The 273459-nt window shown below is 55.7% G+C and overlaps 15 protein-coding genes and 2 non-coding genes across 17 annotated transcripts; 9 read left to right on the top strand and 8 right to left on the bottom strand.

Moving 5' to 3' along the window:
- Positions 1-3359: 3359 nt before the first annotated feature.
- SLC13A2 (solute carrier family 13 member 2) lies at positions 3360-16446 on the bottom strand. Its single transcript, XM_059829196.1, has 12 exons — positions 16345-16446; positions 13022-13150; positions 12544-12680; positions 11219-11443; positions 10126-10314; positions 9777-9899; positions 8646-8867; positions 8461-8543; positions 7754-7875; positions 5357-5518; positions 4266-4403; positions 3360-3491 (listed from the first exon to the last, which is right to left on the bottom strand). The coding sequence occupies exons 1-12, from the start codon at positions 16444-16446 to the stop codon at positions 3360-3362; spliced, it is 1764 nt and encodes a 587-aa protein (XP_059685179.1).
- Positions 16447-18648: 2202 nt separating this feature from the next.
- Positions 18649-23005, top strand: SLC46A1 (solute carrier family 46 member 1). Its single transcript, XM_059829510.1, has 6 exons — positions 18649-18704; positions 18929-19211; positions 19319-20171; positions 20557-20640; positions 21684-21840; positions 22393-23005. Exons 1-6 carry the CDS (start codon positions 18649-18651, stop codon positions 22466-22468), a joined length of 1509 nt encoding a protein of 502 aa, XP_059685493.1. The 3' UTR covers positions 22469-23005.
- A 4265-nt stretch (positions 23006-27270) lies between these two features.
- On the bottom strand, positions 27271-34178 carry SARM1 (sterile alpha and TIR motif containing 1). The gene is made up of 9 exons (XM_059829422.1): positions 33718-34178; positions 30438-31056; positions 30056-30268; positions 29839-29930; positions 29082-29317; positions 28870-28963; positions 28215-28404; positions 27990-28111; positions 27271-27400 (listed from the first exon to the last, which is right to left on the bottom strand). The coding sequence occupies exons 1-9, from the start codon at positions 34176-34178 to the stop codon at positions 27271-27273; spliced, it is 2157 nt and encodes a 718-aa protein (XP_059685405.1).
- A 2940-nt stretch (positions 34179-37118) lies between these two features.
- VTN (vitronectin) lies at positions 37119-40636 on the top strand. Its single transcript, XM_059829394.1, has 8 exons — positions 37119-37194; positions 37677-37796; positions 38120-38425; positions 38540-38679; positions 38951-39107; positions 39237-39386; positions 39984-40256; positions 40469-40636. Exons 1-8 carry the CDS (start codon positions 37134-37136, stop codon positions 40585-40587), a joined length of 1326 nt encoding a protein of 441 aa, XP_059685377.1. The 5' UTR covers positions 37119-37133; the 3' UTR covers positions 40588-40636.
- A 195-nt stretch (positions 40637-40831) lies between these two features.
- KIF12 (kinesin family member 12) lies at positions 40832-45330 on the bottom strand. The gene is given in 19 exon segments (XM_059829459.1): positions 40832-40896; positions 41051-41187; positions 41311-41447; positions 41525-41608; positions 41717-41900; positions 42084-42373; positions 42453-42557; positions 42702-42820; positions 42914-43049; positions 43277-43368; positions 43554-43581; positions 43583-43741; positions 43829-43963; positions 44101-44176; positions 44340-44461; positions 44542-44620; positions 44749-44814; positions 45133-45266; positions 45268-45330. Coding segments are annotated over 19 exon segments (2211 nt in total).
- Positions 45331-45796: 466 nt separating this feature from the next.
- Positions 45797-46474, top strand: SEBOX (SEBOX homeobox). Its single transcript, XM_059829509.1, has 2 exons — positions 45797-46075; positions 46214-46474. Exons 1-2 carry the CDS (start codon positions 45797-45799, stop codon positions 46472-46474), a joined length of 540 nt encoding a protein of 179 aa, XP_059685492.1.
- Positions 46475-47494: 1020 nt separating this feature from the next.
- Positions 47495-50208, bottom strand: TMEM199 (transmembrane protein 199). Its single transcript, XM_059829410.1, has 6 exons — positions 50037-50208; positions 49876-49949; positions 49710-49799; positions 48532-48568; positions 48086-48198; positions 47495-47947 (listed from the first exon to the last, which is right to left on the bottom strand). Exons 1-6 carry the CDS (start codon positions 50206-50208, stop codon positions 47852-47854), a joined length of 582 nt encoding a protein of 193 aa, XP_059685393.1. The 3' UTR covers positions 47495-47851.
- Positions 50209-50369: 161 nt separating this feature from the next.
- Positions 50370-60415, top strand: POLDIP2 (DNA polymerase delta interacting protein 2). Its single transcript, XM_059829240.1, has 11 exons — positions 50370-50542; positions 51063-51144; positions 51849-51946; positions 52822-52918; positions 53397-53472; positions 54076-54183; positions 54423-54559; positions 55583-55609; positions 55795-55920; positions 56328-56407; positions 58010-60415. Exons 1-11 carry the CDS (start codon positions 50370-50372, stop codon positions 58122-58124), a joined length of 1119 nt encoding a protein of 372 aa, XP_059685223.1. The 3' UTR covers positions 58125-60415.
- A 438-nt stretch (positions 60416-60853) lies between these two features.
- TSR1 (TSR1 ribosome maturation factor) lies at positions 60854-67176 on the top strand. Its single transcript, XM_059829167.1, has 15 exons — positions 60854-60953; positions 61031-61134; positions 61471-61687; positions 61766-61900; positions 62460-62887; positions 63176-63335; positions 63661-63818; positions 64118-64320; positions 64772-64934; positions 65064-65174; positions 65531-65663; positions 66083-66199; positions 66490-66630; positions 66756-66830; positions 66928-67176. The coding sequence occupies exons 1-15, from the start codon at positions 60854-60856 to the stop codon at positions 67104-67106; spliced, it is 2424 nt and encodes an 807-aa protein (XP_059685150.1). The 3' UTR covers positions 67107-67176.
- Positions 64390-64482, top strand: LOC132319230 (small nucleolar RNA SNORD91 family). Its single transcript, XR_009484480.1, has one exon. It is a non-coding gene; the product is annotated as a small nucleolar RNA SNORD91 family (small nucleolar RNA).
- Positions 65726-65817, top strand: LOC132319231 (small nucleolar RNA SNORD91 family). The gene has a single exon (XR_009484481.1). It is a non-coding gene; the product is annotated as a small nucleolar RNA SNORD91 family (small nucleolar RNA).
- Positions 67177-67781: 605 nt separating the features above from the next.
- Positions 67782-70011, bottom strand: SRR (serine racemase). The gene is made up of 7 exons (XM_059829406.1): positions 69844-70011; positions 69447-69582; positions 69080-69183; positions 68884-69003; positions 68713-68787; positions 68284-68493; positions 67782-67996 (listed from the first exon to the last, which is right to left on the bottom strand). Exons 1-7 carry the CDS (start codon positions 70009-70011, stop codon positions 67799-67801), a joined length of 1011 nt encoding a protein of 336 aa, XP_059685389.1. The 3' UTR covers positions 67782-67798.
- A 112-nt stretch (positions 70012-70123) lies between these two features.
- SMG6 (SMG6 nonsense mediated mRNA decay factor) lies at positions 70124-184652 on the top strand. The gene is made up of 19 exons (XM_059829166.1): positions 70124-70217; positions 71283-73044; positions 75105-75297; positions 76006-76116; positions 76858-76964; positions 78096-78174; positions 79779-79889; positions 80550-80762; positions 96433-96494; positions 100376-100521; positions 125886-126002; positions 126524-126692; positions 135428-135629; positions 166569-166745; positions 169838-169984; positions 177225-177378; positions 180815-181026; positions 181335-181416; positions 183082-184652. The coding sequence occupies exons 1-19, from the start codon at positions 70124-70126 to the stop codon at positions 183210-183212; spliced, it is 4269 nt and encodes a 1422-aa protein (XP_059685149.1). The 3' UTR covers positions 183213-184652.
- Positions 184653-187278: 2626 nt separating this feature from the next.
- On the bottom strand, positions 187279-190293 carry HIC1 (HIC ZBTB transcriptional repressor 1). The gene is made up of 2 exons (XM_059829354.1): positions 190016-190293; positions 187279-189253 (listed from the first exon to the last, which is right to left on the bottom strand). Exons 1-2 carry the CDS (start codon positions 190065-190067, stop codon positions 187311-187313), a joined length of 1995 nt encoding a protein of 664 aa, XP_059685337.1. The 5' UTR covers positions 190068-190293; the 3' UTR covers positions 187279-187310.
- Positions 190294-203902: 13609 nt separating this feature from the next.
- Positions 203903-205072, bottom strand: OVCA2 (OVCA2 serine hydrolase domain containing). Its single transcript, XM_059829435.1, has one exon. It carries the CDS (start codon positions 205070-205072, stop codon positions 204386-204388), a length of 687 nt encoding a protein of 228 aa, XP_059685418.1. The 3' UTR covers positions 203903-204385.
- A 455-nt stretch (positions 205073-205527) lies between these two features.
- DPH1 (diphthamide biosynthesis 1) lies at positions 205528-224597 on the bottom strand. The gene is made up of 12 exons (XM_059829402.1): positions 224549-224597; positions 223670-223822; positions 221182-221245; positions 213080-213201; positions 211134-211288; positions 210288-210409; positions 208993-209061; positions 208021-208177; positions 206959-207059; positions 206531-206609; positions 206061-206192; positions 205528-205602 (listed from the first exon to the last, which is right to left on the bottom strand). The coding sequence occupies exons 1-12, from the start codon at positions 224595-224597 to the stop codon at positions 205528-205530; spliced, it is 1278 nt and encodes a 425-aa protein (XP_059685385.1).
- Positions 224596-256726, top strand: RTN4RL1 (reticulon 4 receptor like 1). The gene is made up of 2 exons (XM_059829508.1): positions 224596-224680; positions 255363-256726. The coding sequence occupies exons 1-2, from the start codon at positions 224596-224598 to the stop codon at positions 256724-256726; spliced, it is 1449 nt and encodes a 482-aa protein (XP_059685491.1).
- The last annotated feature ends 16733 nt before the right edge of the window (positions 256727-273459 follow it).

The raw sequence follows: 273459 nt of genomic DNA, 5'->3' as shown, positions 1-273459 counted from the left end.
AATTTTTGGTTTCTCCAAACCAGCTTGAGGATTAAAAAGACATGCTGGCTTTATCCTGTTTTGGCTTTAAAATTGTCATGTGTTCTGTTAAGTCTGTTTATGACTTCAGTGCTTGATGAAGTGACCCTTGCATTGCTTACATGCCACTTTACAAATTTCTGTCAAGATATTTATGATTAAGTGTCTTTCTCAAATGTAAGCTATTTTCATTGTTGTATTAGCCTGCTTAAAATTCATCTGGTTTTCTGGTGTGGTCATGTGTTGTAGAAATGTATATGTTTACCAGGATAAGTCCTTCATAGTCTCTTTAGTGTACATGTATGTGCCTGTAGAACTTCTGTGTGTGCGCGTGTGTGTGCGTGTGTCTGGGCAAGGCAAGGCAAGACAGCACCATAACTCCAGGGAAAATGGAGGAGGTGACTGCGAGTCACCCACTTACTCACTGGCATATACTGTGGGAAACCTGTATTTTGTGGTTTTGTGGAACACTTGCTTTTTAGAGAAGGCAGGCAAGAAGGCAGACATCCCCTTCTCATTAACAAATTTATCACTTACAACTCTTATGTAAAACAAACTTAGTGTCAACTCTGAAATGAAGAGCTGCATTGGAAATCACACCTAACTACAACAGGTGCTGAGCTGGCAGTTTCACAGAAGATTGTGAAATTTGATCACACAATGGGAAATAGAGCCACTCCTTGAGGGCAATATCTGGAAACATAATGGGGAACCACCCTTCAAAGGTGATCTGTGTAATAATGGGGCTTAGAAACACTTTCTACCTGCTTTGCTTAGAAAATTATGAACATTTTTAATAGTGTTACTGGTTTTTGCACAAGCACACTATATTTAGCTGTACCTCAACTAGTCCTGCGCTCAGACACACCCAAGGCAATAAACTGCCCAGTGCGTACTTGCTACTACCACCACTTCAATGTGGAAACGATTAATGAAATTTTCTGTTGTCTTTATGTCCTGGTATTATTGTTAGCTTTTTGCCTCTGTCTACAGATTACAGCCTTTCCCCTGTCGTCTTCTGGAAGCTGGGCATTTGTATACCCCTTAAGTATCTTTCACTGCAGCCATTTTCTGGTAAGTCTCTAACCTTTGTATACTCATACATGTTAATGAACATGGAACACCCAGCATTACTGCATTGGCCCTATGACACTCTGTGCTACTTGATGTCTCTCTTCTTTCTTCTTGAGATTGCCATAAAGATTGCACCTGTGCTCCTACATGTACTTATGCACACCACAGCCTCTGAATAATGTAGACTAATAGAAAAGACTTCAAAGAATCATAACACAGTTTTAAAGGGCTGGAAGGAGAGGCTGATGGGAAATGTTATAAGAATTCAACATTTTCTGCTTAGCTAAGCAGTAATTTAGAAGGACATGTAAACTATGTGCAAGTATTTCAAAGGAAACAAAAAGCAAACAAAAGCTATGCACACTGCCCTGATGCTGTAGACAAAGAGCAAAAAAGGGAGAGGTTTGCAGCAAATCATCTTTTGAGTTTGTCATTTTGTTAGGTACTCAGACACAGGGTGAGCAGGGTAATGAAAACATTTAGACAGATTTGGATGTTATTTGATAGAGGTAAATGCAAAGGGAAAGAAGATGAGTGGTTTAGCAGTGACCTGAGCAAGTAATTATGTGATTGAAATCAATTACCCAGGAGCTCATTAGCAAAAGAGAATAAATGTCCTTCCATCTTGTGCTGTGGATATTCTGTTGCATCCTTATCACATATCAAATCAAAACACTGTATTTCAAAGCCACTGAAGGGTTAATACCAGACTGTTCTTTCTGGGACAGTGATTTTCCAGAGCAACTCTGCTTGTCAGGCCAATGAATCTATCAGTGCAAAGGGAATTGGTGATCAGCAGATACCAGAATTGTCTTGACAGTTGGAACTGGGAAGAAACTACTGCAGGTCAGTGAATTCTAACATTTTATAAATCAAATGTACACTGCACTTTGTCCTCATCTCTTAATATTTAGGATAGAGAAAGAAAGAACAAAGATTTTGAAGAGTGTGCATACTATTTCAGAGTGAAATTCACTCATGTTCACTCTCATTGAACCAGTATGGTTCAAGTGGGATTTCTGAAATGCTACAGGCTTTGTGCAAAACTTAGGCAGGCAACAACAGAACAAAGCATTTGGTGCAAAGTTCAGGGGCACGTATTGTATAACTGATCTGTCTCAACCCAACCTCATTTATGGTACTAAGTGCTTGATTTGGCAAAGTGTCTTTGCATATTCCAGTATCTTTGTCAGTTTGGTCATTAGGAGTCTATGTGCTACTGAAAGTCAGTTCTGGCAGAATAGGGATTAAATATTAACTGTATTAGGGGCTTTTGAAAGGGAAGATCTTGGTTTTGAGAGTCCAAGAAAATTTTACTCTTAATAATAAAGTAATCAATTCTTTAACAATAAGAGAAAATCTATTATGCTAACTTCTCTGATGATTTAAAGATATTTTAAGGAAGCACCCAGACAAGCAGTTGATACATGGAAGACAGAACTAGAAGCAGTGATATATAGTGGGAAAAATCTCTGTAACACAGGGAATAAATTAAAAAAAAAAATCTTTAATTCAATCTTATATATTTTAGGACACAGGGATTCTCCCCTTCTCAAGAGCATATTGCTATTCTTATCACGACCTTGCAGGCTGTAATCTTATATAAATAACAATGGGACAGATATTCTAAGAAAAAATGGTCTTTTACATTCTTAACAAGTGGACTGCAAATAAATATATTTCAGAGTAATAGAACGGGCTGACAGTATGTGATTTGTCTGTAATCATACAACACACGCCTTGCTGTGAATGCCCATAGAGTATATAACCATCATGTACATTTTGAATTTATACGCAGAGGCCTGTATACTCATATACAGGTGAATATTCGTATTAGCTGGGACAATACACAGATATGTGCATGAAATTAGGTATGTAGAGTCTCTCTCCTTCCTTTTATATAAACACCTCTCTCTTCTTTCTCACTGCAGATTTCTGACTTTACAGGTGGAGCTTGAAAAGTGATGTAGCTAGCACTTGGGGAAAAGGTACCCCTGCTGAGCAGAAAGTCTAAAGATAACCAGAACAGTTGAAAAGCCAAAGGTTACCTCATCTTACTGCTGGGGTAACAAAATTGCCTGCTAAACAGCACTGTTAGGCAATTTTATTGCTGTTATCAACTGAATGATTTTGCTTGTAGGTGGCTTGTCCTTTTCCACAGAACAGGCCTGTCTCGAACACTGCCTCGGCAAAACTTGTGTAGTTGATAGTCTTGCTCTCATTGCCGTTCTAACAGGAACAGTTGTCGGTTCCCTTGCCTCTCCATATTATGGGCAGGTGCCTGTCCTATTAGCCCAGGATGGGAAAGTTTGCAGTTGGAACAGAGATGAAGCCCAGGTGTTGATGGCTAGAGTAATGGTCAGAACTCCTAGGATGTTGAGTACAAACCCAGCCTTGGCCTAGAATTATAAAAGAGAAATGTTATTAGTTGAACTGAGTACTTTTTTCCTTCCCTGCTGATTAGCATTGTTTGTATGGTTAGATTTTCTCTTTGGCCTTTTTTCACAACTCCATCAGAACTCCATCAAGTTACATTTAAGCTGGTTTTCTTCACAAATAAAATTTGTATTAGGGGAAAATGAGTTCCCATTGGATAGAAAGCTTAAACTACTAGAAGTCCTGAAATCCTTTTAATCCACTTATGTAGGACTTCCTCTTCTGACCTGGCATCAGTCTCTAATATTACTTTGGATTTCTTCTTGGATCAATTATAAATCTGAAAAGTTGTTAAGAGACATGTCATCCTTTTCCATCTTCCCTTAACATATTGAGAAAGGGCATCAGGGCAGCCTAGTGAGATGCACTAGGCTTTCCCCTAGTCCCTGCAGAAGGACTGTCCAGATGATAGGATTCTTTGACATCCCTGTGATCTACATTTAGTCTTTTGAAACAGTTAGACATTGTCATTTTTCATTAACAGCAAGCTCTTGTTGGAATGTCTTCAAGAGGCCTTGGGTGGTTTTCAAAAGCTCAATAGCATCTTTATAAAGCTCTGTGTATATATTAGAGTCAGCGTGACACTTTATTAATTCACCCATGTATGTCCTTCTTTCCATCTGACTTCAGCTGAGTACAGTGAGTTTTCTAACACTCTTTCAAGAAGAACCAATACTGGAAAAAGGAAAGATCAAAACTAGTGATGAAAATTCTGAAAAAAATGTGCTTTTGCTCACCATATCTATAACCTTGAGTTGTCCATATGAGAAGACAATGGCGTTAGGAGGAGTGGCCACTGGGAGCATGAACGCCAATGATGCAGAAAGTGTACAGGGCAGCATGACATAGAGTGGATTGAGGCAGATCGCTTCAGCCTATGCAAGAAGGGAGAGCAAAGATGGTGGTTTCAATATACAAAAATGCATAGAAATCTTTTGGCAGAAGACTGATTGTATTTGCCCATGTCAGAAACCTCGTTCTTTCACAAACACTGCCGCCGCTCATATTTTGGTTCTGCTTTAGAAAGTTCTAGCCAGTGTCTTTATGCAGCAAATGCAAGAATTGATTTTGTGGTCAGTCCTTTGTGTTCCCGATTGTGGAATCTGATCACTGCTGCAGTATAAATTAATAATGATGGTTGTATTCAACTCTAAAACCAGGGAAAAATGTAGAGTGGCTTCAAACTGGTTAAGAACAAAATTAAATTATCATGGGAAACAGGGTAGCCCAAACTCTGAAGGTGAGTGGATGTGTTTAGGGGTTAGCTGAAGTCTGTGCAAAAAGATTTTGGTGGAGCTTATTCCAGTTTCTGTCTGGAGCCAGCTTTTCACACTGCAGAACTATGCCTACCCCAGCAACAGGAATCTCCTGTGGAAATGCAAGAGTCTGAATTAGGTCATAGAGCTTGACTAATGCTATCACCTTCAGAGACTTCTGGAAGGCTAGTGGTCAGAGTGAAATACAGTAATGGAATGTTGCAGGGAAGCAAATGCTGCTGCTGTTGCTGTCTCTATGCAGAACAAATAGGAAAAAACAAGTACAGCTGGCAGTGACCTCATGAGGTTGTTTAGGCCAGAAGGCAAAGTCTAATATGCCAATGAATTTAATCCCTTTACTTTTCACCAGCAATGATTTTAGAAAGGTTGAAATAAGCACAGTGTGTGAATATATATGCATGCACATACATACATGTATAATTTAAGTCTTGTATTCCTGATCAGATACACAAACTACGTCAGCCAGTTAGTTTTTATAATTGAGCAGATGTATGCTTGGAGAAGAGTTGAAAGCTGTTCCTATAAGAGTATTTTTAAACCCTGGAACTTACCATTGAAGCCAGAATAGGGAGAAAGAGGGTAGTGGTGGCCACATTGCTGGTGCACTCAGTGAAAGTGGCAATAAGGAGACACAACAGGAGAGCAATAGCTGGATGAGGGATTTGCTGCAGAGGAGTCAGTTTGCTACCTAACCATGCAGACAGACCAGATTCCTGTAACAGAGGAAAGAGGTCTGTCAGGATACTAGGCTGGAGAAGAAATAGCCACATCACAGTCCAATTACGTTTCTCATACCAATTCTACCCTCCCTTCTTATAGGAGTTCTCATATAAACTGCTTTCTGTAGAAAAAAATGTAAGAGGCAATGCTCATATACATCATAATTTGGTAGGTTAAATAAAAATAAACGTGCTTTCCCTTCCAAAAAATTTGAAAGAAGATACTATGTTTATAGTACATTATCGAGAGCAAATAATTCTTTCTCTGTTCAGGACATTAGTTGTACGTGATCAATATTGGGTTTTTTTTTTCCGAATCTGAACAAAGCTCTTTGAACTCATTTTCTAAAGTACTTTCATATATCTTAGCAGATATACTAGTGATTTAATGTAATTTCATCAGGTTTTCCGACATCTTGATCAACTATCTGAAGCTTTTCATACCTTTCATCCTTCTCAGTCACTGAAAAATACCAGCATCTTCCCTAGCATTCTGGGCTGTAGTTTGGGCATCATTATTATTCAGCTGTTCTTCTCAAGAGAACATATCCTAACTGTGCCTGTCTTGTTTCTTCATGCATTATGGCCTAGCTTTCTTACTGGTTTTGCAACCACCGTTCTTCTTCATGTCCTCCCTATTTCATATCTTCACAGAATCACAGAATCACTAAGGTTGGAAAAGACCTGTAAGATCATCATGTCCAACCATCAACCAAAAAAAACCCACCACCATGCCCATTAAGCCGTGTCCCACAATGCCACGTCCACACGTTCCTTGAATACCTCCAGGGAGGGTGACTCCACCACTTCCCTGGGCAATGGATATGTAGACATATCTTGTTTACTTCAAGCTGTCTCTTCTGACATTGAAAAGTGCTATCTCACAGGAGGGTTGCAATCTATCCTGAAAGGACTAGTCTAATTCCCTGTCCTAGGGCAGGATTTGCTCTACCTAAATTACTACTGACAGATGTTTTTCAAACTTGTTGTTAAAAATCCCTAGTAAGGAAGTTTCCAAAATCTCCCCAGATAATTTTTTCAAGTGCTTAACTATCTTTACAGTTGGAACATTTTCCTACTGCTTAACCTAAATCTCCTTTGCTGCAATTTAAGCCCTTTAGCACCCTCAGAATATAAGAAAGTATACTATCTTCCTTTCTGTAGCAGCTTTTATGTATTTGATGACTTATTCTAGAATAAATTAATGTAATTTCTTGAATCTTTCCTTTTCCAAACATGTTTCCCAGACATCCAATCATTCTTACTACCTTCCTCAAAACTTTCTTCATATAGCCCACATGTTGTTGAAGACTGTTGTCCAAAACTGAATACATTACTGTATCTGAGGACTTATCAGTCCTGAGTGGAAGGATTGTATTTTACATGTCTTATGTATGACAGTCCTACCTATACTTTCCAGTTGTTTGCTTTTTTCTCAGTAGCAATATAAAAATATTGACTAGAATAAGGTGTATGAGCAGCTTTAAAACTTATGCAGTCATTTCCACATCTTGCACTTATGATACTTGGTTATTTCTTCCTATTTCCCATATTGAGTTGCATCCTTGTTTTCTAGAAACACTTTTAAAAGTCATTGTGCTCTTTGAATTTTAACTAATATTTGCAGGCACTTGAAGACTATTTCCAATTGGTTTGTTTTCTATAGATTTAATAAATGTATTGTCTGTTCCATCATCTAAGTCATTACTGAAAAAGAATTTGTAGCACTGGACTCCTGGCAGATGCCTGCAGAAGTACATCAGTACATCCTTCAGTTTGACAGTCAGACATTTTTATCTGCTCCTGAAGGTTCTACATTTATCTTCTAGTAGTTTAATTTAAATCATATTTCCATAAGCAGTTTGTTTGAAATAGTTTGGAGACCCATCCTGGGCACATTATCTCCTCATGCTTGCTGCATCAATTAAGTTTTATTTAATAGAACCTTTAATGTATTGGGGTAGTTTCTTAATCATCCACTTTTCTAGAAACACAGTTAATCATGCTGCCTTCATTGGTAGCACCATCCCAGTTGCACAGGCAGCAAGATTTGTTCTAATCACAGGACTCCTCCTAAAGACGGTGAAGTCTGTCCTACTGCCACCAGCTGAGGAAACGCACGTTTGGTGCTACCAGCATGCCCTCTTGTGTTCTGGGAGAGCACGTATGAAGAGCAGGATGGAAAACACCCAGGAAGACACAAATACCAGGTAAGCAGAGGAATGTTACCTCACTGCCTTTGGCTAAGGCAAAGCCACCTCCCAGCAGAAACACAATGTTCCATGGCATTTTCTGGTGAACTACTTTCCAGTCCAAGAGAGCTGGAGGTGCTCGGATCTTTGACTTGCTCCCTAAAATCCAAAAAGATTTTGTGAGCCATGTTACATTCTGCAAAGAATGGAGGACTTCTTGGTGGGAGGTGAGTTTAGTCTGAACATCAGGAAACACTTGTCAGCAAGATCAAGTAGACTGTGGAATTATCTCCTAAAGCAAATGATGGGAGGCTTATCAACAAAGATTTTTAAACTTGACTTGCAAAAATACTAATGAATGATCTGTAGCTGCTCCAAGAGGCATAGTAGAATAAAGGTAAGAGTGAGTTAAAAGCATGGCAACATATCTACAGAACTGTATGTGTTTCTGTTAAGTCAGGTATTCTCTCCTGAAGACTCCAGCTTCAGAAGCTTTTACATATGTGCATACTAGTGTCTGGGACACTGCTGGGATAAGAGTTTCCTCCTTAGTTAAATTACAAGAAACAGAGAACTTTTATGGGATATATGCCTTGCCTAGCCTAAAGCATACAGCTGTAGATATGCAGGAAGAGCAGTTTGAAATCTTGTTTAATGTTTGAAATTTCCTCCGTAAATCTAAAATGTAAAACTTCCCATGTACCTATTCTGACAGTTGATTTTTGATGTCCTCAGTAAACTTACCTCTCTCATTGTTAGAAATGTCGGAAGGGATGATGAACAACAAAATTGAAATGAAGATGGCCACTGTAGCATCAGTGACATAGCTGCAATAGATCAGTCAGAAATTTAGTCTAGCTGTGTTTTCATCTTTATGAAATCCAGCCTACTTCATTTTTATTCAAAGTGAGGGGGAAAAGTGGTTATACCTTGTATCATTTTTGTTGAAAAGAACTGTTGCCCAACCTGGTATGAAACCAGGATCTCTTGTAAACCAGAGCAGTACCAGTAGTATGAAGAGGATCAAAACTGCTATTTCTGCAAATTTCATTGAGCCCAATTTCTTGCTTTCTTCTCTGATAATGTCATAGGCCCGTTGCTCCTTAGCCTTTGCAGTGGCATTTGCAGCACAACCAAAATTCTTCTGAAAACTAGAAAAAAATGGACAAGAAATATCAGAGAAATTTGCCAGATATCCTCAGAGTTAAGAATCCAAATTTTACACTCAGTCATATTGTCTTTTAAATATATGTATTTATATATGCATATAGAAATTACATATATATTATTATCATAGCATCAGCAGCCATAGGTATTGGATAGTAACTGTATTGGACTGTGTACTGCCAAGATGATAAGAAAGAAGCTTCCTACCCCTAAAAGCTCATGATATAAACAGGTGTGCTATCTGGACACATGGGGAAATAATATCAGTGTTAGTGTGATTGACAAGGCTATATGATCACCAGGCAATAAACAGTTGCCAAGCTTTTTAAAATTACAGAAAAGGAGAATTTTAAAAGAGGAATTTGAAGATAGAAATACTGTTGTAGTTATTACATTTAAAAGAAAGGAGGTTAGGGATAATACAAAAGTGATAGGCTAAGTATTAAACAGGTAGGTAACGCAAGCCGGTTGTATGGGGTGATTAGCATTGGGATCTGGCACAATACTAATCCTCCAGGTCTGTAGCAACTCCCGTCACAAAGGTATTTACCAGCTATATGTAGAAATCAGTTTCCTGGTTTGAAGCACAACAATTTTTCAGGACATGAAAGCAATGCTGCAGAACAGGTTACATGCAGTTATAACTTCCTATTTTCATCTAGGGAGTATATTTAGCTGGGATTTGATCAGGTTCGTTGGAGAAAAGGTTGCAGTATTTTAACAGATATTTTGTGTGCTGTTCTGCTGGTCTCTGTTTTATGTGAGACTTTGTCACTTGCTGTCTGACTTCCAAGCATAGGCTCATCAATAAAAGTATCACTTGTGTTACAACACGTAATGAGTACTTGCTAACAGGCCTGTCAGCTGTATTACAGTGTGTAAAGGATACTTACTTAAAGCCCAAGTACAGTATCTGCAGCCAAATCCACGCCAAAACCAGTAACACGATCATGGTGGGGAAGGCAAAGGAGAACCAAGAGGCAAAGTTGATGATATTGCCATTGTTAGGAAAGAGCCTGTAAAATGTAAATGGCTGTTAGCGTCCAAAATTCTGCACTCTCTTCTGTATTTCATTAATGATTCAGAAAAGAGGAACCTCTGTGAGGCCCGCTAAGGAAGAGAAGCTAACTTCCCAACAAAATTACGAAACTGATATTTTCCTTCTCTGTGTTGGCTGGAAGTCAGCTGTAGAAGAGTGATGCAGTTTAGTGGGTATGTAATCCCAGATTCAACCAGACTTACTCATCAACTTGTCCTTGCAGTACCAGATTTGGTGTTGTCCCAGTCAGAGTTGCAATCCCTCCAATACTGGCTGAGTAACAAATACAGAGCGACATTCCCTTGCACAATTTCTTGTGTTTCTCCTCTAGCAGATTTTCATTTCTCTTTCTGTCTTCCTCGACTGTCAGGACGTGACTATTACCTAGGTCCCAAGACAGGAACAAAAGAGTTACAGAAGCTAGATTGTGTAGGAAAAGATCTTGCGCCTGTGTAATTCAGTATTTCAAGGCTAGGACACAATGGACTCAAAGCGGAAAGAGCCAGATTTCCTCATTTTAAGGCTGGCATTGTTAATTCTTTGATCTTCTGTCCATTTTCACTGGTTGTCTTGATACAGAGCAGTTTTTCAGAGGAATAGAATTTGAAATGTGTGATGAAGTCCCAACATACTGTTGACACTTCTTGGTGAACTAGGGCAAAGTCTGAACTGCACGTGGTGGGGAGAGAGGCAAGAATTCAGGGAGGGACAACAGAGTCAGAGGAGTTGGACCGAAGGGAACTCATCCTGTACCAGCACCAGACTGCTGGCACTGAGATTTACATCCAGAAACACTTGAGTTGTCTCAAAGATGGGAAGAGGGCAAGACAGCAGACAAAGAGATATTGTTGCATGATTGTATATCTTTGGATTAGAAAGGTCATTTTAATCCCTAACCTTCTGGCATGAAATAAGCCAGAAATTTTCCCTCGGAAAGTCCCTATTATCTGGTAAGTTACACAGTAGATAATAATTGAACTAACATCAATATATAAGGAAATACCAAGCCTCGTGTAAAGGCTTCAGCTAATGGAGAATTTATACATTTTTTTGTTTTATTGATCAGTTATCATTACTTCATATTTTCAATCTATTTCTAACTTCAGCCTAGTCAATAGATCTTACTGTGCTTTTGTCTGTTTCAGGGAAGAGCCTCATAAATGCTGCCTGATAGAGTCAGGATGCTTTTGGCACATTCTTCTTTTACAATTTACTAGCAACTGTAATGACAGTGAAGATGGCATCAAGTCATCCTCCATTATCCCAAAGAGAAAAACAGCCATAACCCACTCACATTTTTCCTCTGTTTCTTTGGAGCTATCTGTTTTAGTTGACTCTTCCTGTAGTTCAAAGGCTTTATTGATGTTTTCAGATGCTTGGCCAGCTGTGCTAGACTCCATTTCTGACTTGTGCAACTGTTCCAACACTGCTTGTGCTATCGGGACCATCATGGCAGTGGTGGCGGTATTGCTGATCCACATGGACAGGAAGGCGGTCACAATCATGAAACCCATGAGGAGTCTGAAATGAAAAGGTTTGAAAAAGCCAGTTCAGAACTCAGTGCTGCAATGCCCTTTTTTATTACAAAGCTTTGATTACAAATGGGTTTGGAAAATGCTTAGCAATTCACACCTAGCACTTCCTCTTACCCTAGTCTGCTTTGTGAATGTCACAGTAAGATTTAACATAAATTTTTCTTTTTGCAATTTCAGCCAGTTGTGCTTTTACATTCTTATGACTAGGGAAGTGGGAGTTGGTATCTTGGAACAAACAGTTTGTCTAGTCAGTATCCTGCTTATTCTGCATGCTTCCGAGGAAGAAATACCATCCCAATAATGCATATTAATGTATTATAATATATTTTGAAGAGGAATTGCAAACTGAATTTGATCCCAAATGGCAATCAGTTTAAGCCATAGGGAAGATGATCTCTTTTTTTTTTTGTAATTTTATCCCACTTCTATCATTTAAGATTCTCTTCTTACTCATATAAAATTCTAATCCTTGTTTCAGTATTACTGTGTTATTTGTCTCAAAATTATTCTTTAGATGAGATGTAGATTACATATTAGATGAAAAGGGCTTTATCTTGTATGCATTTTTATTCTATTGCTTTGTAATTTCCTTCAGTATTCCCTCTTCTCATGGTCTGAGACAAATTAAATAGGGCCATGTAGCCTCTGCATAGCTTAAAGTTCTAGTCTGGTAAACATTTGTTGTTTTCAAAGCAAGCGTCCCTGTATTTTCTCTTCTCTTTGCAATCAGTATAACAGTTAGAGAGTATATGTTTTCTGTGTTTCAGCTGTAGTCTTTCCTGACTGTCTAAAGCTGTGCTTCTGGCCAAGCCTAGCAGCACCCTTGTCTTTTCAGAATTGACTCTCTCGTTGCTATTTCTCCACCTAAAGCCATTTGGAATTCAGAAGAGAGACACCAGGTCTGTAACACATGAAAGGATTCCCATTTGCAAGGTTTGCTCAGGCACTAACTCACTTGGACTGTAGAAAAGCATTTGTAGGATATGATTTGCAGATTCACATCATAGGAGACTACAGGCAACTCTGAGATAGGAACTAATGCCATAAAGTTCTTTATCCCACAGCATTTTCACGACTGTTACTCACAGGGCTGGTCTGACACCAGTGATAAGCAAGACCCGCAGAGCAACACGCTTGTGTAGGTGCCAATTTTCAATAGCAATGGCCATCAGCAGTCCCCCAATAAAAAGCATATTGGTGTCCTTCAAGTACTCCCGGCAGACCTGTAACATGGAACAAGGGAGAGAAAATAGTGATGGGAAACCAAGAGAGAATGCATTTTCTGAGGGAGGATCTTGTCCCAAAGACATTAGCACACAGTAATTATGGATTGCATCTAAACAGTGAATTTGCTTTGAGTTCAGATTAGCAACTCCAGCCAGAGTTCACTCTAGGCTCACGCAAGTTCTGTTCCATGGAGAGGACAGACTATTCCCTGTGTAACAATAGTGCAATTTTCTCTTCTTTGCACCACACTCTGAAAATCACCCTGGAAATAATCCCAGAATAAGAGAAGCTGACCGATAAATACATAGGCAAACAGGTATAGAGTAAGATCTCTTACTGTTGTTGAATCCATGATATTCATTAGTGGGAACAGCAGGACAGGAAAGAGAGCTGTGACAGCCAACGGCAAGGCTTCTGTGCACCAGAACAGTGCCATCACTATGATGACATAACCACATTGGGCCTCCTGACGGAAGAAGAGTACATGCAATTAGAACAGACTGTACACCTCACTTAGGCTTTGAGAAGGCAACAGCCCATAATTATATTCATTGCCTGATAAAGGGATTTGAGAAAAGGTTATTTTCTATCTTTCTCTCCCGTCTATCCTCCTGCCTATGCAGATCCTAATCAAATGACAAGCTATTCAACAACCTTGTCAGAACTGTGAGGAAAAGATTGGGGCCTCCAATGGGGAAAAACGAGAAACTTAGGAAAAGAAACAAATTGATGACTTTGAACCCTTCATGATAAGGAATTGGCAGACCCTGCACAGACTTCTTGGTTTTGCTGATGGTGGTATTTTCTTTTTATATAGTTCTGTCTTTGCGTTGCAGAAATAGTTACTGATCCAGTCAAGGTTTCTCCACTTTTTTCACTGCGTGTTTCAGGACATGGCCCAGATGAACCCGAACTAATTTCAACAGCTTGGATTCCTTGTACTATAAATACTTTTATCTATTTTTCATTGGATTTTTAGCTTAGTACAGACTTTGAAAGGCTTAATGCCAAACTGGTCACAGATCAGTTTCAGCTTCCAATGGCGTTGACTTGTTTCTTTGAAGAAAGTATGATCCCCTGTTCCATGGTACTCTTTTTCTGAGAAAATATTGATTTAGTTCTGCTTAGGACAACTACTCCAAATTTTATCTAAAACTGTTTAACTCAGTCCCATACACTAAAAATATTCAAAATAGCACGTCACAACAGATTTTCATATGGCTGGGCTGATGAAGAAAGCAAGGAAAAGTAACATTGCAGGTTACAGTGTCTTTCTCATTTTGGAACTAGCATAATAACAGGCATCAGCAAATGCAAAGGAAGAAAAAAGTGGTTGCATGGGCTTGGATCAAGGCTGTCCACTAAAATATACTGGACAGTATGAATGAAAATGTAGCGAGGCTTATTGAGAAAACAATAAAGATATGGAAATCGTAACGGCTACATTACAGAGAAGTAAACCAAGGAGCTGGAATAGTGGCTGGCAGGGTCAAACTTGTGATGCTTTAGAACATGCTTAGGACTTCTGAACATGGCACGGGAGTTACAGAGCTGGTGAAGGGAAAGGATGAACAGGGGGGCTGAGTAGTCTGGAGGAAAGAAGAAGATAGCAATCTACGTGGTAAATTACCAAAGCAGCAGGGTTGGAGAAATAAAACTGAAAGAGATTCATGAAAAGACGAAAAGATGTCTTTTTGAGCCTTATTTTTGAATGAGAGCAGTAAGAACCTTAATTATACATCCCATCAAGCACTGAAAGCAATTTCCCATTTTGATGATCCTTTTTCTCCCATTTTTGTTATTAAGAGATGCCAGTGGGTGCCTTTTGAGAGACCCCAGCAACATATGGAACATATATCATATGCACAGTGGTATTCTCTTCCAGCCTGCTGTAAACAGGCTCACAGTAAAAGCTGGAATAAGGCTTTTCAGTTGTCCTGTAAGGACATTCCTCTGTCTTCAGACAAAACCTTCAGCATTGTTTGCTCTTATTTGTAATAGTTCCGTGTCCAGTGCTCTGTCATTATAGGGTAGGTTAATAGCTCAACAGAGTAGAAAAATGTGAAATTCCATCCTGTAAGTTGTCTGCTTACAACTCTGCATGCTGAGGTACCAGCTTTTCCTGCTTAGCAGTACCACGATGCATAATTCTAACACAAGAAATCTTCTTACAGATTGCAAAGGGAAAAATCCAGGACCTTTTAAATCTTTGTGTTGTGACTACATAGAAACCAGAGAGAGTAATTTTCAAAGAGGAACTGAACCAAGATTGCCAAATCATTCCACAGACAATACTAAGGACTTATTGTATGGTAACAATGACTCTAGCAAGTAAGTTTGAACTTGTGGCCTCAGGACAAAAAAAAAAAAAAAAATCTCTTTCTGGCTACTTAGAACTTTTCTGATCCAGATCTCTTTAAACTTCAGTAACTCTTTTGCCTATGGAAAGTTAACTAGCAAAAAAGTACTTTTTCTGTTTTTCTTCTTAGTAAGCTTTTAAGTGATAGTTTAAGCTATTTTATTTGCATAGCAAGGGAATAGAAGGACACGCCTGATCAGTTACCACATTTCACCTCAAGCTAGTGACACTCTATCATTCTTGCTTGCAATCCTCTGGTCATAGCTCCAAAGTCTCTGATAACACTCAAAAAGAGCTGTGAGGAAGAAGGAGCTTTGGGACAGGCTGCACAAAAAGACAGGGAAGAGCTAGTGGAGTGAAGAGGGAAGCTTGCCAAAGGAGACTAGGAACGGGGAGTCAGCAGGGATCAGGAGACAGGCAGGCAGGCAGAGACCAGAGGAAAGAGCTAGGACTTGACATCCAAAGAGCAGTGACAGGAGAGGTAGATTGGGACTAGCTATTTAATGATGCTGGGACTGTAACAAGAGACCTGAAGACCAGAGATTAGATCTGTCTGCATGAAGAGATTAGGAGGGGAGAAATAAGCCAAAGTGAAGAAGCAGCACAATGCTGGCAGTCTGCCTGCTCACAGTGCTGTATTTAAATGATCAATGTCTCAGAAATACTTGCTCCACTACTACCGGGTTTTGTAGTTAACTTTTTCAGAAGGAATCCTAAGCAAGGTGTCTTCAGGACTTGAAATTTTAAATTTTAAATCATTGTTTGGACAGATTCTTACAGAAATATGCTAAAAAAAGAGTGAAATGCATATTATTTTGTCCTTATGTATCAGAATGCCTTGTCCATCTGACCAAGAAAAATGCCTTTTCTGTCTGGCAATGACAACAAGGAAAAATTAAAAGAGGATAGGGACTGGACACTTTTAGAAAATCAGAAGGGGGGTTAAAATTGAGCCTTAGATTGTAACTTAGGTTCACATGTATGAACTTCAGCATAGAAAGTGCTTTGCTAAATCAGATGCAAAGCAGAAGTTACAAAATTGCATGTCAATGAGCATTCGTCTAGAATATGCAGTCACACATGTATCTGTTCATCCATCTATTTCCTATTGCTTTTATATTCCCCCACTATCAGTAGTCAAAGTCTGCTGAGAAAAAAAAAAAAAAGATCTTCAAGCAAAATGAAGGAAGTGCATCTGAGAAAGAATCTGTATGTTCTCTTCAGCTCTGTCACTTAAAAGGAACAACTCTAAGGAGAGGTTTGGAGATTTGGCTCTCAAATTTAATTTTAAAAGTTCTTACCTTGGTAGGAAGAGCCAGAGGCAGAGCAAGAAACAAAAGGGGTACAAACACTATGATCAGGTATTTCCTGAAGACTAGGGTCATCTCCAAGAAGCCAGCCATGGTGCTGGAGCTAGCCCAGTGCTGAAAGGCCTGAGGTCTGCTGCTGGAGACTATATAAACACTCGGGAATATTAACCATTGACCTCAGGAGGTTGGGTGTTGTTTTTGGAACTGTAATCGGAGAAAGAAGGAAGAGAACAAAGAAGGGAGGGGACAGCAAAAGAGTGTCAGACCAGGAACTTTCTTAAGACAATCTTCCTGATAACTGGTAAATCCAGGAATTAACTCCTTGTGGACCAAGTAGGTTTATTAAAAGCAGCCTGAAATGACCTATGCTTTGTTTAAAGAATAATAATGTTTTGGTATTTAATAATGTCTTCTTTGAACAGGTACCATTATTCCTCCCACAAAAGAGAGAAACAGCTCCCTCCATAATAACTTGAAAATTGTTTTAAAAATACATAGACTACTGAAAAACACATCTGCATCTGTAATACTCAAATATAGAGATTAGAAACATCTACACAAAATGTTATATAAGCATCATTGTATCCGCTGAGAAATTGGTTGGGTAGCAAAATCCACTAGAGCAGAGCTCCTGTCACCAGATGCCACATCAAGTCCCCATGCAGAAAGGGACTTACAGTCCTTACCACTTGAGAGCAGGGGCATCCCTCTTTGTGTGATCCTCATGACAATTCTGTTTTCTTCTACTCAAAGAGCAAGAGGGGAAACGTTAAGGTCTGGCCAGAACTCAGTTCCTCCCACATGGCAGCCCAGTATGTTATAAGAAAGGCTTAGGGCCACAGAGGGAACCTGGTAACCCTTTCTGACACAGCCTGTTATACCTCAGTGCATTGGGAAAGACTTGGCGACAGTGCATTGCTTTGCAGACATTGGGCTATTTTTTTTCACCTTTCTGATCTTGCAGGTTTATAGGCACAGCTTTGGTAGTTTGCAGGGTGTATGGGGAAAAAAGAAAAAAAAAAGAAGTTCTACTGGGAAATTACCAGACATTCTGGTCCCAGTTGCAAGAAAACTTCCAAAATACAAGTAGTGAATCACTTGGTTCTGTAAATACGCAGGAACGGAACTAAATGTTTTAATTCCAAAGGGAGTGTCTTGCTAATGGCACTTTGATATCTTTATTTGGTAGATCATGCAAGTGCATACTTCAGATAATGATGATAACATTTTCATTTTATGGATATAAATTGTCTCAGCTCCTTTTATAGCTTACTCAGGCAGAGAGAGAGAGAAGCACAGACATTAGGTCATCTGATGTCAGCTCAACAAAGAGTTTCCGCTGTTTCTCTCTCTCGTCCCTTTTCTGCTGGGGCTTGGTTTCTTTCAATAACGTGCTTCTGTTTGAAAAACAGTGGGTTTCGGTTGCCAGAACTGCAAACTCACAGCTCTCTTGCAAGCCTGACTTAGGCATATTGCTCACAAGAAACAGCATCATGTTAAATAGCTGCCAATCGTGAGCTTTAGCATTTCACCCTTGGTACAAAAAGAATGAGAAAGAGCTTTCAAATGAATTATATTCCCCCACACTTTTGCATCCACGTAATGTTGAATTAGTGTCTGAAAAGGTGCAGTGACAAAATCAGTGAATGGCAAAGTAGTTTTTCTACTTTCTGCTTTTACGTCCTAAGGTTGCAATCAAAATCTGAGAGGAAACCTCTTGTTTTCACATCTCTGTAACACGAAGGTTGGCCTCCAGCTGCAGTCTTGCCTATGGGATGGAAGTAACAACGCAGAAGGACCGCAGCTAATGAATTGTGCTTGTTCTTCAGAAGCAGCACGTCCACAGCGATTGTTTCCACTGCTACGTGAGTCGTGTTACTTTCAAAGATGCTAGAGATGGGCTCTGTGTGTTACTGCAAAATGAATGGTTTGTATCTTCAGGGGGATTTGTTAGAGCTTTACCTGTAGCCCATTAACACTGCCCAATGGTGTCAAAGGAGTGATGCCAATTTACATTAATTTGGAACTACTCCAGTTTATATAAACGGGTTAATCTAATACTCTGAATTGTGTTCTTTGAATTTAAAGAACAACTTGGTCTTTGCTTACTGATCTGCTCTTCGAGGCAGACCAAACCTAACAGCAGACCTGACAGCACAGCCAAAACCTCGTGTGTTACAGCTTGTAAGTGATTTTGTCCTTTAGAAACAGAAGTATTTTCTAATGTGCTGTGAATTAACAGAAGTGGTGACACATGGCTAACTACGCCACTTCTCTGATCCTAGTGCACTGGAAATGTTGATTATAACTCTTCCTGTGTTTGACGACAAGAAAAAAATCAGGGTTGAAGCGTAAATTTCTTTAACCATCCATCGGTAAGTAACACAACCGGGGTGTAACGCCCCGCGTTCAGGCCCTGCCGCCGGGTCCCGTTGTTCGGAACGCGGTGCAAAGGCAGAGCCGGTCCCCTCCCCGTCTTGCGGCAGGAAGAGCGACGGGGAGGCACAAGGCCCCCGCCCCGCTTCCCTCCGGGCGGCGGCGGGGCGGAGCGCGGCGGGGCCGGGCGGCGGGGCAGCCCGTCCCGGGCGGAGCGCGCCGCTCCTCCGCCCGCCGCCGCCATGGCCGCCCCGCCGCCGCAGCCCCCCGCCGCCCCGCCGCCGCCCGCCCGCCGCTGCCCGCCGCTGCCCGCCGTCGAGCCGCTCCTCTTCCTGGCCACGCTGTCCCTCGGCCTGCAGGGCCCGCTCGCCACCCAGTACCTCTGGGACCGGCTGGGGGCCGAGCGCGGCTACAGCGGCCCCAACGCCAGCAGCCCCGCCGGCTGCGGGAACGGCAGCGCCGCCGCCGACCCCCTGCGGCAGGTGGGGGAGCGGGCGCGGGGAGCGGGGGTGCTGCCGCCTCCCGGGGAGCTCCGGGGCGGCGCTGGGCGCTGCCGGCCCGCGGCCTCAGCTGCCTCTTTCTCTTGCAGGAGGTGGAAGCGCTGGTCTCCCACTGGAACCTCTACATCAACCTGGGAGGCTTCTTCGTTGGGCTCTTCTCCGTGACTCTCTTCGGACCATGGAGCGACAGCGTAGGCCGCCGTCCGGCGCTCATCCTGCCGGCAGTGGGTATGGCCGTGCAAGCGGCCATCTATCTTCTCGTCATGTACCTGCACCTGCACGTTGCCTACTTTCTCCTTGGACGCGTTTTGAGCGGCCTCATGGGAGACTACAACCTGATCCTGGCCAGCTGCTTCGCCTACGTGGCCGACACCAGCGACAAACGCGCACGTACATTTCGCGTCGCTGTCCTCGAGGCGTGCCTCGGCATCGCGGGCATGCTGGCCAGCATCGGTGGCGGCCAGTGGCGCAAGGCTCAGGGGTACATCAACCCCTTTTGGCTCGTGCTTGCTGCCAGCCTTGCTGCCGCTCTCTATGCTGCTTTCTGTCTTAAGGAATCAGTGAAGCAGCAGAAACCAGCCAAGCTGTTCACGCTCAGCCATTACAAGGCTGTCTACAGGCTGTACACGGCCCCAGAACACTTGAGCTCCAGGCGGAAGCTCGCTCTTTACTCCCTGGCTTTCTTTCTTCTTGTCACGGTACATTTTGGAACCAAGGACCTCTTTGTTTTGTATGAGCTTGGCTCCCCTCTCTGCTGGGCCGCTGACCTCATTGGGTACGGCTCAGCCGCCAGTTACCTGGCTTACCTGAGCAGCCTGGGAGGGCTGCGGCTGCTGCAGCTCTGCCTCCAAGACACCTGGGTGGCAGAGATAGGATTGATCTCCAATATTTCTGGACTGGTTGTGATTTCTCTTGCTACTACAACACCACTGATGTTTACAGGTGATGCCGAATTCTTAAATCCCTCTATCTCAGGCTCTTAGCTTAGACATGCCAGTAGATGCAGGAGGGCAGCGTGCTTCTGGGAGTTCAAGCACGTGGAGGAAGTTCTGCCTCCGTTTTGGCTCGTGTACCAACAAAAGTGTGGCTTGCTAACAGCAAAGCTGGCCAAACACTGAAGTTGAAAGTACGGCCATATAGTTCCTAGAATATTAGAAGCTGTATTACACTGCAGACACAGACTAAAGTGCATCGTGAGATGCAGGGGGGTGAATTGGGTCTAAATATAGCAGGGAGAAACTGCCTGGAGCTACAGATTTCTGGGACTGACTTTGGAGCCTTTATTTTTCAGCTGAGCTTTCCCTAATGTGCTGTATCTTTCTCATAGGTTATGGGATTCTGTTCCTTTCCATGGCAGCCACCCCAGTCATCAGAGCCAAGCTCTCCAAGCTGGTCAGTGAGACGGAACAGGGTAAGGAGTTAGCCACTATGCTTAAGCCACATCCTGAAACACTGTCTTCTTGGAACATTGAAAACAAACTGCTTTGGGAGGTTAGGACTTCCCTAGGTCCTTTGGAGTCCTGTGCCCCTGCGCTCAGCCTGAGGCCCAGGGAAACGCTTTATTTTTTCAGAATAATTGTCATTCATCCATTTAGACTTGCTACGATTTCAAGATGAGGACAAGAGAAGAAAAGCAAGGTGAAAAGGATTGCATTCAAGCTCAGGAATAGTTCATTCATCCGTTTGTTTCCAAAACTTTTACAAGGAGCAAGAGTTAAAATGGATTATATAATGAGCAGAAAATAGTGATTTCCCTGACCATGACTTTTTTCTGTAGATCAGTAACAGTGGGAAGAAACACAGTGTTGTTAGAGCGATATATCATTGACCATGGTGAAAGATCATGGATAACCCATAGGAGGAGCATATTTGCCTTTCTTACAGTAACTTGTTTGAAGAGCTTGCACTTGCTGTTAAACGCTGCATAGGAATGCCTTTGCAAGCAGGCAGGGGAGGAGGGAATCGAGGTGGGAAAGATTGAAAGGTGACTTTGCACAATTCGTGTTTCTTATATTAGAATGAAGGTGGTGCACACTTGATAGCAGATTTATGATGCTAAATCTATAAAGTGCAGTCTTCTGCTGAACTTAATGTTTAACAAGTGATAAGATGTGCTTGGCAGTAAACAGATCTATATAGCCCTGTCTTAAGCAGTTACAATCCAGCTGATATGTAATATCCCTGGTCAGCTCTGGCGATACACATTCTGGAAGTCAGTGAGGTGGTCCTGGCTACAGAGAAGCTGAGCTTGACAGGTTTGGCCTGCCAGGCCGGCACCGTGTGCCTGATCTCTGCTCCCAGCTCTTGCTTGCCACGCTTGATAATCAGACATCAGTTTTCTGATGGGAAATGCAAACCCTTAGAAAGATGCACAGAATCCCACCAAAGGTGATGTGTTAAAGACATTTGCAGCCAGGGCTGTCTCACCATTAACCTCCTATGTATCTTCTCCAGGTGCTCTCTTTGCTTCGGTTGCCTGTGTGGAAGGGCTGTGTTCACTTGTGGCTACAGGAGTGTTCAACTCTCTCTACCCTGCCAGCTTGCACTTCATGAGGGGATTCCCATTTCTCTTCGGGGCTGTAATTCTTCTTATTCCAGCAGCTATTATTGGGTAATTTACTTCAAATTTCTAAGCTTTGCCATAGGACCTGTAAAGTGTAATACGAAAAATACTGTTTACTCCACTTAGGATAGAGGCTCACAGTTTTTAAGGCATATTTTCAGTTATGCTTATGAGATGGTGTTTAGTGACCCAGTAAGCAGAGGTGCAGGTCCATTTCTTCTGTCATCTGAATCCTAGCGATAAACCTGCAGCCCGAGTAATGTAGATGCCGACATTCAAAGTGCTTCAAAGTCTCACTCCACCCTCAGAGTGGAATCCAAAATCTGGAGTTGAATTTGGAAGTCCTCCTTTATGGAAGAGATGGAGCTCTCATAGCAGTCTCTCTTCCTGTCGTTTCTCTATGAAGCAAAGCAAAAATTGTGTTGTGATAGAAAACAAATCCCCTGGTAAGACTTAGGAGAGAGAATGTGTTGGGATTGCAGAACTGCAACAGCTCCTGTCAGGGTTGTTTTGTTCTGTTCCTTTGAATCTTTAAAACTCACTTCATTCAGCAACACCCCAGTGTGCTTTCGTAGGCTCTAACTGTTCTTTCTTTCTTAGGTGGATAGAAATCTGGGACTCAAACCGTGACTACAATCACTTCTCAGGTGCTTTCCTGTCCCCTGCAGATGGCTGAGCAGCAACTTAGCAACAAGGAATTGGCCAGCTCGGCAGTGTCCGTCTGAAGACTGCTCTTTATTCTTCCCTTGAAGGACAGATTAGTGTGGGAGGGACACCTTGCTTGTCCTCACTAATTTTTAAATGCCACATAATTGGAAATCATGCCTCTGACTGCCAGTAGGAACTCGCTTTGCAGATGTGAATGCTTCCTTGCCGTTGTGTTGGCCCATCTGTCAGAGAAAACCCAAGAGACCCAAAAGCCAATTAAGAGTTAAAGCTATTGTTGGCCATTTGCAAGGCTGGTTAGTGGTCTGGGGTTTGGTGGGAAGGGAAGGTTCTGTGGCATGCTTTTAGTGGTAAGAGAGGACTGAATTCTGGTTTAATTGCCAAACATGCTCCCCTCTGAGTCCTACGGTGTGCAGCAGATGAGCTGTTGGTGTGGCTGAGGCCCAGACCAAAGCCTGCAGAGCGAGACTGAAGCAGAGGTACCCAACAGCGTGCTGCTGAGGAGAAAGATCTGCACTCCGAATCAGCATGTTGTCAATAAAAGCCATACAAAAAGCCATACAAATGCCAGACTAGGCTCCCGCAGAAATCCTTAAGAGGAGTGGTAGTTTACCACAGGAGTGCTATTGCCATACTTATTTACTAAACTAGCTTTAGCTTCGCAAGTTAGAGGTGTCCAAGGGAGAGGATCTAATGCATGAAGTGCTTGTAGTGAGGAGTGCCAGTGGCATGTCCTGCCTGTCCGTCTGCAGCTCAGCCCAGGATTTCAAAGGACCTTTTGAGAAGTAATAGCTTGTCTGAGAATACTACGGTGCAAGTAGGTGCCTTAATTGACAGTTTCCAAAACTGAGGAAGTTAAGGCTAGAATTGACAAAACTGGGCCCCCCTGACTGAAGACCCTTACACTACAAGTTTGAAGGCCCAGCTTTGATAAGTGTGCCCTAGTGTCATGTAAAATTACTGCTCTGCTTATGGCAGAGCCAGGAGCAGTCCTTCCTTGTCAACACCCAGGGGCTGTTGCGATGAGCTGGTATGGGGACAGGACTAGTGTCTTTGGAGGTAGTTTTTTGTTGTGTGGGGCATAATTTTGTGTCAGTGACCTCACTTCTGCTGCCCTTCTCAGGATATGTTGATGCTAGCAAGCAAACCCCATGTTCATGGTACTCATAATTGTTCTTTTCAAAGCATTAACTATATTGCCTCAATCCTGTTTTCTTCAAACTGCCATAAACCAGCAGTTCCTTGTACACTGCATTGCACGCACTGTTCAGATGCATGCAATGTCTTTACTGTGAAATTGTTTAGCAGGACATGTTACTTTCAGAATGAATAAAACCTCCATTCTCTTTTATGGTTCATAAAAAGATAGCTTTTCTCGTACAGCTGTTGATGTCATTTGTCCTTGCCTTGTTCTGTGCTTCTCTCCATTATTTTCATGCTTCTTCCTTTATTGAAGACTCTGCAGTAGAGAAGTGGCAGCAGGAAGTTCTCTGCCTTGTGGAGAATTGAGCGTGTGAGAGTCCTGAGTCAGGAAAATGCAGATTTGGGACTTGCAAGCAGCCAAAGCTTGCTTTTCCTGAACACCAGAGTAAAGCTCATGGGAGTGCTTAGTCTGTAACTTGTCCTTCAATATTCAGTAAATGTGAAATGCTTATATACAGCTTTCTTCCCTGTTCATTAGGAGTTTGTGATAAAAGCAGGACAATGGGGGTTTAGAGAAGCAGGAGGTGGAGAAGTAGGGAGGCTTTAAGAACTTGGTGTTATGCCGCTTGGTTTGTGTAATTATGCCAGTGGACGTAGGCAGGAGTTACGTGTCTGATTGACGGGCTAAGCCCAGAATTAGCCTCCCTGAGGAACAGGGCATGCTGTGAGTGTTGCATTAGATGTTTGTAGCTGAACTGATTGTGAAGTAAGTCTCCTCTACCAACAGACTCCATGGATGCCAATGCTAGCAGCTGCTCAGTGTTGTGCAGTGAAGTGAAACTTGTGTACTGGCTCTGCTTTCCCGTTCGTGTCAGTGTGCTTGCAAAGAAGAAATTCAATAGGAACTATTATGCTCTATAAAAAAAAAATAAAGTTTTTCTAGGCTGTCCTCCAAGAACTACAACCGTGAAGCAAATACATGATCCATGCATTGTGACTGTGGGCAGCAGGTAGAGAAGTCCCTGGGGATGCAGTGAGCTACATCAATTCATGCAAAGATGAGCGTGAAGTGTGGGTCCCCACAGAGAATGGTACCTGGAGAATGTCAATTCTGCTGCCCCTTCAGAGGATGAGAAAGCATGACGGCAAGCGAGAGCAAGTGTGAGAAGGCTGCAGGGAGAGAAGCATGTGACACAAACAGAAAAGAGGTGGGGATTTAGAGTATAAACCAAATTTATTAATAATGTCTGATAGAACAACTTCAAACACTTTCTGACATGACATAGCAAAGGAATAAGGAAGGGTGAGAACAGAAGGATTTGTTTCCTTGAGACTGTCTGCTCAGACTGGAAGGGGCCAAGGATGGGATGTTTTGTCAAGAGCAGGGTGAGTTCATTAAGGTGAAGAGAACTGAATGATGGGGAAACAGGAAGAGTCACAGTCTGGGCAGCTGGAGCACGAGATGGGATCTCATTGCAAGTGAGACACCTAAGCTGTAGAGGACAAGTAGATCTTCCCTACATTGAATGGTGGGTGAGGAGGTTAATTGCTAGAGAGCTCCTGGGAAACAAGACGCAATAGTCTTACAGTGTATTATTGTAGGGAGAAAAATCCTTATGACTGTTTCTGTGGGACTCCTTCAGTGGCCATGGAGGCCTTGACATTCAATCAGTTACTCAAGGCTTTTCCCTGAAGCAGCTCACAAGTAGCTTTTATCCTTTGGCAGATTCACCTTTGGGCTCATCTGTTGGTTGTCTCGTGTTTAATCTGGAGATTAGATAGATTCTATTTCTGATGAATGCTGGGCAGATATAGCTATTAACCTTTCACTGGAGAGCAAAGATGCCATTAACGGTGAGCTGATAAGAACTATCCATAAAGCTGTGATTGAGCACCAGAACTTAACTTTTTTTTTTCTCAAATGTTCATGGATCTAAGCCAAAAGGAAATGTGTTTGTGTTCCTGCCAGTTAAGGCGGGCAGTGAGGCTTCGGGGAGAACCAGGAGAATGACAAGGTGGCTGAGACTCCTCATTGCCTCCTGAAAGGGCTCAGTTATCTTGAGCAGGGACAGGCAAAGGAGCTTGCTGCTTCTGCAGGGTGGTGCATTAGCCTGGTCCCCAGAGCTTCAGGGCAGGCTGCTGTTCCCTGGGCATGCCTTGCTCTTCCTCTTGTGCACCCTCTGAACAAGGACGTCTTTTTGCATTATTCACTTTACATCAAAAAAGGCAAGCTTAGGTAGGAGCTGCAACTTCTGGTCCTAGTTGCAAAATGTCATGTTGTTGAGAGCCTGCTCACCCTCCAAGCAGGTGTGAGAAGCAGGACAAGGCTGGGAGTGCAGAATTCAGGGGAGATGTGTCAGGGTGCCCGTGTTTCCTCACCTGCAGTGTCAGTAGCAGGTGCTACCAGTCCTGCTCCCAGCCGGTGCTCACACCGAGCAGCCTCCTCCTGCCCTTTGCATCAACTTCGCTCTTTCCTGATACTTCATGGTGAGTAGCTGCAAAGAGACCTGGTGAGTGTTGAGAAGAGATCGGTAGAAAGAAACAAATGCTACTTGGTATTGCATCCAGCAGAGAGTAGGGGCAACCCTGAGCCTGAGGAGCTTAGCCAGGGCTGTCAGGGGTGAGTGGTAGTCAGCAAAGAGATACGCCAGCTCCTCTTTGAAGGAACAGACCATGGGAGATCTGCTGCGGAGCACCAACAACAGAATAAAATACAGCCAGTGTATAATAACTCCACAAGTACAGTACAGCAATTAGCATCTTCTGTATCTGCATGGATATATGTTTTCCAGAGTCAAAATCCAGCCACCCATGCCCTGTAAGTATAGACCTGATAAAGTGATAAAGCTGAAACATCAGACGGAGGGAAGGAAGGGGGTTGTTTTAAAAGCACTTTTTGAAAAGACCCTGCGGAAACTTCACGTGATCTAAATCCAAACTTCTATTGCCAGAGTTAAGAGCACAAAGTGGTTTTGCAGCATTAGGAGGTGAAAGGCCTCCAAGGAGAGAGCAAGCTCATGTGATAAAGGGACATTACTGGGAAAGAGAAAGCTGCTGCTGAGCAGTTTAGAAGGTCTCTGTGTGTTATCTTTCCCAAACACGGGGATTTTGTTAGGGCTTAGCTTTTATTTGCCCTTTCCTGTTTTCAGCTTCTGACTGCAACGATATTCCCACGGCACCCAGCAGAGGCCATGCGATGCTTATGGACCGTTCCCTTTTAACTGCTCTTTTCTCCTGTGTGTCCTCTTGCAATGTATCCCTCACCAATTCCCCAGCTATCGGTCCTTAGAAGATCCCGCATCTTCGGACATGTTTCTGGGGGAAGCTGCAGCCATTTGCAGGGGTCTGGACAGCGTCGGTCTCCCTCGCATCCCCTGCATTGCAGGAGGCGTAGCCTGCATGTCCTGCCACCCCAAGGGAGGATGTGGAAGACAACTCGTCCATCCCAGAGTCTGCCCCAGCTTGGCTCACCAGGCACCATATAAGTGAGTACTGGCCTTTTAGCGCCAGGGGCTTGCATTTGGAGGGTGAAGGGGGGCTAATGAGCCACAGGCCTTGTCTCAAGCCAGGGTACTAAGATGGGGAAAAATCTAGAGGGAGAAATTTGGCCCCACATAAAAAGGGGTCACCTGGGAAGTCTTTGGAGGGGATGAGGCAGCTGTGCTGGTTCTAGGTCTGCCCCAGGGAGGGCAAGCAGTCCAGGCCATTCTCCGACCCAGCCGAGGAGTCCCGGGAGGAACGGCCCTGGAGAAAGCGGATGATTTTGTCGATTGTGGCCTCCTGGTACTCATGGGACCACCTATGTTCGAGGGGAAAATTTGATTTAGTTTTTCCATTGTGAGAGATACCACAAGATAGCTCAGTTCATTTGGGCCAGGAGCCAGAGACCCCCCTTCCTCCACCCCAGCTCTCTAGGAGCTCCCCCCTTTCCCCATGGAAAACGGAGGAACACTGGATGCTGCAGGAAAGCCCCTTCCCCTGTGCCCTGCCAGGCTGGAGGGCTACGAGCAGGTTGGGATGCCAACCCGGGGCACTGCAGCACAAAGGGGAAGCAGAAGGCGAGAGGAACCCAGGCAAGCTGCGAAACCTGCCAGCATCACTCCTGCCTGGAGGGCTGAGGGCACGAGGATGGGCATCCTCCCAGCGGCGATGGGCTGGGGACCTCTCTTATCCGGAGGAGCCCCAAGCACAAAAACAGCAGAAGGGTTATGGTGGGGACCTTTGCTCCTGTCATGCTCTGGAGTACCTGCAGTGACTCACCTCCCCTTTGGCCTGTTCTGCCTCCCTCATCTGTTTCTCCCAATTTCCTTGTGCTCTTTGCTACTGCTTATGCAAGCCGTTCTCTCCAGGTGTCAAGGAACCCCATGGCACAGGATCCTTTTACTTACTTGATACCATTAAATTTCAGGACAGCCCTCATGTCCTTGGGAAGTGTTTCTGGGTCTGGCCACTCAAAATGGTCTGTAACAGGTACAATGTTCTTTCCAGAGTTCAGGGCTGTCACAATCTCCTGCAGGAACATGCAAGTGCTCAGGCTATGGCCCGTCTCAGCCCATCACCCGCCGCCTCCTGCTCCAACATCCACCAAGCTCCCACGTGATGGCATCTCCTACCTTGTGCACCCAGTCCTTGCACTCGGGGTCTCCCATGCACTTATCCAGTGCGTTTGGCGAGAGGACCAGCACAAAATTGCGGGCACTCATGACGCTCTGGATCAGCTTGTCCTCGAACTTCCCCGCCTCCAGCTTCTCCACATCGATGAACACGCTGAAGCCGTGCAGCTGCAGGTGGACCTTCAGCAGGCTGGTGGCAAGAGGAGACAGCACCATGAGGAGAGCTACTGCCAGCACCTCGGTTTCCCACCACATCGGCCAAGACATGGTGAGACAGAGGAGCAGCAAACAGGTTCCCACAGAGAATGACACAGTCCTTGAGATGCCAGATCCCAGCCCAGCCTGCTTACAGGTGTCTGGGCCCACGCAGAAAACACAGGGAGCAGGACATTAACTCTCTGCTGTAATCCCTATGAGCACAGAGTGAAAAAGGGTCAGTGTCAAAGAGGAACAGGGTGGCAGTGACAGGAGTGGGAATTAGCCTGTCCACCGCGCAGCTTATGTGGTGCTGTCCCCATTTGCACTGCAGCTTTTGGCAGCCTCTCCCTCCTCCCCGCTGCAGCAGCTCTCCCGGCTCCACGCTCTTCCCACAACTGATCACCAGCCTTCGCTCTGGGCATGAACTGAGCACCATATTGGTGCCTGCAGGACTCACCTGGCCAGCTGCGACCCGGTGCTCCTCCGGTAGCTGATAAATACATCAGTCCCATCAGATGCAGTTTGCAGCGTTATAGGGGAGTGAAGCATTTCTAGGCAGAGCAAACGGCAACCAAAAGTTAAAAGTATCCAACAAGTCATCCCAAACAACCCTCAATACTCGTCCCCACCCGCCTGCTCTAGCGCAGCAAGCAGCAGTGAGACCCGCACCCCTTGCAGCAGTGAGGATGCGGACGCGGTGGAAGCCCGTGTTGATGTGGCAGTCCTCCTGCAGCTGCTGCTCCGTCACCCGGTGCAAGAAGTTGCGGTTGATGCCGCACGTCAGCAGGTTGTACGTGTATTGACGAAACTTGGGGTCGATGCCGCCCAGCCAATCGGCCAGGTTGCTGCGGTCGCAGGTGGAATAGTTTGCAAAGGTCTTCAGCTCTGTCAGCTCCCGGAAAAACCTGGCAGAGAAACAAGTGAAAGCGTGGAGCCGGGAGGGGAGGCTGCTGGACCAGGCAGGACCTAGAGACATTCGGTACCACATCTTTTATCTACACAGGAGAGAGTGCAGCTACTGAAGAATGGTGGTGGTGAAGAATGAGCTAAAGGAATAGAAAAAGAGAAGAACAGATGCGTCACCGCGGGAGTGTTGGTCCTCAGGACACGGAGGTATGAGGAGCTCAGCTGAGGGAGGAGAAGCTTGGGTAAGGTCCCATCTTTCTGGGTAACTTGCAGGATCCCACCTCCCCTGTGCCACAGGTGGTGTCTCCCCATCCCACACCTCTCCCGTTCATTGGTCCCATTGCAGGAATCCCTCTGGGACTGCGTACTGCACTGGAAAAGCCCTGGCAGTCCAGATATTGCATTTTGAGGATCTCTGTTCTTGTCTTTGCAAGAAGGAAAACGCACAGACCTTTTCCCTGGCTCTGCCACTGTGGTGATGACTGTGAGAGAGGCCAGCATGCCCTGGTGGTGGTCCTACCTTTTCCGAGTGATGCTGGAGTCCATCCCCAAATCTTCCTGCAGCTCCTCCTCTGTCAGCCTCAGGAGAATGTCCCCATCCACCTGGTGGTCCTGCCAAGAGAAATCCAGGCTGGAACGGTCCCAGGAAAAGCTGCTGGGTGAGATGCTTACACCTCTGCTGCAAGATGTGGCAAAAGGGCCCATCCAGGTGTCCCTCCCCCGGCATGCAGCCCTACCAGGAAGCTCTGGCAGTATTTGTTGAATCCAATCTGCTGCAGCCACGTCTGCACCTCACAGGGCTTCCAGTTGGGAACAGTGGGCAGGATGCGCCGAGGAACCTCCTCCCCTATCATGCGCAGCACCTTTTTGGCCAGAGAGGAGGTGGTGCTGCTGGTGGAGTAGCACACTACCCTCTTCAGGCTCTGCGTAGCCCCAATCTCACTGAAAATCTGGGGACACAAAGGGAGGAGACATCACTTTGCTTTCCCTCCTCCTCCCTACAACCTGTGCCGGGCCAGCTGAGGACCAGGGTACTCAGTGAGCTCATACACCAAGATGCAGTTGTGGCACCCCTTCCCTTTTGCATCTCCTTCCATCTCAGGCCAACCTACCCTTTACCTTTGTTTTCTTCTGCCTGGTTTTGATGGCAGCCTCTGTGCAGAGGTAGAAGGCAGCGATGCACTGTGCTTCCAGCCGCGAGCTGTCCAGCAAGGGTACCAGCCGCTGCAGGTCGTCCGCCGTCCTCCCCTGGCTGTTGTCGCTGCTGCCCAACATCTCACAGGCGAACTGCTCCGGATCCAGCGAGGCGATGAACGGCTCCACCAGAGCCAGCGTCCCCGAGCGCTCCACCTCCTTCTCTATTTCTTTGTTGGTGGCCAGCACCGTGATGGCCAGGCAGGCGTGCAGGCGGATTAGTTCATCGTCCCTTGAGAACACCAGTGGGAAAAGCCACTCTGCCGTCCTCTTCTCGATCATCAGGCGCTGGTTCGCCTGCCCTCCGTACATGGCACAGTTGGCCAAGGCCATGGCGCAGTGCCGCAGCACGATGGGGTCCGTCCAGCGGCACCAGTAGAGGATAGCATCCAGGCCTCCATCAGAGATGAGCTGGAAACAGGTCTCTTCGGTGTGTTTGAACATGTGCTCCAGGATACCGGAGATGCTCTGTGCCAGCTGGGGAACATCCCGCTCCTTGGCTAAGTTCAGAATCACTCCCAGACCAATCCGAGCAATCCGATCCCTGCAGAAAGGTGAGACACAGGCAGATGAGGGACAGACGGTTGTGCAGGGAGTAAGAACAGTGACTGGCATGTGAACCCCCCCGTGCTTCAGTGGTGTTTGCCCCATGACAGCCAGATGTTTCCCTGTGAGACGCGGCTGCCAGATACGCTGTCAGGCTGTGGCGCAGCGAGATGTGACAGGCTGGTGTTGGAAGAACCTGTCTGGGTCTGGTGGAAGAGCTTGAGATGGGGCAGGACATGGGGTGCATAGCCCAGGACCACCACATCAGAGGCTCTTGTGCTCAAGGTAAGACATACGTAGCAATCAAAAGTGCAGGGTTGGCTAATGCCAGGCTAGAAACAGATCTGCTTAGTCAGCGTTCCTGGGTGTGTGTGAGCTGCTTCGTATTCAGGGGTGAAAACTCATTTGTCCCTAACCAGTGCTGTCCTTTGGCTGCTCTCCAGATCGGTGCCAAGCCCAGGACAGGGGTTTCACACCTGGCTGAGCAACCATGCAGAACCGGCCACGGGGGTGTGTGAGAGATGGGGATCTGCCTGTCCTGGGATGGCAGCGTGAAGACACCTTGGAGGAAAACTGTGTATTTCCACAATCCTGTGCTGTCCTAGAAGAGGACGGCAAGAGCCTGGGGGTAGGCAGCCATGGGCCACCAGCTGCTGCTCAGCCACGGCTGGCCTTGAGCCTGTGCTGCGAGGATGGTCTTGGAAGGACGCCCAAATGGGGCTGTGTCCTAAAGGCGTAGAACAAGGAAGGGGGAAACGATGGGCTCTCCCCTGCCCTCCCATGAGCCTGTCCAGAATGAGGGGGCAACTCCATCTCTGGCCTTAGAAATGACCCGTTTGGTGCCGCGATGGATCTGCTCCATTCACAAGGCACAAGCGTTGGGGCGGATGCCCCATGCTGTGCTGCCCATGAGGGCAGCGGCACGTTTGGCCCCCAGCGATGGTGGGGGTGAAGGCACGCCAGCCTCTCCGCGCTGGCAGGCGGGAAGAGCATTTCTGGGAAGTCTGTGGCCCTCATGGCTCACGCTGACCTTGGGGTGGGTTTGGCAGCAAATGCTGTGGAGAGCTCTGGAAAAAAAAGCCCTCAGCCTGGGACTGGCTCTGAGCCCGGACTCGGCCACAGAGCTGGATGACAAACACAGCCCTGCCAGGTCCCTGACTCCCCACAGCCGCGGATGGAGCCAGGACCAGTCCAGCTCTCGTCTCAGCACCGCTGCGGCTGTGCATGGATGCTGGGAGATGTCTCCAAGCCAAAGGCTTGGACCCACGGGGGGGGCCCTGCACCTCCCTGCCATCGCTTGGAGGTTGATGGTGGGTCAGGCTGCGGGGAGCAAGGGGCTGGGGGCCCACGGCTGCTCCGAGACCCTGGCCCATGAACTGCTCCTGGAGCAGAGACAGCGACTCCAGCAGCTGCTTTCTCTTGCTAGGAAGCTAAGTGCTGAATTAAGACCATGCTAGTGATGTTTCCTGGGATTAATTCCACTCTAATGGACTTTCCTGATTTAGCTGTTGCTTCTTTTTGCCTGCCAGTGCATGCAGCGAGGCCCAGGCTGCGAGTCCACGACCTTACGGCAAGACACATCACCCATGAAGCTGGAGCAGGTCCATAAGCCTTGGCCAGGTTTCCTCCACATGCACCCAAAGCCCTGGCTGGGGCCAGCTGGGCCTGGGTGCACCGCGGAAGAACGGAGCTGGCAGAGCCGCATGTTTGCCTGCGGGGTCCCAGGAGGGAAAGGCCTGATCCTGACCCAGCTTGTGGCAGGTATACATCTCCTCCCCGGGACTGGCATGCTGCAGGCGGTTCTGCCAGGGCATACCGAACCAGACACGGGGCAGAGCAGAGAGTTCGCCTGTCAGGGGACCTTGCAGGAGCGTGTTCATGGTGTTTAAAGGGTGAGTTGTGCGTGAGTGCTGCATCACCACCGCTGTGCATTTAGACATGTTGGGTGCCACGTGTGCACATGCACCCTCGTACAGGTGCACGCACACACATGCACACGCTCCCACCCCACCTGTGCCAACGCTTTGGCAGAGCCAGCCCAACACCTCTCACCTGTCCTGGGTGCAGCACACCCCTCTCCAGCCTCTGAGCTAGCGGCCACGGGCTGGGGGGGCTCTGAGGGCCACCGACAGGCTGCCCCCTCCTTATGGCCTCAGTCCAGCCCTGGTCAGAAGCAGAAAATCTCTGGGAACTGGCTTCATCCTCCTCCTCCTGCTGTGGTTATGGTTAAGGGGGAGTCGTGTCTCTCATCCTTGGGGTCAGATGCTATAGGCGAGCCAAACCGACCCAGCTCAAACGTGAAGTGTTTCTTGTCTGGGTGGCCCCGGGCTGAGTGTGGCTCATGAGGACACCCTGATCCTCACCAGCATCCCTGAGCTGGGGCTGGACCTCCTCCCTCCAGCTGCGGTGGTGATTGGGGGCAGGTCATGCCACTGCCTGGGCGTGATCAGCAAGTCGGGGACACCCGTGTGCAAGTGCTGGGCGTGGGGGGACGCAGCGTGGAGCCGAGGGGGTTTGATGCACCAGGAGCACCCAGAGCAGGGAAATTTGGGGGGTGTGGGTGGGATGGGTGGAGGAAATCCCTGCTGTGCTCGGGGCGGCCGGTGAGCCTGAGGTGGGGATGGCTGTGCCTGGTGGGGGGAGCTCTTTTCAGACTCACCTGTTTTCTGCCACCAGGATCTGCTCCAGCAGTTTTCCTGCCTGGCACTTGGTCTCCAGTTCGGCCGTGTACAGCAGGTTCAGCAGCAGGTCCAGGCCCCCCTCCAGGCGGATCACGTCGCACAGCACTTTGGCCACGTCCCTCCCCAGCGTGGGCATCCCCCAGGCTTCCTCCACCAGCTGGAAGACCTCGGCAATGGCCCTCCTCAGCTCCGCAGGGCCGGATGCCTGCTTGGCGTGGGCGATGGCCCGCTGCAGGGCGGGCAGGATTCGGTCCAGGGCTGCCCGCACGTCCGTGTTCACCCCTGGGGAAACCTCCCGGTGCTCCCTGGAGCTGCTCCCACCTGCCCAGCTGCCCGCCTGGCTCACGCACTCGGGCACCGCCAGCCGCTCCGCACCCGACATGGCGAAGAACCGGCACAGTTTATAGAGGGAGACGAGCAGGGTGAGCACCATCGGCATCTCCTAGCACAGCATCCTCGGTCACCCGCCTGCCGGGAGCACCCGGGCAGGGCCACCACGCTCCTTGGGGGGACCCGAGGTGGCCGGAGAGGAGGCACAGGAGGGGAGACGGAGCTGGCCCAGGGTCCAGCCGCAGGGCTGGGTTGCCGGCTCCCTCTTCCCTCCCTGCCCTGTCGGGATGCGGAGCTGGAAGCAGTGGCAGGAGCCGCCTTCCCAGAGCCAGACTCAGCATCTCAGGTCCTCAGAGGCTGATGTCACCTCGCGCAGGCGCCGCCTCTCCAAGGAGGGGCTCATCTCTGGGCAGCAGCATCCCCCTCCTCGCTGCAGATGCTCTGGCATCCCCCCAAGACCCCTCCTTCCACAGCCCTCCGCCTGCCCAGCCTGAGCTGGGGCTTGTCCCGCTGTCCCCATGGCCCATGTCCTCCTCCTTGTCCCAGCTGCTGCGGAGCCTGTGGTCACCTCCACGACAGGCAGAGACCCCCACGCTGCTTTTGCAGCAGGTCTCTCCGGGACCCTCTGCGACCGGTGAAGGGGGCACAGGGTGGAAATAAAGGGCCAGGCACCGTGGTGGCCATGGCCATGGTCACGGTGAGGTTGTGGCCATCCTGGCACTGCATTTTGAACCCATTTGGTATCAGTGCAGGGGGGTAAATAGCTCCCTTTTCGGGGCGGAAATTCAGAGCAGCTCTTCTGGGTGGGCTCGGGATTTGCATGATAAAAGAAAGAGCAGAGGCAGCCTGGGCCTCTTTTATTTTGTTTTTTCCAGGCCAGACGTGCTCAGGGCAGAAATACTTTGGACACTTCTCGCCTGTGTTGGGAGGAGCAGCTTAAATCCTTGGCTCCAAAACCAGGTTGTTGCCAGCTCAGACTGAGACTTAAATTCAAGTTGATGTTTTGATGCGACAGAGTCGCTTTTAATCCTCTCTGAATCCACTACACGGGGACAGACAGAGGAAAAGGACATTAGCGCACAGCGAAGGACGGTAAACAAGGCGACCCGAGCGGCACAGTACTGCAGGAGAGGCTCAGCACAGAACCAGTAAGGATTTTCCTGATAAATTATTTTTAAGCAGGGGTAACAATACGGGCTGTTGCGATGCAGTGCAGCAGAGGGGTTTGCTACCTCGGAGGAGGCTGCTGCCTGGGGGGAGGGCAGAATTCAAACCATTCCCAGAATTCAAACCATTCCTGACAAGCCCAGAGAGCTGAACTTTGCTTTGCTTTGCTTTTAGTTTTGCTTTGCTTTGCTTTTTGAGAAGGTTTTCCAGCACCAGCAGCCTGGGCTCTGGGAATGGCAGGGATTCCCAGCCTTGCCCTGGGGGATCAGCTCCATCCCCTGAGCTCTCCTTCCTGGCTCTGCTTAACCCTGGGCTGCAAGGGCTGCCCAGGCCCCCTTACCTGCACCAGCCCCTCTCCTGGGGTCTCCTCCTGCCATGCTTTGAGCACAGCAGCCAGGGAAGGGCTTGCCAAGCCTTGGTGGGTCTGAGGTTGCTGGGGGTCGGGAGCCTGGAGCAGCAGGAGGGAGCTTTGTCTCAGCCGATCAGCAAAAGCAGCTCAGACACTGCCCAGCCCTTCTCCCCCCAGCCTCCCTACAAGCCTGCACCCTCTCAGGGCGCTTGTCCCCCAGGCTCGATTCAACAGGGATGGGAAGAAGCTTTAGTGCAACACTGGGCTGGTGCTTGCACCCAGGGACGGTGCCAGCCCTGACATAGCTGAGGCCAGGGAGCAAGGAGGTGGGTGACGGGGCTGCAGGAGAAGTCCTGCCCCAACAGCCCACGTCTGGTGGCTGCCCTCGGCTCACCAGGGCTTTCCAAGTGGAAATGCCTTTCTCAACACCAAATCAAAGCTCTTTCAGCCAGGGTGGGAGCAGCTGAGGATACTGCCTGTATCCGAGCTGGCAGCAGCGAGGCCCCTAGAGAAGCAGGCACCCTGCTCAGTTTCTTCTCTCTCCAAATCTTCTGTCACCTATTAAAGCCCAGAGCTGCACCGCTGCTGCCCCGGGGCTGGGACGGACCCCTCGGAGCTTCTGCCCCAGCAGTGCCGTGGCAGCAGAGGCAGCCAGAGGCAATGTCTCTGTAGCCTCGTGTGCATTTGCTCCTTGCCCCTGATTAAATAAACATCCCGGAGTTATCAGGAGTTGCCAAAAGAGCTGAGTCAACATTAATTAGTAACCAAAAAGATTGGTTGGGAAGGGAATGATGGGAGCAAAATACACAGGCCTTTGTTTGCCTACTGCAGTGAAAGTGCAGAGGGCTCCCGCTCTCCCTCCCTCCCAGCCGCTCACCTCTGGCCCCTGGTCCCTGTGCACAGAGGTGGCACCTGCCCCATCCCAAGCCACTGTGCCTTGGGACTCCCCAGGTCTGCTCCCAGCCTTGCTGACATTGAGAAAGCTGAAATCCCAAGAGCAAGTCCTTCAAAACAGTGACATTTTGGGCAACCATAAACCCAGGGCTTTTCCCTTTGCCCTCTGAGCTCTGCTCCCTTGTCTCCTCTCCTTTGGGTTTTTGTCTTGCCAAGACCAGACTGGGAAACGACCTCCCATTGAGACGGAGGCTGTGAGCTTTAATGCCATGAGGTTCGCTATGAAATCAGTGTGTCAGGACCTCAAAACCGGTTCCTGTCTCCAGCCTGCTGTCCCCCCCTGCTCTCCGAACCAGTGCCCAACCCGCACCCTGGCCGGGAAGGCACCGGCAGCAAAGACATGGCCAGCAGCTCTCAGAGCTGCCTGCACGCGTGGGGAGCCCTGTGCGCCCCCCAAATGCACCCAGCTCGGCGTGGGCTGTGGGGGATACTGCATGGGAGAGCGTCTCTGCCCCTTTCCCCTCTGCTCCGACCTTGGCCTGTTTGTTTTCTCCCACCGGGGCAGGCTGAGCAAACAGTGGATGCTGGGGCCCCGGCCGCAGCCGCGCTCCAGCCCGCACAGTCGCAGGAGGGCTGCGCTCCCGGCTGCCCAGGATGAGGCTGCTCTTCCCGGCCCTCGTGCTGGTCCTGCTTGCTGCTGCCCGTGCTGCTGAAGGTGAGCCGGAGCCAGCCAGCCCTGTGCCGGGTGCTTCCCGCTTGCAGCCAGGGTGGGGATGGAGCGAGCGTGACTCCTGGGCTGATAGAGGGTCTGGGGAGCCCGGGCAGGGTGAGGAGGGGGACCAGGTGGTGGCCATGGCTACTGGCCATGGCTACTGGCCATGTTGACTACACCTCGCAGCATGGGGACAAGGCAAGCGGGCAGCACACAGGTATCAGTGGTGCTTGGGCAAATCCCTGGCCATCCTACAGCTGGACTGCCAGCCTGGTCCGTGGCTCCCATCCCAGCGGGACCTGGGTGGGAGCAGGGAGAGGTGCTGCTGTAGCCCCAGGGATAGGGGTACCCATGGAGAGGTGGGGTCCCCCCATATGGGCTGTGCCCGCGTTTGCTTTCACCCCCAGGGCTGGGCTGGGGGGGAGGCGCTGGCTCCGCTGCCCACCTCGCATTACTCCTCCTGTGCTGACGGTCGGCTCTTGCAGACTCCTGCGTGGGCCGCTGCGACGATGGCTTCGACGCACGACACAAGTGCCAGTGTGACACCCTCTGTGTGTACTACCAGAGCTGCTGCAGCGACTACTCCACTGTCTGCAAAGCCAAAGGTACCGGCTCCGCCATCACCCTCCCAGCTGGGGCAGGGGCTGCCGGGGTGGCCGTGGGTGCCTGACACCATGGGGGCTTGGGGGGGGTCTGTGCTTGGTCAGCTCTGCACCCACCTGGGTCCCCAGGGTGAAGTCAGTGCCAGGATTTGGTGCTCAGGGTGCTGCAGCACCAGGGGTTTTTGGCAGCCAGCTCACTGCCGCCCGCAGCGTGGGGCCCCGGCGGTCTGTGCAAATCCATATTGCCTGGGAGCAAGCGGCTCCCACACCCAGACCCCGTGGAAGACGCCCAGGGCTCCCGAGGACCAACCTTCTCCCTCCCGCAGTGACCCGGGGAGACGTGTTCGCCTTGCCGGAGGACGATTACTTTGACTACAACCTCACCGTCGATTTCGGTACAGTAGAGAACACGGAGGCAGCCCCCACAGAACTGCCCACATCCCCGTTGCTGGCGCAGCCCACGCAGGTGAGCAAGCCGGGTCCTGAGGAGACACTGACAGAGGTGCTCGTGGAGGAGGTGCCCACCACCACCCCAAATGGGTTTGGGGAGCAGGAGCCCGAGGAACTCTGCAGCAGGAAACCTTTTGACGCCTTCACCGACCTGAAGAATGGTTCCCTGTATGCTTTCCGAGGTACCTCGGGGACCTCTCCCGTGTGCACGGGACACGCTACCGCACTGTCACCCCAGCTGCGGTCACTGGCAGCTGCGGTCTCTCCCGCCACTCCCACTTCCCTTCTCTCCCCAGGGAAGTACTTCTACGAGCTGGATGAGAGGAGCGTGCGGCCTGGCTACCCCAAGCTCATCAGCGACGTCTGGGGCATTGAGGGCCCCATCGACGCAGCCTTCACCCGCATCAACTGCCAGGGCAAGACTTACCTGTTCAAGGTGGGCAGGAGTCTGGCCGCAGGGCTGGGGGTGCTCCCGGGGCGGCCAGCACGGCCCCCCAACCCACCCTGTCCCCTCCCTGACACCCTCCACGCATGCATGCATGCAGTGGCTGCCAGATATCCCCAAATCCCTGCGGCTGTCCGGGGCACCAGGCAGCCACAGCCTCACCATGGGTCTTCACAGCATCCCCTTGCTCCCCCCAGCAGACCCGCGCCTGGGGGATGCTGCACCCAGCCCCCTGACCCCCACTCTGTCCCGCACCCCCCAGGGCAGCCAGTACTGGCGCTTTGATGATGGAGCCCTGGACTCTGGGTACCCACGGGACATCTCCGAGGGCTTTGAAGGCATCCCAAACGACATCGACGCGGCCTTCGCCCTCCCCGCGCACAGCTACCACGGCAATGAGAGAGTCTATTTCTTCAAGGGTAAGGGGTGCAGACCCCCCCGCGCTGGGGCAAAGCCTGGCACCAGTGGCCGTGGACAGGACACCCCTCTAGCTACTGCTCCCCCTCGAGTGCGTCTCCCCCGCTAATGCCCTGCGCATCCTCTCCTAGACAAGTACTACTGGTCCTACGACTTCGCCCACCAGCCCACGCAGGCTGACTGCGAGAAGTCCTCCCCCTCGGCCGTATTCAACCATTATGCCTTCATGAACCGCGACAGCTGGGAGGACGTCTTCCAGATCCTCTTCGGCAGCAGGATGAGTAAGGGCTGGGCCGGCCCCGGGGGAAAGGGCTGGTGGGTGCCAGTATAGTCTGCACTGACAGGGCACAAGGGGTGCAGGCACCCAGGGAGGAGGGAGCGATGCCTGGAAGTGCAGGCAGGCTGGATGAGCTGCCATACCGGGCAGGAGCCCAGGCTGTGCACAGCAACCCCCAGGCCATGGCTGCATCTCCCACAGCATCCCAAATCCCACCCTCCGCAGCCCTTATGCCCCTTGCTAGGGAGCCCATCACCAGCCACCTCGCACCACAGCGTCACTGTCAAGGACTGTTTATTCCCATTGGAGCTGAAGATGCGGTAGGAAAACCCCAGACCTGGGCAAGAGAAATGGAAGATGGAGGGGAGGAGAGGAGAGTGGGGCTCAGCAGCACAGGGCTGATCGCAGCCAAGGTGGGGGCGAGGGGCTGCTCCCGGTTCTGCCTGGCCCTTGTCCCCGTCACACATCCCATCCAGGCTGGGACCCTTTGGGGCATCCCCCTGGGTCTCGGAGCAGGTGCTGGGGGCTGTCTGTGGGGCTGGGCTCAGCTCACCCCCCCCACGTTGCTGCGCCTCTAACTTGCCCTCTGCCTCTTTGCCAGCCGGGGCAAGCAGCCAGCGGTACATCAGCAAAGACTGGCGGGGGGTGCCCAGCCGGCTGGATGCTGCCATGGCCGGCAGGATCTACGTGGCCTCCCAGCAGCCCCGGAGGAGAAAGTCTCGCCGCCAGCGCAAGAGGTACAAGAGCCACCGGTCACTGAATTTGGGTTTCTGGAGCTGGCTGCAGAACGACTCTGACTCCGCGGGTGTTGAAAGCGACTGGCTGTCGGGCTCCCAGTGTGACACCCTCCAGAGTGTCTACTTCTTTGTAGGAGGTGAGTCTGGGGCGGCAAGATCCGGGAGAGATGTGGGACCAGGACCACCCCCGCCAAGGCTTCCAGGGCAGGGGGTGGTCTCCTCTCGCTCTGCGATGTCCCTGAGCTCCGGGATGTGGTGGGAAGGTGCCCGGGGCTGGCAGCGGGGGCTAGCAGCTCCCCACAGCTCTGCCCCACGGGCAGTCCTGACAGCCATCTCCCCTTCCTCCCAGACAAGTACTACCGCGTCAACCTGCGCACCAAGCGCGTGGACCTGGTGCAGCCCCGCTACCCGCGCTCCATCGCCAAGTACTGGCTGGACTGCCCGCAGCCCGGGGAGGAGAGCACCTGAGAGGGCCCCCCCAGCGTCACCCGGCAGCACAGCCCCTAGCTAGACAGAAATAAACTGTGCGTGCCATACAGGCTGGAGAGCCCTGTCTGTCCGTCTGTCCATCCATCCCGTGGTCTGCGCAGTCCTTGTAGGTCGAGGTCCCCGTGCCCTCGAGGGCTGTGGTTGTCCCCTTGGGTATAATAACTGTGCGTGGGCTGTGCCAGATTCCCGCTGCTGGCCCCGTCCATGGCACAGCTGCAGCTGCTCAGATCTGCTCTGCCAGCCAGTCCAGTGCCTCTTCCCACTGGAGGAGTGGGACGGCACCAGCGGCTGCCAGCCGGGAACCAGCAGGGTCAGGTCTCCAGTGTCCCCAGCATCAGGTCCACAAGCCCCGTGCATGAGCGGCTGGGCTCGGCACGGGTGCCCAACCCCGAGGGACTCCATCCGAGGCACTGCCCAGTGTCCCCCCAGCCATCCTCCTCACCTCTCGGCTCCGGCAATCCTGGCCACGGTGGTGCAGAAGGGATGACCCTTCCCTCGGGACTAGGACAGCGCTCCGGGGCTGGCAGCTCCCGGGGGAGTGGGTGCCGCTGAGACAAACTCCGGCTCCTGCCCCGGCTCCTGGTGTGAGGACACATGAACAAACCCCAACTCGCTGCCCCAACACCCCCCCCCCATAACTCCAGGGGGCTTCCTGGGCTGCAGCTGATGCCCAGGGGGGTGGCTTCAGGCCCCGGCTCTCACCGCTTGCCCTGGTGCGGCTGGGGGTGCCCAGGGAGCCGACGGGAGCCATGCAGAGCTGCGTCCTCCCGGCCAGGTGGCAGGACGCCAGCGCTTCCCTCGGGGGGGACTGGCTGCGGCGTGGGGGGCCCTGGCAGCGCCTGGGGGGTGAGCAGAGTGGTCAGGCTGCTGTACCGTGCTGTGCCACCCCCCTCTGAAGAGACCCCCAGGGCTGTACCTGGGACACGATGGCATCGGCTGGCCCGGGCCAGCACTGGGGGCACCCCGGGCAGCTGGGGCGGGCAGAGGTGGGAGGCAGCTTCTGCGAGAGGGAAGAGAGCAGTAGGTGGGTGGTTTCTGCACCTTCACCCTGCTGTGGGCACAGCCCTGCATGGGGTTGCCCATGGAGCGCCGGGCACCCCACGCTCACCTGCAGCCGGGGGCCAGAGGCGGGTGTCACTTCAGGCTGCTGGAGCCTCGCGGGGTGGCCAGGGGGGATACGGAGGGTGTGGGCGCTCCGGAGTGGTGCCTGTCTATTACAGGAGCTGCGGGTGGCTCTGCGGGATGGGCCAGCTGGGATGTCACCGCTAGGGTCTGGGGACAGCCAGGGCTGCCTGGGGAGCAGCGAGGGAGCAGGGCAGGGCATCTGCAGTCTCTGGCGAGCCTCTGAGCCCTGCCCGGCCCCGGGGAGTCCCTGGAGAGGCTGGCTGACACAGGGTGCTGCCTGGCTGGGGGCTCTGGGTGCCCTGCCAGCCCCTTGAGCCTCTGCTTGTGGGTCCTGTGCGTGCCCCCCATACCTCAGCTGCTCATTCTCCACCACGAAGTCCCGCAGGAGGCCGTAGAGGCTGGGCCAGGCTGGGGCTCCCTCCAACGGGAGCTGCCCTTCCAGAGGGGAGCAACGCAGCCCTGTGGGGCCGTACCTGCCTCCCCAGCCCAGCCATGTCCCCACCCTCGGAGGGGTCCCTGGGACCTCCATGCTCCTCGTTGGCACCCTGGGCAGGCACAGCTGCTGGCGCAGGGAGAGGTTTTCCAACTGCAGGGCCTGGATTTCTTCCTCCAAGGTTTGCAGCAGCTTCTCCCGGGACACCTGGGAGCACAAGGGGGTGGCTCAGGGGGATCCCGGCAGCAGAGCAGAGCACCCTGCCCGCAGCCCCTGCCTGCTATACCCTGTTGGCCAGGGGCCTGGTGGTGACCCTCCGGGCTCGGCTGGCGTAGTGCAGCGTGCTCAGCGTCTCCGAGAGGCAGCGCGAGGACGGGGAGATGCAGGCGACCTGCCGATGAGGATGAGCTGCAGGTGAGCTGCCAGGCAGGGGGTCACCCGTCCCCCTCCAGCCTTCCCCTCCACAGGGCGAGACCCCGGCCCCCCTGCAGCTCCATGCACCCCAGCCCCTGCCCAGCCTCCTCCGTGCACATACCATCAGGGTGATGCCAGAGCCACCCAGGGAGCGGGCCAGCAGCCGGGTGAGCTTGCTGTCCCGGTAGGGTATGTGCATCCGCTTCCCTTGGGGTTTGGCCAACAGAGAGATGCAGTGTCCTGCCGGAGGATGAGCCACAGAGGGTGCAACGGGGCTCTGACAGGGACCAGCAGCTCGTGCTCCCATGGTGGGGGGGATCCCCCGACTCTTACCCAGTGCCAGGAGGCTGCGGTTGATGTTGTTGGCCTCCACGGAGAGCTCCCCACTGGAGCCGGTCTCCTTGACCCGCTCGCTGCCGGCCAGGTCCACGAAGCACAGCGTGCCCTGCTTGCTGGGGCAGGCGCTGGGCTGGGGGACCCGCATTGGGGGGGTGATGCTTTGGCCCCCCTTGCCCCTTCCCTGTGGCCCACAGCAGTGTCCCAACTCCTGGCTCCACGCTGCTCACCCCAGCCCCACCAATGCATCTTTGGGGATGAGGACGTCACCCCCCACCCTGGGGCTGTTTGCACCCCCGTGAAGAGCCCTGGCCGCCCCCCAGCCCTCCCCCATGTGCCCAGAGCAGGATGTGCGCTCACGGCCCGGCTGCGGACATGGATGGTCAGAAGAGCATGGCTGCGGCTCGAGTGCCTGTTGAGGGCGTGCGCCGAGGTCCGTCGCCTCTGGGATCCTGCCGGGGGTGGGGTCAAGAGCTGCAGGGGGGCACGATGCCCCACGTCCCAGCACAGCACCCACTGCCCACCCCCTGCCAGACACGAGCCTGTCTGGGCTCTGCAGCACGACAGGGAGCTGCCCCTCTTGTCAGAGCCCCACCAGCCCCGGGGATGGTCTGCGGCGGGCTGAGTCCCCCCACACCAGGTCTGGCACCCCCTGAACATGCCTCAGCCCTGAGCCTGTGGCTCAGCACCTTGCAGGAGCAGGTCAGCGATGGCCTCCAGGCTCTCGAAGTCCACGCTGAGCTGGTTCTCCACGTAGAAGCCGCGGGTTTTGCTCCACCGCAGGGGCAGGGCACATGGTGGCCCTGGGCTGAGCAGGTCCCGGACCTGGGGGGACAGCGGAAGAGAGGCACCGGGGGAGCGGGGGCATGGGGTGCCAGCGGGGCTGGACTGGGCGGCCAGGTGGGCGCTTACCTGCTCATTGTAGATCTCCAGGTAGGAGGCACTGAGAGCCAGGTCAGAGCTACGGCTACGGCTCTGCTCCAGGAGGCAGGCGAAGGACCTTTGCATCAGCCCCAGCAGTCCCGGGGCCGCCGGCCGGGTCTTGCTCTGCAGAGGTGCCAGGAAGGTGAGCAGTCACACCGCTTTGGCACCCACCTTCTTCCACCACCCCAGCACCCACGACTGGGTGAGAAGACCCCATCCCACTGTCAGGATCAGGTCAGGCGGGGGGGACGGCGTGGTACCTGCACCAGGGGTCCCATCAGGGTGTAGGTCTTCCCTGAGCCGGTCTGCCCAAAGGCAAAGACGGTGCAGGAGAAGCTGGGGAAGACACTGAGCCTTAGGCATGGCCCCAGGCAATGGCACAGGGATGCCACCTCCCGGCATGGCCCCAGCAATGCAGACCCACTGGCGAGGCCCGGACGGGTGCAGCGCAGCAGGCGTGGGGCGGGCTGGGGTCTGCGGGGGGCTCACTGGGACTCACCCATCTATCGCCAGCTCCACCAGCTGCCTCATCCCGCTGCCTTCGAACACGGCCTCCTGCGAGGCGCCCGCGTCGAACACGGCGCTGAACCCAAAGGTGGCATCGTGCCTGGCAGCGCTCACCTGGGCGCACGGACGGCAGCGGCTCAGGGGGTGCCACAGCCCCCCCGTCCCTGATCCCCTGGCAGGGAGTTGGCACTTACATGGACGGTGCCATCGCCGAGGCTGTGCACAACCTGCCGGTCACCTCGTCGCGTCTCCGTGCAGGTCAGTGGCCGGACCCTAATGGCGGGGGGGACGGGGACACAGAGGTGTTGCTGCATGGGGACCCCGGGGAGCCCCACTATGCCCCTGCCCTGGGCAGGAGGGTCACCGTCGCGTCCCCGAGCCCTTCGCGTTCGCCCCCTTACCTCAGCACTACTCTCAGGCGCGTCTCTCTGCCCACCACAGGGCCCCCCCGCTCCTCTCCGGGGCTCCTTTGGAGAACAGAGGGCAGCGGGGTGGTGGGTGCCCCGTGGCTGGGGGGCCTGCCCGTGGACACCCCCGGGGCCAGGGCAGAGGGGCCCACGGTCGCGCTGTGCTCTCGCCGTCCTCCCGTCCCCACTGGGCCCTGGGCCCTGGCAGGGGACAGAGTGCAAATGTCCCCCCGTGTCCCTGCAGCGGGACCGTCCTCTCCCCACCAGCCTTTTTGGGGTGCCAGCCCCCCGCCAGCTGCCCAGGCGGCGGGATCGGCCGGGTGGTTACAGCTCCAGGACGGAGTGGCCTCCGTCCCCTCCGGCTCCCCGCCGACTTACGGTCTCTCCTGGCCCCGTGGGAGCGTTTTGGGCCGTGCGGCCGGTCGGGGCTCCCAGCCCTGCTCCCCCTCCGCCTCCATTCGCCCCCCAGCGCCCCTCGCTCGGGGTGCCCGCAGCGCCCGGCCGGTCCCGGCAGGAGCCACCGCCAGCCGGCCCGGGCTGCCCCGCACAACAGGTACCACCGCTCCGGTTAAACATTGACCGGTGCCAGCCCCGCGGGAGAGCGGCCGCTGCGGCGGGGGGCGAGGTGAGGGGTGGGGGGGAGCGGGGCAGGCGGTGGCACCCCGGCCCTGGGAGCTGGGGAGGGGCGCAGGGGGCCCCGGGCTCTTGCACCTTCTGGGGGTCCCCGACCCACCGCCACCGGCCTCCCCCCCGAGCCCTGGGTTCCTCACGGGCCCCACTGTGCCCCGACGGCGGCGGGGGGGGGAGACCAGTGCGGGCAGCGGGTGGGGTTATTGGTCCCGGGGGTGCTGGGGGAGACCGTCCCCGGGGTTGTCGGGGCGCTGCCGTCAGGGGGGCGCGGAGCGGGGACCTGCCCCGGGAGTCGCCGGGGAAGGGCGGGGGGGGCAGCACCGCCCGCTCGGGGCGGGCCCAGCCCGCCGGGGGGGGCCCGGGGGGGATAAAAGCCGGGGCGGCGGCGGCGGGGCCGGGGGAGCCGGGCAGGATGAGCGCGGCCCCGGGCACCTCCCGCGTCCCCCAGCCGCTGCTCCGCTTCCCCGACGGGGCGGGCGGGCCGGGCGGCGGGCGGGCGGCGGGGGGGGGCCGCGCTCCGGGGCCGTGTCCCTGCCCCTGCGCGGGGGGGCCGCGGAAGCGGCGGCGGACCACCTTCAGCCGGGGGCAGCTGTCGGAGCTGGAGCGGGCCTTCGCCGCCGTGCCCTACCCGGACATCGCCACCCGGGAGCGCCTGGCCGAGCTCACCCAGCTGCCCGAGGCCAAGATCCAGGTGAGCGCGGACAGGACCACCCCCCCCCGTCCCTCCCTCCCGGGGCCGGGACCCCCCGTTCTCCGCGGGGCCGCCCCGTCGGGCCGCCGCCGGTGTCTCACCGTCCGTCTCCATCCCCCCCCGCCCCGCCCGGCCCAGGTCTGGTTCCAGAACCGCCGCGCCCGCAGGATCCGCAGCGCCAAACCGGACCCGCCGCCGCTGCCGCCGCTGCCACCGCCCGGGGAGCGGGGTCCCCCCGCGGCACCCCCCGACGGCACCGCCCCGGGCCCGGGGTCGGGCTCGGTCCCTGCTCTGCCTCCACCGGGAGCCCGCAGCCCTGCTCGGGGCCTCCCCACCTCGCTGGGCTCCATCTCCGACCTCATCTACAGCGCGGCCATCACCAACCTGGGCGAGCTGTAGCCGTGGCGGGGCCCCCCCCCGGGACAGGGAACCCCCCTGGCACCGAGACCCCCCATCTTAGCGCCACGATTTCATTAGGGTGTGGAATTACTGCCGGTCCCAAAGGTCCCCAGGATGTCATCCAATATCCTAAATGCTGGTGCGGCCGTGGCGGGGCCAGCTCCCCATCAGCCCCCTAATACCGACTAATCTTTTGGAAAAAATACCTTAATCTGAGGCCGTGTCCGCGGATGATTGTGGCGCGGCCGCCCCTAATCCGCAGGCACGTTTGCAGGTGCCGGCAGATCTCCCCGTATCGGATATTAAAGCGTGTTTGCAGAGGGGCTTAGCTGCCATCAGAACATTAATCACCGTGTCCGGCCCTGGCAGGGTGCCCGCCTGGCAGGTGTCCGGGTCCACAGCGCCCGGCGGTGCCAGTCTCGGTGCCCCCTCCCCACCGCGGGGCCACGGGTGCACCGAGCTGGCTCCGCTCTCTGCTCTGTGGCACCCAAGAAACCCCCGGGCTCTGTGTTGAGGTGCATCCCCTCCCTACCCACAGAAGCTGGGCCCCCCTTCGTCAGGGGAGGTAGAGAGCCATGCACCCCTCGCTGCCCCGTCTGCCCGTGGGGGCCCTGCCGCACCCCGCGGCACGGGCAGGCAGCTGCGGCTCGTGCTCCTCCCTGAGGCACCGACAGCCAAGGGGGCTGCGGATCAGGAGATGCGGCAGCCCCTGCGTGAGGATGCTGAGCTGCTGCAGACAAAGCCGAGCCGGGTGCCAACCCCAACGTGGCTGCACCGGACTGGAGGGGGAAAGGGGTCGCTCCCAAACACGAGCTGGGTCGGGTGCTGCCACGCGGGTCACAAGGGAGTAACGCTCTCCCGAAAGCGGGCGAGGGAGCAGGCAGGAGTAGTGAGGGCAGGCAAAGGGAGGTTTCGGCAGGAGCAGGATGCGGGATGCAGAGGGAGAGGGAAGAGTCACGGCTCTCCACAGCATCTTTTAGGTGTCAGGTTGGTGTTCCACATAGCAAGAGACATCTCCCGTCAGGCAGAAAGAAGGTTGCAAACATGCAACATTATTTATTTCCAGAATAAAAGGACAGCAACTTCACAGGAGAACGGGAACAGCGGGAGCTAATGCCCCTCTCTGTGCTGGGGTGGTGGGAGTCCACAGCTGTTCCCTCTTCTGTTCTGGAGCTGCAGGATTTTTAATCCATGATTCATTTCAGGAACATTAAGGAGCGGGAAGCGAAGGACGAGGCCTGAGGAACGCAGCAGTCTTCCCGGTAGCAGGAGCAGGTATAAACAGATGGTAGAGGATAAACCTGCCCTGAATTAATGACTCCTGGGGAGGGCAAAAGCCTCCAGCACGAGGGCCGCAGTTCATGGGGACGCGTGCGATTATAGTTTCCCAAGGTCCCCTTCAAGGGTCCGCACCATTACATACAGCTCAGCCAAGCCAACCACCGAGGCCACAATTACCGCTGAGAGGACGCGCTGGGGACACAAAAAGAGAGATAAGTGACCCTGTGTGTGCCTCGAGCCGCTGCCCACACCGGGGAGTGCGTCTGCTGCTCCTGCCTGGCCAGCACGGAGCGCGCTGCAAGCGGGCTCGGAGGCCACGGGCTCACTCACCGCTGCGGTCTCTGCGAAGACGTACTGGCTGCCCAGGTACGTGCAGGCGAAGGCGGCCACCACGGTGACAATGAAGTTGAATATGGTGATGACAACGGCTTTAACAGAGCGAACTGGAGAGAAGGGGGAAAGACGATTGTGCTTTTAGGTAAGGCTTGGAGAGTGGGGCTGGGGGAAAAGCTGTAATCCTGCTAACGGAGCCTGCCTGTGGCTGCCTCAGCTGGGCTACTCGCGGATTCACGTGCTTTATGCCTCCAGAAATATTTATAAGAACGACCAACAGGCTGCTCCTTTACTCGAGGAACGCTTTTGTGCATTAAAACCTTCCGGTGAGATACTCGGAGAGGGAAGGGCTCTCTGATGTCAACAGCTCGCCATGCGACGGTTCCTGTGACTGACCTGTAGGTACACGCTGCCAGGCGTCAGCAGGACAGGCAGCCACTCACCTTGCCTCCCAAATTCAGCCAATGTCCCGTTCATCTCCTAAAAGAAGGGATTAAAACAACTTGTGATCGGTTGTATTTTAATGTTAACTGCATAATAAAAGCAACGCCAATGCCCTGTCCTGTCCCTAAGACTCAGAAGTTCAGAGAGCTGCCAGGGGGTCCTGGCAGCGGGCGGGCGGGCTGCAGGGGGGCAGCAGTTCCACAGCGCCCGGGTTTCCCTGGGTTTACGTTTGTGGTCTGATTCAAGGACATTGAGAAGGGATCATTTCTAATCAAAGCACTTCTCCGAGTGTGAGCGTTGTCTTCCCTGTAGGTTCTCTGCTGCAGGTTTGTCTTGAATAGAGACACCAAAGGGTCTCACCTTGTCACCTGTGTTCATGCAGCTGGCAAGAACTAAATGTTGTAAAGCTCGCACGCTCTTTGTCAAATCAAACACGGTTACGCAATTTCAAACACCAGACACTGGCAGGGAGGCAGGGAAGAATGTGATGAGCACACAGATATGGGAATACTCCTCTGCTTCTCCACTGTTTGAAAGGAACACTGCTGTCATTACTACCCTGCTGTCATTACTACCCTGCTGTGCTAAAACCACCCTGGTTCATGGACGAAGCAGCCAAGTTTGACAGCAAAGCAGATCTTCCCACAAGAGTTAACAGGGGAGAGGCAGGATGGGATCGCGAGGAATGTCCACAGGAAGGGACGCTGGCTTGTCCGAACAGTCACTGTGCCAAAAGATCTCACCTCTTCCTTGGAAAGAACGAGTGCCCAACGATTACCCTGTTTTCTCAGCTTTTACCTTGACATGGATGATCTCATTTTAAAACTATGATGAAAATGTAACCGTTAAAGGCAGCACAGACGCTCCCAGTAAAACATTTACCGTAGGTGCTCAGTCTCCCAGATCAAAACCTGAGATCTTTGGCACAGTGAGCTGTTCCCCAACGTCAGTACCTGTTCTATTTCACCATCCTGGTTACCCCGTCCCACCTCTGCCCTCAACACCGTATGTGTTGTCCCCGTGCATTTACAGTGTGCGCTCCTCAAGTCCCTGCCCACATTCCCTCTGAACTGCACTCACTCTATGGGGCAAACTTCCTTTGCTATCTGTCAGGTTGCTAACGGCCACGCTTTTGAGGAGTGAATCCTGACAGCAGGCGATGCCGTAGGCCCCTCACCTGGCCAGCGATGTTGCGGGTCATCCGCCGGTACTCCTCGTTGGCCAGCTTGGCCTTTATCCGCTCCAGCCGGGCCACCAGCTCGGGGTTCTGGCGGAAGGACAGAGCCACTGTCAGGGCCGGGGGCAGCGCCGCCTCCCGCGGCCTGTGCCCGGCCCTCACCTACCCGCGGCTGTACCGGCACCTCGGGCAGGTGGATCTCGCTGCCTTCCAGGAGCTCGTGTAGATACAGCGAGGACCCTGCGGGGGAGGGAGGGGGGGACCACGGGACGGTTAACGGCGACCCGGCTGGTCGCGGCCTGTCGCGCCAGGGGCGGCGCGGCCTACCTGCCTCCCGCAGCGCAGCATGCAGCCTCCGCAGCAGCCCGAAGGGTACCAGGGCGCCTTCGGAGGCCAGTGCCGCCTCCAGTTCGGCCCGCAGGCCGCCGGGCAGCCCCGCCAGCTCGCCGCCCTCCACCGCCTGCCGCAGCCGCCGCCCGGCCCGCACCGCCGACGCCATCTTGCCTGGCCGCCGTCGCCTAGGCGACCGGGAGCGCCATAGAGCGCGGCGGCGGGCTAGAGCGGCGCTGCCCGCCCCGCGGGGGCCGCCGGGAAGCGGAGGGGGTGGAGGCGGGCGCGCGGTGCATTGTGGGCTGGCGGCGGGGTCGGCCCGGCCGCGGGATGTCGGGCTGCGCGGCGCGGCGGTACGTGGCGGCGGCGCTGAGCCGGTGTCGGGCCCGCGGGCTGCCGCTCTGGGAGCCTCCCCCGGCCCGCGGGCTGCGGCCCCTGGGCGCGGGGGGAGCCGCGGCCCTCCCGCTGCTGCTGCTGCCGCCGCGGCGGCACCTCTCGTCGCGGTGAGGCCTGCGGAGGGGGGCGGGGGGTGAGGCGGGGCTGGGCCGGGCCCGGGGGGCGGTTGAGGGGTGTTGAGGGGAGGGGGGGGGTGAGGGAGGGGTGTGTGGAGGCGTTGGGGAAGGCGGGCTGTGGGGGGCTGCGAGGGGGGGTTTGGGGTGGGGTGAGGGGCTCTGAGGGGGTGTTTGGGGTGGGTGTAGGGGTTGGGGGGCTGTTGGATCGTTGGGGGTGGACGGGAAGAGGTGGGGGGCTGTCGGGGAGGGGGGGATTGGGGTAAGAAGGCAACTGGGCGGGGGGGTGTCCAGGGCAGTTGGGAAAGGGGAGACTGGGAAAAGGGTGGGTGGAAGGGAAGGCGGGGGGGCGACTGGGCAGCCTGGTGCGTAGTGGGGCTCTTGTGGGGGATGTGTGGTACCTGAGGGAGGTGTGAGGCGGGGGGCTGCGCCTGGGGCTTGGGTGCTGTGTGTCCCCCGGCCCGGGGGCTGGTTGAGCCCCTGCACACCCGCCAAACTACCTCTCTGCTCCTAGAAACCGTCTAGAGGGCAAAGTGCTGGAGACCGTGGGGGTGTTTGAGGCACCGAAGCAGCACGGCAAATACGAGACGGGTCAGGTAAGGGGTTCTGGGGAGCGGAGCTGACCCTGCTTAAAATACTGTCAGAAAAGGGCTTGTTCCACAGAGATAGGGTCGCCGAGTGATTTACCCGTAAGGAGGCTGCTGCATTGTAGCAGGAGGCCAGAAGTGTCACAGTTCAGTGCTCCTTGTCTCTGCTGTGTCTGCAGTTTGTCAGTCATCTGACAGTAGCAAGTTGATAAGAATCTGCAGCATGACACAACTGTTCCTACAATGGCATTTGCTCCGCTGGTTTTGTTTAAGGGTTTTCTCTATGTAGGAGTAAAAGAGACAATCGCTGAATTTGAGAAATAACTACTAAACTTTTCGTTTCTGTGCTTATGACTCAGAGATCTGTTTCTGTGTTCCTGAGCGGTCTCTCCCATGCTGGTCTCCTTTCTGCACTTCTGCCATTCTATTACTTTATTACTGGTTTAGTCGTTCACTTTTATGGGATAGAGATGACATTAATTCCTTCTCTCATCCCAGACTGTTTATGTTCCCTCTTTGTTTTGCTCTGGGTTCACACAGAGGTGAGTCTCCCTGTATTCCCATCCCACGTATTCATACTCCTTGTAAATTACCTCCATTAACAGATTTCTTAAAATACTATCAGAAAAGGGCTTTTGGCTTCATGTTTTCTGTTGTGTCTAAGTTGATGAAAGCTTGCTGTGTATTCAAATGCAATTATTTGTTCCTTTCAGCTATTTCTTCACAGTGTGTTTGGCTATCGAGGAATAGTCCTGTTTCCCTGGCAAGCCAGGCTTTATGATCGAGATGTGGCTTCTCCTGTCACAGAAAAGTAAGGATTTGTTCTGGTTTATATGTTGTTGTACTGTTACATTTACATTTCGTAGCGAGTTTCCTGCTTAGGGTAAACAAGTCTTTTTAAGAAGGACAATGGTATGGGTCTGTTTTGCATGGATGTAAACTAGAAGAGAGGTGCTTAAAGAAGAGACATTGCATAAGTAATAATTTTGTGTTAATTAGAGACAGGATGGAAGTGTGAAGGCTGAGAGTGTGTGTGTGAAGGAAATTAAAAAAAAAAAAACAAAAAAACAAACAAACACCAAAACAAAAAAACCTCATGATAGTCTTTGTTATAATCCCCCCCACCCCCTATGTTGCTTTTTGAGTTAGGTCTAGGCTCCTGTGTTAAAATTGCAGGCTGCTGCTTCTGTAGATTGCCAGTGAGCTGGATTTGTCAGCTGCCTCCCCAGTTTCAGCCCACTAGGCCAAGTTCATCCTTCTTGTGGACTGAGTCACTGTTTGCTTCTCTCCCCTCTTCCATCCATTTCCCCCCTGGCCTGTGTTGGAGGTGTGCCGGGCAAGTGTGCATTTGGAGTTGGGAAGGAATGAGGAGTAAGCAGAGAGAGAATCAGACGGCAGTAGAAATACCCACCACCCCAAACAGGAGACTGGACTGAGCAGGAAGAAACTCTGAGTTGTCCAAAACAAGAGCTGATGTGCCTGTGACAAACACCGCTGATTGTTATCTTGGCTCATCTGTCGTTGTGTGGGTGGCTGACATGAGTTTAATTTGGATGGAATTGAATGATTACAGACTGTGAAATGTATTTTTTAAAAAAAATCATTGTTTAGGCATGTGCTTGGTCCTGGTAACAACAGTTTGCTGCCGTCCTGCGTTTGAGCTCAGTGCCATGCTTTTCTTTTTAGAAGCGAGAATGTGGCAGGCCATGGTTCCAAAGAGGTCAAGGGCAAAACGCATACTTACTATCAGGTGCTAATAGATGCCCGGGATTGTCCACATATAGTAAGTAACCAATAATCTTGGAACTGAAACTCAAATATCTTCTCCTGTATGAATGCTTTAGATGGACAGGCACTGAAAGAAAATGGCTTTGATGGCTATCTTGATTGTTTAGAATATTAGGACAAATTTGTTCTTCAAGTCCTATTTTCCCTGAGAAAGATAATCTGGAACATCATATGACTGTTTTCTGGATCACGTTTCCTCTTTCCAACCTCACTTCCCCATCCTGTTGGCATTCCTACTCTGTTGCACACAGGTCATTATCAATGTGGGTTGCAGCACTGAAAATGCTCTTCACTTTTTTGAGTGGAGAATTAGTCTAGAGGAATTAAAAGGAGAGATGTTCTGAGGTGAATTGGTTAAATAAAATAAACATTACCCACTTTAGAAAACACACTATGAAACCACACATGAAATGTGGCTGGAAACTGGCCCACAACAATCCACATAGAAAGACATAAACCTCCCTTTTTCTCAGTCCCAGAGGTCACAGACAGAAGCAGTGACATTCCTGGCAAATCACGATGACAGCAGAGCCCTCTATGCCATACCAGGTGAGTAAAACACACCCGTAACCTCTGTGGAGATGTGGATTGTCGTGAGGTGAGGTGAGAAGAGTCACCAACAGTCACCTTCTGGCAGTGAGGCAGCAGTTCCTACAGGGCGTTCCTGTAGTGGATCTGTCTGTGGTTTAGGGCTGTGCTAGAAACAACAGAACGACTGAGGTACATTAAGCCCTTTTGGATAGATGGAAGTTGAGCAGACTCTGATCAGACGCAAGCATACTTGCTTTATGCTCTTGAGACAATAGATCCCATACGCGTACCCTGTTCCATATGGGCTATTCTGCTTTACTACCAGGACAGCTAGATCTCTTGTCCTGTGCGTTTCCTGCCCAAAGTTCTTTTTGTGACAGTGCAGTCACTTCCCAGGCAGTGTGTCTTTATCAGAGAAATCATTCTATGGAGAAATCTCTCGGGATAATGCTGCTAAGGGTTATTACTACCCTGTTTCCTCCATTCTTGCACGCAGTTTTGGCTGCTGCTGCCAAAATCCTTTTCTTAACATCTCAGTAGTGTGATCCATCTCTCTGTCAGGAGACTTCTGAGCTACTCTCTGCTGGGGAAGTTCAATGGCTTTTGGGGTTTCTTTTTCAGGTTTAGACTATGTAAGCCATGAAGATATCCTTCCCTACAGCTCCACTGATCAAGTGCCCATCCAGCACGAGCTCTTTGAGAGGTTTCTCATGTACGACCAAACAAAAGGTAATTTCTGGCTTCAGAGGGAAATCTTCAGAGCCAGATACCTGAGGTATTCTATGACAAGCATCCAGAACCCATCATCTTGGGTACAGTGTAAAACTCTTGGTCTGGTTTGGGGTTTGTTACAGTAAAGCCTCCTTTAAATAATTTTTGTAACTATGTGAAAGGAGTTGCTTTGAGGGGCAAGTGCTCTGGTTATGGCATGCCTCTCTTCATAAACTCCCATCTTTCCCTCCCCACAGTTCCACCTTTTGTAGCAAGGGATACGCTGTGTGCATGGCAGGAGAAGAACCATCCCTGGCTAGAGCTCTCTGACGTGCACCGAGAAACCACAGAGAACATCCGTGTCACAGTCATCCCTTTCTATATGGGCATGAGGGTAGGTCTGTGTTGCATGTTGCTGTGTTAGTTCTGTGATCTGTTTAACTTGCATGTTTTTCTAAAACCAGTTTACTGACTGAAGGTGCCTTCTGCTTACTGGAGAAGGGACTTTTTAATCACAGTTGCTATTTCATTGTAGTGATGTCCAGCAGAGGTAGGAACATGAAACTGTTTTGTCATACGTTCTTGGAGAAGCTTCTGCAGATTGCCTTTTGCTTGTTATTTGTAGGATGGGAAACACCCTGTACTGTTCTGCAGAACAGTGTTAGCAAGATATTTAGGAAGCCTTGTAAATTGGTCCTTTACTGCCTCAGTCACAGATGGGCGTGTGCGTAAGGTGGCACTAAGGCCATTTGCCCTGTGATGACAGACGTGCCTGTTATCCTGCCCAGTGGTGAGGTGCTATGGGTGTCTACCCCTGTTTCCTGGCTCTAATGCGGTTTAGTGGGTTTGGCTAAAGCCTTCTGGATTTAGCTGATAACCACGTGCTCTTTATAGTGCAAGAACTTCATGTGGACCATCCAGAATAATGAGGCTTCAATAGACTTCTGAGTGGGAGGGCTGGGAATTACTGCAGCAGTTTGATTTCCAAGATCAGAGGAGCACAGCTGCCGGGGAGCCGGCGCCGTGGCAGGTGGATGTTTTGGTGTGGAATTGCAGCTTCTGTGGAGCCCAACTGATGTTTGTCCTAACCTTGTCGGAAAAACAGGTGCCCGAAGGCAAGGAAACGGGTGTTTCTAGATCTGTAGAAAGTGCATAATTAACATGGAGATCAACCCTCCGTAGTCACGAGATCTTTGCAAATCTCCCACCTCATGATTACATGTCTAGAGCAGAGCCAGTGCCAGCTGGTAACTGATGGACTGCTTCGGAGAGCAGCTGTCTTTGTGCTCATGTGAGTTGTCTGCGTCAATCTGGCATGGAGCGAGAGCCCCTGTGCTTGTGCTGCGCTGACAGCTGAAGAGGTTTTGGCACTGAGCGTTGAAGGGCAGCTGCTAAAGTCTTTTGTTTCTCTTGACAGGAAGCCCAGAATTCCCATGTCTACTGGGTAAGTGTCTTTTGTTTCGTGAAGCAGCTAAAGGGAAGGAGTTTATTTGCTGTGGCATCATTGCTGTGTGATAAGCTCTAAGGGAGAGTAGCCCTTGCCTGGCAAATGTTTCCCAGTATCGGCTGTGGGTTATCAACTGTTCGCAGCTGATTCCAGTTCTTGATAACAGTCTTTCTTCTGTCCAGTGGCGCTACTGTATTCGCTTGGAGAACCTGGACAGCGAAGTGGTACAACTCCGAGAACGGCACTGGAGGATATTTAGCTTGTCTGGCACCTTGGAAACAGTCAGGGGCCGCGGCGTTGTAGGAAGGGTAGGTACCATGTAGCTTCTTTCGAAAGCGCAGCCCTTTGCTGGAGTCCTCTTGCTTGGGTTGATTTGCTAGTAAATTGCTTAGTGGTCAACAGAAATACATGGAATAGGAACCTGGCAATGAAAAAAATCACATGAGCTTTTCATCTGTTGCTAGCATGCATGAACTGAGACTTCACATTGAGTATTAGAGAATGATCCTAAATGACTAGTAATGGGAAAACTGGAATAATATGTGATTCTGGCACTACTCACTGGGCGAGTTGTTTGCTGGGTAATTGGTAGCAATGCTGAGGTGTGGATCGCTCTGTTTTTCTTCTTGCTGTGTAATTTCCTCTTGCTGCCTGTCTGTGGAGAAATGTTAAGGATCTGCTGCTGATGCAGAGTGATCTCTTCTTGTCTTCTCAGGAGCCAGTTTTATCCAAAGAACAGCCAGCATTTCAGTACAGCAGTCACGTCTCCCTGCAGGCATCCAGTGGTCACATGTGGTAAGAAGCACTTATTACTGCAGTAGTGGTTTAGATGTAGGACCCCACAGCGCTGAGCTGGGACGCAGTTCCCAGTCTGGAGTTATGGCTGAAAGGTGGGTGGAAGTGGACTGGACCAGACATATTTGACAGTTGAAACTTTATGAGCTTCTCTATAGCAGTATCCCAGTTAGTGATAAGAAGGTCTGTTGATTCTCTGCACCAAGAGAGGTTCCAGGCTAATTTATCCTCCTCCTCTGGTCTGTGCTAGACTGGGTTTGAAAAGACATGAAGCAGTTCTCTGTCACCGTCTCCTATACTCAGTTTCTGTCCCTTTCAGTCTTTCATGCAAGAGGCAAGGCTTCATGCTGGTGTTTCCCTAGGCAGCAGGGATGTGTGCACTGGTATCCTCTCTCTTTGGAGAGGACTGGGCTTTCATTCTGTCCCTGAGTGAAGCTGTGCAGTTCTGTATCCACAACGAATTGGCACATGGGGTTATTCCCAGTTCAGGCCAGATAAGGCCTTCAGTCTAACTGGTGTTCAAGTCCCCTCTTCTGTAAGTGCAGGTAGGAAAGTGCTCAGCTGAGTTGTTCTTTTCCTGTGCTGCAGGGTTAAAGCACTTTCCCTCTGTTTGCATTTCAGCTGGGTTAGCATATTTAGTGTCATGTCTGTATGGACAAGAAATGCATGGCCACCTCTTGCCTTCTGTACGACAGGTCTTTCTGGCTTGCATTTTTAAAGTAAATCTGTTTCAGAGTTAAGCTGCCTTGGAACTGCCTTTGAGTTGTGAAAAACAAGAAAGCAGCTCTTTGCCTATAGCATACACCCTTGTTTGCCATGTTAAGCATTTTGAATTGCCTGAATGCGTGTCCTGGAGAGCAAAACCAGCTTGTTCAGTAGTTTTTCCCTCTCTGCATGCATTCTGAAGAGAAGGAGACAATGGTTCTGCAGCTCAGAAGTTGCTCAGCTTGACTTCTGGTGTTTGATTGTGTCCTCTCCATCATGAGAACCAGTTAGTTTATCTCCACGATCCTCTTGTCCATGTCATGTTCTGCAGTACAGTTGTCTGTAGTTCAGGGCAGTAAACAAATTCTTTGTTTGTACAAGGACAGACGGATTCGGTTCTGAAATGCCCTTTCTGAAATGCAAAGCAGAAGCCATTCCAAATTACATCTGTGATGGGATGTCGTATTGTCACAGACTTCTTAACCAAGCTTCTGCCAAGAAATACGAATCTGAATTTGAATCTGAATTTACGTGTAATCAGTTTGTAAAAATAGCTCAGATGGTTCTGTCTCCTGTGGGGTGGGAGTTAGGTAAACACTGCTGCAGATGCGTGGAGTGCGCTTACCTCCTGGAGGCTCCAATCATGACATCTTTATTCAGGAAATGTGTATTTGAGATGTGATGTAAACCCCCGAGGAGTCTTCCAATACATGAGTCATCCTGGCAGGCAGATGTCCTTGCTGCTGAACTGACGTGCTCGCTGCTGGACCAGCCTTGCAAATGCAGCCCTAGAGTCCCTGCACAGAATATGGAAGAGCTCATGTCTTACCTTCTCGCTGATGATTCCTAGCTGTGTTTGTCCCTGGCCTCAGAGTGATCTCTGCCATTATTTTGCAGGGGTACTTTTCGATTTGAGAGGCCTGATGGCTCCCACTTTGATGTCCGAATCCCACCCTTTTCTCTGGAAAGCAACAAAGACGAGAAGACCCCCCCCTCCGGCCTTCACTGGTAGAGCAGGCTGAGTGCTGAGACCCACAGAGACCTGTGTGTGTTGTAGACCTTTGCCTCCCCATTATGCTGCAGCCAAGAACACGGAGCTTTTAAACATTTTAAACCATTTTTTGTTTTAACTGTTGTCTAACGGGGAGGCTTTTTTGAACTTTAATACTGGCTCTCTCAGGCTGCTTGTAAACATAAGCTGTGTTACAGTTAACCCCCCCCTTTGTGGCACCTGCTGGGGCTGGAGCTGGGGGACGTAGATCTGTGCTGCCGCAGAAGACTGGCCCCATCAGCAGGCCTGGACCCTTTCCAATGTGTTGTGAATTCTCTGCAATGTGAGGTTTCTCTAATAAACTGGCCTTTCCAGTTGCAACCAGTCTTCCTTTATAAACCAAGGCCTAGGCTTTGCAACCAGCCTGCCCCGGCTTGTCGCTCCCCCCTGTGCAAAGTGGTGTCAGCCCAGACTTCTTGCCGCTTCAGAAGGCAGCAGTGAGGATGTTTTTAGGGAGCAGGAACTTGAGCTCAGCCTTCCTGCATGCAGCTGCTTTCTGGGATTTAGCCAGTGGGTGGCAGAGCAGCCTGTGAGCTCCACTCCTCGTTGCACAGCTTGTCTGGGCTGTGTGCTGGAGCGGTGCGAAGCCTGTTTCTCAGAGAAGAGTGCAGAGGAGGGGAAGGTGGGTTGGCAGGTGGAGCTGAGCAGGCTGCCGCGGTGTCTTGTGCGCACAGGTCACTGGGCTGCATGTAGTGATCGTACAGGAGAGCTGAAGGGGGCCCTCCCTCTGCAAGGGCTTGCCTCGCTGCAGGGATGTGCATCCCAACTGCTGGAGGGTACTTCCCCGCTTACGCTGCGGCTGTAACCATATTTTCTTGGTAGTTTCTGCGCTGGCAGGAAGAGCTTGTTTTAACCTGTCGTGCTGTCAGCCACAGTGAGGTGGTGCTTGGTTTTCTGCTCCTGCTTGCTTAGCGGGTTGTGATTATTTTATTTTTTTTATGGTAGTCTGTACGGAGGGCCCTGCAGAACCACACAGGTCAGCGAAATACCTGTAAGTTTACGATGTATGGATTTGTGGGAATTTTGCTTTTACACACGAAGGGCCCGGTCCACAGTGCAAATCGGGTGTTAGCTCTTTTTACAAGCCAGAGTGGCTCTTGGCAGCTCTGAGGATTGCAGAGATCTGGAGAGACATCAGCCTCTGTGGTGGGACCCTTCTGGCTGTCTCTGGGTTTCCAGACTTCTGGGTGACTCGCAGGGCAGAGATAGTTGGCTTTGTGATGGGAACCCTAGGCAGAAAGTTTCAAACTTTGCTCTTTTCTCTGGTCTTGCTTAAATGACAAGGTATAACTAACTCACAGGACTGTTGTTTTTCTTGATTTAGAAGTATCCTAGTTATCCCTCTTCCCCCAAGTCCTCTCTGAGCAACCTCTTTGCATTTGGCTCTGCAAGGCAGTGCTGTGGCTGGTGGACAAACAGCCTTCGGAAATGACAGCGGGAGAGACTCACATGCTGTCCCACAGCCAGCAGATACCTCTATAGAGAGACTTAATTACTACTGCTTAGACCAGTGACAGATAAACACTGTTTCTTAATTTTGTCTTCCTTCCTGTCAGGTAGGACGTGCTATCTACATTGCTTTTAGAGTTGAAAGGTTTAGACAGCCAGCCTGCTTTTAGGGGTAGAAAAGGATCCGTGAAGAACAGCTGACAACCCTATGTTGCCACTGTCACGCTGGTTTCTTCGCAGGAGGAAAAGAGGGGGATGACAACTCGCATTCAGAGGAAGCAGGGACCTGTAGGAACCTGCTTTTTCCCTCCCATGCAATTGCTCAATCGGATGGGAGTAGCAGCCTCTCCTTTGGGTTACCGACTTCGGCTTTACTGGCAATTGCAACACCACTGTAAATGTTTAATCCTATTGCTCACCTGCTTGTGTTTCTGGGGTGCTGTGGACCTAATGCTTCCAATAACAAGCAGAGAGAAGTTATATTCCTGAGTTGCGGTGTGGTCCTGGGTGGAGGGGCTCTGCCCGTGCTGGGCAGAGCAGCTTTTGCAGCTGTGAGGTGCCCGTGGTGTGTTTGGTGTGGTGTGCCACTGGGGTGGGGTATGGCTGGTTCCAGGAACAGACGTTCTTGGCTGGATAATGATTGGCAAGAACTGAAGCGACCAGCGCTGCCTGTAACAAGCAAGACTGGGACCAGAACTGGGACGAAGCAGCCGGGGAGCTCAGGAATGTTTCCGCTCCATCAGGCTTTGCCGAGGGGGGCAGAGCCCTGCCTGCCCCGGGGCCTGGGTGCGATGCTGAGGGGCCTGGGGTGTGGGGTGAGTGCTTCCTCAACTGCTTCTTCCCCCCAGCAGCGTTTCCAGAGCGCGGGCGGGCTGCTTTCCTCTCTTGTGTAAATACCTGTACAAAGAACTAATCAATAAAGCGCTGAAGGAACGGCTGTCGCCCCTGCCTCTTATTCCCCTCAGGGGCTGACAGGCCGCAACCCCTCTCCCTGCGCCGGCCCTGGGGTTCGCCCCGGCGCCGCAGCGGTGCTCTCCCGCCCTCTTCCCGGGGGCTGGGCCCGCCGCTCCTCCCTCTCAGCGGGCAGGGCCGCGGCGCTGCCCCATCCCGGGGCTCCGCCACCCTCCTCACTCCCGCCGCCATCTTAGCCTGTGCGCTGCGCGCTCCCGGCGTGCCCTGCGGCGCCGGAAGTGACGCGAGCGGCGCGGGCGGAAGCGCTGAGGAGGCAGCGAGGAGGCAGCATGGTGGCGGCGGGCGCCCACCGTCCCGGGCCGCTGAAGCAGCAGAACAAGGCCCACAAGGGCGGGAAGCACAGCGGGTCTTCGCAGCGCCGCGCTGGAGGTGAGGCGGGGCGGGTTCGGCCGGGTTCCCCGCCGGCCCTGCGCGGCGTGGCCCGCCTGACCGTTCTCTCCCCGCAGGCCGCGTCTCCGTCAAGACCCAGCCCCGCCGGCGGCTGCGCGAGCTCAGCAGGGTGGACCGGCGGCACCAGGCGCTGCAGCTCCGACGGCAGCGCAAGGAGGCGGTGAGGGTCCTGGGGGAACTGGGCGGGTTCTGATGTTGCGGGGGGAGAGGGAGACGGGTCGGTTCGGGTCATTGCGAGGGGGCAGTGGGGACCGGGAATCGGGCTGGGGTGAGTCTCGATGTGGGGACGGAGCCAGTTTGGGTCTTTCTAGGGGGGGTCAGGAGCTGGGCCAGGGAGAGGAATGGGTGTCTGGGTCAGTTCAGGTTGCAGCAAGCGGAGCATTATTGAACCAAGCAGGTTCGGGTTGAGCTGCAGAGGGATCCGCTCTTGATCTCTGAGGGGCGGGATAGGAACTGGATTGCGGCCAGGATTCATGCTCTGCAGTTGTGCCTACAGGTGCTGGCGGAGAAGCGGAGCTTGGGCAGCAGGGACGGGCCCCCGCACCTCGTGGTTCTGGTGCCACTGCACAGCAGGGCTGCAGCGCACAACACCTTCCACTTGCTGCAGAGCCAGGACTCGGCTGTTGTCCGTGCAGATGAGGGGAGAGCCGGTGGCTTTGTGCTCCTCTGCCCCCGGCTCAAGCAGCGCTGGCGCTTCATAACAGCACAGGCAGGTGAGGAAACGCCATTGTTGGTGTGATTTTTGGCTCTGTACTCTGGCAGCCCCAGTAATGGAGATGTTTTGCGTGCAGGGGACCTTCACAGTGTCTTAGACTTGGCAAAGGTTGCCGACTCCCTCCTGTTCATTCTGGATCCTGCAGATGGCTGGGACAGCACGGGGGAGCACTGCCTCTCCTGCCTCTTTGCACAGGGGCTCCCCAGTTATGGTGAGCGAGTGAGAAACATTAAGGGCTTCTAGCGGGGTACAGATCGAAGGGGTGCTTGATGAGGGTTTGCTGTTGCAGTAATTAAAAACTCCATATGTTTATAGGTGATCACAGGTCTTTGATTGCTCTGTGTCTGAGCATAGATCAGTTGGGTGAATGCCATTCTTGTGCTGCCTTGTTGTGTTACTACCCTGGTGGGAGAGTGCTGGAGATAAAAGGGGTGTTCTAGGTTTAGGCCTCTGGGTGCGTGGTGGTGGTTAGTGTAACAGTTATTCAGGCGTGCAGAGCAAAGGGATTCGTGTGCTTTCTTGCTAAGTTTAGTTCCTGGGTCCTTATCTCCATGGTCTCATTTAGTCTCCAAATCTTACCTGTACAGACAGGCTTTTCTGTCCTGATTGTTCTTTTGAATGAGTGAAACTGCCTTTGTAACTTGTGGTGTGAATCTATTGTTTGGTTATTTGGGTTGCTGATATCCGAGTTTGTGTCAATGCTTGGTAGAAGGGGGTATAAGAAGGTTTACCATCTGATCCTGAACTCTGTTCTATGCGCTGCTTGGTAGCTCTTGCTGTCCCAGGGGGCACTGACTTGCCACCTAAGAAGCGGATAGATGCCAGGAAGAAACTTGCCAAAGCCATTGAGAAGCGCTTTCCCGAGGCCAAGCTCTTTCCCCTGAACACGGAGCAGGAGTCCTCACTGCTGCTGAGGCACCTCGCCACCCAGAAGCAGCGGCATCTCGCTTTTCGGGACAGGCGGGCTCACCTGCTCGCCTATGCCGCTGAGTTTCTGCCCGGTCAGGAGAGCGACCTGGTTGGGACCTTGAAGGTGTCCGGCTTTGTTCGGGGACAGACTCTGGACGTGAACAGCCTGGTGCATATTGTGGGGCATGGAGACTTCCAGATGAGCCAGGTGGATGCCCCCCCCGACCCCTTCTCTTTGAACCCCCGAGTGGTTAAAGGACAGAAGAGGAGTCAGGACATGGAGGTACAGGTGTGTGGGAGGTCAGGGCTTTGCCGGTCCTGTTAGAACACGTTGTTTCTAAACTTTCATCAGGAAAATACAACTGGGTGTGTGTGGTTAAGGGGGGGTAAAGGGAGTTTTATCAAGAGAACCAGCAGGGCTGTGTCTGCCTCTGAGCTGAGATTCCTTGCACGTAGCATGTAACGAATGTTACGTTACGGCATAATGAATGGGCTACTGGAGGGAGTTTCGCTTCAGACTGATTGCTAGTTTGAGTTAGGTGTATTCACAGCTGGGAACTCTGCTCTTGCCCTTCAGGATGACTCTGTAAATGGTACCGATGAGATGGAGGAAGATGTTAAGGTCCTGATGAAGGCAGATCCAAACAAGCAGGAGTCTTTGCAGTCAGAAGTGGTTCCTGATCCTATGGAAGGGGAGCAGACGTGGCCTACTGAAGAAGAACTGCAAGAAGCAGAAGGTGAGTAGCAGCAATACATGTGTACCTTTTCCTTGTCCCTGTTAAGAGGGTGTTAGAAACCCTTTGTCACTGGGATGGCTGTGAAGAAATGTGCTAGTTGGGAGCCCAGGGCTTCCATTTCTAGTCTCATCACCTGACTGCCAGGCTGCGTGGTTTGCTGGGCAGTTAGCAGGGTTACATTTTAGCTGCGTTTTCTGGGCCTTGACGAATTCTGTGCTGGGAAACAACGATTCTGGTCTAGAGCTGATGTTGGCTGTCCTGGTGTAAACGTTGCTGAGGGAAAGGTGAATCGTTCCTGTATTAACTATTGGTGGGAATCCTACAGCTTCTCTGAAGGCAAACAGGAGGGTGGTGAAGGTCCCCAAAGGCACGTCCAAGTACCAGGCTGCCTGGATTGTGGATGATGGAGAAGAGAGCAATCAGGAAGATGATGATGAAGATGATGATATCGATGATGATATGATGGAAGAGGCCATTTCCCAGGTACCTCCAAGAGCTAATACTGCAGGTGACCTCCAAGGCGCTATTGCATATCCTAGGGCAATCCTGTCTTTCTGGCTTGTTCCATGCAAGGGCACAATCCAGGACTTGCCTGGATTTCCATTGTTAAATGTCTTACGTATATTGTGTTGCTTCCTTAGCCTGTTAGGTACCGAAAAGAGGGACTGTGATGTAGCTTGGGGCATAATTCAAACAGTGCGAGTCCACACAGGGTTTGCGGTGCTGCGTGGACATAAACAGGGCGTGTGTGCTCATGGGCTCTGTGCTGTCCTCTGTGTCAGGAGGGGGAAAGCAGTGAGGAGGAAGAGGAACCTGCAGAGGAGGAATGTGAGACCATGACCATTTCTGAGTGCTTGCGGGATGATCAGTATGATGAGAAGGTGGAGGAAGATGAACAGATGCTGGAGAGATACAAGCAGGAAAGAATGGATGAAATGTTTCCAGATGAGGTGGACACGCCACGTGATGTACCTGCCAGAGTCCGGTAAGAAACAGAATGCTGTGCTGGGAGAGGAGCTGGAAGGTGCTCTTCTGTCTAGTTTGGTGAGACAGGGCAGGAAGCCAGTGATGTCTTAGCCGTGGTGTCTGAACCTGGCTGAAGGACTCTTCTGAAGACTCACTCCTAGGCTCTGAGGCTTCCAGGGGAGGCACTAGTTTGGGGGCAGTGGGTGGGCCTGGGCAGCTCCATGCGGCAGGGAGAGCTCAGTCCTGACCTGGAAGAGGGAGAATGGCAGAGCCCTGATGCAAGGGTAGGTTGTCTGGGGACTTGGCTTCTGTTTCTAGCTCTCCCTGCACTAAGATTTTCTCTAAAAGCTAACGTTTGCTTTGCTCCCTTTGCCATCTCTGAAGGTGTGAGTCCCTGCAGATCATGGAAGGTGCTGGCCAGACACCTCGATTTGTGAAGTAGTTTGTCTTTCCTGTTATCTGTCCTTTAGGTTCCAGAAGTACAGGGGGCTGAAGAGCTTCCGGACTTCTCCATGGGACCCCAAAGAGAATCTCCCAAGGGACTATGCCAGGATTTTCCAGTTCCAGGACTTCTCCCGAACCAGAAAGCACCTCTTCCGGCAAATTGAGAAAGAGGAGACTGAAGGAGCCTCGGTAACTCCCTTTTCTCTTGCTGATCTCTTCCCCTTCTGTGTTCTCTTGCTCCTAGCAGGAAGGACTTGGCAGGGCGGTGGCTGAGTTCTCTATTGAGAGAAGCATTCACAAGCGATCCTTTCTTGGCAGGTTGGCTGGTACGTTACACTTCATGTCTGCAATGTCCCTGTCTCAGTGATGGAGAGCTTCAAAGAAGGGAAGCCCCTAGTCCTGTTCACACTGCTTCCCCATGAACAAAAGGTGACTAAGTACAACCCTGCTGATATCTTGTAGGTGTGCAGCTCCTTGTCTGATTCCCTCAGGCTACATTGTTTGGAGAGGTTCTGGCTGCAGAGGGTTTGGGTTGGTATCTGCCTGCATTGTTCGCGTTTCGAAGTAGAACCCTCCCTTTGGTCGGAGCAGGCTGAAGCTGCCACAGGTGTTTAGGCTCAAGTGTCTGAGCCTGGCTGAGGTGTCTGCGTTGGTGACCAGCGGTCCTTTGGGAAGCCATTGTCAAGGGCTTTTGTCCCTGCTGCAACGTCCCATTGCTTTCCGCTCTGGCCACCATTGTTTGCCAGCCCTGCTGTCAGCCCCTCACGGTGCTGCCTCTCCTGCAGATGTCTGTGTTGAATTTCCTGGTGCGTCGGCATGCGAGCAACAGTGAGCCAGTGAGGTCAAAGGAGGAGCTGGTCTTTCACTGTGGGTTCAGGCGCTTCCGAGCATCCCCCCTGTTCTCCCAGCACACCTCAGGTTTGTGAGGGACTGGTGGGGTGGGCATGGGTAGGTCAGGAGGTGGGGCTGGGGTTTCTGGGGAAGGAAGCCTGTGATGCCTTAGCCGTGGTGTCTGAACCTGGCTGAAGGACTCTTCTGAAGACTACTCCTAGGCTCTGAGGCTTCCAGGGGAGGCACTAAATAGTGGGGAGAGGAAGGGCTTGGGCAAGGTGGCTCACTGGTCCAGGCAAGGTGGTGGCAGGCTCCATGCAGTGAGCTGGTAGCTCAGAGGATCACCTTCATTCCCAGATACTCTGTGCCAGCAGAGGAGGGGTGTGCGTGACCTGTCTTCCTAAAGTACAGAGTCTGTTTGCCAGGAAAGAATGGGCTCAGGGGGGTTTCCCAGAGCTCTGAGGACTGCTGCGGGCCTGAACTTGATCATTGCTGTTCTGTCCTAGCTGATAAGCACAAGCTGGAGCGTTTCCTGCGCCCGGATGCTGCCCTGGTGGTGACTGTTTATGCTCCCATCACTTTCCCTCCTGCCTCAGTGCTTCTTTTTAAACAGAGAAATAATGGTAAGTTGCTGAGGAAGTGGTGTCTGGGAAACCAACGTTAGCCGGCTGTTCCCATACCCCATTTTTACAAGTGCATCTATCCAGAAAGTATCATTTGAAAAAGCTGTCCCCTTCGTGCTGTTTGAGAAGATTAATGCATTTCCATCCCCATTATCACTGGCACCTTTGTCCCTGCTGTGGGGTTGCTTTGGGCCTGGACCGTTTTGGGGCAGGGTGCCGTGGTGGGGGCGGAGGTGATGGATGCACCTTCTATGGCGCTGCCCTGGTGTGTTAGTGACTCTGTCTTGCAGGAATGCACGACCTCATCGCCACCGGTTCTCTGCTTTCTGTGGACCCAGACAGAATCGTCATCAAGCGGCTGGTGCTCAGTGGCCATCCTTTCAAGATCTTTACCAAGACGGCTGTCGTGCGATACATGTTCTTTAACAGAGGTACAGCCCCTCTCTGTGTGGTGGGAAGAGGGGATGCGGAAGCAGAACTTCGTACCCCTGCAGGAGCGGTTGTGTTGGTGCAGCAAAGCCTGTTTCTTACCTGCCTTTCATGTTTTGATCCCCAGAGGATGTGATGTGGTTTAAGCCAGTGGAGCTGAGGACAAAGTGGGGTCGTAGAGGACACATCAAGGAGCCATTAGGTAGGTTTGATTCTGTGTTTATCTCTGTGATGCTGGGCAGGATGTGGTCCTCCTGGGCAGGAGAGACAGCTCATGGCCTCTTCTGCTCTCTGCCTAGGGACCCATGGTCACATGAAGTGTCACTTTGATGGACAGCTGAAGTCCCAGGACACAGTGCTGCTGAACCTCTACAAGCGTGTTTTTCCTAAATGGACTTATGATCCCCATGTTCCAGAGCCTGTGCCGTGGGTGAGGAGTGAGAGTGCGCTGCCAGTGCAGGAGGTGGAAATGGAATAAGTCTTCAGCGTGGCTAATGCAGTTTGTGCCTTAGCTCCCTGGATGCTGTTCTCAGCCCGTGCACAGTGAGGACAGCACTGATGTCTTGGACGTATTACTGCTGGGGTCTGTACAGGGGCAGCTGTATCACCAGCTGCTGCTCAGGTACCAGCTACAGCTATTTATTTTAATGGAAAATGTTTTAAAAAACATCTGAGTGCCTCTGTCTTGGTGGTGGCCAGCTGTGGAGGCCAAACGGGGAGGCTGTGTGCACCCCTTCTCTTGTGAACCCTGTGGCCCACTGGGGCTGTTGTCTTTTCCTCCTGCCCTGCCATAGCAGTGGGTCTGGGGATGTTGCTGTTTTGAAGACAGGAGTTTGCTGGAAGTTACTGTTGACGCTGGGAAAGGAAGGCGAAGTAGGAGGTGGGGAGAGTGCCCAAGTGCAGCTCACTGGAGGCCTGTCCCAGAGCAGGGCGGCTGGGGAGGGGAGAACAGGCAGTGCTTTGCTTCCAGGCCGCCCCCCGAGCCCCCCAGTAGTGACCCTTTGCTTTGGAACCAAGCTACTCTCTGCTGTAGAGACCAACACCAGCTTCCCTTGTCTCTCCACAAAAACTTTCAAATGTTTGGGGTTGTTCATCTGTTTTTAGTAGCACACAAACCAGACTGTACCAATTCAGCGTGAGGTTTCCGTTGCTTGAGACACCGCTCTGTTCTCATTCTGCTTTCCCAGGGAGGTCTGTGAGCCAGGTCAGGGAGCTCAGGTCCACGTTTCCCCCACACAGCACGATGCAAACGTTCTCCACATCCCGGGGGACTGCCTGGAACTGCTCCGAGAGCACGGCCGCCACTCCCACACCCGCTGTTGGCTCAATCAACAGCTTCATCCTTTCCCACACCAGCCGCGTGGCTCGCTGTAGGGACAGAGTAGCAGCTGTCATCCCAGCAGCAAGTACAGGCTGCTCCAAGGCTGCGGAGGGCAGTGTGCGTGCACATCTCTCTGCAGTGCTCTGGGAAGCGGGAGCAGAGCTTCCGCCAGCCCTTTCCAGCTGGAAACAGTGTGGGTGTTGCACAGCTGTGGTGGTGTGCAGGGGCTTGTGCTGCCCTGGGAGAGTGTAGGGGTGAGAGTGGAGGGGCAGAGCATGGATGGAGGCAGCTGTCTGCTGGCAGCTACCGTGAGAAGGGAGCTGGGAGCGTTTACCTTGATTTCTTCCTCCGAGACTGTCAGGACGTCATCAACCAAATCCCTGATGATGGGCCATGTGTTTGGTCCAATGCTGGTTTTAACTGCATCTGCGATGGTATCCGGCGGGTGAAGGTTGGGGGTCAGTTCCCCTCTTACCTTGGACTGGTAACAGTCGTCTGCGTTGCATGGCTCAGCAGCAAACACTTTCACATCTGGTCTCAAAGCCTGCGGAGAGCATGAGGAGCCACTCGGTTTAAACTAGTGCGTGCCTGTCTGCTGTTGCTGTGCACACAGGGGGCTGAGTACGCCATGCTGCCGTGCAGACCCCAGGCACACAGATTTCCACAGCAGGATTTCCACAGCTGCTGCCTGTCTTTGGGAGCTGTGCCCTTCCCACAGGGAGATGCAGCCACTGCTTCCCAGACGACTCGTTGCCTACTCTACCTTGATGGCAACTGCTATTCCTGCAATCATTCCTCCGCCTCCGACGGGAACCACCACTGCATTTACTTCGGGCGCCTGTGCAGAAAGGAAGTGTGAATGCTCTTTTTTGCTGCTCCCCTGCCTGCGAGGAGCAGAGCCCTGGGCCGGGTCCGGGCTGTGCGTTTCCCTCACCTGCTCCAGCACCTCCAGGGCGATAGTGCCTTGCCCCGCCATCACCGCCAGCTCCTGGTTGGGGTGCACCATGATTCCTCCTCTCTCCTGGACTACCTGAGCTGCTGTCTCGGCTCTGGACTAAAGGAAAGAATGCAGATGGTCGCCCCTCAGTCTCGCTGTGCCGTGTCTCTGGCCGGTCTCTCTCATGCCTTACCTTGTCACTGGGCTCGCACGGCACCAGTGTGGCGCCGTAGGTGCGGATGGCAGCTTGCTTACAGCGTGGGGCTGTCCGGGGCACCACGATGTAGGCAGGAATCCCTGTGTGACAAACAAGGAGCCAAATCCAACAGCCAAAACGCTGCAAGCAGCCAGTTAGCGCTGCAGGAGTGACACATTCACAGCCTGGGCTGTGCCTTGCCTATGCTAGGTCCTGTTCAGGAGAGGGACACCCCTCTTCTCTCCAGGGCTGGCAGAGCTGGGCACCTGGAGCTGCCTCTGCCCAGGAACCAGCTCTGCCTTTACCCCTGGCCCTGTGGCTGCTGCCCGGCTGCTCTCTCCAGGATGGTTGGGGTACGCGTTACCTTCTGCCTGAGCAGCGCAGGCGAGCGCCTGGCCATGATTCCCGCTGCTGTGCGTCACAACGGCTTGGGGCAGCCCCGCTCCGCTTCGCTCGCTTTCCTCAACGAGGCTCCTGACTGCGTTCAGGGCACCGCGGATCTGGAAGGGAGAGCGCAGCACCCTCGGTGCTGCTGCCCGGGAGCTGGGCTGTGCGGGCAGGGGGGGAATCGCCTTCCCTGCAGCCTCCCCCGGGCCCTGGGAAGCGGTGCAGCCCCCGTGCAGGGCGGCAGAAGCCACGTCTGCTTCGAGGGCTGGTGGGTGCTGGTGGAACGCGAGTTTCTCCGGTGCCAGAAGCGACCTTTGCCCCGAGACTGGCCGGCGGCCGCACCGGGGCCGTGCAGCGCCGCTGTCCCCGCGCACCTTGAAGGAGCCGGTCCTCTGGAAGAGCTCGCACTTGAAGAGCAGCCGTCGGCCGGCCAGGCGGTCCAGGCCCCCGCTGGTGAGCAGCGGCGTGCGGTGCAGCCGGCCCCGCAGCCGCCCCTCCGCCGCCCGGATGTCGGCCAGCGCCAGGCGCGGCGGCCCGGCCATGTGCTCGGCGCTGCGCGGCCCGCGACACGCAGGGGGAAGGCGCATGCGCGCGGCGCTGCTTTTTGGCCCTGCGCGGCCGCCGTCCGTCCGTCCCGCCCCCGGCGGAGGGAAGATGGCGGAGGGGCTGGAGCGCGTCCGCGTCTCGGCCGCCGAGCTGCGGGACATGGTGGCGGCGCAGGCCCGCGCCGCGACCGGCGGCGGACGAGGTGAGGGGACGGCAGGGACCGGTGGGGCGGTGGTGGGAGCCGGGAGCCGCCGCTTGGGCCTTCCCCCCTCCCCTCAGCGGCACCTGCCCGGGGGCGGGCCGGGCCCCTCGGCCGCACCGCCCGGCTGGGGCTGGGGTGGGGACCGGGGCAGGGCCGCCGCCCCGCTGGGCCCGCGTCGCCCCGGACACGGTTGTCGCCGGGGTGAGAGCACACAAACGCCGACGCGCTGAGAACAGGGGCCGCTGGGAGGCTGCGGGGCGCCCGCGGCGAGCAGCGGCAGCCGGCGCGGCTTTGCCCCGGGGTCAGGTCGGTCCTTGCCGCCCTTGGGGGCCTCTCTGCCGCCTCCGGGGCCGAGCCCCTGGTAGCGGTGGCTTTCGCGTGGCTGAGGTTCGGTGGTACGGGCTGGTACAAGTTACTGACAAGAGGAGGAAGTTGAGGAAATGCAGCGCGTAACAGCCCGGCTTTGGTGAAACGTTTAATTACGTGTGGTGCTCTGTTGTCTAGGCGGTGTTTTCTAAGGAGGTTTTGTGTAACTACAGTTACAGAGGAGCAGAGAAACGTTACCGGGTTGCGAGCAAGGGGCGAGAATGCATCTTTGACGCCAAACGATCTGTTGGCAGAGTGGGGGGCTGTTGGAGACAGCAGCACCTGCAGAGAGAAAGGCTCCTGCACCAGCGGCAGGCAGCTGCTGCTGAAACCTGTAACGCTAAAACTTTATGCCTGGTACTTGCATATGCGTGCTTCAGTCTTGTGCTTTTTCGGATGCTTTCTCAGCTTGCTGGCTCTTTGAGGCAAAACCATTGCGGGACGTGTTTTGTGAATGAATCAGGCTAAGGATTTGGTCAGCGTTGTTATACTTTCTCATTTCCTACTCTTGCTCTGTGATTTCCTGTAAACCTTGACAGAGAATTTCAGATCCGTTCCCTTGGACCTGCCCTGAGGGCATTAGGCTCTTTGCCCTTACTTAATATTTCTCCTTGAATATTTGTCGTGATTTTTTTTTTTTTTTGGTCCTTGGCTGGTTTGTGGTGGGAATAACTTTCTTCTGTCTATTTTTTTCCCCAGAAAACATGAAGGAAGTGAAGGAGCCAAGGCATCGCAAAGACAACAGGCGCCCAGACCTGGAGATTTACAAGCCTGGCCTCTCCCGGCTGCGGAGCAAACTTGTGCCACCAAAGCATGAGGCCTCAGAGAAGGAGAGGAGCAGAGCTGAGGAGGAGAGTGCCAGCAACAAGGGCTCTTTGGGAGGAGGGGCTCCAGTCACAGAGGATTTTGGCAAAGGTGATGGCCCCAAGCAGAACGGTCCTTCGCAGGAAAATGAAGAGACAGAGACTAAAGGTAGTCTTCAGAGCCAGGAGAACTTGTCCAAGCAGCCCGCTCCAGATGAGTGGTGTCCCAAGACCACCAGGAGAACCAAGAAGCCGGACCAGCAGATCTACCAGCCTGGGAAACGCCTGCATTCAGCTGCTAAAGAACCAGTCCTGCGGTCAGCTACTGATGAAGTCACCGGTAAGATGGAGCAGCTGCAAGTCGAGAGAGATGAAGAGACTGAGAAAAGTACTGGAAAAGACAATAACAGGAAAACCAAATCAAGCAAGGAGGATAGAGAGGGGAGCCAGGCAGGAGAAGGAGTGAAAGCCTCAAGGGGAGAAAAAGGAAGACGAATAGAGCGAAGCGACAGGGTAAGGAGAACAAGTGACGAGGTGATGCAGGGGAAGCTGGGCTCTACCAAACGGTACTCCCGTTCTGACAAGCGGCGGAGCCGGTACCGCACCTGCAGCACAAGCTCAGCTGGAAGCAACAACAGTGTAGATGGAGCCCCGCTCGTAGACAGGGTGGAGAGGCGACAGGAGCGTGCCAGGGAAAGAATACGCCCTAGGAAGCAGCTCTCTGCATCCTCCACTGACTCCTTGGATGATGACAGAATTGATGAGGCAGAAGCGTATGTCTCCATCAGGAATTCGGACAAGAAGAAGCGTTCAGAGCAGAGTCGAGCTTCTAGGAGTGAGAGCGAGTGGAGCAGCAACGGCAGGGAAGTCAAGGGACCCTTTCGAGTCACATTTGACAGCAAGACTATGAACAGGGATATCAGTCTGGCAGATACAGATAAAAAAAAGCCCCTGAAGGCGTTTGTTAGTTGCAATGACTCAGAGGCTTCGGAGGCGAGGAGCCAGAGCAGAGAGCCCCAAGGGAGGGGCCGTGGGATTCTGTTCCTGCCTGCCAACACAGACCTCTCTGCCAGTACCGCAGGCTCCCCCGAGCCCAGTCACCCTGGGCCCAGGCTGCTGCTTGGCGGTGCTGGGAGTAAAGGCCCCCGAAGCAGGGGCCGAGGTGGCACTGCTCGCCGTCTGTGGGACCCGAACAACCCGGACCAAAAACCCGCCCTGAAGAGCCATACAGCTCAGCTCCACTTCCTAGACACGGATGATGAAGTGAGCCCTACCTCCTGGGCGGAAACCCGCCAGGCCCAGACGTCCTACTATAAGTTCCAAAACTCTGACAACCCCTACTATTACCCTCGGGCCTCCGGTCAAGGCCCCCAGTATCCTTATGGCGGGTACTCCCTGCAGTATCCTATGGGTCCAAGCAACGGTGTGTACCCAGGAGCCTATTACCCTGGGTACCCCGGCCAGGCGGGGCAGTACATGTGTGGTCCACTCCCTCCGACTCCTCTGAGTCCTGAGATGGAGCAGCAGATGCGGAACATGCAGCAGCAGGAGCTCAGCAAACTCCTCCGCGAGGCTGGGAATCAGGAGCAGCAGCTCAGCAATCTGCTTTCCAGAGACCGCATCAGCCCAGAGGGGCTGGAGAAGATGGCCCAGCTGAGGTTTGTCACTGTGCTGTAGAGGGGTGTGTGACCAAGTCATTTCCAGGGTGAACTGCTACCAGAACTGTTATCCAGAGAACGGTGCTCCTTGGCGATCTGGTAGACTGGAGATATTGATGTCTTGGAGACTGGGAGATGTGGCAGTGGCTCGCTAGCTTTTGATGTGCTGGGACTGTTTGTCAGTGGTGTGTGGGTATCAGAAGGAAACTGTGGGCGAAGATATCTCATTTGCCTGGGCTGGGAGCTAAGCCGTGGCTTCTTATGGTTGTGGAATGCCTTGCCTGTGTCACAGGGATGCAAGGAAGCAGGACAAGCACCTGCTGCAGCTCTTGGGTCCTTCTTACTCTTGCTGGAGCTGGTCTCTCTCAGTTCCAGTGCTCTCATGTGCTTTCAGTATTTGCTGGCAGACTTCTGCTTTCTTACCTGTCCTCAGTTATCTGCTGTCTGATTTGCATTGTGGGCTTCAGGGGTGGCAACTGTTGGCTTGCGAAGCGTTGTGTGGGTTCCTGGTGCTGTGTAACAGTGACAGCACCTTTCAAGCGCTGGGTAGTTTAGCTCTTGACATCACTCAACCCTGTGACATACGGCGGTCCAGTGGGAGTAGCCTTGTGACGCCAGCTGGCGAGAGGGAAGTGACACTGGTGCTCTAGAGGATAGTTAACACGGATGTAGCAAGTTTCTACTTGGCATCTTTCACATTTACTTGCGACCTCTGTGTCTCTGGGGCTTCTCTGGAGACTTGTTTTCAGGGCTGACTGGCAGCAAATCTAGCAGGTGAGCTCATTTCAGGGCTTGTTCTGTGTTTTAGGGACTTGCACTATAGACCATAGGGTGGGATATATCTGCACTTGAAACAGCACTGGAGGCTTCAGTTCTTCCTCAAGGTGTCAAGGTCACCCAGAGCTGTTGTCTGGAGGGAGAGGGAAGACTGTGCAGTGCTGTTGTGGCCTGTGTGAAGCACCCCCCTGCCCTGGGAGCGTAGGCACAGTTGTCCCCGTCCCTGCTGGCAGTGTCCATCCACCTCGATGTGTCTCCTGCCTGTGTCTGAGTGCGTGCTGCCAGCCTGTCTTTGGAGCTGTGTTGGGGCTTTTACATCTAAGTGCTGCTTATCAGATGTCCACCTGCAGAAACGTCTAATTCTCTTGGTTGGTGTTTGTGCTGTCCAAGAGTGTGCGTGCAGGATTTGGGGACTGTGGGGTAGGGCAGCTGAACCATGCTCTGTGCTTTGCACGGGTACCCACCAGCATCCTTCTTTTATTCTGCTAGACTCTTCCAGGCATTGCCACGTGGCTTTGCTCCAGTCTTCACCATCTATGCTGTTGCACTGTTTTCTGTAGGGCTCCAAGCATTACAAGGGATAAGGCTGCCAAGGCAGCAACAGCTGAGGATTCCCTTTACCATAAACTTGCCCCATGTATTGCAGAGCTGTTTCTAGCCTGCAACTATTTTCTTAAATTCAGGGGAGGAATTCTGCTCCAGTGTCCAGGCAAGGCTGTAGGTAGCTGGCGAGGGGAATGTGATTTCTGGGACTCTGAGGTTTTATTTCCTTCAGGTGTGATGTTCCCAGCTCTTGTTCATTTTTGAGGAATTGTTTTAATGGCAAGACCTCTCCTGCCCCTCTGGCTCTTTGTGTGTTTGTTCCTGGCCCTTAATAGCCAGACTTTGTACTCAGAAGGAGCAGAGCCTGGCAGCGCACAAGCTTTCTCTGCGTTAGTATCAGGGGACACTTGAGCCTTGCTGTTCCCAGTGGCTGAGCTGTAGCAGAGCTGCTTGCTCTTTGCCAGGCCCTGATTCATTCTGATGCATACGTACAAGGGAGATGGTCCTTTCAGATTTGCCCTCCTGGGAGCAGGAAGCGTGTTTGAAGGCAACAGCTCCCATCTCCCTCTGGGACACGTGTGGAAGCATTGATTTGCCGTAGCGTGCGAGCCGGCTGAACTGCTGACGCCTCGTGCTTGCGGGCTGAAAAGCAGCAGGTGGCTCAGCACATGTTCCCTGGCAGCCCAGGCCCGGGCTGGGCAGTTGCTGTTGTTTTGACCGCTGATTGTGTTTCGCTGTAGGGTGGAGATGCTACAGCTGTACGAACGGTGCATCCTGATGGATATCGAGTTCTCCGATACCCAGAACGTGGACCAGCTGCTGTGGAAGAATGCGTTTTATCAGGTGATTGAGAAATTTCGGCAGCTTCTCAAGGACCCTCAAGGGGAAAACGCCCAAGAAATTCGGAACAAACTGCTCCAGCTTCTAGACGAGGTAAGGATAGACAAATATCCCCAAACTCCACTAAACCTTTGGGTGGGATTGGCTGGTGTTTAGAATGGGATGGCACAGCTGGACAACTAGCCTGCTTGATCCTACTCATATCTCTGTGTGCCTTAGGCCATGCTTGTGCAAAGAGAATGCTCAGACAGATTATGATTTAGTGTAGCAGGTGTAGGTCCAGGTGGACATTTGTTATAATTTAAACCAGGTTTGTTTTGGTGTGTTTTATGTTAATTCAAAATTGATTTAAGCTAAAATGAAATTAATGCCCTGAAGTGGAAATAAACAGAAGCATTCCTGGAGGTGTTTGTGCCATCTTTATCAAATTTGCTTAAAAGTCATTCCATTAAACTATGCAGCTCAGTTTACTCTTTGTAGAAGGTAGGCTGACAGATCCAAGAGGATGTGTTTTATAGAATTAGGTTGGTGAGAAGGGACTGCTGGAGGGCTTTAGTCCAACGTCCTGCTCAAAGCAGGACTCCTCATACACTACATCAGGTCAGTCTTGATTTTTGTCTAGCTCAGTCTTGAAAACCTCTGAGTTTGAAGATCCCCCAACTTTCTTGTTGTTTTCTGAAGAGAAACAGCCCAAACCTCAGGGAGAGGGACCACCTTTCTTGCACGGGGCAGGGATAGGGTGGTGATTTTGTGCTCATCATCAGAAGGATTGTAACATCCAAGTATGTGTGTGTTTTGCAGGGCACTTCTTTTTTCGATGGCCTACTCCAGAAGCTGCAGGTGTCATACCAGTTCAAGCTAGAGGACTATATGGACGGGATGGCCATCCGCAGTAAGCCTCTGAGGAAAATGGTAGGTTGGTTTCCTCCTGGAGACTTCTTATCCTGTTAGTCGTATGCAATATGCTGAACTCAAATGTGCTGCCCTTGCCAAGAGGTAGGCAGCTGTAGTCTGAACAGATGTCAATATGTTTGCAGGGAATCTTTCTTAGCTGTTAGAGAGCTTGTTGAACCAACTCTGGTGCATTAACATTTCTTAGCTTCATTTGCAAAGAAGAATTTTTTTTGTACCAGCTCTGTGGCGAGGGCTAATAAAGGGAAAGAAGCATCCGAAGGTTCCCTGGCTTTGCCTTAGATATTGAACATCTCTTATTTCTGTCCGTGGAATCCAGAATAATGAACAAGGAAAGCTAACAGTTGTGCTGCCTCCCTGACACTTGACAGCGTATTGCCCTGAGCTGTGAGTGCAGGTGCGAGGGACAGCTGGGAAAGGATGTTTTAGTCCAGCTCTGTTCCCAGAGAGATGTGTTTGGCTAACAGCTGTCCTCAAATTGGTCATGGACTGAACAACTGTCTTCTGGAGAGAGATGAGATGTTGTTGTAAGAGAGGAGGTGTTTAGGGGATTGGCTTGCCCCTACAAATGCTGAACCAGTGCCACAGAGCCTTGTCGTTTCATTCTGCTGCCCTTTTGTGAGACCTGCAGTGTGTCAGTGACCTCCTCTTAGCTCTCTACAGTCCCTGTGTGCTCGCTGGGTCTGCAGGTGAGCCAGGGCTGCACAGGTCCTGCATGATGTACTGAATGCTTCTTTCCAGGTGAAGTATGCGCTGATCAGTGCTCAGAGGTGTATGATTTGTCAAGGGGACATTTGCCGATACAGAGAACAAGCAAATGACACCGCAAACTACGGAAAGGCACGCAGGTATTGTGTTCTTCACTGTAGCGCTGAGCGCAGCTCTTCCTCTATCTACAAGGGACATATCTCATTTCACGCTTAAACTTGCCTCTAGCCAAAGAAGTCTTTCCATGCCTTTTTATTGTATTGCAGTCTGGTGAAGCTGAAAGATGTAGCCTAGACTGTTTTGCTGTCTCGGAGAACAAGCCGGCAGATCCAGTCATCCTCTAGCCATCTAGTGTGGAAGTTGTCCTGTGCTGATCCTGCAGCAGGGAGGATTTATGCTGTTGAGGCTGGCAGAATGGCTGTTGTATTTTCTGGTAGCTTCAGCTAGGAGAGGTTCCCATATGTGTCCATATGTTCTGTCTGCATCAGGAGTTACTGGCACTTGTTGCTTGCTGTCACTCTTGTTTGTCTGATGTTTTTTCTGGAGCAAAGTCTGGTGGCCGGCAAGTGAGGCCAGCATGGGGGATGGAGCCCCGAAATCTGTGGAGATTTGGAGAGAACAGGGCAGGGAAGGCTGCCCATTTTGGGATCTGTGGATGTCATGGAGTATGCTGGTATCTCAGGGAGGCTGGGGGGAATATAGTGGGTGCATGACGTGTCTGAATGGTGTTGATGGATCTCTGTGGCATGATATAAGCTGGAGAGTGGATAATACAGTTGAGGGAAAATAGGAGAATGGAGGGGTGAATGGACTGCCACTGCACAGATGCCTCTTCTCTTGGGATGATTAAGTATCTTGGAATATACTGGAAACGAGCTAAGCAACAAGAAAAGTTTGGTCCCAGCTGCCATGGAGCTAAAAAGGGGACTGGGAGCGAAATGTTCCCTGAATAGCCTGTTCTCTGTGACTGAGGCTGCATGGGTGACAGCGCTTGCTGGATCTGAGTAAATGCTCATCTTCAGGCTGAGCCAAGAACATTTCCTCTATCTGCCCCTCTCTCTTGTCTTGTGCCCTGACTGTGCCTCTCCAGGCCGGGTGCAGGCTCGCTGCCTGTGCATGCTCTTGCAGGCAGAGGGCACTTGTGCCAAGGGCCTGTTCCCTGTGGGACTGCCAGCGCTGCGCTGTGAGGGGAATTCTGTGCCCTTAACAGCAAGGAAGGCAACCTGATGTCCTTTTGGTAACTCTTTCTCTCTGGTTCTTCCCTTCCTCAGCTGGTACCTGAAGGCTCAGCAAATTGCTCCCAAAAACGGCCGCCCGTACAACCAGCTGGCGCTTCTGGCCATCTACACGGTAAGAAGCTCATCATGCAAGGATGTAGCAAGCATAGGGAGAGCCTCTGGGACGGCTATGAGATTCCGTCTGGCGGAGAAAGGCATTGTTTAGGGCAGTGCTCCCAGATGTCATTTTTTTAAAAAGAAAAAAGCTGATGGCAGGATGTGCTGTGTGGATTCCAGCTGCTGTGGGTTCGGGCAGCTTTGTTAGATACGTGCTGCTCCCTCAGGCTATCGGCATTTTGGGGACTGTTCTGTGGGCTGTTGAGAGTGCAAAAGTTTTCAAAGTGGGTTGCGTTTAAAGTTTTGCACGAGACTTTTGTGCTCAAGGCTATTCTGCCATCAGGATGCTGTTTCTGTTTGCCATGTCTTCATTGAATCTGTGGGCACTGGTCTAAGTGACACGCACACACAACTTTCTTAGGTTTCAGTTTAGCTGACTACTCCAGCCGTGCAGGAAAACTTACTTCAAGGAAGATGTGACAGCAGATCAGGACAAGAGGAAGTGGCCTCAGGTTGCGCCAGGGGAGGTTTATACTGGATATTAGGAAAAATTTCTTTACTGAGGGAGTGGTGAAGCAGTGGAAGAGGCTGCCCAGGGAGGTGGTGGAGGCACCATCACTGGAGGGGTTCAAGGAACGTGTGGACGAGGCACTGTGGGACATGGTTTAGTGGGCATGGTGGTGTTGGGTTGATGGTTGGACTTGATGATCTTACAGGTCTTTTTCAACCTTAATGATTCTGTGATTCAGATAATGGAAGCATCAGGCTTCGGAGCTGGTAGGGATCTGCCCGTTTGCAACACTGAAAGATGCTGCTTTAAAGCAGAGTAGTTCAGAACTGCAGGGTTCAGAAGCACATTTCCTTTGTGGCTGGGAATGACCTTTCTGACTCCCAGTGTGGGGCTTGGAGCAGCAAAGTGTCCCACCCTCTGCGGTGGTTTGTAAGGCCAGGAGCATGTGGGTGAAACCCTAAATGGCTGTGTCTCTTGTAGCATAAAGACTTGGGGGGGTGCCTTCTCATGGTATTCCCTGTGGCCAGCCTGTGGGAGAAAAGATGCTGAGAAGTTGCTCGAGCCTGAGGGGATTAGCCCAGCAGCAGGCTGAGGTGAGGGGGACGTCCTGCCCCACCACTGGCAGGAGTCTGGCAAACCATCCAGTCTTCCTGGGCCTCTGTTCTTTGTGAAACTCGTGGAGTCGTTTCCATATTCGTGGTAATGTTGAAAAGGGTTATTTCCTGAACTGTCAGGAATTCAGTATTTATACTGTTGTCCTTTACCATGATGTTTGCTGAGAGACTGTTTTATGTGAGCCTCTGGGTTGATGGTTTCTGTAGCAGCCTTTGGGCTAAAGCAAGGGAGTCTGCAGGCTGCGGTGTCACCTGCGCTCCCTCACCCTGGCAAAGGGCTTGTGCTTTGTGCTGGTGGTTGTGCGTAGTTGTGAATGTGGATGGAGAGTTCAAGGTCCTGCTTGTCATACTGTTTGTTGGCATGTCTGTCTGTCCCAGGCAGTATAGAAGGAGAAGGCAAGTGTATTGAGGGACAGGGAAGGTGAAGTATGTGGGAGCTTGGCTCTGAATGTCCCAGAACGAGTGGCAGCTCTGAGTCTGGTTGTGTTTTTGCAGAGGAGAAAGCTGGATGCTGTCTACTATTATATGCGCAGTCTGGCTGCTAGCAACCCCATCCTCACAGCCAAGGAGAGCCTCATGAGTCTGTTTGAAGAGACAAAACGCAAGGTGAGTCTTGGAGCTGGGCTGCCGGATGGTGCAGCTGCCTGTGCTGGCCCTTCTGTACTGGAGAGCTGTGATCCAGAGAGAAGGGTGATGGTGGCTTTTGGGCTTGGAGTGACCACTTACCTACTTCTAAGAAATTCCATGTTGGGAGTCAGATGAGAGGCACAGTCTTCAGAATTATGGTGTCGTTTCTGCCTCTCCTCAGACTCCTTTTGGGGTTGTTTGGGCAGCTGAATCTCTTGTTTCTGGGTCGCAAACTTGTAAAACAGCCAAGCTCAGCAAGGGCTGTAGGTTGCTGTGGTTTGCAGTATGGCCTTGGCACGTAACATGATCATTGCCTTATCCCAGAGGTGCCCCACAGGGGTGGACAAGAGAGGCTGCAGTCCCTTTGTGCCCCAGAGGGTCACCGCAACTCAAAGATAGAGCACATTGGCTGTCACACACTTCTAGGACTGGACACAGCTTTTCTTGTCCCAGGGCAGCTGGAGTCGAAAACCTCTCACCTGCACTGTCCTATAGTGTCACAAACCAAATTCTGGACCTGTCAATGAGTTACTGTGGTTCTGAAGCAGGGGGAAGAGCTAATTTCTCCGTGTAAATGAAAGGATATACTTTTCCTGAACTTTGATCTCTGGGTGATCTGAATCTGTCCTGTCTGCCTAGGCTGAGCAGATGGAGCAGCGGAAACATCAGGTGCTGGATCTGAGCCCCAGCCGCCGGGGGAAGGGCAAGAAGTCCACATTGCGACAAGTTGGAGATGATGCCACGCGGCTGGAGATCTGGATCCATCCTTCCCACCCCCGCTCCTCCCAGGGCCATGAGTCCGGCAGGGATTCTGAGCAGGACAACGGTCTTGGGAACCTCAGCCCCAGCGACGTGAGTACTGCAGGAGGCAGCAGTTGGCTTTGTTGTCATGTGTTTGGAATGCAGTGGAATGACACTGGATCTGTTTTGCTTTCCTGTTGCTAAATTTTCCAGTGTTTTGGCTTCCCCTATGGGAGCTGTGCCTGGGTCAGGCTGAGGAGCTGGTGACCTCGTGCCTCTCATGTTTAAGGCATGTTGTTACCATCCATTTCTTGGCAGCGTGTGCTGGCGTGGCTGATATGGAATAGGAGAGGCATAAGCAGAAGATGCTGTAAAATGCCTCTGCTGAGGGCTCTTAACTTGTGTGAGGTTGCTGGTGGGAAACAAGGTCAGATGCTGACGACCAGGGTTAACAGTGACCCTGTAAGCTCTGAGGCTTGTTCTGGAAGTGGGTCACTTGTCCCAGTGCCAAATGATCAGAGGTTTGCACTGGGAATGTGAAAAACGTGGTTTTAATTTCCAGTGTAGGTGTTATATTTGCAGTGCTTGTTCTGCTGAGAGGCTGGATTATTTCCTTTCTTTTGCAAGGATAAAAAAAATAAATAATTGACTAATGGTATCTCTCGTCAGTTGGTTCGAGCTGTGTACCTTGCAAGAGGAGCCTGAGTGAACTCTGTTTGTCAGGCACAGGAATGCAGGCGAAGGCAGCGGTGGTTGGGAGCTCATCCTCTAGGAATCCTTGCACTGCTTTGGCACACACGGCTTGCAAGAGAACTTGCCAGGGAGCTCTGGGCTGCCTGTCCTAAAATGGCTGTTAAGGATGTGAGTTTAGCAGAACTGGGAAGACCTTCTCCGCATACTGCGGGGCCCAGAGCTTCTCAGATACGTTTGCACTTTTATAACTAGTTTGTGACTTCAGCTGGGTGGAACTGGGGTGAAGTCTTGGAGCTTTGAAAGATAAGCTCTGGCACATTGCTGCAGCATTTTTAAGATGTTACTGCTGTTGGTTGTTTTTCCCTCTCCTCAGCTTCTCTTCTGGAGACCTTTGCTTCCTCAGCATCATTGAAAGGAACGTGCCAAGCTTTAGCCTCTCCATAAATCATTGATGAAGATGCTTTGACATAAGATGCTGTGAGTGTTTTTGAGGCACTAGGGGTTTCTCTTTTGCAGCGCTCCCATATGAGGTAGCGTAACTGCTAGCAAAGCGGGGGGCAGCGACGTCTTGTTGTTTCTAGTGCAGCGCTGTTTGCTAGGGCTTGCCCTTGGTCTGTTCAGTGGAGGACTGTGCTCTCTGAAGTGCAGGTTGCTGGCAATGCCTGTACAGATTGTGTGTCTGATTACTACCATTAATCTTGATTTCTTCATCTGTTTGAAATGTTGGCTCGTGGAAAGCTTTCCCCACTAATACTGAGAGGCCGCATGATCAGAAATACAATGGCAAAAGGGCAGGGTTTGCTGAAGGCACGGGTTCAGGCACTGCTGGTTTTGGCAGCCAAGATATTTGTACTTGGGCTGCCTGTGCCTGCTGCGGTGCAGCACTCCACTTGTGTTGGCATGACTGCTTATGGGGCTGTGCCGTGGCCATGTCACCAAACTGATCTGGATTGAAAATAACCAGGTGAAAAGGAAACCTGAAATTTGTGTCACTGCCAGCGCTCCCGTGCTGCGAAGGTGTGGGCTGGATAAAGACAGCAGCTCTTCGGGAAGCTCTGGACTCCCTGCTCCTTGAAGCTGTAGCCTCTTACCCTCTTCCTGACTGCATCTCTGGGTGGTTTGCAGCTCCTTCTCTGGAAGGGATCAGAGCAGTCCGTGTGTTTGCCACTGTGTGGCACTGTTTGGCCTCGGAAGGGCCCTGCCTGTACCAGGCGCAGGCAGCAGCCCTCACCCTGGCAGCACCTCTGCCCCACATCCCCCAGCCGGGCGGAAGGGAACAGCTCTTCTCCCAGGGGATGTGTGCCAGTGCTTACGTGTCATTTTGGGGAAATGAGTGTAAACTGTGTCATCGCCTCCTTGATCCCTTCCTTGCCAGCTTTAGCCCTTGAAAAGACTGAAGCAAGCAGTGTTCTTTCGTTTGTGCTGACAGCTGTGCTCTCCAGGTAGCTCCTTGGGCATCGGTCTTTATGGCAGCTGTTTCTGGGCCAGAGAATGGAATTTTTCAGGGTAGAATGGGAGAGTGTTCAGCTCTCAGAAGCAGATATAACACCGCAAGTGTAGACCCTAACAGCTCTGGACATGTACAGCGCAGAGCAAGGGAGAGAGGCTCCTTCTAATTTTCAAATGGAGGCTGTTGCTTCAAACCTAGCCCAAGCCAAAGGTGACTGATGGTTTTACTGTAGAGATGCTGGCTGTTTCACAGGTGACAAGCAATTGATTTGGTACGTTTTCCATCCTCAGTGGTTGCTTTCTTCATTGTGCAGGCGGCTAGGTGCCAGTCCTATGATGTGGCTTGCTTGGCAGGGAGGTGCTGAACGATTACTCTCCCAGGACCTGCCGATGTGCACACTGTCCCCATCGGCAAGCAGAGAGTCTGCTCAGCACATGCTTGTGCGTCTCTTCTCAGTGCTGACTTTATTTTTCCTTCTGCAGCCCTATACAAAGACACAAACATCATTACTTTATTTCAGGGTTAGGAGCCAGCTGAATGGAGTTAGTAAAGTGTGATGGCAAGTCTGCAGAAGGCCAGCTCACACTGCAGCCATTGCTGTGACAAGAAGAGGTGGCGTGCAGTGCTGGCAATTTGCCTTGGCACTGTGTGTTTAAGTAGAGGATTGGCATAGCTGCTTCTTTCACAGTTTGCTGCATCATGTTTTCTGGGAAGATGCAGAACTGGAAGAATGTACCATCTGCCCACACTGAGGGGCATCCATCTCCGTCTGGCTCCTTCCTCAGTAACTGGATTTGGCACTGCTGGCACGGAGGGTATGGGACGGTTTCAAAGCGAGCTGAAGAAGTGTTTGGGTTGCAGCCTGGCTGTTTCGTGCTTAGGGTTTTGTCCGTTATGCCTGCAGCCTTTTGGGGTTTCATTCTGTGAATGGCTGTTCTCTGTGGTCTCTTATACATTGCAAGTTACTAGGTGTGCAGTGGCAGGAGAGTCCAGGCTGACCCAGTGCCCTGCTTACCTTACAATATCATGTCCCTTTGTGTGGGATTCCAGTAAGAAATGCAAAAAAGGAGGCTGAACCAATGAGCAGCTCTATTGCTTTTTTTTTAAAGCAGCTGGATAGGGCAAAGTGAGCCAGAAAGCTGAGTCTCTGCCACTGGTTTTATTTGCAGTGGGTCTGTATTGATCTTAAATCTGATAGTACCACATGCAGCTTACTGCACAGACTATGAATTGGTAAAGTAAACAGGGCAAATGTGCTGTCCGTCTCTTGAGAAAGTGTTAATATTACACTGAGTTTGAGATTTTAATCACCCCTGTCAGGAAATGCTGAGTTAAGGTTCCCACAGTTGCTATTGCCTGCTGCCTGTGCTCTGCAGTAGATACTTCCTTGTGTTATCACGCAGCATGCATGCACTAGTAAAGATTACTCCATAGCTGCAGCTAAGATTAGGGAAGAGAGGTTTTCCCTTGGCACAACAGTAATTGAATAATTCTTCTCTCCAGATGTCTGAATACTTTAGCATCATTAAAGAATTAAGTCTCCTAGCCTCTTTGTGAGAGGTCAGTCTTGTAGGGCCACCCAAAAAGCTCTTAGGAAGGCTAAGGCCAGAGTAAAGATCTGCTGTCTCAGCCCTGTGCGTCGGCTGCAGGAACCTTCCTATTTCCCCTCAGCCTGCTGATTAGGGACAGAGGTGTTGCATTTGCCTGGTGCTGGGTGCCCGTGGAGCAACAACCCCTTTGCAAACACAGAGAAATTGTGGTGGAATCATCAGCTCTGAAGTTCAGAGCCAGTCTTAACCTCCACTGCTTTACATAAGCTTTCTTCTCAGCGGCAGGGAGTATGGACAGTGCATCAGGGTTTCCACAAGTGAGCAGTAAATACCACCAGGATGTCTACCAAAAAAAAAAGAGGACAAAGTTCTCTCAATAGGCTGAATATAGAGGGTTTCTTACTTTTGTGTTTCTTATTTATTGCCTACTGTACTCTTCTTTGGAAGCTTACTATATGTTCAGGTGTCACTCCGTGCTGGTAATGGGTGCAAGTACTGGGGGACAGAGCGGCAACGTTGTAGCTGTAAGCGGTGGGTATCTTTGGGTGCTTGTCAGTATTTTCTTTCAGATGAGTAGCAGTGGTCTCTTTTGGACCCCTTCATCTCCTTCCGTCTCCCAAGTCCTAGAATATCAGATGAATACCACGCACGTGGGGAAATGATCCTCTGCAGCTGGATGAGGGCACTGCCTTCTCAAAGCAGTGGAGATTGTGAGAGCTGTCCTGCTTTTTTCCCTCTGGGTCAGGATTGAGCTAACTGGGAACTTATCCAGCAGTGCCTGGTGGTGGCTATCTTCACGACTTGCTCTGATTTGCTTCATTCTGAGATGAGGCATCTCCAAGGGTTCCCACCTTCTGTCTTTCTCTTTGCCTGCTTAGTTTTATTTCTGACTTCGCTTGCCTCACCTGTGCACCATGATGCTGCATCCGCTTACAATTCTGCAGCCCAGTCACGGTCCAAGGCTGGAGAAGGCACTTTTGGGAACGCCTGTGCATCCAGGAACACTGGGGAGTCCTCAGGGCTGCCCAAGTCTCTGCCTCAATAGAGGCCACGTGTCCTTAGTGAAAAGGGTCACTGTCCTAGTCAGCTCCTGCATGTTTCACATCCGTTTTTCCTTGGCGGTGTTTGTTGTTTCCGCTCTGCGCGCTCGTTCCTCTTGGGCAGCAAGAGGTGACTGGGCTGGCTCCTTCTCCTGGCTGGTTTCAGTTGGTGCAATTTTTCCTCTGGCAGAGCTGTCTCTTGGGCTCTGCATCTGGAGAGGGGTGCTTCTATGGAGTAGTGGGATAAAACCCCCTGTTAGTCTGGTAGCAGTTCTGGTGGGGGTTTCTTGGCCATTTTGCTCCATCAGCCTGTCCTTTGCTTGGAGCAGTCACACGTGGGAGTGGCAGTGACCTGTGTTCAGAGTTGGGGTTGTCTTGATGTCACCACCTGTGGTCCCTAGGAGCGTCTGATTTGTTTAAATTTGTTGTGGTGTGAGCTGGGCATCCGTGAGCGTGGCCCAACTTTGCTCATGCAAACACACCACGGAGGCACCCCTGTTCACTGAGAGCGGCTCCCTTCACTCTCAGCTCTTTTCTCACTTTGTAACTCTTTTCCATTACACATGACTAAAAGTAAGTGACAGGCCAAAGTGGAAATGATGTATTGCTAAATGATGGTTGCTCTTCCATATAGGTGCGTGGATAAGAGGCTGCTTGGGGAACTCATTGTTTCTGGAGTGTCTGCCCCTGAGTCTGCTGCCAGGCTGGTGGGAGCTTTTTCCGCACTGCCAGCGTGCCTGGGTGGTTTTTCTTAGGACAGTGAAAGATTGATCTTCTCTCTTCCATGCAGGCTCTTATGAATAATCCCTGCTGGCTGAAGTACAGGGCTCCCTCATTTGCTACCTCCGTGGTGTTGGGTGGGCAAAGTGCTCAGAATGGGCCTTTTTTAAGAGCCTCTGATCTGGAAGGTAAGTCCAGGCAGCTGGGGCTGTGCCTCTGGTTTAGATGGGCAGGGTGAAAGCGCAGCCATGCCTGCCTTCCCCCCGCTGCTGGGACATCACTCCCCCAAAAGGGTAACGCTGCAGGCTGCACATGATGCCCTGGAAGCCTGCGCTGACTCTTGCATGCTTTCAGGGTTTTTTTACCCAAGACTGTATGTCTGTGCAGAGTGGAGGGAATGGAAACCACTAGACCAGCAGTGCCCGGAGATGCCAGGCGGGCTATCTGCTGAAGCCATTTTTCACGCCTGTTAAACATCTCAGCTGCACCAAAGCTGTGGCGTAGGTGTGTCCCCAAAGGGAGGGGACACACGAGGGCGTGTCCCCTCGGTTTTTCTCAGCGCAGGAGCCTGTAACGGGATATACGCAAGGTCTTACAGCAAGGCCTTGGGTCAGGCTGCCATTGGCGCCTTCTCACAGGAAGGCGGCTTGTGTTAAATCAGGAAGTTTGTCTTCTCTACGGTTAGGTGCTCTCTAGTATTTGACGTGAGTGATCCCGTCTGTGGTCTGTTGCATTCTGGTCTGCCCTTGCTGTCAAGGGAAGGCAGTGCTTCCCCTCCAGCCTTCCGCTTGTTGCTGTATTTGATCCACACCTTTGCAGTGCTGCAAGCCTCGGCTGAGCCTTCCCTGCGGCACAAAAACAAGCAGAGAAGCTCTCTGGGGTGGGAATGCTGGGCACTAGCAATCACTTAGAGGCTGCCCCTCCTTATTTCCTCTCCTTTATCCACTGCCCACATGAGAAAGGAACAAGAGGTGTTGCATCCTTAATTTTTGTGCCCATAGCGGGCCTTGGGAGGGAGAAATCTGGAGTTCTCTCTATGCTGCGCAGGCACCCTCCTTTCCTCACCCCCGCAAGCTTGCAGGAAGCTGTTGAGTTTGGTTACTCATTTGTGGAGGTCAGGACTAGGTCTGGGTTTTTTTTCCTTTGTGTTTATGAAACGGTTTACAAACTGTTTTGAGCACGGGGGAGCTGGTGGCGTGCGAAAGAGGCTTCTCAGCCTCTTTACTGCTGGACTCGTGTTAATTCTCTGCCCTGCCTCCTTTTCTGTAATCTCTTTCTCAGTTGGCAGCATGAGTATTTCTGAGTGCTTTCCCCAGCCTGCAACCCCTCCGCCTCCTAATATGACCTCGGTCACCAAACCACCTTGGGGCTTTATTTTTACTTTAGCCGTTTTGTTTCGCGTGGTAAGGTTGGTTTCTTTCCCCTAGCAGTGAGAAGACTTTGCAGAGGAAGTAAAAGAGTGCCAGGCTGCAGTTGAAACTGGTTAAACACTAAAACCACACTCCTAGCCTCTCTGGGTTTGAGACGTGACATTCAGCCATGCAGCTTAGCACTGGCTTTTTTTGCCCTCCAGTTGTGCACCCTCCCTGCTTGCACTTAATTTTTTTTATAAACTCTGCTTTTTATTTTATAACGCTGGTAAAAACCTTCTCGGCTGCAGTTCCTGCGTTAGCAATCCAACCAGAAATGCTGTCGCACCTTGCCCAGCCTCGTGATCTTCCGTGGCTGCTCAGTGCTGCTCCGCTAAAGCTCCCGGAGCTCAGCAATTCTCACAGAGCCTGGTTACCGATTTAGCCTGTGCACGCATGTTGTATAGAACCCACATGTTGCTTTCCAGCACAACTTGACCTTTTGTCACTACCCAGAAAGTGAAGGCTAAGCTATCGGTAAGAGTTTCCAGAAGTTGGTGTTGATCTTTTTTTTTTTTTTTCTTTTAAATTTCTTTTTAGACCATGTTGGTGGTTTTATTTAACTATGAAGAACAAGGCAGGGACTAATGTTACTTGAATGGGAGAGACACCGACATGTTCTCTTTCCGGTAACAGGCATCTGGTGCTAATGTGTGTAGAAGTATCGTGGTGGATCAGAGGTGGGAGCGCTACAAGGACATCAATGACTTATGCCTGTGTGAGGGGCTTTGCTATATCCCAGTGCTCAGAGAGGCTGTGGTGAGGGGGGTGAGCCTTCAAGTTCCAACAAGCTTCTCATACTCTAAAACCAAGTACAATCATCCAGAAACCGCCTTTCCCTGTCAGTCACTCTTTCCTCATTTCCTCTCCTGCTGGTGCTGATCAGCCAGGGATTTGTGTGTAACCAAACCCCCTCCTGCTGCTGCACATTAGTCCTTTCTCGTGGCAGCAGATTTGATGATCCAGACGCTGCAGGGTGATGCTGGGAGGGAGAGTTTGCACTTCAGACGAGAATACTGCCAGAATTGGCAGTACGGGTAAAGGAAGTAACATGCCTAATAGCAGGGTTGGGAAATTTCCCAGAGCAGGGTGAAGGCTGTAGACAGTGATTTCTCTTGAGCTTTTTTTTTTTTTTGTTAGTCTGACCTTGATCTTTGTCTGAAGTTGGCCCAGGCCAACTTCTTCTGCTGTCTGTTGTACAGGGATGTTTTTGGGATGGGCACCTCATATTCCACAGCCAAACCTCTTAATTCTGCCATGGGGAATGTTTATTTCTCTTCAATGTTGAATGAGCCATTTCCAGACGGGCTTCGTATCCACTGTGGAGGTGGGTATTAGGAAAGAAACTTCCTTCCGGAGGATCAGGGAGTGGAACCTGCTGGAATCTGTGTCATTTCCTCTGTCCTTGGCTCTACTCTTCCTCCTGTGCAGATTTCACTGCTGCGAGATTCAAAGTGGAGAGGGAGATGCCTTCGTGCCCTGTGTTACACTGCCCAGGTAGAAGTGAAGGCTCCAGAAGTACTCTGGGAATGCAACAGGGTGGACAACTACCTCCAGGTTGTAGGAGCCTGGGGCACAGGCTGGCTGCGAGCAGCTGCCGTTATCCCTCCCAGTGAGCGTGTGAAGATTGTGTGTGATAATGCTGTCATCCTTCTGGAAGGCTCCGTCTCTGCTCAGCCTGTTGTCCAAATGTCTTCTCTGTCGGCCTAACTCCATCCTAAGCCTTTCAGGGTTAGATCTCTTCAGTCTTCACCCTTCTTAATTTCTCGTATTATCTCCCTCCTTTATGCTTTAACCCCACAAATAATCTACTCCAGAGTAGCGAAGAAGGCAGACAACACCCTGAGCTACATTAACAGGAGATCTCTGATGACCAGAACTCATCATACATTTCTCGGTGTCAGTTTTCTATTGCAGGAAGGGTATGCTGTTTACTCCTGGCAAACAGTGTGTGTTTGAGTATAAACTGCTTTTTGCTGGTTGAGGCTGCTTCAGTGCACAGCACACGGCCTCCCCCTTACCTGCTGGAGAAAGAACGGCTCTGCCTGGGTCATCTCCCTTTCAGTGCTTAACCAGATGCAGCCTTGAAGAGCTGAGCTTGTATCCTAAATGACCTGCAGCACCGGAGCCAATTTGTGAAAAATTTTATGTTGAAAGTTAACTTGATATCTCAGCTGAGGACTCTCTGGCATGTTTGCATAGATTCATAGAGTTTATGGCCAGCAGGGACCATTAGATCATCTAGTCTGATCTCCTGTATATCACAGGTCCTTAAATTTCACCCTGCTACTCCTGTATGAAGCCAAATAACTTGTGTTTGGCTAAGGCAAAACTTCCAGAAAGACATCCAGTCTTGAGAATCCACCCTTTTCCTGGGGAGTTCATTCCAGTGATAATTGCACTGGTTCTGAAACACTTATACCTTATTTCCAGAGTGAGTGTTTCCAGTTTGTTCTTGTGCTTTGCTATTCTGCGAGTGTAAAGAGCCCTTAAGTACCACGGAGGCGCTTTGCACCCTGCAATCAAATCGCCTCCCAGTCTTTTTTGATACACTAAACAGATTGAGCTGTTTAAGTTTTTCACTGCAAGACATCATTTCTAGCCTTTGAATCACTTCTATGGCTGTTTTTTGGACCCTTTCCAGTTTTTCAGCATCCTTTTAAAAATAAGGGCACTAGAACTGGATGCAGTATTTCAGCGTCAGCCTCTCCGGTGCCATATGTAGATGTAAATGTGCTGTCCGGTGCCTGCTCTCTGCTTGTACGTCTAAGGGACGCGTTAACCCTTTGTACCGGACATAGCGTTAGGAGCTTAACCGCTGTAGTCCCTAGAGCCTTTGTGGAAAATCTGCCTCGGGCACGGTCTCCTGGAGACTTAATTTTACATGATCCCAGATGCATAACATGACATTTGATGCTGAAAAACCTCAGATTTTGAAGCGATTATAATAACCTTCTGTGACTGCGCTGTAGCCATCGTTACTTACTGCTCCATTCGCCTTTGTGACACAGGCAGTTTGACAGCAGAATTTACTTTCAGTTCGTTGATTGAAAATGTTCCTAGTGAGTCTCTACCAACCTCTTTCCATCCAGTTCAGTGAGAGTCCCTGAAGACCGCTGCTTTTTAAGGGGTTACTTGATCAGTTTTTAATCTATTTAATGGTAATATTTTTTCAAGAATGTTGTGTATTACTAATTTATAGAAACCAAACTTAGATACAGGTTTGGTTGAAAAGGAAATAACATGCATATAAATACTCTATTCGACCTGTTTTCCTTAAACTGAAAGTTCTACTAGTAAATTCGTTTATTTAATAATGTTAAATATATCTATAGGTCAGATATTTGTTTCAGAGCCCGTGAAGTCGCCACTGCTTGATTTTTATGTTACTAAAGTGCACAGTTTTCTTGCTTATGTTTCTCATCTCACCTGCTCCCTGCAGTGATGAAGGGAAAAATCAAAAGCTCCTTGGTTTTGCTGGGGGGCTTCCTAAATGCCTCTTTTTGTCTTGCTGGGTTGCTGACTTGCCACTCTCATAGCCATGAGATGTGTTCTGGAGCTGTAGCTGCTGCAGTCCAAAAGATCAGGAAGCTGCAGGAGTGTCTCAAGGTCTCTCTACCTGGAAATGAATTTTGTATGTCTCAAGTCCACAGTGCATCAGGTTTCCGTCTTTCTTCCAAGTCATAGCAAATTGGATTTTACATTAGTGTAGTGTCTGGCGTTAAGTATCAAGATTCTCACTGGAATAGCTTCTAATGCTACAGAAATTAGTCTGATTCAGGACAGGGCATCGTGACTGCTAAACAGAAATCGGCACTAGAACACATGGCAAGAAGAAGCCAAGGCGAGCTCAGTATCTGTTTGTGGTTGCAGGTGGTATATAAAGAGGAATGATTAAGGTAATTAGCCCAGCTGGAATTTGCCCACAGCTCTGTGGGTACCTTGTAAATACTGCAAAAATGCCAGACAATCTTAATAGCCCTTTTGTCTTGTCTCCTTTATGTAGGTAGCCGTTTGCACAAAACACTTTCCACCAGCACTTTGTTTCAAGTGCACCTGTAACAGTAAAAACCTCCTACTGGTACCTTGCCAGTCGAGCGCACTGCAGCATCTTGGGCTTTTCAGGAAGCTCTACAGCAGTGCTCAGTGTTATTTCAGCGAGATACTGCTGTGGAAAACACCAGCCAGAGCTGTGTCTTGCAAGCTTGGGATGGCATGGGATAAAGGCTCAGGCTCATATTTGTAAGGCCATCTCCAGGGGAGATAGCAGGCTTACTGCTGCTGGTGGACTGGTTTAAAGCTCTGGAGGAGTTGCCTGTGGAAAAGAGGAATAATCTTAATAGTTAACATGGTATATCTAGCCCTTGAGCTGGGAGTGAGAATATGGCACGGTTTGGGTGCCTGGATATTATTTCACAGAGCTCTCAGCAAGGAAGCTGTGCCTGGAAAAGGCTGCCTGCCCAAGAAACCCTGAAAATATTTGGGATGAGTGTGGTACGTGTTTTGGAGTGGAGCTGTGTGGCTCTGTGGTCTGTATCCCCAACCCCTTGTCACTGAGGAGACCCCTAGACTCAGGAGAATGTCCCGCTGCGCTCCAGTCCCTTCCAGTCGGTGGAGACAGCGCATTTGTTACAGGCAGTTTTGCATCTGGTCTCTTGATTAATGGACTTGTCTTTTGCAGCCTATTTTGACTCTGACACCGCTTTCTGCTCCACAGATGCTTTGCTGATGTTGAAGAAAGTTTGCCTCACTTGATAAAGAACAGATCCTGAAATTTACTTCCAAACCTGAAGTAACAATTTTTAACTTGAAATGCTTTTTCCCCAGGAGTCGCCGCTCCAGAATCCTTCCCTTATTTGGTGCCTCCTTCACAGCTGGGACTGATGCTCAGGTGCCAAAGCTCTGTGCGCTCCTCGCAGTGAGCCAAATGGGTCCGCACTGGGTTCGAGCACGGCAGCTCTGCTTCCCAGCCCGGTTCGTGGCAGTCCTTTTCCTGCACGCCCCAGTGGCATTTACAGTGTTTCTGTGCTGGGGTGGGAGACGCATTTCAACCCTTTTTGGTCAGTGCGCGGCCTCTTGAGGTTGGGCCTTGCTTTCTGCTTTGCTGGCTCAAGACATGACAAACCTTTCCTGAAGCTGTCTGACCGCCTCTGTTCTGTGTGTTGTCAGGACGTACTCCTCATGGCCTCTCGGTGATTTGAGCTGGCTGTTCCAGGACCGTTGCTATCTCTGCACTTAGCCGCTCCACGAGAAGTTGTTAGTCACTGTTGATTTCTTCCATGGTAACAAATCCAGTTTGGTTGGCGGTGCGGTGTGTGAATGCTCCCCAAGCAGCAGTGGGCTGCTTCCTCTGGTGAGGTTGCCTCTTCCCAGGTGGATTTAGTCTGTCTGCACATGCTGACTCATGACAGCGAAACAGCTGTTTTCAGCTTCAGGCACTACTGTGTGCAGGGACCCCTTCTTCTTCTTGACAGCTGGTTTGTTTTTATAACTAATGCCTTCACTATACGCTCATAACTTCCATATCTGTGATGCCCGCTTTTCAACTGGAAGGGCCAAAATCCATTTTTTGACATAGTTTCATTGTTTTATAAGCCTTACTTGGTGGACTCTTCCCAAGCGACAAACTGGGACCAGCCAGACTTGGTTCCCTGTTCCAGGGAGCAAAGCTGCCCGCAAAGGGCAGCGATATTAGTGCGCAGGGAGCCCTGTCTTCCCCTGGCACCCTGACATTGGCACAAGGACCGTTTTCAGGAAACCTTTGGAGGTGGCCACCCTTGGACTGCACCGTGAGTGAGATGAAGGCAAGGAGTTGTTGAAGCTCTCATGCTAGCTCTGTCAGGGTAGCGAGCACGCTAGCAGGGCTTTGGGGAAGTGTTCCTCTCCACCATGCGAATGCAGAACAGCAGGTGACAGGACTTCCTCCTCCCTGCCCCGAACCCAGGCCGCTCGGTGGAAGTCACTGTTTCCCTCTCTCTGTGAGAAGCGGCATTTGATGGGAGGAGCAGGGAGGGCTCCCGGAGACTGAGGGACAGGTGAGTCACTAGAGAGAGTCATTCAGAGAAAAGCCCAGTCAAAGCAGCCCGTGGCCTTAGCATGAACTCGGAGATGAAAGGTCCAAAGTTAAGTGATGAGCTCATCAAAACCTTGAGGCTGTGAGAGAAAAAGTGATGAAAGAAGCATGAGAGGTGCCTGCTTGAGATGCCACAGTGCTGGGGCACACAGGTCTCTGCCTGGGCTTGCTGGGTTTGTGCTTAAGTTGGCAAGAGGCATGAAACATGCTTCTTTCCTAGAGGCAGGTATCCTACTTCCTTTAAAAAAAAAAATTACGAATACCTATATGCGCACATATCTATGTCCCGGTTCAGCACTGGTTCCCGTGGAGTGTGACTGGTTAGTCTTTGGGATTGCGAGTGAAAAGGCTGAGCTTGAAACTTGCTCTGAGAGAATGGGGGCAAAGCCAAGGTCCTGGCGAGCCCGCCCAGAGCCGGGCGTCTCTGTGGGAACACTCTGGGCACGTCCCCGCTGGGCGCGGGCGTCACTTTCCATTCAAGGTGAGGAGTTTTGGTACTCCCCCGCTGCCAGTAAAGTGGTGTGGGGATTGCGGGGTGAGCGCTCCCGGGGCTGTGGGTGAATGTGGGCCTTGGAGAAAAACTTCTGCCGCAATTTCTTCTTTCCCCCACGTGCAGCTGCCAATCAGTGTTGCGATAGGCTTTCCAGTAGAGATGGGTCAGGAGCTCCTGCTCTTTTCCATATGCCCCATTGGAGAGCACGGAGCATGGACCGCCTCCTCCAGCTCCTGCAGGCAGCAGCAGCACATGGGCTCGCTGTGGGGCTGAGCACTGCCCTCCACCCCACCAAGGCTCTTGCACCTGAGCTAGAGGCTCAAACTTGTTATGCTGCATCTCTGTCAGGGTATGTGATCATGGCTGGAGCCACTGAGCTGGTCACAAACTGTCTTTCTACCTCTACAACCTGTTGCCTGAAAAAAAAAAAAGTGTGTTAAAGGTTTCAAGTTCTGAGCTGCCTTGGTGTCCTAAGGAGGATGGTGGAGAAGCAGCTGTATCCAAACTGCACTGGCAGAGTAAGTAAGGGCTTTGCTGTGCTGTCCCAGTATTCCCCAGTCTCTTCTGGGTTTCATCTGCAGAGTTAATAAAACGGTGGCAAATAAAGTCTAGTTCCAGTGGAAAGGGCTCTTTAGGGCAGCAGTAAAATAGTGAGTAAGCAAGAACCCCTTGCTGCGGGGGCTGGTTTAATTGGTCTGGCTTGTTTTATGAGACAGGTTTTATGTTTAAACTCGCACATGGCCTAGGAGCGACGCTGCAGCAGGGCATCATTCTCCTGCATGGGTCCTCGGGGAACGCAGCTTGGGTTAATTACACCTAGCCGAGTAATCGCACCTTGCGGAGCAACTGGCATAAGTCATGGCGTGAGCCGAGGGGCTCAGCAAACGAGGGTGGAAGGTAGCGCCAGAGCCAGGACTGCCCGTGATAACCGTCCCCCGCAGCCAGGCCTGACGGGGAGCTTGGTGCTGCCTGGAAGCGCTGACCGGTGCCCGTGTTGCACCCTCTTGCATGCGTCTGGTCGGGCATTGCCATGGCCCTGCCCCGTAACCTCATCCTCCCTCTGTGCCTCTGATCCCCATGTAAATTGAAGTGGCGTTGCCGAACTTTATCGAGGGGTTCAAGATATAAAAATCATGCGCAAATGGGAGGAGACCGGTGGTGCTCCGGGTCGCTCCTGGTCAGTGTCTCCCTGCGCGATGCTCAGCGCCTGGCTTTTCTCACCGCGCTGAGGCTGTGCAGGCGCGCGGGCGCGAGAGGAAAGCCTCTTGCTGTGGAGAAGGTAAGAGCGAGGCCAGTCCACTCCGAGTGTGACACAGCCACCTTCCAGGGCCAGGCAAAGTGACTACTTACCCACCCACGGCCTTCTTCAAAGCTGTTTAGATAAGGACTGGGAAAGCGCGGAGCTTTGCTGAGCTAGCAGAGGTGGCTTAGAGCGGTAGTAAGTCATTATTCAAGTCAGGTTTTGGTGTTACTGGACCTAAGCAGGGCAAGAAGCTGCCATCACGCCACGTGCTACAGCCAGCTCCCCCCTATCCCCTTAGCTCCGTGGTGCTCTGGTAGTTCAGCATCACTGCTGCAGTTTCAGGGGCTTTTCTCATACATCTGACCACGGGCTCCCTCTCTGTAATTGCTTAAGGCCAGAGTTAAACGAAGGGGTGCAGCATCACCCCGGTACCCCATTGCTCCTGGAAGCTGCTCCTGGCAGGGCACACACAGCGCTCCTAGCTTTGCTGCTGAACTCGCCGCCTTGACGTCTCCGCAGAAGAGCACGGGTGAGGTCATCCCGCTCCCTCTCCGCCTTGTCCGGAGGCTGCTCAGCCTCCTCCCGAATCCCGAGTCTCTTCTGTTCGTTGGTTGGGGTTTTGTGGTGTTTTTTCCTCCGTCGGTGGGAAACGCTAGTGGGAAAGGCTGCCTTTGGGGACTCCTTCTGCACCAGCCCTTAGGCCGAGCTGCGCTTCGGGCTGACGGGGCGCGGAGGAGGAGGAGCCCTTCGGCCCGGGGCTGCCCCGAAGGCAGCCGGAGCTGCCCGGGCTGCGGGCGGCGCCCGGGGCCGGTGCCCGGTGCCCGGTGGGCGGACGGCCCTGCGAGGGAGCGCGGGGCCCGGCAGAGGGCGCTGTGTCTCCACCGCCTCGCGCCGCTCCGGCTCCAGCTGTTTGGCACTTGCCCGTGCCTGTGTGCATGATGTTTGTAAGAGTTTGGGCATGTCCATTTGGTTCCCATCTCCAGTGCCACCCCCAGCATCCAGGCCAGGTTCTTCTGTCACTGGGGACATTCTTAATTCACAGGAAATCGGAGAGAGTTTAATTGTTTTCTCCTCTCTCTTCTTTTTTTTTTTTTTTTTTTTCCCATGCAGCTGAACAAAAGGTTCATCCTCAGTTTTCTCCATGCCCATGGGAAGCTGTTTACCAGGATTGGGTAAGTGTGCAGGATGTTTATTTTATTTTCCTACATTACAAGTCTTTTTGGAATTTAATATTGTTAGCAACTAAGCTGTGTTTGGAGCTGAGGGCACAGGGTGTGAATTCTTGCAGGCCTAGCCTCCTGGTTCTTATTCTCCTTACCCGCCCTCCCATCCACACTGGTTATTGTTCGGGCTTTTTCTTCCCCCACCTCAAGGTCTGGTCCTGCCTGCGCACCGGGCCCCTCTGGCAGAGGCTGAGCTCGGGTGGCTGATATGCACACGGAAGGGACTAGAGACTGTTGTCTCTCTCGCCCATCACCTAACCATGTTCTGTCCCCCTTAATTTCTGGTTTTGCCCCCTCTCTCCCATTCCTCCCGCTCTTAGCCAGCAGAGAGGTGGTTCTGGGGGGGCTCTCAGTGGCTGCTGCCTGCGAGGAGCACAAAGCCATCAAGGCAGAATCATGCAGTGGCTGAAAGCTGCCCTCTGGAGCGTGTCAAGACAAGCCTTGCCCTTTGTCTCCTCGCTGCCATTTCAGTGAAAGCCTCATAGCTGAGAGCTGCCCTGGCTGTGGGAACGGGTTTCTACGAAGTGCCCTTGGCAATGTCTGTCAGAAACTGGTTTCAAGTAATTGAACAGCTACCCTTGAAGCAAAGTAAGCCTGATTCAGGCCTGGGCTGAGATCCCAGCCTGGGGGATGTCCTTATGACCCAGGGAGCAGAACTCAGCCTTGCAGCTGATGGGTGTCCCATGGAGCTGTCCCCGCTGCGGGTCTGGACTGGCCCTTGTGATGGGGCAGCTGTATGGGGACAGCTGTTGTAGCGAGACCTCGCGTGGGTTCACATAGTCTCCAGCAACGGTGGTCTCTGCTTGAGCCTGCCAGTGCCTCGTAGGCAGATGCAGTCTCATGAGCTCTGTTGGCTCCTTCAGTCTCTTGTAGAACTAATCGCTCCAAGTGAGAGGGTTGAGAGACCTTTTCCAGGCCACTAAGGTAGCGTGGATGTAAAGTGGCAACTGGTCCCTGCTGTTGGTTTTTTGACCCAGACGTACAGTTCCTTGTCTCTGTCTGGGCCTGTCCCCTTCCCTCCTGGGGTGGGGAAGCACTGCAGTGCAGGACACAGCACCGACCCTGCCATGCAGCCTGAAGCCTCAGCGCTTGTTCCATCCAACGTGCTCTCTGGGGTGGGTAGTCAGGAGTGGCACGTGCTTGATTCTGGATCCTTCATAAAGCAATGGGAAGCAGGAGCTGTGCTGGCCAATTTGTTGGAGATCCGACTGTCTGAGGGCGAGGGGGAGAGCAGTCCGCTCGCTGCCGATGCTGTTGATCTCTCCCTGAATCACAAGGCACTGATTATCTCCTTGTGGGCAGCAGGCTGGCCTGCAGTGAGGAGGCAGAACTGGATGTCCTCCTGCCTGCAGGAAAAGAGGAGGAAAGCTGCAAGAGCCCACAAAAGGTTTGGTAACTGCAGCGTGTCTGTGCCAGAGGGCAGAGCATCCGGGGAGCTGCTGGTCCTTGGCTCTGTGGGGCCGTGCTCACGGCCGAGCTCTGGTTGAACGCATGCCAGCAGTGGGATTAATGGGGATGTTGCGGAGATTGCTTGCGCATTTGGCTCCTGAGACTTTTGTAAAATTAAGATGCAGCGTTTGAGGCGGTTGCTTCCCAGGACAGTCATTTAGAAAACCCAAGTATGTTTAATGGTAGAATATCCCCTGAAGTACTTAGAAGGGAACTAGAAAGTAATACCATGACACAGGAAGAGAAAATCGTCCAGCCCTGCTAAACAGCTTCCGCGCTTAAAATAGGTAAAAGGTGAGGAATAGTTGAGTCCTCTTTGGGCAGGATCCTCAGTGATTTATTTGTAAAAGGTACGGAAAAGATGATGTTGCCCTAATTGGACTCTTTTGCTCCTAAAACCACAGGTAAGCAATTTATTAAAAGCTTCCGCTCTGCTCCTGACCTGCTGGTTCTGAGCTCAGTGGGGTTACTGCATGCTGTTCCAGATGTGCTGCGGTATCAAAGCACAGCTGGCGGGGCCGAGGGAGCCCTCGCTCCTTCTTGTTGTTATTCCATGGCAATAATCTTCAGCTCCTCACTAACAACCCATCCTGTAAAGGGCTCCTCCATCCCCAGTGTCCTGTCTGTCCGAGGAGGCTGTTGCTGGATGTGGTCTGAGATTTCTCAAAATTAGGAAGTCTTTAGAAGCAATCAGTTTGCTCTAATTCCCTGGCTGCACCCCAAATCCAAGGAATTTGCCTCTTCCAGGGGGAGCAGTGCTTTTGTACCAGTGGAGCTGCTCCGTTCTGCACAGCTACAAAGTACAAGGGGTCTGTTTGTTAGAGCCCATGTTTGTGGGAAGGTAACAGAGACTTTGAACTGCTCTAGCAAACAGTGCCCGGGGAGAGGGTCCCCCTGCTGCTAGGCAGCACCGGTTGTTGAAAGGCATCCGTGAAATATGGTTAAGAAGAAAGCCATTTCTGTCTTTAAAAATAGAACCTATTACTGTCTTGAAAGTCTGTTGGGGAAGCCCAGCAGAATTGCCCATGTGGGTTACCAGAAGTGGCTTGCTAATCCAGCCTGTAGCATGCTGATATCGCAAGATCTGAACCTCTCAGGGGAAGACAGAGGAAATTGCTATGGAGGCCCCTGAGGTTGCCTGCCCCGGCTCCAGTTGCCTCACCCACTGCAGATTTTGGCTCCTTCGCTCCCACATGGGCACACTAGTACAATGTCACTGATAACTGGAGTGGACAGATATTCATACTTGCTGGGTCTAGCTGTGGCTTTTTCTAGTGTAGGAGCAAGAAGCAACGCAGCAAGCTCAGTAGAAGACGCAATGGGACAGGAGGACCTTTCCCCTCCACCCAATAGTTTCCAAGGTTTTTGGCAGCTTCTTGGTTATAAAGTTGTCTTCATGGGATGCCAGGTGAGGACTCTGTTTGGGAGGGCTGTTGTGGCCAACCATGTCTCAGTCATTTCCATGAATTGACTGTGCTCCGCTTTGCAATCAGTTCAGTTTTTGACCCCACTTCAGTTGGGTGGTTGCTGAGGATCCAACAGCTCTGATAAGTAACCTCAGCTAATTCCCATAGTGATGCTAGGTGAAGAGTAGGATAAATGTGTCAAATTTCCATGGATGCTTGTGAGCGGTGTTGAAAGCGCACCCCATCCCCAACCGTGGCACTGCAAGCGCTGGCTGCTGTGTCCTGATGAGCCACAGCAGCGCTGTGTGCTGCAGGGACCAGCTCCAGCTTTAACGTTTCCAGCAGCTAGCTGAGCCCAGTCATTAGTCTGCGAGTCCCTGTCCGGTGGGGCTCTAAGTGATGAAGTTTAGGGGCTCAATCACAGTGCCAGGGAGTGTGTAGCCTGGGGGCGACAGGGCTCGGTGCCATGGGATCCAATCCTGCAGTGAGGAGCCCAGGGACAGGCACCGTTCTTCTGGAGGAAACACGCTCTGGCCAACATTCAATGCACTGGAATTGCCACATCCGCAATGTGGCACCAGTGTGTGCAGTTTGCTGCAGCCTGGGTTTCTCAGGAGTCCCATGGGCTGCTCCTGGTCCAAGTGAGCTGCTGGCCTCTTGGCACCCCTCCTAGATTGGTAGAAGTCAGTAGAAAAAAATGGTTGGTCAGAAATGACTCATAAAGGCCGTATTTTCCTGCCAAAGGAATGCTGCTTGTCGGTCACAGAGCAATCCCCTCGCTACCCTCTCTTAAGGAAGGCTTCAGCTGCCTGTGTCGCAGCATGCACCTTCATTCCCCACAGCTCCTGGACGGGAGTCAGCACCCCAGGGGGTCCCCCTTCCTCAGGAGACGTGACACTGAGTGAGCTGTGCCGACTGACCGCCCTGCGCCCCGGGGCATAGCCTGCGCTCTACAGACTCTCTCTCTGTCTGCAGGATGGAGACTTTCCCTGCGGTGGCCGAGGAGGTCCTGAGGGAGTTCCAGGTCCTGCTGCAGCACAGCCCCCCTCCCATCGGAAGCACCCGCATGCTCCAGCTTGTGGCAATCAACATGTTTGCAGTGTACAACTCCCAGCCCAAAGGTACCATGTGCTGCTTTAGGGGAACTGGGCTGGGGATCAGCCGCTCTCTGTATGGCCGAGTTGCTCATGGAGAAGCGTGGGGGGGACTCACCAGCTGAAGACGGATGGGGAAGCGGAGTGGTGGTTGGATGACTGGGGGTGTCAGTGTACGTAGGGACAGCAAAGGGACCTTGGCTGGGCCTCGGTGGAGCTGGCTGAGGCATCTGAGGAGGGAGGTGGAATCTCATGTCCCTGGAGCCTGAGTCATCAAGCACAGAAGGAAGGCATTGCTTTACGGCTCTGCCTTCCCAGTGTTTAGCTTGGGCCATGCTCAGTGCCCACTTTGGCACCAGAAGGGCTGGAAGGATCTCGGAGGGCCTTGGCTGTTCGGAGAGCGGCATTGCCTCTGACCGCTTGTGTCTGTGCAGGCAGCTGGGTTATGTGATGGGAGATGCTGCTCTGTGAAAGGCCAGGCTGGAGGCTATTCCCTGTATTAAGACACCTAGAGAACTAGTATTACTCATCTTCCTCCCCTCTCCTCCTCCATCCACCCAGGAGGCTGTATGTGGTCTCTGCCATTGTCGGGTTTAATGTGGTGGTCAGCAGAGATGCCACCAAACCAGAATTTCTTCCACTGAGTTTGAAATGGTGCTTCCAGGGGACGTGGGTTTTCCCTGTGGCCCCCCGACACGCACAGCGGCAGGTACCCAGGTCTGCCTGAGCCACGTGTTTGGGAGCAGGGATGGGGCTGCGCTCCCTGGGTGGGAGGAAGCAGCGTTTTCGCATGCCGATGGCATGGGATTTAGATCCCAAAGATGGAGGCCTCCAGCTAATGGATTAATGGATTTCAGTCAAAGCCACCATGTGGGTGATCAGGCTGAGCTCCAGAGAGCTGCTGCTGGAAGATTTCTCCCTCGTGAGCCAGTTGGCCACTTGTCAGGCTGGTGGTTAGTGGCCGAGGTCAGCTGATGGGGCGAACCGGCGTCGGCCGGAGGGCCGGGAAGCAGCTCCGGTGTGCTGTGCATGCTGCCCGGCCAGGCTCGCAGGCACCCTTCTCTCCTGGGAGAAGCCCTGGGGGGAGCTGTCAGTCCTGCTGGCGAGGCAGCCTTGCCCTCCCGCCTGCTAGATGCCAACCAGCGACGGTGTGTTTATGTTTGAGCTGCAAAGTACTTTATGATTATGAGCAAATGCCTCTGTGCCCCCCCCCGGTAGGTATATTAATAGCGGTGTCTGTGCCGCAGACGGGAGCTGGTGGTAAAGAGAGGAAGAGATTTGTCTGGGCTGTACGGCAAGCCCCTGTGGCAGAGCTGGAAGCGATCCCAGCTCTCAGACCACTGGACTCTGCTCGTCTATCCGTAGCTGAGTTGTGGATGTGTGTGAGTGACAGAAAGGGAGCGCTTCTTATCTCTTGTGAAAAATAAGTATTCTCGGAGTTTTCTGCCTCCTGTGTGGGTAGCTGCCAGCTGCTCCCAGCTTTCGGATCTCTGGAGAAAGCGAACCTGTTCCTGCCGGGGACTGCAGACTGTGTGCAGAGCAGGTGGCGGTGTTGGTGAAATGCCTGCAGGTCGGATGGCACTGCGGCTGCCATCTGATGCTTAGCGCCCTTCAGGGATTTCCCTGAAGGCTCCTTGCTCTGGTGACCCTAAAATATCGCCAAGAATATTGTTGGCAAAGCAAATCCCATTGTCAGCGCAAGTGCCCTGGTGGTCTCCGAGCACTCATGTGCTGAGTGCTGGCACAGCCCAGGTTGGGCTTGGTGCCGACGCTGTGATATTGAGAAGAGCTGGGTGCAGAAGGAATAAAAAAAGCAAAGGGCCTGGAGTTTAAAAGGCAAGCAAGAATGTTTGCTGAATTATTACGAAGTGCCCAGCATGGAGCCGAGGGTGTTGGCTCCTTCCCTGGCGTGTGGGTTGCTGTGGGCAGAGGACTGGCTGGAGCATACGGCAGAAACGGCTGTCGGGAAGGTGCGGGTTTCCATTTCCCAGCACATGAGTCACTTCCTTGGGTTGCAGTAGCATGGGCAGCGGCAGGAGCGGGTGCGAGGGGGCTGATCCGCCCCGCGGGTGTGTGGGAGGCTAGGAGGGCGCAGGGAGCAGTCCCACCCTGCCTGCATCCCAATTGCCAGAAAGCATTACTGGGGAGCTACGGGCCGGGTTCGCCGCAGTCAGAACTTGGCTGCGTCAGCTCTGTAGAGCTGGATTTGACTTTGCAGTTGGACCAAATGACCTCCAGAGATCTCCTCCTACTGAAATCCTGCAAATCTGGGGTCAGAGCGTGTCTGTGTCCGTCTCATCGCATGGGCCTGTCTGACCTTCAGCTGCGAGCTCTCGGTAGCAGGAGGATATCTGTGGGTTTGGGGCCAGGGAGGGGGGGTTTCTCCAAGAGCCTCCCTTCCCTGCTGTCCAGGGGTAGTTCTCCTGCGGGATAGCTGCTCCCTCCCTCCCCCGCCATGTATTTCCAGGTCTCTGGAGCCCCAGCTACTCCTGAGAAACTTGTAAACTTGCTCGCTTGCCCCGTGTCTGGTGTCTAATGAATCCCTCGTGCTGGGATCCAGCGGTGCTAGCAGTTGTGGGGCGGTGTTGCTGGCAAAACAGTCTCGACATGGGGAATTTTTTACACAGTTTAATGCCTATGGACACAAACTTTTAATCACAGATTTCAGGTATTGAGAAAAAGGAAACTTGAACAATCAAATGCTTTAATAAACACCTTTCCTCCCTCTTGCTCAGGGTTACACCAGACACCTATCCTGCTCCGTTTCAGTCTCCGCTTCCCCCGTTTTCGCTGCAGATTATGCTCGGTCTGCCCCAATTCCTTCAGTGAGGCAGCACAGGAGGTTGGGGACTCATGTGTAACAGTTTCTATCTGCTGCTCTTTGCTTTTTACTCATTTTCCTTTGCTCTGATACAGGTTGGCCGTGGTCCTTCAGGGGTGTCCCTGCACTTTTGATATGTCCTCCTGCAGGTCTCTGGCTGCTAGCGGCCGCCACTCTTGTAAATCAATCCGTGTGAGGTCGTCACGTGCTCATCTGACAGGCTGACTTTTTGGGGTGCAGTTGGGTGTTTAAACTGGGTTCAGAGCCAGCCAACTGTGAGCGGCACGTGGCCTTTCACGGCCTCCTCCCAGGCAGGTTGCTGCTGTGGCCCCCAGCTACCCGGACCCTGCAGCATATGCCCAAGACAGGGCTCAGCTGAGTGCAGGCAGAGCCCCGTGGTCTGTGCCCGGCGCAGGCAGCTGAGCTGTGCTGGTCCCTCAGGGGCAGCACCGGGCGCGCTGGAGCTGGTCTCAGCTGCCTGTGCAGCCGGGCAGCACTGGGAAGACCCTGGGAGATGGATTGGGTCTGTTGTTTTCTCTGACAGAGAAAGCCAAAGAATTCCCACATGAAGTGCTTCCCCCGCTGTTCGGCATCAAACAGCGTGTTCCTCCGAGTGAGCTGCTCTCCCCATTGTCCACGGAGGCGTGCAGCCAGCGAGGGCCCCTCTGACCTCCCGGCTGCCTCCTGTCAGGAGCATTTAAGGTGTGAAAAAGCTTCTCGTAGACGTCAAACCCATGGGGCAAGGAGGGCCCACCCAGGGGAGGGAGGCAGAGAGAGATGAGCGCTCTGCATGGCAGAGACATGCAGCTGCTGGAGATTTCCATCACGGGACGTAGGTGACTATCAACGTCTTGGGCTATCCTGGGCTCTGGCTGAGGCAGGACCTGTGTGGGGTGGCCTGTTTAACAGTTTGGTAGCCATCTGCAGAACCAACTTACAGAGAAGCTTGGATCCCTTTATCCCAACCACAAACGCTCCAAGAATTTTAATTTTTTTTTAATTCTGTAATTTGGGGAAATAAAACTCTGGTTTCTGAAAAGACTAATTGAAGCCGTGCTTGCGGCAGGGGCATCTCGGTGAGGGGGGAGAGAGAGAAACCCCCTCCCAGCCCATCTGTGCCCAATTTACTCCGATCTGGCCTCTCTGAGTCTTTTTTTTCTTTCTCTCTCTCTTTAATAATTTGTTTTATAATTCCTGGAATCAAACCCATCTCAGACACACTGTTTTATTTTACTGTATTATTGGATTATACTTCCTATAAATCACTGGATGTTATTCATAGGCCACCACCAGAATAACTTCCCCTCTCCCCCCCAATGGCCCCGCATTCCAAACAAACGCACACCAAAGTGGGGGTGCAGCAGCCCGGGGCACCCTAGAGACACTTCCCGGAAATCCCAGCAAATTTGCCTGGCTGTGGGTGTGAAGCATCAGGCTGCAGCACCTGGATGCCTTCTGGCACTCTCGGGCCGGTTGCGTTGTGCCGTGTGGAGGTTGTTAGGAGGTCGGGCTTAGGTGGAAGTGGAGAGGGGAGGGGGCTGCCATATGTGCATCCTCAGCACATGTAGGGAATGAAGTTGCATCCCCTGGGGCCGAGCAGAGTCGGGGCACGGAGGCACAGGGAGATTTTGGCCAAGCGCCCGGCTTTAGCTGAGGATTGGGAAAGTGGCTTGCGTTTCCACCCGAGGAAAGTTTCGGCAGAGCAGGGTCACCAGCCTGTAGGGTGTCTGCTCTGCCAAGGCTGATGGATGAGGAGGAAGACCTGCTATTTGTGCAGCAGTCCCCCTGCCAAAGCTCATGTGGGACGTGAGGAGGGTTTAAGAGGGGCAGTCAGTGTGGCAGGGTCAGGCTGGGCTTTGGTTCGCAGCCTTCCTGGGTCTGTCTTCTCGAGTGGAACACGGTCGGGTTTTCTGTGTGAGATAGGGTTGGCTGGGAAACCTTGAAGGCTTGTGCTGCAAGGGAGGTTTCATGCCCACTCCCTGCAGCAAATTCAGAGCAGCATCTGTCCCCTTTGCACTGCCACACCAGTGTCCTCGGAGCAGCGTTGAGTAGGTCAGTACTGCACAGGCCACTTGGTGTGGAGATACTCTGCCTGGCTCACAAAGAGCTCTCTTGCACAGTGAGTGTTTGCTAACTATAGCCTTTGCAAGGGTTTGCTAGTGTGCATGGTCCTGCTTGCTCCTTGAGGACCTACACCAGCTTCTGAGATGTTGACCTTGCCCCAGTCTTCTTGATAGATACAACAAAGGATCCACAGGTTAGTGCAAATCAACTGCGTTGTCTAACCAGGTACAGGACTTCCCCTTTTGCACGTGCGTTCAGCACCCAAACCTGGCTGGAGAGGACGCATCGAACCCAAAGGACCCCCTGAATTCAGCCTGTGCGTTTGCAACCAGCAGCCTGCTCTGCTGCCATCCTGCCACTGCGCACAGCCCTGCGCTGGATGGAGCATGTTTTGCTTTGCTGATCACAGCCGCTCTGGCTTGCGACCTAAAGTGTGAACCCTTAAAATATCCCCAGAGACATTGCAGAGGCTAGTGGTATCTACCCTCAGGAGAACCTCAACTCTGACCATCTCCACAGTTCTTCGTTGGTTTCTGACACTCGGACCCAGCTTTGCTCAAATAGCTAACTGCAGCATCAGAAAAAGACTCAGCGGAAGCACATACCGCTCTTCTGCTGCAGCCACATCTCAATGGCTTCTCGTGAGGCTCTAACCACATCTTGCGTATTGGAGCAGATGAAAGGTGCTGGGAGTCGAACGCAAGGGAGTCCAGTGCATTTGAGTGAGTTTAAAAATAAAGCGGTGCTGTGGACAGCTGCCTTGGTTTGGTGGAGTTTTAAAATTAGGCACAAACCGAAGCTTAATAAACCTCAGGCTGTAGATAGCAGAAGCAGCAACTTGATCTTCCCCTGTCTGGGGAGCAGTACTGAGTCCTTTTCTCCCAATTCCCCTCCTTGCATGGTGCGTATGCGCCTCACTGGAGTCCAGCTGGCACCTTCAAGCAGGCAGGTCTGTGGGCCATGGCAGCTTTGGTCACAACAGCTGGGAGATCAGTGAAGATGTTGTATTGCAGGGCCGTATCTTGGGGAGGCTGAGCGTCTGCAGTCCTGTGCCTGGTTGAGAGCAGAGCCTGAGGTCTCTCCACCTGCCTGGGGGACTTGGTTTTGTAATGCAAACGCAGCCCACTTGATGCAAGGAGGATGGAGTTGAGCAGTTTCATAACTGGCTTTCTCTGGGGTGCTAGGGCTTCGGTCGTCATACAGCAAGTGTGGACTGAAGTGTCTATACCGAGATCACCAGCGTGCGCCTGGCAGTCACTGTGTGCTCTTTCCCTGTGGGACTGGGTAGTGCTGTCTTTAGTGAAGTGCTGTTAAGACATAACGCTTCCCAAGGCCTTAAGTTTGGAGGAACTGGATGTTAAATTCATCCTTCCTCTCCCTGCGCCTTGCTGCTCTTATTTGCTTTGGGTTTGAGTTGTAATCAGGAGAGGAAACCCGGAGGAAGGCTGGCTGGGACTGGTGTCCATCCTTCCCTGTGCTGCCTGGCTTGCACGGAGGCTCTAGAGCGAGCAGGTGCTGAGATGTCGTTGCCTGAGCAAAGGGCTTTTATCCTTAACCCCTTGTCAAGCGATGTCTGCTACTCGCCGTGTCCAGGCGCAGCCCAGACCTCGGCCGTGTGAGCAGGACGAAGGGTTGAAATGGCGCAGGGGGCAATACCCGCATCGCTCATCTCTGGAGCCACGCGGCTTCCTGTGCCGAGCCGCTTGCTCACGCTGAGCCTCCTGAGGGACGCGTATGTGTCCGGAGGTGGCAGCCGACCCTCCAGAGTTTCTCCTCTGAGTGGTTGGAGTGCTGGAGGTTGGCACAGTTGCTGGGAACTGTCGGCGCCTTTCCTTTCAGGGAAGGAAGCTGTCTCGGACTCGAGACACATCAGCAAAGTTCAGGTAAAATACTTTTGGCCCAGATGTGTCTTCAGGGTCTCGCTCTTGGGCTCTTGAGGCTGGTGGCAGCAATGTTTAGACCAAAGTCTTCCTTTGCTTATTCCCCTCTGTTTCCTGTTTAAAAGGCAGATTGTCACATATTTGGGGATTTATTTACCGTAATTGGAGTTATTTTCCTGGCTGCTGGCTTCTGCCCTCTGATGCAAGACTCCTTAGCGAAACGTGTGTCCAGAAAGCCATGTGACTTTTTTTCCCCTTGCCACAAGTGCCAGCAGGAGATGCAATAATCAACGCGCTGCAGGGAATTTCCACTTGCAGTTCAGGTTTCTGAAATCTAGACGTTGGCTTCGGAGGCAAAAGACCGAGCAGGGCTTTGTGGCAGGGAAGGGAAAGGTTTCCAGCGAAACTGAATGTTTGCTGGTGTGTCAGACTCTCCAGTCCTGCCCTCCAGCCAAAGTGCAGCAAAAGTCCCCGTCGAGTAGTGTCGGATGAGCTCGCTGGGGGCTTCTGCCCGGTCAGCCTGTCACATGAGCACATCCTTACGTCTACCCTTGAAGCTGTTCCACCAAACGCAGGGCGATGCTGAGATCTCATTTCAGGGCGACAAATAGAGGGGAAATGATTTGTAATCAGAAAGCTCGAGTCTGCTTTACAGCCAAGCTTCGGCAGCCCAAGCAGCGAGTCGGGACAGAGCCAGTGACAGGCGAGGTCAGGTTGGAGGGGCTTTCATGCTGCCGTGCCACCAAGGCATGGGCCAGCTCTGCGAACGCTGAAACAAAACCACTGTTTCGACAAAGAAGCAGCGTCGCGGTATAAAATGAAAGGCAGGAAATGGAGCGCTGGCATGCACTGTCCGTCAGCCCTGACGTAAAATGAGAAAGGAGGTGCCTGAAGCAGCTGTCTGGGGGCTCTGCCTCACCCCTGCTTTGGTGGTGGAGAAAGAGGGGTGCCAGGGAGCCGGAGTGGGGTTGCACCAGGTGCAGTGGCTTCGGTGAAGCTTTAGATATTTGCACCGTGACAGGAAATCCTCTCGCTTTCAGAGAGATGTTTCTGACTCTTTAATGTGCGTTGTGCCTTTGATTTCCTCGTGCTTCTAAGCAGCACCACGTCAATTACTGTATTTCTGTTTAATTCTCTGAGAGAACATTGTATAATTAGGCTAATTATGGTGCTTTGTGAAGTTGTAAAACTCTTGATTGCGCTTGCGGGGCTGTTTTATAGCCTGCCAGGTGTAGGCAGGGAGGGCTGCCCGCCCCGTGCCCTGTGCAGGTTTGGGTGCAGCCTGCCAGCTCGGTGAGGGTAGCTTCCTTCCCGGGGGCTGCCCCGCGGGCTCGTCCCCCACCAGCTCCGTCCTGCCTCTGTCTGCTCGCAGGCTGTGGTCCCTCAGTGAATCGGGTGCCCAGTGCTGGGGGAGGCTTCAGTTGGCAACATGCGCCCTTGGGGGCTTGTTGGGATCTCTTCTTGCCTTAATGCTGAGATCGGGAATGGCAGCGTAGCCAGGGCTGTGTTTCTACTCTCAAGTGCATATGCAGCTAGGTGACCCCACGTGGGTTTACGTATGGAGATCTTTTACTTTCCCTGGTTAGAGCCTGCCAAGAACCGTGCAGCAGGTTCTTGGAGCATCGTGCTGTCTCTGCCCATGCTAGTCGACGGGCAGAAGGAAGGCAAGGACTTGTTGAGCCTGACCTGCAGGAGTCACCCGGGCTAACGTGATGCTCAGTCCAGCTTCACAGCCAGTACGGACTGGGGCAGTTTAACCCTGGCTGGGTGACAGCACTGAAGGTACATGGCCCTTCTCTAATTGAAGGGTCATTTTTAACACTGATTGATGTGGTTCGTGATGGCTGTGGTTAACGTGACCATAGGGCTGGCTTGTAGGCAACATGGAGAGGGCACGAGTGATTTGTCTGTCCCCGAGGCTGGCATGGGTCTCCGGCGTGCGCTTTCAGGTCCCGGGTGGGACGAGAGGCAGACAGGAGCACATCGCCGTGGGGTGGGAGGGAGATGCCCTATAGGGACGGCTTTGGCTGTAGGGTTTCTTCGCTCCCCCTTCTCCCATTCCTCCTGGGAGCGTGCGGTCCTCTGACCCTGCCTCGGTGAACTCCTGATGCTTCTCCGCCGGACCCAGGAGCGGAGCAGGGGAGTCTTGCGTAAGCAGCGCCTGCTCTCCGGGTAATGGCACAGAGATGGAGAAGGAGGCGCCGGCTGCCAAAGGCGGGTTGGGAACAGCATAAACCCTTCAGAGCAGGGTCCGAGGAGCCAAGGTCTGACAAGACCTCATGCCTGGTGTTGGGAGCGGGGCTCGTCCCGCCCGGGGGGCCCCAGCCGCGCGCGGGGCCATGGCGGGGAGCGGCGAAATGCCGCCACATGGGCTCGTGTGTCTTTAAAAGCAGGCGAAGCGGAAGTGATGCTCTCGGGCCCATCTGCGCGGGGCTGCGCGGGGAGCGGGAGACGCGCCCCAGCTGGTGCGAGGCCCTGGCAGCCCCAGGAGCTGCCGTCTGTTGGGGTTTACTGCTGTCTACGTTGAAACACGGCTTGGGAAGGGGGGGAGTCGGTGGCACGGTGCCAGTCCCGCTTCGCCTGGCCTTCTCGTTCCTTTCTCCTCCTCCTCCTCCCCGCTCCCTCCAATGCTTTAAAGTCACATTTCCAGGCCAGACATAGAATTAATCTCTGGGCACTTCACATTGCTGGCAGCACAAAGCAGGATGTGGGATCTTTTTTTCTCTCTCTCTGCGTCTTGGCTGACTTTTTTACCTCTCGAAGAATTTGGAAGGGCCGTGAGATTCCCCCCACCCCCCCTCGCCTCGGTGCCGTGCAGTTTTTCAGCACGCTGATCACCCTGCTGTGGCTTCACCCTAATAGATTTCATATGCTGACACAGTTGACATCAGTACCAAACTATTTTACATGTGATCTGGTGTATTTCCTGAGGAAATCTGCAAGATATTTATTAAGAACTAATAAAATAAACCTCTCCATGAGCTTTTAGGTAGTTTTCAATTTTTCATGTCTCTCTCGTTTCCTCTTATCAATGAGTTTCTATTTTCTCCCTCCTCTCTGACCATTGCAAAAGGAAACAAAAATAAATGTTTTAAACCGTTCCTGAATGGACACTGGGAATATTTCTGTAGTGATGTATTAGCAAAGTCGTATTTTTAGTGCTGTATTGTCAAGACTAAAAATATCCCACTGCAGTGCATCCTTTTTATAGGGCTTTGTGTGTGTGTGCGCGCGCGTGTGTGTGTGCTGACTGTTGTACAAGTTTGCACCAGCGTGTAAAGGTCTGTCTTTGTACTACTGCAGCTTTGCCTCCCCATCGCAGCTGGATGCTATTAGGCCTCGAAAATTAAAGTAATCCTGGTTAAGAAAGAAAAAAAAAAAATTAATCAATCTCGCAGAGCCGCGTTTCCCCAGCTGAGCCTGGATACCTGCGTGGCAGCCCCGCTTTGGGAGACTCCAGCAGCCCGGGCTTGCGTGGGCCGGTGGTTTTGCTGCTGCGTTCCTGCCGCGGAGGGTGTTCCCTGCCGCCGTCCTGCGCCGGGCTGAGAGCAGCGGCTCCGCTTTCCCTGCCGCCGCGCGGAGCGGTGGGGTTAAGGGCGAGCTTGCTAGCGGGGAGGGCCTGGCTGCGAGTTGCAGTCACCCAGTGGGTTCCTGCTCATTTTTCATGCTCGGGGAGCCCTTTGGGGCTGCAGCGTGCTGGCGAGCGGGAGCGTGTGCGTAGCTGGGAGCAGGCTGGATACTTCGTATTTTCAGAGGCATTTTTCTACCTTTCTGCTATTTCTGTGTTTGTAATGGAGAGAACCAAAGGTGGGAGCTGGGCTGAGAAGCCGTCTCCCCTCCATCCCCTGCACCCAGCGCGGGGGGACCCCCGCTCCGAGGACCGGTCCCCCGAGCCACCCTGGGAGGCGGCTCCGTCTCTCTGCCACACGTGATTGATGCAGCCATTTCCAAATATAATTTGCTCGCCTGTTCGCGTCCGCAGATACCCGGCAGAGTGCTGCGGCCGTCGCTCTGGTCCCCAGGAACAGCCTTGCGTCACAGGTAGCGGGTGCTGGGACTGACGGGGGGACCTGATGGCCGGCCTTGGAGCGCCGTGCGCACAACACGCAGCGTTTTATGAACTGATGTGTCTCACGCTCCAGCCAGGCGCGAGCGCTCCCCCTCCGCCCGCCCCTCCGGCGGCTTGTCTCCTCTGAGTCACTCGCTGCTTTACTCGCGGGTGCCTCGCTTTACTGTCTGCTGCCGTCTGGAGAGCCGCAGCCTTTCGGCTTCCTGTAGAGCAGTTCAGCGAAAGCAGTAATTAGGGCCCGTAAAAATTTATTTTATTAGCGAGAAGTGTTGGTGGGTAATTGGCCATAATTTGAACCCAGCCAGATTGGAGATTAATAAAAAAAAAAAAAAAAAAATAAATCACAGAGATCTTTTTACCAGAAACGCCAGGGCTGTTACTTGCAAACCCGTCCTGAGGCGGGTGGGACGGGACAGGACGGCAGCTGCTGCGGAGAGGGCGGCCGGCAGCGAGCGCCCGTGCTGTACCCGTCCTTGAGGGTGTTTGACACTGGCATGGGAAGAAAGGAAACCTTGTTTTCCAAGAACTCTGCTCTTTCTCAGCTTGATAAGCATTTAAAATAAAAGCTGCACAATTGGAATTGGCAGAGCATCCTCATTCTTTTGTCTGTCTGTTTATTTTTTTCCCCTTCATCCCTCGACATGTGTGCTACAGCCCACGGTTACTACACCCCGCAGAACCACAGGCCTGGAGCTCTGCAGGCGCGCGCCGAGCTCTGCCCACCCCCAGCCTGGCTCTTTGAAGCCTGGCAGAGCAGCAGAGATCCGGCTCTGTCCCCAGTCGGGCCCCGACCCCAGCAGCCTCCTGATGTCCAGGGCGCTGAAATAGTTGACAAAATGTACGTTTTCAGCCCCTTTTGGTTCCCCCTTCGCTCACGGGGCAGCAAACCCAGGGCTCTGCCTGGAGCTGGAGCGGTGGTTTTGGACCCTGGGCTGTGACCGTGCTATACAGACCCGATCGCTTTGGTATTTATAGACTTCGTTAGAATAGCTTGAATGTGGCCAGCGTGGTCTGACGGCCGAAACCTGCATCCTGCACGCTCGTTGTGACGGCTGGTGTCAGCGATTGGAGAATTAACCGCTCCACTCAGGGAGTAAGGAAGAGCCAAGCCCCTGCACACATGTCACGCTCGGTTACTGCTGGTTGAATCAGACCAGGGAGTTACTTCAGGTTACTAGTCCTGGTTGTTGCTTTGGTGTAAGGGATGGGGGGGGTGTTACTTCAGGTTAGTAGTGCTTGTTTTTTGCTTGGCAGCCTGGGCTGGAACCTGGTGTAACTGTTTCCCAAAGAATATTTTTGGTTTTAAAACTGAAGGTCAGCAGTTCGCAAGTGCTGCGCTTGCAGCCAACTCTGTGGTTCGCCTTGTGCCACTGGGCCAGCAGCACTTGAAATCCTGATCAATTGATCTGCAACAATATGAAACCACGAAGGGTGACTGCCAGTTAAAACTCCCCGTCTCGCCCCATTTTCCCCACCCAAAGTGTCTTTCTGCCCATATCCCCTTTCTTGCTGCCTGTCTCCCTCCCTCCCTTTCGGCTGTGTATTGGAGTTTTTGTCTATCTTTTTCCATCTCTCTGTCTCTTTTCATAACAGTTTTTAATAATGTTTTAGTTAGTTCCAGCCTTTTCCCTCAATGGATCCCATTGGAAAATGCATTTGAAAGGAAACAGTTATACACTTCCCTTCCTTTGAAACTCTGTTGGCACCTTTTCCAGTGCAGTAAACCATACAACATGGATTTTCAAAGTTTCCAAACACAGACATGCTGGCGTTAAATTTATGAAAAAATATTTTATTCGGCTGTATAGTAACTATGAGTCTCTGAGCTGCTGGTCACAGTGAAATCGAAGCTCGCTTTGGAACTGCAACAGGTTTTCAAATCTCTGCAGGAAACGTAGCGGCGCTGGCTGTATGGGAGCCCGCAGCTCCCTCGCACCCTCCCGGCAGGAGGCGTAGCAGCAAATTAAAGGGGTGCTGGGGCACCCCGGGGCTGAGCCCACCGCTCTTGGGTGCAGCTTTTCCCTGCGCCTTCCCTGCTGGGAACGGTGCAGCAACGGTAGCTGCGGGGAACTTCACGGTCATGCCAATGCTATCTCAAATCACAGGGGAAAAGAGGAATTTGGCATAAAACCGTTATGTCTTATGCCCGTTAATGAATGTAGAAGGTTAAGGCTTTTTAGTTACTGAGTCCCGTGGCGGGGGGGCTCAATAGCCGGTGTGAGTGTGTGCGCACTGCAGTGTGCACAGGGTTTTGGGACCTGAGGCTCCGGCTACATGTAAGTTGTTGGAGCACTGAGATCATATTTTCTAATATGGGGGCTCGGATGTTAAACTTCCTGGAATGGTTTCTCCGTGTGCTGTGGGTTTGTGCCTGTGGTCTCAGCCCTTCCAGCAGGGAATGGCTCACTCGACACCTGAGAACCTCTCTTTGCGTGGCACCGCTCAGAGCAGACTTTTTTCCGCATTTCCACGGAAGATCGCGGCCCCATTCACCACGAGAGGTCGGGTGGGTGAATCTGGCCGTATCCTCGTGAGGGCCGTTGTGAGAGGTTGTTTCTGAACAGAGCGAGCCTCGAAGCCTGTGCTCGGCAGCACTTCCATGCGCTTGAGGTGTGGTGTAATGCAGATAAGGCCTCTTGTGATAGATGAGATGATGACGTGGCAAAGAGATCCTGGGCTCAATTTTCCCGTTGTCCTTTTGCTTGTAAAATTCCTTTCCCTTCACATGGGAGTTTTCCAGAGAAGTCAGTGATTAAGTGTTATCATGATGCTCAGTGCTGCATGGAGCATAGGAAGAGCTAGAAGGTTCAGGTGCAAATAATTGGATAGTGTAAACTTACTGGCTTCTGTCTTAAAGTATCTCAGTTTTGGATGTCTTTCTGCTTGATATCTGTAATGTGTACAGATGGGGAACTGAGCTTAAGGAAAATCACAGGTTTTCTAGCTTTTTTACTGCTCACCTTGAAATGCAGGAGATGGAGTTCTCCTAAAAACATAGTTCTTCAGGAGCTGCATTTGTTCGTATTCAAAGCAGAGTTGCCCAGCGTCTGCAGATTTCATCCCCTCTGTGTCACCGTGGCCAGCCAACGAGCGAGGGACACGCAAATACTGACCGTGTGTGTTGAGAGTGGTTAAGGTGGCTTCTGGATCCCCCTGAAAGTTCATGACCAAGGCAAAGACAGAATCTAGTTCTCCAGCATAGCGCTGAGCCATCTTAATCCCCAAAACATTACCATGTCCTGCAGCCATCAGCCTTACTGAATACGTGCCCGTTTCAGCACATCAGAAAGCTCTGCAGGAGGTTCTCTACTGACTCTTAATTTTCTGCGTTGACAGAAAATGGTAACTTAAGGGGAGAAAAAGTGATATGTCGTTAGGACTCCCTTATAATGCATAAGTGTGATGGAGTTAACTTGAAGTTGCATAGACAGCTCTAAGTGTGGTGTGCCTGACCTTTGAGCCCTTGACTTTGTGTTCATGTAATGGTTTTTGTATGTGTAGTTCCCATCGTTTTAAGAAAAGCGAGCTCCCCCGTGCAACGGGACTGACCTCATCTGGGATCCTCGGCGGGCACGTAAATCTGGATTCACCACACAAGCCTCTGCCACGGCAGGAACACTGGACGTGCGGGGCTGTTATCCTCCACATGCACCAGACGCTGGGGGTGAGCAGGACTGATGGTGCCAGCAGAGGAGCCTGAGGGCCTGGAGAATGGGCTGCTACGCTATGACCTAGCTTGTGGTGCTTTGGCCCCCTTCTCTACCTGCCTTTCGCTCTCCACTGTCTCACCTGGCTTGATTTCTTCTTCCCTCCTCTCTCCCAGCAGATGAACCAGCTGCTACTTCAGTTGGAGTGGCACCTGAGAGCTGTCTGATAGTGAACACTCAGATTTCCATAGGCCCCCACCTTGGCAAAGCAGGGGTGGACGGTGGTGGCAGAAGGCACGCCCGGACCCCACCGCCATCACCTGCCAAACTTCTGGTTCCTGCTCCGAGGTGTGAAGGAGCTAGGGATTTCGCTGAAGTGGTCAAAGAATTTTTAACTTGAGAAGAACAATGTATTTTCCCTAACCTCATTCTGGCAAATGGCTGAACCTTTGTAGATGAAATTTTCCCAATAAATTTAGCTCGAAGAAAGCTTTTGGCATGAAGGATTGCAGCCTAAATGGTTAAAGTTTGGCAAAGTTGTTAGGAGCTAAAACCAGGGTCTTATAATGGAAAGTGTTAGGTAAGCTACACTGTAGGCACAGCGGCTGGGCTGTGCCCCTCTCGGAGGAATGTCCCCGTGGTGGGGGTGCCACTGGCATCAGCTGGGGAGGCTGGAGGGACTGAGCAAGCGCTGGCGGTGGCCAGGGGCTGGAGCAGGAGGTGAGGAGGCAGTTCAGGCCTGCAGGCATCTGATGAGGACCCTGGGATTTACTGCCTCCCTGGAGTTGAGGCGGGGGGCATGGGTTTCGCTTTACGTTTTGGCATTTGCTTTGCAAACTGACACACTGGCGCTCTGGTCCCTCAGGAAGCTGTAAAAAGAAGAGCAGCAAACGAGTGAATGTGTTGAAACGGAAGCTCCGCACTTTGCTGTTCCTGCCCCATCAAAGGCTGCTTTCTCCGAATGCGCCTGTCTGCAGGCGCTTTCTCTCATTAACTTTTACTCCAAGCTTGAAGCGCTCACCAAGGTTCACACCAGCGGAGGCATGTTCCAGGCTGTCTGTTTGCATTTGCTGCCAAAGACATGCCCACCTCCAGCACGGGGCGGGGGGGGGTGGAAAAGGCTGCCTTTTATTTGCTGCGATTGTCCTGGTAAAACTTCACTCGGGGCTGGAGTAAATCTCTTGGGAAACCCTGTTCACACCTCCTCCCCCGTTGTAAATAACATCTGACACAATTATGGTTGGGCGCACGCAGCTCCTGGGTGGGATGCTAGTAGCAGCTTGCCATGCCTGCTGCGTAGCGCCAAGCCGGGCTCCCATGGCAGCGCGCTCCCCCGAGCACGTGTGCTGAGGAGCCTGTTTTCCTCGCTGTCCCTTTCGGGGTGAGGTTCAAGGCTCTGGCTGTGCAGCTGGCTTCTTCAAGAAGGGCTGACAGATCTGTGCAGACAGAGGATAGGCCGTCAGGGGTTTTCTTGTATCGGGCTGCATCGTCCTGCCACACTGCAGGGCCCCTAACGCCTCTTCATGTTTCCATCATCCACGTTTTTTCTTCTTTTGGTGCAGTGCTCCCTGTTTCGTCCAGATGCCCTCCGCACGTACCGAGCGCTGCTCGCCTTTGAGTCCTTTCACCCTTGCAGCCGCTTCAGTCCCATCCTGCTTGTGCATCCTATAGCAATATTCCCTCCACAGTAAGAGACAGCTGGTGCCAGGCTGGTCTGGGGCTATATACATGCTGATGAGCTGTCTTGCCAGCTTGGAGGGACATACTTTCTTACGAGCTAGCCAGGAATTATGTACATTTAGGTTTGCCAGCCTTTTAGCTGCCAGACAGGTCAAATTCGTGTTGCTGTCAGTCGCTGGCAGCAGAACCAGTAGCTCTGGGGTTCTCACAGAGCCTTGAGGCTAGTGAAGATTTTGCTGTGCTTGTGTCGTAAGTCCTAGTGTCAGCCGCTTGGAGCGGCTCTGGTGAAGGCAGTGCTGAGAAATAATAGTTTCTCTGGCGATTCTCCAGGCTTTACCAGTGTGGGTGAGACTCTAGGTGCCTTTGCTGGTCTGTCTGCCTGGGACTGGAGCGTCTCGGTGCAAATGTCGCTAGCGAAAGCTGGGATGTATGTGGCTCCCCAGGCAGGAGGAGTGTTTCTGACACTGCGTGGGGTGTTGCACATCCAAAACTGACTCCTGCAACCTGGTTTGGGCCAGGGGTGCAGAGCAGGATCCTGGCCCTGACAGCTGGGTCAGGCACCCCAAGCGTGGAGAGCTGTGAAGTGCTGCTTAGTGCAAGTGGAAATGGCTTCAATCTGTGTTTTGACTGATGGGTCTTTTCAGGAAATTTCTGAGAATAACATTTCTAAAAATGGCTGCTTCTTTCCACTGATATTTCCTGGAAAAGGCTGCAGTTAATTTTAAACCGCTATCCTTTTCCCTTTTCAAGTGGAAATGGCTCTGTGCTTGTCCTCAAGGCTAATGTCATTCTTTCTGTCCTAGCCCAGGTTGCGTGGTGGGGAGGGACAGTGTGCCACCGCCCTGGCCTTCTCTTGCAGGACCTGTTGGTCTTCCAGGGCTGCAGAAATTGGGGTGTTGGGAGCACTTTGTGCACGTCTGTTTTCCCTGTGGAAATGAATAACCGACTCACCGAGTCACTTCACAATGATGTTCTTTGTCGGTGACTCCTGCCTCGTCCCGAGAACACAAGAAAGCTGTCTCTAAAGTCATTCCCCTGCCCAGCCTAACGCTCTGTTCGTCAGGGTCAGGAAGGATATACTGAGCTGGTTGTTGCACCCCAGGTGCAAGGATCCAGCCCCGCGCATGGATCCTGGGCTTGGGGACGGTCAGAGCTGGAGGTGAGCTCCCGGATCAGCCGGAGGGAGCTGGCAGCACAGGCAGCCCCTTCGTGTCGGGCAGAGCACAGCTTCCCCTGTGGCTCTCGGGCAGGCTTGCTGCTTCGGGTGGGAATATGTCATTAATTTTTATACCTTCCCCTGTAAACCATCGACCCTTTTTATGATGTCATGAGGGATTCCTTAATTTTGCAGCTGCTTCCTGGTTACGTCAGAGAAGAGCCTCCCGTCCTAGAGCCCAGCGCTGCAGTCCAAAACGGCTGGAAACAAATGAAGTGTTGAATATCTAATGGCTTCCACAGGGAGAGCTGCTCCATCCTCCCCAGGCCCCCGGCATTCCTCACCTCCTAGGCCTCCCTCCCTCCCTCCCTCGGACAAGACGGAGTTTCAGCATGGAGCAGAGGGAGCCGCGGGCTCCTGGGCGGCCCCAGCTGCTTTGGGAACACGTGCAGCGAGTTCCCCTGTGCTGCTGCATGCCTGGGCGCTGCGGCCAGGACCCCCCCCAGGGCCTTCCTGCCTCTCCACGGGGAGAGGTCGGTATGGGGAGGTGGACTGGGGGCATCCAGGTTATTACTGCAATCTGAAGGTCTCTTTGGGAGGGATTCAGCCCTGTGTGCTGCAGGTGGTGGCGTTCAGATCAGCCGCAGGTCTGTGCCGGGAGGTATGGGGCTGCCATCATCTCTGCTGCCTGCAAATTCAGAGTCAGGGAGCATCTTTCCAGGAAGGCTGCCCATCGTTCCCAGGCACTTTTCAGGGTATTAGCCAGGGCTGAGCAGTGCTTCCAGGTTCCCAGGCTTTTTTCGGGGGCAGATGAGCGCGTGTGTGACTCGCCGGTTCCCAGCGGAGAACTGGGAGTGCCCGTGACTCACAGGTCCTCTGCGAGGGGGTGTCGGGGAAATGCCCCGCAGCTGTGAGCATCCCCTGTGCTTTGCTGCTTTATATTCCCATTGGTTGCGTGCGGTCTCCACCGCCGGCAGGCAGTGGTGGGACCAGCTGCCTGGAGCAGCAGTTCGGATCTCCTTACCAATTCCTGCAGACATCCCCATCCAGGTGGGCTGCTCCGTAGCCCTGCCAACGCTGCTTCTGGCGGAGGGTGACTCATGGGGAAAACACTCTTGTGTCTGAGCTATAAGAGAGCAAATGAATTGCCTTCAGGTGGTGTCAGCTTGGAGGTGACCAGCCTCTGTCTTCTTCCCCGCAGGGCAGCAGCCGGCTGGTGAATCAGTTGTCTGTGCCGCCAAGCTGCTGACACATCAGCCTGGTGCCTTAGGCACGGCTCGCCCGCAGCCCTGCGCTCACCCAGCTCCTCCACCTCCTGCGTCCCCTGGCCAGCCCATTATGTCATCCTTGGGATTGTGTCCGGAGACCCTTTCGTTCCTTTGATTGCCTTGGCGTATGGTCCTTTACCATGTCACCGGGGAAGGTGGGTTCAGCTGTTGCTCCCCGGGAGCAAAGCACATCCCTGCTGCTCTCTGCCTGTGCGGGGGCCACCTGCTGCCGGCGACGCTGCCTGGAGCTGCAGCGCAGGTTAGGACGGGGAGGCCAGCATGGAAACTGTCTCGCTGGAGTCCTCCCGACCCTTGGCTAGCGCAGTCCGGTTGCCTGAATCAAAGGAATCCGGTCTCCTTCGAGACTCTAATGCTTGTTGGCTGGTCTTGTTTTAACAGCGAAAGATTCAGCACTCCCTGTGTTGTGTTAGCTGGGATGGATGTAGGAGCATGTCTGCTGCTTGCTTGCAAGCTCGGGGCTTGCTGTGGCTCACTTCCACCGCTGCCTAGAGCACGTTCGGAGCAGAGCAGCTGGGAGCCCTTGCTTCCAGCCCCCCTGCCCCGTCCCCGCGAGCACCCCCCTGGCCGGGGCCACGTGGCCTGTGCTGGCTCTGCCCTGATTGTCCCTCGCAGGATTTCCTTCGGCACATGGCACTCGAGTGGCCGCGAGAAGCTTCCTCCAGCAAATCCCTCTCCTCAGAGGTGGCTGTCCCTTGCATTGCCTGCTCTTTTCCCATTCCCATTTCCTGTGGCTGGTTGCGTTGCCCTAATAGAGGTTTGGTATTGCTGTTTTGCACACCCTAGTGGGAGAGGGGATGTGTTTATCACTTTTCCTGGAGATTATCTGTTTAAGCACTCTCTGACAGTTACAATAACAAGGGCAGCGCGTTGTGTTTCCCAGCAAAAGGACACTCGCTGCTGAAAGATGTATAGCACTAATTAGAAATACATAACATCCGGCCACATGGCAGCCTTCTCCCGGCCGCTCCATTTCCTGAGCTCAGACGACTTTGACGACAGTTGGTTTATGTTTTCCATGAATATAATGTTCTCAGAGAAACACAAATTTCTCCCCGTTACAAAAGTCCCCATTCTCTCTGTCTCTCTCTCGCCCCTCCCCATGTACTCTTTCCCCTGCGAAGCAGGTAGATTTATGACTGCAGAAAGCCTGGGTCGGATCCTGCTGCCGACGGGGTCGGAGCAAAGCTCGCAGCCTGTGCCTGGACACAGCCAATAGCCCAGGTAGACGCTCAGAGAGGGCGCTGCGGCAGCCACGGTGGCTACCCGTCCTGTTCCCCGGGCTCCCTGCAAAGGAAACTGCCTCCCGGTAGAAAAACAGTGCTCTTCGTGCAAACCAGTACCCAGCTGGAGAAAAAAACCTTTTCCTACATGTGAAGAAACAGGAGGACTCTTCTACAGCTCAGAGGGTTTTCGTGATCTTCAGAAAAACCGCCTGTCCCTGGTTCCCAGTTGATTTTTCTCTGTGCTCGCAGTCTGATGTTCAACAGCTCCCATTTTTTCCATCCCATCCCCTCTCCCTCCTTTCACTCTTGGGCTCTGCTTCAGAGCAGATAGCCTGGGTGCCAGTTGGAGGAGTCCAGGTCCAGTCTCCAGCTTGCAGCAAGCAGCAGTGACTAGTACAAGGACATTTTTTGGGAGGTCCCCCTGTGCTGGATGGGAGCAGGGCTGTTGCTCGGCTGAGTGTAACGCAGGTTAGGTGTAAGGGCAGTTAGATGTAAGGGAGGTAGGAAGATGGAGCATGCCCGGGAGGTGAAATCTTAGAAGGTTTTAGCTGCTGAAAAGAATTCCTATTGAATATGGAAAAACTGGTGTATTTCAGATGTTTATAGCTTGGCCAAGCGTGGACAGATTTCTAGTAGGACAGGAAAACTCTCTGTTAAAAAGGTTATTCTGCAGCAAAATCTCAGATCCCCTTTCCAGGATTTGCAGTTGCTAGATTAGCGCAAGGAAAAGGTTGTAAGTGTTTTTTCTAACAAGGCTAAGCCACTATCTTGTTTCCTAGCCTCATTCTCACAAGTAGCCGAGCTGTTTTGGCTAAAGATTTCCGGAAGAATTTGGGCTGAGACAGGCACCCAGCATGGAAACTTCAACTCTGATAGTTAAAGTCTGAGCCAACTGGAAAAAGGGTCTTATGAGTGGCTAGTGTCAGGCAGGCTTAATAGCACAGTGCTCGAAACCCTGCCTGCAAAAAAGACTGTCAGAGCTCATGTCCCACTGGCTGGTCCAGCATCTGGAGCCCTAATCTCCGCAGGGGGGTTGCAGAGGGCTGCAGGGCTCTTGCTTATTTTTCTGGTGCAGAAAGACAGATCTTCGAGGCAAATTCAGCCTATGAAGTGTGGGGTAATGCAAATTACCCAGGCTGTTGGTTCAGGCTGCAAAGTGTTTGCTGACATTCCTGCTTTCTGCCTGCTCCTCTGTAGCCCTGTGCAGCGTTGCACGTACCTCAGAGTTTTGCTGGCATAGCTGATGTGGGGCTACAAGTGACTGAGAAACACATCCAGCTTGAGAAAGCTCCCAGAAGGTGGGTTTTTAGGCTGGCTCAGCTCCCTGCCGTGACTGCAGCATGGCTCCATGGGCCGTGTGTCAGTACAGCGGGTCGTGGTGCAGCATGCGACGAGGGTACAGCGTTACCCTGAGTCAGTCTTGGCTGCAAGCGCTGCGAGTCCTGAAGCCCTGACCTTAGGCTGTGGTTTAACAAGTAGTTATTTAGGTAGCGGTGCCAGTTTTACTCACCCTCCGCTCCCCCTTGACAGCACCTTTGATGGCGATGGCACAGCTGAAAGGTGACATTTCTAACCCCGATGAGCTGCGAGGTTTGGTTCCCAGGGTGGCTGCACAGGCGAGAGCTGAGAGGTGACGTGGTGACAGGAGCTGTTTAACTGATGCTGGCATTAACAGGAACGTTTGCCTGGTTGCAAGGGGAGAAGCTGGAGGGGGAATGTGTTGTGGTTGGTGGTGCACAACCTGGTGTTGTGCTGGATGATTTCCTGTGGAGCGTCACTGCTGCAGCTGCTGGTGGCATAGAAGAGCCTTATCTCTGACCACCTCGGGGCCCGCGACCTCGTGGCAGCTTCTTTTGCATGTGATTTCTGTCCGTAGTCTGCCTGACCACCTCTGCACCGTGCCCCGGCTGCGTGGCGTGGCTGGGTGTGAATACAGGAGGGTTATCTGATTACAGCCTAATTTGGGGTTTCAGGGGAGGAAGTGGAGTGTGGGTCTGCAGCAGCTTTAGCTGATGGGATGCCATCGATCCCACCTGAAGATGTCTCTGGCACCAGGCTCTTGGTGACTGCAGGGATAGGGTGCAGGATTGCCTGTGGACCGGACGCTGTAGTTCTGCTTCTCCTGTACCCGCTGTGGATCTGGAGAAGTAGGTCTGGGAATTACAGGGGTTGCCCTGACCTGGGCAGTCAGGATATCTCTGCCTGCTCTTTTTGGTCTGTGGCAGCTCGTGTCCCCAGGTTATACTAATGCGGTTCAACTGCAGGGACAGGAATCACCTAAGTGTCGCTCCAGCCTCCAAGAACATCTCTTTCCATGAAGTTTTTGTCTTAATGCATCGTGCATTACCAGCAGCACAGACCGTTGCTTGGCTCAGAGGTAATGACGCCCTGTGGGCTCTAGAGCAGATTTCATGCTCCAACCCCCCTTTCAGCATATCTTCTACCAAGTATTTTTCTCTCGGTGCCGGGGTAGGCTGAGACACTTCGTGCTGTGGGTGACAGACCTTGCCGTGGGTGCGGAGAGCTAGTTTCCTTACTGCCCATCACTCAAAACACTCCACAAGTTTCTATTTAAACACCCCTGTTTCATGAGTGCTCTGCCCTTGGCTTGTACCCTCATTTTGACTGTCTTCTGTGGCGGGGGCAGCCGGGGGCAGCCGGGGGTCTGCCACCCCACAGCCTCTGCGTCACACAGACGTGACCACTGGCTCCGAGCTCCCAGCTCAGTGGAAGTTGAGGCTCCCTGCCTCCCGAGGAAAGTGGTGAAAAGGCACAAAGAGAAAGTTTCTCCTGATTTATGGTGCTTTCCTCTTTTGTCCTACAATTAAGCTCTTAAGAGCCTTTGCTGGCAGGGCTGGGAGCTGGAGCGCTGGTGTATGTTCAGGGGTCTTAAACAAGCACCCACCTGGATGCTTGTCCTTCCCTGCAAGGTTTTTGGGCTGGGGGAGCCTCCCTGAAATGAGGCTGACAAGCTTGGCCGGGGAATGAACTTTCAGGAGCTGTGTGTAATTTAATAATGAGATGACAACGCGCACAGTAGCTGAGCTGGAACCGTGCGCAAACAACCCTTAAATTTGGGTGTCCTGTTCGTTTTACCTGCACAGTGGTCAGCTTTGCAGGCTGTACTGGGGCTGAGCATCATTGTGGTACGTCGAAGCACCATGGCTTTACGTAAACTGGGTGTGAGCTGGTGGGCGTGAGGCTCACGTCTGTAGCAATACGAGATGTTTGATGGAGCTGTAGCTGGAGTGCTCAGCTTGAGTGAGCGGGTCACAGTCGGCTGTACCAGCAACAGCTCACGTGCAAGAAACATTTTTACACTCTTTCGGTTGTTTAATGTTGTATGGGGAACTTGTAGCCTGCAGCAAGAGCTGCTGGTGGCAGTGGGGAGGGCTGAGGCCCTGGTCCTAAGCCTGGCCATGGCCACCGCAGAGCATTGCTCCAACGCTTGGAGCCAATCTCTGAAATACATTGAAGCTGTGCAGTGCTCGTGACCCTCAGCATCACGAAAGCCTTTAAGCTTTACCTTTTCTGAAGGGGGAGGACTTAGCTTTTGTACCAGCCCAGTTTGGGGGTGACTGCGAATCTGGCTTGAGCACAGTGCCGAGTCCCGGGGCCGCTGCCCACTCAAAGTGCGGGGGTGCTTGCTGAAATGCCCAGAGCTTTTCACCTGCCCCGGGGACCCCCAGACTCAGGTGTGGCAGCACGACAGCCATGGTCTTGTCGTGTGCCCATTTAAAAAAGCAGTGAAGAGAGTACGGCATCTCGCCTGAGTGCGGGAGGAGGGAGCGCGGGGAAGACGACTGTAATTTCTTGAACTGGACTGTGGCCAGAGCACTGGGACTAACACTCTTAATTGTGGGAAAGGCTTCATGAAAGAGATTTACTGTCCCAGAGTGGTCACATCTTTAGTTTTATGTTTCCTCCAAAAGTTGACAGCCCCTGCAGCACGGCACTTCCTACCATTGCTATGCGGCACCAGCTCAGCCCTGGCTCCAGGAGCAGAGCACCCGTGTTCGGCTACCAGGCGCCTTTGGTGCCACCCTGGGTTACCCCTGGTGGTCTCCCCACTGGGTGCTGAACTTATTGGCAGCTGTAAGAGCTGGCCAAATCAAGCCTACAGATCCTTCTCCCATTTTTCCTCTATTTTCTAGGTGTGTTTTAGTCTTTTTCTGTTTTTTTTAACCTCCCACCCCATTGCTCTGAAATAATACGCACTTAAAAACCCAATGTTTGTTCTCTACAGCTCAGGCGTTTTGCTAGCCCTGGCTGGAACGGGGTCTCAATGTCTTGCTTTAATCCTCTTGCTCTTTGCTCAAAATCCCTGGTCTGCCACATCAGGGGAGTTCAGCTTCCAACACCTTCTCCTTGCCTGCACACAGCTGATGCTCGTGTCTGCGGTGGAGGTGCCTGGGAGCCGGGGCTCTGGGGGGGCTCTCCCTCCCTGTCCCAGAGCCAGAGCTTTGTTCACACGGGCACCAGTTTGGAGTCAGTACCTACACGTTTGCGTTCACTGTGCAAATCCTTTGCCTGGCTGCAGCAGCTTTTCTCGCAGTAGCTGCCCGTCTGCAGGGTGCGGGCTGGAAGCCGTGCAAGCTGGCGAGGTGCTGCGGCAGAGCAGCCTGCACAGAGCAAACGGCGCGGGCTGGTAGGAGACCCCCGAGCAGTGCGGGTGCATCCCGTCCTGCTGGGCTGCGGCTCCACTCCCCCTTGCAGTGCTTCCCTGCCTCCCTCAAGGCAAGCCCCCGGCCAGCTGCTCCCCCCAAATCTCAAGGGATGTGAATTGGGGGCAGAGGGGATTTGGAGGGCAGAAGCTGCCCGCAAGGCTGAAAAAGCTCCTGTGAGCAGGCAGCACGGTGCCTGAGCGAGTGCGGGCAGCCTGGCGTGCCCCACAGTGCTCTCGGCCTCGCTAAACGTAACCCACGCCCAGCTCCAGGCAGTTCCCTCGAGCCAGCTCCCCGCTGCTCTCAGCGGCCTCAGAAGTGGTTTCTGGCTGGGTGTAGATGTGCCGGGGGGATTTGCTCTCACTCCGAGCCGGCTCTGTTTGGAAGAGCTGTGGTCGTGTGGCATCTACTTGAGTAACAGCTTCAATTAAGCTCTCTTGACAAGCTGTTGTGTGACTGGTGAACTAATGGGAGGAGCCCCCTCCTCAGCTGCTGAGGTTAAAACTCCAGCAGGGACAAAGATCAAACATGCAGCTAATTACCCTTTTAACACTTAAACATACCCCCCTCCTTCAGGGGAAGGCATCAGCTCCAAGCAGCAGCTTCTGTGCTGGGAGCCCTGAGTGCCGGCTTGGGCCGGGCTGGCTCAGCGTGCGAGGTGGGGTCAGGCGTGACGTGGGCGGTGTGACTGCAGCCTCTTCCCGCTCCAGAGCAGCCACTCACCACCTTTTTTCACCCCTATGTGGAGCAATTGGGTCCAGGTCAGGTGTGAGCTGGGGAATCACCCACCCCTGCAGAGATCCCCGCTCCACGCGGGATGTGGAAAGGGAGGCTGCGAAGGCGAAGCAAGATGGAGCACCTGACCTGCTCCCTGCTGAACCCTCTCTCTGTTTCCTAGAGTGCGTCTCTGAAGACTGCCGCTCTGTCATCCAGGAACAGGCCACGGCCCTGGGGCTCTCCATGTTTGCACTCTTGGTGAGGAGGTGCACCAGCCTGCTGAAGGAATGCGTGCAAGGTAAGGGGTTACCGGCAGGATCCACGCAGCTGCCTGCAAGGCAGCCTGGTGGGGTTCAGGCCCTTGTTCCCTGCTGTTTCGTACCCCCCTTCCCCTCTGCTGGGGCCTTTGGACTCTCCCCCAGCATACCAAGCTCTGCCCAGGTTATGGCTGGATCACCGGGCAGGAAAGCCCCTGATGACTGCAGGCAGAAATGTTTGGAAGAAAGGGATGGCCTCAGGGCATGCTTTCTGCCAGCTATTGGGAAACTTCCCAAAACAGGGACCTTGGAGTCCTATGTCTATGACTGGTGCAGTGGCACCCCACTGCCCTCAATAAAAGGGATCGCAGACGTCCTGGCTTGTCCCCCAGGCCAGTCCATGTAGGGAGAACAGATCTGTCTTTGCGCTTGCTGTGGGTTGTGGCTATTCCCTTGTGTGTCCGAGGCTGGGATGTTGGGATCTGTGTCATGCATCCCCAGTCCCTGCCTGAGCCTGGCTCCTGCAGTGAGCTGCCTCAACTCTCGCATCTTGTATTTGCAGTTCAGCCACAAGAGGTGGAGCAGGAGGATGAGGAGGATGACATCAAGGTCTCTGCCTTGCCCCAGGACCTGAAGGAGCTGCTCCCCAGTGTGAAGGTCTGGTCGGACTGGATGCTTGGCCACCCGGACACCTGGAATCCTCCTCCAACCTCTCTCGAGCTCCCCAAACAGTACGTGCATCCTCTGGTCTGTCTTCTGGTGTCTGCTCCCTCCTTGGGCTCCTTGTGCCACCTTTCCCCCTTGCTTATGCTTACTCCTGGCTGTGGCACTCTGACCTGAGCACCCAGGCTCACTGCGCAGGGGATATTTGGGGGGGGACTTGCCACCCTTGGTGAAACCGTGACTGATGCCTGGGTGGGGCTGAAGTGTCTCTGAGCGGGGCTGGCGGGTGCCCTTTGCTTCTGTGTGTGAGAAGATGGCCCATGAGCTGGATTTTTACCTTCTGCTTAGGATGTGCATCTGCTTTTGTTGGGATACATCTCCTTTACGTGCTCCGTTGGCCCAGCCAGCTGAACAGGCAGGGCCTTCCTCTCTGCAAGAGGGAAGTCTGTTTCCAGCATGAGCATTTTGTTGCCTTTTTTTGACTGAATCAGGCCAACCTTGGTCGGGCTGGGCTGGCCTGGAGCAGTTTGCCTGTCCCTGGTGCTCCAAAAGTCACCTCCCTTCTGCTTCAAGAAACAGCTTGTCTCTTCCCCTGCAACACACAAAAGGGTTAATTTTCTAAACTGGCCGATTCCAGCCCATTAGTCCATAATGCGGACTAGGCAATTTGCATATTTTTGGACAGAAAATCGAGTGAAGGGGCCAAGTATGGAGTATGCGAAACAGTGTCTGAGCATGCTCTGTAGCTGCTTTCCCGCAGGATTTTCCATCTGCCTCCGGTACTCCGGATCCAGAGCCTGAAATCACGTCTTACTGTTAATCCAAAGGAGCCAGAACCCAGGGTGATGGGAAGGCGCATTAAGAGTAATCCAGCAAAGTGGCTTAACCATTAATGGGTCCCCGCTCCGTGCGTCAGGTCCAGTCCTGCTCTCCTAGTTTATTGCCTCTTACTCCAGTTCTTTTTCATTTGGCTGAGGAAATGGAAATCTCACACAGGAAGTTCTGGGCCTCATTTTGTGGAGATGGAGTCTGTTTTCTGTTTGTCGGCTGCTCGGTGTGGGACCGCTGCCTGCTCATGTGAACTGCTGCCCATCTTTGGGCAGGAACTCAAACTGGGATCTGTCACGTGAGCCCGCGTGCACCAATCCCCCCTTCCCCTCGCGCTGCCTGTGCAGGGAGCCGCCGAGCCCTTGGCGACGGGCAGCCTCGAGATGGAATTTCTGATTGGGTTTGCACAGCCAGCGCTCGGCGCCTTCCCCGGGATGAGCTGCCTCCCTCTCCTGCGGGGCATGGGGCTGCGTCCCCCCGAGCTGCCGGAGCAGGTGCAGGCTCCTGCTTGCCCGTGGAGGCGGTGGTGGCAGCCCACCCCGTGGCATGGCAGCGCATGGGCCTTTGGGGAGCAGTGGGTATGGGTTGGGAGGCTCTACTCCACAAGGTCCTGGTCTGCTCGGCGGAGGAACGAGGGTCTTCATCTTGTAGCGGAGGCCCAACTGCTTCCCCACCGTGCCCTCTCCATGGAGGGTGGCTGAGCAGCCCCTCTTGTCCCACCGTGCCCATACTGTGGGGCATGGACAGCCTTCCTCTTGTTGGCCCCCAGCTCTTCCACCCTGGTGCTCTTTGGCTCACCAGGCGCATCTGTCTTATCCATGGCGAGGAGACTGGCTGCTCTTTCAGCCCAGACTTTTTAGCGTTGACCCAGCATTGCGAGGCGGGTGTTGGTGGTCGGGGACTCTGGGACAGCAGCAGCTGAGCTTCCCTGGAGGTGGGGGTAGTGATGAATAGCGGGGAACCGGCTCCGCTCCTGGGCACGACCTGTGACTTCCAACGTTTTCCCTAGAGGTAGGAAAGGACAAGGGGAGCATGGGGTTACTGTTTCAGGTCTCTATTGACACAAGCCTGCTGTCTGGCCTGGGGCTGTTCAGTAACCAGGTAGAGTCACCGAGTCCAGGGAGTTTAGATAGGAGCAGCTTCAAAGAAGTTTAGAAGTAAAACATGGGTCAGAGCAGCAGGCGTGTTGGAGTAAGCCAAGGTTTATGGCAGGGTGAGCTTGGGAGTGGGGAGAGCATGCGAGGAGCAAGTGCAGATGCCAAGTTGCAGAACTAAGGGTCCTGTGCCGTTCCATGCGTGCTCTGTGCCTCACAGCAGTGGGATGTGCCAGGAGGTCCCCAGCAGTGCCAATGGAGAACGGGTTGGGCATGCTGCAACCACCTCCCAGCGCTCTGCAGCCATCGCTTTCATTGCCCCTTGTGATGGTGTGGGCACAGAAAAGGGACAGTAAAAAAAGCCCTGAAGCACAGAAGCACCCTGCAAGGATGCCATAAATGTGCTAAAGCTTCTGGAAAAAACAGGCCCCGTACCCACCTGGCAGCCCACTAGGAGCAAAGGCCTGGCCCAGAGCTTGCATCAAAGTGCAGCTCATCCGGGGCCAGCGCCGCTGCCAGAATGACGGCCTGGGCTCGGAGCCAGCGGGGCAGCTTGTCAAGACTCCGCCAGAGCCTAGGGCCCGGGCTGCTGGGGCTATCCATCCTGAGGCCTCCTCTCATGCTGCGTTCGCCATGTTCACAATTGCTCGTTCTTAGTAAGGAAGAGAGCTGGGGGACTTTGAGAACGTCTAAACTCAGCCCAGCTGTGGCAGTTGGTTTATTGCTTTCAGCTGGTACTTGAACCCAGGTCCTGGTCTTGGAGTCTTTCCCAGGTTTAATCCCTGGAGCTTTCTCTGCAGCTGTATGACACTGCGCTGACCCCGAATGAGGATAGGAAAATAGAAACGGTGCCAAGCCAGAGTCTCTTTTTCATTTGGAGTCTGGCTGTCTGCCCATGACCAGGGTTACATAATGGGAAACATAGCTGGGGCTCTGGAGAGCCCGCGTTTCACCACGCTGCCCAGACCTTCGCGTTCTGATGCTATATATCTTCCTAATTGTAGCTCGGATGCATTTATCACACTGCTGGATTTGAGTCCTTACAATAAAAAAAAGAAAAAACCCACACCAAATTCCTCAGCTCGCTGCTTTCCCCCTTGGACAGAGGCGGAGGGAAAGGTGTGAGGGGTGAGCACTGCCGAAACCCGGTGTGCGGCTGCGAGCCACGCAGGAGTGGGCTCTGCGGAGTAGGATGGGAGGCTCAGGAGGCTGTATCTTCGGGGTCCTTTTCTTGACAGGAGCCTGGGAATGAACCCCGGCTCCTGGCAGGCATCCTCTCCCTACCTGGGGGCTCAGTGGTCCCCCATTCAACCTGAATGAGAAGCTATACCTTTCCCCAAAACCACCCTCCTTGCTCTGGCACATTCATCCACTTCTTAGCCACACCTGCATGGTCACCGTGGCTCAGGGGATGCTCTGGGACGTGTTTTCAAGCCAGAAGAGCATAGAGAGGTGACAGGCTGCCAAGATCCCTCTCTTGGGGCTGCTGTGTGTATTTGAGAGGCTGCGGGTATCCTTCTCCTCTGCCTATTTGGGAGAGGGTCTCAGTGAGGTTTTCCACAACTCTTTTCTCAGGTGTTTCCAGGAGCTAAACCTGACCATGGACATCTCTGCTTCAGAGCGGCAGTGTCCTGTGGCTCAGAGATTGTGTGTCTGGACCAGGTGTTCCCAGATCTTCTAGCAGCAAGCAACAGTCACTTCTGTATCTTAAAATTAATTTATATCTGCAGGATACCCAGGCATGCAGCTGGGTTGGAGAAGCGTCTTTCAGACCAACTGTCCCCAGGAGTAATTTGCAGAGCTTAGGGTGTAAAAGCAGGGAGTCCTGGGGAGAGAGGGGCAGAGTGGATCTCCTAAGGCAGAGATATTAGCAGCAGATGGGGCAAAAGGCGGATCTTCAAGGAGGCTGCTGTTGTTCAAGAGAATCCATCTCTTTTTGGGAAATATGGCTGAGACGGGTGAAGAGGGCTGGGCAGAGGAGAGCAAAGCTTCTCCTTGCTCTACTTTGTTGCCGCAATGAATCCGTTGTTAAATGAAGCGCAAGAATCAATGGGGAAGCCGCTGGCTAGACAGACAAACTGCCGCAGGGCTGACCCTGGCGAATCTGCGCTCCTTCCACGCTGGAGCGAAGGGCCTCTTGCTTTGTGGAGACTGTCTGCAAGCATTTAAAAATGGTTAATTTAAACCAAGTATTAAATTAAATCCAAAAGCTCTGAGCACATTCTAGAGCTTACCTTCCCAGAGAGATCTGCCAGATCGCTCTCATCACATCGCTCTTGCGGAGAAGTGTCACTGAGATGGCAACTCCCACTGGGAGAGATGGACAGAGTCTTGGACAGGGGTGCCAAGACCTTGCTGGAGTTTGCCGGAGACTAAATGGAAAATCCCTTTTGCAGATCTCAGCCTTAGTTAGTAATGCTGGCCACCAGAGTTTCCCTATCGAGACATCAAAGCGAGGATTCGGAGGTGTAAACCTGGCCGAGAATGAAGGTAAAGTCGAATGAAGCGGAAGCCAAAAGGCTCCGTGGAGAAGGGGGCTGTGGTGCAGCAGAGGCTGGCTGGGAGGAGACTGCACCTCTCCCAGGGTGGAGAGCGTCCCTCTAACTCCGAAGGCAGGTTCCCAGGAGAGGGATGGGTTTATGGATGCCCAGCCGGCCAAAGGGACCACATGCAGGGCAGAGTGGGGGGAAAATTGATGCCATGGGGCAGAGGGGCTGTGACCACCTCATCCCCGCTCTGGGCAGCTGTATCCAAGTCCAGGGCGAGGTTGGTGAGCGCCTTTTGGGAAGAGCTCCCACTGCCAACCCCTTTTGTTCCTTGCAGGGGAGCTGCTTTTGGTTCAGTTTCCCTTGGGCTGGGAGAGAGGAAACCCAGGAGGGGGATGAAGAGCACTTTGTACGGTGTTGCAGGAGCTGGGGTGGGCACCGGTGCCGCCTCGCGCCGGGAGCCGGTGGGTGCGCCTCGCCTGGCCCCGGGTGCGCACCCAAGGTGTTTGCCATCTGCACGGCAGCACGGCTCTTGGCGGCGAAGGGAACACAATGCAGGGCTTCTTCTGCGCCGCACTTTCCGGGTTTGTTCTGCAGCTGTGGAGTTTGAATGTTAGTGTTTAAACAAGCTGGTATTACACAGGAAATGGCCACCTCCACAGGCCCCCGCAGGCTTGTAACATGGGGTCATTGTGCTTGATATTAATCACCAGGCAGCCCGCGCCCCCAGTGAAGATGGTGGCTCACGCCGGAGCGCAGCACAGCACCGTGGCCGGCGGGGATTTGGTGAGCATCAGGCTCGCTCCCATGCCCATCTACCCCATCGCTTTGGTGGGTGCTTGCCCCGCGCTTTGGTGCGTGCCTCTCGCCTTGCGGTGATGCATGCCCATCGTGGGCGTCCACCTTTGGCAGGAGCCGTCCGCACACAGACCCGGCCTCGCTGGGGCTGCGCTCTGCCCCGGGGCTGCGCTCCAGCCCGCGCGCTCAGCTGTGCACTTGTGCGGCGCTCTCGCCGTCGCCTGGCCGGGCTGCGTCCTGTCGGCGTGCAGCTGGGCTGCGCTCACACTGACAGCTACATTAAACCTGGAATCCTGAGGCAATAAAAAAGAAATTAACTCTTATTTTTTTTTCCTGTCCTAGTGGAATAAGCAAATGTAAATGTGTCTGTAGGGAAGTGAATGAACCCCCGTTCTGAGGAAAGACCTCGCGCTAACCCCCTTCTCGCTTCCTCGGTTAAAAGCTCTGGGAGCCTCGTCCATGTACCTGGGAGCTGCGTGCCTGGGCTCAGTGTCAGTAATTCAGGGCCTCCCTCCGCAGAGGGACGCCGAAGCCGTGGCACTGTGCATACACAGCGCTTCCAGGCACCTGGGCCTGCCTTGGCTTTGCAGAGAGGCTCCGGCACTGCAGCGCTGTTGGGTGACATAAGCCAGAAACGCCTGGAGGTGGCCGCGGTGGTGTCCTGGGAAGCGGCAGCGGGGAGAAGGCGCCTGACCGGGCTCCCGAGGGTTGTGCGACCTTCTAGGGCGAGTGCGCATCCCAGCAGGAGATCCTCTGGGACGAGCGGTGTTGGCATGAGCCGTTAGCCCTCGCTGGCTTTGCTGGTGACTGGCAGCCGGTAGATGATATTGGTGGTGCCAGTGCTGGGAGATGCATTGCAGAGGAGGGGCTGCACCCGAGGGGAAGGCAGAAAATTGTCAGACCCACTCTCTGCAGTGCTATGTCTGTGTTGTAGGAGAAAACCAGAGCAGAAACGCCAACACCTTCTTGTTGGCTTTTTGAAGACTCTGCAGGGTGCTGCATGTGAGAGGGTGCTGCCTGGCTGCCGGCCGCTGCCGCAGAGCTGCTCGGGGTCGCATTGCAGCGAGATCTTGCTACCTGGGGAGCCAGCACAGCCTGTGGTTTGGCTGAAGGAAGCCCAGGGTGGAAACGTAACACATCCAGTGCAAATGACAGATGTGGCAAGGCACTGCAAAGCTGTAGGGAGCTGGGGATGAAGGGCATGAAGTGACAGGGACTGCTGTCGCGCTCGGGGGGTTGTGAGGGGCTGCACTGACTGGCAAGTGCTGCTGGAGGGGCTGGGGGCAGGCAGCCGCAGGGGGAGAGGAGAGGGGGCCGCTGGGCTGGGGGGCTGCAAGGGTGTTAGCAGCGTCAGCTTGGTGACTGTTCACATGGCAATTTTTTGACTTTGGGTGCCAAGCCCCATGGAGGGAGATGGCTCCCTGTACATCATCTGTGCTGCTCCTTCACCCCCCTACCACCCCTGCCCCGCTATGAATCCCAGTCCTGCCCAGCATCCTACCGCTGCCCTCTGCCTCCCTCCCACCCTCACTGGTCATCTCCACCCCCTGCCTGCAGCTCCGTTTCTTGGGCAATAGAGGCAAGGTCTCTGCGAGGTGTTTCTTTCCCTTCTCCCTGGCCCCATGCACCCGGCTGTCCAGCCCCCCTGGGAACATCCTCCGCACCGGTGCTTGTCCCCAACGCCCCAGTGCGCTCGTTCCCCAGCGGCTGCAGGCGCTCTCCCCGTTCCTCTCCCCTGCCGATGCCTCTGCACCTCCTTCATCCAAGCCGAGCCCTCATCGCAGCCGGCGCTGGCGGGGCCCCACCAGTGCTATGTGACCGGACTCAGGCAGCCCAGCCCAGTTGCCAGCAGGGCACTGGGGGAGGGCTGAGCCTCCCAAGCCCTGTGCATCTCCCATGGGCAGAGCTCGCCTTGGAGGTGGCCCAGAGCAGCCCTATCACATCCGGTGCTTGTCTCTGCAGCCTGGGCCGGAGGATAAACTATCAGGGCTGTGGGGCAGTGGATCATTCCTCTTATTATTTTCTTCTTTTGCAGATAGGGGTCGTGGAAAGTTCAGTTCCTTTTAACCCTCACAGCTCTGTTTATTTTCCAGCTGGTAGCACAAACGCAGCGTTTCCCATTACATCACAAAGGGCCTCGGACAGATCCCTCCGAAAAACGTGTTGCAACTGTTTATTTTTTTCCATATTTAAACATTTCTGACAGCCAGACCTGGCTGAGCCAAGCGATGGAGCTTTGTGAATGAACCCAGCTCCTGGTGTCTGTGCGCAGAGGGCTTTGAAGGACCTCTTCTCCTCTGCAGCGTGCGGGCTGGGCCTGGCTTAGGGACGTGGGCGACTCTGCGTTACATGTGTGCTGATTACGTGCCGGGCTTTGATTAATGGCTCCTCATTCTGCCTGGCTCCCAGGACGCTCTTGAAAACAAGATGTTTCATTTCAGTGTGCTTTCCTGGTACATTGATTCCCGTAAATAACCGAGTGCAGACTCTGTCCACCTGGAGCAGTTCAAAGAGCAGGGGGCCTCCCTCCAGCCCTGGGCTGCCTCGGGCCGCGCTGGTCACCGCTGCACCCCGGTGATGCTGGCTGCCCGGCGCTTTTTGGTGCCCCAGAGGTTTGAGGTGGAGGAGCAGGCTTCCTTACTGCCACCAGAAGCAGATCAGCCCCAGTTTCTCCTATTCCTTGCTTTCGTCCCAGTTTATGCACTAGAAAACCCCTATTGAGCGGTTTTAGAAACAGGAGAAAGAAATGCAGTACGCGATAGCCTGGTGGGCTGCAGTGCTCCCGTGCTTGTTGCCTGCTTCCCAGCGCTGGCCCTCTCTGGGGTGCTGGGCCTTCCCCAGGGTGTGCTCAGCGATGGGGATGTGCGATGGGGATGCGCAGAGAGCGGTCCAGGGCTGCCGGTGGCCTTATGTTCACACCCGGCTCCCTGCATGTCACTGCCTCTCTGGGAAGGTGAGACACCGCAGAGGCAGCTTTGCAGGTCACTCACAAGTGTTGAAGCCGTGGCCAGAAGCAAAACAAGGCTTAACCCCCTGTGGCTGGGGTTTAACTAAAAAAAAAATCTCTGTGCTTTAGAGCATGGCTGCAGTATGTGGTTGCAGCGGATAACAGCCCGGCGAAGGAGGGGGTGCCCCGGGCTGGGCTGGAGCCCCCCAGGTGCTGCATTTGCCCCAATAGCAGTGCAGGGGATCGGCCTGTCCTCCCAGCAGGCTTTGAAATTGAGTAATAAGAGGCATTTCTCCCATCTGGAACGAGCCGGGTTCCTGCCGGCACTGCACGGGGAAGCTGCTTCCTGCACGTGTGCCAGCTCGGGAGCGGGCAGAGGTGGGCAGAGCAGCGGGAAAGGCGAGATCCTGGGAGCCGTCCCCATCCAGGGGGACAGGGTGGTCGGTGTTAGTGCTCGCGGGCGAGAGTTACAAGCCCTCCTGGGTTCGGTGCCAGCGCAGCTGCGCCTGGAGCCCTCCCGGTGGGGTAGGTTAGCAGCGGTGGTGGCGTGCCTCGCCTCGCCTCACCTCTCTGGTATTCGCTGCAGCATTGCAGGCAACTCCCAACGCATTCCAGCCCCAAATTGCTCACGTCTCTCCTCGTTCTCCCAGGGTCTCAGTAGATGTGTGGGCGACGCTGGCTGACTTCTGTAACATACTGACCACAGTGAATCAGTCGGAGGTGCCCTTGTACAAGGACCCAGATGACGACCTTGCCCTGCTTAGCCTGGAAGAGGATCGGCTGCTCTCGGGCTTCGTTCCCCTGCTGGTCGCCCCCCAGGAGCCCTGCTACGTGGAGAGGACCTCGGACAAGGTCAGCAGTAGGCCAAACATCCCCCCTCAATTCCTCCAGACTTTTATTCTTGGGAAGTTTTCTGTGCAAACGGAACACGATTAAGTCATTGAGAAGGGTGTTAAGGGAAAATATCGACCTTTCAGCCGCTGACATCCAGCTCTGTGTCATGAAAACCCCTCTCGACTTCCTCTGGTGTGTGTGTGCTCGCTGGCATGTTGTATATACGATCATTTCCTCACTTGTTTAAATAGTGCAGCTTGTGTTGGCAGTGCTCTCAGTGCACTCCAAATGGTTTGCATCATGCTTAAAGCACCCTCCCCCTCCCCCCGGCCACAAAACTCTGCCTTAGGAAGGCAGCCAGGACTTTTTTCCTTCTCTAAAGAGGAGAGTGATAAATAGGTGACTAGAGAGAAGCAGACACCATGTGTTAACGTACAAAAGGCTTTTAGGAATATGAAGCATTCCCCACTGCCCGCTCTCTATTTTCCTTTCTTTGCTCTAGGAGCCCATTCTAGCCTGAACTTTCCTTTGGCTGTTTGTTTTTAGAATAATGAAATCAGTTCCCTTGTTGATGTGGGGTTTTGGGTCTGCTCTCTGCCACCACCTGGCCAGAAGGGACCTGGGGGCTGCACTTGGATAACGTGTCTGAACCCGATGGGGGATGGAAGAGGTACAATGGCATTTGTTTTGCACGCCCTTGGAGGCACGGCAGGATAAGAGCGGCTCTCAACAGTTTCCTGCTTGGAGGCAGAATTGCAGCACCAGAAACGCTGCTCATCTGGGAAGCCGCAGTGTTGCCTCCCTGAGTGGTTGGTGCTGTGAGAGGAGAAGTGGAGATGCAGGGGCTGGGTTCTGCGGAGAGCTTGCGTGTGACAGTGGCAATGTGCCTTCCCATGTGCCACTTCTTCTTGACATTTTCCTGAGATGACGGTGAGAAATTTAGGACCTTTGTCACAGAGGGACCCAAGAGGTGCGAATTTCTGTTTCACTTCTCTGACTGCCCAGCCCATGCTCACAGCGCTGCCTGTGGCAGAGGAGCAGAGGGTCCCAGTAAAACTGAAGGCTCTCCCAGTCTGGGGAAGCACCTTAGCCCAGGAAGCCACTGTGGAAAAGCAGATTTTCAAGGCTCTATTTGAAGGGGTTAAAATAACAAGTATGTGGTTGCCATTGCTGCCCTAAGGTAGCCTGTTTGCCCAATGTGTGCTGTGGCCGCACGGGGGTTCTGCTGGGGACAGTCCCAGTGCCCCACTCTCTGCACAGGGGCTCTTTCCCCAGCAGCCACAAACCAGAGCCCCCAGCAGGCAGGTAAGGTGGCTGAGCAGCCTGGTCTGGTGCCCCATAACTTGTGGGAAGGGGTCGGTATTCCCTGAACTCTGCCTCTTCTAACCACACACCGGTTTATTTGGAGTGCCATCTACCTGCCCTGCCAGGCACTTGCGCTCACATGCGTAAAAGAAGAGACGTGTCTTCGTCCTGTAGTTACACCTGAGCTTCCGAGCTGAGTTTTCTCACTGTCCTGCCTCCTTTTGGTTCTGGTGCTTTATAAACAAACTGTACAACACCACTGGTGGCAGTTGGTGCCCTTCACAGCACAGCAGCAGCCACCCAAGCATCTGGGATTATCGGGCACGGTGGCACCAGCTCAGCTCTGCTGAAGAGGCAACACAGATCCCAGAGAGAAGGAGCCAGGCCTGGCTGTGTCCGTCCCCCCTTTCTTTCTTTTTCTTTTTGTTTTGCCACCTCTGTGGGTCTTGTTAGGTTTGAAAGTAGCTGACTTTGGAACCGTGATCCCACGTAGCAGGCTGGGGTGTTGGCTCGCGTTTGTGCAGGTCTGAGCCCCTGTTGTGTGCCAGTTGGGTTGTGCCGTCTTCTTGTCTCTGCCTTACGCACCAAACACAGCGCGCGGAGGCAGATGGAGGAACCCACCGGTATCAGCACTACCCTGGACACGCTGAGCAGAAGCAATGGGTTCTGCAAGGTCTCTTCTCGATCCAGTACTGACCAGTGTTTTCGTTAGTGGTCAGACTGGTGAAACGGCAGGTGTGCGTATTCACTTTGCTGAGGACACCCAAGAGGGTTAAGGGGGGACCAGTGAGAGAGAACAGAGATCTCAAAAGCCTGACTTCCAAGAAGGGACTGGAAGAGCTGGGGCTTTTTAGTCTAGAGGAAATTCGGGGAAAATGCAGTGAGCTGTTGCAGAGAGGAGAACAAGCTGTGCTCCAGCTCTATGCTGAAAAGCACAGGAAGGAATGGGCATAAATTGCAGCAAAATAGATTAAGACTAGACATTAGGAAAGGCTTCATACCTTTGGATAGTTAAGCACTTGAAAACAGCCTCCTTAGCGATTCTGCAGAATCTCTTCAGCCTTGGAGATTTTTAAAGGCCGGCTGATGGGGCTTTCAGGTACAACTTGGGTGGAGGTGAACTGCCTTGGAAAAGGAGGCAAAGTGACCTCTTTGGACGCTCCTACCCCATTTTTTGTGATTCAGTAAAGCTGTAAAAAGGGACTGGAGTGGCAAATGACTACCTTGTTCCACAAATCTTCTCCTTCTGCAGTATTAATGAAGTGAATTATTTGACTCTCCAGAAGTGGGGTGTTGTCGAAGGCAGCGCGGTCCAAGCCAGGAAGGTACGACTGAGAGGCATGAGCCCATATGCCTTTCACAAATGACTGTGAGCAAGATAGAAAAAGGCACTTCCCTGCAAAGAAGCCCCCAATCCAGCTTAACTGGGGGATCGTTGTGTGCGGTCCCCTGTCCACCATCTGCTCCCTGTCCTCCCTTTAGCGCGCAGAGCCCAGATGAATCCGATTCCTCAGCAGATGCATCTCTGGGCTGTTTGCAGTGAAAGGGTGCCATGTCCATGCTGGGCATGGTGACACGAGGGGATCTGTATCCCTGGGCCTCAGTCAGGCGACGACAGCAGGCACTGCAGCGGAGCAGCTCTGTCTGGCACGTACCACATCCAGCCACGTTGCAGGAAGTTTCCCGTTTGTGTGCTCCTTGTTGGTTGCCGATTGACTGAGCTGCGAGCAGGTGAGAAATGGTATTTCTGTGCAGCAAGAACTCTTCCCAGTACTGATTTTTCATTGCTGTTTAGCAGGAGTTATTTTTCTGCACCCAATTTCTTTCTCTTGTGTTCTCAGTCTTGGCCCAGTTTTCAGCCCAAGTTGCTGACAGTTCTTTGCTGGAGAGGCAAAGAAAATGTACTGTTCTTTATATGGCATCCTGTGAATGTCTTGTGGGCTGGGAGGAGGGTTCTGGTATGCCAAAGTGGCTCTGGAAAGCTCGCTGTGATACCTTTGCTATCATTCGCATGGCTAGGAAAAGACGGTTGGCTTTTTATAGCAAGGCTAATAGTCTCACCTTGCTTGCTAATGCTCCAAATCCTTACCCCATGCTTGTGCACTGTAGTTTTTTAATGAATTTGTAAAATTTTGGAGGAAAGGAGTCCGTTTAACGGCAAGACTGGAGACTGTTGGGCTTAAAATGGTGTTAGGTTATTGGCTCCACCAAGAGGATGGTCGTTTTGTAAGCTGTATAGGACAAACACTGTGCTTCCCACTTCTTTTTGTTCTCCACATCCCATTTAGCAGATGGAGTGCCATATTCAGCCAGAGTTTCTCAGCAAGTTTTTGAACATTTGGCCTGGCTCTTATTTTGAGTGAAAATGTTCTGACTCCATTCGGTGCCATGAAGCTGTGCGTTTAGATTCCTGCTGGAGCCAGCGTGACACTTAGAGCTTCCCATCGTCTCTTGCACTGTCATTGAAGCTGTAACCAACAAAAGCTGGCTCCAGGGTGAGCATAACTTGGTGATGTTTTCCTGGGCGTATGTTGGGCAGATATCCATTGCAGCTTGTGTGATGGAACACCATTGAATGTACCAGTCAACAGCAAACTATGCAGCCTGGTGCCTGAGCTGTCAGACTATGTCTGCAGCATTTGCAGCCGAAGGAGACGCTGCCAGGACCGCGCTCGCCCAGCGTTGTACCCGACGCAAGAGCCGGGAACAGCAGTATGGCTGAGTTAAGGTTCAGGAAGAAGGAAGGTAACAACTGTGGTGTTGCGTGGTGCTGCCGTGGGGAACTTGTAATGGAAAACACTTGGGTCATGTTGAGGTTAAAGGAGGTCCCAGTGATGGTGCATCTGAGCTGTGCATGGGTCTGTTCTTGTGCAGCCCTGAGAACATGGGGCATGTCCTGGTTTCCTCAGCTCTCACTGAATCCTGTTGTCTCGGGAGCATCCTGCTCTACAGCGGCCCTGTGGAGCTGATGGCAAGGCTGGAAGAGAGCTGCAGATCGCCCAGCACGGAGCAGAGCAGGGAGGTCCTCCTCTGTGCAGGCACATGGCATCACTGATCGCCCGCATCCCTGCAAGCTCTGCATGGCCTCGACATGTGTGTCACCCAAGCCTGTGCCTGCAGTACAAGCTCTGCCACATGCCCCAGCCAGGGAGATGTGGAGGAGAAAGTGTTAATGTCCCTTCCCACAATAAACCTCTCTGCATGGGGGGTCCTGAAACCTGAGCCTCTCTCTCCTCCCCCAGCCCTGACACACGTTAATAAAAGGTTTTTAAACGCCAATAAAAAGGCAGCAGCCCCAGCTCACCGGGTCCGGGGCCCAGGGTCCTTGGGAAGGCACTTCACAAATGTGTTTTTTGCATTTTCAGGCTTTTGGCTGGTGAATAAGATTGAGGAGAAATACTCCTTCCCCTGATAACAATACAGTGAGACGCAGGATCAGCAGTGTGTGGATTAAAACCAGACGGTGCATGATTAATACATATGCTTATAGGGCTAGTCACTGTGGTTCCCTCCTCTCAAACAGAAAGGCACTTTTTTTTTCCCTCATGTGCATGCTCATGTGTGGAGTGGACTGTCTCAGATACTCACCACTCAGCTAGTCTCAAGCCTGTCTCACCTCCCCAGGCAAATGAAAGCCCTAAAGTGCAAGGCTCTGAAAAATAACTAGCAATATTTTACTGCCCCAGACTTACAAACTGGGTACTGCATGGCTCCTCCGGCTCCAGGGTGGCCAGTTAGCTTCCCACACTTGGTGCCGTTCTTCTTTCACAAGTACTTGCTTCCTGCTATTTGCACTACTCACCTGTCAGTGCAGATAACCTAAAATCCAAGCTTTGTTCTCCTTAGAAAACACAAATCTCTTTCCTCTGGACTGTCCAGCCCAGGTGGACAGTCCAAAATTGACCCTTTCTAGTTGCCACAATATGTTCTATATTTGCAGAGCTAGTAGCCTTTGAATTAGCTATTTAGGAGCTAATTATTATTGAGGCTTGGGCTAAAATTAGTACTGTCTTGTTATGCACTTATTTACAGTAGTTCGGTCTTCTTAAGACTTGCAGCTATCTCTTGGCAATGTGTAGTCATGTCTGATGCTTCTTGGAAGGGGAACCCCAGGTTTAAAAGCCCAGGAGGAATAGCTGTCGGAGTGACTGGGCTCTGTTACGCCTCTAAACACCAGATATTTTGTCCTTTCCGAGACCTAATGACTCCTGGGATGCCAGAGATGAAATCCACGTTAGTGGCCACACTACAGTGATTTGGGAGGACTTCTTGCAAGGCATCAGAGGAAGGGTAGCAAGACCAGGATTCTGAGAGCACAAACCCTTTGTAAGCAGAGAGAAAACCCCAGTGAGTGAATGTAACTGTTTTCTCAGCATCCTTTCCATATTCCCATTCCATAGCCTTGGAGCATCTCCCTCCAACTGGCAAGCAAATGCACTCAGCCCATGAGAGCAAGAGCTTCCAGCTTGGAGTTTGGTCCAGAGAGGAAAAGGGAAACTGTGAGCAGAGATCGGAGCCCCAAGTAGGAGAGTCCAAGGAGGAGTCATCCTTGAAAAACTCCTTCCATTCCTGCCTGCCTCGGTTTCCAAACAAGCAGTGAAAGATCCCTGCCCCAGGCAGTCCTGCTCGGAGCGGTGACTTGGCAGGAGCTGGCAGCCCCGAGGCGGCGGAGTTCGAAATGTTTACATTTTCTGACCAGTATCTGAACTCCATCCCAGCCTCGACCTTCCCTTTCATGTGGTGCCTTTGGATTGTAAAAGGCAATTAGGCTAAATTATGGGCCATGTTGGAAGATGATGTCACTGGGTGATGGAGGAGAGGCTGGATTTTATGCCACCACGAAGGTAGTGCATAGAGTATCACCTGCTTTGAATCCTCATCCATCCTTGGCATTGCCTTGAACCGCAAGTGCCAGGAACTGTGTGGACACCTCGGAAGCCTCTCTCTGCCTTTGCCAGGTGTCATTAGCACAGTGGGAAATGTCAAGCCGAGTCCGTGTCCCCGGGTCTGGGTGGCAGAGGAGGGTACGCCGGTGCCTGTTGTGCTGTTTTAAATGTACCTTCATAGAAATGGGCGTGAGGGCTGTCCTGGTGACTGCTGCTGCATCTCCTAGGGCTGTGTAGAGCGTCTTCTAGGGAGGTATTCTGTTCGTTTATCATTTGGTCTCGGTTTTTAATCGCTCTTTAATCTAAGAGAGTTTTGAGCATATTCTTTAAAATTGTGTTTCTCCAGCTGAAGGTAAAGGGAACTCATGGCGAACAAGCACTAGCGCTGCACAAGGACACTGAATACAGCCCTGGAGAAATCCGCAATGTGGAATAATAGTTCAGGCTCTTAAAAGGCGGGGGGGGGTTAAAAAAAAAAACAACCTGCAATAAATCTAGCGAGTGGAATCTGAGGGAAATGATCCCATCTGGAAAACTCCAGCGCTGGTGCTGCTGAAGGCTTAAGGAGCGATGCAGATCGCAAAAAGAAAACCCTGCAGTCTGAGGATGACAGGCTTCTTAATTGATGTCCATTGCAACTGGTACTCTGCCAGTTTATGTTGGCCACCTTCCAGCGTGCTGTAATTTTGGGGCCAGGTGTGAAGCGTTTCTGTTCCATCTTGTTCCCAAGCACCTACAGAAGCCTCACACATCTCACTTGAGGCTGCAGCCCTGTAGGAAACAGCTGTACAGGTATAGGTGAAAGGAAATGTCACAGCTGGGCTTGGAGTACTCCCCCGTGCCTTGCCTAGGGCTCTCTTTGGGGGGGCCGCTCTCCCGCCCTGTGCCGGGTTTGGGGAGGTGGCCGCTGTCACAGGCACACCTGCCTGTCTGTCAGCAAGGTGCTTTGAACATCAGGGAGCTTCTGGGAAGAATGTACAGGTCAGAAACCTCCTCTTCAAAGAGGAGCCCACGGTGGTGTGCGTCAGTGCTGGAAGTGGGGGAATCCAGCCCGGGAGAGCCCCGGATGCTGGCAAGCCGGGAGAGCTGTGGCCATCTCCTCTGGTCTCTTCTCCCTCGGGAAACCACGGGGAAATTTCCAAAGGAACAAGAGCAGGTCTTGTAGGACGCACTCAGCCTTGGTTTCAAAAGGCTGAGAACCCATTGCGATCTTTAGCAAATTGTTGCAGGAGCCAATTCCAATCGCTGTTAAATGCATGCGTTACTTCCCAGCTAAATTTGTTTTGTTTCAATTTCCACTAATTGAATTTTGCTGTAGCTTGGGAAGTCCTCCATTGCTGCTCTGACCCCGATATATAAATGTGTCCCAAGTTCCCCCATCCCCATCCTCTTTCAATAAGCTGAATAGATGGAGTCATGGTCTCTCGGACATGATTTGGATCCCTTGAGCCGTTCTCATGGTGCTTCTGAGCTGTGGCTGTCCAGGCTCGATGTGTTGCTCTGTGAGCTGCTGCACCAGCTTGTAAGGAGGATGTGACCTCTGTGCTCTGCTGCTGTCCTCCATACCCACCATCCCGCAACCTTTGCTCCTAGAGGGACAACTTTGCATTTAGCTGTATTAAACAGCATGTTGTTTGCTTGTGAGTAGGTGACTGAGGAATTTTGAGTTTTTTGTCTGTTGGTGAATTGCACTCTTCAAAGACTGGGAGGGTAGGAGGTGGTGTCTAATCTGCAGGCTTTATCAGTAAAGGTTCTTTGTCCAGGTCACTGAACCTATTGTTAAGCAGCATAAGCCCAAGCAAGCTTCCCCATGGCCCCGCCAGGACTGCCCTCCTGTTTACGCTGACATTTTAAGACCTCTGTTGACCAGATTTTAATCCATTCCGTATCCTGTGCACTGCAGTCCCTGGGGCATACTAGCTTTTCACGTCCCCTCGTCCCAGCCGTGCAGAGTGCTCAGGCTGAGGACAGCTGCCTGCCTGATGACGCACAGCCATGGCATCAAGCTGCAGAAACAGTGTTGAAGGCTGCAGGAGTTCAAATCTGTGCAGCTGCTTTGCTACAGCCAAGCATTAACAGATCCCGTAGCCCTGGCCAGGCAGGCACGACAGCAAGGACGAGCGGACCTAACAGTATTTCCAACCAGCACCACTCTGCAGAGCTGGGGTCCTGCTGCTTTGCCTCCATCCCGAAGCTGAGAGGTGGTGTGTGACAACTGCAGTCTCACTACGAGGTGAGGAACCACCTGCCAACGTGTTAAGGTCCAGTTACACATGTTCTCGTAATACGCCTGTTAGCGAGCGTGAGTGTGGCTTTGTGGTCTGGACGTGGCTTGCAGGGAAGTACGAGGTGCTGCCTTCCAGGCAGCCCCATCTCTTGTGGGGGGAAGCGGGAAGGGAAGAACCAGCAGTTGGTGGAAACAACCATCCCTACCCCTGAGATGCCTCTTTCCTGGCACCTGGAGGGAGTGAGCAACACCCCAGTGCATGGGGAAGCCGTGGGGGATTTGCTCAAGCGGCTTGTGACGTTTCCATCCCTTCCTCCCCTGCCTTCCCCCAGCCTTGGATCCACCTCTGCCTCTCCTCCAGGCTCATCTTGGACAGGGTGCTTTAGCCACTGTGTCGGCTCCAAGTGAATCAGGCAGCAAGGGCGTGAGCCGTGCACGTGTACCAGCACGTGTGCGGTTCCTCAGCCAGCGCTGCACAGTTTGGCTCTGGTGTCAGCAAAAGGCTCTTCTGAAGTGTTTTCTGGAAGTGCGATGTGATCATCAGCTCAAGGCACAGACTGACAGGATAAATCAGCCTTGTCCCATGCCTGGTTTCAGGCAGCGTTGGATCTTTTTGTGCAGATCAGATGACACTTGTGGTCGAACATCTTTGCTTCTGTCATCGTCAGGCCAGGTTTATGTAATGAGACGGAAAACTTATTTGTGTTCAGTCCTCTTGTCCTAAAAGCTGCCCCCAGAGGTTCAGCACGGACTCTTGGGAAACGGGAAATGTCCTATTCAAGAAACTCACTGACTGCGTGTTCCCGGACTCGGCATCGGTGGAGTGACCTAGGAAGGGAGAGTCAAACCGTAAAGTCTCCTGTGCGGCACCTCCTCGGTGTACGCTGCACGCACCCTTATTTCCCTTGGGGTTTTTCAGCAGCTAATGGCCTCGCTTCTGCTGCGCCGGCACCCTAATGGCACAAAACCTGCCACGTCTTGGCAGGACATTAGGCCCAGAGAGTGCACAGCTCTGGCTGTAAACGAGGTATTCACCATGACTTTAGTGTACTCAGAATGACATATTAGAGTCCAGACCTCGTGGAATTTGCTGATTAGTCTGTAAGTATATTGAAAGGCCTCATTAAAACACCATTAACGCTGGATCCCCTCCCAATGAGCCATCTCTTATTGCTACCCAGAGAAACCTTGAGGAAATGGAAAGGCTGCTCTGGCTGGCCAAGCCAGTCCCTGGGCATGAAGCGTGGCCTCACCTTGGACAATCTTCATGGTGCTCAAGACTTAATGTGGCGCTTCTGATCATGCAGGGGGGCCCTGGGACTCGGGGTTGCCTCTTTGCCTCATGCTTTGCATCCACCACCACCGCTCAGCCTCTGCACTCCAGTACTAAACTCAGTCCTGGGTCTGTCTCTTCATCTCTGACCCTGCCTTAGCTTCGGGGGTGACCCTGTTTCAAAGCACTACTTATATTTTGTCTTTGACCGAGTGAAAAGCTTAAAACGTCCCTGCTGAAGACGACGACGGCTGTGGTATCCACCAACGCAGCTATTGGAAGGACCTCAGGAAACCTGAAAAAAGACCCAATTAATAACTCCTCATTGTTATCCTGAATAAGAAAGATCCACGTCCTGGGAAGCTTGCCAGAGAAGTGGACTGGGTGGAATGCAGGGAGTGGTCAGCCCAAATAACAGATGGGGATCTACTCTGTCTCTACGGGAGACGGAAGGTGACCTCTGTCATTGAGCTTGGAGTCTGCTCCCCATGTTTCTGCTCCCAGCCGGACCTCGCGTTGTTTTTGTGGATGCCGAATCCATCTGCTGGTGCTGGGCCGAGTCTGGGCGAGGATGGAGAGCCCAACTCCTGCGGCACGCTGGAGCTGTAACCGTTGGTGTCCTCATGCTGTCACATCCCAAATCAGAAAGAGAAGACACCACCGTGGTCTTATTTATTCTTTTCTTTTCTCACCGTCATTGAAGTCAAAGCACTTCCCAGGCATTAATGAACGTATCTCCACAACACGTTATGACAGAAGGAAAAGCAATTTCCTTCTTAGAGATTGGCAAGAGAGGTACGCGAGGCTGAGGGACTGACCCAGGTCCCACAGGAAGCCTTAGCTTCAGGATGAGAACAAACCCCTGATACCCAGGATTTGCCTCAGCCCCAGGCCACCCGCGTCCCTTAGGAAGACGAGGGGGTACTAAGTGAAGGTTCACTGGGAAGCGTTAAAATTCTTCCCAAACAGGCCTTGCATGAGCAATGGTACTGCTGCTGGTCTAACTGTGTCTGTGGTGGGACACTAAAAATGCTGGATATTTAATCCAGATGATTTAATCAAATTTTTCCCCATAACATATTTGCATATATTTACTTAAACATATGGTAAAGCCCATCATTTATTTAAATTAACAAAATTTGCCGTAGCATTTTGCATACCAGCATTTTACATAAAGCATTTTCTCCACCATGTAGCAAATATTTGTCTATAAGTTTATACATTATGAATACACGTAGCAAATATTTGTCTATAAGTTTATACATTATGAATAGAGACAATAATAGTATATATTTCTAGTTATTTTCTTTATGTTTTTAAAAAAAAAACTTTCTCCAAACTTCACTGTACTTGGGATAGGTAGATGCATGTATAAACACAGATTCTTAGTATGAAGACAAAGGTGTTTTCTGAGGTCTGAGAAGTTGTTGCCTGCCTGGTCTGCTTGGTTTGTGAACAACAGAATAGAATCATGTTTTGGTTCCGTATTTACCTTAAACATAAATGATGTAATGTTTATTATAGCATCCATTATTATTGAAGGAAAGAGGTTTATGTCTATAGACAGAAGAAGATGGAGTTTGCTACGTCTTTCTAATGCTGTGTCAGTTCACCTGATCTCTGGTCCACACGTGATGTTTCCCGTGAAGAAGTGGCCATGGAGCAGCGCTTCCAGAGTGCGTCAGGGACACGGCTGCAGATGTACATTTTTGGAACCTACCAGCTGCCGGTGACATACCACAATCCTGGTGCTGAAATCACTTCTGAAGACCGTGCTTGCACTCTTAAGTCATCAGACGCTCCTTGAACCGGTACCCTTCATCGGCTTATATTGTTAGCTCCCTCTAGTACTACTATCTTTTTTAGTTCAGCATCTGTCCTAATGAACAGGTTGGATCAACATTGATCTGAGCTTTGCAGAAAGCTGATGGATGAAATGCTCTTAGCAGTCCAGTCCATGGGAACTGAATTTGCTCAGCAGTTACCCGCTCTCACAACTGCAGCTCCAACCTTCTTTTAGACACGAGCATCCTCACCGACTTCCCTGTGACTTGAGAGTTGCTCGCTAGTGACTGCCCTGACATGGGAAAGGAGAGATCCTCCAGGTATCAGCATGGAGGGACACCACATGTTTTGGAAGTACGTAGTACCTGCTAAACGTACGAGAGGCTTAATCACGTGGGAAATGCTGGGGTTATAAAGGTAAATCCATGTAGGCTGGAGAGCTGGATGGGAGTTGTGTGGATGGATTTGGCTAGGTGGGAATGGGAGCGAATATCTGTACAGATGTGTTGGATGATTATATCATTGCAAGTGTGTAGACGGAGCAGTTGCTGAACAGAAAAGTGGGCAAAGAGGTGGAAATGCTGGCTGAGGACAGCAAGGGGCTCGCAGCTTCGAAGCACCAGCGCGTCACGGTGTGCTGCTGACCTCTGCAACAGGGAACCGTCTCCCGTGCAATAACTGGCCATCGCTGTAGGAAACTTGGAGCCCGATTTCCAGGCCATTACCTTCATAATTCTGTGTCAGTGCAAGTCTTGTGTAGCTCTTGGGTGGTTTAGAGACTAAATGCCCAGGGCAGGATTTCTGAGGGTTGCGTGAGTGATCTGGATGAGAGGACAGAAATGTGTAGACACGGGCGTTAGAGACATGGTTTAGTCGTGGACTTGGCAGCGTTAGGTTTATGGTTGGACTCGATGATCTTAAGGGTCTTTTCCAACCTAAATGATTCTATGATTCTATGTGAGCTGTTTTGCTGTCAGCTCTATGTAGGAGGACTTCAGGATTCATTCGTACTCGTTCTTCTTGATGTTCTCTGCCTTTTTGTTCCCAATAGTTAGGTGAAAGTTGTTCAGCTGGTAGGGTGGTACCTTTAGGTTGCTTGAGGATACAAAGCTTGGCTTGGCTGATGCCTGCATCTTGTGGAGTGTGGAGCATGCCTTCCTCCCCTGGGAGGATCTGAGCATCTTCATCTGAGCATCTACCTGTGGAGGTAGGAGAGCCCTCATCGTGGCCACTCTTTGCTCCACAGCATCTCTGGCCATTCTTCCCTTTTCAGGATAAAAACCATCACTTTGCAGAATGGTTTATTTAGAAGAGTTATTTTACGTTTTGTGTGGTTTTTTGTCTAAAATGAAACAGCTTGGCATGGTGAAATGTGAGGACAGGAGAGAATTTGCTGGAACTTCTGAGAGACTTGGCGTGTATGTGCTAACGGGATATAACTTCTGTCCTGCCATGTCTTTCCTCATACAGACTGAAACGCATGGGCTGTTCCTTGTCGTGATGAAGTCCTCGAAGCCTGGTTTAGATGGCTTCAGGGCAGTCTGGTGATGAAGAGGAAGCCTGGTAGACTGTTACCGCTCAGAGATGCGCTATGTGCTCCCACGCTGTCTCAGGCAGTGCCACCCCTTCCGGCAGGCACCTCGCTCCTCCTGTAGCTCGTGGGTCTCCTGTTCCCTCAGGCAGGATTCCCACTTTTCAGCTCTTCCCAGATTTCACCTCGGTTTCCCCCTTTTTAATAGGAATGCTTGGCCTCTTGCACTCAGACTCGGGGAGGAGCAGCTTGTTTCTGTAGCTGGCCTGGTGCCAGATGTCATCACTTCAGGCAGTGCCACGCTGCACATCTTCAGCAGTTTGAAATGGAGAGACAGAGAGAGACAGATAAGATCAGCAGCTTTAGGTGATGGCATTGTTTCAAATAAACCATGCATGACCCAAAGCTTCCACTTCAAATGGGGAATGAAATTGCTTCATCCTTTGACAGCTTGCTCCATGAAAGAAATTTATCTTCACTTAATTGCTTTAGATCCCAAGAGGCTGTGTACAGTAATTTCTAGGAGATAATTATATCAAATTAAAAAAATATGTGACTATCCGACTGCTGAGCATGAATGCAGTGGCCAGAGAGCAGGAAGGAAAGAGGCACCACATCTGACTCATGCTCACAGGTTATCGCTTCCTCTCCTTCTCATGGTCTGCAGGCATGGCACTTGGAGACCGCGGGAGAGTCTGTCTGCGAGGGACTGGGAGCCAACGTGTGCTGAGCAGGGTGCTTGGAGCCTGGAATCCGGCTCTCACAGAGCTGCTTTGGGATCCTGCCGTCACTTCCCCGCTGGGGCATGGCGGGGATTTCCGTCACCCATACCTTGTTACTTGGGGACAGCAAACCTTGCCAGGCAGAGCTTGGCAGTGCCTTTGTCCGGTTAGTTCTCCTGTGTAGTTGTAGAGTAGAGCTGAGGAACAAGAAAGCCTGTTGATTTAAAAACATGTATATTTAGAAGCAGAGTGTAAACTTCCTGCCCAGGCTGGGATTGGATTCTTGACTATGTTTGAGTTTCCAGTTTTCATTTCCTTTGCCCTCATACTTCACATTGTGTATCTCCCAGAGTGTGCCCCAGACTAATCTCTCCTTAACCCTCCCTCGCCCCACATTTTTCTCTCATTATTTGCACATCAGTTCCAGTTCTTCCAGAAAGCAGTGTATCTCCTGATTGTCACTCTGTGCCATGGCTGAGCCTGTGCTCCTGCAGGTCTCCTCTGTCCCTCTGGAAGTGACCTCAGACCCCCCCAGCAGCAGACCTGAGCTGGGGACTGCAGCAGGGACAGAACTGCTGGCAGTTGCCATCCCTCGGAAGAAGACGGAGTCTTTTGGCTCGAGTTGAAATCCTGAAGGGACATCCCTCTTTGTAGCTCAAGGCAAACAGTCACTGACCATCACCTAAATCTTCTCTCTCTCTCCTTTAAATCAGACTGCATGCCCTTCTTGACTGCTTCGTGTGACAGCTCCTGCCATGCCATTGCCTTTACAGCCCATCTCCTGGGGACAAAGATAATTTTGTTCCCCCCAGGGCTGTGATGAGTTTTGTGTGTGATCCTGCATGGGCTTTGAAATGGTTGTCAACAATCCGGGGCCAGGACTGAGCTCCTCCCCACCCCTGTGATGTGCAGGCTGGTTTTTGAAGTGCGATGCTGCTTCAGCTGTTCCCAGGAAGTCTGCAGGGGAACTGTGTTTGTACTAACGAGGTAAAGTCCCTGTGCGTTTCTGGAGGGGATCTACTCAATGGGCTCTTTGATGTCATCTCAGTTTTTGGACTTACATCAAGTAAGTCTAAAAAAGAAAAGAAATGTTTTGGCTTAGCCTAGAACATTTGCACCTGAGCAAGATGACCTATGGCTCTCCTGGTGTCTAAGGAAGAAATCCATGGCCACCGGTAGAGCTGTGGCCCGGAGCAGGGAGAGAGGGGATTCTGGTCCCAAAAGCTGCCCACCCAGACAAGCTGGCTCCCAGGGTTGTCTCAAGCGGTGAGGTGGGAGAGTTGTCACATGTAAAATGTCTCTTCAAGGCAGTCCTCAAAGTCAGCACTGTCCCCATGTGCTGTTTAGGATGCTGCTGATGGTTAATCTCATACCACCCTAAGTGCAGACAAAACCAGCCCTCTGAGGTGTTCCCTGGTGTACTGTGTAGTTTTGTTCATGTGTGCCAAGCTGAACAGCATCTCCCATGTCCCCGTGTCTCTAGAGCCTGAGAAATCTTACACTGTTGGGATGACCGTCCCCAAATGTCCCCATAGTTCATGGTTGTCTCCAGTTCAGACCTCATGGTGCTGCCACAGGGCTTGTGTTTAATGATCTTCTGGCATGGCTGCCCAAGCCCAGCACTCTCCAACAGGTCACGCACCCTGATCTTCAACTGTAGTTTGTCGTTGTGTGGTTTTTTGTATGAGATGTCCCGACAAAGCTTGGTTGCAGTGGTTAGCGGTGTCCGCTGCTGTCCTTGGTGACCTCTGCAGCCCAGATAGCCTTTGCCCTTTTGTGTCCTCCTTCTGGGAATGATCCTGGGCTGGTCTGTGGTGTTGGTCCCTTAGTCCCAGGCTTGGAGAGGCGAGGAGAGGCTTATGGCAGCAGTGTTTGGTTGCCTGAAGCAGGGAGACTCCTTTCCTCCAGCACGGTGTAGTTGTTGTGTGGGGACACACTGTGTAGCTCTGTGACTGCCCTGATGCGCCAGTCCCATAATAGTTAGCAGCTGATCAGCTGGAAAGGGATGCTCTGTTGAGGACAGTGAGAAGTGGGACATGGTCAGAGGTGAGGGACCAGCTGGGCATGGCACTGCACAGCCACACCAGCCAGGTCAATAAGCTCAAGTCCAGGCCTCTCGGCCCCTGGGGTTAAGGTACAGCACCTTCTGCCACTGTGGTTTTTATCTGTGTTTTCCCATAAAAGCTACGTCAGCAGCAGTCACTGTGCATACCCTCTTGTCCTTTTCTTTTTCCTTTCTCTGCTTTCTTGACATACTTCCTCACTTCTCCTTTTTGTTGCTGTTAGTGAAGAATATATCACCTAAAGCCATTTGAAATACAGTTTCTGCTCTTAATAGTTTCAGAGGCTGGCTGCCCTGACAGCCAAAGCCAGGAGCCGTGGGGGACAGGCAAGGGGGCTGCAAGGGGATGGGCACGCTATTGCCGAAACTGGCAGAAGAGCATGTAAGAAGCTGCGAATACGAGGAGCTCTCATCTGGCTCGAAGCTGCTGCTCACAGCGCAGTCGGCATTTTGTTTCAGAGGCCATGAGTGAATGAGTTAATGATGATCCCAGATGGCTTCAGAGTTTGCCTCTTGCCACCCCTTCCTGTTCCCCCAGGATCTCAGATGGTGGCGGGAGATGAAGTAAAATTCTAGAGTTTATTGTAAAGTTCATCTCTCTCCCTAAATCATGCTGGAACTTGTGCGTGCTGTGTTGGCAGCTTCAAGGGGATGCTACCTGGTAATTAATTAGTTGTCAAGAGACAGCCCAGAGGTTCCAAGTCTTTATATTCTTGCTAATAGAAATTGCTCTGATTACATTTTCCCCCTTGGCTGGAGGGCTCTTCAGAGCGCAGAGCAGGAGCTATGGTCCATGGGCAGCTGGAGCACGCCTGCCTGTCCTTTGTTGGGACTCCTCTGAGCATGCTAGCACACGCTTCCGTGAGCACGAACCCCGAGGGAGCCCAGTCCCGAGCCCTGTCTTTGCCAGCCAGTGTCATCCCACACTTCCCCTGCCTTTGCAGGTGAGCCCTGCCACCGTCTCCCTTCAGCTCCTCCTCAGGGTCTTCCCTTGGCCTCATCGTTCCCGTCGGCCCTTCCCCTGCAGCCCCTTCCCCAGCCCTGATGGAGGTGCTTTGCATGTTTTCTTCGCAGAGCCCTTTTTCTGGGCTAAGCTTAGAGAAACATTCCATGTCTACAGAGATTTCTAGTGTTTCTCTCAACCTCACTTCTGTTTTCTTCTCTTCATCTTTATCTCTGTGCTTCTGCAATTGGTCATGAGCAGATTTAGGTTTCTTCTTGCGGAGAGAGGAGTGTGGACAGGGAGTTATATGCGAGGTGCCTGGATTTGAGGGTCCTGTCTCAGCCAAGCAAGCCTTGTGGGCTCCTATACACACCCCACTGGTCTGGAGCTGGGTTGTCCAATGGTTTGTTAAAGGAGGAGGAGAAGCAGCCCAGCTCTTCTGATAAACATGCGCCTGGGAGAAAAACCCAGCCTGTGGGCAGGGATGCTGCAACTTTTTGAAGCCCATCTCTGCTACCTTAGGGAGCAGCTCTGCCTTGGCTGATCCCAGGAAGCGTCCCGTCCGGCATCCCTCTGGATGCTGTAAATAAGCCGCAGCGAGCGGTGCTGCTCTGCCGGATGCTCTCACGCCTTCTGGTGCCGTGCCTTCCCTTCCCACCCCCGGGGAGCCCGGGGAGCCGGGCTCCGACCCACCTGACAAGGCTGCCTTCGCAGACATATGGTCCCTTCTCTTTGTGTTTAGTTAAGTGTGGGAGGACTCGATGCTATAACTCCTGTAGCTTTTAGTCTATTGTCTTTGCTGATACGGCCCTGCAAGCAGACGTGGCAATTTTACAAGCATGGCCCCGTCCCTAACAAAGGCAATTAGGATGCTATTCTGTTATAGCTGAGAGAGAAATTTCTAGTGTCTGGAAGGAGCAGTCTGGAAAGGCATAATCTAATGCAGAAGATGAAGACAAAGGCAATTTGAAGGCAGGATGTGGGGAAAACGGGGACATGACGAGCTCAGAGGGGAGATCTGCAGTGGGAGTGGGGGTACGGGAGCCCAGCAGCTCAGCGTGCCAGGCAGGAGCGAGCAGGAGAGCAGCAGAGACAACGCTGCTCTGGGCAGGTACGGGGAGGTCTGTCAGCTGGGGCTGGGGTGAAGGCAAAGAGCGGGGTGCTCTGTGCTAGGGCAGGAGATGGTTGTTCTGGGTGAGAAGGGTGAAGGTTCAGGCTGCGGGGTGGATAAAAACCCCAAGATGTGATAACCACTGGACTGTGATCCTGCAGAGCAGCGAGCAAAGGAGATGGAGGTGACAGTTGGGACAGGAGTGGCACGGGGCTGTCAAGTGATCTTGAAGCTGCGGAGGTGGCACGGGAGAGCTCAGGGGAGCAGGAGAGGGTGGCGAGGGCCACCTCTGCCATGTGCTTTGGTGCGCTTCACCCAGGGCAAGTCAGGAGGCTGTTTCCAGTCACAGGGCTCGAGCTGCGTTTCATGCCGCTGGCTCCTTCCTCGCTTGGCTTTTCCAGCATCTGATCTGACTGTTTGTTTGCTTGCAATGATTTCAGTTGTTTTCTATTTTAGCTTCTGACCCCGAGTGCCTGGGCTGGGGCAGGCAGGCACCGTTTGAAAGCCGCCACTTGGCGGCAACAACTGTTCGAGCCGCGGAGCAGCACCCATCTAACCCCTCTTTTCACACACTCAGAGCTTCCCAAACATTAACCTTTGGATTAAAATTTTCCATGCTTGGTCTCTCCCCAGATGTGATGTCTGAGCTTTGGTTTGGGTTCATGTTTTTCATGTTTGCTGGATTTGTGTTATGGGAGAATGAAAGAAATACTTTTCCCATTTAAAAAAAAAAAAAAAATTATAGTCTCCATTTATTTGGGTTTTTTTTATTCGGGGATTCACCAAAAATGGTTGAAGTTTGAAGCTGAAAATAATTAGCTTGGCTGCAGCAAGCTCGTGTTGCAGGCACTCAGGGAAGTGCCGCAGCTCCAGGTGTGCGATGCGGCGGGTATCACCAGCGCAGCCTGCACAGCCCGCTCCAGGTACATGCAGGCTCTGCCGGCAGAGCCAGGAGAGCCTTGGTGTGAGTCAGGCTGAGTAACACCAGATTTGAAGGAGGGTGGCTGGTTTTTTTGTTTTTTTAGGGGGGAAAAAAAAAGAAAAAAAAAAAAGAAAAAAGTTGTTTTTCAGGCTCCACATGCAGGATCATGATGCGCCGGGGACGCGCGGGCTCCCGGGCTGCGGTGAGTCAGGCGCAGGGCTTGCCGCGCTGTTTTCAATCCTCTGGTCACGTTGTGGGTCATGGCATCGTCGGGAGATGACGCGCTGTAGACCCGGCGGTATGGTCACCCTGGGGTGGGAGCGTTGCGGCACGGATCCTGCCTCCAGGCCCTCGTGCAGCATGGCTGTCGCTCCCCTCCTTTCTTACGCAGGAGGAGCTCTGCCTCGTTTCAGGTGGCATCAGCCAGTGGCTGCACCTTTCTTTGTCCCAAAGCCAAACGCTCGGATCCCGCTGTTGACACCTCCTTGTCAACTTCAGGGCCACCCTGGACACGCTCTGCATTTCCCTACATTGATTTTTTTTTTTTTTTTTTGCTGGCTGCAGCACCCCTCCTCTCTGCTCCAAGTCTGCGTGCTGCTCATCGGGTGGGGACCTGCGCTGCTCACACCAGCGCTTGTAATGTCTGGCCTGCAGCTCTGCCAGAGGCCAAAATTGGCTCTCGGTGTGCGGCTGGATCGCAAGGACAGTGTTAGATGGAGGGTGGAGTGAGCGAATACCCCTCTCTTCCTACTGTGCTTTCAGGAAATGTCTCTAATGCAGCTGTAAGTGTGAATGAAGTCAAAAGGATGGATCGGTGCCCCTGCTCCAGCCCACCCCACTTGTCGGGGCCCATCCAGAGTCCCCACCCTATTGTTCTGGTTCAGCTGCTCCGTTTCGGGGCAGGGGCCCTCCTCTGCACTCAGCATCCCGCTCCCGGGAGGAGGAGCTCTGCAGAAAACAAAGACGCAGCGAATAGTTTTCCTCTCCCCGACAAGCCGCCGTTCCAATTCCTCCTTCCTCTCCCTTCCCTAGGTGTGTTTGCAGCTCTCGGCCCGGCTGGAAGCGAGCGACTGCAAGACTCGGGCCATTAATCATCTGCCAAAAGAGCTGAGTATTGGGTATAAGTAGCAGAGCTGTGCTCGCTGCTTCCTTAGAGGCAGAGCAGGATCCACCCGGGCTGGAGCTCGCATCCAGTGCGTAAAGTTACCTCTCTGGTAGGCTAACGGAGCGTGTCTCGCTCGGAGCAGCCCCTCCTTGAAGAGGACATGGGCTCTCAGGCACAAGAACGTCATCGGGAGTCCCCTAAGTGGCAGCATTTCGCTGTAAAGCAAAATACAGCATTTGTCCCTCCCTGAAGTGGCTGCTGGAAGTGGTGTGAGCTGCTTCCCGCCCTGCCCCGAGCCGCCAGGAGCACGCTGCCAGTGTGGTTCTTGCGGTGGGTGGAAATGCCAGTATTGCTAATATCCCTGGGGCTGTGGTGTCGCAGCCGACCGAGCTGTGGTGGCATTTTTCTGGTGTTATTACATTGCCTTCCGTATCCCCACCCTCTGTTTTCAAGGGAATTTAGCGGCGGCCCCGACGGAGGAGCCGACAGTCGGAGGAACTCCTCCCTGCACGCGGCAGCCCCAGCCCCACTAGCTGCTCTTTCACGTGGGCTTTGCCTGCTTGTTCAAAGCAAAGCTGCTTCTCTTTCAACTTCCAAAGTTGAGGGGAGCTGGAGTGCCCTGAGCTCCCCAGCAGCATCCGGGGCCGTCGAGGCGTGCGGAGCAGAAATGGGGCAGCTTGGCGCTGACGTTGCTCAGTCTGGCTTCTGGTTTGTGGAGTGGAGGTTTCTCATCGCATTGCTCTGACTCAGGTATCTGTTTCCTCTGATGTGGGCAGCCATCGCTGGAGCTTTTGCTCCGGGCAGGCAATTGCTCTCTGGCTCCCAAGGGATGGTGGGACGTGCGGGAGAGCTCCCCGAGTGCTGCCACGACCGGCCGGTGGCTTGGGTCCCTGGGGTGGTAAAAGCAGTGTTGCAGGAGCAGCAGCTACCACACCGCTACGTGTTCTAAAGTTCCCCTAAAATCGGTGGGGCAAGCGTCCAATTTGTGTCCTAGACTAAAAAGTCTGAAGGAAATGAAACACACACAACCTGACTCGAGCCGGCGTGCGCGCGTTAACTCAGATTTTGGGCTGCCGCTCCCTATAACTCACCCACCCGGCTGGATGTCAGCTCAGGGACCCTCAGCTCTTTGCTCCCCATCCAGCTCCATGCAACAGCAACGCCGAATTCCCTTGGCACGGGGTGCTTAGCAGGGCCCTTTTACAGTGTTTATTTGGTTACGTTTTCCTGGCCGAACCGCCTCCCCTGAATTCAGTGTCATTCTGCCACTGAGACTAACCACTCTAACCAGTTTCCCTAGAGTGGGATCCCAGTTCAGCAGGTCTGGATTGTCACCCTCTGAGAATTGCTTGTGTTTGAGGAAGTGAAAACACCCGTGGGGAGGCTGCGAGCAGAGGCCAGGTGGGAGCTGTGCCGCTTTAGGAGGTTTTAGCGGTTCTCATTAAAACAGTCTCCTGTAGACTCAGTTTCCTAAAAGAAGAGGAGAAAATTCCAAAGACTTTCATCCCAGTTCAAATATCCACTAGGGCGAGGAGCTGTGGAAGTTACGGTGGGATCTCAGATGACATTCTCTGAAAAGCAAGCTCAATAGAGTGCAAGTATGAAATGCTCAGACCGGCAGCAGCTGTGCCCTCTGCAAGGGCTTGGCCAGCGTCTGCACCTCTCCCTTGCCTGCGCCGAGCAATGACGGGCGGAGGGGGGGAATCAGGGGGTCTGCCTGAGGAGCCCCTCCACTTTTGAAGCCTTTGGCACCTCCGCGAGATATTTAAATGACAGACAGACATACAGGGATCTGTAAATACTCATTTGGTGCCAACTAAACCACAAAGAAGATACAGCATTTGTGGTCCAAGGAAGTTTAAATATTTGTGGTCAAACTTAAAATTCGACATAAAACTCTCATCTGCGATGGAAGGCGTCCAGGAACTGCATGGAGAACGTATAAGCTGTGTAAACTCACAGAAACGGCTTCCCAACCGGCTCTGCCAGGACCAGGCAGAATATTGCGGCTCTTACCTCTCCTCTCCCTCCCGCTGCCGAGGTCAGAAGTCAGGTTTGTGAGGGACGCGGTGGCCTGTTAACAGCTCCGGGGATGGAAGTCCACCATGCCATGGGTGTTACCGGCTAACGCAGTGGTTTCCTCACTGCCTGTAGCAGAGTTCACACTGGAAGGGGGAGAGGTGGACAGTGTGGGCAGGGCAGGTGGATGCTGGAAGGGTGAGCTCTGGTTTGCGCCATTTTTTGCTATTTTGTATGGTAGAACCTCATCCCTGCTCCCCCATTCCTGTGTTGTAACTCTTTTCCTTCCACCACCCAACTTCCCACTCTCTTAGCCCTCTGCTACCCCAGACACTGGTGTCTTGTCCCGTGGGACAGGGATCACCAAGTTACTCTGTGGGTCAAATCACGGGGCGGTTGTCTCCATGGGGAAGTCCTTGCGAAAGAGCTCATGCTATCGGCAAGAGCGAAACGCTTGCTCTGCCCCGCTGCTGTGCACGACGCCTTTATCTGCTCGGAGGGTGCCTGGGTGAGGGGTCGGTGTAGGGTCTGGGGGGCTGAGCTGAACCTCCCCATAGCGCTGCAACGCATTGGCGTGCTGGGGACGGACACACTCGGCAGGAGTTGTGCATCTTCAGGGCTTCCATTGTGCGAACGCCCTGGCAAGGCCAGCTCCCTCCTGCCGCCGCTCAGGAGGCGCTTTCTGAAATGGGGAGCATTTTCCCTATGGCGTGGGCAGCCTCCTGCCTTTTTTTTTTCCACTTACCCTGCAAAAAGGGCTCTTACTGTTGCAAGAACACGTTGAGCTTTGCAGTCGAGATGTTGGATTGAACATTATTCATCAGCTGCATTTCCCAAATTCCAGGAGAGACAGATCGTAGCCCTGGCACAGGAACGGCTTCTCTGGTCATCCGCACAGCGTGGCCCCACGAGCAGATGTACCCGAGAAACACCGGGGCGGGGAGGTGCGGGGATGGACCAGCCTCGTCCCCAACGCCAGTGTCTCCTGGAGCGGTGGCCTCAGAGGAAGGGCAAGCATGTGTCTGCTGAGAGCGGAGCGGTCCCCTTTCCCTTACTAAGCAATCCTCCCTTCCTCCACCAAAGAGCCTGCTAACCACTTTCTTATCTTCCTTAACTCTGCAAAACAATCTCTGGCAAGGCAGGCATCCTCCGAAATGGCAGAGGAAATAAATTCCCCCAGTCCCTGAAAAGGAAAAGACTGGAGACTCTTGCAGCGGGGAGATCAGCCCATGCCCTGCGAAAGCTGGTGGTGGTGCCATATTGGCTTTGCTGAGGATACGGATCTTGCCTTCCTCCTTCCCCAGCCTGGGACCGCGGGCTTGGGGCAGGCTTTCTGGGACTTGTCTTCCCTGGTTAGTGTTTCAGTAGGAATTGCAAGGGAGGAGCAGAGCGGGCTCCTTCGGACTTGTCTTGGCTTTACTCTATGGCCTGAATTTTTCTCTTTTTTCCCCTGGGAAGTTTGGGGATGTGCTGGGAGCTGGGATGGGAGAGAGGAGGGCATCGCGATGGCTATAACAGGGAGTCCCTGGCTGTGATTCACTGTTTCTCCCGGAGCTGTTTGGGGATATGCTGGGAGCTGGGATGGGAGAGAGGAGGGCATCGCGATGACTATAACAGGGAGTCCCTGGCTGTGATTCACTGTTTCTCCCGGAGCTGTTTGCCTCTTTCACAGGCCTCTTTCAAAGCTGTGATTTTTAGCCCCTTGTTCTCCCAACAAACAATTGAAACGTGGTCCTGTGCTCAAGGCTTCACCTGAGAGAGCAGAAATTTCACAGCTGCAGGGATCGGTTTGCCCAGCACTGGGGCACGTGGCTCTGGGGGGTAGAAGCAAATGCTTTCTCCAATGGAAATTCCTGCAGAAATTCCTGCAGCATCTTACTGGAAACAACGTTTTGCAATATGGGGAAGCCCGTAGCTCTCACTGAGCTGTTGGCAGCGATGCCTCTGAGGACACTATGAGAACCAGGCAGGAGCCACACTCACAAACCAGATGAAACATCTCCATCACTCCGTGGAGACCTCCTGAACCCCATCGTCTTCTCTGGGACTTCTCACCCAAGCTAAAGTCATGCTTTTCTCTCGTCATGCTGCTGCCCGGTAGGAGTGGGCTGGTGAGGGTAAAATTAAATAAGCCAACCACCCGCCTCCTGCCTACAAGGTGTCGGATACAGCCTGGAGCCAACTGCTCCGTACTGCAAATGCTGCTGCTCACTGATGAGACCTGACAAAAAGGTTCTTTAGCACATTTAACAAGTGAGTAAGACATCAGGGCAAGTCTTTCCAAGCGTCGGCAAAAGCCAAAAGCTTGGTTTGGAAACCATCAGAAACTTTCCTCTCTGGGCTGCAGAGCTCCTCAAGCTTCAGAGGTGCAGTTGGTCCTAGGCTGGGCTGGAGCCAGCCCTCCAGGTCGTCCTGGGCACAGGAGCTCGAGACGGGTCTGGAGGATGGCTTTCCATCCAGAGCATCTGCTTCAGGTAACTTCGGTGTTGACTCTTCCACACAAGTCGTGAAAGGTTCCTGTGGCACCCTCAGACATGTTTTGAGGTGGACAAACAGCTTTCCTCAACCCCGTGGTAAGCCATCGCCAAGGAAGGGAAGAGTTGAGAGGAACTGGCTGCCTTGAGAGTCTGGAGGAGCTGTGAGGTGTTTTGTAGGGCAGTGCCAGGCTGTGCCGCAGCACAAAGGGTTTCGGGGATGTAGGCTGAGACCTGTGGTGGTGTGGGATTGCCACACAGAGTTTTAAGTGTCTTCTGGCCTAGATAAGTAAAAATTCAGTCTGTATTCCTGCCCCACAGCCACTAGGTGCCAGTCAGGGAGAGAGAACTGGCCCCTGGCAGACAGACAGCTCTGGGGAGGGCTGCTCCCTCTGCGTGCTGGTGCAGGGATCCCCTCCTCTGGGGAGGGCTTGCTGAGAGCAGGCTCCAAGCTCCAGAATTGCTCACAGCTTCCCCCACGTCACTGGATCTCACCTTCATGTCCTACAGCTGCCAGCGGTGACGGGTACCAGTGCCTTGGGTGCCGTTTGAGGACATTCATGGTAGGAATCTGTGCAAGTAACTCAGGGCTTCTTCTGATCTCTTGACACCGAAAATTGGATGACTCAGCTCAGATCTATCGCTTTGCGCCTTTATATCATCTGTGTGTCTTCCTGCATCACTGCGTGGGACAAGCAAGGCTGGTCTTAGCCCGGCAAACCCTAGCGATGGTGGGCAGTTGGCTCCCTTTCCATGCTGCTTTCCAGTTTTAAAGGCCAGTCGTGGCTGAGCTACGTGGCCGAGGTTGGAAAGACAGAGGCGTTTGCCAGGCCAAGAGCACATCTGCTCCGATGACTCGTCTGAGACCGTGTGCCGCAGTGCAGAGGCTGGAGCCGTGCCCCTGCAAGGCTCAGGGTGCTGGGAGAGAGGTTTGGCTAAGGCATGGCTACGCTTTCTCTTTGGGGAGCGCCTGCTTTGCGGAGAAAGTGGTTCTCCAGCAGTGGTAATAGGGAGGAGCAACTGGAGTGGTTCTTCTGAGCTCCTCTGTCTTCCCTGGCTGTTTTCTGATGCACCTCTCTGCTGTGATGGAGCATCAGGTGTGGATGTGGTGGATCCTTTCCCCATGCATGCTCTCTGGTTGGTGCTAGATGCTGCCCATGCTGGCACAGGGTCCTGCAGAGCCAGGGCAGCAGCAAGGTACATCGGAGCCAATGGTGCCTTGGTTTGGGCCCCATTGCAGCCACAGTTGCTCTCTCGGGTCATGCACAGAGTTGTAGGCATGTGGGAGCCGCATCCACCAAACCTGCCTGTGGGAGTAGTCAAAATCAGAAGTTTCTCTGAGAGAAGCTGTGGCTGAAGTCAGCTCTCAGCTGCAGAAACCAGGGTTGCGATCCAGCTGCGAGCGCTGCTGCCCAGCCGTGACAGACGCTTTGGTCCTCCCTACCCAGGTGGCCAAACCCCTCCAAAATGTATTTGGGGTTGGGCAGGGCGAGGGGCTCCTCGGGCCGCATCCTGGCTGGGAAACGAGCCCAGAGAAGCTGGGCTGTGATAAGTCCAGGGTTAAACCCAGCCCAGCTTTTGTGCAAGCCTGCGAGATGAAAACCCAGAAGGGATGAGACCAAACCGGGCGCTTTCCTCTGCGCTCCTCCTCCAGCGCGCTGGGCCGCCCTCCGAGCTGGCTCCCCGGGGATGGGAGGAGGCGGCACAGGGCACTGGGAAGCATTTAGCTACGGCCGGCGTGGATGTTTTAGCAGGGTCCGTGCAAGTGTTTCAGCTGGGCCTTGTAGACGCTGCGTGGTTTAGATTGTTTGGGGCTCACTTGGTTTCAGCATCGTTCAGCTAAGCCATGTTTAAACTGATGTGGCAAAAACAGTGTTATCCCCACGCTGGATCGTGCTGGAGCTTGGCTCTGAGTCCTGGTCCTATCCCGTTCCCATCTCCGAATCTGGGATGGGATCTCTCTGTGCTATGACTCAAACTTCTCATGTCCTTTTCCCCTTCTGAATCCAGCTGTCAGGATGTGCTCGTGTCTCCCCCTTGTACACAGGAATGCAGAGCCGGCAATGGCAGCCCGTCCTCCAAGCAAACCCTTCTCCAAAGCCGCTGCCTCCTGTTTGCTTGCGGAGTCTAAGGTTTTGCCGAGAGAGAAGCTGCCGAGGTGCCTCCGCGCACCGCCGGCAGCAGCGTGGTGTTGCCAGAAGCTGCCATGAGTGTGGGGCAGCCCTCTCCAGACCAAGTACCCCCCGGGATGTGGCAGGTCCCTGCGGCCAAGCAGGGCTCCCCTGGCCAGCTGGCTTGGCTGCTGGAGGCTCTTTGGACTAGCTGAAGGAGTCTGCATTCCTGCCTCCCAGTTATTTGCTCTTTAGGACGCTGCGTAAAATTAACAAGTTGTAAAAGTTGATTGAAGGCGGGGGTGGGTGTGACAGTGATTTGTTTAGCTGCGGGAGAGCCGTGTGCGGAGCAGCAGGGCCAGTGCGGGGGGCAGAGGGGCTGCCCCCCCGACTCCACGCATGCCTCTGACCCAAAGCGAGACCATGGCTGGTTTCTGGTGGTGTCACCCCGCCAGCACCAGGTGCACGTGTCCCCCCGGGCACAGCGCTCGCAGCTCTCCGAGCGAGTCCTTTCCCTCCCCCTAAATCTCCTGGAGGACACGTGCTGGCGTCGAGGCTGCATCTCCTTCGGGCCAGGTGCCGGCTGCCCCGTGCGGGAGTTCTCTGCCCTCCTCTTGTTACAGAGCAGCACTCGGGGAAGCTTTTCCCTTCAGCCTCTTTTATCTGCAGGGGAAAATACAGCCAAGGCCAGAGAGGGGATCAGCTTCGTTAGATCTGGGGATGCCTCGTTAGACTTGGGGACCCTGCTCGCTGCTGGAAGATGACACACGCAGGGTCCTGGTGGCACTGGCACTGCAAAGTGGCTTTGAAAATACAACAGCTGGTAGAGTTAATGTGCAGCCCAGTTGGTCTCTACAGGCAGTTAGCATGTGTTAATGTGTGTCCTGCTGTGTCTTACTCAATGATTAGTATGTTAATGTATGACCCATGAATTAGCAGTCAGAGTGCTAATGAGCCTCGCAGCATGCCCCTAGCAGCCACCAGCGCGGGTGGGTGGCTGGTGCTGGGAGCTGGTGGTTAGCCTGTCTGATGCAGCAGGAGATTAGAAACCTCTCATCTCCGGGCCTGATGAAATCAGGCTGGCGATCGGGGCTGCTGCAGCTGAAGCCACCTCTGCCCCATGCCTGGTCCCCAGCCACGTGTCCCCGAGAGGCACCATGGTGGCGAGGAGCTCGGCGATGCCTCGGTTGCTTGAGCTTCTGGGGAACTGAGCCCGGGTCACGGACAGGGGCACCAGACCACTTCAGCAATTCTCAGTTTCAGTTTTCCTTTGAGAGCGGCTGTGTGCGTGTCAGGCCTATTTTAATACCCGGCGATGACTTGAAGGCAGGCTTTCAGTTCCTGCTGTCTCACTGCATGGTTGGAGGGGGAAGGGCACGCGGGGCGGCTGTATTCCCTGCCGGGGCCGGGGTGTCTGCTGCCCTATCACCAAATACATCGACACAGTGTCATTTTATACTTGACCATTCCTTTGGAAGGGTGGGCATGGCTCCGGGCATCCTCACCACGCTCCGCTCCAGCAGCGAGGAATCACCACATGAGCCGGCGAGCGCCTTCGCCACTGTCCCCGCTGCCCCGGGCATCCCGGCGCTGCCGCGGGCACAGGCGTTTCCACCCCGAAACAGGAAGTTTCTGTCAAAAGCGGGTTGCTCTGCGGCACGCGAGGTCCCGCTCTGCCGTTCACGAGAGACCTGGGTGCCAGTCCCAGGTCACCTCTTTCCCAGCATCTCGGAGGCTGGGCTGCCCCGCAGCGGGGCCGGCCTGGCTGCCGGCAGCCCGAGGCTCTGCCGCGTCCTCCTCAAGCAGGGCTGCACATGACAGGGGTGTGCAGAGCATTTGCTGCTCCTTCCCGGTTTTTCATTCATGTGGGCTGGAAAAATGTGTTCATGAGATGAGTTGCTGTGGCATTATGTCATGGGCCTTCAGTTGGGCTCTTTTCTCCCCAGCTGATGAGCTGAATTTAAGCATTAGGCTGTGCTGGCTTGGCAGGAAATCTAGTGTTTCCTACTTGCTTCTTCAGGGGGGCAAGGAGCAAACCCACCTGCCCTTGTCCCCAGCCCCAGCCGTGGGTGAAGGGAGCTCTTCTGCAATATGCCTGATCGTTCCCAATCCAGGAGGCTCTGACAGCGAGATTTAAGCCTTTGCTGTGCAGAGATGGCTGCGCTGCAGCTGTGTCAGCGCCCAGCCCTTCATGCATACTTGAAAATCTCATGGTTCCTACACTAGATGCGATGGCTAGAGGTGTCTTGAGAAATCCCTTGGGAATGGTGTCAGGATGGGATGCCCATCTCTTCCCCGCCTAACCAGACAGTTCCTGTGTCCCCTTCCCTGATGCTGCTGCTGTCGGCCGCATCCTGGCATCCCACGGCACGTGGCTGCTGGCAGCAGGGCTCAACCCCCGGTGCTGCCACAGGCACATCCCCGCAGTTGTGCCAGCGGTGGTGAGCGCTTCGCTCGCCCAGCAGCCTGGGCACAAGGGAACTGCAGCCACCGGGACTGGAAAATCCCTAGGTTGAAGTCACCCCCTGTGAGTCAGGCCAGGGCTCCGCAGCGTTAGCCCATCGAGCTGGGGATGAAGCGGGCGGTGAGGTTTCCACCACTTCCCCCAGGGCCGCTGCAGCCCGGAGCTCTCAGGAGGGATGTTTCCCATGACAGCCATTCCTACTTTGGTCTTGTTCTCTGACTTTCCCCTGCGCAGAATTGTTCCTAAAGGAGAGCCAGGAGGATGGAAATGTTCCTGCGGTGACACTTGCTGGGATTGCTCCTGGCTGGATGTCCCAAGCAGCAAAGGGCTGTCCCGGGAAAGAGGGTCCCCAGCAGCACGACTTCCTCCCGGGGCTGCTGAGCTTCCGTCACCTTGTCCTTTGCTCACCTCTGTCCCGTAGGACACGTTTTTTAAGAGCAGAATCGCTGGTTACGGGTCCCTTGCTCCCTGAAATATTACATTCTTGCCATCACCCTGCTCACACCACCTCTCCACAGCAGCGACTGCCTCCCGCGGGGAGGAAGGGGCTTCTCCTCCCCCTCCGCCTGCCGGCGCTCGAAGGGAGGTGGCCCCGGCTGCCGGTGCATGAGGGTGCCTTGCTCAGGCAGTAGCTGGGGTGGGAGGTTGGAGGTCAGAAGAGGGTCAGGTTTTTGACACGCACTACAGCAACATGGTGGTTAAAATTAGCCCGCAGAGAGGAAACTGGCAGCGTTGTGGAAGAGCAGAAGTTTCCTCTCACGGCAGCCTGGTGCAGCGGGGCCGCGTGCCACTGCCAGCCCTCCGCTCGCTGCGGCATGGCCCTGTCCAGGGCACGCACCGCCGCTGGCATGGTAGGGTGACGAGCCGGTCTCTGCCAAGCCGGGGCCGGGGCGTGCGGCATTGGTATCGCACGGCGTGAGCGTGCAGGGGGAGAGCGGGCGGCGTCCCTGGCTGCGAGATGCCTGGTTGAGTCACCTGTATGGGGTCTGGTCCTCTCCCCGGCTTCAGGATCCCGGTTCTGGGAGCCCGCGGGGACCCTTTTGGGATGGGGGTCTCTGAGGCTGCTTTGCTCTGTACGAGCAGAGCAAAAACAGGGTAGTTTGGGGGGGCAGGAGGAACTCGGGCATCAGTGTGGACTTTGCCTCCATAGCGTGTAGCACTTCCAGTCCCCATTTGCTGACTTTCTCCCTATAAATCTGCTGCTCGCCGGGGGTGACGCCGGTCAGCAGGAAGCACCAGGGGAGAGCTCTGCAGGTGCAGAGCCCCGCTGCGAGGGGACGAGTTCTGAGCCGAGGCCGGTCATGGTGGAGGCGCCAGCAGAGGCTGTGCCGCGCAGGACGGGGCCGCAGAGGCACCGGGCTCCCGCATTCTGGAAACTCCATTTGAGAGCCTCATAAATTGGATAATTACCCGAGCTATTGAGTTTCCTTCTGGCCAGATCCGTCCCAGCCTCCCTGACGGAGCTCCCCAGTTGGTCCGTGAGATGGGCCCATGGGACGGGGTCAGGCTGGAGACAAGAAGGGGCTCGGCTTTTCTTAAATGCCCCCACCTGCCCGCTCTCACACCTGCATCCGTCCCCAGCTTTCGGGGGGGGGGGGAGCAGATTCTGGCAATGGAGCCAAAATGAAACGGTAAGGACAGGCCACATCATTCATCTCTTAGGCTTCAGCAGGACTTCCCCCCATTCGGTGGGGCTGGGCAGGGGGCTGGCTGCCCCCCGGCAGCCCTGCGGCCCTGGGGTGCATGGAGGGGGAAGACAGGACACAGATTGGTGCTGACTTTGCCTGCCTCCTTTTCCCTGGGGACAGTGGGCTCCAAGGCATGGGCAAAACCCCTTCCATCCCTATTTAGAAGAGTCGCACCCTACACATCCTCGTGGTGCTGTGCGGTGCTGCCTGCATCCCACTGGGCCTTCTAGCCCCGAATGTCCCCCCCTGGCCATTGTCCATCCGCCTCCCCTTTACACTGACTTTGTTTTCCTTTCCCTCTCCCCAACCCCCTCGTCCTCACCCCGTAGGTTATTGCAGCCGACTGCAAGAGGGTCACAGTTCTGAAGTATTTCCTGGAAGCCCTTTGTGGACAAGAAGAGCCTTTGCTGGCATTCAAGGGTGGAAAATATGTGTCAGTGGCACCCATCCCAGACGCCATGGGAAAGGAAATGGGAAGCCAAGAGGGAAAACAACTGGAAGATCAGGTACCGTGCGGGAAGAGCGCGCCTCGGTGAAGGAAGAATCACCCCTGTGGGGCCCAGCCTCTGCCTGCCCTGCAGCTCCCGCTATTTATAGCCAGTGTGGCTGCGTGTGCATTTTATGGGGGGAGGCCGAGGGGGGGCAAATGGTGCACAGCCCTTGTCTCCCGAGTGTACTTCACTCGTGCCCTTTCCTGCCAGTCCAACCCGCCTGCCTCTATCTCGCCCGCTGCTATGAGTTCCAGATGCTGCTTTTTCATACCCGAAGCGGGGGGAGCTTTAATAACGTGCAGCGCTGCGGCCCCGGGAGAGGAGGTGGGCGAGGGGGTGTCAGGGTTCAGCTTCAGGATCAAGTTTATAGCCGTGGAGCTCGTTGCGGCAGAGGCCTGAGCTCCAGCCTCCAGCACACGTACAGGAAGAGCTGACATTGGCGCCCCGTCCCTCCCCTGCCTCTCACATCCTGATGTGATTAAGGAATTCAACTCTTGTTTTTCTGCCCTTGCTTGTTCCTGTAGGCCTTGCTTCACTCCAGGCTCCATGTGTGTGTTTAAGGGCCCTGCCAGCCGCTCTGCAGGTTGACTCTTTTCGTCTGTTTAATCTTGCAGTTGGAAAGGCCAGGGAAACAGGAGAGAGGGGCAGAGGCGTTGAGAGCGGGGAGCTGGGTGGCCCAGCACTGCCCGGACTCGCTCTGGCTCCCCTCCCTGCGCCGGGGCCAGGCGCTGCAGAGCCGGGGGGGGGTATCGCCCCGTGCAGGGGACAGCACCTCGCCTCTGCCGGTGCTGGGGGGCTCGTGGCCCCGTGCACCCCAGGGAGCTGACAGCTGGTGGAGCCCAGAGCAAGAACACGCTCAGCATCCTCCTCGTCTCGGCACCTGGCTCTAGCTGAGCAGGGGACAGATTTTAGGTGGTTTTTGTGCACTGGGGCTCAGAGCAAAACCCCAGGCAGCAAGAGATGTCTCTATAAGGTGGGAGACCTGGACCCCTGTCCTCTTCTGGAGGCGGTGCAGGAGGTTTTCAAGCTGACACCACCAAAAGCAGGGGGGTGATCTTCAGGTTCTACCCAGTGTCATGACAGGTACTGTCCTGTTCTCCAGAGCACTCCTTTTGTTGCGTCGGTCCCTCCAATTTCTGCTATGAACAAACATGGGATGGAGGATAGCTCCCTCCTGCCCCGTCCCCACAGTCTCTGCTCAGCTGTGGGAACCTCTGTGTGAGCTCATTGCGCAACCCTGGAGCTTCCTCCTTGGGCTCTGATCGCAAGGGAGCTTCCAGCTCACCAGCATGACCACCACCAGCCTGGGCAAGCAGATCCCAACCCACCGCAACAGATCTGACACACGCTTTTCCCCGAGGCCCTTGTGCGACGCTGTCCCTCTGGCAGCATCCCCCCCATCCTCTGTGGTCCAGGCTGTCCCAGCAGAGGGAAGTGAGCCTGAGGGCTCCATCTTCCTCCTTCCCATGGCTAAAAAGTCACAAGGAGGGAAGAGTACGTGGTTCTGTGGCCAGGCGGGTGTGCGGTCCGGGTGAAATGTTTGAGTACGCAACTGTGCAGTGCTGGGGTTGTGCTAAATTAAGACTGCGAGCTCCTGCCTGAGTCCCTCCTGCTGGCACATGCCACAGCAGCCTGCACAGGGCAGGGAGTGTAGCGATGCTCTTATCCCTCCGGGGGATCCTCTTTGTGCAGAATCCATCCCCTGCAGCCCTCTGAGTAGGTCTTTCTGCCCGGATCCCACCTGGGAACTCTTCCCAGCCCCATCACAACCCTTGGCTTTTGTGCAGAGAAGGGGAGATCGGTAACGGCAGGGCTTGGGGAGGCCTGTGGTCGCTGCACCGGGGAGCAAGGGGGTCTGGGCGAGACAAGGGGGCTGTCAGCAGCAGTGGCAGCGTTGGGCTCCTGGGCAACATGCGTGTGCAGGCAGCTGCTGGTGAGACATACGTTGAGGAACAGGGACTTGTGGGAGGCAGGGAGCCACAGGGAAGAGCAGCGAAGCTGGGGGGGAACTGGGTTGTGGCTGATCCCCAGTTGGACACCAGCCATCACCTCCTGCGTCCCGGAGATTTGGGTGCATAGGGAAAGGCCAGCACAGCCTTCACCTGGGGTAGGAACAGCATGGCTCATCTGGGCTCTCCGGTACAGGCAGTGCAGGCATACTGGGAAGGCTCTGCAGACCTCCTGGTGGGGAGAGCCAGGGAAGGGTCTCTAGGAGAGGGTGAAGATGCAACATGGTCCAGAAGTGCCTGTGCGGGCAGGAGGCTGGAGAACCAGGGACCCTTCATGTCAGCAAAGACAAGGTTTCTGGCCGGCAGGAGCATGGCAAAGGCAGACTAGAAGTAGGATGCAAATGTTAACAGAGGAACTAATTAACCGTTGAAATGACTGGCCTCGAGACACAGTGGATTCTCCATCATGTGGAGCTTTAAAATCAAGATTGAGCATCTCCTTCCAAAACATCTGTTGCAGCCCAGCTGGAAGTTTCAGGGTGGGTGCAGGAATCAATCTGGCCTATTCAGAGATCAAAATGGAGAGGGGGAATGGGCTCTTTGGTCTCCTGGGTTCATGGATCCGAGTTTCCTGCTTGTGTGCCTAGCCTTGGATGAGCACACGTTGCAGCGTTGCACAGCCCCAGTGCAGGCAGGTGGGGAGAAGCAGCATTTGCTCCAAGGGATGTGGGGCCTAAACAGCCAGGCAAAGCAGAGAGACAGGGAAAGACCATGGGTTTACAGAACTGAAGCCTATAAAACATCAGTGACTCACCCAAAGCTGTGGGAAGAGTTTTCCAAGGTGAGGAGGAGGGTTTGATTTTAGAACAGAGCTTTAAGCAGGGCTGGCCCTGCCCTGCCTGGTCACTGCCTTCCCTGACCCGTTACCTCCTGTCTCACCTTGTCATTTCCTGGATGTTTACTACTTATTTACTTTGCTTGCTTCTTTTGGATGTTTAGAAATAGTCCGTCGCCCATCAGCCAGCAGTGAGGGACCATGCCTGGCAGGGATTTGTCTACTGGAAGGGGGAGAGCAGAACGAGCACGGTCCCTGCCACCAGCATCCCTTACAATGACTTCTCTCCTGTTTCTTTGTCTTCCTGCATTTCCTGGAAGAAGGAAGATGATGTAAGGATTGAGGCATTTGAAGATGATTCTGAGGCTGAAGGCAGCGGAGGAGAGATGGACATCAAGGAGCTCAGAGCCAAGAAACAAGCCCTGGCCAGGAAAGTAGCTGAGCAGCAGCGTCGTCAAGACAAGATTCAGGTAGGACAGGCTGTGCAGCTGCAGTGCCCGAGCTGGCTGAGGAGCTGCTTTGCTTTGGTACATGGGCTGATCCTGCCTCACTGTGCCGATGGTGCACAGCCATTTCCTGGCCACACTTCGGGACCAGTGGCCTCTCGGGATGTCCCGTAGCACCTTGAGCCTCCCCAGTGTAGGTGCCCTGCTCTGCCTCTGTGAAACCCAGCAGCAAGGTTAGCTTTGCCTTCGGTGGAAGGGCCAAATCGGTGTTGCTGTACCCCACCCAGGGTAAGACCTGCCCTTCCAGGCCCTGAGGTGAATATTTTGGGGACTCCTGGGACCCTCGTGAAGCCAGACATAGCTTCTCCATGGAGCTGCCAGCACACCCAGGAGCCCTGGCAGGGGAGTGCTGTAGCCGGTGGCTGTAAGGCAGTGCATGGCAGGCAGCGAGCTGTCCCCCCGTCCCAGGGCAGAGGCTCCATGGCAGCGAGGCTCCACGAGAAATCCGCTTTCCTGTGCAGTAGGGCACAGGCAGACGGGGGAGAGGGTGGGACGTGAACGGCAGAGTTCACGTGGGAGCCAGCGGCAGGAAAAATAGTCTGCGAACGGCTGCTGCAGCCAGAGCGCTGCTTGCAAAGCGTTGCCATCGTTATGGGGACAAACAGACGGGATACAGGTGATCCTGTCCTGGCCCTGGCCTGATCTGAGCATGTTTCCCAGTGGGAGCTGATGAAGTAAACTGGTTGGACTGGGAGCAGATGCCTGGCAATGCACACTGTTACTTTAAGAGCAATCTCACATGCATGGCTGTTGGCTGCCTCGCTGCTCTCAACCCCTCTTCCTCCAGCCTCGCAGCCCAGATGAGGATTTCTCAGCAGAGGAAAAATTCTCCCTGGCTCCCCTCCCCCTCACCTCCGCCCTCTCTAATGCCCAGGGCCCTTCACTTCCATAATTCTTCATTTTCCAGCCTTGAACGTAAGCCAGACACATCTGTCTGGCCATATGCGTGAACTCTGCAGTGTGTGCCGAGGTGGTTGTAAAACAGGGCTGCTGAAGGCCCTACTGGGAGAGCGTGCACATGTGTACCCTCCGGCTACTGGCGCCGGGCCCAGAACCACTGCGCTTCGCTTTTCCAAACCCACCCCAACCTTTCAGATTTTTGCCTTTTTTCTTTTTTCATTTGAATTTTTGAGCAATTCATATCAAGGCGAAGGTAGAAGTTGTGCCGGGAGGGAGGGGCCGCCCCCGCAAGCGAGTCCATTATTGTTGGCAGGTACCTGGGTCACATTAATACGAGGAGGAAGAAAGCAGCAGCGAACGAGTGAGAGATTGGAGAGATGGGCTGTAAATTAAAGCGGCCTGAAGCCTTCCAGCCTCCCAGGGTTGTTAAGCGGGAGGTGTAAGTAAATTCCCCACTTCCCACTGCCTTGTACAGACACAGCAAACAGGAACTGCACATGTTCGGGGAGGGCAGCGTGCAGCAGATCCCGGCCCCGGCGACTAGCCCAGCTGCAGCAGGGCCCCCCGGGATGGCCACTGCCCATTCTGCAGGGAGAGTGGGGGCTGCCTGATGTTGTCAGGGGCTTTCTCCCCCCGGCATGCTCCTCCCTTCCTCCCCAGCCGTGCTGGGGCTGATGCTTGCAGGCGGAGAGAGGTCAAAACGAGGGTGTGGGCAGCTTCAGGGGCTGCACAGCTGAGAGCTGAGGTGCAGTTGGAGTCTGAAGGCACGGGGTGGAGGAGAAGTCCTTGGGGCTTCAGTAAAGTCATCCAGCCTGGAGCTAGCTGGGAACAGCCCGGAGCAGAACATGTGTGCAGGCCCCGGTCCTCTCCCTGCCCTGGTACTGACCACGTGGCCGGAGCCGGAGGAATGGAGGAGCTCAGGTGGAAAGCGCTGCCTGGGGAGGCCAGGTTGGAGCCAACTCCGCGTCCACCCCCTCCACTTTCCCTTTCTTGGCCTGTGGTCCTTGACCTTTCTGATCTTCTCAAGAGATTTTGTCTTTCCTGGGACCTCAGGATCTTCTGCCTTCCCTGTTACAGCCCATTTCTCTTTTTCACTGCTCACCTATGGAGTTCACACATCAGCTGCTCTCCGAGTCCCCATTTCGTTATCCTGTGGACAAGTCACAGCTCCATGTATTCATCCCAGTCCGGCAGATGTGGCTCCTGTCTCAGCACGGCTGAGAGCCTCAGCTCTCCACGCACGGCCATGTGGCTGTGCCTGCACGGTGGTGGGAACTCGGGTCCAGAGAGCCTGGGTGCTGTGGCTGCCTCCTGTAGAGTCTGCGGTGGTGTGTGCAGCGACCCAGGGTGCAGGGCAAAGCCTTCATCTCTTGGCCATCCGTTTTCTTTCTGTGCCCAACAGGAGTGCGGTGTCATGACCTCACCTGGGGCTTGTGGAGTTGTGCTTCTCGCAGCTAAATTCACTACCTTCTCCCCAGCAGGTTTTCTTGCACTACCGCTGCCTTTGCCGTGCTCCCCACCTCTTGCAGCCCAGCTCTGCTGCTGATGGAGATCATCCACCCCACGCTTGTCCGAAGTTCGCTGCTGCTGCTTAACCTGCCCTGTGTCAGCTGGCAGGGCAGCCCTGTGGGCCCTTGTTGTAGGACCCACAACCAACGGTGGGGTCACATTTATACCTCGAGGGGCATTTGGGCTGCGCACCTTCGGTCCCTGCCCTGGCTGGGTGTGTGCAGGACTGTAGCTCGAGCTGCTGGCGGAGTACAGGTCCAGGCAGGGTAAATGGCAAAAGGGGGTGGCCCTCAGCCAGCACCAGCTGCAGAGAGAACAGGAGAGCTCAGCTCCACTCCCCTACACGAGCTTGGACCCCAAAACCATCACTCTGAGGGGGAGCAGATGGGCCAGAGCAGGGTTAAGTCATAGTCTCTTGTGTCCCTGGGCAGCCCTGGTTGCGAGGAGGCAGCCCTTTGCTGCCTGGCCCCGGGTTATGGGTTGGCTGCGGCTCCCTGGCTCTGCTGCCAGCCTGCCTCTGCCCTCACCGCTTGCCCAGGCTGGGACAGAGCTGCCTGCCAGCCCCATGTCACAGGCTGGTGACAGCAGCGATGTGTCAGGACAAGGTGAAAGACCAGGCACGTACCTGGGTGCTGCCCAGATGTTTGGAGGGGTGCGAGGCTGGGCAGGCAGGTGGACAAGAGGAGAGGGCAGTGGCGCTCCCGGGGCAGGCAGCATTCCCTGGCAGGCCTGCGTCCCCAGCCAGCGCCGGGTCCTGCCGCGCGCTCCCAGCCGCCCACGCCGCTTGGCCAGGCCCTTGGTCCATGCTGTTCAGCGTCCCCTCTCCTTTGTGCCGCCGCTGTGCGCTGGGAGCGGTCGAGTTTCCTGACCGGTTGAAAACATCCCACCTGAAACATAACAGGCTCTTCCTCTGGATGCTGCTATTGTTTTGCTCAGCATTACAGAAGCAGCTTAACCGGGGCAGCCAATTATGACATGTCTTCCCAAAATAGCCGCTCTCCTGTCCCTTCTGAGCCCACGGAACGGCCGCCCCCTTAAGATGCAGCCGCTCCTTTGTGGCGGTAGTGTGAGTAAGTGGCTAAATATAGCCGTATCCCATTCACGCTCTCTTCGGCGCGCAGGAACAATGCCGCGGGTGCACACGCGCCGACACGCACCTGCCTGGGAGCGGGTGCCTGCTGGCTGCGGAAGATGCACACCCACCCACAGCGGCTCCGCCACGGCGGCGGCCCCGGTTTGCTACCAGGCACGGGGCACGTTTACTCCTGAGGAAGACGCTGGAGACGAACCTTGGGAGGAGGAAGCCCTCGAGCAGAGAGAGGCATTGTTCTCAGCCCTGGAAAATCCGCCTCCGATCCCCGCGGAGCACGCGGGGATGGAAGGGGCAGCGGTGCCGGGTTTCCCCGCAGTTGGAGAAACAGGTCAGGGCGGGAGAGGTGGTGGCAAGATGGTGATGGCCCATCCGTCCTGACGGAGTGGCATGACTCTGTACAACCCTTCCCGAAGGTGATGGGGCACTCGTCTCTGCCAGGCTTCGGCTCCGGGCCTCTCTGCCAGCCTGGCACCGCGGGCAGAAGAGCTCTGGGGTCCATGTGCGGAGCCCTGGGGGGGCCGATGGGGATCCCCCTCCTATTCTGCGTTTGTGGGGGAGACCCTCAGGTCTCCCCTCTAGCACTCTGCAGACAATAGCGCTTGGTGGCCTGGCTCTGCGGGGACCCGTCCCTTGTCCAGGCTGGAAGCCCTGGCTGAGCAGCACCTTCCGGGGAATCCCCCAGGTGATCCCAGCTGATGGATGAGCTGGGAATTTGGGACTGTGTGCACAGAAGAGTCTGATCTCAGTGCTGCCACCAGCTGGGGCAGCCGGGGGAGCCACCTCCTGCTCCGGCCCAGCTCCTGGGAGAAGCCCCCATGGCCGGAGCAGGGGACCGGGCAGGGGGCTGCGGGTGGGAGCCGCTCTGACTGCCGCAGCGTGTGGGTGCAGGAGGCAGGAGAGGGGGAGCTGCCTGGCCCTGGGGGGAGCAGAGAGCCCCCAGCCTCAGAAGTCCCCTGCCACGTCCGGTGCTGCAGGGTCACTCTGCCATGGAGCCGTCTAGCGTGTTTAACCCCAGCAAGACAAAGCTGAAATCCGGCCATCCTAAAGCACTTGGGCCGAGGTGAGGCTGTACCTCCGCTTTTTCAACCGCGCCGCTCTCCCCAGGGTCTTCTCCAAACCCCACCTCCCAGCGGGGCATGCAGGCCGCTGTCCCCCTGTCCTCACATTGGGGAAACTGAGGCACGGTGGGACTGGCAGCTTGTTTCTGGCAGTGGTGGCAGCACAGAAGCCGGGCGCCAGACGTGGGCATCCCGATCCGCATCCCACGCTCTCCTTCCTCCCCACGGGACTGTGCCCTGCGGATCAGCAGAAGGGTTAACGCAGCACTCGCCTCCCCTGGTTCCCCGCACATGGGCTCCCTTTCATCTCTGGCGCAGGGCCAGCCAGCGTCCGCATGAATCACAGGCCACTCCTCTCCCCCCCGAAACCCCTTGGCCGGAGGCTTCTGCAGCCTTTTACTCACACAAACAAAAATAAATCTCGCTGCCGGCCTCTGAACTCTGCAAAGGCGAGTTTCCCTCTGGCTCCCCGAGCGGCCCGGAGCTGTGCGCGGGGACTTGGCACGCTCCCCGCCGACCTCGCTCTTTCACTCCCGGCGCATCCTGTGTCCTTCTCTCACCGGGCGGCCCGGCGAGCGGAATGGGACGTGACGGCCGGCACAGGCGTCGCTCACGGCTGCCAGGAATCAGCTGGGTACGGCCTGCAAAAGCCGCCGGGGCAAATGCCACACACGAGGGTACTGCCCCCTCCCCGCCGTCACCCCCACGCCCCCTCAGCCGGAGGGGCAGGTGAGCTTCCCGCTCGCGCCGCACTCCTGAGGTTGCCTGCATGGACTCGACAAGCCCCAGGGTCGGGGATTCGTATCAGGGTGCAGGCAGGAGTCCCCTCCTGCCACCGTCCCTTTCTCCCGTAGGACTGTCATCACCCAATGGAGGCTGCGTGGTTTTGCCCCCCCGCCTTCCTGCAAGTTTGGGGCCGCCGACCTCTTTAGCCGCCGCACAAGGGACATGCCGCTTCATGTGTCCCCCCGCACCTCAAAACCCTGGGGAGAAATCCCACCTGGCACCCTCCTCATGGTAGGAGGCAGCGCCATGCCGGGGCTGCCAACACGGGGTTCCCGTGCCGCCGGGGAGTGCCAGCACCTCCCTGGGTGAAGGCAGAGCGCAGGCAGGGATGGCATCCAGCGCGTGGCTGGCTGCGGCAACATCTGTATGGGGACGCTGGTGCCATCGCAGCTGCCCCTGCGCAATGGGGGAGGCATATCCTCGCGCTGTCGTGGCAGTGCTCGGCTGCCATGCAGCAGGCAGGACCTGGCGTCCTCCTTGCTCTGCCCGTCGCCCCTCGGGGTCGGTGGGGAGCTGCAGCCCCAGGACTGGCACTGCCAGAAGGAGGGTGGGAGACACATGGTGAGGTTATGGTTGCTGCCTTGCCTGGAGACTCTTGTGGGAGGTGGCAGGATCAAGCCGCCTTGATTTAAAGCCAGATGACAACACTTGGAAATGGATTAAAAACCACTTCTTTCCATGGCCACTGCTGGCCTGTGCAGCTCGTTGTTCCAGGGTGCCTCCGAGGCTTTCGCATGACTGCGGGAGGGTTTGGATACTCACCCCAGGCAGGGGGAGCTCCCCGTAACGTGGGGCAGAACAGGGTTGGCGGTTGCCTCACATCCCCGGGGCGCATCTTGTGGGTGCGAGCCCAGTCTCACAAGGGTTTGCATGGTGGATGTGTTCCACGGCAGTGCTGCTGTGCTCCGTGGGTGACCGGTTCCTATTAGAGGCAACAAACATCAGCAAATCCAGGGAAGCTATTTTTAAGCAGAGGAAGCACTAGAATAGCATCCTGAGTTTTTTAAGCCTGTGACTTACTAAAGAGCCCAAGTCCTTCGATAGCGTCGAAAGTAATATGTGAGCTCTTGGGTCCCATTTTGGCAACTGGCATTGTCCAGAGGTCCAGGTGCAACCCCAGAGTGTTGCTAGTAAGACCCAGCAGACCCTTCCCTTGTATGTGTGAGCACTTCTGGTCTCCAGCGGGTGCGAAGGGCTCAGCCAAGGACAGTACTGTGAGTTTTCAGGGCTGGAATCCACCTGGTTTCCCAGCTGGATGGAGTCGGAAAAGGCAAGGCACATGTGGGAGCTGGTGGGACGGTGAGTGAGATACTCAGCCAAGCATCACCTCCCCTCTGGCTGCCTGCTCGGGGTCCCTGTGTTAGGATGCCGTTGGCAGGACTTGTGTCCCCCAAACTGGTTTGTTTTGGCTGTTGTGGCCTTGAGCTGTTTCCACGTGGAGCCCCAGAACCCCCGTCCTCCAGCCCCCTTTTCTCCCCACTCTTTTCTGTCGAATCAGTCTGTTGGCACCGGTGCAGATAGTCCTGGCAACTGCCAGTCCCGCAAATGGGACAATTTCCAAAACACCTCCATTTTCAAGGCTGGTCCCAGTTCTCCCAAGCGCCTGGACAGGGCTGTTTTCCTAGGAGAGTGCTCTCTTGGAGGCTTTCGCCATCCCATTCACATTTGTGCTGTGGACCTGCAAGAGTTGGTGTTGGAGGTGTGCAGGTGGGATGGATGCAGCCTCCTGCCAGTGCCCTTCACACGATGCCCTTGCTGCGGGAGGTGTGCATGCCAGCCAGGCTTATCTTCTGCTCTCAGGGTCCACAGGTCGTAGGGCTGACGTCCTACTGACTCGTCATGTGTCCTTCTCCTCCAGGCCGTACTGAAAGACCAGAGTCAAATGAGGCAGATGGAGCTGGAGATCAGACCTGTCTTCCTGGTCCCAGACACCAACGGTTTCATCGACCACCTCAGCAGCTTGATAACGCTGCTGGACTGTAGGAAGTTCATCCTGGTGGTGCCCCTGATCGGTGAGTAGGACCAGTGCTATGGCAGTGGCTTCCCCTCTCCCCCAGCACAGGCTGTCCCTCTGTGCTGGCTCCCTCTCTCTGTGCCCCACGTGCCCGCAGTGCCTGTCTGGTCTGGAGCCAAACGGCTCACGCCATGGGGCTGGCCTCCGTCCTGCCCCGTCTCGCCCCAGCTGCGGCCAGCGTTCCTTTGGTCCATGTCACCCTTCTCCCTTCCTGCCAGCTTTCTGCCCGCGGCGCTCAGCAAACTCCTCTCCTCTCCTCCTCGTGTATTTGGGGGTGCCAGGGGCTAGGAGAGGCGGGCGGGTGTTAAATGGGATTTGGAGGAAATTTTGGAGGGAGCAAGGAGGAGGAATTGTTAAACAGTCAAGAGCAGATAGCTTATCCCAGCTGAGCTGGGGCTTAGGCAGCCTGAGCAAATGGCCGGCCTGTGTCCCAGCGTCTCAGAGCTGCTCAAGCCCAGCCCTTCTTTTTATCCTTATAAAGCTCGCAGTAAAACAGCAAGCTGGTTCCCGTTATTGGTAAACACTCACCCTGGCAGATAACGGCTGTGCTGCTGGGTGGTCTCCCAGGGTGGCGGGAGGATTTGGTTAGATGCCTTTGCTCTGATTGTTTGATCGCGCTCCGGGCTGGAGGTAGCGTTCCTCTGGCCAGTGTCACTCCGGCAGCCCACGCACCCCGGTGCCAACCTGGCATTCGGAGGATCCCCGAGGGCAGCAGGAGAGGCTGGGACAGGAGCGGGGCCAAGCCTTGCAGAGCCCGCAGGCTGCCCCGTCCCAGCCGCAGCCCCAGGAGGCCGGGGGCCAGCTCTGCCCCGTGGGCATCTCCAGTGTCCAGGCAGCAAGGTGTACGCTTGTGCAGATCTCCTGGCCTGCGGCACGCAGGGGTGCCTACCCTCCAAGCAGTTATGGGGCTTCCTTCTCAACTCCTGGTGTCCAGCAGACAGCTCTCCTGCCCCAGAGCCAACGTCCAGTTGCCACCCTTCCCCGCGGGGTGAACAGCCTGGCTCAGGAGGGATTCCTGGGGATTCCGGGGTTGGGGGAGCAGGGCTGACCGCCTGCCCAGCTCAGCACAGGAGCTGCCAGGGAGCTCCATGGCTTGGCACCGCAGTGCCCGGGCTTTGTGTGGAAGCGAAGGGAAGGAAGCCAGCAGCACCGGCAGAGCCTGGGCAGCCCTGGGGGCTGTGGAGCATGTTAACACCTGAGAGAGCTGGGACCAGCCCTGGAGCCGTGGCCCTGCCTCCCCGTGCGCTCCTGTGGTTGGCATGAGGCTTCTCCATCCGGACCCCAGCCGGGGGCAGGAGTTACAGGAAAGCTGAAAACCCTGGTCCTGTCCCTGGCCAAGATGCTGCTGCCCTTGACCTGCAGAAGCAGCCTGGCCTGGCCTGCCCTGCTTGCAGGCAGGAGGAGCAGCAGTGACTGAACGCCTTCAGTGCTCTCCTGTCCTGCTGCCTCCCTGCACAGGCCATCACAGTGGGGACAGAGTAACTCATCTCCCACTGGCAGCCACGAGCCTCCGTGCCGCTGCTGAAGCACCCTGAAGCCAGTGACTCCCTGTCTGTGCCGGGTGTTGGGCAAACTCCCCCTTGTCCTCCAGGAAAGCCATCAGTGCTGAGACCCAGGTGCAGGCAGGAGGAACCTGTCCGCCGGCGTAAGTCCGTGGAGCCCGTGGCTGCTGGGGTCAGAGGCCTTGGTGCTGTGCCCCATCGCCGGACCGGAGACACACGCGGTGCCCTTTCCCTGGCACGGGGCACTCCGCCCCGCTCTTCCCGGAGATGCAGCAAGGGGTTAAGCGCGCGGCTTCGCGTTGGGTTTGTTTCTCTTGCTCTTTAACCTGCTCCGTGCTCCTTGAGGCTGACCCCGCCATGGAGAAGCCAGGCCTGGTGCAGAAGCACAAACAAGCCTCCCCTTTGAAGCCTGTTTAGCTTGGAAGCAGGAAGGCGGATTTCGGGAGGGAATACCAGCTTTTCCTGTTTGATGTTCCGTTCTTGCACGGCTCCCCCCACCCCGGGCCCAGCCGTGCATTGTGTGGAAATGGCAGCATCAGGTCGGTAGCAAGAAGAGTCGCAGGCCAAGGAAGAGCAAAGCAGCTCCATACAGCTTTAATTTGAATACCCAGACAGTGAGTGCCAGTCTCACCATGGAACAGAGCGATCACGCAGGCTCCCCGGGCAGTGATTCACAGCACTGGGGAGAGGCCTCAGACCCCGAGCTCTCTCCCCGAACCCCCAAGGAATGCATAGTTCCCACTTGAACTCAGGACTTGGCTCCAGGCTCGGAAACAATCTTCAGAAATGAAGCCATGGCTAAAACACACACTGTGCGCACAGAGGCTCCCTCGCGCACACGTGCACACCAGCTCTCTCGCGCGCCCGGCCTCGCGCACACGCAGCCCTGTGCACGATCGCAGGCAAGGATTCTCGTGCGCACATCTGGCTGCATGCTTGTGTACCCGGCCTCACCGCTAGCCGCCTCGGCGGCATCTCGCTCGCACACATGCGCTCGCTCTGCGACGGAGCGGCTCTTCCAGCAGCCTTGGCGCCAGAGGGTGGGTCCCTCCTGGAGCTCTGTTGGGGTCCCTCGGGCTTCTGCTGGGCTCAGGGGGCTGGAGCGGCTGGGGTTCCAGGCGCTTGGCAGCGGTACAGGAGGTTCTAAGGCTTGACGGGCTCCAGTTAAGGCGAACGGGCTGGGAATGCGCCTGATCCCAGGCTCAGGCTCGTCTCAAGCAGCATGTGTCAGGACAGATGTGCAAACCCAGATGGGTGAGGTGTTGGAGAGAGCGTGTCCCCTGCCAGGAGCCTGGGACGGTGGCTTCAGGTGGGGAAAATAGGGCCAGGACTTGCACAGGAAACAGTGCTGGAGTGGGAACTGCCTGCTCCCACGCATGACCCTGTTCCCACGTGCAGCCCTGCGACAGGAGGGCAGCAGCTTTCCGTGTCTGAAAGCAAGTACAGGGAGCCGAGAGGTGCAGAGCCAGGCAGTGCAGCGTGGGGCAGGATGCGTGGTGCTGCTGGCCATCGCCGTGCTCGGAGGCGGAGGAGCAGGCTGCAGGAGACTCTGGTTTTCTGACACCCCTGGGCACACGTGGAGGTGCCATCGGTTGCGAGGCAGGAGCATGGGGTAGGGGGCACGGCGGTGGGCACAGCATTTCGCAGCACAGAGCGAGACGCCCTTAGGGAGCGTTACCCACGTGCTGCAGGGGCGAGGTGCCTGTGCTTTCGGGGCCAAGCCAGGTGACCCACAGAGGTGAAAGGCAGCAAAGCTTTTCCAGACCCGCAGCCAAGTCCAGGAGTGCAGGGACACTGCGGCAGCTGAACCCAGATTTCCTGAGCCAGCTCCCAGTGCCCCGGCCCCGAGGCCTTGGCAACTTGCGTGCTCCAGCAGCAGGTCACGGGAGCACCTTGTCCCATAGTAACTGTACCTCCTCTTCCTGTTTGAAGTGATAAACGAGCTGGACGGCCTGGCCAAGGGCCCGGAGATGGAGCACCGGGCCGCAGGCTATGCCCGCCAAGTGCAGGAGAGAGCCAGGAAGTCCATCGAGTTCCTGGAGGAGCGATTCGAGAGCCGGGACAACTGCTTGAGGGCTCTGACCAGCCGAGGCAACGAGCTGGAGTCCATCTCCTTCCGCAGCGAAGACACCACTGGCCAACAGGTAAGGCACATCCCGGCCCCAGGAGGACGGGACGCAGAGGTAGGTGATGCCAAGGGCTGGAGACTCTTCACCACCGCCTCCCTGGGGGGAAACCAGGGGCCCTGGGGTCTGCGAGCTCTGGGCAGGGGGTAGCTCTGGCTCCACCTTTGCAGGCGGCTGAGCAGGCTCCTGTGGGCTGCATGCGTTTCGGGTCCGAGCAGCCCTGCTCTTCACTGAGCTGTGGCAGCATCTCAAGGGCAGTGCAGAAATCAGGTGGTGGGGTTGCAGGTTTTTTTCCTGCCAGGGGTAACGTTGCCCTTTTCTTCCAGGGAAACAACGACGACCTGATTCTGTCCTGCTGCCTCCACTATTGCAATGACAAGGCCAAGGATTTCATGCCCTCCAACAAAGGTAGAACATCCTCACCTCCTCCTTGTCCCTTCTCTGTTGCATCCCACGGACCCTTCTCATTTCTCTTTCATGGCCCTTGGAGCCAATCCCTCCTGCATTTTGCCTCTTTCAACACCAAGGTGCCACCTCCTGCCTCCGGTCAGCCCCAGGCTGTGGCCCTCTCACCGCATTGCCAAATGCGCACCTCAGTGCGCTGGGGATGCCCCAGCCTGTGAGAAACCCACCGTAAATGTCCACGGAGCAGTTTCACAGTGCCAGCAGCGGTGACGAAGGGCCAGAACGAGCCTCCTCCCCACAAGCCCCAGTGCCTCCTGGCCAGGGCCCTTTTCCCTCCGGATGCCCAGTTGGCATCAGCCATGTGTGCTGGGACCAGACAGCCCCCAGGCTGTTGCCAGGGCAGTGGGGATGGGAATCGCATCAGCAGCTGCCCAAGAAATCAACCCGCATTTGTCAGTGCGAATTCTTAGCAGCTTAACTTGTCAGATTCACAGAGAAACCGTCACCAAATGTTTATGTGCAAATGATGCTGAATTTTGAAATCATGTGGATTATGGGGAATGGGGCCTGACAAGCTGACAGCCTCTGGTTTGTAACAAGGAGGCGCGTCACCAGTGCGGAGCAGAGGATGTTTATTGTTACACATTTCTTAAAGTGTCCGCACAAAACCTCCCGATCCCGCTTTCGGCAGCCTCCTGCCCCATCCCTGCCCTCCCGCCGAGCCCCCACTCCCCTTCCTCCCCGCATGGGCCGGCCAGGGCGCTCACCCCGCCATCCTCAGCCCCAACGCCGTGACCGTAGCCCGCGTTCCTGGCCACCCTCCCCTTCCCCTCGTCCTGCTGCTCCCCGCGCAGCCAATCTGGGCCCATGTTGGGCTCCCATAAACTCTGTTTTTTCCATTCCCGTCCTGGCTCGGAGGCACTGTGTTTCCTGTGCTCATAGGAACAGTACTCTGGTCACAGGACCCAGCTGCTTACACATACCCCATATGCTTCCCCTGCTTCGTACACACGTAAGCGTGGCTCCCACATCCCAGCCCGGCGCATTGCGTGCGGGGCAGCTCATCCATCTGGGGGCAAGATCCCTTCGGTTATTTCTCAGGCTTCAACTCTCTCTGGCTGTCTGAGCCCCAGCCAGAAACGCCTCGGTGTCAGTGGCGACTCCAAAAAGCTTCGCAAAAAAATAAGGGGTGGTTTTAGATCTTATAATGAGATCACCAGAATAATAGCACCAGCTTCCTGCTGGAGCCAGGGTCGCGGGCCGTCTTCCTGGCCTGGGTCAGGCGGAGGGACCTCCTCTTCCCTGCCTGCGGCATGGCGCATCACCCCATGCGGGCAGCAGGCAGCGCGGAGACCCTGGTGCTGCACACCAGCCTTCCCAGCCCCGGTGCTGCGGGCAGAGATCACAAATCGTCCCCCGGCCAGCACAGGGGGGGAGAAAGCGGCCTTTGAGATGAAGTGCTGTCTCCAAGCCGTGCTGAGAAGCCTTGGCAGGGAGCGGGGAGCTGGGAGCACTGCCGGGGTGCTGGGAGGCCCTGACATACCCGGGGCGCAGCACCCGAGGAGGGTGGGGGGGCACGGTGTGGGGACAGTGCGGTGTGGGATGGGGGCAAGAGCTGGGGCAGAGCAGGGAGGTCTGAGCTTCATGCCGCTCGCTCTCTCATTGCAGATGATCCCATCCGTTTGCTCAGGGAAGTGGTTTTGCTGACGGACGACCGGAACCTGCGAGTCAAAGCGTTGACCCGCAACGTGCCGGTGCGGGACATCCCCACCTTCCTGAAGTGGGCCCAGGAGGGCTGAGGGGGCTGAGCGGGGCTGACAGCCCCTGAGCGAGTCACGCAGCCTGTTAACAGTGGGAGACCGGCTTCAGCGGCAGCCCTCACCACGCGCCGCCACCGCCTTCCAGCCCACCACGAACAATAAACGCCACGTCTTCAACCCACCCCAGAATGGCCATGCTGCGAAGGGACCCTGCCTCCGAGGGCAGACCAGCTGGGAAGGTCATTGCTGTGGATGGTTCACGTGGAGGCTGGGCCGTTGAGGGTCTCACCAGCCTTTGGGCAGTGCCGGAGCGGAGCTGGCGAGCCCCGCTGGCTAGGGAAGCTTTGGGTGAGCCCGTGCTGGATCACCAGCCTTTTGCTTGGTTTGCTTGGTTGCAGAGAGCTCGAGTCACGAGTCGGTGGCTCTTCGGGTTTGTAGGCTGTGTAGGGCAGAGACCGGGGACACGCCAGCGCAGACTTTGGGATTGCTTAGTCTAGCTCGTGCGCCTCGGAGAGGCCCTGGACTTCAAGGGCAGGTTGCCTCCTGCCCCAGCCTGTTCGTCCTGCGTGGCCCAGGCAGCCCCAGGCCTCCGGCCCCTTCCCCACCCACACGGGGGGGCCGCTTGCGGAGGCGCTTGTTCTCTCCCTGGTGCAGGGTTTGCTCGTTGAGTTTAATTTCAGGCTTCAGTATAGGTTAGTTTTCAGGTGTGTGCCCCGCCTGCTTTGCTGAGGGGGAGGCTTTGAACACCCCCTGCTCCCCCCAGCTGCTTTCTGTCCTGCTCCCCTGCCCACCCCAGCCCTTACCTGCTCCCTCCCTCCTCCCCCAAACCGCTTAGTCCCACCCCGCTACCTTTCAACATGTTTTTGACCTAAGACTCAGCGTGAGGCTAACAAAACTCTCCAAGTCCCCAAGGACCCCAGGACCGGCTGTCCCACAGGTCCCGTGTGTCCTCACATTGCCACGGGCTCCTCTTGCATGTGGGATCCGGTTTTTGCCCGTGGCTGTGGGGCCGGGCAGGGCTGGAGTCAGCCAGGGCAGCGCCCAGCCCCTTGTCACTTGCCCACCTGGGAGCGTCCCCTCTCGAGTTGCCCCTTTGCCGTGGAGGGAGCTGTGAAGGGATCCCCACTGCCTCGTCACTGGGTCATACCGCACCGGGAGCCGGTGCAGGGTTGGGGTGTTGTTGAGCTCCCACACACACAACGTTGTCCCATCCCCAAGTGTCCCGTCCCCAGCCCAGTTACATGCCAGATACAGAAGCTAAGAGGGAGCATTAACCCGTGAACCGGAGCCCCTGGAGCTCTGTCAAGTCCCAGTCCCATGAGCAGAGGGTGGGAGTGACCCCGAGGCCGTCCCCGGTCCCCACTGGGGCACCACGGCCGTGGGAGGGAAGCGTCAAAGGTGGCAGAGGAAGCAGTAGGACGGAGCCCAGCATTTTCCTTTCCTGTGTGGGTGGCTCGGACCCGGTGTCTCTGTCAGGAAGCCCAGTGTTACTCCTGTGCTGGCCACCCGGCCTCGCGGCGAGGGCCAACATCGGGGCTGAAGCCTCAGCAGCGCCCAGCCGCGGTGGGGCTGCGCAGCACAGCAACGGAGATGAGCCAGGGTTGTGCTCACTAACCAGTGTCGTACAAGTGTCCCAGCCCTGGGGCACCATGGAGGGCCGCTGCCGGCGAAGGAGGGTCTGTGCTGCAGAGACTTTGGGGTGCCCACGCCTGCTGCGGGGTGCACAGAGCCATCACCGCGACTGAGCCCACCTGGGGCCATGGCACACGCAGCACCCACACCCCGGTTCGGTGCCCACAGCCGCATGCAGCGCTGCGCTGCCTGTAAGCAGCACATAGACTTTGCCTTCTCCATGCTGGCTGTGTTTAAATGTTTGTTTTCTAACGGAGCTGCCCCAGGGCTGCTTTACAAGGTCTTTCCCGGGGTACTACCACCTTGAAGGGACCAGCGGCTCTGCCAGGTGCCGACCCCTCGTGCCGTGCCATGGGCTCAGCCGTGGGGCAGAGGTTTTGCTGCCACCAGACCAGCTGGGATAACGGTGAGCGGAGCGAGGGCTCACTGGCTTGAGCGCCCCGTGCCTGGGGCTATCCGTGGTGCGCTGCTGCCCCGAGCCCCTGCAGGGAGCCCACGTTCGGGCTATTTTGTTAAGATGGTTTTAATAATTTTTAGTATTAAAGACTTGTCTGTGCAGCGTGTTGTTTCATTTGCCATCGGTGGGCGAGTCGCTGTCGACGTTGGGGCAGGGTTGGGCACCGGGGAGGGAGGGCAGCGGGACGCGTTTGTGCTCGCAAAGACAACAGCAGCTCTGTCCCACCTGCAGCGGCTGCCGCCTCCCCAACCGAGGGGGCTCCGGGCAAACCAGATGCACAGCGAAGCCCCTCTACAGCTCCGCACTCACCGGCCCCCCCGGGTGCAGCCTGCGCTCCCCGGGGTCACCCCCCAGCCCCACTCAGCACCGACCCCGCACCAACCAGGCCCGCCCCAGAGAAGGACGCGAGGCCACGCAAGTTAATGTCACTTTATTGCTCATTCGGTTTCGACTATAGAAAAAAAAAAAGGGCAAGGAGCCCGTGTACAAATCGGACGTGATACAGAGGGGGCCGGTGGCCCCGCTGGGCGCTGCCAGCTGTGCTTTGGGTGCTGCCGCCGCTCGCCCCACGGCAGCTCCAGAGGGACGCCGCCGGCCCTGGGGAGCCCCGGGGGGACCCTGGCAGCCCCGAGAGGGTGAGGGGGGCACCTGGGCGGGAGCGGCCAGCTCAGGCTAAGGCACAGTGGCTGCGAGGCCGGGGACAGTCGCTGCTGGCGGCCACCCCGGGGCCTCGTGTGCAAAGGAGAGGAGGGGGCTCGGGGAGGGGAGAAGCTTCACATTCGCCCCAGGCAGTGGGGTCAGGGCACGGGCTGGGGGGGTCCAGGCTGGGGGGGGCTTTGCCCACACCGAGCAGAAGGCAGGAGAGGGGGTGCGGTGGTGGCAGGGGGTGACCCGCGGGGGGTCACCGCAGCCCAGCCTGGGGCAGCCCCCCACCTCCCTCGGCTCTCCCCCCCCCGGCCCCCTCCCACAGCCCCTGCCCACCTCCCCGTAGCTGACAAACCAGACCGCTTTGTCTTTGTCATGAACTCCCCGGCCCGGCCCGGCCGCACTGGGGACGGGCATCTTTGGCAAAAAAAAAATAAAAAATAAAAAAAATCGAGGCAAGTGGCCGCCCGAGGGCGAAACCGCCGGGTCCCTGGGCTCCCCAGGGCCCCCCGGGCATCCCTGATGGCGAGGCGCCTGCTGGGGCAGGGCCCAGGGGCTCAGTCTGTGACAGGCCCTGCCCCACCTCCCAAAAACGCGGGGTGCCGGCGGCCGAGCCACCGGGTTCGGGCCAGGAGGTCAGTGCTTGCTCCAGGTCGAGGAGCGTCGCGATTCCCTGGCCCTCCCGGCACAGACCCGACCGCCGTCCCCTCACCCTGCGCCGGCTGCTCAGACCCCACCGTCCCCCTCCGTCAGTCTGTCCCCGAGCTCCCGGCATGGCCCCGGGGGGGTTTGGCCGGCACACACCCCCCAGCCCCGGCACAGCCACGCTCGCCACTCCCGGTCAGGACGGCTGCCGGCAGCTCGGAGGCGTCACTCCGGCCGCCATGGATGAACTACTCACGGGCCCACGGCGGTCGAGGCGGCACAGTCCGGGTCCCGTTGCGGCAAAGCCATGCGCCGGTGGGTCCCGCCGTGGGGCCGGGGCGACACGGGCAGCTGCCGAGGGCGTCCCCTCGTCCGGAGGGCAGTGCCGGGGACAGCCCTGAGGTAAGGAGCGGGCTCATGTCCTCCAAAGCCTCGGGGTGCAGCCCGGCCTCACAGCTTGTGCTTCGCTCCCGCCCCGGTGCTGGGGGCCCAGCAGCCCCCCACAGCAAGGGGGGGCCACGCCACGAGGTCAGTCCCTGAATTATCAGCTTCTCCCGGGCAAGCCGGGGCGCTCGTCGCGGGACGCGCCGTCCAGCCGTCCCGGGGCAGCTCTCATGGGACCTTCCGCTACGAGCGAGTTCTCCAGGGCCGTCGGCAGCGCCGAGGGATGAGCACCCACTGCCTCTCGCCCCCCCCAGCTCCACGCGGGGCAGCGAGGGGAGCCCAGTGGCCCCCCCCACCCCCCGGCTGGGCCGGCGCTAGGGAGGCGAGTATCGCTCTATGGTCCGGGCAGCCTCGGCGTGGAGGTGCGGAGCCTGTGCCAGCACCTCGGCCGCCTTGTCCTGGCTCAGCCCCAGGTGCTCGGCCGTGAACTTGGCCAGCGGGTAGAGGCTCTCCATGGCCTTGGGGTCGCTGAGGAAGTGCGAGGTGTGGGAGAGCAGCTCGGCCGCTTTCTCCTGCTTGAGCCCCAGCTGGTCGGCGGTGAGGCGGGCCATGGCGTAGACGCTGTCGGGGAAGTCCAGCTTGGCTTTGCCGTCGGGGCCGGCCGCGTGCATCTTCATGTGGCTGATGAGGTTGCGCTGCTGGGCGAACTTCCCGCCGCACACCTGGCATTCGTAGGGCTTCTCGCCCGAGTGGATGCGCATGTGCTCAGTCAGGCGGTACTGGCGGGTGAAACGCATCCCGCAGGCGTCGCAGGCGAAGGGCTTGAGGCCGAGGTGGCTGCGCATGTGGCGGGTCATGGTGCCGCGTTGCGTGAACTTCTTGCCGCAGATGGTGCAGGGGTAGGGGCGCGTCAGCCAGTGCGTCTTCTCGTGCTGCCGCAGCGTGGCCGGGTCCTTGTAGGACTTGTCGCAGGAGGAGCAGCGGTAGGGCCGCAGGATGTCACCCAGCCCTGGGCCACCCTTGTCCAGGAAGGGCACGGCCTGCTCGGCCGCTGCCTTGTGATAGAGCTCCTCTTCGTTGTGGGCCTCCACATGGGCGTTAAGCTGCTCGGAGCTGGGGAAGCCCTTGCCACAGGGGATGCAGACGTATAGGTTGTCACCCAGGCTCTCCGGCTCATAGCCCAGGTGGTTGCAGTAGCGGTCCAGCGCGTCGCCGGGCGAGGGGCCCTCGCTGCTGCCCGTCTCCTCGCTCGTGCTGTTATCGGGCTCCAGGTCGTTGCTCTCCACGCTGGGGTAGCGGGGCTGCGGCGCCGCAGGCGGCGACTCGGCCTTTTCCTCCCGGTCCAGCTCCTTCTCCGCCTCCCCCTCGTCCAGGTAGGGGCCCAGGGGCTCGTGCTTCATCCAGCGGTACATCAGATCGCGCCCGTCGACACGGGGCAGCGGGGGCTCGGCGCAGGGCGGCGTGCTGCGGAAGGGGTCGGGGGCGTGGGGGTGCCCCCCCGGCTCCCCACCGGGCGGTGAGTCCTTGTAGGCGGCGTGGCCGGCCAGGAGGCCGGCGCTGACCGGGGGGCTGTCGTGCCGCGGGGGCAGCGAGGGCTCGCGGGGCTCGCCAGGCAGCAGGCGGTCGGTGGGCAGGAGCTGGGTGGAGGGGCCGGTGGGGCTCTTCTTGGAGAGGTCGAGGCCGCAGGGCGGCGAGCAGTGGCGCTCGGGCGGGCACAGCCCGTGGGGGTGCAGCGGGGCGCCCTGGGCGGCCGAGGCGTACAGCTCCCCGCACTGCGTGTTGAGCGGCGCCGCCGGCTCCACAGGCGGCAGGTCCACGGGCCGCGGCGTCCCCGAGTAGCAGGCCTGGATGACCGGGGTGGCGGCGCGCAGCCCCCGGCCCAGCTTGTAGGGCGCGTAGCCCCCGCGCAGGTGGCAGTACTTGCCACTGCGTTTCAGCTTCTTCTTGCAAAGGGCCACCAAGCCGGGGATCTGGAGGTAGCTGGCGGCGGCCAGCACGGCGCCCAGGCTCTGCTCGCCGCCCGGCTCGCACTCGGCCAGGCGGCCGGTGTAGATGAAGTCGAGGATGAGGCGAAAGATGCCGGGGCTCACCATCTCGTGGTCCAGGTTGAGCAGGTTGTCGTGCACCACCAGCGACTTGAGGTAGGCGCTGCTGGCCGCCAGGATGTTCTTGTGCGCGCGGAAGAGCGCGTTCTGCACCACGATGATCACGTCGCACAGGAAGCCCTTGGTGCGCTGCGTGTTCAGCTGCAGCAGCAGCTGCCGCGAGTGGCTCGGCACCTCCATGGCGTCCAGCATCCCGCTCCTCGCCCGCCGCCCTGCAACACACCGCCCCGTCAGCGGTGCAACCGGCCCCGGGCGCTCGGCCCTACGCGTGGTGGTGGGGGGGGGGGGGGCTCGACCCGCACGTCGGGGGGGGGCTCAACCCACGCGTGGGGTGGGTGTCGGGGCTCAGCCCCCAGCCCCGCACTCCACCGCGTCCCGGCCGCTCTGCACGGCCGCCTGGCCGGTGCCACCGCTTATATGGGGGCTCGCTTCTCGGCGGGCCGGGGGGGGCGGGAGGGGGGTGAAAACCCCCGGAGGCTTTTGGAGAAAGTGACATCACCCGCCGCCGCCGCCAGCGCCGCGCCCCGGCCCCGCCAGCGCCCCGGCACCCCCGCGCCCACCTGCCGGAGGAAAGCGGGGCAGGAGGGGGGGGGGGGGGGAACCGGGCCGGTGCCCCCCACCCGTCCGCCCCCCCGGGGCCGCCGCCCGCCGTTACCTGCGCAGCGCCACTGCCCCGGCTCCCCGCGGTGCTTCCCCGGCTCTTATGCGCCCCGGTCCCGGGAGGCGGCCGGCCGTGCCCTCCCGGGAGCCCCCCGCCCCCCCGTTTCCTCTCCCCCCTACCCGCCCCCCGCGAGGTGAGAGGGGGGACGGTCCTGGGATGGCGGGGGGGGGGGAGCGGGACCTCCCCCCCCCGCCCAGGTGGGTAAAGCCAAGCGCCCGCGGAGCTGCTTTTTGGGTTTTTTTCCCCCCCTATTTTTCATTTTTTTGGGGTGTCCGTCCCGTCGTTGTTGTTCCCCCCCCCCCCCCCGCTTTACCTGGGCGCCCGGTGGCCTCCGCCAACCAGCCGAGGTCTCGGTGAACTCTCATGGCTCAGCCCCGGGGGGGCCGCCGCCGGTTGCTGTTCCCCTCCACCCTCCTCCTCCTCTGCTGCTGCTGCTCCTCCATACCCCGCGCTCCCGACCGGTCCGACGGAACGGGAGAAGGAGAAGGAGGAGGTGGTGGTGGTGGTGGTGGTGGTGGTGGTGGAAGAAGCAGCAGCAGCAGCGGTTCCTCGGGGTTCCCGACGCCGCCAGCTCGGAGGTGAAACCCGGGCTGCGAACTCCCCCTGACCCCGGCCTGAACTCCGAGCAGCGCCGCTGGCTGTTAAAGGGACGGCGGGAGGTTTTCCTCCTCCCATCCCCGGGCGGGGCACCGACAAGCCGGGCCCCCCCCCTCTCCCCTCCCCTCCCTCCCCATCCCGGTCTCCTCCTCCTTCTCCGAGCCCGCTTTCCCCTCTCCCGGTCTCCTCCCGCCCCGACCCCGCCGCCCCCTCGGGGGTCTCCATCCTCGGGACATCAGGTTTTGCCCGGAGCCACCGAGGCGGGGGGGGGGGGGCCGGGAGCCCCGGAGGGGCTCCCGGCCCCCCCCCCCCCGCCTCGGTGGCTCCGGGCAGAGGCTGCTGTCGTGTTCCCCCCCCCCCCGCCCCGGTACCGCTCGCAGGGCGCCATCTAGCGGCTCCCGGTGCGCTCCACCCCCGCCGGTTACCGGAGGCGGCTCCTCCCCGCGCAGGTGCGCGGTGGGACCCGACGGGGCGGGCGGTTGGGGAAGGGTAAAGTGGTTGGGGGGTGTGTGTGTGTGTCCTGTTAGGGACCGGCTGCTGTGTTTGCTGCCCCACTCGAGGGATGGGTGCTGATAGTCGTGGGGGGCGGCGGGTAGCACCCAATGGGTGGGAGAGCTGGAGTGGGTGCTATCAGCATAGGGTGCTTGGGGGGGGACCCTAATGGGTGCAGGTGATGTGGGGAAGGGTTTGGGGAGGGGGGGGGGAAGGCAGCCGGCCCTAATTTGCTGCTGGTGGGGGAGGGCAGAAAGGGGGGGGGGGGGTGTGCAGCCCTGGCGCCCAGATGTGCGGCGGCGGCGGCTCGGGGTGGGCCAGGGGCTTGCGGCGGTTTGGGAGGAGGAGGAGGAAGAGGATGGGGGGGGGAGGCAGCGCCACGTTTCCCCTCGCTTCATCCCTCCAGCCGCCCTCGAAAAGGCTGCTGGGCCGGGGATGCAGCCTGGGGTCCCCCCCCCCCCTTGGTGCAGGGGGAGCCGCCTCTCGCTTCGCACTTTCGCTTCTCCTTTCTCACGGCCGCAGCCTCTTGCACAACCTCCTCATATAGCGAAGCGGCGTTATGGGCACCTCCAGGCCAGATGCTAATCCTGGGGGGTCCCTCTGGCACCCCCCGACCTGAGCAGGGCACCCCAAGTATTGGCCATCCCTCCTGGCTGGGGCCACCCTGGATGCTCTTGGGGTTTCACCCCATAACGCTGGTCCCTTGGTGAGTGGGAGCCAGCGTGGGGTCCCGGGGGCTGGGAACAGTGGCCGGGACAGCGCTCTGGGACCCCCGCAGCACTGTCCCGGCCACCGTCCCCAGCCCCCAGGACAGGGTTTGACCAGCCCTGAATTTGGGAGAAAAGAGGATGGGTGCCGGCAAGGAGGGTGCATGGTGGCGGTAGTCGTGGCCGTCCCAGCTCAGCATCACTCGGCTGAAACTCATCCTCAGATTCCCATAGAATCTGGGGTGCCCCAGCTCACTATGGGGACACCCCCATGGGGACTGGGATGGGGTGGCACTGCCGGTGGGGACCCTGCGGTGGGCACATCCCAGGCACTGGCTCAGAAAGGGAGCATCATCCCTGCTCAGCAGGGAGCATCGGGATCCTGAGAGCGGGACACGGGTGACTCCTCGTTACAGAGCCGTGGTTTAATCCCAACTCCCCAGCCACTAATTCCACCACCCCCCCCCCTTTATTTTTTTTTTCCTCTTCAATTAACGGCTGGAAGTGTTTCAGGTTCTGGCAGCGAGCTCTGGACGTCGCTGTGAGCAATGGCTCCCGCGGGCTCCGTCCCGGTAATTTATGGGGCTGTGCTGTATAAATCACGGCAGCGAGCGGCTCCCAGACAGCTGCCTCCCCCGGGGCTGGCCGGGACCCCGGGCTGCCCCAGCTACCTGCTGAGTGACGCCGAGCCCGCAGGGCAGTGACCGAGGTGGGGGAATGGAAAAACCTTCACCTTTTCCACCCTTTTTTGCAGCTCCGCTCCCATTCCCAGCCTCTCGTGGGAGCAGAGGGATGGGTCGGTGCACACAGGGGGTTGGGGCAGGTGGAGGGGGGTTGGATCCACTAATATCCCCCCCCACACCTTCTGCCCTGCTCTGCCTTCTGGAGGGACCCTAAGGTGAGCCCCAGCCCCAGAAGGCCTGACCCGGTTTCTGCGGCCGCATCCTGCACCCAGAGAGCCCGAAACCTGCCCGGGACACCCCGGGGACCTCCGGCACATGCTCAGCCCCGAGGGACAGGGACGGCAGGGCTGCGGGGCCGCGGGCAGAGCCAGCGCCGACAAACGGGAGCGCGCAGGGAAAGGGGCATTTTCGCCTCAATGTGCTGAGCAGATTGGAACCAGCTCTGGTTAAGTCATTGGCTCTGTTGGGAGGTCTGAGTTGGAGCGTCTCCCGCCCGTGCCCCCTCCCCACGATCAATCAAAGTTGCAGCAAATTAGCCCAGATGCTGGGAGATTCGGTTCAAATCCAGCTGTGGTTTGGATCGCGTTCGCATGCCTGGCTTCATGTGGGACCTGGGCTTTTGGACAGGATACAGCCCCCCGGTCTCCGCAGGGCCCTGTTTCCCAGCGCAGCCTCTCCCCAAAGCCCACACACATGTCTTCGATTACGGCGCGTTGGCCAGCCGGGCCGCATCCGGCACCGCCAGGAGCCTCCAGCCCCCGCTGGCAGCTCGCACTTCATTTTCCCGGCGGTGCCGGGGTACAGCAGCTCGCCGTGCCCCGCCGCCACAACCCCTGAGCTTGCAGGGGGATGCACGTCCCCTCCGCTTGTGCTGGGCTGAGGCTGTGAAACTCATGACAGTGCTGAGCTGCTCTGGGCTGGGCACGAATTGGTGCCGCCCGCCTCCTGCCCTGCTCCCAGAGCCAGGCAGGGCTGTGGGGATGCCTGTGCTGAGCCCTGCCTGCTGCGAAGCGAGGCTGGGGGCAGCCACAGGACCCTGCCGGGTGCCCCTGGGGCGCCTGGTGCCCCCCAACGTGACGGGACCCCTGTGGGTTGGTGGGAAGGGCAGAGCCCCCCCCCAGCTGGGGTGGCTGGGCTGGGGGTGGCTGCTCCCTGCAGCACAGTCCATGGCTGCTGCTCTGCCTGGGGGCAGTGCTGGGGTGGGCGAGGGGACCCCTTCCTTGTGGGGTGATGCTCAGGCAGGTGGGAGTCCCTTCTCTGTGGAGTGATGATTGACGGGGCAATGGGACCCTTTCCTTGTGGGGTCATGCTGGGGTGTGGGGGGTGTCCTTTCTTGCAGGGTGATACTTGGTCAGACAAGGGCACCCATCCCTGCAAGGTGATATTTCATGGGGCAGTGGGACACTTTCTTGGGGCGGGGGGGATGCCTGATGGCGTGATGAGACCCCTTCCTTGTGGGGTGATGCTCAGGTGGCTGAAGGACCCTTTCCCACAGGGCAATGTTTCGTGGGGCAGTGGGACCCCTTCCTTGTGGGGTGATGTTCAGGTGTGTGAGGGACAGAATCACACAGAGGTTGAGGTTGGGAGGGACCTCAGGAGGTTAACATCCAACCCTCTGCTCAAGCAGGGCCACCCACAGCCGGTTGCCCAGGACCATGCCCAGATGGCTTTTGGATATCTCCAAGGACGGAGATCCCACCACCCCCCTGGGCAGCCTGTGCTCCCCTCGCAGTGAAGAAGTGTTTCCTGACGTTCAGAGAGAAGCCCCGTGGTTCAGTCTGTGCCCATTGCCCCTCGTCCTGGCACTGGGCACCACTGGGCAGAGCCTGACTCCATCCTCTCTGCACCCTCCCTCCAGGTATGTATGTACATTGATAAGGTCCCCTGAGCCTTCTCTTCTCCAGGCGGAGCCGTCCCAGCTCTCTCAGCCTCTCCTCATAGGAGAGATGCTCCAGTCCTTTCATCTTCTTAGTGGCCCTTCACTGGACTCTCTCCAGTATGTCCACATCTCTCTTGTACTGGGGAGCCCAGCACTCCAGGAGCGGCCCCCCCAGCGCTGAGCAGAGGGGAAGGGTCCCCTCCCTCACCCTGCTGGCAACGCTCCTCCTAACGCAGCCCAGGACACCGTTTGCCTCCTTTGCCCCAAGGGCACGTTGCTGGCTCGTGGTCAACTTGGTGTCCACCAGCAGCCCCAGGGCCTTTTCTGCCGAGCCGCTGTCCAGCCGGGCGGCCCCCGGGACACGCCGGTGCCTGGGGCTGTTCCATCCCAGGACCAGGGCTTTGCACTTCCCCTCGTTGAACTTCATGAGGTCCCTGCCAGCTGGAGGGAGCAATGGGACCCCTTCCTTGCGGGGTGATGCTCAGTCAGACCAGGGCACCCATCCCTGCAAGGTGATGTTTCATGGGGCAGTAGGACCCCTTCCTTGCAGGACAATGCTGAAATTGGGTGAGGAACACTTCCAGCGGGGTGATACTTGGGGTGAGGAAGGTGATGAGACCCCTTCTCTGTGGGGTGATGCTTCGTGGGGCAGGGAGACCCCCTTCATTGCGGGGTGATGCTCAGTCAGACAAGGGCACCCATCCCTGCAAGGTGATATTTCATGGGGCAATAGGACCCACTCCCCGCAGGTGACGCTCAGGCAGGAGAGGCGCCCATCCCTGTGGGGTGATGCTTGGTGGGGTGATAGGACCCTTTCCCTTCTGGGTGATGCTTCCTGGGGCAATGGGACCCCTTTCTTGTGGGGTGATGCCTGATGGGGTGATGGGACCCCTTCCTTTCTGGGCAATGCTTCATGGGACAGTAGGACCCCTTCCTTGTGGGACAATGCTCAAGTTGGGTGAGGAACACTTCCAGCAGGGTGATACTTGGGGCGAGGGAGGTGACAGAACCCCTTCTCTTTGGGATGATGCTTTGTGGGGCAGTGACATCCCTTCTCTGTGGGGTGATGCTTGGTGGGGTGATGGGACCCTTTTCTTGTGGGACAATGCTTCATGGGGCAGTGGGACCCCTTCCTTGTGGGGCAATTCTCAGTCAAACAAGGGCACCCATCCCTTAGAGGTGATGTTTCATGGGGCAATGGGACCACTTTCCTGTGGGGTGATGCTTGATGGAGCAATGGGACCCCTTCCCTTCAGGGTGATAGGAAGGCAGGTGAAGGCCCCATCCCTGCGGGGTGATGGGACCCCTTCCTTGTAGGGTGATGCTCAAACAAGGGGACCCATCCCTGCAAGGCGATGGTTCCTGAGGGAATGGGACCTGCTTTCTCCTGGGGTGACACCTGATGGGGCGATGGGACCCCTTTCCTTTCAGGTGACACTTGATGAGGGGCGATGGGACCTCCTCCTCGTGGGGCAACAACTCCTTCCATCCTCCTCATCGACCAAGCGCCTTCCCACCCACCCCAGCACCTTTGCAAACCCCACGGGTGACCTCCCCTCTCGCCACCCACAACAGTGGGCCCCCGCTACACGTGTGTCCCCCCCCCGCGACGGGGACACGGCTGCAGCCACTAGTGGAAAGCCCACGAGATGGCAGCAACGGGCCACGCTCCGGGATGCGACACCCCCCCCCCCCCCCTTCACCCCCCCACACCGCCCCCTCGGGGGTCGCTCCCCCCCATCCCACCCCGCCCCGGTCCCCCGACGCGCGGGGGACCGGGGCGGGGTGGGATGGGGGGGAGCGACCCCCGAGGGGGCGGCGGAGCTGCGCAGCCGGTTGCGGGTGGGCCGGCCCCGGTTGCTGACTAATCCCGGGGCTGAGTCACGGTTGCGGCGGGGAGCGCTGCGGCAGCCCCCCCCCCCCCCGCCAGCCCGTTCCCGAACCGGAGAGCCCCGACGGGGCGGGCGCCGGTCCTGCGTGGGAAAAAAAAGGGAGGGGGGGGACACCCCCATATCCCCCGTGTGGGGGGGTTAAGAAGTTGGGGGGGGGGGAGGATAGGGGGGTGGCAGCACCCTAAGGCGGGCAGTTGATGAAGGGGGGGCTGATGGGGGGGGCTCGTTCCCTGAACCCCTCTGCAGATATTTGGGGGTGTAAGTGAGGAATAGGGGGTTCGGGGGGGGGGGGGATGTTTGTGGCCTGGGGCCCCCATAGCAGCGTGCGGCCTTGCGCAGCGGCGGATGCTGGCGGGCGCGGATGCTGCTGTCAATGACAACGCCGCTGTTGCTGTGGCAACGGGTATGATGCTTCGCCAGAGCAGAGTGAGGTCAGAAGGCTCCAGCAGGAACGGGGTGGAGGGGGAATGGATGGATGCACAACAGGGGGAAAAGGATATCCCCCCCCCAACATCACCCCCCTGGACACGGCACTAGGCCCCATCTCGAGGGGGGGGGGGCTGGCACTTGGGATGGGGGGGCAAGGGGGCCAAAATTAATTCAGCCCCAAAGCCACAACCTGTCCGGCTCTGGGGCACCGATGGCTTTTGGGGGACCCGGCCAAGGCGGGAGCGGGAGCCAGGCCCCGCTGTGAGGCCGGAGGGGTCAGGGCAGCACGGTCCTGCAATGGGGTGCCCCCCCCCCGTACTCTAAACTCACTCCCCACCACCACTTCGTGCTGTCCCATGCTCCTGCAGGGCACTAGGCTGCACCCATGGGTGCTCGCGGCACCGGAGGGGTGGGGGGTCTTACTGGGGGCAGGCGGGAGGTGCTGCCCAGGATATGGCCGTGGGTGGGAGGTGCAGGTGGGCAGGGGGCACCCCCAGGCTGGTACCCATGTGTGGGCACCCCCGGGGCCCTGTGCAACCCCTGCCTGTGATGGGGGGGCTTAGGCAGCCCCACATCGCCAGCCCCACGGTGACGCTGCGATGCCACGCACTGGGCCCAGTGGGGTGGTTGGGTGGGGGGAGATGGGTGCCCCCAGCCCCTGTGGGTGCCCCGGCCGGACACCTCGGTGCTGGGGCGGGGGGTGCCCCACGCCGCAGCCCTGGGGGTCACAGGGCCCCTCTGCTCGTGCCTCGGTGGGTGCAGGGCCCCGGGGGGGGAGGAGGGACTCTGGGTGCTGGGTGCTGCTCCTCTGCGCACCTCGAGGAGCCGGGGATGAGGGGGACCGGGGGGGGCCGGGGGGGGCCGGGGTCCCGGTGCAGCCCGGACCCCCTGCCCGACTCTGGGCCGCTGTCCTCCCCCCGCGCCGATATAAATAGTAGCGTCTTCCCGTTCCCTAAATTTCCTCGCTGACGTAGCGCTCACGTCATTGTGTAGGTTGATGCTTTTCTATGAATGAGCCGAGATCCCCGTTACTACGAGCCCGATCCTATAAAAGCCCCGCGCGCTGCGGACAGCGCAGCACCGCCACCGGCGCCGTCCCCCGCCGGGAGCCGCGGGGCCCCGGGACCGGGCAGGGAGGCGCCGGGGCCCGCAGGAGGTAAGGCACCGGCAGGGCTGGCCCCCAGGTAAGCGGGGAGGGAGCCCGGGGCGGGGGCGGGAGGGGGCAGCGGAGCCCCGCGGCACCGGGCGCTGCACCTGCCCGCCCCGGGGGGGGAGTGCGGACGAACCGGGGGACCGGAGCGGTGGGGGGGGGGGGGCTCTGCGGCGGGCGGGGGCGGCGCGGTGCCGCCTGGCGCAGCCCCACGTGCGGGGCCGGGACGCGGCGCCGGCGGGGGCGGTGCGCGGGGGGCGGGCGCTGTGCGCGGAGCCGCCCCGGGGGGGGCGCACGGCGGGGCCCGACCGCCCGCACCTTGCGGGGGTTGGGGGGGGCGGGGAGAGGCGAGGAAGCGCATCCATGCCCCCCCCCCCCCCCCCCCGCCCCGCTGCGGGTGTCACCGGCGCCCGCTGTCCCCCGCTCCGAGCCTCTCCGGACCCATCCCCGACGGGACCCCCCCAGCCCCATCCCGCGGTGCCGCCGTGCCCAGCATCCCCCCCAACCACCACCCCCCCTCGGGTTCCCCCGCACCCCGGTGCCCGCCGCCCGCGTGCTGCCAGCGGGGGTCGATCGCCTTCACCCCGCTGCTGCCCCCCCGGGGCGTCGGAGGAGCGCGGAGACCCCGTCGAGGAGAGCCCGAGTCAGCGCGTCGGCACCTTGGCTCTAGACTGCTTACTGCTGCGTAGGGACAGGACAGTAACAGTCTACAGTCATGGCTACTGAAGCATGACCCACCGCCGGCACCGGCACCGGCCCCGCCACCGGCCCCGCCACCGGCCCCGGCCCCGCCGCAGCGCCGGGGAGGGGGGGGGCGCGGGAGCTGTCCGTGGTGCTGAGCCGTCGGGGAGCGCTCCCCGCCCGGGGGGGGGGGGGGGCGTGGCGTGGCGGGGGGGGGGTGTCCCGGTGTCCGCCTGACCCCACTCTCTCTTTCCCCCCCCCGCAGACACTGAGCCCCCCACGGCGGACGCCCCCCCCCCCTTCCCGCGGCAGCCCAGGTAGGGGGTCCCCCCCGGTGGGGCGGACACGCGTGGGAGGGCGGGGGGCGGGAAGCGGGGGGAGGATGACACCGACACACCCCCCCCCCAGCATCGGTAGCCCCCCCCCCCCCCGCCCCGCGCCGCGGCTGGGGGTCGGGCGCGCTCGCTGCGGTGGCGGGGCCGCCTCCTCGCCGTCGCCAAGGCACCGGCTGCCCCCCCCCCGTACCCCCCCCCCCCCGACGCCGCCCGGGCGACCGTGGCTTTAGATTGTTACTGTGCCGCTGGGGGGGTAACAGTCTACAGCCATGGTCGCCGGGCCCGGCGCACTCGCACCGCGGGCAGCACCGGCCCCCACCCACCCCGCGGGGGTACCGGAGGCGGCGGAGGAGGGGGCGGGCGGGGGTCCCGTCGGGGGCGGCCCGCCTCCCGGGGCAGTAGGAGCTCACATGCAGGGTGCAGCTCGCCGCACATCAACTCTTACTGTTCGGGGGGGCGGGCGCCGAGCGGCTCCTCCTGGGGCAGCGGGAACGGCGGGGACCCTGCCCCTTGACCCCCCCATCCTGCCCCCCGCCCCGCAGCCCCTCACCTGCCCTCCCGGCGGGGCCCCGGGGCCGCTCGGGGGCTGCCCCCGCCGGGCTCGTCCCGCCGCATCTGGAAGAGGCTCCCGCAGCGCGTCGGCAGCCGCGGTCCCGTCCCCCCCCGTCCCCGTCCCCGCCCCGCCGCCGGTGTGCGCGGTGGGGCGGCGGGGCCCGGGGGGGGGCAGCGGCCCGTTCTCGGGAGCGGAGCGGTGCCCGGCGGCGGGGCTGGCGTGGCGGGGACTGAGCGCGGCCCGACGGGACGGGACGGGACGGGACGGGGCGGGCGGCGGCCGGGGGCGGTCGCAGGTTGCACAACCCGCCCGGCGCGGCCAGGAGATTCCTGAGCGGCGAAGTCAGAGCGGCCCGGCCTGCCCCGACACCGGGCACCGGGCCCTCGGCAGCCGGCGGCGACCGGTGCCGGCCGGGCAGGGCCCCTCGCAGGGGGCACCGGGGACCCAAAGCCCCGGAGACGGGGGGGGCTGGAAGGGGTGCAGTGACCGCGGAGACCCCGGGGGGGTGGGGGTGCCTAATCCCATGGGGATGAGGGGGGACAGGCTTGGGCAGGGTGAGGGTGGCAGCAGCGGGACAGGGACGCAGCCCCTGAAAAAGGACCTGCAGCCTCAGGGGGGGCTGTAGCCCCGGCCCCCACTGGGTACCACCCGAACCCGGGTAGGGGCTGTGTCAGGCCGGGCCCTCTGCCCACGCTCCCCCTCTCCAGGTCAGAGCAGCCCCCTTAGGAGCACCCACCCACTGGGGGCCCGCACAGGCACGGCCACTGCCAGGTCCCCAGGGGCCAGCGGGGCCGCGGTGCTGCAGAGCAGCTGTGGGCAGGGGGATATCGCAGGCACCAGGTCTCCATCGCGTGCTGCCCCGTCTCCTGCCGGTGCCCTTTGCTGCCCGCTCCCGCTTTTCCCCATCGCTGCCGCTGGCGACGGGCCATGCGCCACACGCCTCCAGGAAGGGGATTTTTGGGCAGTCCCGCCAGCGCGCAGGTAAAGCCGCAGCTACGTTCGGCACACTGCACTGCAGCTGTGCTGCCAAGGTGCCGCTGGCCACAAAACCCACCCTCCATCCCCTGGAAAATCCTCCTTGCTCGTGCCCAGGGTGGGCAGCAGCAACAGCATGGGAGCAAGGTCCAGGCCACAGCAGCATCTGGATCCCCTCCAGGGCATCCCCGGGTGAGGGGACACATCCCGCGGGTTTCACCATGCTGACTCGGACTCCATGCTCTGGCCCCGGGAAGGCTCCGGCTGTTGTTGTTTTGAAGGCCAAGTCTCTGCCGCTGACACCCTGGAATTAGTTTTTCTTCCAGAGTCCTTAAAAATACCCTGGATTTCTGACACCGGGACTCAGCTTCTGACAGCACTTCCAAGCTGCCGGGCCTGGGGCCAGCCATCAGTGCCGGGGGACAGAGGCCGTCCAGCTCCCGTGCTCCTCCTCAGCATGGAGATGATGGTGGTGTCAGGGAGGAACGTGGCGGTGCCGGGGAGGAACGCGACGCCTGCCACGGCCGAGCTGTTGCTTGCAATTTCTACAGCGGGATGGTGCTCAGCGGGGCACAGGCACGGCACAAACACTGCCTTACCTCGGCCTTGCTCCCAGCAGCTCACGCCACTTTGGTGAGCGTCCCCACGCACGGCCAGGAGGGTGGGAAGGCTCTTCCCTGGGGACTTCCAGCAGCCGTGACCATACAGAGCCCCACAGCTGAGGACTGGGCTGCAGCGAGGGTCCCCGAGGAGCTCTCCCCCAGCCAGGATTTCTCTGTGCATCCCTGGGAGAGCACATGGCCCCAAAACCCAGCTTTGGGTTGAAGCCTATGACCCCCTCCCGGCTTTGCCAAGGGGCACCCGTGACATGCTGGCACCCTGGGAATTTGAGGTGGGCCAGGGGGGCTGAGCTGGCGAGGCTGGTGGGGGGCACGGGGAGAGGTGCTGCTGCTGCCCCCCAAAAGGCAGGGCAGTTGCCAGCCGCCCCTGGCTGCCCGCAGGCCGCACGCGCTGTTGTTGCCATCTGACAGCTCTTGGCGAAACTGCCTTTTGTGATTCAGCCGTGTTTATCCCAGCCCGCGGCCCGGCCCAGCGTGGGTTTCCATGGAAAACTTCCATCCAAAACAAGGAGAGAAGAAGCTACAGCGGGAGTGACTCAGCCACAACTGGAAGCTTCTGCGGATGAAGAGGAAGGGGGGGCAGCTGTTCTCAACGGCTTGGTCCCGCTCCGGCTGCGGGGCTCGGGGATGGCCCCCGGCTCTCCCCTGCCCATGCTGCTGCCTCCCCGCAGGCAGGAGCCAGGCAGGCTTGGGGGGAGCTGCGTTGTATAACCATCTGCGAAACACGTCACCTTCCCGGAGCGCCCCCTCCCCAGCCGCCTGCGTCAGGCCCCGCTCGTGGGGACAGGGGAGGAAGAGCGTGAGATGAGTAAGGCTCAAACCCCGGCAAGATCCGCACCTGATGCCAGGCTCGGCGGGATGTTGCTTTTCCCAGAGCTGCCCACGGGAGCCCCTGCCCGGCGAGCCCTGCGCGGGCGGCTGGCATGGTGGGCAGCAGTGGAGGGCCTGAGTCAGCGGCGGCACGGGGGGAAGGGACGCGGGGAGCTGGGGAGGAGGCGGTGGGTGTTTGCAGGGAGGCAGCAGCGCTGGCAGCATCTCCGCTCGTGCTGGTCGTCTTCTCCTGCCCTCCCCGGGACACTGGGAGAGGGCTGGGGGCTCTGCTCACCTGGGGAGGGGGGGAGAGCGAAGCAGTGCCCTGCGGAGCCCAGACCCCGTGCCCACGGCAGCCTGCTGGCAAGCACAGCCCTGGGCAGGGCCCTGCTCATCCCTGGGGCCGTCACTGTGGCCACACAGGTGGCTCTGATGGCTGCGCTGGGGGACGGAAAGGGCCCCATCTGGGGAGCAGAGGAGCAAAGCCCACCCCTGTCAAAACACCCAGGCTCCCGGTGCCGCTGGGTAACCCCGGTGGCCATCCCCAGGGCCACCCGTGCCCCAGGCCAGTGTCACAGCTACCTTCCAGAGCCCGGGCTCGCTCCGTCACCCTCCCAGCAGCATCCCTTGCTCAGGGACAGCAACCCCCATGCACTGTTTGGGGGAAATCCCAACTCCCCCGGGCTGTGCAGGGTGGGGGAAGAGGAAAGCCCCCAGCCACCGAGCTGAGTGGGGCAGGGGAGGACCTTGGTCAGTCTTGTCTCCAGACTCGCCTTCACGGGCAGCCGAGGGTGGCTGCGCCCCAACAACAGCAGCACGGGAACAGACCTGGATCTGCGAGAGGCAGGCAGGGGCCAGTACGAAGGTGTCTCGCCGGTGGAAAAGGAGACGGAGGGCAGGATTCCGGGGGCAAACCCCTCCATCTGGCAGGGACGCGCGGTGACAGCCACAGGAGCCACTTCCCTCCTCCCATCGCATCAGGGGCCGAGCGTGACTTTACTCCGCTGCTCACATAGGCACCTCCTGCGGATGAGGATCACGTTTATTTGTTTTTATTAATTTGTTTAAACTGGTGCAGGAGCCACCTGGCAGGAGCCATCTTTTTACAGAATCTGGGAAGAGGAGGCAGGTATGTAGCACCCCAGCTCAGGTCACCCATCCCTCAACACCCCTCCACAACCCGTGCAACGGAGCTTCCTGCAGAGCCGGGACCATTCTGCTCACTCACCACAACGCCTGGGCTCCGTTCCCCTTCACAACACCAGCGAGCTGTGGCGGTGCCTCCCCCAGCAGCGGGGAGATGCTCGGCGGCGGCTGTGGGACCGCAGTGCAGGCTGGCGGCTGGGCAGCACCGCTCCGCAGCGGCCGTGGTGAGCGGACATGGCTGCAGTGCCTCCTCCGAGCTGTCCTACGGAGCCGCTTGGGTGGGGGGTGAGATGCCGTACCGGGAGAGCGCCACGGCAAGCTGTAGCTCTGCGGTAATTAAACAGCTAACGAACTGCAGGCTGGCGAAGCGCTGTCTGCTGCCATCCTTCCCCAGCGGCCGAGGGCTCAGGTGGGGGGAGCAGCAGAGACAAAGGCCCTGGTGCTTTGTCATGGCTGGCCACTGCCTTCGGCCTCGCTCCCCAGAGCTGCTGCTGCAGCCAGGCGCACAGCCTCAAGCTGCATCCCTCCCCCCCAAAAACGGCCTCTGGTGTCCCCGATGCGGTGACCGAGGGGTAACAGACACCCCATGCCTTCGCATCACCCGAGTGGTAAGCACTGATGCGACACAGCTCACCCGGTGCCACTCTGCGAGGTCGCAAAGCAGGCAGGCACTGCCGGAGCCCCGCCAGACCCCGGTACAACACCAGCCCGGGGCTGGGCTGCAGGGAAACCAGCCACATCCTCCTACCACCGCCTCCGTCATGCTGCCATGTAACTGGCAACAAACCAGAGGGCAAAAAACTCAGAGGCATGAGAACTGCTAGCTTCTGTCCCCGGGCCCGCTCCCGCACCACAGCATCCTCCGCCCCTCGCAGCGCCGACGCTGCGCTGCCCGGCTGCTCCCCAGCTCCTGGCTCTGCGCAAGCAGGGGGCAAATTTAAGAAGTTTCATCCAATTCCTCTCATTTACCAACTGTATCGCACTGTACCCCCAAGGAAGGCCATGGTTTGAGAGAAGCCCTGTAAGCACAGCCTGGGGCACGATACCTCTGGGCTGCAGAATGGAGAGCCCGGCCTGCCCCAGCAGCAGTCAAGTAGGATGCCTGCAATTGTAACAACAATAAAGATTCCTGTGTGCTTCTGGAAAACATCAGAGCCAAAAATATAGAGACAAGCTCTTCTTGTTCATGAAGGCACTGTGTACAGAGGAAAATACAAAAGTCTCCCAACACAGACACGCTGAACGAACAGACATTTAATTTCTGAAACGAACACCAGCCCTGGCACTACCAGAGAGACAACAGGATTTTCTAGACCCAGACCTGCTGGAACTTTGGTTTAATAGCTTTCACCACGAATATTAAAACCACCGATCTTTGGGGTCTAACAGCTGCCGGAGCTGTGTGTTCTGCAGACAATTCCTGTGGCTGAGCTGAGGGACCCCAATTTTGAACAGCTATTCAAGCCTCTGAAAGCACCTCACACATACAGAGCAGTATCACCCTCCTGTCCTCAAACCCCTCACCATCACACCCACACAGTCATGTGTACAACGAAGTTGCAAAAAAATGGGAGATAACAAAGAACCATTTAGGCTGGCCTTAACAGTGCAGAGCAGTACAGTGAGCTGATGAGGACTCTTTGGCCTCTCTGGAGGGCATGGAAACACAGTGATTTTTCACCAAGATGGCAGGCTGCACGTGGCTCGCTGGAGCCCCATTTATTACAGAGACTGTTACCAAACAGTCCCAGCCCCTGGGGGTTCAGCCTGTCCCTGTCTGGGGCGGAAGCGGTCCAAGAAGTCTAGGTAGGCCTTCTTCTGTGGTGCAGCCGCAGGGACGAAGTGCCCGCCGGGGTGGGTGAGGACAACAGGCTCCACGAAGTGCTGGGCCAGCTCCCTGCTGAGAGGGGCGGCGATGACGGCGTCAGCATCGCCCACGACGTGCAGTGTGGGCAGGGCGATGGGCTCTCGGTAGAAGTGACCGTGTGCTGGGGCGCGGCTGGCGAAACCAGCCACCAGGATGGCGAAGGCCACGGGGAAGCGGGAGTCGCCGCGGGCCCGCAGGGCGCACACCATGGCGGCCAGCGCTGCGCCCTGGCTGAAGCCCAGCAGCCCGTCAAAGGGCCCGTGCTCTGCCAGTGCCGCTGCCACGGCCGACAGCGACTCCTCCAGCCCCGCCGGCGCTGCCGCCACCTCCCCCGCCTCAAATGTGCCGGGCCCGGAGAACCACCAGCCGCGGGGAGGGTCGTCCCCGTCGTCGTCCTCACCGCCGCCGGGCACGGGGTGCGGCGCGCTGACGGCTACCAGCTCTGCGCGGCCACGCAGGGCCTTGCGCAGCGCACCGGTGCGCTGACGGAAGCGGCGCTCGCTCTGCCGGTAGCCGTGCAGCCCCAGCAGCCGCAGCGGCCGCCCCTCCGACATGGCGCCCTCCGCCACCGGAAGCCGAAAGCGCCGCTTCCGGCTCACCCCCCCCCCCTTCCAGCCGAAAGACCTTGTGCTCATTGGACGGCGCGGCGAGCGGGGCGGTGCCACTCCGGGCTGAGGCGCCGGCACGCCCCCTGGCGGCGGGAGGCCGCCGCGCGGGAAACGGGACCGGGGGCGGGACGGGGCGGCCCCGGCGGGAGGGGACGGGGCGGGACCCCCGGTGCCACCGGAGGCAGAGCGTGCAGCACGGCCTGGCCTTGCAGAGAGGCGCTCCCCGCGGGCAGCCGGGCCGGTCCTTCCGGGTATCGGTGTCGTCGAGATACGGGGTGGTTCCCATCAACTCCGGTGCCGGTACCGGGAGGCCCCGGCGGTGCTTACCCTCGGGGGGCCGGTGCCAGCGCCCACGCCGGGTCCCTGAGCGTGGCGGTGGCAGGACAGGGTGCAGGCTGCGCTCACGAAGCTGCCGGGCCCCCAGTGTTCGGCCTCTCCTCGCCCTCCCCCGGGGTGGGGGGCGCGGGCGGCTTCCCCTGCAGCGGGGAGAGGGGGGGTCAGGATGGGGCCCCAGCCCCCGCCTGACCTGCGATGAGCCTGCCCGTGCTCAGCCCACAGCACCCCACGGGGCACGGCTGGGGAGATCGCCCCTCCCGGGGAGCCGCGGGGCCAGGCGGGAGCTTGGCCCGGTCAGGGCTGGGGGAGCCCGGGTGTCCCCCGCGGTGGGGGGCACCGGCCCCGTTACCGTTCACCGGGGACGAAGCCACAGGGTGGCGCTTTCAGCACGCGGCACCGGGCACCGTACGGCACCGCACAGCGTACGGCACCGCACACCGTACCCACCGCGCACTATACAGCACTGGGCGTTCAACCCGCACCAACACTCCCACCGCCCGTCCCCTGCACCCCGCACGGCCACCAAGAGCGAAGGGACAGAGTGGGGACCCCCTGCCCTGGTGACACCCCACCGCCCCGGTGATGCCATGCTGCCCACCTGGGCCGGCCGGCCGTGGCGTGGGAGCTGTGTGCCGGCGTGGTTCACCGTCCACGGCCCCAGGGACTCGCTGGCGTAGAAGTCCATGGGGTAAGGCTGCTGCCACTCGACGTCCTGGAGAGCCACCGCGGCCTGCGGAGGGGACAAGGAGCTGAGTCCCCGAGCGGTGCCCGCCGTGGGGGAGCCAGCGGTGCTGGGAGAGGTCCCAATGCGGCGGCTTGGTGTGCCGAGCAGGGTGCTGCCTGAGGGAAGCTCACAGCACCGGAATCCCACTGATTTCACAAGAGATGGGAAATCCCAGCGGCACACCCGGACTGTGCACAGAGCACAGACAGGGAGAGGAGGGGATGCTGCCCAGCTGCAGGGACATCCCCGTCCTGGTGGCTTGCAGCACTGCAGCTCTGCGGGAGGTTCCAGGGAGCCACCCCAAGCCAGGGCTGGTGCCCCCAAAGCGGGAGAGGGGTGCTCACCTCATAGGGTGTCAGCAGCGGCTTGCTGAAGGCTTCTCCCCAGTCGATGGAGAGCCGGGGACAGGCTACCTGCACCCACCTGGAAGGGAAACACACAGCAACAGATGCGGATGAGTATTTTGGGAAGAACAAGCTGCAATGAAGCCCTGCAGCAGCCCTCCAGGGAAGGGAGAGGAGCGGGCAGGGAGCGAGGTCCCCACCGTGCCGGAGCCACCCTGCCAAGGACAGCCATGTCCCCTGTGCCCAGCCACCTGTCAACTTTGTCCCCTCCCTGCCCTGTGGGCACAGCATCTGTGCGGGTGCACGGTGCCAGGGCCTGCCCAGGTGGCAGGAGGACAGATGTGGCAGGGATGGCTTCCAGCAGGAACTGGATGGCACACCCTGGGGACCCCGGCGTGGGGGGCTGGAGGGGGGTCAGCAGCACTCACGCGTCCACATCAGGGAAGAGCCGCAGCTTGCTGGGGAAGATCTCCGACAGCAGCACTCGCACGAAGGGCCGGCCCAGGGCACGGAGACGCGACTCCAGATGCTGCGGGGGAAGAAAGCACCCAGGGGCGTTAGGGGAGCCCAGACAGATGCCCCCCAGCAAGCTCTCCAAGTCCTGCCCACAGCCCCTCCCTGGCCATCAGCCCCTCTGTGGGTCCCAGCTCTGCCCCATGGCCATGTCCCCTCGGTGGTCACAGGGCAGGCACAGCAACGGGACTATGGCCACGGCTCCAGCTCGCGCCTGGCTCTCCCCAGCGCGTGCCTCAGCCTAATGAAGTAATTACCGCTCAATGACAACAATCTGTTCTCGTTAGCGGCTGCCTTCCCTGGGACGCCTGCCTGCCACAGGCTGGCCGCGGCCAGAGGCTGCAGGAGGAGGACAGGAGCCCAGGAGGGACCAGGGACATCCTTGTCCTCATCCCCGACTCCCTGGGGCCACAGCAGGACAGTGGCTGCTGGGACCTCACCACCCTGCTCTGCCCACCAGTCCTTGTGCTGCCCCAAATCTCACCTGCGGCTCCCCAAAAATTTCTGGGTGTGAGCAGGGCCACCGTGTTCAGGGCACCCTACTCCCATGTGGCAGGACACTGTGGTCCTGCTCCCCTTGCCTGGCTGGGGCGCAGAAAGCGGCAGCGCAGCAGCTGAGCAGGGACAGCGAACCCGACCAAAAGTTCATCCAATTAAAACAAAGCCAGGGAATTAATTGCCGAGCTGCCTGTGCGGAGGGGGGGATCTCCGAGGCTGGCCAGCTCTCCCCAGCAAGGGGCAGGTTTAATGAGCCCTTGTGTGGCCTCCCTCATCCACTGTGACTTGCCCTGCCCGCTCGGCTCGGGGCCACGCAGACCCCAGCCAGTGGCAACCAATGGGTCACCAGCAGTGCTGGTTCCACCCTCGCCCCAGCAGTGAGGCCACTGTGTCAATGCTGCCATCGCTCACTGGTCCTTCTCCCCGCCCAGGAGCAGGGCCCAGTGCCCAGGCTGAGGCCATGGGGATGGGGTGGGTACCTGCAGGATGCCGGGGGAGCCCTGCCGCCCCAGCGTGCCCAAAATGAGCCCCCAGCAGCGGGCGCCGGCGGCAGTGCGGATGGCGTCCTGCCGAGCGCGGCGCATGCGCTCATGGCCATAGTGCTCCTGGGAGAAGACCTTGCTGTAGGGATCGTACCTGCGAAGCAGAGTCAGGCTCACATGCGCCCCACCACCTGCCCCCCCCCCCCCCCCATGATACCCCTCCCTCGTTAGCACTAATTGCCTCCCACAGCATATCTCCCCCAGGGCCCCACTGGCTCATCAGGGCGCGGAGAGGGGACAAGGACAGAGACAGGGACAAGGCGAGTGTCTCACCGCAGCCCCCCAACACCTAGCACAGCCTGGGCCACGCACTTGGTTCCACGCTTGGCTCCCCCCATCCCAGCTCATCAATTATGAAGAAATCTTTGATTTGATGCTTTGTTTGACGAGGAGAATTTTAATCAAATCCCACTCGGGTTTCGGGAGCTTCCCCAGCGCCATAAACCTGACGCGCGCCTCCCGTTAGTAACAAACGACCTACTAAGAAATTCAGATTTCGCCAAATGAGCCCAGCCTTTCGCTCCTGATATTTCATCTGCTTTCAGCGGCCTCATCATTGCGCTTTATGGCCTCTGCCTGCAGCAGCCAGGCTTTAATGGCTGCACCTCCATGAGCTTTCACAGGTACTTGTCAAAATGTTTATATTCAGCCAGAGTAAATGGCTGGCGTTCGTCTCCCTGCCGCACCTCTTCACCCGCCCTGCGGCCCCTCACCTGCCTGTGCCCGCTGCAGGCAGCTGCCTGCCCAGCCCCGGGGTAGGGGGGTGCTCCTGGGGTGCACAGTGGGGACAGCGGGTCCCCGGCGTGCTGGGGGAGCAGGGGTGTTCCCCACCATGGGGCTGTTGGGAAGCGGAGCAGGTGCCCGTGGGCTGCCTGTACTTACAGGCAGGTATCCCCGGGTTGGCCATACCTGTAGGCAGGTATCCCCGGGTTGGCAATCATGATGGACTCCAAGTGAAAGCGCCCGTCGCCCAAATACCTGCCAAGAGGGGAGGGAGAGCTACAGCACGCGGGAAGCAGCAGCGCCCATCCATGTGCCCGCCAGTTTCCCAAGCCGTGGTGCATGGAGATGCTGGGAGCCCAAGCTCCCATGTTGGGACAGGGGGGGACAGTGGGCACAGCCAGGGCTCCCTGTCTCTGTGCAGCCCCCTGGCACACCAGGGTGGGAGACGCGGCTGCGCTCGGGGCAAGGAGCGATGCCCACGGCAGCGTGGGGCAGCCGGGAACTGCTCCATCTCAACGGCTGGTTCTAGACGTTGCTGCTTCCATTTCTAATCGGATTTCAAGTCAGCAATTACATTTCAAAGCCTTTCATTCAGCTGCCCTAATGGAGTGAGGGCTTGGAAAATGAATTCAGACGTAAAACTTGACTAGATTTTGCCCTTAATTGGAGAATGACATTTTGGAACATCAAAGCTAATTTGTCTGCAAAAGTTAGCCCCAGAGACGAGCAAAAGAAGAAAATAATAACGCGGGGAGGACACAGGTACGCCGGCTGCGTGCACCTGCAAGGGCGGCCCGTCAGTACCGCACCGCGGCTCCTCTGGTGCTGGCCTGGCCACCCCTGCCCGCTCCTGATGCCCTTGAGGAGAGATGGAAAGCAGCACCTCTCCCCAAGCCCCAGCACGGCTCAGGGCAAAGCCAGAGCCCTGCCAACCCCCTGCCCTGGCAATCGTGAGCCTGGCTCCCCGCACAGCCGCGCTCAGAAAGGCACCGGTGCTGCTGGCTCCCAGCAAGGCAGGCGAGAAGGGGCTTGGCAGGGCCCGAACCTGCACCCTGGCTCCCCGGTTCCTCCCAAGGGTGGGGTCCTTATATTTATTTATTCTGCAGCACACTGTATTCACAGTACATTAAGCATTTCCATTACCTAAAATAATTAGGTGATAGGAAGCGAAGTGCTCCCTCTAATTTGCTGTCCTTAAATAAAATTAATGTTGCTGTGATGTTGGGCCCCGGCCATTTGTCTTTTCCAATTATCCATCCGCCCTTCCATCTATTATCTATTCTGATATACGACTCAATTATTTCCTTTGTGCTACGAGCACATGCCACTCCAAGCAGCGTGGAGAGCCAGAGGGGGCCCGTCCCAGCCCGCAGACATCCCCCTGCCGCCCCCCAGAACTGCCCCATGGCTGGGCAGGGGGTACAGGTAGGGCGGGCAGCCTGGGCCAGGCAGGAGGGTCCTGGAGGATCCCGGGTACTTACACGATGGCGTCCGTGTCCTGGGTGAGCCGGGGTGACGTGCAGCCCAGGATCTCCCCTGGGGACAGCGGCTTGCACTGCGGCACACACACCTTGTACTGGGAGCGCAGCTCCTGCGATGCCGCCTGCGGGAGACGCAGGGTCAGCCGGGCAGCAGGGACAGACCGTGGCACGGAGCATAGCCGAGGCCGGTGGTCCCTGGCACTGCTGGGGACCCCTGGGGACACCCTGGCTCTGGCAGTCCCAGCTCCATGGGGCACCAGCAGCAATGGCTGTGCTGTTGTGCCCCGGCACAGCAGCAGCAGAGGGGAGCCAGTCTGCTCGGGGCGGCACCGTCACGGAGGGCAACGGCTCCGCACAGCCGAGATGCTCAGCGAGGCTCAGCCAACGTATCAATTAAAAGACAAGGGAAAACGCTTAACGCTTCGATAGCCCCGTGTTTAGATAGACATGGCTCAAGAGGCTCATTCATCTCCTCCCATCCTGCCCAGCCGGCCATTCAGGGGCAGACAGACAGACCTGCCGGAGCTTCCCCTGCCGCTGCCGGCACTGCATCAAAATGCCAAGTGCTCCACTGCCTGCCCTGACATTTACAGAGCAGCTCCCGGGGGAGCCAGGGAGGGGTGCCGCCATGAAACATTGATCAGAGTTATTATAAAGTACTTGATCAACATTACGGCAGCAGCATATTATTGCAGCGACTCGTCAGACGCAAACTGTCACCACCAGCACCCCAGGGCAGCCGCTCCAGCCCTGGAGCCGGGTCAGGGAGGGATCGAGCCCAGGCCAAGGTGGGGGGAGGCACAAGCCCCATCCCACGCCCCATACTGCCGGGGTTCCCCATCTCACCTGCACCGTGGAGACAAACTGGATGGTGCTGACGAGGGCCAGGGAGGTGCCTGCTGCAAAGTTGAAGCGAATGGTCTCAAGGAAATGGGATGTGTCGATCTTTATGTCCACAAACACGTAGAGCATCTTCAGTCCCTGCGTGGCATCAATGGGAACTGATGAGAGGAAGAGAGAGGGTGTGAGTGCAGGGTATGCCCCGGCAAGACTCCACTGCCACCCGCAGCTGCGGGATAAAGCACATTGGTGGGGCTCCCTGCATCCCAGCTGCCCCAGTATGGGCAGGCCAGGGTGGGCTATGCCACCCCTCTGCCCATGCTGGCACCCCAGGCACCCCGGGCAGGGGGTGCAGATGGGAGCTGCAGAGAGCACCCGCTCATTTCTCTCTGGATAATGGCAGCCTGGGGAATCAATGAACACAAATCTAATTACCCCCAGTGCTAAGAAGCCTGTGTCACCACGATTAAGTGAATAATTAAAGTACACAGAGTCCACATCGATCCACAGCTCTGTGTTCACTTCCCATTTTGGTGCTCTTCACCTGATCACAATTAAGTGCAAATTACTCCCTCCCGTGGGGCACGTGAGGCCAGGAGGGAGAGGGCAAGCGCCTGTGTGCTGCGCTGGGACGCACCCTGCCATCGGCCACGGGGCTCCCTGTGAAGGCGGCTATGCCGAGCCAGTGCTGGGAGCACCGTGGGCAACCCGAAAGGAGCCCAGCGCCCTCTCAGCACCCTGCAGGCACCCCAGCGAGCCCTGCGACCCATCCAGCCTGGTGCAGGTAAGGATTGCATGGACATGGGCAGCGGAGGGCAGCTGGGCTGGTGAAAGGCAGCCTGGCAGTGCCTGCCTGTCCCTGCAGGTAGCAGCTCCAGAAGATGTGACTCCCGTCCCCTGGAGCAGCCCGGCTCTTGCACTGGCGCGCTCCCAAGCACCACTGACTATGGCCCCTTCCTCCTCTTCCCACTGTTCATTCATATAATAGCAGGCTACAAACCAGGAGTTTTATACTCCCTGTTCCAGTGGTGCCCATAACCCTCCTTCCGTAACAAAGCACCTAGCACAGATATTTATCACCGCGAAAGCTCAGGCTGTCGTGGCTTTCGGGACGCAGTTCTCAAGCAGGGAGTCAGTATTTCATATAGACCCCGACACAATTCTTCAAACCCATTTATATGGCCCCATAAACGTCCAGGAGGGCCGCAGGGTGCTGGGAGCGCAGCGGCAGCAGCGATGCACGCGCCTGCCGCTCGCTACAGCAATTCTGACGATCCACCTTAAAACCCAGAGCGTCTTATTGTTATTTTTGGGCTGATTCCATCCTGGGTGGACTTCAAAGTTAGCAGCATCTGGGACAGCAGCGCAGTTTCCATGGCAACTGGATCCAGAGTACCGTCCGCCTGGGGAGCACACAGCCTCCTCCTCCCTTCCCCGCCCAGCCTGTGCTGCACCCGCAAAGCTGCCTTCCTGGCCCGTGCCAGCCCCGGGGCGAGTGGGACCCCCAGGCCATCGCTCCCCTCTGCGGTCGCGCCCGAATTCCCCCAAAGCCCACAGCTGCGGGGCAGGGGGTGAGAGCAGCCCCGTCCTCATCGGCGGCTCCTGGGTGAGCGGGGTCCTGCCAAGCCATGGCCCTGCTGCTCTGCTCTTGGGCACAGGTCTGTGATTTGGGTGCTGCAGCAGTGTGTGGCCGAGCAGGATGAGCACATGCTGCCGCCCCCAAAATCCTGCCCGTGGGCAGCCGCCCAGCCAGCCCAGCCCTGTCCAAAGCCAGCAACCGAGGCTGTAGAACAGAAATCCCTTTGGGAAGGGATTAGCCCTTGGCACTAAGTCTCTGAGCTGGCATCAAGCGGGGCGAGGAGCCGCTCAGCATGGCACGGTGGCGGTGGGGCAGCCTCCACAGTGCCACGCACGGCCACCTCGGCAGCACCCCGGGGCCGAGTGTCACCTACTCAGGCAGCTGTGTCCGTAGTGCACCAAGAAGTCAGCCCCCAGGGCCCGGGCCGTGTAGTCATCCACGCAGCATGCGCCGTAGGTCACATCGCCCATCACCACAGCCTCTGCATCCGTGAACCTGCGGGGAGGCACAACAGTGAGGGTCACAGTTGGCTGCTGTCACCACAGCCCACGTCCTGCCCTCCAGCTCTGTGGCACACTGCTACCAGGGGACCCCGTGCTGCCGTCGAGCCCCTCGCCACACGCCAAAGAGGACGAGCACTGGCTACTCTCCGAGATGTCAACATGATTAAGCTGGAGAGCGGTAATCCGCCTCTTCAATTGGGTAAAGCTGTTTGCAATTCAGCGGATTATCCGCTCATCAAACAATACGCTGCCAGCTTCCTAATGCTCCAGCGGGGAGAGGAGCAGAGGGAGACCCGGCGCAGCGTGGTGCTGCCACTTCCACCAGCCAGCCCCCGGGACCAGTGCCACCAGGATGGGCAGAACAGCCACCCTGGCATCCCCAGCTGTGCCAGCCAGGCTGGCCAAGCCACCGTCCCCCTGTGCCCGAGCACCACGCGAGCCGGCGCACTCCAGCCTGCCCCTGGCTGCGTCACCCACGGGTGCCAGTTTGGCCAAGCTGGGTGTGCTCCAGGAGCAGCTGGTGCTTAGGTGGTGCTTGGCGAAGAAAAGCACTGAGCGAACACTGGCGCTGTCCCCCATCCCAGCTCCGGCATCCCGACGCTCTGGCCCCAGCCCACCCGGCACCCGCCAGCCAGTGGAGGGGCACACACCAGCACCGGGCGGCAAAGCCAGGGCTCTGGTATGATTTAAAGGTGCCACCTTTCTGGGTATTTTATTGCACCATTTCGGGGGATTATTAGCTTGGCTGCCTTCCCAGGGAGCTGCCGTGGTAGTTTACGGATGAAAGCAGGTATCTCGATGACAAAGCCCTGCGCCTGGAGGGGCTGCTTAAACCAGATGCTAATTCCTTATTCATGCCGAGGTTGCACCCACGGCTGTAGCTTGGTGCCAGTGGGGTCCCCCCTGCCGCTGGCGCAGGGCTGGGGCCAAGGGGCCAGGGGAGGTGGGCGCCCTGGCACAGCATCACCCCCCACCGGCACCCGGCGCTGGCTGGGGGCCAGGGTCCCGCGCACTCCCCCCCAAGCGCCAGGCAGAGAGTGTTACGTCGGCGGCAAGAATAGAAATGGTGGGCAGAGCTGGGCAGATGGCAGAAGGTGGAGAAATGGTGGAGCGTGCTGAATATTAACAGCTCCGGCCCATCAGTCAGTGCCCAGGGAGGGGGACAGGGGAGCAGCTCTGCTGGAGCATCCCTGGAGAGGGGGCAAAGCCATCCCCACCTCCCGTGTCCAGCCTGGGCATTTCCCACTCCCCGAAGTGTCCCAAGGGCTGGGGACGCAGTTGAGGACTGTCAGAAGATGGACCAGATCCTTGCTAGCACCCAAATCCCACGATCCCTTGCCACCAGCGTGGCCCGGACAGGAGGATGGCTCCTCCACTGCCTGCACGGCCATGCCGTGGGGCTGGGGGCTGCCGGTGAAGGTTCGAGAAGGCTCTTCCCCACCCCCCCGAGCCCCCAGCCCCCTCCTCTAATGAGAGGTGATGAGATGAACATGAATCAGACTCCACACATCTCAGCAAAAGTGGAAAATTATTCAGCTCCTTAAGATTCAGGACGGGGAGGTCTGACTCAGAGCGGCAGCCAGCGCCGCTTAATTTTTTATAGATTAAAATGTATGCAAATTGGCCCAAACCCCAGAGAAAGTCCCTGGGGGTGAAGAGCAAGAAAGTGAAACAGCAACGGCAGAGGGAGGAGAGCAGAGGCTGGTGGAGGCACCCGTGGCCCCTGCCCAGCGTGCAGGGCTGCAGCCGGCAGCACGTGGCCACCAGCCAGCGGGCAGGGAGAGGGGGCTGAGCCCTGCCCCAGCCACAGGAAACCATCCTGCTCTGGCTGCAGGGAGCGGAGACACGGCCGAGCAAGGAGTAAAGAGGCCGCGGGACAATGCCTGGTGAGGAGGGAGCCCAGTGGTGCTGCCATCGCGGCCGGTGAGGCTGGAAGGGTGCCGGCAGCCTGGTGGTGCCGGCAACTAGGTGCAGAGGCGCCAGGACAGCACGTGCTGAGGTCAACAACGCCGGCTGGGTTGGACAGTCGAGCGGAGCAGCAATCATCTCCCGAGACAAATCAAAGGCAAGCGTGGGGGCCTCCCCTTGATGTTTTAATCAGTTCGGTGTCGCCGGAGCCTTTCATCAAACTACAGAGGAAGGAAACGTCAATTAGCAGCCACCTGCCTCTGACGTGGGCCGGGGAGCTGCTCGCCAACCAGACCGGACTGGGATGCGGGCGAGGGGCAGCCATGGGAGCGTCCTTGCGGTTGTTTCATGTCCCCACAGCTCGTCACAGCCACGGACGGGTCCCAGCGGTGTGCCGGCAGGAAGGATGCGATGACGGGGCTGTCCCCACCCAGCGCCGAGCTGCTCACTACAGCTGGGAGCTCATGAATATTGAACACGTGAGAAGGTTATTCATCTTTTACGTCCCGCAAACCCCAGCTCATTCTGAAAAACCGCCCGGCCTTAGCATTTTTCTCATCTCCCCCTAATTCATTATCTCCTCCTTTAAACAGATGGCTCCCGAAATCCCATTTATAAAGCGCCATGCTCAGCACTGGCAGGATGCATGCCCGGGCAGGCGAGGTCCCGGCCCTGATCCCAACTGCCAGGACCCCTGGACCCTCCCAGCCCTGCTCTTCGCCGGCCAGTGTGGGATGGAGGCGACAGCAATCCGGGGACAAGCTGGGGGCTGAAAACGCAGGGACAGACAGGCACCCACAGGGCCAGCATATGCCCAAGCGTGGGGCGGTCGCTCCCTGCCACCTGAGTGCAGGCACCGGCCTGGAGCAGCCCTGATTTATTCCAGCCCCTCAAGAAATAAATGAGAGCATTTGCTGCTGGCAGGAGGGGGGGGGTCCCCTGACACCATGGCAGCGTGTGAATGATACTGTGCTGGTCCTCAACCCGTGAAGCAGAGACGCTCTCCTTGGCAGAGAGGAGTCCTCAACCCCAGCATATCCATTGCGCCTGGCTCCAGCAGCCCTGGGCAGGGAGGGGACTGTAGGGACAGAGCTGAAAGTGGCCGGTCCTGGCACCATGAGACTGCCGGAGGACGGAGCCAGCACCGAGATGCTGGGGCGCCCATATGTCCTGCTGGGGATGGGGACGTGGAGCAGGCTGCTCCTTGCTTCACAGTCACCTGTCTCGCCTGCGTGTGGCCCTTCACAGCATGGTCACACTGTAGCGTGGTATCACCTCCCTGCCAGGAAACGCCTGGGGATAAGCAAGAGGGTTATGCCCTGCAAACACCCCACACCCTGTCCCTCGGGGGAAAGGCAGAGCTCCACGATCACCCCACAAAACCTACACCTACTGCCTGCCCTGCAGCACCCAAGCCCAGCCTGTGCCAGTGTCCCGGGGCATGGGGGCTGAGCACAGCCTCAGTTGAGAACAATGTGCTTAATTAGCGGAGAAGCCCATCACCAAGCCCCATTACCAGACTCCCAACTTCATTAGCGCAAGAAGGCTGCAGGTAATTAAAATAATGAGTTTGCAATTTTGCTGCAAACGGTGCTGGAAGAGCCCTGCTGCAGCTGGGCAATCACCGTCCGCGTGGGGCCCCGCAGAGCATCTGCAAGTGGGTCAGGACGGAGAGAGGTGTGTGTCCCTGCAGCCCCCCAGGAGCAGCCATCTCCGGCTGGGTCCCCTCCCCTGAGGGGACCTCCCCCTCTGTCCTCAAAGGGGGTGCCAGGGCCAACCCCGTCCTCCCGAGTGGCATGTCCTGGGGGCACCCCAGCTTTGCTGGCCTTGCAGCTGCAAAAAAACCAAAGTAAGGCAAACCAAGGGCCCAGTGCATGGTGGTGGCAAAGCCACGGCAGACGTCCTGTGCCCAGATGGTGCCTGTCCCCTCTTCCCTGCGGCCCGGCCACGGTGCTGCCTGTCAGTGCCAGCTCCCTGGGCTCCGCGGGGACATGAGGAGGTGGCGCGGGGCACACAGTGGCAGGCACCGCACTTGCGCCAGCACGTCCCAGCCCTGGGAGGTGACAGCCCTATAGACCCCACACACTCCCCCCTGCCCGGTCCCCCCCACGCTGCCATCACCACCCAGGCTGAGGTTTTAAACGTCTCCAATGAAGTGAGAACTTCATTCTCCCTAATGATGCTGTTGTGCGGTTAATGACGGTGATTAAATTCCCCTGCACAGCGTGCTGCACCGTGCTGCCAGCGCCTCCGGGTTGCGCTTAAAGGACAAGGGGAGAAGGGAAGGCAGCGCCGGCCAGCAAAGCTACAACACTGTGAAGCTGAGGCCGGATCCTGACTTGTGTTAGTGTCGCAGGATGGCCCATTGGGACCTCCTGGTGATGCCACCGACTTCACCATGGCACTCAGTGCCACACTGCTCAGTGGCACATTGGAGACCTGCCTGGCCAGGGGACCCGGTGCCCTTGTCCTGCCCACCTGCCAGCCCCAGGAAGGGACAGCCTTCATGGCACCGGGGAGCTGCCAGGCACACCAGCCTTCAGGGGCTTTTTTGTCCTCGCTATCACCGCAGCTGCCCATAGTGGGGCATTTCGAGCCGTGCCAAAGCTGCTGGGCTGTGCGCACGATGTTTAACTCCTTGCTGCTCAACCAGAGTTGATTCAAGACACCCTGTCACTCTGAAATGTCCCTGTACGCTCCTGGGCACACCATGGCATGGTCACTGGGATACTCAGTGCCTCGCACAGATGCTCAGAAGCCATCGGGAGGTGCTTAGGCCATGGCAGGGCAGCCTGCGCAGGCATCAGGATGCCTTTCGACCCCCCCGCCATCGAGCCACGGCTGATTAGCAGGAGCCACTCACCCCGTCACGGCACGGGGAGACAGAGGGATTAGCAGCTGCGAAGCCTGACAGCCGACTTTATTAACAAGGAATCAAAAGCCCAGCAGAGAGCCCAGCTGATCTGTCTGCTCCAGCCCCGGTGGGGGGAGAGGAGGGGTCTGCTCTGGGCTGTGCCCCCCCCACACCAAGCCAGCAGTGCAGGGGGCACGGCTGCCGCCTCCCTGGCACGACAGCGGGTGGGCTGGGGGGTTGCCCTCCTCCCTGAGCCGCGGTCCGAGTTCCCCCCACGCGCCTCTCCACGCTGCCGCCCCCCAGCACGAGTTACCCTCTGCCGAATTACATCAGCCGTGACAAACGGAGCCAATTTGGAAGGTGCCGCGAGAGCGTCGTGATGCGGCTTCGGCAGCCCGCCGCCCTGCCAGCTCAACAGACCCCGGCCTCGCCGCCCCCCCTGCAGCTGCCCGCTCGCCCCAGCGCAGGTTGGATAATGACAAACCTATTAACGCTAATTAACTGGGCCTCACACTGGTCAATGCTGTAAGTGTGCTCTTGATTTCAAAGGCTCCAGGCTAAGTACCCTACCGGTCTTTCCAGAGGCAGCGGCAGCTGTGACACTTCGGCTACATCTTCATCCCCACAGCCCCTCGGGGCTCAGCGAGCACCAGTGCAATGCCAGGGAGCCCCGATGAGGCGCTGGGGGGTCCCCACCCCACAGCCCCCTCCCCTCCTTGCCCCCCGCCGGGGCTCCCTGGGGGCCTACTCATTCCCACATTGCAGTGGTGAACGCAGTGACACTGCCATCCCCCTGCACGGGGACAGACGGACTCAGGGAAAGCACTGTGGCCTCCCCCAGCTGCCTATGCTGTGGCAGAGCGAGGCCATGTCCCCACTCTTGGCCCTCCCCAGCACCGCCAGGCCACGGCGCAAATATTTTATTAAAAGGCAGCTCCAGCAGAGATAAATATTGCATCTGAGCAGCGGCAGACATGGCTCTGGTCAAGCCGGAACACATGGGGACGGGCACCATTGCCCCAGGGACACCAGCCCCGGCCATGGCTCTGCAGCCATTACCGGAGCACAAAGGGGAAGGGGAGCTCGCTGGCATCCCCAAACCCCAATTCCCACCAGCAAGGAGGGGGCAGGAGGCTCTGGGGATGGGCTGGGTAGAGGGGCTGCTCGCTGAGCAATGCCCCCCATGGGTGCAGGTACCCCTGGCATGCTCAGCCCTCGTGTGGCCTCTGTCCCCAGCGGGAAGGGGACACACCACCCCGGGGCCACTGGTACCCCGAGCCCCTGTCCCCCGCTTGATTGCGGCAGCCATCGCCAGAGCACACGGCTACAGTGATTCCTGTCACGTCGGAGGCTCGTCCGGCCCCGGCGCCGGGTGAGGAGGGCCAGCAGGAGCAGCAGCCGAGCCGCGATTCCACATTAATGCCAGCGATGAATATTAATAGCAGGAAGAGGCAGGCACTAACGAGGCCACCTGCCGATTCACACCTCACCTACGGCAATGTAACCGGGTCTCAAGCGCATTCCCGAGAGAGCAGGGACAGCGCTGGGCTCACTCCTGCCCACAGCCACGATCCTCCAGCCAGCAGTGGTGGTACCCAGCACAGCCACGTCCCCAGCCAGAATCACAGATGGCACCCAGTGTTCCCAGCAAGGGACTGGCAGTGTGGTGTCTCTGGGTGCTGCGTGGTGGCAGCGAGGGAAGGATACGGCTCTCCTGCTCGGCCTCAAAGCCATCCCCCATCCAACCACAGCCCATCAGCGCTGCCACATTCCTGCTCTTGGCTGGGCATCTCTACACAGGCAGCACCCATCTCTCACCAGCACCCCTTGCTCTGGCACCCAGCACCCCTCCTCAGCCCTGTGGAGCACACCCAGCAGGGAGGAAGAGTCCAGCGGGGATGCCAGCACCCTGGCATACACCGGAAAGTGGGGCTTAAGGTTTCATTCAGACAAAAGAGCCCCTTAATCCGCTGCCTTTGAAGTCGGAGACATGAAAGCGGCTGGGTGCCAAAGCCGGAGAGGAGGCAGCTCCGCTTAAAGGGACAAGCCCACGCGGAGCCGCCCGCACTCGCACCCATCCCCTCTGCCCCCCGCACCCGTCCCCTGCCCGCACCCACCTTCCCACCGCTCCCTCACGCAGCCCAAGCGTGGGGCTCAGCAGTCCCGCGGGGGCAACGATGGCAAAGCGGGGACAAAGCCCACAGGCACGGCTGCCTCCCCACCCAGCACGGCAGCAGTGCTCAGCTAGTGGCGACTGGGAGGTGAGCCTGCTCACCCTGGAAAGGCATCTTTCTAATGAGTGCTGCGACCCGATGACAGACGATGCACGCGGTGCTATTAGCACTAATTCACTGTGCGAAAACAGAGAGGGGCTGGGGAGGGGGCAGCCGCAGCGGGGAGAAAGCAGCGGGTGGGGAGAGAGGGAGACACGCTCGGTGGTAAGGAGATTACAGCCAATTTCTGCAAGGTGCCTGCATCCGCTGCCGCTGCAAAGCCCAGCTCCTCTCCAGCGCCTCCGACCTCACTTCCCAAGCGGCACAGAAAATCAGGAGAGGAGCTGCAGAGAAGGGGCCGCCCGCCGCTTGCAGTCAACCCCTCTGGGCCATCACTGTGGCCGCAGGCCTCCCCAGCCGGAGAAGGGCTGCCCTGGAGCACCTCTGTGCTGGCCCGCGAGTGTCACAGCCGGACCGTGGCTGCCGGGACAGGACAGAGCCACGGGGGAGGAGGGCAGGAGACCTGCGCAGCAGCAGTGGCCCCACTGCCAGCCCTCCCCTCACCGGCTGTACTGCTACGGCGAGTGTGCAGGCACCAAACTGGCATCAGCTGCTTGTTAACACGGCTGCTCCTCTGCTCCGTCACCCCGGCAAGGGCCTGGACACGCTGAGCTTGTCAGCAGCTTCCGGCAGAACGGCAAGGGGAGGAGAAGCGGAGCAGCAAGGGCTGGGCTGGCACGGTGCCAGTCCCTGTCCCCAGGGCTGGCAGTGGGTCCCTGCGACCTGCCGCAGGGCAGCAGCGTTGCGGGTGCCCGGCCAGGCTGTGGCCAAGGTGCTCCTGTGAGGGCAGCAGTGCCAGGGCCCCCACCGCACCCTCCCACAGCAGTAGCACTGGGCCTCATCCTGCCCAGTGGCCACCCCATTCCCAGCAGCAGCCCCCATCCCCTTGCCAGCCCCCGGAACCGAGCGGGGAAGCGCAGAAAAGCCGCTGTCTTACCGCTCAATGATGTCTGCGATGGTGCAAGCGAACATGAGGAGCCCTTCTGGCATCTGCAAGGCCACTGGGAAAGAGAAACAGCCCCGGGGTTAGGAGGGGCTGGAGGGGACAGCCTGAAGTGGGGACCTGGGCACCAGCCCCCGGGGCCTACACACCCAGCTCAAGCAGCAGCCGCAGCACACACCCCCCCCCAAAACAGCCAGAAATTGGCCAAAATTCCAGGTGGCCGGGATGCATGTGGTCCTGCCTTGGGCTGTATCCATTCTCCCTGCTCGCACCCAGCCCTTGTGCACACACCTCATCCCTTTTTGATCCCTCTGACACTGCTGGTCTCTCCCGCTTCCCGCAGTAATGAGTTCCAGATTTTAATTATGTGCTGCACAGGAAAAGGTACTTTCTTCTGTTTATTTTAAACTCGCTCCTAATAATGTAAATGCGTGCCCCTGATTCTCCCGGTACAAGAAAGAGTGAATAATCATCCCCTATTCAGCCTCTCCGCATCATTCACAATTCTATATCCCTCTATCATATCCCCCTTCATTCGCCTCTTTTCCAGCTAAAGGATCTAAATCTATTTAATCTCTCCTTGTACAGAAGCTGTTCCAAACCTTTGATCATCCTCGCTGCCCTTCTCCACACTTCCCCTCCCTGCTTCTCTCCCCGTTTGGGGAGAGTGGCCGGCAACGCCACAGCATTGTGCCTAGCAGGAATTTATTCATCAGCGAATGATGTTTCCCGCTTTGCTCCCTCCTCGCAAGATGGGAACAAAATCCCTTTGCCTCTGCAGCCTAGTTGGGCCCCCAGCGCCTGAGGTGCACCCAGGAGCCCCCCATGGGTCCCCCCAGGCTGACCCAGGACTATGCTGGGGGAGATGAATGGAGGAGGCCCCATTAATCCTGTTGTCGTTTCACCTCCTGATCCCACTAAGACATCCCAGCTCCAGCGATATCTACCCAAACAACCTCTCCAGATCCCCTCCAACAGAAATCCCCACGCTGCCAAGCCCAGCCCGCTGGCCAGTGCGGAGCTGTGTAAAGACTTGGCCCAAACTGGGCTAATCTCGCCCTGCTCCAACCTGCAGGGCCTGAGAAAAGCTGTGTGTGCTCTTCCAGCCCCTGCCTGACGCAGCAGGGCCAGGCAGCTCAGGGTCCCGGCATCCCCCAGCATTGTCAGCCCGTTTGGGACCATTTCGGACTGCCCTCCGCCCCAGATTGCCACCATAAAGCAGACCTGCAAACAGCGAGGGGCTGGCAGGAGGCAGCTGGGTCACTCTCCACTGGCACAACGCTATGTGGACAGAGGGTGACACGCCAGTCCCCCCAAACCCCCCCCAAACCCCACAGCACGCAGGGCACAGGCAGGGCTGGCCGCAGCCCGGTGGGAGGCTGCGTTCCCCCAGCAACGAGCCCCTGGCTCGGCTCTGCACGCACAGATTTTTAAATCCCAGCACGGCTGGCTGGCTGATGGGCTCCGCTCCCAGCTCTGAAGCCTAAATCCCAGCCGCATATTTACATTTAATTAGGAGGTGCCAAGCAGCAAAACACGGCAATGAAAGCTAGAGCTGCACGGCTGGGCGGCCTCACAGCGTCCCGATGGGCAGTCCTGCCTCCCACACCTCAGCCGGGCTGGACCAGGCGGCCTTGCAGCCTCCACCCCCTTGGCCTCACAGCTGGGACCGGCTCAGGCAGCGGCGCCTGGAGCGTCCCCTGTGATGCCTGCCAGCTCCTGCCAGCTCGGTGGCAGCAGGCAGAGACATTCCCTGGTGGACACAGCGTTTCAAATCTGGCTCTGCCTGGAGCCCCCCGCACCGTACAACCCCACAAGCAGCCCCCGCCTGCTATGCAAGGGTGGGGATGCTGGTGACACCCGGGGACAGAGAAAGGTTCCACACCGTGATGCCTGTAGCCGATCACACACGGAGAGCCGGCTCAGCCGCAGCAGGATGCGCACACCGGGGTGGGGGACAGCCTTAGCAGCACCCCGCAGCACCTGCTCTGGGGCCACCATGGCCACTCCCCACCCCTCCAGGGCTACAGCAAACCCCCAAGAAAGGTTCAGACCAGACCACAGCATGGCCCAGCTCCCTGTCAGCCACTCCAGCCCCCCAGAGCCGGACATTGTGGGGCTCCCCCTGCCCGGCCCTGGCAGCATGGCAGGAAAGCGCAGGGAGAGAGGAGAGCAGCAGGGACCTGGCCGGCATCCCAGACACATCTCGCAGGCTGACAGGTCCGCGCAGCTCAACCTGTCCTGTCCGATGTGATTATAATCCAGAGATACAGATCTATTAACCCCTCCTCGAGAGGAGGAGAGCTTGCCAAGACAGCCTAAACACGCCAGGGCATGCCGGGCAGCTCAGCACTATCCCTACCCCAGCCCCACTGGCCCTGCACCCTAGCCCAAGCGGGCCCCCTCGCCGCTGGAGAGCTCAGTGGCACTGACTCGCCATGCTGCAACCCCAAAACTCCTTGTCCCCGGGGCCTGCGCTCACCCTTCCTGGCCTGAGCCTGCCGGATCCGCCAGACGGTCTTGGGGATCTCGAAGTTGTAGTTTCGGGGCAGGGCCTCTGCCGCCTCCCGCAGTTCCGCGTTACCAAGGATCTCCTCGGGGATCTGCTGCGCCGCTCGCCGCGTGGGGCCTCGAGCTGCAGGACAAACGGGGTGGCCTAAAGGAGCGACTGGGAGGACAGCACACCCCGTACCCCACGGGCCACCAGCATCCTCACTGCCCTCATGCCACCCCCGGGGACAAGCAGGTAGAAGGGGGTGGGTTTCTGTCCTTCACGCTGGGGGCAGATTGCTGGCATTTTTGGGGGGGAAACCACCTTTTTTTTTCCCAGAAAACACCACTGTAACTATATAAAACCCTATGAGTGGAGATAGCTCCTCCCAAGACGGGGCGACACCGGGCATAACCCCCCATGGCTCATCCACAAGCACCCCGGGAGCACCCTCGAGGGTCCCTCCTGCCCCATCAAGGGGATCCCGTGATTCCACCGGGAAAAAGGCAACAGCAGCGGGTGAGCCAGGCCCGTCCCCGGGAGCCTCATCCTGAAGCCGGCCCCCGCCAGCAACCGCCCCCCTACAGCTCAGCGAAGCCGAAGAGCGGCGGGGGAGTGACAGCAGGGGGATTATTCACTATTTCCAGCCCAACATCAGCACTCATGAGCCACCCAACCCTCCCCGCACGGCCCACGGTCGAGCCGCCACAGGGCCAGCTGGGCCGGGCCGGTGGCGGGGGAGGCCGGGACGGTGGCTCCGCCACCGTCCCGGCCTCCCCCGCCAACCGGCCCGGCCTCCCCCTCCGAGGCAACCGAAATAGCGCCTAGTACCGGCACCGGGAACCCAGCGTTGACCCGGCCTCAGCCCACCTGCGCCGGGCACCCGGACCGCACTCCCGACCCTCACGGAGGCCGCCATGGCTCTGGAGCACGTGAAGGCGGGGAAGGCAGCACTAAGCGAGCCCCGCACTAGGCCAAAGCAGTCGCTGGACGAAAGATCGAGTGCGGGAGCGCGCCGCCGGGCCCCGACGGGACGGGAGGTGCAGCGGGGACCGATGGGTCCCGGGACGGTGCCGGCCGGCCCCTGGGTGTGCAGCGGGCTGTGCCAAGCGCTGCGATGTCGGGGCTGCCGCTCCTAACGTTGGGGCCGTGGTGCCGCCGCATCCCCCGCGGTGCTTATAGCCCCGGGGCTGCCGGTCCCACTTCAACGTGGGGACGGGGCTCCGGGGCCGTTGCCGTGGTGACGGATGCGTGTCCCTCCCCACCCGTGTGGCGGGGCAGAAGCCAAGTCCCTGCGAGGCGTGGGGCAGGAGGGACCCGGGGACAGCGGGGACCCCCGGGGGCGACAGGGAACCGGGGAGGCAGCAGAGACTTCCCGGGGACAGCGGGGACCCCGGCGGGGCAGTGGGGACATCAGCGCTCGCGGTGGGACAACGGGACCCCCGGTGGGGCAGAGGGGACGGGGCGGGAGGGACCCCCGAGGGGCAGGAGGGACAGCCCGGGGGCAGCGGGGTCCCGGTGGAGTGTCGGGACCCCGACGGGGAGTGCGGGGACAGAAAGGACCGGGGGGGGCAGAGGGGACAGCAGAGCTCCCGGTGGGGCATGCGTGACCCCGGTGGGATAGCAAGGACCCGGTAGGGCGGAGGGGACGATAAGGGGCAGAGGGCACCGTGGGGGGCGGCAGGGACCCCGGGGGGGCGGCAGGGACGGTGCCTGGGCGGAGGGGATGGCGGGGACAGCCGGGACCCCGATCGGGTGGGCGGACCACGGCGGGACCCCGGGGGGCGGAGGGGACGATAAGGGGCGGAGGGGACGGCAGGTCCCCGGGAGGCGGCAGGGACGGTGCTGGGCAGACGGCACGGCAGAGGCAGCGGGGACCCCGGCGGGCGCGGGTCGGCATAGCCCCGGTGGGATACCGGGGCACCGGGGGGGCGGAGGGGATGGCGATGGGGCGGGGGTGACAGCCGGTCCCGGGGGCACCGCAGAGCCCCGGGCGGGCGGCGCTGGGCCATGCCCCGCGGTGGGGCGGAGGGGGCCGGGGTGCGGGGGGCGGCGCGGGGAACGGGAGCAGCGGCACTTTCACGAACTGTCCACGGGAGGCGGGAGAGGCGGTGGCGGCGGAGGAAGGGGGGGCCCGGCCGGGCTCGCCCAGCCCAGCCCAGCCCAGCCCAGCCCAGCCCTGCCCGCCCCGTCGCTGCCCCGCCCCGCCCTGCCCAGCCCTGCCCGCCGCTGCAGGCAGCGCGGCACCGGCACCGGGCGCCCCTTTATAGGCTCGGCCCGAGGGGGTGGGGGGCGGCGGCGGCCCCAGCCCCGAGGGGGCGGCTTCCCCCTAAAAGCCGGTGGCGGGACGCGCGGCGGGTAGAGGCGCGGTCGGCGCTCCCCCGTGCTCCGGGGCCGGCGCTCCCCGGTGCCGCTGCGGCTCGGCCCGCCATGCCCCCGCGGGGGCCGCTCGCCCGGGCCCCGGCTCCGCGTTCCCGGTGCAGCAGCAGCCACCGCTGCCGCTACCGCTCGCCGCCGCCGCGCCCGCGGCTTTAAGCGCCTCTGCCGCCGCCGCCGCCGCCGGGAGACCGCGCCCGCCCCGGCTCCAAGATGCTCCGCCAAGGTGAGCGCCGCACCGGGAGGGCACCGGGTACCGCGGGCACCGGAGGCAGCGGGGCCGGCCCCGAAGTTTGTCTCCCCGCCGAAGTTGGGGCCGCGCCGCCGGGCGCCCCCCGCCGCCGCCGCGTTACCGGCGCCGCCGCCGCCACCGAGGCTCGGGCACCCCCCGGGGTCCCCGGGGAGCGGCGTCGGCAGCGCACGGCGGGAGCGCAGCGCGACGGGAACGGGGCGGGGGGGGACCGGGAGGAGCGTGGCAGGCGCCGGGTCCCGCAGGACCGGGGACACGGCGGGTCCCGCGGGCACCTGGGGACGGCGGGTCCCGGAGGCAGCGGGGCTGCGGCGGGCGCGGGGGGGCAGCGGGGCACGGCGGGTCCCGAGGCGCCGGGGGCACGGCGGGTCCCGGGGGGGGATCGGTGCTCGTCTTCCGGGGTGAGGGAAGGAGCCATGGGGCTCACCGGGGGACGCGAGGGGTTCGGCGGGGAAGTTGGGGCGAGCCGTCCCGTTCCGCCCCCCCGAGGAGATTCGCTTCGCTGTGACATCACGTTATTTCCATGGCAACCGCCTGGGACATCATAGGGGAGCTTTTTGACATCACAGCGAGGGGAGAAGCCGTCCCTCCCGAGGGGGTCCGGGGCGGGAGGGGGGGGGCAGGACCCCCGGCCCCACTGCGCCTGGGCCAGTCCCGGGGAGATGCCGGGGACAGTGGTGTCATGCGGGGGGACCCCGGCTGGACCCCCCTGCTCCCATCCCACGTCCCAGGGAGGGGGTAGCTGCGCAGCCCCCGGCCCAGCCCTCGCCGCCACCACCACCACATGCCCCTCTCTGGCGAGGCTCCGGCAGCAGGAGAAGGTGCCAATGCCGCGCCCGCAGCCCCTCGCATTGGGGTGCAGACCCCTGGGCAGGGCAGAGCCCCCGCTGCTTCCCCGGGGGATGCTTTTTCCCACTGGGGGGAATGTCACCTTGTGGCTGCGGGGCTTTGTGCTCAGATGTTCCTCTCTCCGGCTTCCACCTCGGCTTTGTTCGGCATATTAACCCAACCGGGTTGACGATCTTGAGAATAAACCCCCAGCCCTCAGAGCAGCCCCGGTTCCCAGCCCCAGTTCTCAGCCCCAGTGCTGCCAGCTGGAGGAAAAGCATCATCCAGGCTGGCAAACCGGGAGCCCGAGGTGGAGGCAGGCGGCGGGGCTGCCGGCAGGGTTGCATCCCACCAGGGGTAGCCTGTTAAGGTCAGGATCTACAGCTTTCATTTCTGGAGCTAGAAAAACAAAATGCAAATTGAAGAGCCTGTGGGCTAATGCAAAACCTATTCTTAAAGTTTTTGTCTTGTTAAGCAAGGAAATAGAGTGCCAAATAGGCTTTGTTAAGTGGCAGTCTAATTAATAATTTAAAATCTTGTAGCTGTCTTTCATTAGAATTTATCTGTACATCAACCACAAAATCAGTCAAACACACTCATTTATAAGTTAATGCCATTCCTGAATAATTCAACAGGCAGTTAGAGGAGGCCTCCATCCCAGCAAGAGGCTCTCCCCTCCCTGTCTCGCCGTGGCCAGGTGTCCCCAGGCAGGGGGTCCCTGTCCCCAGCATTTGCCCCAAGCAGGGTGCAGAGGGGACACCCCATGACGGGGACGAGGGGAGAGGGAGGGAGCTGCCGCCCGGGGCGTGGGGCTGGGGCCAAACCCCTCGGCGGGGCTTGGGAGCGGTTGGCATTGTTGAGGGACGCGGCAGCGCGAGGCTGTGCTGGTGGGAGGAAGCTCAGGCTGATGGTGGCACTGCCACCGCCTTCCCTGTCCAGCTGCCGGGGACCGGGGTTGGGTTTGGGTCTGGGGGATGTGGCAGGGCTTGGGGGACCCGCTGGCCATGTCCCCAGGGGAAGCAGCTCTGCGTGCCCGCTCGTGGGGGGACAGCTTCGTGCATGGTACCATGTGAGGCAAAGGTGTATGCTGCTGGAGATGCGCAGCAGGACGGGCAGCAGCGACATAGCCAGGGCAGCGCTGCGATGCCCCGGGGGCATTTTGGGCCTCCTGTGAGCTCCAGCCACAGAGGCACCACGCAGCCCCGGTGGGATTCGGGGTGGATTTTGGGCACTGGGTCATCATCGTTGGCATGGCAGTGGGTGACAGTGTGGGGTGCAGCTCCAGCCCGGGTGAGGTGTCGGCGGGGCCGGTGCTGTGCCGTGCACCCTGCCGGAGGTGGCTGCAGGCAGGAGTGCAATGCTGGAGACACAGGAGAAGGAAATTTCCAGGTCAAGGATGACAGCAAGGTCACGGGCAGCCATGTCCCCGCCATCGCTCAGCCCATCGACGGGGTGTCCAGCCCCCATCCCTCCCTGCAGGGGAGCAGCCGGCGGGCAGGGTGCGGGCACAGGCTGGGCTGCGGTTCCTGCGCCAGGGAGCCGAGAGCCCAGAAACCTTTCTGCTTATAAAAGTTTAATTTCCTAAAGAGCTGAGAGGAAGCCACAAGCTCTCCGTGCCTGGTGAAGCAAGGGGGGTGGCTGGGGAGGGCGGTCAGGATGCCACCCAGGCTGTCCCTGCCGTGGTGCTGGGGGGGAATGAGGGGGGCTCAAGCAGGCAAGACCTGCCTGGACCTGGAGCCAGGGTGCGAAGGAGCTATTGCCGCTCGGTGACCCATGCTGATGGAGCCCGGCAGGGTCAGAGCTGCAGCCACGCTCCGCTGAATGTTATTCCCACCTTTTGCTTAAAGTGCCACACCTGGTGCCCTGCGGTCCCATCTGGATGCCCGAGGCTGCGGGTGACACTCCAGGTGGCCTCGAAGCGCTGCCCTAAAAACACCAGTAAACCTGCCGGGGAGACGTAAAAATATGCATTTTCCGGTGTGATTTCACACCCACCTTTCCCCAAGGCACCTGGCGGTGCCAGAGCGGGTGGCGCAGGCCAGAGCCGCGAGCAGTGGGTCCCCGTGATTTGCAGGATGAGGCTGTGAGCGGGACGTAGTCGCTCTGGGGCCAGGCAGGGACTTGGGCTGCTGAACACAGCTGGAGCGCTGATGGGTTTTGACAGCAAAAGCCAAAACCGTGTTTGGAGGCAGAAACCAGGCAGGGAAGCGTGGGAGCCTGGAGGGATACGGTGGTGGCCGGTTACGGCCAGGGCCACCCCCAATCGGGGTGTCCCCAGCTCCCGGTGGTGCCCCCAGCCAGCCCTGTAGCAGCGTGGAGGCAAACCCCCCTTGCTGAGGAGTGACAGCCAGGACATGGCCGCTTCAGCCTCTTGTCACTGGGGGCAGCCACCTGCCCCATATCGGGGCACCCCAGGGTGACGCAAGGAGCTGCTCCAGTCACCCCCAAACAGCTGAAAACTCGGGCTTTGTTTGCAAAGTGCAATCCCAGGGCTTAGCCGCGTTCGGTATAAACTCTGGTTATTAACAGCAGATTATGTCTTTAAAAGCACTTTGGTGGAGCGGCAGGCAGCAGCAGGCAGCGGCAGGCAGGCGAGGTGCCAGCACCCGAGCAATGGTAGCGGCTGTTTGGGTTCCCTGCGGGACGGGCGAGGTGCTGCCCTGACCCGGCACACACCGAAGGAGGCTGGCGTCTGATTTAAGAGCGGCGGCAACAAGCGGGAGGCTGGGAGGCCACCGGGAGAGCCGTGGGGCCGGCAGCAAGCGGGACACTGGTGGGGGTCAGTGAGGAGGAGCCGGGGGTTCTGTGTGCCAGCGTGGGCAGGGGGTGCAGGGCATGGCCCCGGGGGCACCGCTGAGATGCAGGAGCATCCATATCCTCTCCGATGAGGGTGCTCCTTCCCCGCTGTTTTGGGTGATGCTGCCCAAGCCCAAGGGGGGACAAGCCAGCTTGGCCCCAGGTCCCTCCGCTGGCAGAATGGCCGGTGCTGTCCCTGCTCCGGATGGTGGCACCGCATCCCATCTCCCAAATTGAGGAAGCGCCGATCCCCCCGTACCATCCCTACGGAAAGGCATCACCATGGAAACCCACAGCCCTGCGCCTGACGCCCGGCAATCAGGGGGGACACTTTTAGGAATATTATTTTTACTGATGACAAATGATGGAGGCTCGACACTGACGGAGGAAACGCCTGCGCCCGGCGCTGGTCATCGCATGCCCTCCCCGGCGGTCAGTCTTTCTCCTGCCTGTTTCGCCGAGGGCAGGGCACAGCTTGGCACGTGCCGCATGCCGATCCGGCAGCCACGGCGCTGCCCGCTTGTAAAGTGTGGGCAGCAGCAAGCAGCAGATGCAGGACAGGGAGATGCAGGGGGCAATCTTCTTTGCGCAGATTAGGATTGGGGGGTTATTAAGCAGAAAATGCTCCATTTGGTGTAGAAAGCTCCTTTTCCTCTTTAACAGCACATGTGCCCGCCGGCTGCTTGCTTGGGTGGCTCGGAGCCAGCCCAGCTTTGGTGAGCGGCTTCTTGCGATGCTCCTGCCCAGGCTGGTAGTGTCGTGACCGTCCTGGTGACTCCCAGCACCGAAAGCCGGTTGCACTCAGAGCCGCGTCTCTCCCCGGCTCGTGGCCAGCAGGATGGGACGGCAGCGGGTTTCATCCCTGCGGAGGTGATGGCACAGTAGGCTGGGGCTCCATGGTGGTCCATCGCATCCCGACGGTGCCTGGCTGTGGGGAGAGCGGGGCGCCGGAGCTGGAGGGTGTCAGAGATGCTCCATGTGCACCCCAAGTCCCAGCATCACTATCACACGGGGAGGCTGCAGCCGTTGTTTACCGGGGTGCAGCAGCAGGAGGGAATTTGGCTGCTGCGCTGGCAGGGTTCCTTACGGAGGCAGCCCTGCAAGCGGAGGGGAGGTGCCAGCAGCTCTGCCAGCCCCGTGTGCTGCACTTGGGAACCGCTTTTTTTTTTTTCCAGCGGCAATTACACCGGTTTGCTTGGGGAAACCCCGGTCCCGTGGCCGTGGGACCCCCATGGTCCATCCCAGGGGTGCAAAGCCCATCCTCATGCATGGAGAATAGCCCAGTGCTTTTTGGCCCTGCGATGAGACCTTCGCCTGGCTGGGCGTCAATGAGCATCTGGGCATGGGGATGTGGTTGCGCGGGGCAGAGCCCCTCTGATCCCCCGGTGTGAAGGCTGAGGGGGGCAAAGGCTGCCGGCTGCATCCGCTGCCTGCCGCTGCCGGCTCCTGCCCCCCGAGCCGCCCTGCCTCCTCGCTGCCTGCAAATTCAGCAGCCCATGGGGTGCTGGATGCAGCCACCCCCCGGGCAGCACACCAGAGCTGGGAGAGGGGCCGGGATGATTTCCCCCCTCGGCAGGGATGTGCCGGGGTGTTTGTGCTAACAAGCCCGGTGTATTATAATTTCAGTGGAATTTAAAAAACAAAATAGTCCTCAGACAAACGGCTCCGCAGTGCCTCTGCCAGGGCCTAAGATCTGCTGCTATCTATTTTTTAATAATTGAGGGTAATAAATATGTATTTCTTTCTCCTTTCTCTCCGTACTCCGCAGCTTGTCAGCTCCCCGCGTCTCTCCTCTGATCAGACCCCATCTTTGCCGCGTGGAAAGAAAAAAAAAAAAGGGGGAAAAAAAGAGAGGGGAAAAAAAAAAAGATCCTTTAAGCAAAAAGGATTAAAGCCTTGAAAGTAGGTCTGCCCGAGCCACTCGGCTCTCCCTGCTCCCCGCCAGCCGCAGCCAGGGCCAGGGAGGGCTGTGCCGGGGTGAGAGGAGCATCCGCAGGCGGCTGAATCCGGCCCCGCGGGGTGTTTGTGGGTGCAGAGCCTGGCGGGGCAGCGGCAAAACCCCCCGGGAGCCGGGCTGCAGCCGGGCAGAGCCGCCGGGCAACTTGGCAAACCGCTGTTCAGAGCCAGTTCTGCTTCGGCGGCAAATATTCCCCAGTGCTTTATTCCCTCCGGTTTTCGGATGGGGATGTTGGCCTGAAAACGAGGTGGGGGTTTGATGGCAGGGCCGAGCGTGGGGCAGGCTGCGGGACCCCCCCACCCCGGCCGCGGGATGCTGGGGCGGCGGAGGCGCTGGTGTGAAGGAGGTGGCTATTTATAGCTTCCCTCGGCTTTTGTTCCTTTTCCAGTAGAGCTCCTCTCGAAATAGAAACAGCGCCGGCTGCGCGGCCGCTCCCGGGGCCCAGTCTGGCCATGGGGAGCACCTCCCGGCCCGGGGCGGGGGGACACCCCCTGCCATGAGGTGCCATTGCGTTGGGCATCCCCCAGTCCTGCATCCCTCGAGATGGGGCTGGCGTGGGATGGGGAGGGGGAACCGCCCCGCTGCAGCCCCCCCCTGCGCTGGCGATGCCCATCCAGACCCTGGGAGGGTGTGAATGGCTCCGGGGGGAGCCGCTCTGCGGAGAGGGAGGATGGCACCGGGTGCCCCTGGGGAGAGTGGGTGCAGCCATCAGGAGCACCCTGGCAGGGTCTGTCCCCGTCTTGCAGCTCAGCCGTTGACTCTGCTGTTCCCTCCCAGCATCCAACCCCCTCCCCCCCCATCTCTGATCAATATAGCTGGGAAAAACAAAACAAAACAAAGTAAATATTTAATACGATCCAGGGAGCCACGTCGAGCGCTCTCCCTGTCTGTCTCCTCCGCCAGCCGCTCGCAGCAGCTCCCCAGCCCTAATGAGCCTGAGTGCAGCAGGGATCGATGGCGAAGGCAACCTCCGCAGAGGGGTCAGGTCTGCCACGTCCCCCCCTCCATGCTGTGCCGGAGCTGGGGCTCAGCCCCCTGTGCCCCCCAGGGCCACCAGCCCCAGCCCCCCTCCTCCTCCTGCCCTGCTTCTCCTCTCCTGCGTCCCCTTTGTCCTCTCCGGCTCTCGGGAGGGATGAGGGCTCTGCTGCTCCAGTGCAACCGTCCCTTGTCGTGCTGCCACACAGGACACGAGCTGTGTCGGGCATCAGCTCTGGGATGGGGGCTTCCGCAGGGGTGCAGGACGGGGCGTGCATAAGGTTGGGTCTGACGCGGAAAGCCAGTGTCTGCACCCGCACTCGGGGAGCAGCTCCTCGTGGATGGGGGCACGGAGCCTGGGGGGGGCTCAGACACCCCCGGAGCTGGCGCCAGCTTCCTAATTGGTGCCAAGACACTGTCCCCGCTCATGGTGTGACCAGACCTGCCGCCTCCTCCTCCTCAACAGCCTCTTGCCCCCTTGCCTTGGTCCCCACTGGGGACCTGTGTCCTCTGGTGTCCCCCAGAGACCCCGGGCACTGACGCTGTTCGGAAAGCACCGGTGCCAGGCGCTGCCAGACTTGCACTGGCGATGCCAACGTGGGACCTGCCTCATCCCGCTCTGGTTCCATGTGTTTTCCGAGTTTGGATGGTCCCTGTTGCTCCAACGCCAATGTTGACAGAGGGGCACTGGTTAACGGGAGCTGCCAAATCACCTGTCACCCCAACACAGCCGACCTCCGCCGGACAAAGTCTCCGTCATGCCCCCCAGCCTGCACCGTGGGTTTAGGAGAGGGGCGGAGTTGTGCCCCCAGCCAGGAGTTCCATCAGATGGATCTGTGTATCACCACACGGCCTCATCCTGCCCTGGGCCGTGGCTGGTTTCCCAGCGGGATGCAGGGGTGGCACACTGGATGCAAAACTCAAGAGGAGCACCTGGCTGCACTTCCCTGCCACCACAGTGCGTTGCAAATTGTTTTTCCATGGAAAAGTCAATTGTCCTTGCTGGCACCTGGGATGAACCTGGGGCCGAATGCTGTCCCTGGCGCGGGATGAGAGGAACGGCCGCCCTGCCTGATGCCCCTCGTTCAACCCTGCCAGACCTCCAGCACCGCAAAGCCCCGGCCGGGCTGCGCCTGGGGACGGCGACTGGATTTACAGCTGGAAAACAACCTGGTGTGCCCCGAGCACGGAGCGGGGAAGGTCCTTCCCTGGCAGCTTGAGGACCATCTCATGTCTCCAGGATGATACCAAGCATCTTCCTGCAGCCCGGGGGCCTTTGGGTAGGTGGGGGGATGTGCAGAGGGGCCAGGAAAAGACTCCCTGCGGGAATTACGGCAGCAGCGGTGCAAGGTGGGACAGCGGCGCGGGTCCTGCGTCACAGACGCAGGCTTGTGGCAAGGTGCCGAGGAAGTTTTGCAGCAGCATTAGAAAATGTTGACATGTTTTTTGAAACAATTTCAGATCTGATATCTGCGCCAGATTGAGTTTGTAACCAGCTTTATTGTTTAAGCCTGCTGGGATTTCATCAAAGGCGTCTGCTGTTTACCCAGAACCATTTCATTGGAGAAAACAGCAAACAGACCTGCATTTCTATCTGATTTCACTTTTTCCTTTTCCTCCTGAATTTAAGTGCTTGTGAAAAGCATGGCTGATAAGGCAGAGCAATGTGGATAAATTCTGAGGACCGGCTTGGCGGAGGCTCCACCAGCTGCTTCAAGTTTATTAATAGACCGAAGGCAGTTGTGGGACCAGCTGCTGGGCTGCCCTAGCTGGTTTTGGGATCTCCATCCCGGCGGGTCGAGCCGGGTCCTGGCTCCTCGGAATGCCGAAGGCCGGGGAGAGGATCCACGCAGTGCTTTTTTAACGCTTTCAGTGCGACTTCAGATTTAAGCTATGAAGGAGCCGATGTCTGTTCCTCCCCAGGGAGCGGCAGTGACCCCGGCAAGCGATGTGCTCCATGACAAGCTGAGCCAAAGCCAATGCAGCCACGGGAAGCAGAGAAACATGAAGGAGACACCAAGCTTGAACAGGGTCCAGCAAAAAACCAGATTAATCCTCCTCGCACCTTGGTCCCCGGGGGCTGCGGCAGCTGCCTGCCTGGCTCTGCCTTCTGCCCGTCGCTGACCTTGGAAACGCACCGGAGAGGAGCGTTGGGGGCTCGAGATGGGGCCCGAGAGGGTTTTACAAGGAGCTGACCTGGGGGCTGCATCCCCCTCTGCCACTGACTGCTCTGCCCCAGGCATCCTTCCCATGCCCGCTTTGCGGGTGCTCCTCGTGGTCACCCATCACCAGCATTGGTTTCTCCAGGATTCGGCATCTTCCCCGCTTGGGAATGGCCTAGGTGGCCATCCCCACCTTCCCCAGCCTTTGGGACGGGGACACAATGGGCTGGGGTCGGTGGAGCGCACCCCACCGCCTTTCCCTGAGCCCCTTCGGCATCTCCCGGCTGCCCCGGGGGCCGGTACTCCCTGGGCGGGTTGTGCCGGCGGCAGCTCGCCAGCACTCGGAGGGCTTGTCTCTTCCATCGATCACACCTGCACGGTGACAATGTAATTTTTATCTCCGGCTGTTTATTTCTCAGACAGAACTACTTGTAAATTCCAAGAAGAATATATATCCCCGCGCGTGACAGATCCAGCACACGGCGATTAATCTGCCCTCTTAAGACCTGAATGCAAAAGTGTCCCAATGTCACTCCTGGACGGGGTGTCGAGCCCCGGGGCAGCACTTCAGGGACGTGCAGGGACCCGGTGGCAAAGCATGTCCTGGTCCAGGTGATGCTCCCCTACTACTTATTGCACTCACTATCATCTCTGGTGGTCCCCGCCCAATGCTCGCAGCCGCTCCGGCTCTCTGTGCTCAGGCTCCAGCTCTTCTTTTTGGGAGGTTTATGCAAATAGGGCTCTCTTTTTTTTTTTCCCCCTTTTTTTTTTTTTTTTTTAATTCCTTGCCGCTGCTGCTCTGCCGTGTCCCAGATAGCAGAAGTGCTGAGGACAGGCATTTGCGTCAGGTCCTGCGGTACCCTCATCCCAGCCGGCCACCCGACCGAGGGGAGGAGGGATGCGGCTAGGGGATGTCCCGGGGGGAAAGGGGCAGAGAGTGGCCATCAGAGGCCAAGGACGGAGAGGTGAAGGTCCTTTAACGGCCCGTACCTCCGCACTGCGCTAGCATGGGTGGGCATTGGTGCCAGTGGGCGTAGGTCTGTCCCCAACCCAAGCATGTCCCCAGCGAGGGGCAGGACAGGGAGCGGGGTGTCAATCTGGGCTCTGCAGCAGCCCGCAGCCCCGTCGGCAACACCCCCCGTGCCATAAAGCCGCTTATTTACAACCTCCTACTCGGGAGCATCTGGGAAGCGAAGCGCGTCATTTCCAGAGAGAGCAAAATGCTGCATATTTCAGTGTCTTTTGAATTTTTTAGGTTTCCCTGAACTGTGCTAATGGGTTGGCGGTGGCAGGGGGGAGGCGAGGGCCCAGCCCCGCTCCCGGCCTGCCTTGCTGCTCCGCCGCGCGGCCATGACTGCATTGCTGCTCTTAAAATATTCAGTGCTGTTGGCCACAATTTCACAGCGGGTCAAAGCGCGCCGAGCCAGCAAGAAGGAGGGAAAGTGTGACAACAAGATTAACCCCGGCCCGGCAGGCCCCTTCCACGCTCGGCAGGCTGAGCACGATGTGCTGCAGCCGCCTCATCCCAGGGGATGGGCAGCGAGGCCGGGGGGGGCTGCGGCACCCAAAATGCCGCTGGTAGCCCCATCTGGTGCTGCATCCCTGGCGTCACCTCCAAAATGCTGTGAAGGGACAGCGGGACCGTCCTGGGTCCCGCCGGGATGGCTGACCATCCTGTGGGCTCCAGCATCTCCCCCAGGCAGGGGATGCTCCGCTCCTTGCTCCAAGCTGCTGCAAAGCCGGAGCGGCGGCAGGCGCCTGGCATTGCCCTGGCCGTGCCGCCGGATGAAGGGCTGGGGATACCCCCAGGTCTTGGGGACGTTGCTGAGAGTCCTCAGCACTTCTGCACCCTGACATGTCATGGTTCCCAGGCCTTGCACAAGCATCAGTTAGTGCTGATGATGGAGCAGCAGTTTTATGATGCAAAAGAGCAGCCGCTTGAAACTAGAGGGGATTGCGGATGGGGATTTGATAATCCTGCCGTCCACCTGGAGTTTGCTCTGCGGTCGCTGACTTGTCTGCCAGGCTTTTCTAAGAAAACTTCTGTGGCTGGGGGAAAAAAATGAAGCAAAGCAAGTGCTCTGTGCCACCCGTGCAAGGGCGGATGGTGCGGGGTCTCTGTGCACCGGCGTGGAGCCCCGGGTGGATGGGGGATGCTCAATGGGCAGAAGGGTCCATGCCAGGCTCAGCCCCAGGAGCCATGTGGTGTCCGGAGGCTGGAGACCTCCAGCAGCTGCCCCTTCCATGGGCCGTGCGCCCTGGAGCTGGGCTACGCTGCAATGGCCAACTTGGCTGAGGCTTGGTCTTGCGTCTCCTGCACTTTTCCTTGGCTTCTCGGTCCCGTGCTGTAACTTTGGAGCTCACCGACAGTGGCATGGATGACCTGCAAAGCCCTTCTCCTTGCATGCAAGTGTGGTGGTGTCTGCAGGAGGTGCTGCAGCTGATGGATACTCTCCTGGGATTTTAAGGGTGCTGTGGCTGAGCTACCGGGGTGTCCTTGGGGGTCAGGGTCAGCCCCCAGCACCTCACCGGCCTCCAGCAACAAGAGGCGGCTGCTGGGCTGGGGGGTCTGGCAAGGAGCTGCTGGTGGGGTGACCCTCATCTGTCCCAAGCGGCCACCTCCAGCCCGAAGGCAACCAGCCCCGCAGTGACAGCGCCAGCATTGCCCCATCCCCGAGCACACCCGCTCAGCCCCGAAATCTCGCTCCCCAAGCATGCACGGGCGCGTTGGCACCTCTGCTGCGGTCAGGGGCTGGACTGGCAGTGCCCCCCTCGAGCCGGCCCCCGGGGTGCCCTCCTGCACCCTGCGCCAGCGGCGAGCCGGGCTCTTCTCCCTAATTCTGCTTGATCCCTGCTAATGTACCAGCAGATGTTCTCATTATCCATTTAAACATATAATCCTCCCCCGAATCCCGCTAAGCTCCTGGCCTCCCCGATACCTCGTGGCAGGGCGTTCCACAGGTTAATTATGCATTTTTAATTAATCACCGAGCAGAGAGTGACCCATGAATAAGGGATGCGAAGCTCCAGCGGCTGGGAATAGTCGGCAAACTGTTCCCAGGTGGAGCCGCATCGGTGTTGCGCTCTCCCTGAATGACAAACCCAGCTCTAAAAATTCCTGGTTTGCGGATCTGATGTGACCAGAGGATGGGATGGAGCCGTGTCCCCCCCATGCCCCACGTCCCCCACCAAATGGGGAGGAACCGTGTCCCCGCCGGAGCTGTCTGGGTCCCACCTGGGAGCGATGGAGCAAGCGCGGAGGGGAGGAGGAGCGAGGCAGAGAGGGAAAAAAAAAATCACATGTTGTTTTTAAAAGGCGTTTTTGAGTGAATGCTGAATAGGGTTTGGGAAAATTGCCTTAAAGGCCTGTTCTCTGCAGGGACGGAGCTTTTCATGGAGCACAAGTATTTTGAAACTTAATTGCACATTTGCACGGGCTAGTGTTTTTATTTCTCTCAGGTCTCCGAGGTGGTCTTTGAAGATTGCTGTCTCACTGTAATGGTTTTCTTTATCTCAAATAAATTCCGCACACCTGCGAGGTGGAGCTGCTTGAAAGAAATGATGTCGAAATTGGCTCTCGATTTAATAAATCTGCAAATGGAGCTGGGATGCAGAGAGGCGAGGTGGCTGGTGGGGCCGGCTGCGCCTTCTCCCCACTCTCCGCCTCTCCTCTCCCTTCCCCTCTCCTGCCCTCTCCATCAACTCGCTTTCAGCCTCTCCGCAGGCTGGGGCGAGCGCGGGGCTAAGCGATGCGGGTCCAGACGCTGCCTTTCCCCTTGGGAAGCTGCTGCCGGCACATCCGAGGGGGCTCCGGCTGAACGCCCTGCGGTGCAGACCCCTCTTAACGCCCACCAGGCTGCATGTTACCTGGCACAAACCTGCCCGTGCTTCCAAAACCGGCGGCAAAAGCTGCCGCCGAGCGAGGGTTTAGAGTCCTGCCACGCGCCGTGAGCACGCCGTACTGCTCGGCTATGCCAGCTGGAGATGATGCTACCAGCCAAATGCCAACTATCCCGAGGACCCTCCAATGTAATTTTCTTTCCTGGCCTCAGGTTTAGGGTTTGGAGCTGCCGTTTGCTCCGGCAGCTCCTCCTGCAGCCGTCACCGCATGCCACCGGCCATTTCTCCGGCTCCAGTAATCCACGCCAGTTCACCAGGGGACATTTAGCTGGCTCTCCATTTTGGAAGCAGGGCAAAGTGTCGGAGAAACGCTCATGGCACAGTTCAGCGGCGTTGGCTGTGCCGTTGCAGCAGGCAGAAACAAATCCCTGGGCGGCCGGGGCAGCGTGTGCCGGGCAGCCCCGGCTGTCAGGCGGAGAGGAATGGGCGGCTGCGGGAGTACACAGACAGGTTAATGGCAGCCGCAGATGCTGCACAATTGGATTTCACCTCCCCGTTTCCTAAGGAATCAGCATCTCTCCCTTGCTCAGGAAGGCAGCGGTCCCGCTCCTCTCCCCGGGACCCTCAGTGGCAGTGGGGTGACCTGTCACCCATGGAAAGCACCCCAAAGGCCATTTAAAAACCCTCCCTCCCCTTGCTGCACTCCCCAGACATGAGGTTACCCACAGAGGCTGCGCCGCCTCCGGCACAAACCCCGTCTGCTCGCGCTTGCTCGGCTTCAGGCGAACAAGACGCCGGGCGATTTTATTGCATTGCTGGATTTTGTTCCACTCTGTTATTCACCACGATTGAATTTGCTGCCGCGGAGGCAGGAGCTGGCCCAGGCAGAGCTCCCGCGTCGCCCTCGCCGCTCCGGTGGGACCGTGACCTTGTCTCGGTATCTCGCTTAGCCCTCGGCTGGGTAATTTGGTGCCGGCGTGGGAGCCGGGCGTTCGTCTTCCTCCCGCCGAGCATCCCGGCACAGTCTGATTCCCTTGCCTGAGCCAAATCCTTGTTCTGCTCCATTTTCAATCGTTGACCTTGTAAAGGCTTTCAGGAAAAGCATCCACCCTCCCAGCACCCTCCTTTCTCTTCCTCACCTGATTGTCTCCCTCCATCCTCAGCTCTCTGAGTAGCTGTCAAAGTTTCGATGCCGTGCGCATCACCATGGTACCTGAACCCCTGGGCAGAGCAGAAACGTGCGTCCCCATTATGCAAACCCTCCCCAAGTTTTAGTCACGCTTGCCAGTTCATGGTGTCAATTGGTAAACTCCATCTTTCTCCTTCCCTGCTTCTCAGACTTATGTAAAATCACCTCGGGGTCCCCTGAAACAGTGGTTTCTTGGCTCGTTTTCTCTTTGCGCTGGAAGCTGTGTGGCTGTGGGGCCGGGAGCATCCCACCTTTCAGGGCGAGTGGTCTTTGATTAGTGCAAACCTGTACGGTAGCACCGATGCCCCACTCCCCCCCCACTGGCACTGCAGCCGGACCAGCCCCGGGACCGCGGCTTCATCACACCCCCAGCCCTTAACCGAGACACGGAGCCATTCCTCGTGTGTTAGGAAGCGCAGCGGGAAGCTCCATGAGCGGTTAAGGGCCAGAGCCGGCTGGGAAGGCTGCCGAAGCCTTGCTCTCTCTCTATCGACAGCGACGGCTCTTGTCCCCCACCGCCTGCGCCATCGCCTCTGCCCCTTGATTGAATTAGGGGGCTGTAACCCGCCTCCCTCCCGGCTGTGGTCCCTGCTGCGCCGGGCTCAGATGCTGAACTTGAGAGCCATAATTTAATAAGTCTCAGGCAGACAGCGCGCTCGGATAGCCGTCGGGATCTCTCGCCTCCTCCCCGCCCAGCGATGCACTGATTTATGCTCCCAGGCAACAGCCAGGATCTCGCCTGGGATTTTTGGTCTGCCGGGATGCATTGCTCTTTTCCCAAAGCGGGAAGCTCGTGGGGTGAGCCGGGAGCAGGAACGGGACTGTATGTGCTGCAGTCGGTGTGGTGTTTGCCTGCACAACCCTTCGTTAGGCTGAGCCTTCGTTTGGGGGAGGGAGCAGAGAGGGGGAATGGAGGAACCCCGTGTCCTTACGGCAGCGGCTGCTCTCAGGCTTCCTGGGCATAACGAGTTAAAAGTTGCAATTAGTAAAGTGCTGACGAGGGGAAGGTGGGGTGGGAAGCAAGCAGCGCTAAATGAAACCTGAAAGGTTATTCCAATAAGCGGCAGCGTAGTTTGCAGCTGCGCTCGCTTTCCTGGGAGCTGGGGGATGAGGGAAGGGATCCAGGGAAGGGCAGGAGATGCTGGGCAGGACGAGGGGTGTTGCTCGAGGATGCTCAGCCGCCGGCAACACCTGCGGCCCATGGGAGCTGCTCCGTGCCCTTGCCAGGAGAGCGACAGCAAGAGAAAATTTTGCAGGGTTTTCTTTGTAAGTGCCCCTGAAGGAAGCTCGTCAGAGGCTGGCAAAGCTCGGCACTTACTGGAGTGAAAAATATGTCAGGGGAATCAAAGCGGGAGGGGACGGGCCACTGCACCCCAAGGATGCTCACGCCAACGCCAAGCTGGCAGCATGGTGGGGTGGCTGCTGCCTGTTCTGCGGCCCCGGTGGCTCCTCTGCAGGCACCGAATCCTGTGGCGGGCACGGAGCCCAGTGCCCCCCACATTTGCATGGGGAGGGTTTTGGGGAGCGGCGCGAGCCGCGATGCTTTGTGCAGGGGATCTTTGTAGCATGGAGAATTGGCCGTGAGCCGCAGCGGGGGCTGCAGGAGGGAGCAGAGTGGAGCTGGGTGCTGGGATGGAGAGGAGCCGGGCAGGGCGGAGGTTCCTGGGAAAGGCGTTTCTCTTCCAGCTGAGCAGGCAGGAGCCCGGGCGGGTGGAGGCAGCCCGCAGTGGCCTCTCCCTGCCAGACGTAGCCATTCCAGCTCCACGCTGGTGCGACACCACGGAGCTATTATTAGTCTCCAGTAGGTCTCTGTGGGTAGCTGTGAACTCCCCAATGCCTCCAGTAGCTCAGCAGACACCATGGCAGAGTGGGATCAGCCGGCACTGGTGGGGATGAGAGGCTCTGGCGAGCTCAGGGGGGGTGTGGGTGGCAGCGAGGGGCGGCCGAGCCCCCCCGGCACGAGGGCACGGGGAGCCATGCACCACAGCCTGAGCTGGAGCAGCAAAAGGCAATTAGTTGTCTAACGAGAGATCACAGAATCACAGAATCACTAAGGTTGGAAAAGACCTGTAAGATCATCAAGTCCAACCTAAAAAAGATTTGGCTGATGAGGAGGGCACGGTGCCCCTGGGAATGCCGGCGGCAAGGAGGGCAGAGCTCGGGGGTCGGCGGTGGCCAGGAGAGATGCGGGACATAGGGGTTCTGCATGAAGCTGCACCTAAAAACTACGTCTGGATTTCACAGCATCGCTCTAAAATGGAAACATGATGCTCCATCACCACTGTCTTCGGCAGGAGGCATGGGGGAAGCGCGGCGGGGCTCCGGCACACCGGGACACCCCATCCCGCGCCAGAGGAGGGCTGGGGCTGGGGAGACATGGCGTCTCCCTGCTCCCACCCTCTCCCCCAGCCTGGTTTCCAAGCAGGAGTGTTTAAATGCCTTTTATGTTGTGACTCAAATGATGAAAGGCCCGAAAATGGGACTAACAAAGACGAGTTGTACTTCAGAATAAAAAAAACCATGAAAGCAGCAGATGCTGTCATAGGGATAAATTGTATCAACAGCGATCAGATGGGAAGTGAAAAGTCAGAATGGAGTTGCTCCCTCTTCCCTGTTTCCAGTGAAAATGTCTGGGTCCATGAATTTAGCCAGAATCAGGTAGGATGAAAGGCTTTGTCTAACAAGGCATTTCAAAGCATCTGGGAGCCTCCGGAGAAGATGTGGCCACTTGGACAGGGAAACAGAGCCCCTCAGTTTTAATGAGCGTTTCAGTTGCCTTCCTTTATCCTTCTGCCAAGATCTTCCCTTTTTTTTCCCCTAAAAAAACGCGATTTCTGCTGTTTACGATTTGTCTTAACTTTGCAAAACGTGCGTTTAAGCAACATGACGTGAGGAGGCCGAGGGTAAAACGTCCCTGTCACTCCATGGCCTGTTGCTTCTTGCCCTAAACACCTCCCCACCGCGGCTGGCCCAGCCGTTTCGGCTGCTGCTGCACCGGCACCACGTGCCTGCAGCCGGGACCCTGGCACTGGGACCCTGGCACTGGGACCCTGGCACTGGGACCCTGGCACCAGCGCAGCTGCAGCCCCTTAGTCCTCCGTGACAGTGCTGGGAAGGGCAGTGGGGCCGGGGGGAAAGCGGCCGCCCCCCCCGCAGCCTCCCCCAGCCCCTTTTGCAGGAGCTGAGCCGTCCATCGGAGATGCTCCTTTGGGGACGGGTTGTGTATTTTAGGAACAGCCCGGCTGAGTGTCGGTGACCAGCGCTGCATTCCCAAAGGCTATGCCTGGTCCCCCCCAGTCCAGTTTGCATGGTCTGCCCAGTCCCAGAAGGATGCTGGCAAACTGGGAGAGGGAGGAAAGGATGCTCGCTCACTGCGCAGGGAGCAGGATTGCGTTCGAAGGCAGATGGCAGCACTCAAAGCAAACTCTTTATGTGCACTGTGAGGCAGTGGGCACAATCCCCATGGCCATCCCGCATTCCCCTGCTTCTGCTGACTCAGCAGCTCCAAAAAACGGATGTCACTGTCCCCGCATCCAGACAATGCCCCCAGTGCATCCCCCAGCCCTTCCTCAGCTCCCTCCCAAGTGCAGCCAGGTCAGATGCTCTCACTTCTTGGCCGTACCCCGCTTCTCTCCCACTCGCAGTATTTCTCCGCAGTGGTATTCCTAATGGGAATTTTGGGCTGTGGGCTCCAGTCCATCCATCCCCAGCAGGAACATCTGCTCCTGGAGAGGCTTGGGTGCCATCGGTGTGGAGGTGCACACCTGCCAGTCCATGGTACACCCCTCTTTGGATGCAGCTGCAGGTTTTTCCTTATATTTCTGGCTCATCTGCCTCATCGTTGGACAGTCTTGGGGGATGGATTGGCGAGCGTCCGATGCCCAACTTGTCCATCCCACTGCTAGCGCAGACAAATGCTGGGGTGGGTGGCTTTACGCCAATGCATGTCTTACGCTCACCGTTATTACCTAGTGGAGAAGGGATCGTATCAGGATTTATAACGACTTACTGAGAAATGGGCTCTGATGAGCTTGATGGGAAGTGATGGGCGTCACATGAGGGGCATTGGCAGCCGCCAGCAGCAGAGCAGGGCTCCAAAAAGTGGAGGGCGAAGGAGCCCATCTCCCCCGATGTCCCCCCACCGCAGCAGCCGGGCCATGAGGGTTGTGCCGTGCATCAAACGGGAGCCCTGCCAGTCACGTGGAAAGTGAGGACATTGTCTTTGAGATTTTAATTGGCTCCTAAAGCAGTAGGAAATTGCCAGAGCCAGTGGAGGGGCAGGACTGCAGGGCTCGCATGGTCTCCTCTTTCCCCACCTCCACATTTAGGGGGGGCTTTGGCAGCTCAGGCAGCACCTCCCTGCCCATAAGCTCCTCTCCAGCCCCTCCGCGTTCTTACGCGTGGCCCCACGCTGCGGTGACAGCCCAGCCTCCGCGGTGGACACAGGTCACAGCCGCTGCGAGCATCGCCTCAATTCCCATACACCCCCTTTGGTCCATGAATACCTTTCCTGGCCCTCCACTCTGTGCGCAGAAGCATTGTCCTCCTTCCCTACCAGTTACAAACTACCCAAATAATCCACCCGGTTTGGGACCAGGGGCCACATTCTCCTCCCTGGCCCTCCTGCCTGCCCCGGGTGCAGAGCGGGTACCACTTCTCAGCATCTTTCAGCATCTCCCGTTCCCTTCCCAGCCTCTGCAACAATTTACCATCTCCCCGTCTCCCCTTTCCGCTGTGACTGGATCGCACGCGGGCTATAATTAATAGAAATTAGACTGTCGAGACCTTGCAGCCCCCATCCCGTAATTACTTGGCCTTGCTGCGTTCGAGGCGCAGAGATCGGCAGCGAGCTCGCAAGCCACCGGTGATGGCAACGCATCCCGTTAACAAGCTATTTTTATTAAGCTTTTAATGCAGGCACTTGCGTGGCGCTGGGGGATGTGCAGCAACTCCACAAAGTCCACTCCCGGGAGGATGCGCGGGGGGATATTTTGGGATGAAATGCTGGCATCGGAGCTAGACAAAGCAGGATATTAGCAAAGTGCCGTGTCCCGACCACATTCATCTCTCACATGTTAAATTCCCGGCTCCCCACCGCTCCAGCCGCCTGCCATCCAACTGTACGGGTTTCAGGGGCTTGGCAAAGTGTTGGTGCTCAGCGAGCGGTGACCCCCCCCAGTCTTCAGCTCCCCTACATCGCCCCGCACCCCGAGAGCCGCACGGGAGCGTAATGATGCCCAACATCTACCTGGGCACGTGGCATCCCCCCACCGGCTCATTAAACCTCCTAACGTCCCCGTGCGAGGCGCGGGCCGGCCCCGGATGATGGGCAGCAGAGCACAGCTATTCACACTGCCCTGCTTTTATCGCTGTGCTTTTTGCGAGCTGGTAAAAAGTTCAATGCAAAGCACAGGACAGACCTCTGGAAGGCAGCCGCGCTCACAACCCAGCGTGCCGGCACACGTCTCCGGTGGGAATGGGGTTTTGCCAGTGTCTGCGATGCTCGCTTGGCTGCTGACCCGCAGGGACGTTCACTTGGAGGGCTCGCGGCATCACGCACCCACCCTGACAGGAGACCAAGGGCCTGGGGAAAGGTGCTGCTCCCCATTTCGGGTGCGGGAGAGAGACCGGAGGCTGTGGGCTGGGCTCCAAATGACGCCATCGCTTTCTTTTTTTTTTGTGGGAAGAAAATGTGACAGAACCGGCGGCTTTGATGCCTGCCCGTCAGTCTCCTTCCCCCCTGCTGCAGGCAGAATGATGTGCCGCTGAATGGGGAAGAAGGTACATGACAGGCTCCAATTTGCCCTCTTCTCCACCAAACACAAGGACATCCAAAATCTGAAATGCAGAAAGACTGAAAAGGGATGAAAGGGAGCCTACGTGGCACGGTATGTAATTGGCTTGTGCATCTCGGTGGCACAGGACACTGCTGGGGTCGGGACCTCAGCAGGATTACACGTTTATAGAGCTAATGCTCTCCCTATTAGCCATGCTAGCATAAAAACACTGCAGAAGGGCCCTTCACCTCCCTCTTTTGGGCTGTCATCCGCTCCCTGCTCCATCCAGGTAAAGATCCATCCAGCGCATCCCTGGTTTTCTTCAGCCTCCGGTTTTTGCGTCTCCTGTGGATGTAGGCTGGATGGCAGGGCAGCCGAGCGTGCACCGAGGGGCCGGGCAGCTGTCACTTCGCTCTTCCATCTCACATTTGCTCTGCTCTGGCTGTATTTCTGATCCTAAAGAAAGTCTCCGCAGGTCCAAGCCAGCCGCTGGCAGGGAGATGAGCTGGTGAATCTGCTTTCACTACACATGAGCTTGTTCAGCACTTGATACCGATCTGGCTGGTGCTCATCTTGGGTGGGTTTTGTCATTTCATCTGCAATTGTTTTGCTGTAAAGCACCTCGGAGGGTTCGCTAGCCGGGCTGTTTTACAAAGGACACCATCCTTATTACTACTGTGAATGAACTACTTTGCATTTCTGTGAATGGGAAGGAAAACTTGTCACCTCAGGACAAAAAGGGAGTGGAAATATCTGATGATCCCCTGAGACGCCTCAGACAATCCACTAAGCTCAAGTCATCCTCCTGTATTTCTTCCTCCTCCGGGGCAATTGGAATTATTAGTCCCTTCTCAAGGACCTCAAGATGTCTCTGTCATTTGCCAATTCCCGTCCCCGCTTCACTGCAGGCTGCTGGCGTGTCCTGCCGGAGCCCTGTCCTGCGCTGGGGACCAGAAGAGGATGCCTGGTGCCTGCTGGGGGTCAGGACAGCAGCACCGAGAGTCGGTGAAGCCCCTGGCCATGCCTGAAATCCTGCAGTATCTATGCACTCCGTGCTCGGTGTGTCCCCTGGGCCACACCGTCCTCTCCCGGAGGAGCGGGAGCATCGTGGTGTCCATCGACACCTCCAGCCGTAGCAGGACTCAAGGACTCGACTCATCCATCTGTGAAGTGAGACGTGCCGTTTCCCTCTGGTGTGCCTCCGCTCTGGAAAGGTCCCAGTGGCTTTTGAGACGCTGGCCCATCATGTGCGATGGGATGAGGTGCAGGGGCACAATAAACCCTCCAGCAGCAGAGAAAGGAGAGTCAGGAAAAGAAGATGATCTCTTCTCCCTGGTATCCAGTGATAGCACACGTGGGAATGGTTCAAAGCTGCACCAGGGGAGGTTAGACCGGACATTGGGAAGCATTTCTTTACCGAGAGGGTGGTCAAACACTGGAACAGGCTTCCTAGAGAGGCGGTTGGTGCCCCAAGCCTGTCCGTCTTTAAGAGGCATTTGGACAACACCCTTAACAGCATACTTTAACTTTTGGTGAGCCCTGAAGTGGTCAGGGAGTTGGACTGGATGATCATTGTAGGTCCCTTCCAACTGAAATATTCTATTCTACTCTACTCCCTACTCTACTCTACTCTACTCTACTCTACTCTACTCTACTCTACTCTACTCTATTCTAAAGATCTGCCTCCAACCCTATGCAAGCAGCAGCCTAGCCTCTGATTTGGATAATCTTCTCCCAAATGCTGGCTTTTAGGCTCTGCACCGAGGTGCCGGGTTTGTGCCCCGTGCCTGCAGCCGCAGGACTGGCAGCATCCGACTGCAGCTGTACTCCAAGGGCATTGCTGCGGTGGAAGGCGTACTGCAAACTGGGGTTAAGCAGAGCAGATTACATGGGGAAAACACACTCTACACTCCCTCTGTTTCTGCATACGTTAGTCCTGAAACAAGCATTTAAATTAAACAAGTTTCTATAGCCGAGTTTCCAATCCCACAGCCACTTCCACTGTTGGCCTCCTTTTTTTCTCCCTTTTTCTTTAGCTCGAGCAGCGGGAGGAGGAGACGGAGACACAGAGAGGAGTGCTAATTAAACAGGGAGTTCCACATTAGGGTACAAATCCTCTGGACTAGCACAAACCCTGCCAATTTCTGTGTTTATTTATTATTTTTCCAGTACAATTGTAATTTCCAGTGGTGCCTCCAGCACCGGGAGAGAGTTCAGGGGCTGCTCTCGGAGAGGATTAGCGTGCTGGAAGCATTATTACTTTCCTTCGCTGTGAATTCAGGAGTGATTCCCTGATGGCTGCACTCTATATAGAAGTGAATCGGTGCTAATTTGTTTTTGAGGATCACACATCCACCAACATGTGAAAGACAATCCTGCTTCTCGATGTATATTTCAAGTCAGTGCTACAGCAAACAACGGAAAATAAGCAAGCAAAGGAAGCCAGACCTCCCTCTCCCAGAAAGCCAGAGCTGGAAAAGAACGGACTTCAATTTTTTTTGATGTTTCCATGAGTTGGTGCTGCATCTTTCCAGGATTGTTTCGGGTTTTGGCTGCACTGCCCATGGCGATGGGCAGCGGGGGCTTGGGCATCCCTCGCACAGAAAGCTTCAGGGATGCTGTATCGGACGGGATGTCAAAGAGACCGAGCATAAAAGACTCCCTTTTTAATTTTTTTTTTTTTCTTTTTAAGTCATCCTCGAGTTTAACTGCAAGAGTGGAATAAATTAACTAATGGTATCTGTAACAACAGAGGGGCTGCGTACCTGGCGGGAGAGCAGCCGCCCCGCCACCCATCGCTCCGCTTCCTTTATTTGTGTGATTCAGAGGGACGCGGTCCGTGGGGAGATATCAGAGCCGGCTGAAATGGAAGACAAAGCTATTGTTTCAAACAGAGTTATTGATTTTTACATTATTACACTATGAAATTTATGGTCTGGTTTCAAACTGCAATAGGAGTTAATGACCACCATCCAGAAACTTCCAGGTGACCTTGGCCTCGACTTTGGTGGAGGAAGGTGAATAGCTCCAGATACCGGGTCAGCAAATGTAAAACGAACTTGCAACACCCTAAAGGACTTGATTTTGGGGTGCTGCTGACCCCAGGTCTCTGCCCTGAGCTTTAGCTCACAGCAAACTCCAAGCTGGGTGGCAGCAGTGATGGAGGGGGGGAAACTGGACCTTCTCAGCTCCAGACAAAAGCCGCTTCTGCTGTTAAGCAACATTTTACTCCTCTTGAAACCCCATGATGTCCTCAGAGCTCCTGAGCACAGTTCTCCATCCTCAACCGCCCAGCCGGTGCAGCCTGGCTGACCAAGGGTTGGCTCCGGTGGCGCTGGAGAAATGCAAAGCAGGGGCTCCGGGATGGCTGAGAACCACCCGGGAGAGGAGGCAACACAGCCCGGAGCAAGAGAAACCCTGTAAGAGGGGAGAGCAATAGGCAGTGCCCGCAAAGCAGGCAGCTGCCTGCAAAGGGCACGGCCCGTTCCCGGTGCCAACTGGTTCTCCCATCTCGGTCGCGCGAGAAGGATTTGCTTGTTAACGTTGGGGCTGCCAAAGTGGGGTCAGGGTGACCAAGAGGAGGTTTATACCAGTTACCGCACAAGGTACTGGTGTCACAGAAGGGTTTGTAGGGGCTGCAGCACTCCCCAGTCTAAACCCTTTTCCTGGCTTTTCTTTAAAAGGTACCTTCCGATGCATCTGTTGGCACCAGCCTCTTCCCAAAGCTTTCCTTAGCAATATTCCTTCCAAATTTCCTTGTATGCTTCTTCCTCTGGGAACAGTCTTTCCACTTGCCAGCAAAGCAACGCAATTTCCAGCCGCTGGAGAAGGATTTTTTCTTGTAGTACCTTCTCCCTGGAACCTCCCTGACGCTGCACCCCGAGCTGAAGTTGTGTGAAGCCGGTAGCCTCCAAGCTCATCTTCTGCCTCGGAGGTCATAATTGCCATTAAATCGCAGCTTGCCTAACCAAATTATGCAAAACCGAAATTATCTCCAATGATTTTTATGTTGCTGAAATGTTCCAGAACTGCCGGGGTGATGACTGGGGGATTGGGAGCAGCTGTCACTCCATCAGAAACCATAACTCCAAACAGCTGGGATCTGTCAGTTATTTATGACACCGTTCGCAAAAAAAAAAAATAATATGATGAAGGTGGATGGGTGGTTGCCGCTCTCTGGCTGAAAGGCAGCTCGTGCAGAAAGCAAAGCCCCGTGCCGTGTCCCGGCGCTGGGAGCTGCAGCCGGTGCTGCAGGGAGCGAACCCAACGAGGATGCTCCTGCTGCAGAGCGCTGCAAGGCTGCGGGGCAGCACCTAAAGGGCTTTGCAGAGAGGCTGAAAACAAGCTGCTGCTCGCTGGGGAGTTTAGTCTTAGTCACAGTCAGGACGGGCTTGTTTATTTTATCCTCGGCGTTGCAAAAAAAAGAAAAAAAAATGAGAAAAAAGCCAAACGCAGCTACTAAGCACAGGTCTGACACTGCTCTGTCGAACCGTCCCAGATCTGAAGTTTCGCTCTTGGCTCGCGCCCAGTTGCCACCACTGCTCCGGCATTGCCTTTCATTGTCCTTCACTTGGCAGACGAAATTGTGAACATTTGAGGCTTCTTCTTCTCCCCAGACCACAGTTTCTGCCTGCGGCGTGCTAACATCCCATTCTGAGTTAGTTCCCAGGTTTCAAAGTGTATTTTCCTCCGGGGGTCGTAGTCGTGTCTTTGTGGTCCAGTTCACTCGGGGTGGATTTAGAAAGCGTCCTTTGATAGATCCAGGGTGTGAACGGGGCAGGAAAATCTCCCTCTGGAGCTCGTTGACAGCGATGTGGTGGTGTTACACCAGGTGTGAATCTGGCCTCAGAAGAGGGTGAGTGATGAGCAAGCTTCTGCCTTTCTGATAATCCTGGCTGTGAGCAGAAGCCAGATGCTTTGTCCCCACTTGTAGCTCGCTCTGGTTAAGTATTATTATTTATATTATGTAGTAGCTATACATAGTGTTTTATGGCAGTAAAGATACATAAATCAGCAACCAGAAGACGAGGGCTTTGCTCTAAAGAGCTTATAAATCTAACAGCTTGAGCAGCACCGGTAATGGACACAGTAAGCAGGCAGTCAAGTTGCATGTAGACATGAGCTAAGATGGGTCTCCCAAAGCAGATGGCGATTTAAGAGAGATTTGAAAGAGAAGCAACCTGCTCCATCCTCGAGACCAGATCCTGCCGGAGAATTAGATGGGCCGTGACCAATATAGCTTGTCTGAGTGGAGAGGTGAAAGCGTCCATCTGAGAAAAGCAGCTCGCAAAGAGGGAACAAGCAGGGGGTGGTGAGGGCTCGTGGCAGGGCTGCCTTTTGGGGGGCTCTGCAGGTGCATCCCCCCGGGGCTGAAGCATCTATTCTTGTCCTAAGTGGTTTCTTCCCCTTGAGCCCGAGACTCCTAATGAAAATAAGTGGCATCACATCTTCCTGAATAAACCAAGGCTCTGCCTTTCTCTGAGATACACTAAAGCGTTAAAAGCCTTAAAATGCAAGAAAACTGCCAGCGCAGGTACACCCTGCTCTCTGGATCGAGCAGTGCCATGGGGACAGGCTGCCCGCAGAGCAGAGCCGAGGCCAGCGTCCCTGCCGCGGTGGCAGAGAAGTGCTCCAACCCTTCAAACCTTCCCCCTCTGATCCTGGGTATCAAACCAGCTCTTTTTTTTTTTTAATTTCTTCCTGTGCTGGCACCGGCCCGGGAGGAACCTGGGCTGGGCTGGGGGGAGAAGTGCTGTGTCTGGCCGAGCACGCTGGCTCCGGGCGTCTGCATTCTTCTGGCCGCTTTCAGCTCTTGCACAAATTGAGGCTTCACGCTAAATGCATTACGCTGTATAACAATTAATCCCGTGCTACATATAGAAAGTCCTTACTCATCAATAATGCATGCGGGAGGAGTGATTTTCACTCTCAGTAATAAGGCTAAGACAATGGAAACAAGCAGGTAATGGAGAACATTTATAATGATGTTAATCTAATAATGAGTCTAATGCTGTTAAAAGTAAGACTGCAAACTGGACGCATCCAAAGATAAATTATTTCAAGCATTCATTAACTGATGCCTAATTAATGCCCAATTAGAGAGATGCTACATGGGAAATGGTTTGGGCAGTCGGACGAATTCATTCCAATCACTGAAACCACAGTCAAAAGCAGGAGACGGCAGAAGGACGCGGCGAGCAGAAGCCGGGGTGACACAGCGCATCAGTGGGAGAAAGCCAGGAGATAAACACCCCCTTGCTGGTTTTATCCATGTCAGCAGGGCTTTGTTTTTATTCACTTCACTGGCCGGTTTCTGTAGGATTTTTCTGTGCCGCTTTTGAAGCTCTCCCTCCCCGGTGAGCTCCAACACACGTGCTGGTGACCCTCCATCTGTCTTGCAACCTTTACAAGATGAAGTCGAAAGGGCTGCGTCAGGAATAACGAGTTCGACAAGTTAGGCAGGGTCTAACTCTCAGGGGAGCCAGGCTGGGACCTCTCGGGAGGCTCCCACGGTGCTTTCCAGCCTGGGAAGCCCCGCGAGACCCAAGCGCTCCCGGCTGTCTCGTCTCGGTGGGGCTCGGCTGCTGGCCATCACGATGCTGGTGTTACCAGCCTCAGGAGCTTCATGGCTCCATGACCACAGCCTGTTTGTTTCTAGGGGGTCTCATACCTGGATCTAAACCGTGACCAAGCCCAGGGCGTCCCGGGAGCAGCTTCTCACAGCACTAGGCAATCGGCAGGTTTTATGGGCTTGGAGGGGAAGCATCCTTGATGAGACCACGTGCCCATAGCGCATCCACACGTTTCCTCTTTCCAAGTCCTGCCCACATAATTATTATTTTTTCTAAGCATCCATCCTTCTGTTTCGCCATTCTCCTTACCCCTGAGTTGCAGCACGTAGGTGGAAACACATCCCTGGTTTTTCTTCCTACCATCCTACTCTTGGGAAGCTGGGAACCAGAAACAGCCCAGACTATCCCCACTGCCATCCATGACCGCGGGAGTCACATCTCCCTCTCCATAGGAACTCCAGCCATTAACTCACAAATGCCTGTTATTTAAAGAGACGGACTCGGTTCCCTCTGACCTTTACCTCCAGAGTTATCCCCGCAGGCAGGGAGCTGTTAAACCCCACGCTCCCTTTCGGCAGGAGCCTCTACCTTGGCCGTGCTCCAGGGAGACCCAGGCTGCCTTCGTCCATCGCCGCACATTGCTAACAGCCGCCTGTCATCACCATCCCTATACATGAAATCGTGTATGTGCCGAGATCCCTGCCCGGCTCCACCTCCCGTCAGTAATCCCGTTAGCCTGGCAACTGTCGTGTCACGGAAGAGCGCATAAAACTGTTGTTTGGAAGCAATATGTAATCTTCCAACCTGCTGCTTATAGCTGGGAGATGGTTTATTGATTCAGACCCTTGTGATTTGGTATTTGCAATAACAGACTCCGCATGTGGGAGATCGTCACAGCGCTTGTGCCTGGCAGGATTTTACTAATAAACATAAGACCTACAGAAGGCTTCGTACTTCAGTGTCACCCGCGGTAAGACGGGGAACATGAAGCTGTCCCACCTTGGCGAAGCACATCCGCGGGTAAAAAACCCAGCAGAATATATCTGCAAATGTAGCTTTGTCTTTACCGTCATTATCTGGTACTGGGATAATCACAATATCCTCAGGATACCGCTGTCTCCCAGGCTGTGCTTGCACGGCGAGTTGCAGCGAGGGCTCCCGTTTTGGCAGGGAGCGCTCGGTAGTCAGCGCCGGCACGATGCTCCCACCAGCACAGCCCCTCTCTCATCGCAAAGGCACGACAGCAAAGCCAAAATGGCACGGCGGTGACTTGGAGAATGTTCCTTTTCCTACACAGCCGTAGGAGTTGTTGCAAATTAAACGTTCCCAACTTACAGCCCCTTTCTGGCAGTGGCGCAGGAATGAGACATCCCTCCTGGTAGCCGATGCTTAATTTCTGAAGGGCAGTGCCTGGAAGAAGTCCCCCCCTTCTCATCGCAGCCAAAGCTTGGTTCAACGCTTTGGCTAGCGGTGCTATTTTTTTTTTCTATTAACAGCCCAGTCAGAGCTGACTGCCTCTTACTGGTGATTTATGGAGAGTCTGAATAACCCAGTTTATCTAAAAATGTGACAACTTTGCCTTGAAAGGATGGGTCCAGATGGACGGGTCACCTGCTGTTAACTATACAATAATAGATCTCCATACCAGGCAAGATGCAATGGTAACCACAGTTATACTTCAAACACAGTAAGAAAACAGTGAGGGTTTTTTTGCCTCCCACTTGTATTCAGCTGTAGGCGTGGAAAAGAGGGACTATAAAAGCCCAAGGGGTTCAGGCTCATGGACTAGCTGGTGATAACGACATGGAGTAATTAGAGATGAACTCCACTTCCACTCTCGTTTTTCAGATTATTACAAGCCGAGTGCAAGGCGAGGACTCGTGGGCAGAATGGCACCGGCAGCTGTACGCTGCTCTGATGTTACTCCTTTCCCCTGTGAAGTCCAGAGGCAGAATTCATTAGACATGAGCAAATTTTGCGTGTAAGAGGAAAAAGCCAAATCTAGGAGGAAAATCTGAATGAGAAATGACAAGTCTGGTGCAATGAGTCTGAAAAGCCACTCAGCGCAGAAGGAATAGCCTGAAAGCAAGCCTGGTGCGAGGAGTGGGAGCGAGACGGGAATGGGGCGGCGAAACCGGCACTCTGAGAGCTGAGCAGAGGGAGGGGATGATTACTGCCTTGCTCACCACTTCTTCTCTGCAGCAGGAAAGCCTCGGTCACAAGCACATACTGTAGCATTAGAGGATGCAATATGCTTTGCCACAGGACATCCATTTAAAAATATGTCTGAGCATCCCAGTTCCAAACGGAGTTTTCAGCTCAGCCTTTTCCACCAACTGATGACAACGTGTTTTCCTGTAAATCACTTGGTTTTCAGGGTGGATGGTGATGTCTTACAACTGCAGGAAAAGGAGACGGTGGGGATGGGTCTGCACCTTCGGGGGAGCTGGGTGTGTGCAGATGTACTGCACACGTGTAATTTTAGGTGATTCGCTGGGAATTACTAAAGCTCTGTACGTTTTCCTCTCCAATACGTAAGCGTGGGCGAGTTAAGAGATGCATTACGGGGGGGTGAACACCTACGAGGGTTTGCATCTCCCTCTGTTTGCTCTCACACATTTGTACAACTGCCTTTCCCCCGACTGCGCTGCCTGCCTGCAGGCAAAGGGCTTTGCTGCCTGCACTGCCAGCGTGAATTCCCCCCCAGAAAGTTTCTCCTGCCCGTTCCGGGCTGGCAGCACAACCGCCTGCCGGTTGCAGGCAGGGCGAGAAGGCAGGGAGTACTCCATACATCACGTTTAAACTACCGTGGGTGATGAGCTGCGTGGGTAATTCATGAGCAGAGAGGAGGGCTGAGTTAATTGGGGGTGTTTTTCGCCCAGAATAGTCCCCACGGCGGCGATGGGTGGGCAGGGGGGTGCCCGAGTCCCCACTGACGCCGCTCTCCCCTCTCTCTGCACAGGGGGGTTTGCAGAGCTGCTCCTGGTGCTGCTGGGGCTGAAGGTGCCCGGCGCCCTGGGCTGCCCCACCGACTGCGTCTGCTACCCGTCCCCGATGACCGTCAGCTGCCAGGCTCACAACTTCGTCACCATCCCCGAGGGCATCCCCGAGGACAGCGAGAGGATCTTCCTCCAGAACAACCAGATCACCTTGCTGCTGCGGGGCCACTTCAGCCCCTCCATGGTCACCCTCTGGATCTACTCCAACAACATCACCTTCATCGACCCCAACACCTTCGACGGGTTCGTCAACCTGGAAGAGCTGGACCTGGGGGACAACCGCTACTTAAGGGCTTTAGCTGCAGACACTTTCCAAGGGCTGGTGAAACTCCACGCCTTGTATCTGTACAAGTGCGGGCTGAGCTCCCTCCCCAGCGGGATATTCGGTGGCCTCCACAACCTGCAGTACCTTTACCTGCAAGACAACCACATCGAGTTCCTTCAGGATGATATTTTTGTTGACTTGGTTAACCTCAGCCATCTTTTTCTCCATGGAAACAAGCTCTGGAGCCTCCATCAGAATACATTCAGGGGACTAATAAACCTGGATCGGCTGCTCATCCATCAAAATCAGCTGCAGTGGATTCACAGGCGGGCTTTTCACGACCTCCGAAGATTGACCACCCTGTTCCTGTTCAATAACAGCCTCTCGGAGCTGCAGGGGGACTGCCTGGCCCACCTGGGAGCCCTGGAGTTTCTCAGGCTGAACGGGAACCCGTGGAGCTGCGACTGCAAAGCCCGTTCGCTCTGGGAATGGCTGCACAGGTTCAGAGGCTCCAGCTCCAGCGTCATCTGCGAGTCCCCGGAGCAGATGCACGGCAAGGACCTCAAGGTGCTAAGAGCAGAAGACTTTAGGAACTGTTCGGGGTCCGAGTCGCTCCATCAGATTAAAACACACACTTTCTCCACAGCAGACAGAGGAGCCTCCAAAACCCACCACCCTCACCACTCCTCCAAGGAGAAGGGGAAGGAGAGAGGGGCTGAGAACAGTTTGCACAGCAGCCAGCCCGCCGCCCCCCCCGGCTCCCGGCCGGGCTATCGCAAACCCGGCAAGAACTGCACCAGCCACAAAAGCCGTAACCGAACCTCTAAACCGGTATCCTTGGGGCCGCGGAAAAACGGGCAGGAGGTTCCAGACTATGTGCCTGATTATCAGCACAAATTCAGTTTCGGGGGGATGCCAACGCTCCCCCCCAAACGCAAGGGTAAGTGTACCCGGCGGACGCCCATCCGCCCCCCCAGCGGGGTGCAGCAGGCAGCCGGCTGCTCGGGGCTCAGGGCATCGCTCCTGGTTTTTATGATGGTGTTAGCGGCCGTCATACGCTGAGCCCCCGGCTGCGGACAGAGCGAATCTGTACTGCCACCAAATCTACAAAGGACCAGAGTTTCTTTTCTTCTTCTTTTTTTGTACGTGGAGAGTGTTGGCCTGGTGAAGGGAAGAACGTTGTCTCGGCTTCTGACGGTCTCTCCGTGCCCGGCCGGGCTGCCAACGCGGACTGTGCCGAACGCAGCGGGAGCGGATTAAAAGGCATTATCACACCTTGTCACAAACAGCCTAACCGAGCACCTACAACAAAAACAAAAGCCAACCTTACAAAAACCCAGATAACAGGGACAGTAGCCAATTCGCCGGTGATGATAACAACCGGACAAATGGACTGTATCCGTGCTCTTGTGAAATCCTGTTCATTTGAGAGCGCTCTGAACGACCCCTCCAATTACCGAAAGGAACATAATTGCTGTAAAAACAATCACCGATTAAGCCTACACTGTTTCTCTGAAAGTGAGTGCAAGGACACTGATACCGATGTAATAAGGACATTGGTTCTCCCACGTTTTAGCCCTTTTGGCTCCGAACCCAGAGGCCAAAGTTGGCTGGGAATCTTTAGAAGACAATCTCAAACCCCTGAATATCTCAGGCATTACAGCAGAACAGGGCTTGCCTGCTGGGCTTGGAGTAGCCAACAACCAAAGGAAAGACTGATTAGAGGTGGAATTAAACAAAAAACCCAACAAACCCAACACTTACAGAAATGAGGTACCCGCAGGAGGTGCGGTTTTTTGTAACCGTGTTCACACATCTGAAAACAACCCAACCCCAACAAATGCACAGGCTCCCCCCTTCCCCTAATTATCCATATGTATGTCTTATAATGTTTATAAACTATATGGAAACTATATCTTCAGAACTAAGGATTGTATTGTTGAATTTATAGCAGACCAGTATATGATTTTTTTTTCTCGAGAAAACAAACCGGCAGCAGTGCCTACAGATGCTGAAAGCCATCGGGCAGGCTCAGTACGTGCGGGGGAACCACAGCGGACCAATGTTCTCAGCAATTCAGAGCACTAAACTTTGGGAGGGGTGGGGGGTGTGGTTGTATGTGATGCAGCAAAGTCCATATCCAGAGAGCCAAAGCTCACCCTTACGTCCGAATTTGTAATCGGGGGGAGAGAGAGATTAATTAGTCCAAATAAATAGAGCCATAGAGCTCTGTCTCCGGAAAGCGCTGCGAGGCCCCGGGGAGGAAAGGGGCTTTTTTGGGGCTGGAGGCAGAGAGGGGCTTCCCAGCCGTGTCGGTGGCGTGAGGACCTTTATAGCTGGACTAAGGTTTTCACTGGGCAGCAAGGAGCAGTTCCCAGGCTGCAGATAGTCCTGACAGCGTCAGGAGAGGTTTTGTTTCTTAAAAGGAACAGGTTGTGTCATGGGAAGAGTCAGAGAAGGGGGAAACTACAGCTCGTAGAGGACCGGCGAGAAGCACAGTGCCCAGAGTTTCTGGTCCGCCATAGGAGAGAAAAATAAATGGTCCAAGACAGCCGTGCGAAGGGGGTTGTGGCTAGGTGGAGGCGAGGGAGCAGATCTGCTTGTTCCCCTCATCCCGAATTAAACCCCGCGGTGGAGCGATGCGTTTGCTGGTCGGGGGCATGGCAGAGCTGGCGGCATCACTGACGGCAGCCCACGGGCTCGGGGAGGTGCTGCCCAAATCCTGCAGTCGGTGTGAATTCCCTGTCAGCGTGGATATGTCAGACCAAACAGACACTGAAGTTAACGAAACAAGGGAAATAAAAGCGATCTTGGACAAGAAAAGGCTGCTGTTCATTTCGTAACGATATCCCAGCGGTGGCACGTTTCTAGCCCGTAGCTCACGTGTGGGGCTGGAAAGCCCAAAGGAAATGGCTCGTGTTTTCCATCAGACACACCACTAGCTTCAGGAAGAACGGGCCAGCTCGGGAAATCCACTCTCCCAACCGCTTTGGGGATGGGGAGAGGGTATTTATGCAGTGGCAGATCCCCCGGAGGAATCTGGAAATGAAAAGGGAAACTCCCAAGCGAAAAAAAAAGAAGAAAATTCCTTGAGGCGCTTATTTTTAAGAGCAGTTGGGTGCTGGGAGCGGGCAGCTGGGGGGCACAGTGTCTTCTGTCCGCCTCGCAAGCGATGAGGAGCGGGGGCTTGCATGCTTTGCTTTTAAATACCCTTCTTGGGGAATAGCAGGAGTAACTGCGGGAGGAGAAAGGAAGAGGTTACTTCATCAAGCCCTCTCCCTTCCAGCTCCTACCCAAAGTTTTCTGTCTACAGGGCTCTAAAGCTCCACTAAAGGGATGTCCAATGCAGCCAGAACAAATAATCTGTGATCTGAAATAGCTCCCTCACGTCCTACTCTCTATAACCAATAGCAACTGAATGAGTCTGGCACTGTCCCTTAGAAGTGGAGAATGTTGTTATGTTGGTTATTTTGTTTCATACTCTGGAAATCAAAGCTCTCAGTGGGAGAATGAAGAAGAGAAGCACTTTATTAATTTTTTTTAAGTCTGTGTGTAACTCCTGTAATATAGGAGTGAAATGTCAGCACAGGAGATGCTAATGTTTTATAAATGATTTGGGTGCAGCAGGCACGATGGATAGTCTTTGAGATGAATTATATTAGAACAGACTACGCCTGGCTCAAAACCATAATTGTATTTTCAGTATCTTTTCCTTTAACATGTAGAAAAAATAAAGCCAACTCCATGGTGTATTATGAGCCCTGTCAATCAAGCGCTCTAACTCCTAGCAATAAAGGCTACTGCTTAAAAACCAGAAGGGAGACACGATACACTGCTAAATAGGAGGTGTCACTTGACATGGACTATAGGTTTCTGATGTTCCTCCTGCCGTCCCCTTAGCTGCTGTCCCTCCCTGCACTCATCCTTCCTCCACAACCACAGCTCTTTGAGGACAAACTAAATTTTTATGGCATGCTCTGACACTTAGTCTCAATAACTAACTTCCCATCTGCATGGTTCAGCTCTACCATGGCCCCTGGTTCGCTCTCCTGTGTTTTTTCCCCAATCCCTTCATACAGCATGTCTTCATGCATTTTGAATGTTGCTCTGAGGGCTGGTATAAATCCCTTCTTCTCTGAAGCAGTGCTCCCACAACCTCAAAGCAAACATCTCTCCAGTTGAGCGGATGCAGGTATAACCACGACTTGCCAGAGCTTGTGTGGCTCAGGCTGGAGATAAGTTGGAGAAATTTGAGATTTAATTAGAATCACTCCCAGACACCAAAAGTTGGACGGGGAGGTCCCTGGGGTGAAGGGCTGAACCCCCGAGGTGGTGGTAAGCACCATGGCCCCTCTGAGGCGATGCTGGGCAGTGGTCCATGTGCTCCCATTTGGACAGGCTGGATGGATGGGCCAAGGCCAACAGGATGAGGTTCAACAAGGCCAAGTGCCGGGTCCTGCACTTGGGTCACAACAACCCCATGCAACGCTACAGGCTTGGGGACGAGTGGCTGGAAAGCTGCCTCGCAGAAAAGGACCTGGGGGTGTTGGTCGACAGCCGGCTGAAGATGAGCCAGCAGTGTGCCCAGGTGGCCAAGAAGGCCAACGGCATCCTGGCCTGTATCAGAAATGGTGTGGCCAGCAGGAGCAGGGAGGTGATCATGCCTCTGTACTCGGTGCTGGTGAGGCCGCACCTCGAATGCTGTGTTCAGTTTTGGGCCCCTCACTCCAAGAAGGACATTGAGGTGCTGGAGCGTGTCCAGAGAAGGGCGACGAAGCTGATGAGGGGTCTGGAGCACAAGTCTGATGAGGAGCGGCTGAGGGAGCTGGGGTTGTTCAGTCTGGAGAAGAGGAGGCTGAGGGGAGACCTCATCGCTCTCTACAACTACCTGAAAGGGGGTTCTGGGGAGGTGGGTGTTGGTCTCTTCTCCCAAATAACAAGTGATGGGACAAGAGGAAATGGCCTCAAGTTGCGCCAGAGGAGGTTTAGATCGGGTATTAGGAAAAACTTCTTCACCGAAAGTGTTGTCAAGCCCTGGAACAGGCTGCCCAGGGAGGTGGTTGAGTCACCATCCCTGGAGGTATTTACAAGACATGTAGAGCTGGTGCTTAGGGACATGGTTTAGTGGTGGACTTGGTAGTGTTAGGTTTACGGTGGGACTCATGATCTTAAGGGTCTTTTCCAACCTACATGATTCTGTGACTCTACACACCTAAACCCCTCCGTGCTCCACAGCTCCTCCACCCGGACCCCCCCAGCCGTGCCACCGTACCCCTTCCCAGCGAGGGGGGAATGAGCCATGAACTGGTGCAGGTCACTATCGCAAGCTCAATCTTCGGACGTGCGTGGAGTCCCCTCTCCGGGGTCTGGGCAGACAGGCTGCCTCTTGCCGACGTGGTTAGACGCTGCTGATAGCTCCCCACGGCTCGGCTGCAAGCTCTGAACGCCTCCCTTGGGAAACGTGTCACTTGAGCATTTATTTGCTTATCGGTTTCCCGTTCCTTTAGCGTTCTCCAGTCTGCCGCCCGCACCATGCGCTGCTCTGGCAGATGAGACGAGTCCCTGTCGCTGCGGCTGCCTTCCCCTTATTTACCTGATTGTATCAGTGAGCTTTAATGCTCTAACTTTGGGCTGTTCATGCAGATCCTTTCCATTAAAAAAAAATAAATGCCAGAGAACCCAGAAGAAACCCCAGACTGTGCCTCTGGAAACTCACCCCGGGCGGCAGAATCCCGTTTCCTGAGTCGGAGCCAATTTTTTCTCCATTGTACCACTTTTCCACAGTTTCATCCCATAATTGCTAATACGGAGCTTTTCATACATGCTTTGAAAACACAAACCATATGATGCTGCATCTCTTTTATCCTCCCAGGCAGGATGAAAACCAAACTCCTCTCAGATATTGAGAATAAATTTTTAGTTTATCAGTCTAAACCAACACCACAAGTCAGCAGTTTCTCCGATATTCCCCATCGCTTCCCGGACAACACTCGTGCCCCCCCAGCACCACTTCCAAATTATTTCCTTTCTCAGAAAGTTGCTCTGTGACGCGTACCCCCTTCAGAGAGACAGAGCCGAACAAAAGCATCACTTCACGTTTCTCTTAAGCCAAAATAACAATTTTTGCGGTCCTTCAAGTTCGGCCTTCCCTAAATCCTCCATCTGCGTATGCTTTCCCTGTCTTAGCTTCAAGCGCACTCCCAGAAACGCTTCCCAAGATCCCATTTCCCATTGCATGACCAAGAATATCTCCCTTTCCATTGCTTACTATCTCCCTGAGGTTGACATCATTCCTCTCCTCCAGCAGCCCTTAACGTACCCAGCAGCCCCCGAGCTCATAACTGCTTTGGTGAAACACGAGATCGCCGACACCAGACGATGCTGACGGGAACGGTGATTACGGGGATGCTCTTGTACTGCTGACGGCGCTGGAGTTTGTGGGTTACAGATGGAAGCAAAAACAACTACGCAAACAGGACACAGAGGACCGCAGCGGTGCTCGTGTTTTGCAACGTGTGTTTTTTGGGAAGGCGGCACGCTGGCATCGCCGGCGAGCCAAACCACCTCTCTACCCACATAAAAGCAGCCCCAGGAGCAGCACCCCCCTGGAGTCCCCATCCATCTCGCTGTCTCCCAACACACTCCGTCTTCCCTTCTCCTGGAGAAACCGCCTTCAAAGGGGAGAAGATCTTTCATCTCAGTGACCACCGCAGTCCCTGGCCCCGCTCAAAAGCGGCCAATTAGGTGAACAAAAGCGGGTGTTACAACGCAAGCTGCTCGCCACCCGGCTCATTGCTGTAAGGAGCCGCTCACTAAAATCCATTTTTTTTCCCCCACCCTGTGAATACGGGTGAATTTCTCCCCAGGCCCAGCCGCTCCGCAGACACATCTTTATCTCTCTGCAGGCTCCTCGGCTCATCCCCACCCTCATCCGCACAACCCGAGTCCTTTCCGGAGCTGCCCTCCATCCTCTTCCTCCTTTGTGAAAACAGAATCAAAATAACTGTTTAACAAATCAGCCATTACCTTCTCCCATGTCACCAATTCCCCGCTATCATTTCGTAATTGGCCAATTTTCTCTTTTACCTTCTCTCTGCTCTGAATACGTCTCGGGAAGCTCTGATTGTGTGTTAAAATATCCTCCCTAATTCACTGCTCAATATCTCTTTCTGCTCTTCTAATTGCCCTTTTAACTTGCTTCTAATTTTTTTATAAATCTCCTAATCCTCTTCCTGCACAAGTTGTTTACATGCACCGGAGAATGTATATGTATTAGCAGATGTTCCTGGGTAAATAATGCACAAAAGAATATTACCGCTTCACGCAAGCTGCAATTACTGCTTTCCTCAGAATAAGCCCTGTTTAACCCTCCTATTTAGGGCACACGCCCCTGCTCTCGCTGCACATCTCCAGGCTATTTCACTCCTGCTGCAGAACATTAACACCACCAGCTCCACCACGGCTCGCTCGTTATCTTCTGGAAAAAAAGAATTACCAAAAAAAAAAAAAAAAAGAAAAAAGAATCGAAGGATAAAGGGAATGGTACATTTATGTTCCAACAAATCTTTTTTTTTGGGGAACCCAGCTAGAAGAAATGAAACAAAATAGCTACACGACTCGAACGCAGCGGCACGACCCCAAGTAATAAACAAATTTGATAGTCTTGGTGCTTTTGATTTATGGACAACTTACTGCGCTCCCCGCTCTCAGGGAGTGGGCTGTCAAAGCCCTTGTGCCGCAGACTGGCAGAGGGTCAGGCAGGCGTTTTTTGCCATCCGCTTTGTAAAAGACTTCCTAAAATGACTCAAAATTTCCTTACTCTTTTCCATTTCTCCTCTCAATTTGTTTGCGGTCTCCTCACAAAACACTGCAGTACCCACCAGATGCTTTGAATTCGGTATTTGCCAGCTAAAGGGTGATGCTAAATCATGGGTTTAAAGTTACACATCTCACTCAGATGAAGAGACATGGGTCATCGCCGAGGGAAAGCGACCCTGGGTGCAGGCAGAAGTGAGTGTTTTGCAACCCAACCCTCGATCTCGCTCGGAGACCAAAGGCATCGCAGGTACCGGGAAGCTGCGGGAGATGGGGGCTATTTTATACTTACAGCCAGCACTTACAGAGGCACCTTGCCTCTGCCTAAATGCCAAATCGTGATTAACAACAATGTTCTGGCCACCAGAACATCTCTGGGCACAGTGTCCACCTCCGTCACCTCCATCCTGACAAAACCAGGTCCTGCTACACCCCAGGAGGCTGCCCGCACCCTCCCCAAGCATCGTGCTTGCCTGCAGCTGCCGGCCCCAACCCGCCCAGGGGACAGAAGAGTAACAAAAATTGAGAGGGAGGAAAAACAAAATCAGGTGGAAACAGTAAAAGTTCACCTCCTGCTTCTCAGAGGCTGCTCTGCCACACAGGGTCAAAAGCAAAACACTTCTATTAAAATACGAAATTGTTCCTATGACAGACTGCGGTTTCCGAGGCCATTACGGAATAACGAAACTCTCGGCTATTTGCTGACTCGCCCGGAAAGATTTCCATTTCTTCCCCATGCCGGTACGCTTTATTTCCCAGGGAAGCAGATCCCGCTCCCAGCAAGGGTTGCCGTCCCCAGAGACAGATTTTGTTTGCTTCAATTTGAGCTGCAGCGGTTTCATTTGCTCCCTCTCCGCCCCGTGGTTCCTGCGGGCAGGTATCGCAGCATCCTCAGCGCAGGACTTTGTGCTGCACCTTCCCCACCTCGCAGCCAAGATTTAACACCTCTACTTCAAGCCTACCAGCGTGACTTGGTTATTTTTTTTCCTACAGACCTAGTGAAAGTTCTCTCAGACCTGGATTCTCAATAGTGCATACAAATTGCTCTCTCTGGAAAAGGTTTTCATAGTTATTCCCTCAGTCAGTCCTTCTACAGCTAAAATACCCTGTAATCAAAGGTCTTGGCTTCTCACAGATCTTCTCTAAAGAAGCGTTTCTAGGTGGGCTGTCTCATGAACTGCCTTGCATGCCCTCGCATCCTCGGAATAAGCCCTCTTTAACCCTCCTGGGAGTTCACAGAGTACCTGTTTTATTTTCAACTCATGCATTAACCTCATTCTAAAATATAAAAATAAAAAAAAAAAAATTAAATGGAAAAGCAGAGCGACCCTTTGGGCACATACCCTGCCAAAGGGTCCTGAAAAGGACCAAACATTCAAAACCCAAAAGCCATCGGCACGCACAGTTGGCTGCCTGCAGGGTACCATTTGAGAGCCCTGTGTGCCCCGTCCCCCAGGAGAACCCCCGTCGCTGGAGAGACCTCACCACATTTTTGGGGGTTCCCGATAGAAGGAGACCCTGGGGCACTTGCTCCTCTCCAGCTCTTACGCTACTGCTTTTCTAAAGGCACAGCTCGCAGCCCCGCAAAGGAAAAGCGGCACGCGGGACGGCGAAACCGCGTCCTTGCCATCGCGGGAAGACTTCTCGACTTCTTCCTGCATCTACTTAGCACGTAGAAAGCGAAAGGAAACAAGAGAACACACACATATGGAGCCCCCGTTAAACCTGAACTAAATATACCATGGGATGCTAACAGCCTGCCTCAACTTGCTGGCGCGGCAGGACCCCGACCACCGGGTTCGCCGGGCGGCTGGAAGGGTTTTCCACGGAGCAAACATGGGAAACCTCCGAAATCCCCCTCCGCACATGCTGCGAGCACCGCTGCCGGCACAGCACTGCCCTGAAATTCTGGTGCCAGCATCCAGATGACGAAGGCGTGCCGGGAGAGACGGGGCAGCCCTGCCTTACAGCATCTCTTCCGATACTCCATCATCCCGCGTGCTCGTGGGAGCCCCTTCCCCGCGGCACCTGAGCACCCTGGGTGGGGAGCAGCGCTGGGACCGGCCGAGGACATCTGTGCGTGAGCTGCGCAGCACACTGAGGCTACAGAAGCACTTGCCATCAAGTGGGTGGAATTCCAGGAAGGGAGATGGGAACTCTCAGGATTAAAACAGTGAGAGATAAGGCAAGCACGCGGGAGAGGCAGGAGCAGCAGAAAGGAGAGCATATGTGCAGGCTGGAGCGGGTGCGTGCAGCCTTGTAAAGAGGGAAAAAAAGGGAAAGGTGGTCATATTTGACTCAAGAATGAAGGAAAGCCAGCTGAGAAATTATTAGAGGCAATTATGTGAGCAGAGTATGTGAAAAGTAATCCCAGCTGCAGGGAGCTGGGGCGGGGGGGGGAAGAAATCATGATGTGATTCAAGGGGGCCCAAGAGAAAAAGCAGAAGAGCAGCGGTGACCTGGTTTGCAGATGGATCCATTTCTATTTCTGCTCAGATGCTGAAGCCGAGCCTCATCCAGCGCACTCGGCTCTCCAATGGCTTGCGTGACTTCTTCCCTGACTGGTGCAAGTGTCAGGCACATGCATGTACTGCGCGTCATCTGGGAACCGTATTTGCCTTAACAGTCTGCGCAAATGCAAGTGCAAACAAGAATTCACTATTAACATGGACCGTTCTCCTTCCAGCAGAATGATGGTTTTTAGTCCAATATGATACCCTGTCCCTGGGTGTCAATATTTGTGACATGCACTAATCACTTTATTTCTATTTTCTCTATTTTTCACATCTTTGGAAAGAAAAGGTAATTCATTGTGCCGATTCTGATAATTTTGAGTCATGCATTAAACACAGCAATTCTCAAACAGATTTTTTCTTCCCCCCCCCCACTGCGTAACTACCCCCAAGTTACACCATATACAGAAAAACCAACAACAGCTTCAAACACCAGGGCAAGAAAACAAAAAGCAGCTCCTACATCAAGTCAGATCCCAGCTCCTCAGGCTTCCAGCACATCTCAACACAGAACTAGAGCAAAAGGGCAGATTATTTAAAGCCATTGCATGTAGGCCAATTTTCACTGCAGTTCCTTTTGGCTCTGATTTTCAGGCCCCAGTGGAGTTGTGAAGTCATGAATAAATGCAAGTAAACTGAGCTTATCCACTCTTATTTTGAGCAGTGGAGTTTACTCACCTCATGCTGCTTCAAGCTGGAACACCAAAAGGTAAGTTTAAAGGCAAAAAAAAAGGGGGGAGCGGGGGATAATCTACCGCCGCCCTCGCCTACAGACTCGGCAAGTCCAGCACGGAACAAAGGCAGGGCCAGGATGCTGCAGACCTGCAGTGTTTCACGCTCCGGGTCTTGAAGGTCCACGGTTATCCCCCGGTGCTGTGGAAGGGCTGGAGTCGGTCCCCGGCGGTGCGACGGGCAGGTGAGGCTCCCCGTGCCCCCGCCACGCAGGAGGAATTGACAGCAGGTCCTACCTAAAACGCTGCACGCGGAAAGCTTCATTTGAGGAGAAGACATCCTCAGGGGCTATTTTCCAGCAGAAGGCAGCGTTTGGTGGAGGAGGGCTGGATTTTGACCGCAAACTACATTACAGCCTTCCAAATTGAAAATAAATAGAGCAAATATTTGAGAGTTTAAGAGGTCGCCGTTAGTCTCAGAACACTTCACCTGGCCAGCGGTGTCCTTCCAATTAACAAAGCAGCACCAACCACCAAACACTGCTCACCTGAGGACTTTCCCCAGGGACACAGCAAGCTGAAGACCCTTTCAGAGCTGGCCTACTACGGCACTGCAAAGGTTGTGTAACGAATTAAATACGCTAAATACAGTATTCTGCTCCTCGGAGCTGGGACCATCCTTGCCCACTCGCCTGGTTTGCACAACCTACAAGTTCCTCTGAGCTCTGCCCAAGAGCAGCAGAGCCTGCGGAGACCCACGTAGACAGGATCTGAGGTCTACGGAGATAAATCCATTATGATTATCACATTAAGGGGAAAAAAAAAGAAGGAAAAACACCCTGCAATTTTATCTCCCTGCAAGCATCCCTTCTGTTTAGCTTTGACCATAGCGGAGTGGCTGCCGCACTTGTCTCCTTGCGGTCAAAACGGCAGCGAGAGCCAGTTTCTTCAAAGTTTAAAGAAAATAATAATAATGGAGTCCCCACGTTCCTGCTGTGTTTATAAAGAGATGTTTTCTTCCTGTGCTTTACAGCATGGCGGGCTTAATCTGAAATTTCGTTTTAATCATAGCGGGAGTCCCAATTAACGTGTCGGGTAATCGTTCAAGTAGAACTGGAGTTTTGTGGCTGCAGTAAGGCAAGGAAAGGCACGGGATCAGGGTACCAGGGGATGGGCAGGGAGCACACCCGGGTGCTGCCGGCAGCCTCGCGCCCTCCCCAAATCACGGATGGGCTGCCGGGGAATGGGAGCAGCTCCCCCCCTGCAATATTGACACGCAAACAGGTCCCCTCGCTCCCCAAGCATTGGGGATGCAGCAGCTCCAAGAAAAAATGCACGGCGAGAGCGACCGCGCCGGCACGCCGTAAAGCGCCAAATTGCTTTTACATGCACCTTCCCAAAGGGAAAAAAAACCCCATCACAGTCGCTCCTGCTTCAATCTGCAGGCGTGTAATCCAACACATGTGCTTCCAGCGCGCAGGCAGGGAGGGGGACCTGGCACTGACCTACTTTCTTTTGTTGCTGGAAGTGCTGATCTCTATGCAGAATTCAGTGAGCAGGCAGAAGCCGTCATTAGGGTCTGGCTTCACCTCTGCCTTACACCACTTCTTACATCACTGCAACCGCCAATTCCAGCCCAATTACTCTCGATTTATACCAGTCCCAGTGACAGGACGCTCTGACCTCGTCCTGCCTGCAAGCAAAGAAAATTGCCGTCTGACACGCAGCGGGTCTTGGCAATGCAGGGGGGTTACCTGCAGCCTTAGGAGCTAGACGCTATACTTACCCGGAGGATGCTGCTGCGGTCAGCATCCCCTAACAGCCTAAACCAAAGCAGCACGCAGGCAGCCTTACTCTACATCTCTTTATTTTTCATTCACACGGAAGTTGGGTCCGTGTTAGGCACCGCACCGACCTGGAAAGCAAAGCTCGTTAAAATTCAAACACGTACACCCGGGGTGGGTCTCATCGGCAAGCGTTACAGAAAACACGGGCACACCAGCTTTTAAACACGCAGGCTTCCTTCTTCAGGTAGAACAGGTCCGTCCGACCCTCCTCCAGCTCTCCTCGTGGTCCCCACAGCATCTCCTGTTAGGATGCTGAGCCGCAGTCCTGAGGTTTGGGAGTTACAGGCTCACTGCAGTCGCTGGGGCTTGTGTAAATTGGTCTTCAGAGACAACCAACTCCATCGCCTTATGCAAAACCACTTCTTAGTAACCTACTAAAGAGCTTCCGCTGAATTTCTCTTCCCTGTGCTCCAGGTACCTGGGTAAAATGTACTGCCTTGATTTTGCAGATTCAGAGATAAAAGGATGTTATGTTTAACTGACATACTTCAGACCTTGTAAGGCAGCTACTCCAAACAAGCCTTCCCTTCTGCCATGGCTTAAGAATGGACCATTTTAATTGATTAGTTTGCCCATTATGGATAAGCAGAACAACAGCCTTGCAATTGAACTTAGGTCCTTGAAATGCAGAAAGACATCAGCCTGCAGTGCGTTTGCAAGCCTCAGAGGCTAATTTCTGCCCTTCCTGCTGTTCCACTCTCGCAGTCTGGGATTTACCTAAGCACATAGGATGCATCTCTACACCAGGCAGGGGGAATTGCTTCGCATTGACGTTCAGTCAACAGATTCTAATGATAAAACAATTTCAAATCCGCACTTTGATTAAAATCAAAGCCATGGAAAAATCATGCTAAGGTTCATCTAATGAGTTTTTCTTTCCAAGACTTTAGCAGAAGCCTGCCAGGGACTAAATCCAAGGGGGTAAATCTGAATTTGATAGTCTGATAGTTGTCTTCGCCCCAACTCCTAGAGCAGGCTTAGCAGTATGAATAAATCTGGTGTGGCCACCAGGAAAATAATCCCATCTATTTAGCAGCAACAGTCTACTGGGGAGAGGATAAGAGGCATCTGAAGACAAAAACAACACTCTCAAACTGTATATATATGAAATTAAAGGATGTAGGTAATTAATTGTTTGATAAGATAATAAAATCTGTGCTAAGCTGGGGCCATATGAGTCAGAGAAATGAGAGATAGAAAATATGTTCACCACTCAGTCCACCTCTTTACCAACACATATTTTCTAGCATTTGTCCAGTGTAGGTTTTGTTTTGTTTTTTAAGTCAATGAATCAACTTTTTTGATATTCAGCCCAATGCCAAACAGGAGCTATTAGCATTTGCCGAGGATGAATAAATAACTAGTAATGGTGCAGTCTCGTGAGATGGTCCAGGAAAATCCTGGGAGAGGTCTCCCCAGGACACGGCTGGCTCAATCACACTATCCTCTGCTTTCTAAAAGAACATATATACCTACATATATATATATATTTATCTCGTTACACTGACTGCCAACGATAACCGCCCATCCTTCACCTCTCCACTGATGCTTTTTTGCCTGCTGCTCCCACCTCCCCGAAATACCAAGTGACTTGTTTTGAGAAAGCTCATTTCTCCCGGCACCCTTACCTCACTCTTAGCAACCTTCTATTTAAAGTCACAATCTGTTGCAGCAAACCAGCTTAGGAGTATATAAACAAGCTGTTACGACCCCGCTGCAGGAAGGGGAGGAAATGGCCTATGCTTTAAAGTCAGCTGCCTTCAATAATTAGAAGCAAGTAGACAAACATGAAAGCAATGACACTTCAATGTTCTGTTATTTAAAGGGTACGCCGGCACTCGAGTCCCTCATTACCACCTAGGTATGCAGACCCAATGTAATTAGTCAAGCAAAGAAGAGTGTCACCTGCCACGGGAGGGGGTCACAAGCTTTTTCACCATCGCTGGCACTGGAAGAAGTACAGGGGGCTTTTTTTTTTAAAATTTTTTTAAACTGGTCTTTGTTTCTTAGCATGCAACATCATCTGCTTCTCACATCGGAAACCCTGAAAGGTTTTTATTAGTCCTAATGCTCCACAGAAGAATTAAGAGGTAACGGCACATATGTTCTGCTCTGCCCCAAAGAGTGGGAAAGGGAGGAAAATGAGCTCTTCTGCAGCAATACAGCTAAGCGCGTACGCCTGGCTTAGACCATAGTCAGCTGTTGACGAAGTGAACACGTCCATGCACAAAGCACTCCCTTTGCAAAGGAGCAGTCTCTGCATTATTGGCCTGAGAAGGGGAAGCTAAAGGTCCCATAAAGAGCAACGGGAACGTTTCTTTTGGAGCTGTCGGTAGAGGAGACAATCTCCTTGTGAAAGGCAAAGTGGGGCTCTGCTTTATTCCATCTCCTGGATGGAAAGTGGAGAAAAAGGCAAAATCAGCACTACCATCACACCTGGGAAGCTTACAGTGCTGCGTGGTTTAAAACTGAACGGGGCACATACGTCCCATTAGGCTGTCTTGACATTACGCTCACAAATAACCCTCAAGTGCTTTTAGGGTAAAAGCCTGAAACTTGTTTGCTGAGGGACTCATTCACATCAGCATCCTGAACAGGGAGCTGACTTCTTCAAAGCATCATTCTTTAGGGAAACACAACGCCAAGGAGAGCAGGCACTCAGCTCTTCCAGGAGAGATTTAAGAGGAAAATTAGCACAGCTACAGTTTATGCCCATACCAATAAGAGCAGGCATTTACCACCACTTAAATAATTAAAAAGATTTTTCATTAGTGACCAGGTTGTCACTGACTCATCTCAGCCACCCATGGATGCAGGCAGCAGAGTGACGGCTGGGGGCTGTCGCAGGGCTCTGCTCCGAGGGGATTCTGCAACTCCAGTAATGCCAGCGCAGCGAGATGGAGAGGAGAGGAGGAAGAAGAGAGGAGGAAGAAGAGAGGCTGGAGGAAAAGCTCTCTGATTTTCCCAGGAAGCTCTGACATGATTTCTTCTGGGATGGGACCCAAGGTTTGTTTTGAACAATTTTTAGCTAGACCATGTAATACTGACTACATTAAAATGCTGAGACTTTGGGAGCAATTATCCCAAAAAATAGCATGTCAGGCAGCGCAGTGCAAGTAGGCAATTAGGCTGCATGTTAAAGAGGCAGAATCCAGGCATTAGCACACAAGCCAGCGGGCGCAGGATGCGTACCGCATTTAGTGTATTTACAACACATGACCTAATAGTAAAAGCAATAATTAGCTACTATTAATACCAATAGAAGAAAATAGAGGGAAAGGGAAGCCACATAGCTAAACACAATTTATTTATACAGAGGTGGCTAATGCAAGCCAGGAGTAAAGATGGCATGGTGTTGCGGTGCAAGCATGCTCGTCCCAAGCCCGAGCCACGGGAAGGGGGACAGGATGGTCCACGGATGAGGGATGGTCTTTGGAAACTTCTGCAGCTGCGTCACAGGCATTCCTGCTTGCTGGGAGGAGGGGTACTCCAGGCTGAAGTAGGTGGATTTGAGTCCCACCTACATCACCACTCCATGTATCGAGCTCGCATGCAATAGCTGCTTTCCATGGAGAACCTCTCCCAGAATTTCCAAACGAGATTAAGTCATACGCAACCCGCAGAGGGTAAAAGAGAAGGATGACATCCCCCCTCCCGCCTTTTTACTTATCCAAAATATATCCAAAATATCCAGGCAGTTGGGCAAGGCAACAACCGCAGTGATGCAAAGCAACACCGCACCATCTCCTAGAGCAAGAAACAGGACTGGCTCCGAGCTTTTGTTAAAGAGAAGAGGGTGCGTTCATAATACAGCCCTTTGTTCTGCTGGAGGAATTCAACTGCTATAAATTCATTCCCCTGGTAAATGCAGCAGTTATCAGGCATTTTACCATGGGATTCCTGGTCTCCTAGTGAAGTTAAATGCAGTGCCATTACAGCAGCACTTTAACGTGTAAATATTACATTCCCGGTTCTTTAGGAGATGCTCATTTAGTGAAATAAAATCCTGCTAGTAAAACACCTGATCAAACCCTTCAGCTGAACTGGCCCAGTAATTGCTCTAGGACTGGAGGGAATCCAAAGACTGGTTGCAATTTATGACCGCTTTAGAAAAAAATCTACCTTGAAGCATCCGCTAAGGACTGAGTTGTAGATGAGATCATGGAGTACATTTACATCGCAGCTTTCTATAACATTAAGTGACCACTAATTCGTGCTGAATTCCTTTGTAATTCTGATGGAATCGCATCTGACAATCACATAAATAGCAAAAAATTCCTCGGGAATAATGTTACTACAACAAGGAGTAAAAGGCAAAGGAGTGATTCATCTTTCATGGTGAGACATGCCCTTTTCTATCATCTCTACTCACCCAAAATAATTTGCCCAGCCCAAATTTCACAGCCAGGGCTGACAGGCACCAAGTTGTAAAGGGGTCACTCTCCTGAGCCACACAACCGAACCACAGTTGCAGTTTGACGGAAATACAGTTAAAATATGAAGCTGTGAGAAAGCATAAAGACAATTAAGCAACGAGATGAGCTGCCTGAGGGAGGCTGCAGGAAAACCTTGATGAAGATTTTGCTGCAGGCAGGGGGCTGCATTAAATGACCATCATCTCCACTGTTATTAAAAATCCAAGGGTCGTGGTTGGAACCGGCCAGAGAGGACAGATGCAAAATATGACCATTTTAACCATTTCGATTCAGCATGGAGAATCAGGATTAGAAAAGGGAGGAAAAAAGACCAACAATGCAGGAAAAAGCAGAGAGTCGTAAGCGTATCGGAAGCCTGCAATCCAGCTGGAGATCTGTAAAATGGCAGACCGGAGTTCAGAATAATGTCAAAGAGATGGAGTGGTGGGATCTATACAGATTTTAAGAGGTTGGGTGTTTTCTCCTTCCTGCAGTGAGGGTGCCTCCTGGAGCCAAGGAGTAAAGGTGGCCTTA

This window comes from Gavia stellata, chromosome 25, assembly GCF_030936135.1.
Source record: "Gavia stellata isolate bGavSte3 chromosome 25, bGavSte3.hap2, whole genome shotgun sequence".
Lineage (NCBI taxonomy): Eukaryota > Metazoa > Chordata > Aves > Gaviiformes > Gaviidae > Gavia > Gavia stellata.
The sequence above is the reverse complement of the archived record's forward strand: the minus strand, read 5'-3'. Positions and strand labels throughout refer to the sequence as shown.

Excerpts from the sequence above, each read along its gene's own strand:
- SLC13A2 (XM_059829196.1), bottom strand. The coding sequence starts at position 16,446 with ATGGCTGGCTTCTTGGAGATGACCCTAGTCTTCAGGAAATACCTGATC. Across the intron at positions 11,444-12,543 it reads ACTGGTGTCAGACCAGCCCT|ACTCCTCATGGGTTTCATGA; the intron begins GTGAGTAACAGT and ends TTTTCATTTCAG. Across the intron at positions 9,900-10,125 it reads CTGCAAGGACAAGTTGATGA|GCTCTTTCCTAACAATGGCA; the intron begins GTAAGTCTGGTT and ends TACATTTTACAG.
- SLC46A1 (XM_059829510.1), top strand. The coding sequence starts at position 18,649 with ATGTTGATTATAACTCTTCCTGTGTTTGACGACAAGAAAAAAATCAGG. Across the intron at positions 19,212-19,318 it reads CCGCCGACCCCCTGCGGCAG|GAGGTGGAAGCGCTGGTCTC; the intron begins GTGGGGGAGCGG and ends TTTCTCTTGCAG. Across the intron at positions 21,841-22,392 it reads ATTCCAGCAGCTATTATTGG|GTGGATAGAAATCTGGGACT; the intron begins GTAATTTACTTC and ends TTTCTTTCTTAG.
- SARM1 (XM_059829422.1), bottom strand. The coding sequence starts at position 34,178 with ATGCCGATGGTGCTCACCCTGCTCGTCTCCCTCTATAAACTGTGCCGG. Across the intron at positions 29,931-30,055 it reads AATACTGCCAGAGCTTCCTG|GACCACCAGGTGGATGGGGA; the intron begins GTAGGGCTGCAT and ends TTCTCTTGGCAG. Across the intron at positions 29,318-29,838 it reads TCCAGCATCACTCGGAAAAG|GTTTTTCCGGGAGCTGACAG; the intron begins GTAGGACCACCA and ends TTTCTCTGCCAG.
- VTN (XM_059829394.1), top strand. The coding sequence starts at position 37,134 with ATGAGGCTGCTCTTCCCGGCCCTCGTGCTGGTCCTGCTTGCTGCTGCC. Across the intron at positions 37,797-38,119 it reads CACTGTCTGCAAAGCCAAAG|TGACCCGGGGAGACGTGTTC; the intron begins GTACCGGCTCCG and ends TCCCTCCCGCAG. Across the intron at positions 40,257-40,468 it reads TGTCTACTTCTTTGTAGGAG|ACAAGTACTACCGCGTCAAC; the intron begins GTGAGTCTGGGG and ends CCTTCCTCCCAG.
- SEBOX (XM_059829509.1), top strand. The coding sequence starts at position 45,797 with ATGAGCGCGGCCCCGGGCACCTCCCGCGTCCCCCAGCCGCTGCTCCGC. Across the intron at positions 46,076-46,213 it reads TGCCCGAGGCCAAGATCCAG|GTCTGGTTCCAGAACCGCCG; the intron begins GTGAGCGCGGAC and ends CGCCCGGCCCAG.
- TMEM199 (XM_059829410.1), bottom strand. The coding sequence starts at position 50,208 with ATGGCGTCGGCGGTGCGGGCCGGGCGGCGGCTGCGGCAGGCGGTGGAG. Across the intron at positions 49,950-50,036 it reads TGCTGCGCTGCGGGAGGCAG|GGTCCTCGCTGTATCTACAC; the intron begins GTAGGCCGCGCC and ends CCTCCCCCGCAG. Across the intron at positions 49,800-49,875 it reads AGGTGCCGGTACAGCCGCGG|AACCCCGAGCTGGTGGCCCG; the intron begins GTAGGTGAGGGC and ends TCCTTCCGCCAG.
- POLDIP2 (XM_059829240.1), top strand. The coding sequence starts at position 50,370 with ATGTCGGGCTGCGCGGCGCGGCGGTACGTGGCGGCGGCGCTGAGCCGG. Across the intron at positions 51,947-52,821 it reads GCTTCTCCTGTCACAGAAAA|AAGCGAGAATGTGGCAGGCC; the intron begins GTAAGGATTTGT and ends TTTTCTTTTTAG. Across the intron at positions 56,408-58,009 it reads GCATCCAGTGGTCACATGTG|GGGTACTTTTCGATTTGAGA; the intron begins GTAAGAAGCACT and ends ATTATTTTGCAG.
- TSR1 (XM_059829167.1), top strand. The coding sequence starts at position 60,854 with ATGGTGGCGGCGGGCGCCCACCGTCCCGGGCCGCTGAAGCAGCAGAAC. Across the intron at positions 64,321-64,771 it reads GATGTACCTGCCAGAGTCCG|GTTCCAGAAGTACAGGGGGC; the intron begins GTAAGAAACAGA and ends TCTGTCCTTTAG. Across the intron at positions 66,200-66,489 it reads TTTTAAACAGAGAAATAATG|GAATGCACGACCTCATCGCC; the intron begins GTAAGTTGCTGA and ends TCTGTCTTGCAG.
- SRR (XM_059829406.1), bottom strand. The coding sequence starts at position 70,011 with ATGGCCGGGCCGCCGCGCCTGGCGCTGGCCGACATCCGGGCGGCGGAG. Across the intron at positions 69,184-69,446 it reads CTGCGCTGCTCAGGCAGAAG|GGATTCCTGCCTACATCGTG; the intron begins GTAACGCGTACC and ends TTTGTCACACAG. Across the intron at positions 68,788-68,883 it reads CCCTGGAGGTGCTGGAGCAG|GCGCCCGAAGTAAATGCAGT; the intron begins GTGAGGGAAACG and ends CTTTCTGCACAG.
- SMG6 (XM_059829166.1), top strand. The coding sequence starts at position 70,124 with ATGGCGGAGGGGCTGGAGCGCGTCCGCGTCTCGGCCGCCGAGCTGCGG. Across the intron at positions 75,298-76,005 it reads TGCTCCAGCTTCTAGACGAG|GGCACTTCTTTTTTCGATGG; the intron begins GTAAGGATAGAC and ends TGTGTTTTGCAG. Across the intron at positions 126,003-126,523 it reads GCTGAAGGAATGCGTGCAAG|TTCAGCCACAAGAGGTGGAG; the intron begins GTAAGGGGTTAC and ends TTGTATTTGCAG.
- HIC1 (XM_059829354.1), bottom strand. The coding sequence starts at position 190,067 with ATGAGAGTTCACCGAGACCTCGGCTGGTTGGCGGAGGCCACCGGGCGC. Across the intron at positions 189,254-190,015 it reads GGAGGCCACCGGGCGCCCAG|GGCGGCGGGCGAGGAGCGGG; the intron begins GTAAAGCGGGGG and ends GGTGTGTTGCAG.
- OVCA2 (XM_059829435.1), bottom strand. The coding sequence starts at position 205,072 with ATGTCGGAGGGGCGGCCGCTGCGGCTGCTGGGGCTGCACGGCTACCGG.
- RTN4RL1 (XM_059829508.1), top strand. The coding sequence starts at position 224,596 with ATGGCTCTGGAGCACGTGAAGGCGGGGAAGGCAGCACTAAGCGAGCCC. Across the intron at positions 224,681-255,362 it reads GTCGCTGGACGAAAGATCGA|GGGGGTTTGCAGAGCTGCTC; the intron begins GTGCGGGAGCGC and ends CTCTCTGCACAG.
- DPH1 (XM_059829402.1), bottom strand. The coding sequence starts at position 224,597 with ATGGCGGCCTCCGTGAGGGTCGGGAGTGCGGTCCGGGTGCCCGGCGCA. Across the intron at positions 206,193-206,530 it reads CGCTGCTGACACCCTATGAG|GCCGCGGTGGCTCTCCAGGA; the intron begins GTGAGCACCCCT and ends TCCCCTCCGCAG. Across the intron at positions 205,603-206,060 it reads GCCACGGCCGGCCGGCCCAG|GGGAAGCCGCCCGCGCCCCC; the intron begins GTGGGCAGCATG and ends TCCCCGCTGCAG.